Source organism: Erythrolamprus reginae, chromosome 4 (assembly GCF_031021105.1).
Source record: "Erythrolamprus reginae isolate rEryReg1 chromosome 4, rEryReg1.hap1, whole genome shotgun sequence".
Lineage (NCBI taxonomy): Eukaryota > Metazoa > Chordata > Lepidosauria > Squamata > Dipsadidae > Erythrolamprus > Erythrolamprus reginae.
In genome coordinates this window covers 87,072,797-87,361,154 of record NC_091953.1, presented here as the reverse complement: position 1 = coordinate 87,361,154, position 288,358 = coordinate 87,072,797, and the positions used below count along the sequence as shown (strand labels likewise).

The 288,358-nt window shown below is 42.6% G+C and overlaps 1 protein-coding gene and 1 pseudogene across 2 annotated transcripts; one reads left to right on the top strand and one right to left on the bottom strand.

Annotated features, from left to right (window-relative positions):
• Positions 1 to 72,561: 72,561 nt before the first annotated feature.
• On the top strand, positions 72,562 to 73,025 carry LOC139167346 (guanine nucleotide-binding protein G(I)/G(S)/G(O) subunit gamma-5 pseudogene; annotated as a pseudogene).
• Positions 73,026 to 149,477: 76,452 nt separating this feature from the next.
• Positions 149,478 to 270,712, bottom strand: ANOS1 (anosmin 1). Of its 2 annotated transcripts, XR_011559039.1 has the most exons (15): positions 270,245 to 270,712; positions 244,378 to 244,425; positions 204,596 to 204,658; positions 201,723 to 201,945; positions 199,043 to 199,227; positions 196,599 to 196,728; positions 175,257 to 175,462; positions 168,285 to 168,432; positions 166,434 to 166,574; positions 164,038 to 164,135; positions 162,357 to 162,528; positions 154,016 to 154,236; positions 153,740 to 153,878; positions 150,674 to 151,798; positions 149,478 to 150,090 (listed from the first exon to the last, which is right to left on the bottom strand). XR_011559039.1 is itself a non-coding variant. In XM_070750850.1 (14 exons), the coding sequence occupies exons 1-14, from the start codon at positions 270,464 to 270,466 to the stop codon at positions 151,740 to 151,742; spliced, it is 2,055 nt and encodes a 684-aa protein (XP_070606951.1). In that variant the 5' UTR covers positions 270,467 to 270,712; the 3' UTR covers positions 149,478 to 151,739. The 2 variants fall into 2 exon arrangements, 1 of the variants encoding a protein (XP_070606951.1); XM_070750850.1 differs by having other exon boundaries at positions 149,478 to 151,798.
• Positions 270,713 to 288,358: the final 17,646 nt, after the last annotated feature.

The following is a 288,358-nucleotide window of genomic DNA, read 5'->3' as shown; positions in this document are numbered from 1 at the left end:
TCATAATAGAGTCTCAGGCTTATTAGTTTGACAAGATGTGTGTGGTTGTTTTAAAATGTCTTGTGCCACCTGTGGGAAAAAACCCCCAACCTAAATCTGTTATTATAGCTGCACGTAGCAATTACAGAATTTTCAGATAGTATGCCAACCATTTTCAGCATACCTATCCAGAGAAATAACAGCTAGGTCTATATCTTGACAGCATGGACTTCTTAGATGAGAAGGAAAAAAATCCAAAGATGGATTTGTTTATGTGCTAAAAAGAACAATAAAATTCTTAGCTTTCAATTTTTTCTCCTCAAGATTCAATGCCAACAGGTCAGCAGACTCATAAGGATTCAATCTAGTTCTGAGCACAGTAGGGAGCTTACTTGATGGTTCTTTGAACTGAGATTAATAGTTTAACTAACCCTTTTTGATCCTGCCATTTTGAAACGTTTTAGGAGTAGCCGATGGAACAATTTTCCTTATATAGGCCTCTCTTACACACTTTACTTCATCACAGCTTTCCCTTCTTTCAACTTTATGATTAAAAAGGCATGGGACTTGCAAAGTTTGAAATACCACCATGCTAATGACAGCATATAATTTCTGTCTTCTGTTTATACTCAACTGTTATCTCTAATGTTTTAGTATGAAAAGAGAAGGATATTCCAAAAGGTAAAAACATATTGCTTATAAAAGGCAATATGCTAATGAATAATACCTGTGCCTCTTAAGAAATGGTCAAATTGGGAATATGCATGAGCTTCATTTTTGAAAAGCAATAAATAAAGCCTAACAAATAATACTTCTAGATAACATGGATGAGTTCTTCAGCCCATTTTCAAAAGTATGATTGCTGTATCCTATCATTTAGATGTTCAAAATATAGTACCAAAAATGCACCTTGTTAATCAGGCCAAAACAATTCATTATGATAAATTCTTGACACTCCTGTTTAACATTCTGAAATTATTTAAAAAACAGGTTGAAGGGTGAAAAGAAATTAGTCTGCATCAACAGTATTAATTCTCATCCAATTTTTTTGATTTATTTTATTTTATTTTTTCTTCTGAGCAGGTGCAGAAACCAAGTTTCCGGCACTGTGCATGTGGTCACCACCTTGGGTTTTGTTTTGTTTTTCAGATTTTTTGGCACTGCACATGGCCCATGAGGTTCTGCCACAAGGCATGGCAGGAAGCAAACTGACAGCGAGGTAAGTTAAAACTCACTCCTGGATACATACGGTAGTATGGTAATAAGAGGGATGAGAAAAAGAAAGACAGCAGGAAGAAAGAGGAGAAAAGAGGTTTGTAAATAATTAAAACAAAGCAGCTAACAAGAGTCCATATAACTAAAGTGACCAAACATCCCAAATTTTGCAGGACAGTCCCGTTTTTTGCCTATTTGTCCTGTGTCCTGCTGGGTTTTTAAAAAGTCCCGCTTTTTTTTTTTTTGGTCACATCCACAGGGGAGAGGGCTTGGCTCCATCAGCCCCCACTCCAATCTCCTGCCTTTGGGGGCATGCCCCGAGCCGAGCCAGGGGCTATTGGGGCGACTCACAACATTCACCAGCTGCAGAGAACCGGGCAAAGCATTCCCTCTTGGGGGACGGAGCCTGGCCAGAGAGAGATCGCAGTGCAGAGCGCAGAAGAGGCGATCCTGTTTGGCCAGCTGTAAAACCCGGAAGTGCTGCAGTTTCTGTGTGAAACCGGAGGACAAGCTAAGAAGAAGTGGGGTAGGAAGCTGGCTCATCCCCAGAGATACAGAGACAGAGGGAAAGAGAGGGGAGGTGAGAGGGAGAGCGAATGTGAGAGAAAAGGAGAAAGAAAAATGAGAAACTGATACAGGGAAAGAATGATGGAGAGGAAGAACAAACAAATGAGAAAGAGAAGGGGAGAGAAGGAAAAGGAGAGGGAGAGGGAAGAGAAAAACAGTAAACCTAATCCTACATAGCTTCTGCTCTGGCAATCTCACACTATTTACCAGAGCTTACAAAACTTTTGCCAGACCCATCCTTGAATATAGCTCATCCGTTTGGAACCCATATCGCATGTCAGACATCAACACCCTTGAAAATGTCCAAAGATACTTCACCAGGAGAGCCCTTCACTCATCCACTCAAAACAGAATACCCTACGAGACTAGACTTTCAATCCTGGGCCTAGAAAGCCTAGAACTAAGATGTTGTTTTCTTGTTTAGAAACAGGGTTTGTGAGGGAGGGAGAGTTAAATTAAAGGATTGAAGAAGGTGATCCATATGTTAAAGAAGGAGGAAGTGTTTCCCAATGTCTGATATGCAATGCGGTTCCAGATGGGTGAACTGTATTCAAGGATTGGTCTGGCAACTGCTCTGGTTAGCAGTTTAATATTGCCAGAGAAAAAGCTAAACTAAGTTAACAACTCTTAGTGCATTTTTGGCAATGTTGTTACAATGGGCTCTGGAACGTAGGTCATTATATATGAGTTCTCCAAGGTCCTTAACACAGTGAGGGTTGTCTACAAGGTTGTGTCCTCCAAGTTTGCATTTTGTGTTCTGATTCTTTTTGCCAATGTGTAAGACAGAGCATTTATTGATTGAGATTTGAAGTTGCCAGTTATCAGACCATTGTGATACATGATCTAGGTCTTTTTGAAGAGTAGAAGTATTGCCAGAGGTGTTGAATAGTTTAACATTGGCAGCAAAGAGAACGCAGTTACTTATAATATGATCACCAAGGTTGTTTATGTAAAGAATGAATAGTAATGGTCCTAGAACATTGCTTTGAGGGACACCACTGTTGACAGGTGCAGGATTTGATAGGACACTCCCTATTTTAACCATTTGTTGTCTATTTGACAAGATTGCAGTTATACAATCATGAAGGGGACCAGAGATAGCATAACATTTTAGTTTTCAAAGTAGTTTGTCTTGTACGACTGAATCAAAGGCTTTATGTCATATGTTATGTTCAGGGGTGGGCTGCTGCCTGGATGGGGGGATGCAGTGGGGTAGTGAAAATGGAGCTCCACCCCAGAGCATCCAACTTGCACCAAAAGATGTTGAAAGAAAATGCAGGGTGTCCTCTTTGGGCAGCCTCTGCATTCTTCCTGAAAGCGTTCAAAAACCCCAAAGCCGGTGATTCTGCTACAAACAAAAGTGTCTAGGAAAAGTATAAGGAGATAAGCTGAAATTAATTCTATGTGATCTGGGTTTCTGCCTATCCCCTCCTTTCCAAATGGCTATAGTATTCTCTAGAACAGAGGTCTTAATAGCTGGCTGGAGAATTCTGGGAGTTGAAATTCAAAAGTCTTAAAGTTGCCAAGTTTAGGGACCCCTACTCTAGAAAATAAAATGAATAATGCTTGAAACCTAGCACTTTGCCAGAAATCTTAATTTTCTTTGGTAGTAGGCAGGAAGGAAGGTTAAGACTGTTATGTGGAATGGAGCATTTTGGGATGTTCACTTAGGCTGTGAAAATAGCAAAGAACACTTAAAATTGTTGCCTTTGAGTAAGTTATTACTTTGTGAGTGGCCATTTTAATCATGAAGACAACTTTATGACAATGCTCAAAATGTGCTTTCAAAATTCTAAGTGAGATGTTTCTGTCATTTCACTGTTTTATAGCTGCTCACTTCTATGGGTGAATTCGATGACCTGATTGTTTTGAGTCCATTGATATGGGTATTGTTTTCAGGTTCTTGGAAAATCCTTGGTCAAGTCACATGATCATCAAGCCACTCCCACCTGGTCAAGCCATTCCTACCCGGTCACATGACCATTAAGTATCTGAAATTATCTGCAAGTGATAGATTTGGGCAGATGTGATACATCCTCACTAACTCTGAATGAGACTTTAATTGAACTGTTTTTAAAATATAAATGCTTACTATACTTAGAAATCAGAATGACTTCAAATTAGTGTATAAAACCTGGTTTTAAATGTAGTATTCTATTAAGAAAGTCTTAACAATTTAAAATATGGAATTAAAATTATTATATTTAAGATCAAACTGTGAACTTGTTGCTATCAATGTAAATAAAACTAGAAATCTTAAAAACTGTTGGCAAGCAAAATAACATCATCAAATAAATGTTTTCCACTGTTCTAAGACACAAAATCTGTTTATTTCCTATGTGTTTTTTACATTCTATAAGTTTTTCACCCTTTATTGATTTATTTTCATTAACGACTGAGGTTGAATCAAGATATTATTTAAAAAGTCTGAAGTGGCTTTGTACAGATTCGGACACGTAATTTCAGCTTTGCTTGAACTGCTTTATTCCAACATAAACATAATGTTAATACAACAGTCAGTATTCAACTGTCAAACCTCCTCGGGGTTTCCCTATTTAACTACCAGCTGGCTGAGAAACGAACCAATGATTGTCCCTTATTTTCCCCGGTCGCTAGGTTACCGCCCCTCTCCCGGTGCCCTTTCCTGTTCTCATAACACTTCCTGTATGGAGCCTTTCTAGGCATCTCCTGTCGTTGGGTTGCAAACAATGCATTCAACGCATTGATAACTGCAAATGATTGGGTAGAATGTAAATGCACCACTTCCAACCATTTTGAATGGGCGTCCACAACTATTAAAAAATTTTGACCCAGGAAAGGCCCAGCTAGATCAATATGGAGGCGAGCCCATGGGCCTGCAGGGGGTTCCCATACTAGTGGTGGTGCTCTAGGAGGTGAGGCCCTGTTTACTTGACACCTTAGACATGCCTCTACACACTCTTCTATCTCGTGATCTATTCCCGGCCACCACATGTAGTCTCGGGCTAGGCCTTTCATCCTTACAATTCCGGGGTGCCCCTTGTGGAGAAGACTTAGAACTTGGCGCCTAAGAGAGGGTGGAATAATTACTCTGGACCCCCTTAATAAAGAGCCCTTTTCCACTGATAATTCCGAACGGCACCTCCCATAACAGGAATATTCAGGTGCTTGCTCCTTTTTAGGCCACCCCCAGAGCACCCACTGTCTTACTATAGCCAACGTTGGGTCACGGCTTGTCTGTTTCGCTACCTCCGATGCGACTAAAACTTATGGACTCTCCTCAATGGCTAACACAGAGGACACTGGCGCCGGGTCATCCAAGATATCTGGAAGCGGACATCTACTTAGCGCATCGGCATGGGCAATGTGCTTTCCCAGTCGGAACACCAACCGGTAAGTATAGTTTGCTAAGAATATAATCCATCTCGCCATGCGGGGTGAAAGAACAATAGGACTTTGGCGATTTCCTGCTAAAATTCCTAATAGGGGTTGATGATCAGTTACAAGTTCAAATTTTCTTCCGTACAAATAATCGTGAAATCTTCGCACCCCTGCCACTAAGGCCAATGCTTCTTTGTCTATTTGCCCAAAATTTCGCTCAGCCTTAGCAAGAGTTCTAGAAAAATATGCTAATGGGGCCTCCGACCCATTAGGAAGTCTATGACTTAACACAGCTCCTACTCCAAACTGGGAGGCATCACAAGTCAAAACCAATGGTAATGTTGGGGAATATTGAATCAATATAGTATTGGAAGTCAGAACATCTTTTACGGCCGCAAAAGCGGCCTCTTCTCTGGGTCCCCAGTGCCAATGTGTCTTACTATCTAATAACTAATGTAACAGTTCCGCTATTGATGCTTTGTGTGGAATGAACACAGCGTAGAAATTTAGCAATCCTAAAAAAACTTGTAATTCCACTTTAGACTGAGGAGTAGGGGCTTCCCTGATGGCTCTGGTTTTCTCAGGGGTAGGATGGATACCTTGTCCATCCACTATAAACCCTAAGAATTCTACTTTAGTAACTCCCAACATGCACTTACTCAATTTTAACTTCAAAACCTTCTCTTGAAATTTTGTTAAGACCAATTTAACTCTTGCTAATAATTCCGTCTCAGAGCATGCGGATACTAGGACATCGTCGAAGTATGGCACAACCCCTTCCAATCCATAAAGAAGCCTCTCCATGAATCCCTGGAAAATTCCCGGGGCTATTGAAACCCCAAACTGTAACCTTCGGCAACGAAACACCCCTCTATGTGTGACTATAGCTTGTGCTTCTGCAGTTTCACGGTCCACTGTAAGATGTTAGTAGGCCTGCGATAGGTCTAACTTCGCATACAAACTACCCTTCCCCAGTGAGTGCAGAAGATGCTGTACTACTGGAAGGGGGTAAGAATGGTGGGCTAATGCCTTGTTTATGGTACATTTATAATCCCCACATATACAAATTCCTCTGTCCGCCTTTACTACAGTTATGACAGGAGTTTCCCATGCAGCTTGATCTGTTGGCTCTAAAACTCCCTGGGCTATTAACTTATCTAATTCCTCATCTACCTTTGGTCTGAATGCCAAAGGTACTCGGCGGGGCTTTAAGCATAGTGCAGGCACTTTCGGATCCAAGCTGAAAGAAATAGGTGAACCGTTATAACAGCCTAGTTTCCCATCAAACACATCTGGGAATTCTTGGGCCAAGGTCATGAACGACGAAGCCCCCCTTACCATATTTATTCCCGTTACTTCTAGGCCCAATGCTTGGAACCAATCCAACCCCAATAGATTAGAAAAAGGCCCATCCACCACTATTAATGGTAATTGTCCCTTAAATTTTTTGAACTGAATGGCAAAGCGTCCTTCTCCTATAACTGGAATAGCACGGCCTTGATAATCTCGCAGATTCAATCGGCATGGTAACAACCCATTTTTTGACAATTTCGGAAAACACCGCTTAGTTGTAGACCACGACACCAGTGAGCAAGCCGAACCCGTGTCAACCTGCATGTTGCACGGCATGTGGCCCAGGCGAACAACCACTGTAATCTTTTCAGATGATGAGGAAGTTTCACTGAAAACCGTAGACCTCTGCGATGGACGCGTGTATATTACGTTGCAATCTTGACGTCGGTAATTCGAGTCCTTGTGGTTCCCTCGTCCTCCGCTAAAGCTATTGTGCTTCTGGCTTGAGGCTGTTGAAGGTTGCTGCCGGCGGAATTGACAGGCTCTGGCTATGTGGCCCCGTCCTCCGCATCTCCGACAAATAAAGTCTTTAAAGGGGCAATTTGATCTAAAGTGATCTCCTCCGCACCCTCTGCATGGAGATGGTGGTCGTCTAGCTCGCTCAACTGGCTGGACTTTGTTTCTTGCAACAGCTAATTTGCAGACCTCTTCTTCTTCTAACCCCAAAAATCTTTCAAAGTCTTGTGGAATTTGTTTTGCATTAACATCAGGAAGTAATGTGGTGGCATTTACAGTGCTTTCCATCTCTGCTAATGACTGCATTGAGAGCTTGAAAGCCCTAGCCTCCGCTAAAGCTGTCTTGAACGTTAAGTCTCTGATTGACAATAAACAGCGTTTTAAACAGCCGTCTCTTACACCAAAAACAAGTCGGTCTAGTAAATAATCTAGGTTGTCAAACTCGCAGTATAATGCTGCGCATCGGAGAGCCGCTACAAAATCATTTATTGATTCTCCTTCTATTTGATTACGATGGTAGAATTTATATCTCCTGGCACAACTTGAAGGTGCTGGGGCATAATGTTCCTGGAGGGTATTTAAGAACTGCTGCCACGAACCAATGATTGTCCCTTATTTTCCCCGGTCGCTAGGTTACCGCCCCTCTCCCGGGGCCCTTTCCTGTTCTCATAACACTTCCTGTATGGAGCCTTTCTAGGCATCTCCTGTCGTTGGTACTCCCGGACATAACAAAGTCAGTCACTAATTTTTTGTTTTAAATTATCAATGTCAGTGGGGAACATCAGCCATTCGGAACTAAGTAGCTAAATAGATTCAATTTCCTTGACTGAGTATGAATTAAGGAACCCATTCAATTTGAAACTTTTGATTCTTGCTTTTTATTCCATGTCCGTCCTCACCAAATTGTAAACATTGGAGTCAAAAGAAATGGAAAAAATGTCTCCAGACTTGGTAGAGCCACTGAATAAAGTACTGCTGTCATTCTTTAATATAACTTTAATTCATCTGAGCTGATGAAATCCTAAGAAGTTAGGAAATCATAAAGTAAAACAGATGAAGCTTTTTCTTTTGACCAAGTGGTTTTGATAGTGATGGCATTTTTCTCAAAGGCACATAGGTTACACTAAAACCAATATACATTGAGTTAAGTCTTGAAACTGCAATAATATCTTTCACAGGTAAGCTGCTGACATGGTTCAGAGGTATTTGATTTCACAGCAGCACACTAAATTCCTTTATTTCATAAACTGAACTTCCCAAGGCTGAATGGAATTGGTTTCTGATTACAGCAGTATTCAATTATTATGAATAAGTAAATAATCCCAAGGATCAGTTTTAATTATAATTATAAGCAAGTAATCTCTAAATATGTGCACATTATTATTAATTGTGTTATTACTGCTGCTGTTATCCTAAACAAAATCTTTGTGTATATGGCCTCTTCAGCAATTTAGTTTGTAAACATGTATAGATGAAACTCAAAAAATTAGAATATTGTGCAAATGTTCATTTATTCTGATAATGTAACTTAAAAGGTGAAACTTAATATATGAGAGATATTCATAACATGCAAGGCAAGATACTGTAGTTCAAGCTATGATTTGTCATAATTGTGATGATTATGGGGTACAGCTCATGAAAACCCCAAATCCACCATCTCAGAAAATTAGAATATTACACGTGATGAATAAAAGAAGGATTATACATAGAACAATATCAGACCTCTGAAAAGTATAAGTATGCATATGTATTCAGTACTTTTGCAGCAATTACTGCCTCAATGCTGCATGGCATGGACACTGCTAGCCTGTGGCATTGTTGAGGTGTTATGGAAGACCAGGATGCTTCAATAGCGGCCTTCAGCTCTTCTGCATTGTTCCGTGTCATGTCTCTCATCTTTCTCTTGGCAATGCCTCATAGATTCTCTATGGGGTTCAGGTCAGGCGAGTTTGCTGGCCAATCAAGGACAGTAATCTAATGGCCATTGAAGCAGTTTTTTTGTGCTTTGGGCAGTGTGGGCAGGTGCCAAGTCCTGCTAGAAAATTTAAGTCACCATCCCCATAAAGCTCATATGCAGATGGAAGCATGGAGTACTCCAAAATTTCTGGGTAGACAGCTACGTTGACCCTGGACTTAAGAAAGCACAGTGACCAACACCAGCAGATGACATGGCTCCCCAAATCAACACAGACTGTAGAAACTTTTGCATCTCATTTGGAAACCAAGAACCCAGATTATGGAGGAAGAATGGAGAGGCACACACTGCAAGATGTTTGAGGTCTAGTGTAACGTTTCCACATTCTGTTCGATTTGGGGACCCATGTCATCTGCTGGTGTTGGTCCACTGTGCTTCATTAATTCAACACAGCCATCTACCGGGAGACTTTGGGGTGCCACATTACCAGAATACCACATGTTCTGCCAGCGTGTTTCAACCACCTGTAATTACAGGGTAATTAGTCCAGGAAGACACACACCACACGATAAAAGGAAAACCCAAAAGTTTTTATAAACAGAAAAACAGAAACAGCTCCCTTTTTAAATGTCAAAGGGATTTTCTGGTACACACAAGGTACAGGTTAAATGCAATCCAATTGCTCACCCAATAACTGGGAAATTGAGTCCAATTCTAAAGTCCAGAGAATCCACACACAATCTTAAACAGCACAAAAACCACGATCTTGACGAAACCATGAATCAGATAAACTGCCATGAGGCTAAAACACCAAGTTGCACTTTTATCTGTAGCACTAATTACAGCAGCCCCACCCAACCACAGGTGGCCTCATTTTCTCTTGTAATAATCCTTCAGTTGTTGTCTCCTATGTATCACTCTATGCATGCGTGGATGTGTCATTAATTCTTGTTCAGAATCCAAGGATGATACAGATGATTGATCTCCTCCTGGACTGTCTGCCAAACTCCCCTCTTCCCTGTCACTCACGCTTCCTTGGTCAGAGGAGGCTTCGTTGGCAGATTCCATCGGGAGCAAAACAGACCTGCGGTATGTGGATGTTTCCCCCATATCCACCTGCACATTCCTTGAGGCAGGAGCTGGTCCAGAGCTAACTACAACAACCACATTACCAGAATAAATGAATCTTTGCACGATATTCTAATTTTTTGAGTTTCACCTGTACTTGCTAATAATCCTTTAGATCATGGGTGTCAAACTTTCCCCATCATGTTGCCATCACATGATGTTTCACATTTTTTGCATTTGTGGAGCTGGGATGGACATGGCCTGTATATGATACATCCAGCCCGCAGGCCACAATTTTGACACCCCTGTTTTATAAGATACATGCAGTAATAGTTAAAAAAAGAGATCACAGTTTAAAAAAAGCTGAGATAATGCAAAAGTGGTATGGGAGGATCAATTCTTACCTACTTCTCAGTTGGATAACTGTTTACAATTTAAAATAACTACTCATGACATAGACTTCCAGTGATTTTTCAGAATCTTGGAAAAAAAGTTTTCATGTTACCTACTAAAATTTTAAATTATTTATTTATAAAATTATTTATTTATTTAAAAAATTCAGCTGTCCATCTTGCCTCACATTAACTTAAAATGTCAGACATATCTGGATCCTCCAAATATAAAATAGAGGTGATCATAACTGTATGTAATCTCTGCATACATTATTTTTGGAGACCAAAATGCTTCATTCAGTTATAAGTGATTAATTTTGACATGTCCAATTTAGGGGTAATAGTGGGAAAAAGCAACTATCCTTGAGGAACTCCATTGTTTACATTTGTGATAGTACAAAAACAGTACTACGTCTATAACCTGTCTATTTGTTTTCATCAGTTATTTAACTATAAGAGAGCCTTGGCACATAACTGTTTAGTTTTCTCAGGAATCTTGAATGAATTTCTTTGTTGAAATAGTTTTAAAGATCAAATAAAGTGTGTATCTTGGATCACTCCTGCTCCTACCCACAACCATGTGGCCATTCTCAAATACTGTAATGTATATTTAAATCTCTAGGTCACAGGATCTCATCCTTTCAGCTTTGTACCAGGAAAGTGTTATAAGTGTTGTCGAATCACCCTGGCATACCCAAATATGTGAGGAGCTTAATGCTTCTTTTTGCTTAATGCTTTCCTTTTTGAGATCCTATGGCCTAGAGGTTAATTCTCTGCCTTATGGAGGCAGGGTGGCACAGCAGGTAGAGTGCTGTACTGCAGGCCACTGAAGCTGACTGTAGATCTGTAGGTCAGCGGTTCAAACCTCATCACCAGCTGAAAGTTGATTCAGTCTTTCATCCTTCTGAGGTGGGTACAATGAGGCCCAAATTGTGGGGGCAATATGCTGGCTCTGTTAAAAAGGGAAATTTCTTGCGACGTTTTGACGAGGTCTCACTCATCATCTTCAGGCTGGTGTTTCTGTCTTTATTCTAGGGCGAACACAGCGAGACCTGAGCTGCCTTCCTTCCATAAATACTGGTGGCTGGGTGTGGTTTGTTGGCTCAGCAATTGCCTGCTGTGTAGAGACTTCCTGGTGAGTCAGTGGGGTAACACCTGGGGTCGTTGATGTAGCTGAGGTATGCTGATTAGTTAATGGTTGTGGATTAGGTGTGATATCCTGAGTAGTTGGAGCTTGCAGGCTACTTGATAGTTTTGCAATGTGTACCTCCAACTACTCAGGATATCACGCCTAATCAACAACCATTAACTAATCAGCATGCCTCAGCTACATCAACGACCCCAGGTGTTATCCCACTGATCACCAGGAAGTCTCTACACAGCAGGCAATTGCTGAGCCATCAAACCACACCCAGCCACCAGTATTTAAAGAAGGAAGGCAGCTCAGGCCTCGCTGTGTTCACCCTAGAATAAAGACAGAAACACCAGCCTGAAGATGATGAGTGAGACCTCGTCGAAAGGTCGCCAGAAATTTCCAAATCCTACATGGGAAGAAACCCGAATATACCAAGACCATCATACCTGTACCCGTGAAAATCTACGAAAACATATACATACAAACATACATACATACATACATACATACATACATACATACATATCACATGTTTGTTTGTTTGGGGTTTTTTGCTGAATTTGAAAATTAAGGGAGACTAGGATAGATTTATTTCGGCCCTATTTTGGCCTCATCAGCTAGCCATACCCACTGGGATGGGTATATATTTCATTTTTAATATGATTCCTGTGTATTCTTTATGCATTTATTTTACATCTAGTTTCTAGCCAATTATAGCCAATTATATCACATATTCCAGATCTTATAGTACTATTTTTTCCTCTACATCTTTTAATTCCATGGTTCATTTATTATTACTTTTGCAATATCTGGGAACCAGCTACCTAGGATACTGCTGAAGTCAAACAAAAAGTAAGTTTGGGAAAGATTCATAATAAGATTCAACATCATAGGATACAATTGGCCTGATGTCAGCTGGACACAGTTTGAAGATAACTTTGGAAGGCTTCAGCACATTGCTGAACCACAGTCTTGTTTGACAGTCTTGTCTGTCTACAACAGATTGTCTGTTCTGCCAGCTACATTAATGATTTGTACTAGTGTCTTTTTCCTACAGCCTCTTCCTTTACAGTGGCACACCCTCAGTAGGCTTCTCATAATTACATCCAAATATAGATCCTATTGGGTAATACAAAATATTTTACTAGAAAAATAATACAATAGTTTATAATCATCTATGTTTACAGCATAGGCTCTATTTTAAATTAGGGAAGGAGATTTATTTTGTGTTTAAAATGAATTACCTTCCCATTTATACAATGTGTAACATTTTATTAAATCAGAATCATGAATCCAAAAGATGGCTTGCTGTAATTCAAGGATTAAATGTGCAGCCCAAGGCCACTCTCATCTACAACCTTGATGCCATCAGGTATAAATGGAGACTATTGTATGTGGCCTTTCAACAGTGTTCCATACCTTCCAGCGAATACCCCTTTGAATAATGTGCATGCATGAATGTACATATACATGCAGAAAGAGAGAAATGGCTAAAGACAAGATCTACTTTGAATCCAAAGCTTATCACTGATTCAAATATCCTGTCGCAACAGGATGTACTTTTCACATATGATAATTTCAAATGCAGGTAAAAAACTTACTTCGTTAGCAGCAACAACAATGCATGATACATGTAAGAAAATAATAGAATGAGAGACATTGAAAGGCCTATAAAGATAATTTGCTTGACATAAAATAATTTGAAGTAGTAATAAATTTTACCAAAAAACCCCTCAATAGATCTGGTCATAGATTGTGATTGAACATCACCAATGGCAACTGTAAGCATTTGGAAAGTTCAGAAGAATTTTGAAATTAAGAACTCTTTCCCCTATTAGACTCACCAACCAATATTTAAAGAAATATATAATATTATATTTTTTTAAAATGTAAATAAATATCAGTAACCATAAACAGTCTTTAATGAATCTGCATGGTATATTTTTATTTTTTTTAAATGTACCTTCAAATTGATATCTCTTAGCACTAGGTTTTCTCTTAGATTTTTTCTATGACAATCTATCCCATCCAAATTGATTATTATCTCTCGTGGAGACGGGGGGTTGGAAATGCTGTAGTTTAATTATGCACTTGGGGAATTTTTTGTGTGTGTTTCTTCTGATCTTAATCCTTCTGCATTTATTTTATATTATATAATGGCAATTCTGTATTAGACGTTAGACTATGTATGTATGTATGTATGTATGTATGTATGTATGTATGTATGTGTATATATATATTTTGCTAGTAAAATATATATATATATGACAGTCTTGGCATATTCGGGTTTCTTCCCGTGTAGGATTCAGAAATTTCTGGCGACGTTTCGACAAGGTCCCACTCGTCATCTTCAGGCTGGTGCTTCTGCCCTTGTTCTAGGGCGAACAGTGTATATAAATATAAATATAAATATAAATATAAATATAAATATAAATATAAATATAAATATAAATATAAACATAAACATAAACATAAACATAAACATAAACATAAACATAAACATAAACATAAACATAAACATAAACATAAACATAAACATAAACATAAACATAAACATAAACATAAACATAAACATAAACATAAACATAAACATAAACATAAACATAAACATAAACATAAACATAAACATAAACATAAACATAAACATAAACATAAACATAAACATAAACATAAACATAAACATAAACATAAACATAAACATAAACATAAACATAAACATAAACATAAACATAAACATAAACATAAACATAAATATAAATATCTGTATGTATATTTGTTTTCATAGATTTTCACGGGTATATGTATGTAGATTGTTCTGAGTTCGGGTTTTGCCCCGTGTAATATTTTGCATGTCTATGCGACGTTTCGGTGAAATCACATTCACCATCATCAGGCTGAAGTTGTAAGCTTCAAGCTGCTGTAAATATAGTTGTTTGCAACTGCCATTTGTTCCTTATAAATAGTGGTTGGGATGGAGATTTGGTTTGAGTGTAGCAAATAGATTGGGTGGCAATGTTTTAATGATTTGATTGGTTGGTGGAATCACATTTAGTTGAAGGATTGACATGATGATGATTATGATATGTTCTTTTGTTTAGGGCTGGTTTTCAAATTTCTGGTAGGCGGGACGTATCATCACATTTATTCATACTGAGGGGGTGTTTTTCTATCTTTATGGCTTCCATGATGATTCTTTTATATACATGTTCTGTTTTGGAAAGTAATTTAGTTTTTTCAAAGTCAATTTCATGTCCTGTTTTTTAATGTGTTGGGAAAGGGAGGAAGTTTTTTCTTCATTTTTTACTGCATTTTTATGTTCTGCAATGCGTGCGTTTATTCTTCAATTAGTTTGTCCAATGTATGTGACACGTCCCGCCTACCAGAAATTTGGAAAACAGCCATAGATAGATAGATAGATAGATAGATAGATAGATAGATAGATAGATAGGGGGAGAGAGAGAATTAGAATTAGAATTAGAATTAGAATTAGAATTAGAATTAGAATTAGAATTAGAATTAGAATTAGAATTAGAATTAGAATTAGAATTAGAATTAGAATTAGAATTAGAATTAGAATTAGAATTAGAATTAGAATTAGAATTAGAATTAGAATTAGAATTAGAATTAGAATTAGAATTAGAATTAGAATTAGAATTAGAATTAGAATTAGAATTAGAATTAGAATTAGAATTAGAATTAGAATTAGAATTAGAATTAGAATTAGAATTAGAATTAGAATTAGAATTAGAATTAGAATTAGAATTAGAATTAGAATTAGAATTAGAATTAGAATTAGAATTAGAATTAGAATTAGAATTATTTATTGGCCAAGTGTGATTGGACACACAAGGAATTTGTCTTTGGTGCAGATGCTCTCAGTGTACATAAAATATACATTTGTCAAGAATCGGGAGGTACAACACTTAATGATTGTCACAGGGGTCAAATAAGCAATGAAGAAACAATCAATATTAATAACAATCTTAAGGATACAAGCAACAAATTACAGTCATACAGTCATAAGTGGGAGGAAATGGTGATAGGAATGATGAGAAAAAACTAGTAGTAATAGTAGTGCAGACTTAGTAAGTAATATGACAGTGTTGATAGAATTATTTGTTTAGCAGAGGGATGGCATTTGGGAATGTTCTTGTGTATAGTTGTCTTAGTGTGCAGTGCTCTGTAGCGATATATATATATATATATATATATATATATATATATATATATATATATATATGTAGATTGTTCTGAGTTCGGGTTTTGCCCTGTGTAATGTTTTGCATGTCTATGCGACGTTTCGGTGAAATCACATTCACCATCTTTAGGCTGGAGTTCCAATCTCTGTGTTGTTGTAAATTTACAACAACACAGAGATTGGAACTCCAGCCTGAAGATGGTGAATGTGATTTCACCGAAACGTCGCATAGACATGCAAAACATTACACAGGGCAAAACCCGAACTCAGAACAATCTACATACATATACCCGTGAAAATTTACGAAAACAAATATATATATATATATATATATATATACACACACACACACACACACATATATATGAATGATGAGGCAGCAGCCATCTCGATCACCGGAACATAGAAACTTTAATAAAACCACTTAGCTTTCGTTAGCGTGCTGCTAACTTCGTCAGAGTTTTAAAATGCCGTGGGAGACAAACATCTTTATAAAGCATTACTCAGTCTGCTCAGATGGCTGCTGCCTCATCATTCACGTATGTACCTGGAACTCGCATTTTTAGGACTATTCTTGATACATATATATATATAAATGTTTTTAGCTGAAATTTTAAAATTAAGGGAGACTAGGATGGTACTATTTCGGCCTTGTTCTGGCCTCATCAGCTAGCCACACCCTTACTGGGATGATACCTCCCGCCTACCAGACATCTGGAAACCAACCCTCAAACGTATCCCAGCCATAGAAACTGAAACCAGACTCAGAACACACATTGCAAAACAATCAAGTAGCCTGCAAGCTCCAACTACTCAGGATATCACGCCTAATCCACAACCATTAACTAATCAGCATACCTCAGTTACATCAACGACTCCAGGTGTTACCACACTGACTCACCAGGAAGTTTCTACACAGCAGGCAATTGCTGAGCCATCAAACCACACCCAGCCTCCAGTATTTATAGAAGGAAGGCAGCTCAGGTCTCGCTGTGTTCACCCTAGAACAAGGACAGAAACACCAGCCTGAAGATAACGAGTGGGACCTCGTCGAAACGTTGCCAGAAATTTCCAAATCCTACATGGGAAGAAACCCGAATATGCCAAGATCATCATATATATTACATATGGTATAGAGAACTTAATCACGTTTACTACCAAAATCTAATCAACAATTTAAAACCAACCTGGTTAAGGGAATCAGACATGTTAACATTATTTTTAAACAGACTGTAGCCAAGAGTAGGGAAGAAATAAAAACTGGGAGACCAATGGATAAGGTAAGTAAAGGGAACATTTATTTATTTTTTGGCCTATGATGTTGTTTTCCATTGCCACTGCATCAAGGAAGAAATGATTCAATCCTCTGTGTGAGGGCTCACAGGAAAACCTATTGGAATTTGGCACAAGATTTGACTCTCAAACAGACACCCAATTTTCCACTTCAGACATAGTTCACATTGTGAGCCTTTTGCTTGGTAGAATTTTCTTTGCCTTCTCACTCTCCCCACCTTCTCAATTTCAGTAATACCATAGATGGTTTCTGAAGACCTTAAATTCCCAGCTACCTTTGATTAGTCATGCCTACTAAGCTTCAGAAGTTGTTCTTCAATTACACCATTGGCTGATTTACTCAAAGCATAATTACACAAAAAGAGTTTTACTGAATTAAAGCAAATTTTCAGAACTTGTTTATTTTGGACTAAATAAATAAGGAAGGAAGAGCTTTACATAACAATTCAACCAAGTTTAAACTTGGACTTTTGTTGACAGCAACAAATTACTTGCAAGCTTCACTAACAAGGAAGATTAAGATCACTTAACCTAAGCAAAAATTAGACTGAAACTATGGCTCTTTATCTCAGTCTTTTTTATTTTTAGCAGAGGCAAGTATGAATAAAATGTGCTGTACAAAGTTTTACAATTATTGATTTTTGACACATATTGAAATATTGGTTTATTTAGAATTAAAGTTGCTCTCATTTTATAGAGTACTTCTCTAAATTATTAGCTTTGACCTTCAGTTAAGTATCTCATTCAAGGTCAACTTCACATGCAATGATATATTTTGCTCAATGTTGATCTAACTTTATAGCCTATTTACCGTATTTTTCGGAATATAAGGTGTACCAGAATATAAGATGCACCTAGATTTTAGAGGTGTAAAACAAGAAAAAAAGTATTCTGAACCAAATGATGCAGTAATATATTATTTAATAAAATACCAGAGTAGCAGAATACTTTTTACAAACATGTATACTTTTTACAACCATGGACAATTTTTACAAACTTCAAACTTGACAGCTTTAAGACTTGTGGACCAACTCCCAGAATTCCTCCTCCAGTCATACTAGTTCATGAATGGGAATTGGTTTTCAAACTTGACAGGTTTAAGATAATGAACTTCAACTAGCATGACTGGAGGATTCTGGGAGTTGAAGTCCACAAGTCTTAAAGTTGCCAGGTTTGGAGACCCTTGCACCCCTAATCCCTAATCCAGGGGTTTTCTAAACTTGACATCTTTAAGACTAATGAACTTCAACACCCATTCCTGAACTAGCATGACTGGAGGATTCTGGGAATTGAAGTCCACAAGTCTTAAAGTTGCCAAATTTGAAGACCCTTGGGTTAGGGATTAAGGGTGCAAAGGTCTCCAAACCTGGCAACTTTAAGATTTGTGGACTTCAATTCCCAGAATCCTCCAGTCATGCTAGTTCAGGAATGGGAATTAAAGTTCATTATCTTAAACCTGTCAAGTTTGAAAACCCCTGGATTAGGGATTAGGGTGCACTGCAAAGGTATTCAAACTTCCTGAGCTGTGGATACTTTTTAGCTCTATTTACAAAGAACCATAAAGATTATCACCGGAGATTCAGGAAAGGAAGTGCGAGAGACAAAGTTGCAGTCTTTTGAGAAGGAGGGAGGGAAAGAGGAGCTGCTTATCTCCCCCCCCCTCCCACTTGCAGAAACGATCAAAAATGATCTAACAGGAAGTAAAAAAGTATTCCTTCTGTAGTCAGGGCAAAGCTGAGGGTTGCTTTAGTCCGATCTCACCCTGGGAAAGAGAGACTGAAGTCCAGATCGCTTTAATACTAGAGAGGTTGGTGAAAGAAATTGTGCTGAATTCAGGTTTCTTTCAATGCGATAACTGGAAAGGGAGGTGGAGTTTCTGTGCACACACGTTGTGTCTCTCCTTTCATTCTGCTTTGGGCAGCCAGAGACGTGGGCAGGGCTAGGCTAGTCAGGGATAGAAATGAAGGAAATTTGCATTAGCTACCATAGAAGGAAGCTGATCAGAAGGAGGCTTTGCATAATGATACAAACCCTTCTCCCTTCTGTCCTCTTTCTCTCTGGGTCTCTCTCTCTGTCTCTCTGTCTCTCTGTCTCTCTCTCTCTCTCTGTCTCTCTCTCTCTCACACATACACACACAAACACTCGCAGCAGAGTCTGGCATTCGGACTATGCAGGGAGAGCGCAGGGAGTCCAGCTTCTCCCGTCCTTCCCAGAATGTGTCTCTTCTGATTGTCTGATCAGGGGGCATGGGGAGGGGAGCATTCCCCAAAAGCCTTTAATTGCAGCAGAGTGTTTGACCTCTGAGTCTGCCATCTTTCCTTCTCCACCTCAGGGTGCTTCCCCCCCCCCCCCGCTCCTCCATGTTGGTGTCATCAGAGGCTGATCAGACCACATTAACCTCCATTCCAGGCACTGGAAATTAAGCCTTGCATTTTCTCTGGTGAAGCTGCCATTTTGATCGCTAACTTCGCTATCTACCCTTTCGTTCTTCCTTTCTGATTGGTGGTTGAATCAATCTCTACCAATCAGCTGTCTGTTGCCACTAATTGCAGCTATTACTGCTGTCCCACCAACTCCCTTCCCCCTCCCCAGGTGCAGCATTCGGTGTATAGAATGCACCCAGTTTTTGACCCTCTTTCTGGGAGTAAAAAGGTGCATATTATACTCTGAAAAATACAGTAGTAAGATCTTAGTGTCCATAATTAAACATTTTAACAGCTTTTTAAAATATGTTAAGTGATTATTAGTGTTCTGACCGGCTCTATCACTTAGCAGCAATGAAGCCCCAATGAAAACTTGGACTCCAAATTGATATATACAAAAGTCTATTTACAAAGCAGCATGCTGGAAACAGCAAATAACTCAAAGGAATGGCACATTGCCTGCCAAGACTTCAGTATTATCAGTCCAGCTGATAATAAATGTCCAACAGAAAATTGTAAATTAAAGCCTATTAATTTTTGATGTGAACAGATACTCACAATGTTTCCCAAGATTAGATTTTGCAAGGTTGCAGGCAGAAATACACTTCGGCTGTTAGCTATCTCTCTATTCAGAAAGGAATGTTGCAATTCTGCAAACGAACTTCCCTCTTTCCTCCCCTTTTATGCTACCTGTGATGATGTGGTCTCTGTTGCCAGAAATACTCCTGTCTCCCTCACATTCTTCTAACTCTGGCATCTAAAATAAGATCCATCACATCCCCTCCTCCTCTAACTCTGACACCATCACATCTGGAGGGGTCTGCAGCAGGGCTGGGCTACTTGCCAGACAAGGAGAAATGCAGTGGGGTAGCGAAAATGAAGCTCCACCACAGAGCACCCAATTTGCACTGAAAGATGTTGAAAGAAAATGTAGGGTGTTCTGCATAAGCCACGCCCACAATGTAGTAGTAAACATTTTGGTAACCCTTCACTGGTCTGCAGCCTCCTGAGTATCCCCAGGCCCCAACCCTCCCTCGCCTTCACTGTCTGATTCCTCTGAAACATACACTGGTCTATGACTCCCAGACGGACCCAGTTCATTCTCATCAAAGTCCCAGACCAAAGGAGCTGGATGTAAGACAACCACAACAATTAGAATGTCTTATTTTTGGTTAATGTGTTATGTTATTTTCTTTCATTCTTCACAATTCTACATAACAAAATATATCCTGCATAAAAGAAATAAAAATAAGATCAAAAGATATCAATATAACCCTGCCCAGCTTTTTTTTACTTTTGCTTGAGTAATATTTCAGTGACAAGTTATAGGACCCTATAATGTTATTATATTTTCTTTGGGTATGGAAAAAGCAACTGAATATGCATAGTTGTAGATCACAATAAAAGCCAGGGTATCAGGCCAAAGCCCAAGGACAACACAGAGAAATGCAACCTAATTCAATCATTCATTTGCTTACAGCTAATAGACAGAATCTTGTTAAACTAAAGCTATAATGTTCAAACCTACTATTAGATATATTAGATGGATTCTAGACAGTGGCTGCCTTGAACATCTTCCACCCTCACCTATCCAGCTCAGGGATGCACAGTGGGCTTCTCTCACATTCTGAGCTTCTCTCCACATTCTGGGCTTCTCTCAGGAAAAGTTCTGTGTTGCCAAAACTCTTATCCACTGATTCTCCAGATGCACATTCCAATACATCAGGCTTGTTCCAAAGCAGGCTTGTCAAACTGGTAGTCCACAGGCCAAATGCATCACCTGCAGGCAGGGCCGCCGATAGACCGGTATTACTGGGAGTGGCGTCAGGGGCCCGGCTAAATTGAAAAATGGGGGGGGCGCCCGCCAAAAACTCTCCAACCCTGATTGTGACAAACTCTGCCTCTGCGGAGCTACTCCGACTGCGGCCCACACTTTCTTCCCACCCCCGCGAGGAAAGAAGGCAGGAAGGAGGAATGAAGGCAGGGTTGGCTCAGCCCTCCGGAAGCCAAGCCGCGCTGCTGGGGAAGCGGAATTGGGGAAGCCGGGAGAGGGCTGAGCCCGGCCGGCTTCTCCGCCGGCCTTGTGTCCCCCTGAGGATTGCAAGGGCAAGAGAGCCACGCCTTTCGGCCTCCGGAAGTGCTGGGCCAGAGGTTCGGGGGGGCCGTGAACACCGCCCGCCGCCCGGAGCCAATGGCTTCTTTTGGGGTTACTCGCTCGAATTCCTGCTGCTGGTGCTGGGAGAAGATAAGTGGGCGGGGGTGGCCGGGTGGGAAGGGCGAGGCGCAAGGGGGAGGCAAGTGGAGATCCCGGTCCCTCTTTTCATGCTCAGTGAGCCTTTCTTTGGAGTTGCCTTTCTTTCTTTCTTTCTTTCTTTCTTTCTTTCTTTCTTTCTTTCTTTCTCTCTTTCTTTCTCTTTCTCTCTTTCTCTCTTGCTCTTTCATTCTTTCTTTCTTTCTCTTTCTTTCTTTCTTTCTTTCTTTTTCTTTCTCTCCTTCCTTCCCTCCTTCCATTTCTTTCATTCCCCCTCTCTATTTTTATTTCTCTTTCATTCTCTTTCTTTCTCCTTCTTTCTTTCTTGCTCTTTTTCTTTCTCTCTTTTACCTTCCCTTCCTCTATTTCTTCTTTTCTTTCTCCTTCCTACCTTCTTCCCTCCCTCCCTTCCTTCAGTCCTTCCTCTCTTACTCTCCCATTTCATAAGTTTCCTTGCTTCCTTCCTCTGTTCCTGTCCCTTCCCCCGTTCTTTCTTTCTTTCCTTCCTTCCCTCCCTCCATTTCTTGCTTTCCTTCTCCTTCCTCCCTTCTTTCCTCCCTCCCTTCTTTCACTCCTTCCTCTCTTACTCTCCCCTTTCACACCTTTCCTTGCTTCCTTTGCACCCTTCCTCTGTTCCTGTCCCTTCCCTCTTTCCTTCCTTCCCACCCTCCGTCCATTCATTCACCCATTCCTCTCTTGATCACCCCTTTTACCATTCCTCCCTCCCTCCCTCCCTTCCTCCTTCCTTCATAGCTTGCCCTCGCCTTTCTTCCCTTCCTTCCAGATGGGAGTGCCCCCTCAAGACACCCACCTGACTGCTGGTACCCTGCTTTTTCTCTCCCCTCGTCCTTTCCAGCTTTTCGCCAGTGGCTGCCGGGTGTGGGATCCCCCTCCCCTCTCCCCTCGCTAGAAAGCACATGGTTTTGTCAACAAGGCCTCTTCCAAGAAGGGAGAAGTGCCAAGGAGCCGTAAATAAGCTTCACTCCGCCTGACCGATGCCAGGAGGATCTTTCTTTCCCTCGTCGCTCCCACTTCTTTCTTTCTCCTGGACGAGTCCACACAATCGGCTTAACCCAGTTCCTGAAATAGCCTATGGCAGTGCTTCCCAACCTTGACAACTTGAAGATATCTGGACTTCAACTTCCAGAATTCCCCAGCCAGCGTTCGCTGGCTGGGGAATTCTGGGAGTTGAAGTCCAGATATCTTCAAGTTGTCAAGGTTGGGAAACACTGGCCTATGGGACCGCCTCGCTTGGCGTGAAGCGGGAAATGATCCCCGGGGGATGGAGTGGCTTGGCGACTTAAAATAGTTTTAAAATGGCGGGGGGGGCAGACACTTAGGCTGTATGGGGCCCCAAAATTCCTGATGGTGGCCCTGCCTGCAGGCCATGCCCATCCTGGCTCTGCAAAGGCAAAAAAGTCATGATACATCATGTGACGTGATCAAGTTTGACACCATGTTCTAAAGCATTATCTTTGCTTACTTCCTAAATGGAAGAAGATTGCCCTACCCCTGAAATAAAGCTAAAAGAGATCCACTACCAGCAATTAAATAGAATGCCAACTGCCCCTCAGAATGGAAAATTCACAGTGGACCTGAAGACAAATACTATTCAAATGAGGTTTTTCCCCCCAGCGTGCAACAATTGCAGCTGTGGAAGAATTGGGATACTATGGTAGTAGCCAGGAAGTTAGATAAGTATTGTCAAACAATTATTATACATTTCTAGCTACATTAGAAGTTGGGTATCCTTATTTTCCTCACCTGTAAGCAGGGGTGGGCTACTGCCCAAACGGGGAGGAATGCAGTGGGGTAGCGAAAATGGAGCTACACCCCAGAGCACCCAATTTGCACTGAAAGATGTTGAAACAAAATGTATAAGCCACACCCACAGTGTGGTAGTAAAAATTTGTTATCCCTTCACTGCCTGTAAGACTAATGTTTGTCACCAATTTCAAGTGCATTATTCTGAGATACTGTATGTCATAAGGAAGCTGAGAAATGTCCTGCCTGCATGATTTTATTTGATCTACATAGACTCTCACTTGACATTTTTCATGATACCTTAAAAGTGAAATGCAAAATGTAAAATGAAGTTCCTCAAAGGTGGAAGGGTTGTTGTTTCTGTTGTTGTTTTGTTGATGTTATTTTGCCTAATACAGTGATTTTCAGCCTTGGCAAATTTGAGGCAAGCAGACTTCAACCTCCCAGCACATTGCCTGGAGAATTCTGGGAGATGAAATCTTAAAATTGCCAAGGCTGATAAACACTGTAAAATCTGGCATCAACTAAACAGAAAGATAGATTTGAGAATTATTCTAAATTTAAGCATCCTATTCAAGATTCATTTATCATTTTTAGAAAGACCTTTCTTCAGCAATAACAGGAAAAAATGAACTAGGTTTTTTTGGAAAATTATCTGGAAATAGCTTTTAGTTTAAAAATATATTCATGATTTTTAACAGATGACTATTTTAAATCATAGAATGATAGCCTGGTTGTGCTGTTTGACAAGAATTTATGGGCTTTTCTCATTTTTATTTCTGGAAATTTATAGAAAATAAACTTTGGTAATAGAATTGGCTTGCAAATTGTTGAACAATTTTTCCTAAACTAGAATATATAAAAGGCTAATAGCCTTGGCCTACATATCAGATCAACGGAATTCACATCTAAACTTTGATTATAGGAACACCCATGTAGAAAAAAGAAGAAAAATAAAATATTGCTGGCTAAGTAGAGTAGACTCTACTTAGTCTGAATGTCTTTCCTCTGATGAATTCCAGAAAGCCTTCTCTACTCATTTTGTCCTGGTAATAAAGCAGCAAAACACTTGTATCATGCCCTAACTATAAATCCATCACTGATTCACAGCAGTCATGGTAATCATAGAATTCAAGGTCAGGATGTTTTTAAAGTAATGATGCTAATTTGGTGAAGTGAACTTGCTGTCTTGCCCTATTCCCCATCTCCCTTTTTAAAATGAATAGTGGCCAATGAAGAAAGATTTATATTGGGTTGTATTGTCAGCTGCTTTAGCTATACTTGCTATGCCAGTAGCAGTGGGAAAAGTTTAAAAACTTCAGAGTGCAAAAGCTGAAAAACTACAACAAATAAGACAATCAATGTTCATATTTAATACTATATAAATTTAACTTCAAGTGAAGTCTCACATAATATCCAGTAAAAGATACAGTAAGTTAACTATCACACACATTAACATTAAAAACAGATATTTGCTGTATCTTGTAGAACAGGGTGAAGAATTGGTAGCCCTCCCAATGTTACTTAACTCCTATTGTTTCAGAACTTTAACCATACTCACTGGGAATTCAGAAAACTGTTGGAAAATAAGAAAATGTATTAAGAATGCAACTTATCCAACTAATTCAATGGCTTTCATTTTGAGGTATGTAAGGAAGTTACATATACAGTTTTTTCCAAAACTTAGTTTATCCATCATCAACTGAAAAATAATTGAAACATAGTCCTTCACAATAGTGCTGATGGATTTAATGGTACCAAGTGTCAGATACTTTCTTTGAAGCTCACTGGCAAATGCCATAACTGGGAGGGGGGAATTTGGAAGGGCAAGAGAGCTGGATGTATGAAGAAATGCTGCAGGAATTAAGCGAATATTGATACTAATAGGAACCAAAGGTGTCGAACAAAGCCATCTTCCTGCCTTCAAGGATACTGACCCTGGGAAAGGAATTTTCAATCTCCAGATGCATCTGGTTCCCAAAATGTTGAATAATACCTGATTGGGCTGCTCCCATGGTGGACATAGGGATTACTTTCAATATGTGATTTTCACATGGATTTTCCTCAGAGCTTGCCTCACTTGTGCTGTGTCCAGTTCCCTAGTAAAATTAGCTTTTCTCTAATACCTATGGAGCCAAGGGTTGTTTTTTTCTTAGGAGCGCTGGGGTCAGTATAACAGTAGGAGGCCCAAGCAAAAGATGCCAAGCCATTAAAATCACTTGGAAGAAGCCAGATCACATGGGGGCACCCTGGTGAAAGTCCACCATCCCAAAGACATAGTTGAACATGTAGAAATGCTGTACCCAGTTCCCCAGTAAAAGTACTTTTTCTGTAACACCTATGGAGTCAAGATCATTCTTTCCTAGGAGCAAAGCTGCAGCCAGTCTGACACCAAGGCTCATTTTAACCAACCAACTTTTGGAACTTAGAAGACGTTTTATGTAGTAGAAGCTTTAAATTTTTATTTATTCATGTATTGGAGTTGGAAGGAACTTTGCAGGTCATCTAGTCCAGCGTTTCCCAACCGGTGTACCGCGGCACACTAGTGTGCCGCGAGACACAGCCATGTGTGCCGCGGAGCTCCTAGGGAAGCTCCAGCTGGGCGGGGAGCTGCAGGTGCCGGGGCGGGCTTTCCCGAAACGGACGGAGAATGCCCTCTCTTGCAGCCCCATGGCTGGGAGCGCTTTCGCTGTGAGAGAGGGCTTTCTCCGTCCGTTTCGGGAATGCCCGCCCCCCCTCTCTCCCTCGCGCATCACTCCCCTTTTCTCTCAGCCCTCCCTGGCTTTGCTTCTCAATCCCTCCCTCCTTCCGTCTTTCCTTCCCCTCAGCCGTTCTGTCTGGGGGTCTCCCGCTCTTCCCTTCCCTGCCTCCCAGGCTTTGCCTTCACCACCCCCATCCCCTTTTTGGTTGGCAAGGAGTCCTTTGCCGCATCCTGCAGTTCGCACTCGGCTCGAGGCCGCTTTCCCTGGCTGCGCTCTTTCTTTCTTTCTCTCTCTCTCTCTCTCCCGTGAGCTGGGGGAAGGGAAAAAACCCAAACTTCTTGCAACGGGCCCGTGCGCGCGCTCGTGCCCACGCTCGTCCCTTCAGCAGCGAGGGAGGGAAGTCAGAGGGCAAGGGAGTGAGCGAGCGCTCTTGTCCTCGGTGCCCTCTGCAGCCTGCCTTCCTTCTTCTTTGCCGCCGCTGAGGGACGGAGAGAAGGATAGAAAGGAAAGAGGGAGGGAGAGATAGAAAGGAAAGAGGGAGGGAGGAAAGAGGGAGGGAGAGGTAGAAAGAAAATAGATAGAAAGGAAAGAGGGAGGGAGAGATAGAAAGGAAAGAGGGAGGGATAGAAAGGAAAGAGGGAGGGAGGAAAGAGGGAGGGAGAGATACAATGGAAAGAGGGAGGGAGAGATAGAACGGAAATAAATAGAAAGGAAAGAGGGAGGGAGAGATACAATGGAAAGAGGGAGGGAGAGATAGAAAGAAAATAGATAGAAAGGAAAGAGGGAGGGAGGAAAGAGGGAGGGAGAGATACAATGGAAAGAGGGAGGGAGAGATAGAATGGAAAGAGGGAGGGAGAGATAGAAAGAAAAGAGATAGAAAGGAAAGAGGGAGGGAGGAAAGAGGGAGGGAGAGATAGAAAGGAAAGAGGGAGGGAGGAAAGAGGGAGGGAGAGATAGAAAGGAAAGAGGGAGGGAGAGATAGAAAGAAAATAGATAGAAAGGAAAGAGGGAGGGAGGAAAGAGGGAGGGAGAGATAGAAAGGAAAGAGGGAGGGAGAGATACAATGGAAAGAGGGAGGGAGGAAAGAGGGAGGGAGAAATAGAGTGAAATGGAGGAAGATATATTTTTTTTGTCCAAACTTTTCTTTAGCCCCCACCCCCGCCCGAGAGAGAGAGAAAGAGAGACATAGCAAGAGAGAGAGAGAAAAAGAAAGAAAGGGATAGCAATAGAGAGAGAGAAAGAGATAGAAAGAGAGAGAGAGAAAGAGATAGCAAGAGAGACAGAGAGAGAGACAGAGAAAGAGAGAAAGATAGAGAGCGAGAAAGAAAGAGAGATAGCAAGAGACACAGAAAGAGAGAGAAAGAGAGATAGCAAGAGAGAGAAAGAGAGACAGAGAGATAGAGAAAGAAAGAGATAGCAAGAGAGACAGAGAAAGAGAGAGAGAGAAAGAGATAGCAAGAGAGACAGAGAGAGAGACAGAGAAAGAGAGAGAGAGAAAGAGAGAGAGAGAGAGAGAAAGAGACATAGCAAGAGAGACAGAGAAAGAGAGAGAAAGAGAGACATAGCAAGAGAGATAGCAAGAGAGGCAGAGAGAGAGCAAGGGAGAGAGAAAGACATAGAGGGAGGGAAGGAGGGAGAGAGAAAGAGAGCAAAAAAGAGAGGAAGAAAGAAAGAGGGATGGAGAGAGAGAAAGAAGGGAAGGAAGGGAGAGAAAGAGGGAGGGAGAAATAGAGTGAAATGGAGGAAGAGATATTTTTTGTCCAAACTTTTCTTTAGCCTCCCTGCCTCCCCCTCCATCCCCCCGTTCAGTGTTCCCCAGGATTTTGAAAATATGAATAATGTGCCGCGGCTCAAAAAAGGTTGGGAAACACTGATCTAGTCCAAACCCCTGCTCAAGCAGGAGTTTCTACACTATTTGAGACAGATGGAAATCCAATCTCCCCTTGAAGGTCACAAGTGTTAGAGCTCTCATAACCTCTGCTGGCAAGCTCTTCCACTGGTTGATCGCTCTCACCATCAGAAAGTTTTTCCTCACTTCCAGGCTGAATCTCTCCTTGGTCTCATTCTATCCATTATACCTTGTTTGGTTTTCTGGTGCCTTGGAAAACAGCCTGACACCCTCCTCTCTGTAGCATCCCCTAAAGTATTGGAACACTGCTAACATGTCATCCCTGATACTTCTCTTCACCAGACTGGCCAAGCTCAGTTCCTGCAACCACTCTTCATATGTTTATTTTCCAGATCATCTATCATCTCGATTGCTCTCTTTTACACTTTCCCTAGAATTTCCCTAGAATTTCAATGTCTTTTTTGTAGAGACCAAAATGTCTTTTTTGTGGAGACCAAAACTCAATGCTGTTCTGCCGGCGTGTCCCAACCACCCGTAATTACAGGGTAATTAGTCCAAAAAAACACACACCACACGATAGAAAGAAAACCAAAAGTCTTAATCAACAGTAAAGCAGAAAAAACTCCGTTTTTAAATGTCAAAGGGATTTTCTGGTACACACAAGGCACAGATTAAATGCAATCCAATTTCTCACCCAGTAACTGGGAAATTGAGTCCAATTCCAAAGTCCAGAAAGTCCACACACAGGCTTGAACAGGGAAACAGCAAAACCATGATCTTGACGAAACTATGAATCAGATAAACTTCCACAAGACTAAATCAGCACGCTGCTCTTTTTATCTGTAGCACTAATTACAGCAGCCCCACCCAACCACAGGTGGCCTCACTTATCTCCTGTAATAATCCTTCAGTTGTTCTCTCCTATGCATCACTCTACGCATGCGTGGGTCCGTCATACGTTCTTGTTCAGAATCCAGGGATGATAAGGATGTTTGATCTCCTCCTGGGCTGTCTGCCAAACTCCCCTCTTCCCTGCTACTCACGCTTCCTTCATCAGAGGAGCCTTCATCGGGAGATTCTATTGGGAGCAAAACAGGCCTGTGGCATGTGGATGTTTCCCCCAAATCCACCTCCACGTTCTTTGGGGTAGGAGCTGTGCCAGAGCCAACCACAACAGATGCAGTACTCTTTATAGAGTAATACTACTACCTCTCTGCTCCTTGATTGTATCTCTCTATTTATGCAGTTCAGGGCTCCTCAGAGAGGGGTGGCATAAATATCCAATAAATAAATCTCATCCCAAGACATGTAAGCCAGGTTAGTACTTGGCTTACATGTTTTGTAACAGTATAGCTTCATATATGCTAAATATCTTCATAAGAAACATAGATTTCCCCCAGAACAAGGGAAAGTTTTGGGTGTTAAGAAATGGACTTAAAGGCAAGATGGCTGATCATCAATCAGTACATGACCTTAAAATATTTATCAAACAATATTTATCTCAATCTCAGTGCATACTTTATGATCCCTGAAGATTTTTTTCAATCTCTAGAGGCAGATATAGCAATACCAATAAGCACTTACAGTATACACTGCTTTACAATGCTTTGCAACCATCTCTAAGCAGTTTACACAGTCAGCATATTGCCCCCAGCAATTTGGGACCCCATTTTACCCACCTTGGAGGATAGAAGGCTGAGTCAGCCTTGAGCCTGATGAGATTTGAACTACCAAATTGCAGGCAGGTATCAGTCAGCAAAGGTAGCCTGCAGTCTTGCACTCTAACCACTGCACCACCATGGCTCATATACAGGATGTTAATGGGCTATGATGTTCCATGAGAATATACTGTATATGCAATCTAGATGTAGAGCAAATAGAAGTTTCCTATCCCCAATTTCTGCTATAAGTAAATTAATTGAATTGCATTAAATAAATGTAATTTTCTCTTGCCTTATTTAATCTTTATATCAATTCTTTAATTCAAGTTTAACAAAAGGTGGATTTCATCCAGATTCCAGAGGCTGGCTAATAAACCATTATTTGTTTTACTTTATAAAAATGATGTGATTATCCCTTCCCTGGTGCAAGGTGGTCTTCAATGGAATCCATCAGTCTTAGACTGCGAAGAAAGATTTATTGCAGCAAAGAAAAAATAGAAAATAATGTCTTGGAGCACTATCAAGCGACTTTCCCCCCGGATTTCTAAGAGTCGTCTGGGGCCATGTCCTCTTTTTTTAAAGGACTACCAAGGTCAAGTAATTCCAACTGTGGGACAGGGTTATTTCCACGTGCAATACAAGGCTTTTAAGGGGCGGTTACCTCTTATTATTGTAGATGGCCCATTCATAAGTTTACTTGGATTGGACTGGTTTTCAGCATTGGGGTTCACCATAGAAGGTATTAATGTTGTAAATGATGTGCCCATGTCCCATCAGTTAGCTAAAGAGTTCCCTACAGTTTTTGATGGCACCCTGGGAAAATATTCGGGCACCCCGGTCTCATTGACCCTCGATCCTTTGGTTCCTCCAGTTCGCCTGAAGCCACGGTACGTGCCGTTGGCTATTAAAGGCAAAGTTGATGCAGAGTTAGATCGCCTGATCAGCCTGGGAATATTAGAGCCGGTAGACCAGGCGAAATGGGAAACCCCCTTGGTGGTAGCCATCAAACAAGACGGATCAGTGCGTTTATGTGGGGACTACAAGTGCACGGTGAATAGAGCGTTGGCACACCATTCCTATCCTGTACCAATGGTAGCCCATCTTTTACATTCATTGGAAGGGGGAAATATTTTCACGAAAATTGACCTGTCTTGCGCATGCCAACAGTTAGCGGTGGACCCTGAGACAGCTGACTTACAAACCATCACTACCCACCAGGGGGCGTTCCGTTGTACTCGATTACAATTTGGGATAAGTTCTGCTCCTGGAATTTTCCAGGGGCTTATGGAGCGTTTACTGTATGGAATTCTGAGGACTTTGCCCTACTTCGATGATGTGATCATAGCCGCGTCATCCCGCCCGGAGTTACTAGAGTGAGTCCGGGCTGTACTGAACAAAACCACGCAGCCCCTCCAGCAGCCACCCCTTTGCAGTGGGAAAACCCCAACATGCCATGGTCCAGGTTGCACATCGACCTCGTGGGTCCAGTTGATGAAAAAATGTTATTAATAATGGTAGATGCTTATTCGAAGTGGTTGGAGGTTAAAATCATGTCATCTACAACAACAAGAGACATAATCAGGGGGTTATCAGCTCTGTTCTCAACCCATGGATACCCAGACGTTATCGTATCAGATAACAGTCCGCAATTCATTTCTGGGGGTTTTGAGGCCTACCTAGCAGGGTTAGGTGTACGACACGCTAGAACCATCCCTTGGCACCCTGCCAGCAATGGTCTGGTTGAGAGAATGGTGTGCAGCACAAAAAATATGCTCTCTAAAATAAATCACGGCACTCTGTAGGAGAGAATAGATGAGCTGTTATTGGCACAGCATACCACCCCTTGCACCACCACCTCTAAGGCCCCATCAGAACTCTTAATGGGAGAGAAATTGAGGATCGTATTAGACAGACTACATCCATTGTACACCAATCCGGAACGAGAAATTGAGGCTGCTCGAAATTTTAGAAGCGGGGACCTGGTTTTTGCCCAAAATTTCATGGGTTCACCTCGATGGGTGGCAGGTATTATTAGTGGTTCCCGAGGGCCCCGGATGTATACAGTGGTGTTGCCTGATGGCAGAGAGTGGCATCGTCATGTGGATCAACTAAGGGCCAGGTCGACCGACTTACTACACCCCAGGGGGGAGGAAAAAGACCCTGTACGTCCGGAAGACCTTCCCTGCCTTGAGCCGACTGGCCACGGAGATAATGAGTTACACATGGTACCTCCCCGGTTGCCTACGGGCAGCATCTGCAGGGCCCCATATTCATCTGAAGTAGTTGTTCCAAATGATCCGCCAGCAGAAGCCAATGTTTTGCCCAATGAGGAGGAGGATAGAGGCAGGGCTCAAGAGTCTCCACCCTCAACCGTCGGTTACAAGAGGTCGCCCCGTTGTTCAGGGCGCATCAGACGAAGGCCGGCATATCTGGAGGATTTTGTTTGCACCCCCTAGGGGAAAGGGGTGTCATGTCCTTGGCTAACAGCAGGGGGAGACATTTGGCGGGATTGTTCTAGTGATCTCATTGGTTAATTAGGGGAGAATAAATATCCTGTCAATGATGCTAGTTACCTCAGTTCTGTAGTTAAATAAAGTTGTGTTGTATCTGCTGTGGCTGTCCGGTGTCTTCACTACAATCCTGAGCCCAAAATACTTTCAATGCAATAATTAGATGTTTTTATCCTTTGTGGAAGTAATCGTGTTCTGTTTCAGTCACACTGTTCAGGGCCAAAGTGCTGAACCTAATACTTTGTATCACAAGCACTAATCTGTGTCCTTGGAAGACACTTGGAAGTAATTCAACATAGATTTTTAAGAACAACGGTCCATATTCCCCACTGTATTTCAAGTGCAGGTTTGAGGCTAATGCTTGATTATCAATAAAGGTTATCATGAAGATTTGATTATTGAAATATTGGCCAAAATTAATTTGTAGAGTAAAGAAGAAATACGTAAGCCAGTTAATCTTTGATGATACATTTGATTTCTCATGAAGAAAAAATTGTGAGCATCTGATTCTACTTTTGTGGATTCTCAGCTCAGTTTTGAATAACTCTGGCATTTGAAATGAAGAGTTGAAATACAGAATCTGATCATGGAAAACCATACAATGAGGACATAAATATATCATCACTTTATTATGAACTGAGAAAGTGAGAAATTTCTACAATCTTCTGTAATACAAGAAAATGTAGATAGGAAATGCTGTTTGAGGATAGACAATTTTAGGTGCCTGATGTGTAAGCTTCTCAGGCATTTAAAACCAGCTTCATGTGGAATGACTTTAGCAACTTAAGTAGATTCTTCAGTGAATGCTTATCCATCCAAAACAGTAACAATAGCAGAGCAATTTAGCCTGAATTGATAGTCTTTAAGTTCCTCAACCTCCTAGCTTAGATGCTTCTTAACCTTAAATGAACCATAAAATGTTCTTCAGTCTAATTTTTAACCATTTTCTCATACGTATCAAGGTATGCAGATTATTTATGGTTCTGTCTCCTGTGCTTGATGTAAGATACATTTTTAAAATTTTCTTTGTAGAAAACATTCTGTGCTGAATTAACAGTGAGGAAACATGAGAATCCTTTTTTATGTCCCTTTACCTTTTGTTTTCAACTACAGTAAAACCTTATCCTTCTTAGATATTTGAGATTATTAGCTCATCTTTCTGATTTTGTATTTGTAACTTGACAAACTACAAATAAATAAATGTACACCTTTTTAACTTTGGCAAGAAGATAAAAGTTGCAGCGGAACTCTGAAAAACCTTTGTATGTTAAATGATTGGAATGCAAAAAAAGAAGCAACATTCAATGACAGATATTTCTTTACCTTCTGTTTTTACTATTTCTGATACTTTAGGTTGTTTATACAAATTAGATTTTTTTACTGAAGCATATGTAGCAACAACTACTATTACTTTTAAAGGCTCTCCAGATGATTAAAACATCCTGCTTGTTGGCAAGCAGTTATATTTATTATTAAGCTTTTTATGTTGTTAGTTCATCTCTTTTTTAACCACATAAGGAAAGAATATATTTGAATCCATTCAGAGATTTTTAGAAAGAAACAGCAATTTGCATAGGAATGTCCTTAGGAATATAAGTAGCTTAAGAAGGAAAAACTGACTTATTTCCTTTCCTCACCCCCACCCCCCAAGCCTCATCATGCAGTGATTTCCTGAATTATTTTGGCCAAAATGTATAATGTCACCCAGAAACTAAGAAAAACTGTATCATTTCATCTTTTATAGAAATCAACAAAACACTTATTCTCTTTTTCATAAGGGAATAAACAGAGCCACCAAAAATCCAAATAAAGGTATCTTTTGGGATGTAACATCTTCATTTGAATTCAGCTTCAATATATACTTACTAGAAAGTACAATCCATTTAGATCCATGGGAATTTCTTTTAGCTAAAGATAAATAGGGTTTGTACATACCATATGTGGTGGGAGAACTCAGGACAAAATACAGTTGGGAAAATGCTATCTAAATAAATGAGCCAGAGATGCATGAAGCTTTCCACTCCTTTCGGTACCCTCTTGTTGCAGAAAATATATGAAAATATATTAAAAGCATTCAAATAGATTTAACATAATTTGAAAAAAAGAAATGTGTTAAAAATGTAGGGGGGGGAAATAAAAACTTAGATGAATCATCATTGCTCCTTTCACAAATCTTTAAGTCTTCTTCTCTCTCTCCCTCCCTCCCATCCCCCAATTAAAAGGAGACTTGGTTATTAATACTTTTGAAATAAATAAAGTAAAAGTTTTCTCTGTGTACAATGTTTTATTCATCATAAAAAAATTAAGTCTGAGTAATACACAATGTTTCTTTAGGATATGGTTACATGAATACATGGAATGGATGTTGAGAATGTCTACATCAAGATACCGTAACTTGGAATGAAAACCAGAAACAGAAAAAAAAATGCCATCATGTACTGCATTTAAACTCATTAACTGATGCCTATTCTCCTTGAAAACATAGATTACAGCATTTGGATAGAGTTTGCATAAAGATTGAAAAATGGACTGAGGAAAACAAACACAATATATTTTAAATGCTGCCACAGATTTGGTCAATGAATCTCTGGTGCTTGCAATATCTATGGACTCATTTTTCTTAACGATAGAATTTATTGCTCTGGTGCTGAACCTACCTTTCTATGACCAATTCTAAAGTAGAGGAACATACAGAATAGCTAAGAACCTTCATTTTATTCACTTGTTGTTCTGCAAATTCCTTTTATGATTATTAGAAAATGTGTTGGCCTAAATGCCAAACAAATAATCTTGACAAGTATATTATTGAAACAGCACATTCTTCTAAAATTAGCAAATAACATAGTCATTTTCCAAAAATGGAATTCTATCTCCACGCAAATATTTATGCCAAGTTAATTATTTTTAAAACATTTCAGTTTCCTGTTCATATTTTTCCCATGTTGCTTTTACTGGTTGTTTTAGATTTTAGCTGTATTATACAATTTGTAAGGGCTTTAAGTTTTGAAAACTGTAATAAGACTGTTATAAATATTTTGAAGACTGTTATAAATATTAAATAACAGTAATAATTCCATCACAGACCAAATTAGATATGACAGTGCTATAATTCATACATAAAGCACTTTCATTGCACCTTCCTCTCAGGATTGCACTTGCAGTACTCTTGCGTTTAATTTCCATTACTCAGCCTTCAGCCTTATGAAAGCAGCTGAAGGAAACACAGCCACTCCACACTGGTAGAGTTGAATGGCTGGATGAAGTCATTCTTGGGAAACAAATCCAATTCTATTCAACACCAAATTCCACTTCATATCTGAAACACTACAATTCTATCCCCAATCCACACAAACATGTCATTCTTTAGACATTGAAGACCAGGCTTTTTCCCTGAGCCCTGGTGATGTTAATGAGAATTTTTTTAACTGATTACTTTTTATTGTAAGCTGCCCATGTTTGATTGGCTTTCTATACTTTTGATTAACTAAATAAAAAAAGATCCTCACTGCAGGTTGTTTTAGCTGGCAGAGGTAAGGCCTTTCTTGACCTTTCTTGAAAACCTGATCAACTCAAGCACCCAAGGACAGAGATGGGGGCATACTCGGTGTTGTATCCTGAAATGGCTACCTTGTAACTCTGTAAATAGTTTGTTCCTCTTTCTAGCGCTGTCTGAGCCGAAGCAGGAAGTCGCTCCTGATTGGCTCAGACGCGGCCGGCTCTAGCTTTGGCGGGAACCGCAAATGTATAAAAGGAGCGGTTTCTCCAGGCAGAGTCAGTCGGTACTCACTGAATTGTCACTTTGCCTTGCTGAGCTGTCACTTGTTCTCTGAGCTGAATAAAAGTACCGATTGCTTGAACCCTGCCTCTGGGTCTACTTCACTGGCGATGAACGGACGGAAGAAACATCGCGTGCAACATGAACAAAGTCCAGATCGGCCAGGCTCCGGAACTCTTCGATCCCGAGAAAACGACTTGGGACGAATACATGGCCACCTTCGAGATCTTCCTCGAGGCGGCGGGAATACAGGACGCCGAAGCCGATCGCAGACGGGCTATTTTCCTTAATTACTGCGGCCCAGAAATCCGTGGACTGGCCCAAACTCTCACCGAACCGCAGCAAGCACGAACCGTAGCGTGGGACGTCCTACAGGAAAAGCTAGCGAGCCACTTCATACCGACCAAACCGGCCATGGTTTTTCGGCATCAATTTTCCATGATGGCTCAGAAGGAAACCGAGTCGATCAACCAGTTTACAACGCGGCTTCGAACGGTACTTGCTCAATGCAAGTTTAAAGACCTGGAAGCTCGCCTCACCGACGCCTTGGTTTTCGGCATGAAAAGCAGCACAGTGAGAAATAAACTCCTCACCGAAGAAGAGCCGACTCTACAAACCGTGATTAAACTAGCGCAAACCGCAGAAGCAGCCGACGCAGCGGCTAGGGAATTGAAAGAGCACGGAAGGCGAGAACTCATTGCCAAAATTGACTCCGCGTCTCCCAGCGCCGTGGAATCAGACGACCTCAGCCAACCAACTCACAGCGGGGACAACTGCCTCCTGGTGCAAGACCAGCCGAGACACCTTAGAGCTACTCACCCAGCCCCCTGCGCGGGCTGCCGGGGAAATCACCAGCGCCATCGATGCCCTTTCCGAGACGCTACATGCCGCCGCTGCAACCGTAGAGGCCACATCGCCATCGCTTGCAGAGCAACGGCACCAGAAGAAACATTCGCCACACCGCAATACCAGCGACCACAAAACCAGACCCTCCAATCGCGAGAAAGGAGACCGTTCCGCAACTCGGGTCAAAGGAACTACTCAACCGCTAACCGCGACTACTATAGAGGTAACTCTCAATTTTCCGTGAATAACACGGCAACCAAAAAGGGGGCTAAAATTGTTATCTCACTGTTACTAAATAACCAGCCTTGCTCAATGGAGCTGGATACGGGCTCTAGATATACCATCATGCCCTGGGAAAAGTTTAAACTGTATATGCCTAATGTGTCTAAGGCTGACCTAAATCAAACCTCTTTGGTGATCAGAGACTTTCAAGGGGGAGTAATCTCGGTCCTGGGAACAGCAAATGTACCTATTGCATTCAAGAATGTTAAATGTACCCTTCCCATGCTTATTGTAACGGGGGCCAAGCACTCTCTTCTGGGTTTAGCGTGGATGGAACCGTTGGGGATCGAGATTTCGGGTGTGTGTAATGTAAACTGTGATAATATGCCTAACTTTGTGAAAGAGTTCCCCGAAGTGTTCAGCCCCACCTTGGGATTGTATAAGGGGCCCCCTATATCATTCTCTATTGACCCCAAGGTCCCACCGATCAGACTAAAACCTCGCAGGGTCCCCCTTCCGCTTCTCCCCAAACTAGACATACAGCTGGATAAACTCATTAGCCAAGGTATTTTGGTCCCTGTGGAACAGGGGCCATGGGAAACTCCCATAGTTACACCTCTGAAGCCAGATGGTTCTTTAAGAGTTTGCGCTGATTACAAATCGACCCTGAATAAGGCACTCCAACACCACCCCTACCCCATCCCGGTTGTGCAACAACTTCTACACTCCCTGGGGGAGGGGAAAAGGTTCGCAAAGATCGACCTGGCGCAAGCTTACCAGCAACTTCCGGTCGATGAACAAACAGCAAACGCTCAAACAATTGTAACGCACAGGGGGGCTTTCAAATGCACGAGGTTACAGTTTGTGGTAAGCATAGCCCCAGGAATATTCCAGAGCATTATGGAACGCCTATTGTCAGGGGTAAATGGGGCCATTCCATACTTTGATGACATCTTAATTGCAGGGGAAAACCAGGAACAAGTAAACAAAAGAATAAGGGAAGTACTTAAGAGGTTACAGGACAAAGGGTTAAGAATCAAGCCTGATAAATGTGTCTGGGGAACCAACAGTATAGAATTCCTAGGTTATAAAATAGATAAAGAAGGCATCCACCCCACAACAGAAAAGCTGAGAGCAATTAGAGAAGCCCCAGAACCACGAGATAAGAATGAGCTACAGGCATTTTTAGGCCTCCTTAATTTTTATTCTGTTTTTTTAAAGCAGAAGGCAACAGTAGCAGAGCCTCTCCATCGTTTACTCCAGAAGGAAGCCCGCTGGACATGGGGGGAAACTGAACGTGAAGCTTTTTCTCAAATAAAGGATTTATTAACTTCTAAAAGTGTAGTAGTCCAATATAGTGCTTCACTACCCATTAGGCTCACGTGCGACGCTTCGCCGTACGGCATAGGAGGAGTCCTAGCTCACGTTCTACCTAATAAGACAGAGGCCCCAATAGCATTTTTCTCAAGAACCATGACCAGCACAGAGAGGAATTATAGCCAGTTAGACAAGGAGGCCCTAGCATTAGTGGCAGGGGTAAAGAAGTTTCACAATTATATTTTTGGAAGAAGTTTTGAACTAGTCACTGACCACAAGCCCCTACTAGGTCTGCTAGCCCCCAACAAGCCCACTCCACCTTTTATGTCTCCAAGACTAATCAGATGGGCTCTTTTCCTCTCAGGGTACCAGTATGAGCTCACCCACAAGGGGGGGAAGGAAATCAATCACGCAGACGGCCTCAGTAGGTGCCCCATAACAGACTTAGTGGAAGACCCTGTTCCTTCCACAGATGTGTTAATGATAGAACTCGAGGATAACCCACTAACCACGGCCAAAGAGGTAGCTGCACACACGCAGCAAGATCAAATCCTTAAACAAGTGGTGAACTGTGTTCTAAAGGGATGGCAAAATGATGTTGTGAAACCTGAATTGTGTGATTTTAAAAACAAAAGACTTGAGTTATCGTATGTAAAGGGTTGTCTGTTGTGGGGAGATAGAGTGATCATCCCCAAAAGCCTAAGGGAAAAGGTACTCAAAATGTTACATGTGGGTCATCCTGGGATTGTCAGGATGAAGAGTCTGGCAAGGGGGCATTTATGGTGGCCAGGGCTGGATGCTGATATTGAAAATTGGGTTTCAAAGTGTGACCCGTGCCAAGAGTCACGGCCTAGTCCCCCCAAAACAACTCCGGCTGAGTGGGAACAGCCTGCTGGTCCTTGGTCTAGAATCCACATTGATTTTGCTGGCCCAGTGGGGTCCCAGTATTTTTTAATAGTGGTTGATGCCTTCTCCAAATGGGTGGAAATAATAGCAATGAACAACATAACCACAAGTGCCACCATCAAGGTATTGAGTAGACTGTTTGCATCCCATGGTTGCCCAGATATCTTAGTGTCTGACAATGGGCCACAGCTAACAGCCAGGCAATTCGAATTGTTCTTAGATGGCCTAGGGGTCAGGCATGCCCTCATCTCGCCTTATTCGCCCTGGGCTAACGGATTGGCAGAACGCTACGTTCGGGTGGCAAAGGAGGCATTGCGCAGGTCAGGCCCTGGGGATGTGCAACAAAACTTGGACCAATTCTTACTCACCCAACACATTACCCCTAACTCGCACACACATGTAAGCCCTGCAGAGTTATTGATGGGAAGGAAGTTGAGGTCACCACTAGACAGGTTAAACCCAAGGTTCTGTGTTAATAATAACCAAATGTGTGTAAAACCTGAAAGAGAAATGTATTTGGGACAAAATGTATATGTAAAAAGTTTTGATGGAAATGTAAACTGGATGAAAGGAATTGTTGTTAAGCAAAATGCACCAAAGACTTATATTGTAAAACTAGAGGATGGTCGTTTGTGGAAACGACACATAGACCACATTCGGAAGCGAACAGAAAATCAATTGCCACAAACCGCTGACATGGACTCTCCCCCTTCAACAGACTTTAGTACATTGCCCGAGCTAAGAAACACGCAAAGAGACTTATCGGGCCAGGGGGAACCATCCAGCGACGCCGAGCCATCCTCGTCCTCCGAAGCCTTCGTTGTGCCCGCCAGGCCAAGTCCGCCGCGCCGGGAGAACAGCGGCGAGCCATCCTCCACAGTCAGTGTCGAAGAAGAAATTGAACTGCGCAGGTCAGCGCGAGCTCCTCGGAGGCCCCACCGATTGGACGACTTTGTCACATGGCTTTCATGATGGATGTGTCCAACTATGAGGGGAGGGGTGTTGTATCCTGAAATGGCTACCTTGTAACTCTGTAAATAGTTTGTTCCTCTTTCTAGCGCTGTCTGAGCCGAAGCAGGAAGTCGCTCCTGATTGGCTCAGACGCGGCCGGCTCTAGCTTTGGCGGGAACCGCAAATGTATAAAAGGAGCGGTTTCTCCAGGCAGAGTCAGTCGGTACTCGCTGAATTGTCACTTTGCCTTGCTGAGCTGTCACTTGTTCTCTGAGCTGAATAAAAGTACCGATTGCTTGAACCCTGCCTCTGGGTCTACTTCACTCTGTGTAAAAATGCTACTTTTCCAGTAACCTCTAAGTATCAGAACATTTATTAGTTAATATTCTTCCTTGGAATTCAGCTCAGTTTGTATAGCATTCTGCTTTTCAAACCAAGAATTGTTTATTGACTTATATTAGTTTTAAGCCAATTGGTGTGTTATGTTTACCCTACACTACTCCACTAGAACATTTGGCAGAACATTTAACTGGTAGAGTTTATATTGGTTATAAGACTTGCCAGGTTTGTGACAAATAGAATAGAAGACAGGAAATAGTACATGGCTGTTTGAAGAAAGGAAAAAGGATTGATGTATTGCATACATAAGAATGAGATTTTTAAAAGAAGAAGGCATTTATCTCTTTTTAAAAGGCTAAAATGTTAAGCTGAACAAAAATGGCAGTTCATCTCTTGTATACTGGAAGATACAATAATGTGACTTAACCTACATTTTTTGTGCAGGATGACTTGGTCAGAGTGTAAAATCTCCATTGGAAAGATGCTTGCTTTTACGTGACACCATTCAATTTAATCATTGAATGGGTAATAGGGTCACATCCTATACAGGATGGAAGGAGGGAAGAAAGGGTGTGGCCTTATTATGCGTACAATGACTAAATTGAATGGTATCACATAAAACTCTGACACTCTGATGAAGTCAATAGGGATTTATGAAAGCTTAGTAACCTTTTAGTAGTTTTAAAATAAATTTTAAACGTTCCAGAGATCATGATAGCTACTGCCTCTTTATCTATCCATCTATCTATCCACAGAGAGAGAGAGAGAGAGAGAGAGAGAGATCCACAATTGGATAAGTTGGAAATCAGCTTCAGAGTTCAAAGATGCTATCTATATCATTGTGTAGATATGCTTTGTAGTAGATAAGATCTTTCTAAGAGTGATACCTGGACAGGGAAAGTTTCTTATTCAGAGTTCTTTTAAAAACCTGACCACATTTACCCAATGTAGCAAAATTCAATTTGAATTATTTTAACAACCATACATGTATAATCCATACTTATTTTAGTACTTCAAAATGCATCTTGAAATTACATAGTGTCAGATTAAACATTTGAAGCAACAACGTTGTAGAAACATATTTTCAATTTTAATCTGCTGGTTCTCTCCTAAAGGTCTTAGGATATAAAAAATGGACAAACAAGGGTCTTCAACTCTATTCCAAGGAGATGAAAGTGATAATGACTGAGAAAGAACATGTTTTTCTCATGGTACTTCCATTGTGAAATGTTTTGCTATGCCGGGGCATTTTTGCTTTGTGCTGTCTTCTTGGCAAGAGATGAAGACTTTTTAATTATTTTCATGATGAATCATTAAATATATTTTATAACGTTTACTTAAAACATTTGAAACTTTATAAGAATATGTTTTTAACCTGAAAATATCTCAGGAACCTGTGATGTACAGAAAGATTTAAAAAATACTTGGAACAAATACCCTAAATATAGCAAGATAAACCTGTCCCCCCCCCCCCATCTTTAGGACCTAATTGATGAATTATGTTTTTCATCCACTCTTAATTTATGTTTGGTTATATCAAATATGTTTCATTTTTCAATAATATGTGGATGTTATTGTTCAGCAAAGCAAATCACTTTTTTGGATCAGAAAGAATAAATAGGCATAACAAAAATATTTTCATTAAATAAATAAATATATACAACATGGCAGACCAACAAGTTTAGGAAACCTACTCCATTCATTGTTTTTATGGTCATATCTGTCTACTCAAATGTTACCATGGAGACACATAGTAAGCTCTTTCTTGCTTATATTTTCTCAAGTCAGGCAAGCATTAACAAAAGCAACTGGAGTTAAAGTATAGAGTTATCATAGTGGCACAACATTCAGCTTTCAAGGTATCAAACTCTATGCAAAAATCTGTAACTTTTCACTAAAGATAAAATTTAAGAAACAGAGGGAAGTGGTGGGTGGAAGTGTTCCCATAACGACAAATTTGAACTCTGACCATATTTCTGGCTGAGCACTTAATCTACAGCAGTTATCAGTCACAAATACACTATAATTGCTCAGGCGGTATAAAAGGGATTTAGATGTGAGTAGTACGAAAGTCTCAGTTGATTTGAGCTTCAAGCATTCATTATAAAACCATTTCATATTCCTGTCAATCTGTCATTTATTTGAAGTGTCTGCCATATAGTGAGGTTAATCCAAATGAATATAAGGCCCATGTAAGACGATTTTGTTCATCTCTATAGTTCATCAGCTTGAGGAATTACTGCTTTACTAGAGCATTATAAATAAGGGAAAGAGACTCTATCTAGATTCTTTTAAATTCAGTAGTTATATTTGTGTGTGTGTTTGTGTGTGTTACACCTCTCTTTTGCCTTTTACATTAATACTTGCAAAATGTCAAATGCCACATTACAATTATGTAAGTGATTCTAATCTATTCCCCAGAATTCTTACATAAAAAGTCCAGTAATGAACAAAATAGTGAGGAAAATTTCATTTATTTATTTAAGAAAACATGAAATAAAAACATGAGATGAAAAACTCCATTTAGCTTTTCTGATGCCTTTCACCTGACATATCTTTTTTACAGCTTTTCATTTCAGGAAACTACAATTGTAACTACAGTATATGAAATTATTCCAAAAACAACGTTTCATCTATTATTTTCAAATCCATATGCTATAGCAGAAACATAAGTAGACTGAGCTGCAAAATTCAATAAATCTATTGCTGGCTTTAATACAATTTCTTATTTATAGTTAGGGCGTTTCAGTCATGGAGAGTTTAAGCTGTTTCAAATTGCTAGAACAATGCAAGGAGGGACTCGTTTACAGGAAATAATGATTATATTTTGAATTCTAGCCTGTTCTTTTTCAGGTCTAATAATAATTCATTTTTAAAAAAGGTTTTACTTTCATAATTTGAAACATAAGCAAATAAAAGATTGAGAAAATCTGTTGACTTTGCAGTCATACCTGGATTTTTATCATGAACCATTGAATTCCTGGCAAAATGGTAAATAACTACAACTATGATATATTAGGGCATATTTATTTATTTATTTTGTCAAATACATATTGGTAGTGTACAGAGATATAACATTTTTATATACACGAGTTGGATTCTAATAAGAGGGAAACATTAGGACAGGGACGGTAGGCATGCTAGTGCTCTTATGCATGGCTCTTACTGACCTCTTAGAAATCGGGTGAGGTCAATAGTGGGCAAGGTTTGGGGGGTTTGGTGATGAAACTACAGAGCCAGATAGTGAGTTCCAGGCATTAACTACTCTGTTGCTGAAGTCATATTTTCTGCAGTCAAGTTTGGAGTGCTTTATTTATTTATTGGATTTATATGCCGCCCCTCTCCAAGGACTTTACTTTGAGTTTGTATCTGTTTTGTGCTTGTGTATTGTTATAGTTGAAGTGAAGTAGTTCTTGACAGGAAGAATGTTGTAGCAGATGATTTTATGAGCTATGCTTAAGTTGTGTCAATGGCAACATAGTTCTAAACTTTCCAACCCTAGGATTTCAAGTCTGGTTGTGTAAGATATTATTAAATTACATAGGAATACCAAACACCAAATAACAGGTAATAGCAAATATCATCAACATACAAGTACAATTTAATAGCAGACTACAGGCTACAGTAGCCATGATTTAAGAATTTCTTTCATGCTTATGTCTTATGTCTATGACATGTAATCCTTATGTAGAAGTGGGGATGGGCTAATCACAATGTTGAATGTTCCTCAATCCCTGCCTTTTCTTCATCACACATTTCAGAGGATTTTTGAACAAAAGAAGCACAACATTTCTATAGATATACAATGTTGTCTTGAAGACACTACCTATTCATAGTGCCATAATAGATTAAATGAAATAAAAAGGGATATGTCCATAATATATAAAGCATTATGATCATTACTCCATCAACAGAATGTGGGCATGTATTGCTGAAGTAAATGCAAAATGTAAATGGCCAGAGATTGACAGGCATCTAACAATATCACTTAGAAACAGAATAGAGAATTAATGAACTTTGGCAACAACGGACATATTTAGTGATAGAAAAACATTCTGATATTCATACCCATACTGGGAACTGACAATGGAGAGGAGATATTCACATAGAGGGATTCCATTTCTGATTACTGTACAATATTGCTGATTTCACCTCACCTCGTCTCAACTCATCCTTTCTTGCAGCTTCCATACAGAGGTCATTCATGTTCTTTCTTTCTTTTCCAGAAATAGCCATCAAATAAAATTGATATTTATAAAGTTAATTTGAATGACTCCTCACTGTAATCCCATTTGAACTACAAATGCATCAATATCAATGTCCATTTTTTGGTCAGAAAAGTAATTGACAGACTGGAGTTTATCATGGATTTTATCTGTTATTTATTATTTTATCTTACAACTTTTAAATTTTACTGAGTGTTTTTGTTTCTTCTGGTATCTGGCCTCTGACTGAAAAATAATTGAATTGGCCAGAAAAGTAATGAAACTTATATTGGTCACACCTTGTCTCCATCTTTTACTTAACTACTTGTGACCTTGTAATCTACTGTATAATAATATTAACCTAGATTATAGGATTGTTTCAAATTTGGTACTGGAGAGCAAATAGTGCAATATTGCTGGTAAACTGGATGAGTTTCTGCAAAGCTAGATAAAGTTCACGCCAATAAAAGAAAAAGCCAAGTTTTGGAAGAATGCAACCTGGATTTCTGTATTTACAAGAAGCTGAGAATTAACAGCCTATGTAATTTTTTCCAAACCTGTGATCCAATAATTCTGTAACTGAATCAAAGTGTTTTAAATGTTTATGTTATTCTATTTAGGGCCACCTGAAAATTAGGCAGATGGTTAAGGTGGTACGAACAAGGGCTGGTTTATATTTGCTTTTGCTATTAATATTTATTGCCTCTGAAAAATGGTTAAGTATAGGAGACTTTCTACCCAGATGGCAACATTACAAATTTGCTGGGCAAACATATTATCAACCTGAATTTGAAAGAATGCCATCTGTCAATTTGTTTCCAGCAACAAAATCTTTTAGTCTGTCTCTGATAATATTTGTTCAGTAATATGATCCTCAAGTAGACAATATGAGACCTTAATGAGTTACCTTGTCTTGTTTGCATTAAGATATATTTTCTCATGATTTGTTACAATTTTATCATTGCGATATTTTAGAAAGTTCATGCCAATAAAAGTAAAAGCCAAGTTTTGTCTGGCATTAGTGGAATATTTTATGCTTCAGATGCTTTCGGTCCTGAGACAAAACAATGGATATTGAATAACTGCCAAACAATGTTCCCTCTAATTTTTTTTCGGGGTGGGCGGAAAAGTATAGTGACTGAGCGGCAGTCCCCTTGGGGCTGGGCAGCATAGAAGTACAAACAAACAAACAAACAAACAAACAAACAAACAAATAAATAAATAAAATCCCTACTTTTTTTATTAAAAGAAATTAATAATAAAACAAAACAAAACACTATTACTATTAAAACTAAAACAACCAGCAAATCCAAAAACATAACTATTAATAAAAACAGGTGAGGGCTGGGGGTTTTTTTCTCTGTTATTATTTAAGTGCTTTTACCATATGCTTTAAATCAGGAATCACTTCTCTCTCTGTTTCTCTCTCTTTCCTGTCATTCTCTGCCTCAATCATTTTCTCATTTCTCTTCCCCCCCTCTTTTTTCTATCATTTCTCTTCCTTACACTCCTCTCTCTCTCTTTCTTTCTTCCTCTCTCTCACTTTCTCTCACTCTCTTCCTTCCTCTCTCCTCTCTCACTCTTTCTTTCTTGCTCTCTCTCACTCTCTCTTCCTTCCTATCTTCTCTCTCTCTCTCTTTCTCTCTCTCTCCCTTCCTTTCTTTCCTTCTCTCTTCCTTCCACTTTTTTCTCTTTCTCTCTCTCTTTTCCTTCCTTCCCCTCTTCCCCTCCCTCTCTTTATCCCTCTCTCCCTTTATATTTATCTCTTCCTTCCTCTCTTCCTCCCTTTTTCTCTCCTTCTCGTTCACTTTTCTCTCCCTTCCCTCCCTCCCTCCTTCTTTCCTCTCCTCTTTCCCTCCCTCTCTTTCCTTTCTCTCCATGTCTCCGGCTTTGCTGACCGGCACAACACTCAAGCCAGCTGCCCGGGAAAGCCAGGAAGGTCCTCCTGCCCCCCCCCCCAGCTGAAAACACAATGGAGGTCTTCCGCCACCAGCTTGAACCTCGCGTTGCTCCATCCCGCTTCGCCTGTCATCCTGGACCTCCGTTGTGTTTTCGGGGGAGAGTGGCAGGAAAGTCCTGTGCCGGCCAGGAAAGCTGGCTTTGCTTTCCGTGAAAGCAGCGCACCTTTTAAACACGCTGCTTTCTAGCAACTCTTTCCTGGGCGGGGGTGTGTGAGGAGGCCACTCCCCCCCAGGAAAGAGGTGCAGGAAAGCAGCGTGTTTAAAAGGCGCGCTGCTTTCACGGAAAGCAAAGCCGGCTTTCCTGGCCGGCACAGGGCTTTCCCGCCGCTTCCCCCCGAAAATGCAACAGAGGATGACAGGCAGGACGAAGCAGGGTGGAGCAACGCGAGGCTCAAGCAGGCAGCTTCCCCGCTTTTCTTTCAGCGGAAGAGGAGGAGAGGGGGCGGATCAGGCGGGCAGGGGGCAGCGCCTTCTACTGCCGGCGCCTCCCCGCCTCCGCCCCTCCTGCGCGGGCTGGCAGGGGGATGGGGACTGCGTGCCCATGGAAAAGGGCGCGCGGGGGGGTATTTTGGGGCACGCACATGCTCACGCGCGCAGCCTACGGGGAACAGTGCTGCAAATCTTATTATCATTCTTCTTGCTCCCCTTACTGCTGAAAGTCTTTGTGATTTGGCACTCTGGAACCATATTTACCAGGGCCATTACCAATTATTATTTTTAGATAGAATTAATTAAATAACACATAGGTTATTTAGCTGAGTTTAATTTATATGCATTCCACTTTTCAGATGAGTAATATTTATTTGTAAAACTCCAAAAATAAAATTCATATTATAAGAGATCCAACTTCCAAATTATGATGTGCTGCCAAAGGTTAATAATCTCCAAACATTTCATGTAGACAACTCCTAATATTTAACATATTTAAGTCATTTCTCACAATAAAAAATAGAGTTAAATTAGGATTTAGTTTCCATTCCTGAAAATGCATATTATGGAATAAGTCCCATTGAACACATTGAGCATTGCATTGTATAATGTACATATACCATATTGCAGAGCTAATCTATACAACTGAAAAAGCTAAGACTTTTTCTGACCAAGTTTAACTTCTAGCTAACTTCACATTAATTTAGATTAAATTTTTGATAGCAGTATGATAATAGTTTGCCATTGCTGTCAAATTTAGCTTAGCACAGTGGTCTACAACCCCCAGTCTGTGGACCAGCACCAAGCCACAGCATGCAGAAACAGGGCTGGGCAAACAAGTGAAGCCCCATCCACAGGATGCAGCAGCACACAAACCACAGTCCCCTAACCCTAAACCCTCCAGTCCATGGAAAACCTCTCTCCATGAAACCTTTACCTGATGCCCAAAAGGTTTGGGGGTGGGTGGGCGCTGGCTTAGAACTTTGAGATTGCCTTGTAATCCTCTCTCTAGGTAATAATCAGATTGATCCAACTTAACAATTACTCAGATCAAACAAAATCAGATCAGTATCATCATCTACTGAGACTTTTCCAGATTCCTGATTCCATAACAACTTGCACAAATTATCCTATTTTATTCTGCATTAGATTTCCCCACATTTGAAATATGCATGTTACAGTATACATACAGTAACAAATACAGTACAATTAAAATCTTGGAAGACACTTGTTGTACCCTGACCAAGTAGCCAAAGTTCTATCCAGCACCAATCAATCAGGCAATCTTAAAGCCAGTCTTCTGGAGAGTCTTTCAGTAGACCTTAGAAAAGACTTCAGCATTTTACAGCCTGCAGGCATACCTGGCCCATCAGCTGTCCCTGTTGGCCCTCAGCATCAGTGACATCCGGTAGTAGGACATTGGCAGGAAGTGTGGCATTAGTGGAGAGGTAGTATCAATCGCAGGAGCAGGGTATCAACGGGCAGAAGGGCAGAGGATTGGGGGCATTGGCATGAGTGGGGTGGGGGCAGATCAGCAGAGTCAGGGCAGCAGTCTCAGTTTTTCATGTGACATTTTGGGAAAATTAATTGCCCAGTCTTAGAATGATCCTGTCCTTGGAGGTATTCAGAAGAATGATGAAAACCAAACTCTTCTGAACTGGGAAGGTTAGCTTTTGATATTTTTCTTGTCTTATTGGGGAGTTGGGACATTTTATGTTGAACTTTATGATCTGTTTTATTTTGTTTTAAATTGCTTCTTCCATTTTAAGACATTATTGATCTTTTACTACTTCTATATTATGGTTGCTGCCAAAAGTTGCTTCAATTTGCATTCAACATTTGTGTAAAAATTCTACAGTAGTTGTTGCTTGTACAGGAGTGAATCAGGGGAGTAAAGATAGAATACAGGGATAAGATAATAGAATATTTAATGTTCAACCTGCACATAGTGGTTCTTATCTGAAAGGATCCTGTTTCTTTCTTTTTAATATTTTTTTAAAAAACCAATGCAACTACTTCCCTGCTATATATTACAGTTAAAATATTATTTGAGCCCTGAAAGCAGAGAATTGCTTTAGATTTCATTGTTAACAACCATTGAAAAGTCATTGTTCCATTCCATTAAAACACCTTCTTTCTGCTTCACATATACATCTTTATTTTAATAAAGATGAATTAAAAAGTCATCAAGTAACCATATAAGCATCAAGAATACAAAATGTATCTATAATTTCAGTTCACTTAATGTTTTATGTTCTTAACACAGTTATTTTTTTAGACTTATTCTGTACATATTTAAATGTGAAAAAAATACATACCCACATATTGCAAATTCATTTTGCATTCAATATATACTATTTATTTAGAAATCAATTTTTATTTTTATAAACAACCCCAAATTATGTATTGATTAAAGCTTTAAAAATGTGACAAGCAAAGGCAAAATACTATCAAACATATTCTGTAACATATGATATTAAGGATCAGTATTTTTTAAATCCTTTGAGAATTTACTGGATAAAAATATATTCAAACCATCTGTTTTACATTTCAGTAACCTCCACCTTCTCTAATTGCATACTGTAAACAGGGCCGCCGATAGACGGGTATTACTGGGAGCCCCGTACCGGGCCTGGTGAAATTGACCAATTAGAGGGCCCGTAGTCATCAGCTCCTTGCACATGCGCAGACTGTCACCTCAGAAAAAAGACTGGGCCCTTTTGCGCATGTGCAAGAAGCTGCAAATTTGGTGCCAGAAGGCCGGGGCCCCTAATTGTTCAAAAAGTTGTGAGAAGAGGAAGCTGAGCTTCCTTCTTAGCAACTTCAGCGCCCCGCCGGGCTGGAGCTTCCCTGGCGGCTGCAGCAGGTGAGCTTTGGGGCTGGTGGGAGGGTAGCGGCAGTGGGAGGGCGGTGCGCAGCGGGAGGGTGATGGCGGCGGCAGCGGCAGCTGCAGAGGGTAGTAAGCCCCTCTCCCCCCTCTCTCTTTCTCTCAGCCGCGTGTCCTTTTCTATGGGCGTGCAGTCCCCATCCCCCGGCAGCAGAAGGGAAGGGAGCTGCGGCCGCCCCTGCCTCCCCACGGTGCCTCTGGCCCCCTCGGCCTTTCTGCGCTGCCCACCGCCTGCCCAATCTGCCCCCTCTGCTCCTCCGCCACCTCCTGCCTTTCAGCGCAGCTCCTCCCGCACCCGGAACGCACGCCCTGCCCGCCTCACCTTTGCCGAGAGCACTTTCGTCCCGGGCTCTCGGCAAGGGGGTTGCAGGAGAGGCGGGGCCGGCGAAGGTGATATTCAATGTCGGGGGCACACGGGCGGTTGCACGCGCTCCCTATCTCCCTGCTAGCCCACTCAGAATATTCAAAATAAGAAAAACCTTCGCCGGCAAAGGTTTTTCTTATTTTGAATATTCCGAGTGGGCTAGCAGGGAGATAGGGAGCGCGTGCAACCGCCCGTGCGCCCCCGACATTGAATATCACCTTTGCCGCTGGCCCCGCCTCTCCTACAACCCCCTTGCTGAGAGCCCGGGACGAAAGTGCTCTCGGCAAAGGTGAGGCGGGCAGGGCATGCGCGCGTCACCGCTGAGAAGAACGGAGAGAGAACGAGAGTGAGTGAGAGCAACAGACAGCAAGATAGAGAGAAAGTGAGAAAGAGAGAGTGAGAGAAAGGGGGGAGAGAAAGAGATAGCAAGAGAGAGAGAACAAGAGAGAGAAAGAGCGTGAGAAAGAAAACAAGAGAGAGTGAGAGATAGAGAAAGCAAAAGAGACAGAAAGAAAACAAGAGAGAGAAAGTGAGAAGAAGAGAGAGAAAGAGGGGGAGAGAGAGAGAAAGAGAGAGGGGGAGAGAGAGAAAGAGAGGGAGAGGGAGAAAGAGAGAGGCAGAGGGGGGAGAGATAGCAAGAGAGGGAGAGAGAGAAAGAGAGAGAGAGGGAAAGGGGGGGGAGATAGCAAGAGAGGGAGAGAGAGAAAGAGAGAGGGAAAGGGGGAGAGGGGGGAGAGAAAGGGAGATGGGGGAGAGATAGCAAGAGAGGGAGAGACAGAAAGAGAGAGGGAAAGGGGGAGAGGGGGAGAGATAGCAAGAGAGGGAGAGGGAGAAAGAGAGAGGGAAAGGGGGAGAGAGGGGGAGAGAAAGAGAGAGGGAGAGGGAGAGAAGAGATAAAGGAAGAGGAGAGAGAGAAAGGAAGAGAAAGAAAGAAAGAGGGATAGAAAGAGAGAGAGAGTGAGAGATGCTCAGTGAGCCTTTCTTTGAAGTTGCCTTTCTTTCTTTCTTTCTTTCTTTCTTTCTCTCTCTCTTTCTTTTTCTCTCTTGCTCTCTTGCTCTTTCATTCTTTTTTCTTTCTCTTTCTTTCTTTCTTTCTCTTGCTTTCTCTCCTTCCTTCCCTCCTTCTATTTCTTTCATTCCCCCTCTCTATTTTTATTTCTCTTTCATTTTCTTTCTTTCTCTCTTTCTTGCTTTCTTTCTTGCTCTTTTTCTTTCTCTCTTTTACCTTCCCTTCCTCTATTTCTTCTTTTCTTTCTCCTTCCTACCTTCTTCCCTCCCTCCCTTCAGTCCTTCCTCTCTTAATCTCCCCTTTCATAAGTTTCCTTGCTTCCTTCCTCTGTTCCTGTCCCTTCCCCCTTTCTTTCTTTCCTTCCTTCCTTCCTTCCTTCCTTCCCTCCCTCCATTTCTTGCTTTCCTTTTCCTTCCTCCCTTCTTTCCTCCCTCACTCCCTTCTTTCACTCCTTCCTCTCTTCCTCTCCCCTTTCACACCTTTCCTTGCTTCCTTTGCACCCTTCTTCTGTTCCTGTCCCTTCCCTCTTTCCTTCCTTCCTTCCCACCCTCCGTCCATTCATTCACCCATTCCTTTCTTGATCGCCCCTTTTACCATTCCTTCCTCCCTCCCTCCCTCCCTTCCTTCCTCCCTCCTTCCTTCATAGCTCGCCTTCGCCTTTCTTCCCTTCTTTCCAGATGGGAGTGCTCCCTCAAGACACCCGCCTGACTGCTGGTACCCTGCTTTTTCTCTCCCCTCGTCCTTTCCAGCTCCTCGCGTTTGCTGGCTGGGGAATTCTGGGAGTTGAAGTCCAGATATCTTCAAGTTGCCAAGGTTGGGAAACACTGGCCTATGGGACCGCCTTGCTTGGCGTGAAGCGGGAAATGATCCCCGGGGAATGGAGTGGCTTGGCAACTTAAAATAGTTTTAAAATGGCGGGGGGGGGGCAGACACTTAGGCTGTATGGGGCCCCAAAATTCCTGATGGTGGCCCTGGCGGTTATTATATGATTATTCTATAGTTCCAGTAAAACTAAGGTCAAGTTGTTGCTATCATAATCTTATGAATAAAGTTAATTCTGGGAACATCGGGTTTTATTTACAGCTATTTTCAGATGATTATCTAACATCTTCTTAAAAACTTAAAAAAAGTAGTTTTAAAATGGCGGGGGGGGGGGCAAACACTTAGGCTGTATGGGGCCCCAAAATTCCTGATGGCGGCCCTGACTGTAAATACCCATTTTATACTTATTAAATTTTTTGTGCTGAAAGAAAAAGATGCATTATTGAATTTACTGACAATTTAACAACTGAAGATTAATTAAAAGAAAAAATATGCTTGTTTAATAGTAACAATAGAAGCCTTACTTGTTTTGACTTTTCTATAATAGTTTGAGCTGCAAATTTGTTAGGATATGTTAAGTGCCATTGTTTGATTTAAAGGAAGTGTGAAATTTTAGTTTATTTAAGAGAACTCTGGAGAGAGGATAGTTTTTAATTTAAATAAAGTGTGAGATATTATTTTACTTAAGACAACACTGGAGGGAGGATGGGGTTTTTTTAAAAAAAAAAATCTTGCTTTGGTCTTGATGAAGCTTCCCTTTAATAACTGTCTTAAAACTTGTTGTCAGTTACAATGGTGATTTTTTTTTTTTTGAATTGACACATTAGTTCCACTTCTAACAAATTATTTCCAGGAGACACTAGAAGACGGTTCATTTAAAAAGGGGATAACTTTTTATTTCCAAACCTAGATAATTGCACAGTCCCAGTATGGTATGACTTGTTACAGATTAGCAAAGACTTAAACTATGCTATATGATTGTTTATATTATATTACTCTCTTTTTCAGAGTATAAGATGCACCAGAGTATAAGACGCACCTTAGTTTTGGGGGAGGAAAATAGGGGAAAGAATCTGCTTATCAGATATTCGTCTGGCTAGCATCCTTGGTCTGGTCAGTTTCAGCACATTATTTTATCCTCTGGTTAGGGCTTAAAAAAACCTTATTTGGAGAGAGTAACAATGAAAGAGCTTGCAAGCAGGTGAGAGCTGGGAATATTGTTAGAACATGGTTAGGGCTGGAAAGAAACATTCGGAGCAAGTAGAACAATTTTAAAAAAACTACAAAGACAGGGTTTGGAAAACATTATTCACAGAGAATAACAGTGAAAGGGCTTGAAAGCGGGTAAGAGCTGGGAACATCATTAGCAGCTAGCTAGGGCTGGAAAGAAACTTACTTGGAGCAAGTTAGACTAATGAAAAAAACTCTGCAAAGACTTAGGGCTTGGAAAACATTCTTCACAGACAGTATTATTATTATTATTATTATTATTATTATTATTATTATTATTATTATTATTAATTAGATTTGTATGCCGCCCCTCTCCGAAGACTCGGGGGGGCTCACAACAACAAAACAGTACAAATCCAATAATTAAAACAATTTAAAACCCTTAATATAAAAAACAATCATACATCTCATACAAACCATACATAAAACAGAAACAACCCAGGGGAATCAATTTCCCCATGCCTGATGACAGAGATGAGTTTTAAGGAGTTTACTAAAGGCAAGGAGGGTGGGGGCAATCCTAATCTCCAGAGGGAGTTGATTCCAGAGGGTCGGGTCTGCCACAGAGAAGGCTCTTCCCTCTTCCCCTGGGTCCCACCAAATGACATTGTTTCATTGACAGGACCCAGAGAAGGCCAACTCTGTAGGACCTAACCGGCCGCTGGCATACGTGCAGCAAAAGGCGGTCCCGAAGATATTCTGGTCCGATGCCATGAAGGGCTTTATAGGTCATAACCAACACTTTGAATTGTGACTGGAAACTGATCGGCAACCATGCAGACTGCGGAGTGTTGGTGTAACATGGGCATACCTGGGGAAGCCCATGATTGCTCTCACAGCTGCATTTTGCACGATCTGAAATTTCCAAACACTCTTCAAAGGTAGCCCTATGCAGAGAGCATTATAGTAGTCGAACCTCAAGGTGATGAAGGCATGAGTGACTGTGAGCAGTGATTCTGGTCCAGGTAGGGCTGCAACTGGTGCACCAGGGGAACCGGGGCAAACTGTTCTGGTCTCCAGCTAGAGCGTCTGTTAATTGGAATAAAGGCTTGCTGAATGCAGAGATTTATAAAACAAAAACATCTTTATTTTTCTATTTCCTGTTACAAACTGCGTCACCAGCAGGCAATCACTTTTATCTCATTCTTTAGTAGTTAAATCAGCATAAAACATTCTACAAGCATTCCTCCCTTCATCTTAAGAGTAATAAAAACTGCACTTAAAAGATACATAAAACAAAGCTTACTTCAAAGCCACAGAAAGGCACCTCCATATTCATTTATAGCAGATTGAAAACTCCACCCTTCTTCTCTGCTGGCATCCAGACATGATGGATTAATTCCTTAATTAATTAATCCATTCCTCTCCTTAATATTTCTTCCCTGACACTTGCTCCCTCCATCTTTGTAAGTGTCTAAAAGAAGGATCTACCATTCGTGACCATGGGGCTTGTGGTGTTTCCCAATTCATGGGGCTGGTCTTGGGGGGGCTTGGCCTCAACTCCTGGCAAGGGGAACAAGTGGCCACCCACTGTTTGATATCTGAATCCAAGCCAGGCCACCAGAGGTGCCCTCTGGCTAAGGCCTTCATCCTAACCACCCCTGGATGGCCTTGATGTAGCATTTCTATAACTCTTTTTTGTAAAGATTTGGGGATCACTATCCTGTCCCCCCCCCCCACAATACACAATCTCTCATGACAGATAGTTCCAGGTGTTTGCATTTAAAATCTTGTACCAAGGTGTCATCTTTATCTGTGGCCCACCCTCTCAAAATGTGTTGGGTTACAGCTTTAAGAGCTGGGTCCTTCCTTGTTTCTTCTGCAATTTCCTTAGCTGTTACTAAAGGTTTATCTGATAACTCTATTAATAGAACTTCACTGATTGGGGCAGGGTCCTCTACTATCTGCGGTATGGGGCACCGACTTAGTCCATCTGCATGGTTAATTTGTGTTCCCCCCTTGTATTTGAGGGTGTAATTATATCCTGCTAGAAATATGGCCCATCGGGTCATCCTGGGCGAGACAAAGGGTGAAGTCTGCTTGTGTTCTCCTAATAGACCGAGCAGTGGCTTGTGGTCTGTTATTAATTTGAAGGGCCTGCCAAAAATATATTGGTGAAACTTTTTTACCCCAGCAACTAGGGCTAAGGCCTCCCTGTCAATATGCCCATAGTTTCTTTCAGTGCTGGACATGGTCCTAGAGAAATATGCAATAGGGGCCTCCTGACCGTTGGGCAGGGCATGGGCCAAGACAGCTCTCACCCCATAGGGGGAAGCGTCACATGTTAATCTTAGTGGCAAGGTAGAATTATACTGCACCACTACACTTTGAGATGTTAAAAGGTTCTTTATTTTTCTGAAGGCTGCTCGCTCTTCCTCTCCCCATCTCCAGGTTGCTCCCTTGTGGAGAAGTCTATGTAACGGCTCAGCTGCGGAGGTCTTCTGTTTCAAAAAAACAGAATAAAAATTTAATAGGCCCAGGAAGGCTTGCAGTTCCGCTTTGTTTGAGGGCTCTGGGGCTTCTTTAATTGCCCTAATCTTGTCCTGGGTGAAGTGGATTCCCTCACCGTCTATTTTAAAGCCCAAGAAGTCAGCACTGGTAGTGCCCCAGACACATTTGTCTGCCTTTAGCTTAAGGCCCTTGTCCTGTAGTCTAGAAAGGACTTTCCTGATTCTGCAGTTCAATTGGTCATAATCCTCCCCAGATATTAAGATGTCATCAAAATATGGCACCACGCCTTCTATTCCTACTAATAGGCGTTCCATGAGGTGTTGAAAAAGACCAGGGGTGACACTTACCCCAAACTGCAGCCTGGTGCACTTGAAGGCACCCCTATGGGTGACTATAGTCTGTGAGAGAGCAGTGGCCTCATCAACGGGGAGCTGTTGATAAGCCTGGGCTAAATCGAGCTTTGCAAACAGTTTGCCTTGTCCCAGGGAGTGCAGTAGTTGCTGAACTACTGGAATGGGGTATGAGTTGTGCTGCAGGGCCTTGTTTAGCATAGATTTGTAATCAGCACAAACTCTCAAAGACCCATCAGGCTTCATTGGGGTTACTATAGGCGTTTCCCATGGGGCATGGTCTATGGGTACTAATATCCCTTGAGCAATAAGTTTATCTAATTGGAGGTCCAATTTGGGGAGAATGGGCAAGGGCACCCTGCGGGGCTTTAGTCGTATGGGGGGAATCTTAGGATCTAGAGAGAAAGAAATGGGTGGCCCCTTGTATGTGCCCAACACAGAATCAAAAACCTCAGAAAACTCATGGACAAAGTTAGGCATGGTACAGCTGGTTAACTTATGAATGTCTGTGACAGCCAGTCCTAGGGGGCTTATCCACTCCAATCCTAAAAGCGAATGGTTAGCTCCTTGAACCACAACTAGGGGAAGGATGTGATTTACCCCTTTAAATGTAATTGGCACCTGTGCCTTGCCCAGAACCCGAATAGGATTACTCTGGAAGTCCTTAATGGCCGTGGCCATGGGCTCAAGTTGAGCTACAATCATGGAAGGCATATACAGTTTTAATTTATGCCACGGCATAAGGGAATATTTTGATCTCGTGTCCAGTTCCATTTGGCAAGGTCTATGGTTGAGAAGCAAGCTTTGTGGTGGTCGGGCCGGAACTTTCAGCTGTGCCGGGGTTCGGTTTACCTCGGTTCCAGTCGCAGGAGAAATTTCCTGAGGTGCGGCGGTTCCCTCTGGTCGGCTGGCGTGGTAGGCGGTTGTCTCTCGGCGGCGGCGGTGGCGGTGGCTGTTGTCGCTGGGATGGCGAAGTCATGGGAAGATCGTCAGGGAGGTGAGCTCGACAGGCTTCCGCGATGTGCCCTCTTCGGTCGCAGCGGCGGCAGAAGACATCTTGGAAGGGGCAGTGGGAACGGGGATGATTGCCTCAGCAGCCAGCGCAGTAGAAGGCGGCGAATTGTGATCTGGCAGGTCTTGGTGGAGGGGACCTGATCTGGCAACAGTAGTCATCATAGGAGTCAGTTGTGGTGTCGTGGGCGTCGGCAGGAATGGAGATCTGAGAAGAGGCTTCTGCAATGTGGAAAACGGTGGCATGTTTGTCATTGCTCTTAAGCTCCGCAGCCGCGGCTTGGGCAACTTCAAAAGTTTGTGCGGCTTTAATGACATCCTGTAGCGAGGATTCCTCCTCAGAGAGGAGCTTGTTCCGGATCATAATGTTACGCATGCCAAAGATTAAGGCATCAGTGAGACGAGCCTCTGGATTATCGAACTGGCATTTAGAGAGAACAGTTCTGAGGTGAGTCGCGAACTGATTGATCGTTTCCCCCTCTGCTTGTGACATCCAGGAGAATTGATGGCGAAAAACTCTAGCTGGCTTCGTAGGCTTGAAGTGAGCAGCTAGCTTGGATGAGAGAGTGTACCAGGAAACTGAGTTTGCCGGTTCAGGGTCAGTGAGGGTTTCTGCCAGCTCAAAAATCTGTATGACACAGTAATTGAGGAAAAGGGCACGCTTGCGGCTGCTGTTGGCGTCTTTCATGCCGTCCGCTTCCAAAAATATTTCAAACTTCGCCATGTAGGCTGTCCAGGTCATTCTTTCTGGGTCAAAGAATTCAGGTGGCTGGACTACCGATGGAGTAACCATGATAGCACATGGAGAGTCGATTTCCTCGTTGCCAATGTAATAACTCTCAAAGCAAGGTTGAATCAAGCAAGGTTTATTTTGCTAACAGGACAAGGAAGTCAATTCAGTCAAGAAGCAATGGAGTATCGAGAGCTCTATACAATGACAGTTCTCCTATTTATACAATCTAGCCCAGCAACAGGGCAGTTTTACAAAGATACATTTTAAGCACCAAAAGAAGGCGGTTAAACCAATCAACATGCAATAAACAAATCGGAACTTTTGACTTTTACCCTGTCTGGGTAGGTCACCCAGGCAAATATCTAACACCATCGAATATCTATTTCTCCTTCAATTGAATCTGAGCTCCTAGAAACATCCTGTGGATCATCTCCCCCTTCCTCCTGGGCCTGTAAATCAGGCCCTGCCACTAATTCATAAACACTATCCAAATCAGAATCTTCAAAATCTCCAAACTGAACAGGAGTATACACAACAGTAACAATGAAAGAACCTGCAAGATAACAGTTGGGAAGATCGTTAACACCTAGTTAAGGCTGGGAAAAAACAGCTTTGAAAAAAAGCTGCATTCAGAGTATAAGATACACCTGAATTTCAGCCTCTTTTAGGGAGGAAAAAGGTGTGTCCTATACAGTGGAACCTCGACATACGAGCAGCTCTACTTACGAGCTACTCGAGATAAGAGCTGGGAGGGGAGCGACATTTTTGTTCGCCTCCCGAGCTCACATTCGGGATACGAGCGCCAAGGAGCTGTCTCCTGAAGCCGAACACTAACTTCCGCTTTCGGCTTCAGGAGACAGCTCCTTGGCGCTCGTATCCCGCGTGTTTTAAAAGGTTGCAGCCGGCCTGGGGGGCTTCCCCCCGAGCCCCCCAGGCCAGCTGTGACGTTTTAAAACACGCGCGCTGCTTCGCAGCTGTCTGCTGAATCCGAACACGGAAGTTAGCGTTCCGGATTCAGCAGAGAGCTGCGAAGCAGCGCGCGTGTTTTAAAACATCACAGCCGGCCTGGGGGGCTCGGGGGCTTCCCCCCGAGCCCCCCAGGCCGGCTGCCACGTTTTAAAACACGCGCACTGCTTCGCAGCTGTCTGCTGAATCCGAACGCGGAAGTTAGCGTTCCGGATTCAGCAGACAGCTGCGAAGCAGCGCGCGTGTTTTAAAAGGTTGCAGCTGGCCTGTGGGGCTCGGGGGCTTCCCCCCGAGCCCCCCAGGCCGGCTGCCACGTTTTAAAACACGCGCGCTGCTTCGCAGCTGTCTGCTGAATCCGAACACGGAAGTTAGCGTTCCGGATTCAGCAGAGAGCTGCGAAGTGGCGCGCGTGTTTTAAAAGGTTGCAGCCGGCCTGGGGGGCTCGGGGGCTTCCCCCCGAGCCCCCCAGGCCGGCTGCCACGTTTTAAAACACGCGCGCTGCTTCGCAGCTGTCTCTGAACGCTAACTTCCGCGTTCGGCGGCAGCGGGGTTTTTTGTTGTTGCACAGATTAATTGACTTTACATTGTTTCCTATGGGAAACAATGTTTCGTCATACGAGCGTTCCGACTTACGAGCCTCCTTCCGGAACCAATTAGTCTCGTAAGTCGGGGTTCTACTGTACTCCAAAAAATACGGTATATTATGTTATCCAGGGAAAGGACCGGTACTGGTCCACAGCAGTTTAGGAACAAGTCATGGGCAAATGAATGAAGCTTCATCAGAGCTTGTGTAGAATCTAGGTTGCATGTAAAACCATCCACCTTCCCCGCCAGTCTGTGGAAGACAATTTTTGTTCTGAAATCAATCCCTAGTGACAGTAAGGTTGGGGCGCTGATTTAGGGTATTCAGAAAATATGCTTCCTTATCATTCCAGGAATGCCCTCATCCACTTTCTTCAAATTCAGTTGCGATTTTCCAGAATTCCACAGCAGCACAGCAATGAGCAATAGCATGATTTATCTGAGAAGAACAATTTAATTTTAACATACAGTCTGATTACCTTCTTAATAATGCCACAGTAATCCACAGTAATGGAGGATAATCATATGGCATTGTCCATTTCTCTTCCTGCCTCCCTATCCTTGCAATACCTTAAGCAAATAAAGCTAAATTTTAGATGGTTAAGCAATCTTACATGAGCTTGGCAATGGGAAGTTAAGGATTACAGTGGGCAGTGATCATGCCAAATGGATTAGTTTTTATTTAACATGGAGTTCAAAGTGTTTTACATCAAGTTCTGCACAGTTGATATATTTTGTATACTGCATGAGTCAAAAAGAGGGCTGTGAAACTATCTGCAGACTCCTCACATCCTGGACAAAAATTGTTTCAACTTCTACCCTCAAAATGACGCTATAGGGCACTGCACAGCAGAACAACTATACACCATGACAGTTTTCCCCCAAATTCAATCGCTCTGCTAAACAGCTAAAACAACTGTCAAATTATTTACTAAGACTTTATTACTATTATTTTTCTCACCCTTCCTAGTGCCTACCTTTTCCTGCTTATGACTATAACAATGTTGCTTGTAACTTTACAATTTATATTGTTTTATTTGTTTCCCAATATGATTTGATTGCTGATTAGTAACTTATGACTATCACTAAGTGTTGTATATTAGGATTCTTGATGAATGTATTTTTTTTTAATGTACACTGAGAGCATATGCACCAAAGACAGATTTATTGTGTGTCCAATCATACTTGGCCAATAAAGAATTGTATTGTATTGTGTTGTGTTGTGTTCTGTTCTGTTCTGATCTGTTCTCTGTCTATCATCTATGTAGTAGCTAGCTAGCTTTCTATCATCTATCTATATCTATTATCAATTTATCTATCATCTGTATCAAATTTATACACTGCCCATCTCATTAGCTAAATGACTCTGATCACTTTACAAATCCTAATTGAAAGAACTTTTTGTGAATAATGTTACTTCAGAAAACATTGTCTCAGTTTGAAATTTGTATTCAGAAATCGAATATGCACATATGACTGAATTGTATTTGTGCCCAGCTAAAACGATTTTACTGTGTACCAAAATTTATAATATCATTTTGTATGTTCACATATATAAATAGAGAAACAAGAAAAATACAAGCGTTATTGAAGTGTTTTGCATGAATCATATTTAGAGAAAATGCAATCATTTTTCAAATCAGTTTGTATATAATGCTCTTTTTAATCATACCAAATTGGAAAGAATGGAAGGATTATTTAATTAGAAAAATGTTTAAGATGGAACATCCTTACTTGATTAAAATATGTTTCCTTAACTTCCTAAAATATAAAATTATTGGAAAATGTCTAGCCAAAGTTTAAGGCAGTCATTTCAACACCAAAGGAAGAAAACCTGCCGTACTTTTGAAAAGATCATTATTTCTTTTTTAATTTTCAAACAGATATACAGTGCTTTCTGTAATGCTCCTGAGAGATATTCCAGCAATTTTACTTTACATACTGTATGGACTATTATTTTTGTAGCAAAAATCTGATTTGTAATTACTATGACAACCTCTTTCGGGAGTGACATTCTAGCAGATCTGCCACTAGAATGACTAGCAGTGCCTCACTATTCAACATTCTCCCAGTAGGAATATCCAAAAATATGGATATCTGCACACCAGCAGATAGAGAGAAAGGGAAGGGCTGACTAAAATATAAAGTTAGAAAGGGCAGAACGGTGCTTCTTATCTTTCTAAGGCTACTTTAGTTTGAAAAAAACTGACCTGAAAGGGGCACAACAGGAAAGGGAAAAGATTATACAAACCTTCAAATATCCTGTTTAAAGATGAAAAATTATTGGCATTTGTACTGCTGAAGGAAGCATGGGGATATCAAGCGAATGCCTGCTTTTTATCAATTAAAGTTAATTTACTTGTTTCAGAAAACATATTTGCTTTTTGAAATGCACTCTGCATGGAATTGCCTTTTGAAACAGTTTGGAAATGTTAGCTCATACAAAATATAGTTACAGCACAATTTTGGCAATAACAGCCAAAATAGATCCATTGATTAGATCTATGCAATCAGGGGTGGGCTGCTGCCCAGACCAGGGGAGGGGAACGCAGTGGGGTAGCGAAAATGATGCTCCACCACAGAGCACCCAATTTGTACTGAAAGATGTTGAAAGAAAATGCAGGCCATCCTGCATAAGCCACACCCACAGTGTGGTAGTAAAAATTTTGGTAGCCTTTCACTGTATGCAATGTGCTTACGTGATGTGTGTACACACACACACACACACATGTATGTATATGTATATGTTTGTGTGTCTGTCTGTGTGTGTAACATGTTTTTGCTGAATTTAAAAGTTAAGGGAGACTAGGATAGATCTATTTCTGCCTTGTTCTGGCCTCATCAGCTAGCCGTACCCTCTTACTGGGATTTATAATCATATAATCATATAATATTATATTAATATTTATAATCATATAATATTATGATTCATCTAAATTTAGTAGATTTCAGTAAGCTTTTGTAAATCTTGATTCAATACTGGATGTATTTGGGTTTTTTCACTGTCACTTTTTAAATAGTACGCACTGTGGGAACCAATTGAGTGGAATAAGTGGATAAAAATATCATTATTTACTGAAAGCCATCTAGATATTGCAATTGTCAAAGCAGCAATGAGGAATTCATTTAATTTTTACCATTCTCTTCCTATCTGAATCATGAGTTCCTTCTAGGCATTCCTAACAGAAACAACCGAACTGCATTGCTGCAGGCTATCAGTTATAACTTGGTTTTTTGATTAAATAGACAGGGGGATGGAATCACATGAAAGAGTTGATTTTGCTGTAGTCAACACAGACACATAAAAGAGAATGAGTTAGTTTTGGAACAAATTTCAAAAGAATTCAAGCAGACTATGAAGTTGCCTAAAGATACTCAACACCTATGGAAAAATGTAAATAAATAACCTCAATTAATTACTGTAGTTCTCCTTTTAGCAGTGTCTCACTTATGGAACAACTGATTATGTCTCCATAAAAACAGACAGCAGTCAAAGAACTGTTAATTCTGATGAACAGCATAGCTGTAATTTGCATGGTTGACAGGCAGCTCTCTTTTATGTGCACTAAAGCAACTGATACTCTCTGAGTAATATTGGTTCTAGCTGATATTAAGCAGTCTTCTTTTCTCTTCTTGGGTGGTTAACGTTGGGCAAGGATTGATGGCTATAATTACCTTATTAAATGCTGCAGGCAAAAATACAGTAAATGCCTCAGTAGCAGCTGGATAAATGCTACCAAAAGCATCTTAAGACCACATATTTGGGTGAGTCCAAGGCACTTGAAAAAGGCTTATTATTGTGTTTCCTGAACACAATGAGTTAACCATGACAACCTGATAATAATACTACATCACAAAGTATCCTTCTGGTGCAATATTAAGCAGGAAACATTTCAACAATATTTTTATGAACCAGTTATGCCTTGATATAAAGCAAAATTTAAAATCACAGAAAAGTTGCTGAGTCTGTTCTGGTCTACAGTGCCAGTGTGAACCTGATTTGTCAATGTGCAGCTGTTGTTTTACCCTGGTCAAGTTGTGAAGTCCATATGTTTTTGCAGTGTAAGAGTTTCAGATTACAGGATAATTTTTTCTTGAAAGCAAATTGTTTATTATAGAGTAAGTTGTTAGTTTCTAGGTGGAGGGTAATGGATTGGTTTATGATTGATTCCTTGACTTTCCAGGTGACACAACATAATGATATTGGTCTGTAATTTTTAACTAGACTGGGCTCACCCTTTTTGAAGACAGTGACCATAAGTTAGGCAAGGAGATGGCTCTGAAGGATATTTCATATATTATACTGAGAGGTTCTGCTATGGTAGTTGAGAGCTTTTTAAATAAGTAAGTGCATAATCCATCAGGGCCAACAGATAGACATGGCTTTAGGTTGCGCATTGCCTTTTCAATGGCACATTCTGTAAAAAATAATACAGTGGTACCTCAAGATACGAACCCCTCGTCTTACAAACAACTCGTGATACGAACCCGGGGTTCAGAAAAATTTTGCCTCTTCTTACGAATTTTTTTCGAGTTACGAACCGGCGTTCGGAGACAGCTGGGAAGCCGCGCGGCTGTTTTAAAAGGTGACAGCCGGGCGGCGGGGCTTCCCAGCAGCCTCCCAAATGCCGGTTCGTAACTCGAAAAAAGTTCGTAAGAAGAGACAAAAATTTTCTGAACCTCGGGTTCGGTTCGGGAGGTTGCTGGGAAGCCCCCCCAGCCCGGCTGTGACCTTTTAAAACAGCCGCGTGGCTTCCCAGCTCTCTCCGAATGCCGAACGTGGAAGTTCAGCTTTGGCGTTCGGCTTCGGGAGACAGCTGGGAAGCCGCGCGGCTGTTTTAAAAGGTCACAGCCGCGCTGGGGGGCTTCCCACCACCACCCCAAACCCCGAACCCGGAAGTTCGGCAAAAGTTCGGGGTTCGGGGGGGGAAGCCCCCCAGCCCGGCTGTGACCTTTTAATACAGCCGCGCGGCTTCCCAGCTCTCTCCGAACGCCGAACGCGGAAGGCCCATGACTACACCGGCTCCTGCAGTTTTCCCCGCAGTACCAACAGATTCGGGTGAAATCCCTAGCCTTAGCAGGCCCGAGCCTGAACAAATCAGTACCCTTCCGCCAGCTGCGGAACCCCTGGGCGGAGCCGGGGAAGTAGCCCCTCTCTGTCGTTGAGACAGGGATCGGCGGCCACCAGGGTATCTTCAGGATTACTTTTTGTGCTAATGTAAGGGGAAGGAGTGTTATGTATCCACAGCCGATCTGATTGGGTAAAACCTTCCCTGCAGCCATTGTCTGTTGTTGGGGAAGCCCTGTTTGGGTGGGCATAATACAGTTACATGATTGGTGTTTCTGTCAGCAAAGTTCCTGTATAAATAGCTGTCAAGTTAGTTGTGGCTGAGTTCTGCCGACCGATTTCAATAAACCAGTTCTCACTATTGCCTGTTTCCGAAGGGATATTCTTCCGACATATTAACAATGCTTTACAGCCCTTTCTAAGTGGTTTACAGAGTCAATACATTGCTTCCAACAGTCTGGGTCCTCATTTTACTGACCTTGGAAGGATGGAAAGCTGAGGCAACCTTGAGCCTGGCGTGATCTGCAAAACTGGAGCCGGTGATCAGCAGAAGTAAACTGCAATACTGTACTCTAACCATTGTGCCATGGTGGCTAGAACTTCAAGTCATTACCAAATTAAAAGCTCTCTACTTTTCCAAGTTCCATTTTGGAATTAATGCTTTGCTGAAATATGTTCTCGAATTTCCTAAAAATCTTTAGATTTTTTTAAATACAGTGGAACCTCAAGATACGAACCTAATTGGTTCCAGGGGGAGGTTCGTAACACGAAAGGTTCGTAAGACGAAACATTGTTTCCCAAAGGAAACAATGTAAAGTCAATTAATCCGTGCAACCAAAAAAAACCCCGCAAAAAAACCGCTGCCGCCCGGCTGTGACCTTTTAAAACAGCCGTGCAGCTTCCCAGCTGGGCTGGGGGGCTTCCCGGCAACCCCCCCAGCCCGGCTGTGACCTTTTAAAACGGCCGCGCGGCTTCCCAGCCGTCTCCCGAAGCCAAACGCCAAACCCAAACTTCCGCGTTTGGCGTTTGGAGGCTGCTGGAAAGCCCCCCAGCCCAGCTGTCACCTTTTAAAACAGCCGCACGGCTTTCCAGCAGCCTCCAAACGCCAAACGCGGAAGTTTGGGTTTGGCGTTTGGCTTCGGGAGATGGCTGGGAAGCCGCGCGGCTGTTTTAAAAGGTCACAGCCGTGCTGGGGGGCTTCCCAGCACCCCCCCGAACCCCAAAGTTTTGCCGAACTTCCGGGTTCAGGGTTGGGGGGGTGTTGGGAAGCCGCGTGGCTGTTTTAAAAGGTCACAGCCATGCTGGGGGGCTTCCCAGCACCCCCCCGAACCCCAAAGTTTTGCCGAACTTCCGGGTTCAGGGTTGGGGGGGTGTTGGGAAGCTGCGCGGCTGTTTTAAAAGGTCACAGCCGGGCTGGGGGGGTTGCCGGGAAGCCCCCCAGCCAGGCTGGGAAGCCACGCGGCTGTTTTAAAAGGTCACAGCCGGGCGGGGGGGATTGCCGGTAATGACTTGAAGTTCTAGCCACCATGGCACAATGGTTAGAGTACAGTATTGCAGTTTACTTCTGCTGATCACCGGCTCCAGTTTTGCAGATCATGTCAGGCTCAAGGTTGCCTCAGCTTTCCACCCTTCCAAGGTCAGTAAAATGAGGACCCAGACTGTTGGAAGCAATGTGTTGACTCTGTAAACCACTTAGAAAGGGCTGTAAAGCATTGTTAATATGTCGGAAGAATACCCCTTCGGAAACAGGCAATAGTGAGAACTGGTTTATTGAAATCGGTCGGCAGAACTCAGCCACAACTAACTTGACAGCTATTTATACAGGAACTTTGCTGACAGAAACACCAATCATGTAACTGTATTATGCCCGCCCAAACAGGGCTTCCCCAACAACAGACAGGGCATTGAGTGTTGGTTAAATAGCAACTCCGCAATCTTACACTTCCAACTGCCGTGGGTCATTCTCTGGAGAGCCTCTTTCGTAGAGTGCACCATCCGCTCAGCCTGTCTGTTAGAAGCGGGGTGCCAGGGAGCTGTTAAGGTATGACAGATGCCGGGCTCTGCTAGAAAGGTTTCAAATGCTGCGGATGCAAATTGCGGGCCATTATCTGAAACTAATAAGTCCAGGTACCCGTGAGTGGCAAACAAGGCCATGAGGGAATCTCGTACCACCTGAGTAGTGGCAGAGGTCAGAATAACAACCTCGAGCCAGCATGAGTGAGCATCCACAACTATCAAAAAGGACTGCCCTTGAAATGGGCCAGCCAGATCGATATGAATCCGGGACCATGGCCCCGCCGGTGGCTCCCAAGACAGGGGAACTGCCTGAGGGGGCATAGGTCGCGACTCCTGGCAAATGGCACATGAAGCCACCTTCTGTTCGACTTGCTTGTCCAACCCCGGCCACCAAACATAACCCCGGGCCAAGGCTTTCATCCAGACTATCCCGGGGTGACCTTTATGGAGGAGGGAGAGCACCCTATCGTGAAAAATCTGAGGAATAACCACATGGTCGCCACAAAGCAGGCAACCTTGCACAACCGACAGTTCTGAGCGGCAGCGGAAATAAGGAAGTACTTCTGGAGCTATCAATTTTGGTGGCCAGTCCCGTAAAACCCATGACAGGATAACAGACAGAGTAGGATCCCGCTGAGATTCGCAGGCCACTGCCGTAGCCGACAGAGCCAGTGGGTCATCAGTAATGACTAGGACGGTGGAAGCGGGAGCGAGGTCATCCAACATTAGGGGGAGTGGGCAGCGGCTGAGAGCATCAGCATGGGCAATATGACGCCCAGGGCGATAGAGTAGGCAATACGAGTAGTTGGCCAGGAAAATGATCCAATGAGCCATTCGCAGGGAGAGAACAGCTGGACTTTGGCAGTCGCCAGACAAAAGGCCTAAAAGTGGTTGGTGATCTGTGACAAGGTCAAATGCTCCGCCATACAAATAGTCGTGAAAACAGCGGACACCTGCAATAAGGGCCAGGACCTCGCGGTCAATGTGGCCAAAATTCTGCTCGGCTTTAGCCAGTGTCCATGAAAAAAATGAGATGGGTACCTCCGACCCATTGGGCAGTTTATGGCTTAATACCGCACCAACACCGAATGGGGAGGCGTCACAGGTAAGGATAAGTGGCAGATGAGGTGAGTATTGAGCCAAAACAGCTGTTGACATTAGCGCACCTTTAACAGCCCTAAACGCATCCGCCTCTTGGGGGCCCCAAAACTATCTGGTATTCTTATCCAGGAGGCGGTGGAGGGGTTCGGCCAAAGACGCTTTGTGTGGAATAAACACAGAATAAAAATTGAGAAGGCCTAGGAAGGCTGTAACTCTGCCTTAGATCGGGGTGAGGGAGCATTCTGAATGGCAGCCATCTTCTCTGGGGTGGGGTGAATCCCAGCAGCATCAACAATGAACCCCAAGAACTCAACCTGTGGAACTCCAAACTTACACTTATTAGCCTTAATCTTTAACCCAGCCTCCTGGAATTTGGACAATACTAACTTAACCCTTGTAAGCAGCTCCGCTTCAGAACGGGAAGAGACCAACACGTCATCAAAGTAGGGCACGGTTCCGGGGACCCCGTAAAGTAACCTCTCCATCAATGACTGAAAAATTCCCGGGGCTGTAGACACCCCAAATTGTAAGCGGTGGCATCTGAAAACCCCCCTGTGTGTGGTGATGGCTTGGGCATTTGTGGCTTGTGGATCCACAGGCAACTGCTGATAGGCCTGGGATAGGTCTAACTTTGCAAAAAATGATGCCATCACCCAGCGAATGCAATAGGTGTTGAACCACCGGAACCGGGTACGCATGGTGTGCTAAGGCTTGGTTAATCGAACACTTGTAATCCCCACAAATGCAAATCCCACCATCTGCCTTGATTTCTGTGACAATGGGTGTCTCCCAAGGAGCCTGATCTATAGGCTCCAGTACCCCCTGGGCTATTAAACGATCTAGTTCAGCATCCACTTTTGGCTGCAGGGCTAGGGGAACCTGCCGGGGTTTGAGACGAATCGGCGGAATAGATGGGTGTAGGCTAAATGTGACAGGGGAGCCCTTGTAGCAACCCAACTTACCATCAAACACCTCAGGGAACTGGTTAGCCAATTTAGAAAACGACCCACCATCCCCGACCAAGTTAACGCCCGAGACCGAAAGGCCTAGAGAAGTAAACCAGTCCAGTCCCAGTAGACTCGTGTATGGCCCATCTACCACTATAAGAGGCAATTTCCCAGAGAAAACTTTGTAACGAACTGGGAAACGTCCCTGACCAACGACAGGAATTACTGTCCCTTGATAGTCTTGAAGTTTCATAGGACAGGCAAATAGGTCACGCTTGGACAAATGAGGAAAACAGCGCTTCAAAGTACTCCACGAAACCAGTGAGTGGGCTGACCCTGTGTCCACCTGCATCAAGCAAGAAGCAGCACCTAAAACAACAGCAAGTTCAATCTTTTCTGTGCAGGAAGTCGAAGTTTGGCGGATGACAGTCGCAGCGCGCTCATAGGTCCGGTATATGGCATTGCAGTCAAAACGGCGAGGAGCACCATCACGGGGCGGCCAACGGGGCGACGACAAAGTCTGGTCACATGATGAAAATGACGAAGATGACGCATACGATGTAGAGGACGACGGAGGTTGACGTCAAAATCTGCATACCCAGGCAAGGTGGCCCCGGTTTCCACAACGACGGCAGATGATGTCTTTAAAGGGACAGCTTGCGCGGAAATGGTCCCCGCCGCAGCTGCGGCACGTAGTGGGCAGAGGACGAGACCAATCCCCAGCGGGTAGGAGAGACACGGCAGACCTCGTCTTCTAAAGTTAGAGCCCGTTCCAATTGTGAAGTGGTATATAAGTCTAAGTGCTATTGCTATTGCTAGCGCAATGTTACACTTGACAGCACTCTTTCAATAGTCACCTCCTTTAAGTCTGTGCCATGCTTGAGTCACTACTCAGCCCCACATCCAACCAGACAACTATAATGGGAGGGGGAGAAAAGGCATTGGAAGGTAAGGGAGGTTTGAGAGAGAAATTTGGAATGCAAGTGTGCTGACTGGAAGCCTGAGACAACCTCAACACCTCAAGGTCACCAGCTGTGGAAATTCAAGGCAGAATATTGAGAAGCTGTGGAAGGTGTAACTTTATGCAAAACTATCTAAGTGTGATTTCCATAAAATCAACCTAGATTACCTAGGGCAATGATGGCGAACCTATGGCAAGGGTGCCACAGGTGGCACACAGAGCCATATCTGCTGGCACGCAACCCATTGCCCTAGCTCAGTGATGGCGAACCTATGGCATGGGTGCCACAGGTGCCACATGGAGCCATATCTGCTGGCACATGAGCCGTTGTCCAAATATAGCTACATTATGGATGTGTGTGCCATCCACCTGATTTTTGGCTTGCACAGAGGCTGTGGGAGGGCATTTTTTGCTTCCAGAGAGCCTCCAGGGGGATGGAGGGGTGTTTTTACCCTCCTCTGGCTCCAGGAAAGACATTGGAGCCTGGGATGGGTGAAACACGAGCCTACTGGGCCCACCAGAAGTTGGGAAACAGCTATTTACGGCCTCCGGAGGGCAGGAGAAGCTGTTTTCACTCTCCCCAGGAATTGAATTATGGGTGTGGGCACTCACGCATGTATGATAGTGCACACCCATGCTTTCTTGGCACCCAAGGAAAAAAAAGTTTGCCATCACTGACCTAGGGTAACAGATGTCAAAAGATGGCACAAAGATGAATCCAGGGAAGATCCAAGTGATAATGACTTGGACGACGGGATAGATGGGAAACTTATCAAATTTGTAGATGACACCAAACTGGCAGGAATAGCCAACACTCCAGAAGAGAGCTGCAAAATACAGAAGGATCTGGACAGAGATTAGGATTGCCCCCACCCTCCTTGCCTTTCGCAAACTTCTTAAAACCCACCTCTGCCGTCAGGCATGGGGGAACTGAAACATCTCCCCCTTGCCCATGTTGTTTTGGTATTAGATTGATTGTATGCGTGTTTTGTTTATTTGTTTTAATACTCTGGGGTTGTTTTTTTATGAATTTTAGCTTAAAATTGTCATTGGATTGGTGGGTATTGGATTGTCATTATGTATTGTTTTTGTCTTGCTGTGAGCCGCCCCGAGTTTTCGGAGAGGGGCGGCATATAAATCCAATAAATCTAATCTAATCTAATCTAATCTAACAAAATGAAATTCAATGGTGAAAAAAGTAAGGTTCTACATTTAGGCAAGAAAAACAAAATGCAGAAGTACAGTATATGAGGTACATTGATCAACAGTAGTAACTGTGAGAGGGATCTTGGAGTCCTGATGGACAACCATTTAAATATGAGCCAGCAGTGTGCAGCAGCTGCCAAAAAAGCCAACACAGTTCTAGGTTGCATTAACAGAAGGATAGAATCAATTTCATATGAAGTGTTAATACCACTTCATAAGAACTTGGTAAGGCCATACCTAGATTACTGCATTCAGTTTTGGTCGCCACGATGCAAAAAGGATATTGAGACTCTAGAAAAAGTGCAGAGAAGAGCAACAAAGATGATTAGGGGACTGAAGGCTAAAACATATGAAGAATGGTTGCAGGAACTGGGCATGGCTAGTTTAATGAAAAGAAGGACCAGGGGAGACATGATAGCAGTGTTCCAGTATCTCAGGGGTTGCCACAAAGAAAGAGTCAACCTATTCTCCAAAGCACCTGAGGGTAGAACAAGAAGCAATGGCTGGAAACTAAACAAGGAGAGAAGTAACTTAGAATTAAGGAGAAATTTCCTGACAGTCAGAACGGTTGATCAGGGGAACAACTTCCCTCCAGAAGTTGTGAATGCCCCAACACTGGAAATTTTTAAGCAGATATTGGATAACCATCTGTCTGAAGTAGTGTAGGGTTTCCTGCCTAAGCAGGGGGTTGGACTAGAAGACCGCCAAGGTCCCTTCCAACTCTGTTGTTGTTGTTGTTGTTTTTGTTGTTGTTGTTATTATTATTATTATTATTATTATTATTATTATTATATAGTAGGAGCCTCTGAGAATGAGGAGTATTCTCAGCTTTGCAAACTTCTACCCACCGTTCTCCATAAGAAGAATGTGTGAGCGCGCGCATGAGCGCACGCACGCTCCAAAATACCCCCGCGCGCAGCCTTTTCCTCGGTCGCAAGCTCCCCATCCCCCTGCCAGCCCGCGGGGGCGGGGGGCGGGCGGGGAGGCGTGGACAGTAGAAGGGAGCCGCGGCCGCCCCTGCCTCTCCATGGTGCCTCCAGCCCCCTCGCGCTCCTGGCCTCTTGGCCCTGCCCCCCGCCCGCCCGATCCACCCATCTCCTCCTCCGTCGCCTCCTGCCTTGGGCGAGACTGCTCTCTCGGCGGTCACTGCAGCTTCTTCTTCTCGTCCTCATCCGCGCTCCTGGCAAGAGGGATGCAATTGGCCAGGACGTGGCAGCCCCACTCTTTGGGAGGGCGGGGATGGAACAGAGGGGCAGCTGCGATGGGGCTAGCTCGGCAAAAGTGCTCCCAAAGAAGGGGCTGTGAGAGAGTTTTCTCCGTGCGCTTCAGGAATGCCCGCCCCTCCCCTCTTGCAGCCCCTTCGCTGGGAGCACTTTCGTCCCGGACTTTCAGCAAGGGGGCTGCAGTAGAGGCAGGGCACGCATTCCCGAAGCGCTCGGACAAAGCGCAGCCCCCTCACTGACAGAGAGAGGGGGGAGAAAGTAAGTGAGAAAGAGAGAGAGAGAGAAAGGGGAGGGAGAGTTAGCAAGAGAGAGAAGAGAGGACTTCCGCTTCTGGGGAGGAGGAGGGAGGGGGGAAAGCGCGAGGCCGAGTTTACACAGGGAAGTCCGCCAGTGCGCGCTAGGCTTGAGTCTCTCTGTCTCGCTCTCTCCCCGCCCTCCCACCTCTCCAGACAGTCTATGGGCGGGGGAGTTTTCCAAGCGCCGGAAACTTGCCCGAAAGTTCCGAGAAACACCCCCCACCGCGTCCCCCACCCCACACAAGCACAGCAACCCACCCTTTTTGCCAGCAGCAGCAGCGGCGGCAGCTCTTTGACGGGTTCGACGTTGCGCGGAGTTGAAGTTGAGTGAGGGAGGGGGCCATGTCCGGCGCCTCCAACGTTGCCGTCATGAAGAAAGTGGTGCAACAGCTGCGGCTCGAGGCCAGCGTGAGCCGCGTGAAGGTTTCACAAGCTGCAGCTGATCTGAAGCAGTTTTGCCTTCACAATGCACATCATGATCCTTTATTAACAGGTGTTTCATCAAGTACAAATCCATTCAGACCTCAGAAAGTCTGTTCTTTTCTCTGATTTGATCTAACAACTTTTCCTAGATGATTATGTTGAATATGGAAATGAAACAAGATGGCTTGGAACCTGTACAGAAACTTTGTATTAATGTGCCAACTTTGAGCTTGTAACATTGTTATTGTTTCAAAAGCCCTTAAAATCTACCTCTCTAACAAACTGTATGCTAGTTGCTATTACTCTGTGTTGTGAGGGAATCAATTTTATATTCAAGTAATAAAGGGTTGACATGAGTTTTTTTTTAAAAAGAAAAAAAAGAGAGGGAAGAGAAAGGAAGCCAGAGAAATAGAAAAAGTGAGAGAGAAAGAAAGCAATAGAGAGAGAAAAAACAAGAGAGAAAGAGAGAGAGGGGGGAGAGAGAGAAAGAGAGGGAGAGAGAAAGTGAGAAAAAGAGAGAGAGAGCAAGAGGGGGAGAGAGAAAGAGAGAGAAATGACTCTTGATTTAAAGCATATGGTAAAAAGCACCCAAATAATAACAGAGAGAAAAAAATCCAGCCTTGTGTGTGTGTGAACTCTTGAACCATTTCCAATAGCTCACCTCTTATTGGAAATGGTTCAAGAGTTCACACACAGACACACACAGAGAGAGAGACACACACACACAAGGGGGGAGGAGACAGGGATGGAAAAAGAGGAAAAAATAGTAATAATAATAGATTTTGGTTTTGTTTTATTATTAATTTCTTTTAATTAAAAAAGGGAATTTTTTTCTTATTATTTATTTATTTATTTATTTATTTATTTATTTATTTATTTATTTATTTATTTATTTATTTATACTTCTATGCCACCCAGTCCCAAAGGGACAGCCGCTCAGACACTATGCTTTTCCGCCCACACCGAAAAAAAATTAGAGGGAACATTGCTTCTACCACCAATGCATCTCTGTGTTTACTCAGTTAGCCCAGGCGATCACGAATGCCAAGCCGCATTTGAGAAGGCATTGGAATGTAAGGGAGGTTTGGGAGGCAAATTTGGAAAGTATTTTGCATGGGACCCTGAGAAAGACCCAACACCACAAGGTCGACAGCATAAGGAGTCCAGGGCAGACAGATCATCCCCAAAACAAAGAGAGTACAAATGATTGGTGGACAAGGGACAATGGGAGATCCAGGGGGGAAAGGGAGTTTTCCTATGCTGTTTTCACATGAAATCATTAGAACTGGCTTTTTTAGCAATACCAATAGTACTTAGATATATATCGCTTCATAGTGCTTTACAGCTCTATGTCTAAACAGTTTACAGAGTCAGCATATTGCCCCCACAATCTAGGTCCTCAGATTGTTACTTCTATAACCACATGGAATCTTCAGAAATGTTGTACTCTTGTTAAAAAAAATGTCCCAAGAGTTTACTTTGCTGTCTAACCTAGTGGGACAGTTGATAGTCTGCTTCTATAGATAGTTTGGCTGCATAATAATTTTCCTCTCATTTAACTCTGGCAATGTAGAGACAGAATCATTAGTGCAGGAAGTGGTCTATTCTACTATTCTTATATTCAGAAGATCAAAGTCTTTTGCTGATCATTAGGTTTCTAATAGTTTTCTTTCCATCTTGGAATACTGCGGTTTTGATTTTGCTTTCCACCTTTCACCTACAAAGAATATTGGTCTGGCAAGTACCATTTTTTCCAACATTTAGAGGAAATGTCGAACTATATTTGATAGTCCCAATGATTATCATTGGGCCTATCAAATACAGTCCGATTTTAAAATGACATTGAAATGCATATCAAGGAATAGAATTCTGCCTAAAAAGACATTGCCCAAAGGAAACCTAACATTCTTATTATATAAAATTGCAACATATATGCTATATGAGATTCTCTTATTTCACACAGGCCAATAGGGCCTTTCTGAAATAAGGATTTAGATAAAAAATTATCATGATAAAGATCAAGATAAAAAGTTATCATTAAAAGAGTAGTTAAAAAGTTGTCATTAACTTTCAAGGAGTATTTTTTCTTCAATAATGAATTTTGTGTTATGATTTCTTTTCTTAATAGGAAAACTCATTGAACAATCCATGAATATATGGATTAGATCTGTGCTATTCTTTTATGGTTTGGAAATAAAGTATTAGTTACTTTATATTTTAACTTATTAATGTAATTGTTTTTCTATAACTTATATAACTATGAATTATTATCCATTTCACTTATATTTCATTTTATTATTATATCATACCCTTCTTGGAGAAGGATCTATGGGTGGAACTTCCATGGCTTTCTGAATCAATGGGGTAAAGAGTCTTTCAACATTAGAGGCAGGGTTTGTGTTAAGGAGAGAAGAGGTGAGTGGGTAGCAGCAGCAGCAATCTGGAAGCAACCATGGGATAAAAGGCACTCAATCCCCTAGAGTTTTTTCCTCAGTGAGTGGGTGACTAACATAAGTTTAGGCTTACCTGTCTCTGTCAGGAGCCAGAGGGGAGTCCTCTCCACACAGCTTTGGGCTCCTGCAGCTTCTCTGTTGGGTATTGGCTGTGTGGCAGTTGAAAATGCTATACGTAGCATTCATTGTCTTGTGCGCAGCTGCACAGCTTAGAGGGAACATAGGTGGGAGCAGTTTATTTGGTTAGCTGATAAGACTCTTTATTTTATTTTATTTTATTTATTTATTTGTCAAACAAGTATAGTATTATAGTACATATTAACATAACATAACATAAGTAGAAGGTAGTAATAGAAAGGATAATAAGATAATAAGAAAATCAATAGATTTTCCTGTGTTTAGTCAGCCATTTTTTAAAGATGATGAACAGTCCTAGGAAATGATCTTATTTATTTACTAGAACATTTCTGGTATTTCCAGTGAAGACTTTATCACCAGCTCTAGTCATAGGAAAGATGGTAGCAGTAAAATATGTGGCTACAGCAAGGCTTTCAGCCCTCCAGCAGCAGCATTCTTTAGAAAAGCTGTTCTCATGTTATTATAGATGCATAGATTAACATATGAACTAAAGATTGACCTTATATGTGTGATTACACAGACAATACTTGTAATATAGGTAGCCATTGGGCATATAGGTGCTGGCATCTGTTTCTGCAAGCATTAATTCTGACATATATTCCCCTTATTAGACATAACAAAAGCTATGAAAGCTGTTATTGTCCATTGTTCCAGGTTCAGATTTTGTGGCCATATCAATTAAATGAAGAAATAGGTTAGAAATAGTTTTTTTCTATCTCAGAATTATATTATGTAATAATGTAGTACTGCATTGAGTATTACATCAAGAAGATAACAGATACCATGCATTTAAACTTTAGACAAAAAAATTGCTAGGATGGCATTGCAAGCCAAAATACAGTTGAGGTGCATCTCAGCTGTGCTTCAGACGAAGAATAGAGGTTGGCATTAATGCCAAGGTGGGCAGGAGGGCTTTTTTCAATATAGAGAAGCCATCTAAACCCGACAAAAATCACCAAAAACTACATAATCACCAGTGCAGAGCACCCAAAACCATCATTGTTCCTGTCCTGTACTGGCAAAAGGAAGCTCATGACTATATTGATTGGAAAAATGAGGAAATGCCTTCATCCTGCAGAGGATGGACAATGACTAAAATGATGCTAATGCTGATATATATATACTATACATACATATTCTTAGCTAAACATCTAATATCACCACCCAGCATGGTGGTTATACATAAACACATTAAAACAATATCAAAGGAACTTCATATTTCCTCATCTTACTCCCTGTTTGGTACTGAATCACATCTTAAGGACTTATGATTACACATTATTTTATTCAATTATATACCATGTTGTATGGTTTGTTTGTTTTTTCCAATTTTTTATTAATTTTCATAAAACAAACAAGTACATACAAACAATAAACATAAAGTGGGGGTGTATTTCCCCCGCTTCTTTTGAAAGTATACATTCAAATATAGAAAAAGAATACATAATTAAATATATGTTAACTATTATAAAAAAAAATTAGTAAATTTGAGTTAAAGTTTTACAAATCTTGAATACGATGTAAATGTTAAATAGGATTAGTATAACATAATCGTCAAAAAATACCTTTAATATAATCCTAATTATTATGTTAAAATAATATCAAACCATCAAACCAAACATTTAAGCTAATTTCAACTATTATACATCAAAAATCTTAATATGTTACTTATACTTATGCATACACTACTATATCATAATCATCAAAAAATACTTTTGAACTAGTATTAATATTGTTATCACCTAGGTAAAAACAAATACAGAAAATTAACTAGAGATAAATATGTATGTCTTATTTTTTCTTATCTATCCATTTATAAACATTGTTCCATGTTTCATAAAATTTAGTATCTTCTTGATCGTTTAATCTTCTTGTCATCATGTCCATTTCAGCGCAATCTAATATTTTGGCTATAACCTCTTCTTCCTTGGGGATTTCCTCCCCTTTCCAATTTTGCGCATATATTATTCTAGCCGCGGTTAATATGTGTATAATTAAATAAAGAATTTCTTTCTTGTAGGTCTGATTTGTAACACCTAGTAAGTAAAATTCCGGGGTATTATCTATATCTTGCTTTATTATTTCTTTTAGTATTTTCTCAATCATCTTCCAATATATTTTAGCTTTGCCACATGTCCACCATTGATGGTAATAAGTTCCTATATCCTTCTTACATTTCCAGCATACTGGAGATGTTTTGGGAAACATTTTTGCTATCCTATTTGGTGGGAGGTGCCATCTATAGAACATTTTAATTTGATTTTCTTTTAATGAAACTGATTTAGTCATTTTCCAGTTATTAATCCACACTTTCTCCCATGTATCTATGTCTATTTCCTTGCCAATATTTCTACACCATCTTATCATAGTATCTTTTAAAGTCAACTCTATATTTTTATGAGCGATGAGTAGTTTATATATTTTCCCTATCATTTTTATTGAATTGGTGGTAATTAAAGTAGTTAAAGGATTCTTACTTTTATTAAAAATGTAAAGAGTTTTATCCTTCTGGTATCTAGATCGGATCTGGGCGTAGTGCCACCAGTCTATTATTATCCCTTCTTCTTGTAGTTCGATTCTAGATTTAAGCTTCATCTGATCATTTAGTAATTCTTTATATCTATGAGTTATTTTCTTGTCCTTTATAGACTTTGGATGCGTTATTGCTTCTAAAGGAGCTAGCCATTCTGGGATATTTAAAAAGTGATTTTTCTTTATATCTTTCCAGACTTCTAATAAATATTTCCTTAATGTGTGCCTTTTAAAATATGAATGATTTTTGTCCTTATCATACCATAAAAATGCGTGCCATCCAAGCATTAAATCGTGTCCTTCTAAGTTAAGTATTCTTTTGTTATCTAAGATTATCCACTCTCTAAGCCATGTTAATGCAGCAGCCTGATAGTATAGATTCCAATTTGGAAGGCCAAATCCTCCTCTTTCTTTAATATCTTCTAAGCAATTCATTTTTATCCTTGCTTTTTTCCCTTGCCATATGAATTTTTTAACTAGGTTTGTTAAAGTTTTTAAAAAGATTCCCCCTGGGTTTATTGGTATTACCTGGAAGAGAAATAAAACCTTGGGTAAAATATTCATCTTAATTGTTGCAATTCTTCCTAAAAAAGATATTTTCAGATTATTCCACATTGCTAAATCTTTTTTAATTTCTGCTAATAATTTTATATAGTTATCATTTTTTAATGTTATTGTTTTCGCTGTTAAGTTTATTCCTAGGTATTTTACTTTTTTTACAGTCTTTATTCCAGAGATACTTTCTAATTTAGTTTCTTGTGTTTTATTCATATTTTTGGTCAAAAAATGTGTTTTGCTTTTATTTATCTTTAAACCTGCTACCTTTCCATATTGTTCAATAGCTTGCAGTAAAGTAGGAACTGTTGTTGTCGGTTCTTCGATTATGAACATTAAATCATCTGCAAAGGCCTGGACTTTATAAGTTTCATCTCCTACAGTTAAACCTTTTATTTTAGGGTCCGCTCTTATTTTAATTAATAAGGTTTCAAGAGTCATGATAAATAACAATGGTGATATAGGACAACCTTGACGAACTCCCTTATTTATATCAAGTGTTGGTAATTGGTTGTTATTCAATATTATGTTCGTTGTTTGTTTTGAGTATATAGTATCTATTAGGTTTACAAATTTTGGGCCAAATCTCATTTTATTTAATTGCATTTTTATAAATATCCAATTAACGTTATCGAAGGCCTTTTGGGCATCTAGAAACATTAAAGATGCCATCTTGTCTGAGTGTTGTTCATAGTACTCTAGTGTATTTATTACAGTTCTAAGATTATTTTTAATTTGTCTCCCTGGTAGAAACCCATTTTGGTCTTGGTGTATTATTCCATTTATAACTCTTTTGAGTCTCTCTGCATAAATGGCAATAAATATCTTATAGTCTACATTTAATAATGATATAGGCCTATAATTTTTAATTTTTTCTGGATCTGTGCCCTGTTTATGTATTAAAGTTGTCAGTGATTCTGACCAAGATTTGGGGATTTTACCCTCAAGTCTGCATAAATTAAAGGTTTCTAACATATGGTTTCTTATTGTTTCATTCTCTATCTTGTACCATTCTGCAGGTATGGCATCTGGGCCTGTGGCCTTGTTGCTTTTCTGTTTTTTAATTGTTGTTAGGAGTTCTTCCATTGTTATTGGTCCATCCATGGTGGCCTGTTGGTCTTCTGTTATTTGTGGTAATTTTGAAGCTTTTAAATAGTTAAAAACTTCATCTTCGGTAACATGATCTTTAGCATATAGCTCTTTATAAAAATTATACACAATGTCTGCCTTACCTTCTGTATCATATTTTATTATACCGTCTTTGTCTTCTAGTTTTTGGATTAATTTTGATTGGCTCTGTTTTCTAAGTTTATATGCTAGCCATCTGCCGGGTTTATTTGCATATTCAAAATATTGTTGCTTTGCTCTTTTGATCTTTTCAGTTAATTGGTTTTGTTCTATGACTCTAATTTTGTGTTTAATTACATTTATTTCTGTCTTTAAATCTCTGTTCTTAATGTGTTGCTACGATAAGGCTTCTAATTGTTTTAATTCATTTGTTAATTGTAAGTACTCTAATTTCTTTTCCTTGTTGTGTTTTGCTGTATAAGATATTGTTAAGCCTCTTATATACGCTTTAGCTGTGTCCCATAAATTCTGTGGAGTAGTGTCTGAAGTTTTATTAATTTCAAAAAATGTTTTTAGTTCCTTTTCAATCCAATCCTTGTATTTCTTATCATTTAATATATATCTGTTCATCCGCCAGTTGTTCTGTTTATTATTCATCGTCATAGAGACCACTATTGGGTTGTGATCAGCCCATGTATTAACATCTATCTCGACCTCTCTTATTTGTTCTGCAACCGTTTTTGGTGCCCATAACATGTCAATTCTCGTCCAAATTTTGTGAGGGTTGGAGTAGAAGGTATATTGTCTTTTGTGAGGGTGTCTTTCCCTCCAAATGTCACTTAGTAATAATTCCGCTTTCATTTTTGGGAAAGTACTAGGTAGCAAATTCCTTCTTGTTTTTTTACCTTTTTCCCTTTTTTTATTACCTCCCCCTCCTGAATGGTCTAATTGTCTATTCGCAATAGCATTAAAGTCACCTATTATCAATACATTGTCAATAGCTAAATCTATTATTGTTTGATGTAAATTTTTATAAAATGTCGTTTGGTCTTCATTGGGGGCATAAATAGAAACAACCACTAGAGGTCTAGGTTCAATATCAACTTGTACAATCAATATCCTACCATCTTTATCCTTATATATTTGTTTGGAATTTATAGAATTCTTAACATACATCACTACACCTCTTTTTTTTTGGTCTGCTAATGCAGCGTACATTTTTCCAATTTTGGGATTCAACAATAATTTTTGATTATTTTTTTTAATATGAACTTCTTGTAATATTGCAATCTGAACATTTTGATTTCTAATTTTAGAAAAGATTTGTTTCCTTTTTCTTGGTTCATTAAGTCCATTAACATTTACGGAAAAGATTTTTAAGTCTTTATTTGTTGTCATTTAGTGGGTTTTTTGGTTTCTCGCTGAGGTTGAACTCTTCTAGCACCTTGGTCCTGCTCTATTACTTGGGCAGTAGCCCCCAGATCTTCTTCTTGCTGAGTTGGTAATTTTTCCCCTGGTTGCTGTTGAGCTGGTTGTAGTTGGACCACTTGTTGCTTACTTGTATGATCAAAGTGGCTGATGCCACTCTTTTCAAGAAAGTACATAGCTTGTTCTACGTTTTCCAGTTTGTACCTTGTAGAACGCCATGTCAGAGAAAGTCCTTGTGGAATAAGCCAACGGTAAGTGATATTTTCTTTGATCAAAATTTTAGTTAAAAAGTGATAGTCTCTTCTGTTTTCTCTGACGCTTCTTGGAACTTGTTTTAGTATCTTTATGTCTACTCCATGATGTTGAGGCTGGGAATTTCTTGAATAATGGAGTATCTCATCTCGCAACGCTTTTCTTGTAAACTTAATATGTATCTCTCTTGGGAGGTTGTGTCGACGGATATAGCTATTCGAGATTCTGTATACTTCATCGATTTCTTTCAGTATAGCTGTAGGATCCTCTTGGAGTATACCTCCAATAGTTTCCGCCATAGTCATTTTTAAATCTTCATCTTTTTCCTCTTTCATATTCTGAAATCGAAGTCCGTACGAAGCTCGTTGCATCTCCAGCTGAATAATTGATTCATCATATCTTCTGTATCTTTCATCAGCTCTCCCTTCAAGGTAGTCCATTCTTTTCTCATTTTTATCAGATTGCTCTTCAACTTTTTTGACTCGTTCATCACTTTCTTGGAGTGTTTGTTGAATCTGCTTTATCTGGTCTTTCATCTCGCCCATGTCAGCTTTCAATTGGGCCATCTCCACTTTGAATTCTGCCAAGTCGGCTTTTATGGCTTCTCTTTGTTGTGTTGCATCCTCTTTTATGGCCTCTCTTTGTTGAGTGGCGTCTTCTTGTGATTTAAACATAAAGTCCTTCAAAGTATTTAAAGTCTCATGTAAAGTTGCAAAATTAGACTGCATTATTTTGTCTTTGTCTTTCTCTTTGGTGGACATGGTTAACACCTGGTGCGAGGGGGAAGAATGCGGTGACACTTGTGGAGAGAGAGTAGTTGGTGTAGTTTGTTTTTTTGCTGTTTTAACAAGGGTTGAGGTACTGGACATTGTCAAATTAGAATCCATTATTTCAAATTTAGATTAATTTCAATTTATATGTAGTAAAAAAGAAAAGAATTGCTATAAATTCCAAATCTGTTCAATGTATTTTGTTAAAAAAAATTCCCTTATAATATAACTATACCAATTCAGTACCAATTCAATTAATAACAGAATTCAAAAAGTATTATTATTTTTTAAAAAAAATTAAAATATTCAATGCCACAGAAAGAAAAAACAAGTATTAACTTTTGCGAATAAGAGAGAAGTAAAAGTTAAAAATAAGTAGTGTGATGAAAAGGCAAAAAATAAAGAAAGGAAAAAAATATCAACTGTATATAGAAAACAGAAAGAAAAGCATAGGAGGAGAAACTTTGAGAGGAGGGAAGGAAGGGGAGAGAGGAAAAAAGTAAAAGTTATTGAAGAAAAGTGAAAGGAATTGTTCAAAGGGGAAAGAAAAAAAGAGGAGGTAATGTTTTAGTTCAACTAATTAGAATAGAGCAGGAACCCAAGGCTTGTTAACAATGCATATGGTTCAAACTAAACTTCTTTTAATAATAACAATACACAAGGAATAGAGAAAAAAAGAAAGTCAAAGGAGAATCAGGAAAAGAAAAATAATTATTCAAAAGACACAATAACAATATTATATACTTATATTCTTCTTATAGATCCTGTAATTTTGCTAGGGAGTAAAGATGAAAATCCAAGTCTCAGAGGATAAAGTTGTATTTAATTTCAATTCCAAGTTCAAAGGGAAAGACAAATCAAAGACTTTCTTGTATTCAAAATGAAGTCAGATTATTTTCCAAGTTCAAGGCAGGAACAAAGAAACAAATCCCAAGATGGAGTCAAGTTAAGTTCCGTGCAGCAGGGCAGATGCTAAAAGGAATTCTCAACAAATAATCCAAAAGGAGTCAGCAGATAATCCAAAAAGGCTCAGCAAGTAATCCAAATAGGTTAATCCAATAGTAGGTAATCCAAAAAAGAAATGATTTCAATCTCTTCTAAGTTCCATTTATTTCATAGTTATTGAATTATTTCATGTTGTGAAAAAGAGCAACAAGAAAGGAAAAAAGGCAGCAAGACTGTGTTCCTCCGCTTTCAAAATTTAAGCCCAGAACATTATGATTTTAACAGTCTATCAAAAACAAATTTTAATCATCACTAGTAATTTCCTTTAGCAGTTAGGATTTTCTAAATAGTCATGTCAAATTTAGGTTATTTTATTAAACCATAAAGTCAAGAAATTATTTTGTAGGTTCCAAAGTTCAAGTTCAAAATGGAAAAGTAAAAGTAAAAAAAATTAGATCCGGCTATTGTTTGCGGATGAGTTCAAACAGGGAAAAACTTTCACTTTCGCCCTGAAGGAAAAAAAACTTTCACTTAAAGCTTTCACGATCTTCTGCTTTTAAACACGAAACACAATGAATTTTTTTTTTACCTTAGGTCCTTTCTCTACTGTATTCTTTTTCAGTCAAAATAGTTAATACTTTCACTTCTTAGATTTTTTTCTTCTTCCCGCTGGGTGAGGGGAGAAAGCGCTGGCCGGTCCTCTTAAGCAAAGAGGAGCGGTTCTCCTGTCTCCGAAGCTGCGGGGCGAACCGCTGCCTCCGGAGTCCTGGCGATGGGTCCTCGGGCAGAGGGGAGCCCCCTGTTCTTGGATCGGGCCATCCGAGCCCGATCCGATCGCAAATGCGACCTTCGGAGGGGGTAGAAGGGATCGCTTGGCAGAGCCCTGCCAGAAACGTCCCGCCGCGATCTCCTCCAAACCGGAAGTATGGTTTTAATTGTTGGAGTTTTATATATCTTTTTCTTTTACTATTAGATTTGTTCTACTGTTATATTGCCTTTTATTATTGTTGTGAGCCGCCCTGAGTCTTCGAAGAGGGGCGGCATAAAAATCTAATAAATTATTATTATTATTATTATTATTATTATTATTATTATTATTATTATTATTATTATTCACACTCAGCAACAGTTCTCAAACATTTTGCTAATTCAACTGTCAAAAAATTGGATTTTAAATATATTTTGGCACAATTTTCAATGTGTCAGCTAAGAGAAGTGCTTCATTTATTTTGCTGTACTCCTAAGAGATTTAAAGGTTGGTTGAATGATTTTCAAATACATTCAACAAACTAAACATGAGAATAAAAGTATTTGTAGATTTTCATGATTTTTTTTCAGTGTATATCTCATAATATATTATGGATCAAGTAAGAAAAAAATCAAAGGAGGTTATTATAGAACTACATATTTTTGATGTCAATAATTTTATTCCTAGAGAAAGCTTCACATAGCACATGACCTACATGTTCTGTGACAGTGTCCAAATAGACATTGGCCAAAATCTGTCTGTTTTTTAATGAAATATTAAATACATCTTAAAATCTCAGTACATTATGACTGATTAATCCTCTGAAATTAATTTAATTGCTATTATCTCACAGCCCCATCTGTCTATTAGAGAAGAGGATACAACTTTGAAAATCAATCCTACGTGAAATTAAAAATTACAGGAACTGAAACAAGCTAAATTATTTCAGATGAGAAAAAATGAAGCATGTTCTCTATATCCTGCACAAAAATTAGACCTCATAATTTTCACCTCTGCTAATTTGTTTGAATAGCGTAAGGGCCTCTTACAACTTTTACTGAATTTTTTTTTAAATTATTATTATTATTATTATTATTATTATTATTATTATTATTATTATTATTAAATCTGCCCCCCTCGCCACAGCTGAAAGATGGTTCTCTAATGTAAGCTGTGGATCGAGGAGGATGCCCAAGTTGCAGACCCTTTCTGAGGGGGTCAGTAATCCCCCCCAGGGTAATGGACCGACAGATAGAATTGTCCTTGGGAGGCAAAACCCACAGCCACTCCATCTTATCAGGGTTGAGTTTGAGCCTGTTGACATTCATCCAGACCCTAGCAGCCTCCAGGCACCAGTACATCACTTCCAATGCTTCATTGACTGGACATGGGATGGAGATGTACAGGTGGGTATCATCAGTGTACTGATGACACCTGACTCCATGCCCTTGGATGATCTCACCCAGTGGTTTCATGTAGATATTAAACAGCAGGGGGGAGAGGACTGACCCCTGAGGCACCCCACAAGGGGGAAGCCTAGAGGTCGACCTCTGACCCCCCACTAACACCGACTGCGACCGACCGGATAGTCTGGTCGAGGAGGAGGACCACTGGAGGAGGACCACTGAAGGACAGTGCTTCCCACTCACAACTCCTCCAGCTGGCGCAGAAGGTTACCATGGTCGATGGTATTGAAAGCCACTGAGAGATCAAGACGCACCAGGACAGAGGATAAACCCCTGTCCCGGGCCTGCCAGAGATCATCCATCAATGTGACCAAAGCAGTTTCTGTGCTGTAGCCAGGCCTGAAACCTGACTGTTGAGGGCCTAGATAATCAGCTTCTTCCAAGGTCTGCTGGAGCTGGAGCGCCGCCACCATCTCAACAACCTTCCCCCAAAAGGGAAGGTTGGAGACTGAACAATAGTTGTTAAGAATGGCTGAATCCAGGGAAGGCTTCTTGTAGGGAGCCGGGAAGGATCCCCTCCCCAAAGAAGCGTTGACAATCTCCTGGACCCCGGTCCGTGTCACTTCCCTGCTGGCCGAAACCAGCCAGGAGGGACACGGATCCAGTAAGCAGGTGGTGGAACTCACAGGTCCAATGACCTTGTCCACTTCATCAGGTGTCACCAGATCAAACTCTTCCCAGACAGATGGACAAGTATGGGCCCCAGTCACCTCGACTGACTCATTGTCAGTCGACTCTGTTATCCAATCGGAGTCGAGGTCTGCCCGAATCCGAGCGACTTTATCAGCAAAAAATGTGTTAAAATCCGTGTTCGGTCGGATTCGGACTTTTTATTTTATTTATTTATTTATTTAGATTTGTATGCCGCCCCTCTCCTCCATTGCTTCTCTAGACGTGTCTTCTGGCGTTTCAACTCCCGGAGCTCCTCGGTAAACCAAGGAGCTCTCCGGGGTCTAGTGCCACAGAGAGGTCGCAATGGCGCAATCCGGTCAAGAGCCTCCGTTGCAGCCTTATTCCAGGCTACAGCAAGAGACTCTGCCGAACTGTGGACGAGTGCATCTGGAATAACCCCAAGCGCCCTTTGAAAGCCCTCTGCATCCATCAGGCATCTGGGATGGAACCACCTAGTCAGTTCCACCTCTCTGCAGGAAAGGATTGGAGCCCAGAAGTCAAGCCGCAATAGAAAATGGTCTGACCATGACAAAGGCAACACTTCTAAGCCCCTTAGTCTCAGAACATTACTCAATTGCTTGGAGAGGAATACCATGTTGCGTGAGTGCCCCCCCTTGTAGGTCGGACCCTGTACTACTTGAGTCAGGTCCATGGCTGTCATGGTGGCCATGAACTCCTGCGCTAGCCCAGAGGTTTCACCAAGCGATGGTAGGTTGAAGTCCCCCAAGACAATAAGCCTGGGGAACCCTACTGCCAGCCCAGCTATTTCCTTGAGCAGCACAGGCCGGGCTGTTGACATGCAGCTGGGAGGCAGGAACGTGAGCAACAAGCCCATCCGAACCCCTAAGTCCAACTTCACCAGGAGGGACTCACAACCCGCAATCTCTGGAGCAACGAGTCTACGCAGGCAAATACTCTCCCTGGCTATAATAGCCACTCCTTCCTCCCTTCCCTGGGGCCGAGGCTGATGCCATACCTGAAACCCGGCTGGACAAATTTCAGAGAGGAACTCCTCCCTCCAGGCCCAGCCAGGTTTCAGTCACACATGCCAGGTCGGCCTCCTCATCCAGGATCAAAACCCAGATGAGGAGAGCTTTATTTACCACCGACCTGGCATTGAGTAGCAGCAGCCTGAGTCCAGGGCCAGGATTACACTTGTCACCAGCACCCTGGGTTGAGTTCACGGAACCAGAACACGGGATCGCTAGTATTAAGCAGCGATTCCTCGTTCCCCTGGAATGGCTAGCTCCATGGCTCCCGCCATATCTGCCTCTCCCCAGCAGCACTGGGATATTCTGACCCTCTGCCTCCCCAGAGATAGGTGGCTCCTCGCCTCCTGCCTCTCCAACATCAGATGAGCCAAGTATGTCATGAATTTTTAAATTAAAGTTTCTGTCATATAACAACTCTTCAGCTTTTCCCATATTTTTAAAAAAACATATAAAAATTCCATATTATAAGTACAGCCTAGATTATTTACATTCTTCACATTCCATTCATACAAATAACCTATGAATCATCACACTTCTAAAACAGAAATCCTAACACAAAGACAAAAGCTAAATTATACAGTGTATTACACAATAGGAGCTGCCTCTTCATTTTTATATGTACAGTATATCATTTTTCTTCCAATTTTTTCCCCAAATTTCAATATTAATCAGATTGAAACTCTGTAATTTTAATATTATTCTAACAGTATGGACTCTGATTTGATTAAAATATATGAAACCTTGGCTGAATATAGCCCTGCATAATATTAAAAACTTGAGGAAACATTTCAAATATTTTCCTCATAAGAGTTTCAGTTTCCATTTTTCTTCACTGAAAGTTTTCATTCATTCTAAATCTATTTCATGTTGAAATAGTAATTTACTGAGTACTAATTTAAATGCAAGTTCTAGAGCCCAGTTTTCTAACGTAAGTACAGTACATTTATAAACTAGTCTAAGATCATGGTGTTTACATCATGTTTTTGGTATTCTGACTAAAATTTTAGTGAGCAGCTTTGATCAACATACCCTTGATGTATGTGTAATGAGAGAAATGAGAGAAAACACACATATTTTGGGCAGGGAACATTTTTCAAGTCTAGACAGTGTGTATAATTTTGTTCCCAAAAGTTGCAAATCATTACACTACACGTCAGAACTCTCTATATATTTATTTTGCTATACGTCTTATGATAAGCAAAACAGCCTTGATTTTACAGTAGTAAAATAAGTTAAACTGCAACTGTATTCATAATCATTCTATAGTTTGGAAATATTAGAGTTAATTTTTCAATGTGATGAAAAGTTTTCTTTCCAACTGATTACAAGATAGAAAGCCTAAACTCATTTGACTGACAAATGCATGTGGAGTTTAAATTAATTTGGAGTGTTTCCCCAAATTTGTGTAAAGGGAAGTGAGAATGGCCTTGAGGGACAGGTGGAAGAGCCATATCAAGACAATAGAAGATCTTGGATCTTGGACACTTGATTTACTTATTCAAATAGCATTTTACTTTTTGTTTTGATTTATTATGGGCTTTTAAAACAACAAATGGTAAAACATGGACCATTTGCAATTACATTCAGTGCCATTTTCCCTACTATCAGTTATTTTATTGTCTATCTGTGGTTTGCTTTAAGGCTGTCACTTTGTATAAGAGGCCAGGTGAAAGAAAACTGAAAGACTAAAATATTTTTAAATGAAATGTAAAAACAAAGCATTGGTATAGTCCACAACCCCGGCACTCCATGGGCTCATTTGTGAATAATTCCAATTTTTCATAACTGTGTCATGTAAAGGCACTTTTAACCATCAACATGGAATTAAATAAACTGGTGCATTACCCTTTCCATCCAACCATTGTTTTTCTAGGGCTATCAATTTACTTCTCCAATGCTTCAGCGCTACATTGAGAGCTTTTATGAAATTAAAATGACAGTTTCATCAGAGCTCTGTGTGTATCTAAAAAGAAATGAGATCACATTAATGTTTTATCAGGTTATTTTTCACATGGGACAGATTTGGTACTAATACAACATGAGATTTAACCATCTTAAAAGGTAAAGTCTCCAGTCAATATGGATACATATCTGAAATATTTACTGTACATGCTTTAGACATTCTACACATCTTCAACTATAGTTTACAATTCAACTATATGTATGTGATTTCAAGTAAAAATTGAGAAAGTTGAGTATCATAGAAGGAAAAGAATAGTGGGTGGGGAAAATGTCCGAAGAATGTATCATGTGATAACCCAAAGAAATGCCAAGTTAGGTATGAAGAGTTTTGGGTTATGGTTTTTAGAGAACAAAATGATATGGTATTCTTTCTGCCCTTATACAATCTTGATGTTTATTTTTTTAACATGCTTATATGTTCTGTGCAACAAAAATATTTTTTGAAGTATCACATTCTGGAAAAGGCACAAAAATAAATCACTTTCAAATTCCCATGATTTCAGTTGTTGTGAAGATTGGGGCCAATAAGAGGGAGCAATGACAGAGACTACAGTGGTACCTCGAGATACGAGTTTAATTCGTTCCGGACCTGGGCTCTTAAGTCGAGCAGCTCTTATCTCGAACGACTTTTCCCCATAGGAATTAATGTAAATAATTTTAATTGGTTCCAGCCCTCAAAAAACTCACAAAGTTAGTCTAAATTATGCAGAAAGACATGTTTTTAATGAAGAAATGTACATGTACATATAAATGAATAATGAAGTTTCTTTCACTTAACTTGTAAACTTTCTTAAACTTTTAAATTTACATATGTTCAACTTCTCTGCCACCCAATCCTGTAGGACAGAGGTCCCCAACCCTTTTTGCACCAGGGACCGGCTTTAAGCGATCAAGAGAGGAATGGGTGAATGAATGGACGGAGGGTGGGAAGGAAGGAAGGAAAGAGGGAAGGGACAGGAACAGAGGAAGGAAGCAAGGAAACTTATGAAAGGGGAGAGTAAGAGAGGAATGAGTGAAGGGAGGGAGGGAGGGAAGAAGGTGGGAAGGAGAAAGAAAAGAAGAAATAGAGGAAGGGAAGGTAAAAGAGAGAAAGAAAAAGAGCAAGAAAGAAAGAAAGAAAGAAAGAAAGAAAGGGGGAAGGGACAGGAACAGAGGAAGGAAGCAAGGAAACTTATGAAAGGGGAGAGTAAGAGAGGAATGAGTGAAGGGAGGGAGGGAGGGAAGAAGGTGGGAAGGAGAAAGAAAAGAAGAAATAGAGGAAGGGAAGGTAAAAGAGAGAAAGAAAAAGAGCAAGAAAGAAAGCTGCAAGCACCCCCCCGAGCCCCCCAGGCCAGCTGCAACCTTTTAAAACACGCGCGCCGCTTCGCAGCTGTCTCCTGAAGCCGAACGCAGAAGTTAGCGTTTGGCTTCAGGAGACAGCTCCTTGGCGCTTGTATCTCGAATTTGGGCTTGTAAGTAGAACAAAAATATCTCTCCCCTCCCAGCTCTTATCTCGAGTTGCTCTTAAGTAGAGCAGCTCTTATGTCGGGGTTCCACTGTATTGCTTTGAATTAGTATTGTTTGTTATAGCTGTTGCCTAGAATTCTGAAAACCACTCAGAGACTAGTAGCTCTGAACAAAATTTAACATTCAATGCAACAGGCTCAAGTGCCCCGAATGTTAGCATAAATTAACTAAACAGTATATTAAAAACAATCAATTAATCAATTACATCTGCATGGTCAAATTACATCTGGAAGGTCAAAACATACGAAACAACATATTTCTACATTCACTTAATAAGGTTAGTGGTCTAAGTAAGCCCTTCTGTCAGATCAGGATCCTGATGAGACTTTATGTAGCAGGAATCTGTTATTAGATGGGAACAGATATCATAAAATTAATTCGGGATGGAGTTCATATTCTTTCCTCCTTTCACTTGCATATCAGACTTGCACCCGCATGCCAGGTACATCATGCACTGGCCATGCCCGGTTTAGCAAAGAGGAAAAAGTCCCAATATGATATCACATGAGACTGACGTGATACCGCACGCTTGACACCCCTGCCCTAAAAGTTGTTGAAAGGAAACACTTGCAGTGACCTGATTTGATAGAAGAGAAATGCAATGTACCTAAGGCCCCTTGCTTAGTTCTTTTCTATCTGATAACCACTCTAGGGCATTTCTACTTCTCCCTTCTGTTGTGGAGTTTCAATGAACTCTCTATGCATGTTGATTTATTCAGTGGTGGGCTACAAGCCGGAACGCTAAATTGCGTTCACCGCCGTGGCTCGTAAGTGCTTGCGGGGCCAGCGCGATTTTGCTTCTGCACCTGTGGAGGTAGCAAAATCATGCACACAGCTGGAGGTGCGCCCATGTTTCAGCATGTGTGGAAGCAAAACCAACCTTGCCAAAACACGAGTGTACCTGCAGCTCCGTGTGCAATTTTGCTACCTCCACAGGTGCAGAAGCAAAATTATGCTGGCCCTGCAAGCACTTATGAGCCGCAGCGGCAAGTGCAATTTAGCGTTGGCATATATTATTCTCAGCTTATTCTGAAATGCCAGAATTTCAAATTACTTTTGGAAAGCCCAAGGAAGATGAGTCATCACTGCCGGTGTATACTGGATAACTAAAAATGCCAAAGAAAACCAAGAAAAAGTCAATATGTGCTTTAGTAATTATAGAAATGCCTTTGATTGTGTTGATAATTATTATTATTATTTATTAGATTTGTATGCCGCCCTTCTCCGAAAACTCGGGGTGGCTCACAGAGTAAATATAAAAACAGAGCAGTCATTGGCGGCTCCAGGCCAGGTAGCCTCCCATCAAGCCGCCCCCTCAAGGCTAGATCCTGTCTTGGATACAACCCAGGCAGATTTGCTGGGGGTGGCACCTCCAAGTCCAGCTGAGCCAGGTCGCTCCCTGAAGAGGCAGCCGGAGCGGCAGCCAGTAGGAGAAAGCCAAAGCGGCCAGGCATTTGACAAGCCATGGCAGCTCGTAAAGTTCCCCTTCTTCCTCCTGCCTCCTTCTGGCTGGCTCCTTCATTGTGAAAGGCCGGGTGGCTCAGCTGCTGAGCCTCTTCTCCTTCCCCCTCCTCCTCTTCTTCCTCCGCCCTCCCCCCAACTCAGCCAAGGTGTGTGGCATGACCTTAAAATGGACTATTGATTTTGCCCCTTTGCTGAGCCCAGCCTCACTGAAATGATGGGGCAGGGAGGGAGGAAGACAGAGAAAGAGAGAGAGAGAGAAGGAGGGAGGGAAGGAGAGGGATAGAAAAAAGGGAAAGAGAGAGGGAGGAAGGGACAGGGAGAGAAAGAGAGAGAAAAAAGAAAGGAAGGAAGGAAGAGAGAGGAAGAAAGAGAGAGAAAGAAAGAGAGAGGGAGGGAGAAAGAGAGAGAAGGAGAGAAAGGAGGGAAGAGAAAAAAGAGCGAGAGGGAGGAAAGGAGGGAGAGAGAGACAGAAAGAGAAAGGAAGGAATGGAGCAAGCAAGGTAGGGAGGCAGACGAAGAGAGAAAGGGATAGAGGAAGAGAGAGAGAAAAAGAAAGGAAGGAAGAGAGAAAGAGAAAGAAAGAAAGGGGAAGAGAAAAAGAGAAATAAAAAGGGAAGGAGAGAGAGAGAGAAAGAAAGATAGAAGGAGGAAGGAAGAGAGAGAGAAAGAGGGAGAAAAAATAGAGGAAGGAAGAGAAAAAGAAAGAGGGACAGAGAGAGAGAGAGGAAGGAAGAGAGAGAAAGAAAGAGGGAGAAAGAGAGAGAGAAATAGAAAGGGAGGAAAAAAGAGAGAGAGAGAGAAATATATTTTTGCTCCATATAGACCAAATTTTTAATCAAGAACCACCCCCCACCCCACCCCACAGTCAATGGTGTCCCTCTTTACCAATGTTAAAATATCATCACTTTAACTTTGAGGAACCCAGATAAAAAAGTACTGTCATTTTTCAACTTCAGTGTTAACAGGAGACTCCTGAGAATAACATAGACAGCCAAAAAACAAACAAATCATTGAACAAGCCAAGCCAGAATTCTCACCTGAGGTACAAATGGCCAGCTCAAATTTATTTATTTATTTATTTATTTATTTATTTATTTATTTATTTATTTATTTATTTTGTCCAATACACAATGAGGGTTTTAGTGGGTGTGTATGTATGTGTGTGTGTGTGTGTGTGTGTGTGTGTGTGTGTATATATATATATATATATATATATATATATATATATGTCACATGTTTAAGCTGAATTTGAAAATTAAGGGAGACTAGGATAGATCTATTTCGGCCTTATTTTGGCCTCATCAGCTAGCCATACCCACTGGGACTTGAACCTGCAACCTTTGCCTTGTAAGGCAGAGAATTATCCTCTAGGCTACAGTATCCAATCCTTTCAGCTCTGTACCAGGGAAGGGTTACATTTTGTGTCGAATCACCCTGGTATATTGAAGGAACATCACAGCTCCTTTTTTGCCTCTCGGCCCAACCCAGGGCCATTTCCAAGGCAGTTAATTTTATTGATAGCCGACAATTCTATCTGTATGTGTCACATGTTTAAGCTGAATTTGAAAATTAAGGGAGACTAGGATAGATCTATTTCGGCCTTATTTTGGCCTCATCAGCTAGCCATACTCACTGGGACTTGAACCTGCAACCTTTGCCTTGTAAGGCAGAGAATTATCCTCTAGGCTACAGTATCCAATCCCTTCAGCTCTGTACCAGGGAAGGGTTACATTTTGTGTCGAATCACCCTGGTATATTGAATGTATATATAATGTATATATAATGTATATATAATGTCAAATGTTTTTAGCTGGAATTTTAAAATTAAGGGAGACTAGGATGGTCCTATTTCGGCCTTGTTCTGGCCTCCTCAGCTAGCCACACCCTTCCTTACTGGGATTCCATCTGGTAGCCTCTGCCTTGTAAGGCAGAGAATTAGCAGTTGAGCCATCAGACCTGATCCCCTCCAGCTCTGTACCAGGGAGGTCTGATGGCTCAACTGCTAATTCTCTGCCTTACAAGGCAGAGGCTACCAGATCGAATCCCAGTAAGGAAGGGTGTGGCTAGCTGATGAGGCCAGAACAAGGCCGAAATGGGACCATCCTAGTCTCCCTTAATTTTAAAATTCCAGCTAAAAACATTTGACACATACAGAATATAGTTGTCGGCTATGAATAAATTAACTGCCTTGAAATGGTCCTGGGTTGGGCCTAGAGGCAAAAAGGAGCTGTGACGTTCCTTCAATATACCAGGGTGATCCGACATAAAAAAACATATATATACATACAGTGGTACCTCGACATACGAGTTTAATTTGTGCCAGAGCCAAGCTCATATTTCGATCAATTCGCATCTCGAATGAATGCCTTTAGACTTTGCTTTTCGCGCCGATATAACTGGAAACATGGAATTCTTGCGCCACCTAGTGGACACTCGGCTCGTATCTCGAATTTGAGCTCGGGTGTCGAACAGAAATTTTGATCGCGTCTCGGCTCGTAACTTGGAATACTCGCATGTGGAGCAGCTCGTATCTAGAGGTAATACTATATATATATATAATACTATATATACTATAATACTATATATATATATATATATATATATATATATATATATATATATACACATACACATAGAAAAATACATGATGAAGGTTATAGAGGAGATACTCATAGTAAAATATATCTAAGGAAGAATAGAAAAGAAGATATAGTAATAGAACATATCAATGAAAGAATAGAAGAAGAGATATATGAATAGAAGAAAGGTATAGGAGATATAGGAGAGTAATAGGACAGGGGACGGAAGGCACTCTAGTGCACTTATACTCGCCCCTTATTGACCTCTTAGGAATCTGGATAGGTCAACTGTAGATAATCTAAGGGTAAAGTGTTGGGGGTTTGGGGATGACACTATGGAGTCCGGTAATGAGTTCCACGCTTCGACAACTCAGTTACTGAAGTCATTTTTTTACAGTCAAGTTTGGAGTGGTTAATATTAAGTTTAAATCTGTTGTGTGCTCTTGTGTTGTTGTGGTTGAAGCTGAAGTAGTCGCCGACAGGCAGGACGTTGCAGCATATGATCTTGTGGGCAATACTTAGATGTTGTTTAAGGCAGGGGTCCCCAACCACCGGGCCGCGGACCAGTACCGGGCCGCGGGGCATGTTGCACCGGTCCGTGGAGTCAGCAGCTGCCGGCCCTCATGCCGCCACCCCCTCCCTCCAGCGCTTCGCCTCCCGCCGGGCAAGAGGCCTTGGGAGGCAGGTTCTGCCGGCCACAGGACGATGGATGGGACAGAGGGGCAGGAAGGACCGAGAGGCTCAAGCCTCTTTTGGCTTCTGCCATGGGGCGCTTTTGCGTTTTTGGCTGGGGGGAGGCAGGAGGGCCAGCCTGACCCCCTCTCTCCAGCGCTTAGCTCCCTCTGGGCAAGAGGGCTTGGGAGGCAGGTTCTGCCGGCCACAGGACGATGGTGGGAAAGAGGGGCGGGGAGGACCAGCACCCCCATGCTTAATCCCGCCCCCAACCATGCCCCTTTCCACCCCCACTGGGCCATAGAAAAATTGTCTTGCTGAAACTGGTCCCTGGTGGAAAAAACGTTGGGGACCACTTGTTTAAGGCATCTTAGTTCTAGGCTTTCTAGGCCCAGGATTGAAAGTCTAGTCTTGTAGGGTATTCTATTTCAAGTGGAGGAGTGAAGGGCGCTTCTGGTGAAGTATCTTTGGACATTTTCTTTCTTCTTTTTTTTTGAAAATAAATTTATTAAATATATACAATAAAAACCAAATACAGAAAGACAAAAGAGATATGCATATTGTACATTTTTTACACTCTACTTATGTAGTAATTGGGGAGTGGGAGAAGGGGGTTGTGAAGGGAGGGAAGTAGATATAGAAGGAAGGGGGATAGGGAAAAGAAGGAGGGGGGATAGAGAAGTGAAAACCAGCGTTAGAGCTGGGTCTTTCATGATTTGCGGCCTGTAGTTTGAGCTCGTAGTTGGTGTGTTTTACCCTAAGGCTTTATCAATATGTTTTGAATGTAGTTTTTAGTGCCAATATATATAATTCATTTAGGGGTTTATTTTCTTTGTAAAGTTGGAGTTCGTGTCGATCGATGTTTACAGTTTGTTGTTTCAGTTTGATGTTATGATTTGTGATGTAAATTGCTATTTTTTCAAGTTGTTTTTGTTGGATATTTTTCTTGATGAGTAATTTTTAGATAATTCCTTTTTTTTAACCAGAGGTACCATTTATCCCAAGCTTTGTAGAAATCTGTCTCATCCTTGTTTTGCAGTTCCATTGTTAGTTTGGACATTTCTGCGCATTCCATTATTTTAATCAAGAGTGATAGAGTAGTTGGGGGTTTTTCTTGCTTCCAAAATTGTGCATATAGAATCCGTGCGGCTGTAATAATATGGATTATAATATATCTGTTTTCTTTACTAAAATTTTGTCTTGTGATTCCTAGTAGAAATAGTTCGGGTTTCGCATGGATAGTCTGAGAAGTAATTTGTTCTAGTATAGTTTTAATTTTTTCCCAATATTTTTGGGTGGTTTCACATGTCCACCAGATGTGGTAATATGTACCTGGTTTTTCTCTGCATTTCCAACATAATGGTGATAGATTTGGATACATTTTTGCAAGTCTAGCAGGTGGCAAGTGCCATCTGTAGAACATTTTATAATGGTTTTCCTTATATGAGGTTGCCATCGTTAGTTTATAGTTAGCAGTCCAAATTTTTCCCATTCGTTTAAATAAATTGTGTACCCAAAGTTTTGTGACCACGCTATCATAGATCCTTTAACTATTTCTTCAACAGTATCGTGTTGAAGGAGGATATTGTATATATTTGATATTTGCTTTTTTTGTGGACCAAAATTTATTTTATCGAGGGGGTTATTTTTTTGTAAGTCTGATTTGTTCTTATCTTCATTATATTTTGATTTTATTTGTAGGTAGTGTAGCCAATCTACTTTAATACCTTTTTCCATGAGTTTTTGCTTATGGATTAGCTCATTATTTTCGTTTAGTAGTTGGTCGTATGTTATAATTTTATCAGGGGTTAATGCATTCAGGTATATAATGGCTTCTGTTGGTGAAATCCATTTTGGGATGCAGAGGTAGTGGGTTTTTTTAATGAAGTGCCAGGTGTTAATTAAGGTTTTTCGTATGTAGTGTGATCTGAAATATGTTGGTATTTTATCTATGTCTGTCATCAGAAACTTGTGCCACCCGGATTGAAGGTCATAGCCTTCAAGTGTTAATATTCTAGAATTTTTAAGTATTATCCATTCTTTCAGTAGGTTTACAATTGAGGCATGGTAGTATAGTTCCATGTTTGGTAACCCAAATCCACCTCTTGACCTATGGTCTTGTAGGTCCTTAAGTTTTATCCTGGCCTTTTTTTTTGTCCATATGAATTTGCGAATTTTTTTGTGTAAGTTTTTGAAAAAGGTCCTATTTAGTTTAATGGGTGCAGTTTGGAAAAGGTATAGAAATCTAGGAAGTATATTGCTTTTAATTACAGCAATTTTCCCCATTATAGAGAGTGGGAGTTTCGACCATCTGCAAAAATCTTTGTCCATTTCATTGATTAGTTTATCGTAATTGTCTTTCTTGATAGTGCTGCAATTTGCGGTAATCCATAATCCTAAGTATTTAACTTTTTTGGCGGTTTTTATTTTAGTGGATTCTTCTAATTTCGATATCTGCTGTTTTGTCATATTTTTTGTTATCATTTTTGTTTTTTCTCTATTAATTTTTAATCCAGCAATCTCTCCAAATTTATTTATTTCATTAATTAGGATAGGTGCAGATTTTAAGGGGTCTTGTACAATGAACACCATGTCCTCAGCAAAAGCTTGAAGTTTATAGTGTTCATTTTTAATTTTTAATCCTTGGATTTCCTTATTGTGTCTTATTTTATTTAGTAGAACTTCTAGTGCAAAGATAAAAATCAGGGGGGCTAAGGGACACTCCTTTTTTATACTTATTGTTTCTGTCATATCATTGTTTATCAGTATTTTGGCTGTTTGTATTGAGTATATAGTTTTAATGAGTTCTGTAAATTTATTACCAAATTGCATTGACGCTATTTGTGTTGTAAAGAATTGCCAGTATAAACTATCAAAAGCTTTCTGTAGATCTACGAATAGGAATGCTACTGGTTTATCTATGTTTTTATCGTAGTATTCTAAAGAGTCCAAAATAATCCTTGTGTTTGTTGTTATGTTTCTTGCAGGAAGGAAGACATTTTGGTCTGTATGTATTCTAACAGTTAATATTCGTTTAAATCTTTCGGCTATGATGGATGCAAAGATTTTATAATCTGAGTTAAGCAGGGATATTGGACGATAATTTTGAATGTGAGCTCTATTTTGTGTATCTTTAGGTATTAAAGTTATGTAGGCCTCGTTCCAGGAGGAAGGAAGTTTTGAACCCTCGAGAATTTCATTAACAAGGGGTAACATTATAGGCTCCAGAATTTCTTGAAATTGTTTATAGAATTCGGCAGGTATACCGTCTGTGCCCGGGGTTTTATTATTTTTTTGTTTTGTAATTGCACTAGTTAGTTCCATTGATGTTATTTTGTCATTTAGCATATCCTGATCTTCCTTATTTATTTTTTCTGTATTTTCTAAGTTCTTGAATAGATTATTTATTAATTGTTCATTTACGTCATCTTTTTTATATAATTCCTCAAAGAAAGATTTAATTATTTGTTTTTTATCGCTGAGTGTTGTTTTTAAAGCATCTGTATGATCATATAATGCCTCTATCATTTTATCTGCTTTTTGGTGAGTGAGTTTTGAGGCTAACCATCGCCCAGGTTTGTTTGCAAATTCAAAGTGCTTTTGTTTGGCAATCCTTAATTTATGTGAGAGTTCTTCTTGAGTTTGCAGGTTTATGTAATGTTTTGTAATATTCAATTCTCCTAAAATTTCGGCATTGTCTGGTTTCATTTGTAGGGTTTTTTCAAGGTTCTGAAGTTTTATTTTTAGTGTGGATAGGCTGTTTTGTTTCTGTTTTTTCTTTTTATTTTGGTATGCAATATAGGTTCCTCGCACATAGGCTTTCATTGTGTCCCATAGGTTTTGTGTGGAAGTGTTACCATCATTGTTAATTTGGAGAAACTCACCCAATTGTTGTTTTAACATTTTTTGAAAGTTTTCTTCTTTAAATATTGTTTGGTTCATAGTCCATCATCTTGAATGGTTATTAGTTGAATCTCTCCATTTTAACAATATGGGGTTATGATCTGCCCAGGAGTTTGGAAGTATTTGTATGTCTGTTACTTCATTGATAAATTCTAAATCAGCCCAGGCCATATCAATGCGGGACCATGACTTGTGAGGAAAAGAGAAAAAAGTATATTGTCTATTGTTTGGATTAAAGTGACGCCATATGTCTTTTAGTGCTAATTCAGTTGTAAGTTGTTCAAAAGTTGTCGGTAGTTGTTTTCTCTTTTTCATTTGCTTAGTGCTTTTATGATCCTTTTTCCTGTCTAATATTGCATTGAAGTCGCCTGTTATTATTATATTTGTTAAGTTTAATTCCGTGATTTTTTGATGTAGCTTTGCATAAAAAGTGGATTGATTTATTGTGGGAGCATAGATTGCGATTATATGTATTTTTTTTGTTCCTGATGTAATTTGTACTATTAATATCTGTCCGTTGTCGTCTGTGTAAATTAGTTTAGGGTTAAGTTTAGGTTTAATGTATAGTACTACTCCTCTTTTCTTGACTTCAGCAAGGGATGACAAGATTTCTCCAAGCTTGGGATGGTTTAAGATTAATTGGTCTTGTTTTTTTACATGCGTTTCTTGGAGACAGATTATATCTGCTTTTTGTTGTTCAATTTTGTAGAATGTTTTTTTCCTTTTACTAGGAGAGTTGAGGCCGTTGATATTGATAGAGAATAGTCTTATTTCATTATTCGGTAAGGGTTTTTTGTGATGTAAGTTAGTTTGCTGGTTCTCTTCTTTTCTCCTTTCTCGCCTCCGCTTGAGATCTTGTTGTTGGGACGTCTCTGCCATATTCTTCCATTAATTTAAGTCCAGTTTCCTTATCTGCGAGAGTGTCTTCAGAGCTGATTTCATCCAGGCTAGATTTATCTTTTGATTCTTGCTCCCTAATACATTCCTCATCTACCTTTTTGATGACTTGATCGTAAAAGTCTCTTGCATCTTCTGTCGAAGTTATTTTGTATTTTTTGTCAATTAAGGAGATAAGCATGCCCTCAGGTGTCAGCCATCTAAATGGTATCTTGTTTCTGTTGAGTTTATTAGCTAAGGTTTGATAGGGTTTCCGCTTTTCACGCACTCGTCTAGGAACTTGACGAAGGACTATGATCTCTTTTCCTTTATATGATGGAGGATTTTCCTTTGACATATTGTAGATTTCATCTCTTATAGTACGCTTAGTGAATCTAATATGTACTTCCCTGGGTAGGCGATTTCTTTTTGCGTAACTTGTAGATAATCTGTAAATTTCATCCATTTGTTGATACATTTCCTGTGGGGTTTTATTTGTGATGGGTGCAAGAATTTCTGACATAATCTGAGGCAGGTTCTCTTCACTTGATTCGCTAATATTCTGGAACCTCAAGAAGAATGCTGATTTTTCAAGCTCAAGATTTAAAATGGCCTCTTCCAGATTTTTATTGATGTATTCTGTCCTACTTTCTGCGTATTGCAACCTGGTTTCCATTCTATCATTTTGTTCCTCAATTTTTTGAATTTTTTCATCATTCTGTGTGAGGGTTCCATGCATCATCGCTATCTTCTCATCAATCTGTCCAACACGATCGTCAATTTTCTTGATCTCTTCCTTGATATCTTCCTTCATTGCACCCATATTTTCCATCATTCATTCATACTTCCGATCCATTGATTTCTGCATATTAATCATTATCTCTTGTAGGGAAGCTAGGGTAATGGGTGCAGCTTGGTCTGATTGTACAGCTGATGTTTTGTCAGTAGAAGAGGGTGTTAATGTCTGAGATGCGATATGGGTTCCAAACAGATGAGCTGTATTCGAGGATGGGTCTGGCAAAAGTTTCGTAAGCTCTGGTAAGTAGTGTGAGATTGCCAGAGCAGAAGCTACGTAGGATTAGGTTTACAACTCTTGAAGCCTTCTTGGCTATGTGGTTGCAGTGGGCTTTGGCAGTTAAATCTTTTGTTATTAGTATACCAAGGTCTTTAACCGAGTGGGGATTATCTGTGATAATTTGATTATTCAGTTCGTATTTGAGGTTCAGATTCTTCTTCCCAATGTGTAGGACAGAGCATTTGCTAGTTGAGATTTGGAGTTGCCATGTATTAGACCACTCAGAAACAGAGTTCAGGTCTTTTTGGAGAGTAGTTGTGTTATTGGTGGTGTTGAAGAGTTTTACATCATCAGCGAAGAGGACACAGTTGCTTGTGATATAATCACAAAGGTCATTGATGTAGAGAATGAAGAGCGTTGGTCCCAGTACACTACCTTGGGGAACATCACTTTTAACTGGGATGGGGTTGGATATGGTGCTTTCAATTTTGACCACTTGTTGTCTGTTTGACAGGAATGCTGTAATCCAGCTATGGAGGGATCCTGAGATGCCATAGGATTTGAGTTTTAAGAGTAGTTTGTTGTGGACCACTGAATCAAAGGCTTTGCAGAAGTCGATATAGTCGATTTTCCTTGATCTAGATGAGTTGTCCATATATTTTTGCAGTGGAGGAGCTGCAGGTTGCAGGATAGTTTTTTTCTGAAACCAAATTGTTTATTAGAGAGCAAATTATTAGTTTCTAGATGGAGAGTAATTGATTTGTTTATAATTGATTCCATGACTTTGCATGGGATGCAGCATAGTGAAATTGGTCTATAGTTATCGACAAGAGAGTGGTCTCCTTTTTTGAAGATGGTGGTGACCATTGCTTTCGACCATAGCTTAGGAAGTGTGCTGGTTCTGCAGGATTTTTTGAAAATTATGCTTAGTGGTTCAGCTATGGCAGAAGAGAGCTTTTTTTAGGAAGTAAGCACATAGACCATCTGGTCCAAATGATAGAGAAGGTTTAAGGTTAATTAATGCTTTTTCAACTCAGTCTTCAGTGAAGTCTACTTGGGTTAGGTCATTGAGGGAGTTTGAGGTGCGATTGATAAAATTGAGGGATGAGCCATTGCTGTTAACAAAGACAGAGCCAAAGAAAGAGTTGAGGAGGTTGGCTTTGGATGAATCATTGTGGTATTCTTTGTTGTTGGGTCCTTTGAGAAGTGGGATAGATCTAGAGTCTTTGAGTTTATTGTTGACAAAGTTGTAGAAAGCTCTATTAGATTTGGTGTGTAGGAGATTTTCCTCTTGTTTGCTGTAGTAGTTAAGGCATTCCGCTTTTATTTGATTGCAAATGCTTTTATATCGGCTTTTGAAGTTGGAAACTTGTCCTTTTTTGTTTTTCCTCCAGAGATATTTTTTTCTTGTCTGTAATTTTCTTATTGAGATGGGGAGGTTATTTTTTTTGTTTATGGTACATGTTAGAGGTACATGAAGTCTGATGATACTTTTATTTTGAGTAGGAATGTGTTGTAGAGGTCATCAGTAGTGTAGCATTCAGAGAATAGAGTTTTCCAGTTTAATGTTGAGAGGTGGGCTTCAATGAGTCCGTAGTTCGCTTTTTTGAAATTGAATTTTGGTGTTGTATTATTTTGGTGGATCATAGTGTGGCTTAGGTTGAGACTGAAGTTTATCATGCTGTGAATATTTATACAAAGACCTAAGTCTTAGAATACAAGACCATCTTGCGGATGCTACATTAAAGAGCACCAAAGGTCTGATTTCTTCTCTCATGCATATAAATATGTAGAGGTATCACTGGTATGCTGATGATTACATTTCATATCCTTTGAAAACCACTATATCTTTGCCACTGATAATGAAAAGATATCTTTAAAAGTAAGTCACTACGTATATTCCTCTTTTATATTGGTTTTGTAACTTTAACTTGAATGTACTTTTCTTTTTTTTAATATTTTTATTGATTTTCCATAAAATAGACAAACAAACATACAAACATTAAACACAAAGTGGGGATACATTTTCCCCGCTTATCTTGAAAGTATAGATTAAAGTACAGAAAAAGAATACATAATTAGATATATGTTGAATATTAAAAATTTGCTAAATTTGAGTTAAAGTTTTTCACATTTTTACTGATATATGTATAAAACCAAAATTCTTACTATATTACTTATATATAAACTAATTCTTATATATAAACTAATTCTACCATAGTCATTAAGCAATAAATTTAAACTAATGTTAGTATTGATATTACCCAAGTAAAAACAAAAGCAACAAAGTAACTAAAAATAGATTATATATCTTATTTTTTCTTATCTATCCATTTATAAACATTGTTCCATGTTTCATAAAACTTAGTATCTTCTTGATCATTTAAACGTCTTGTCATCATATCCATTTCAGCGCAATCTAGTACTTTTGCTATAACTTCTTCTTCTTTGGGGATTTCCTCCCCCTTCCAATTTTGCGCATACGTAATTCTAGCCGCAGTTAATATGTGTATAATTAAATATAAAATTTCTTTCTTATAAGTCTGATTGGTAATTCCTAATAAGTAAAATTCCGGGGTACTTTCTACTTCCTGCTTTACCGTTTCTTTTATTATTTTCTCTATCATCTTCCAATATATTTTAGCTTTACCACATGTCCACCATTGATGGTAATAGGTTCCTATTTCTTTCTTACATTTCCAACACAATGGAGAGGTTTTAGGGAACATTTTTGCTATTCTATTTGGTGGAAGATGCCATCTATAGAACATTTTAATTTGGTTTTCTTTTAATGATACTGATTTAGTCATTTTCCAATTGTTAACCCAAACTTTCTCCCATGTGTCTATATCTATTTCTTTACCAATGTTTTTGCACCATCTTATCATATTATCTTTTAGGGTCAATTCTATATTTTTGTGTGCAATAAGGAATTTATATATTTTCCCTATTGTTTTTGTTTGATTTAGAGTAATTAAATTGCTTAACAAGACTTCCGGGGCGGGGCTGGGCCGGTGCGACGCGCCAACTTGGGGCTCCAGGTTTGTAGTCGAAGTTTTCGCTCATTAGCCGTGATAACGGAGATAGTCTCTCACGGTCGAGGGTGCTAAAGAAAGGGGAAGTCTCAAAGAAGGGGGGTCTCGCAAAATCCCCTGGAAACAGAGACAAATCCCCGTGAGTGGGCGGAAAAAAAAGTTGTGGTTTACCTCAACCCAAAGGCCGAAAGGCCCGCGGCAGATTACCACCAGGGAGTCAAAACTACAGGCGGTTTACTCAGCGAGAATTTAATTTCTAATAGTTAAGTCAGGTGTTGTGTTTACCTTTGCATCAAGAGTTGTGTGTCTCCTGGAGTGCGGTAAAGCGGCAATTGTTGTGTGCGGAGCATAAGTTTAAGAAAGCAAAGTAAGTCGGAGTGTGGGGAAGGAAGTGGATGGCGGATGAGCGGAAGTGAAGGAAGCGAGGAGAAGTGAGAAGATACGGCCAGACTTGACTTCTGTGTGTTTTGCTGACAACTGATAACTGATTCAACAAGCCGAAGAGCAAAAAAAAGTAGAGGATTAACGGAGGAGTAGTGTCTGCAACGTAGGCTTGGAAGAAAGAGCGGCGAAACAAAGCTACACAGGAGAGGAGAAAGGCGTGGTGGTAGGAGAACAGAAAACGAAAGAGAGAGACATTGCGGTGGAGCGGTGGAGCGGCGGAGAGGTGGACGAGCGGCAGCGTGAGACAGAAGGTGAAAGGAGAAAGGAGCGGTGTGGACAAAGCAGAAGAAGATTTGCCAGTTTGCCGATTTGCCGATTTACTTGAGGTGTCATTCTGCCTCGTTTGAGGCTGGGAGAGCAATCGGGGGGTGGTAAACTTGTTGTGCAGCGAAAGAAGTTAGAAGTGACGCAGAGGGAACGAGAGCCGACACCAGACGCCGAAGAACAAAGCGAGACGACGAAAAACACACGGAATACACGGAAAAAGGAAGACTATCACCTTAACGCAACCCGGAAAGTAGACTTTTGTAAATTATTTTAAATTACCTCAAATCACTTTAAGCTAGCTCTTTAATTTGTAACCCTTACTCCAAACTAGTTTTTTAGTTAGTAACTTTTCTTTTCCTCCTCTCCTATCATCCTTTTTTTCCCTTTTGTTGTTCCTACCCCTTAATTACAGTACTATCAAAACTTGCCTATAAAAACTTGCTTACTTATTAATTTTAGAACATTTTAAATAATCTATCTATTTCGCATGCATTTATTTCATAGTTTAAATATATTTCAAATATTTCAAATATTGTAAAGTATAAAGCTTCTGAATCTTATCCCCATACCACTAACTGTTATTTAACCGTGATTATTATTAACTATTAACTATTGATTATTAATTATTGGTAGACTAAACAGATTTAAGAGACTTGAGAGACTCAATGAATTGTATTGGTACTTGGTAGAATTTTATGTTTAACATTTAATGGTTGATATTTAAGAGTTAATATTTAAAACATAGTATTTAATATTTAATATTTAATATTTAATATTTATTGAAGATCAATTACCTATTAATAGTCAGCAGAAGGCATAGTATATAAGTCTATTAAATATATTAACATAAGTATACTAAATATATTAGCACAAGTAGAATTTCTAACCCTACAAAACTATCTTTAACGTTAAAAAGGGTCAAAGTGTTATATAAGTTTTTACAATCTATAATATTTAGTACTTCAGTTGAAATTTAATTAACTGTTTTTATGTAATTAACCTGTTTATAATATACGTTGTACACCGAAAAGACTTGAAAAGATAGAAGTGATTGGGAATTGTGGTCTAGTGGAAAGCAGAGGAAGACTTATTGATTGAACCAAAACATTTAAACAGGGTTAAGACATACTATATATAAAATCATCTATTTAGTAAATTCTATAAGAAATTGGGGTTCCAGATTTAGGTTTTTAGCAGTAAGATATTCAAACATTTCAGACAATTTACGATGAAATAAAAAAGGAAAGTTTAGGTAGATGGTCTGAGGGCGAAAGGAGAAGTGGCTTAAATTTGTAAACCCACTTAAGAGAAAAGAAGCAAACTAACTATCAACCAAACACTGTTAGAAAATTGCACTATTTAACAACGAATCTTGTATTATCAATTTTATAAGCAATTTCCCTCCAAGCATGTCAACCACCTTTACCAAAACAGCCAAGAAAACAAACATTACAGGAAGCCCGAACACCCTCAACTTGAAACAGACTACAGAGATGGCCTTGACAGAAAAACAAAATCAATTACCGACATTACAGTCAATTCAAGCCTCTCTGGATTTGATCCAAGAATTTATGGCTAGAAGCCAAGAGACCTCCATTGCAACACAAGAAACGATGGTTAAAAACCAAGAAGAAATCAACAAAAATTTTGAGAAGATGGCTGACAAAATCGAAGGCCTAGAGACAAAAATGGGATCAATCCAAGAAAAGGTCAACAACCATGAGTTGAAAATCAGAAACATGGAAGAAAATATAATAAAAACAGACAAAAACATCGTTCTGGTCGAGGGAAGATTAAGGGCGGAAAATAAGGAGTTGGAAGGGGCCGTGGCGGTTCTAGAGATGGAGAAAGCCTCCTATTATCTTCATTTTCAAAATGTCCCCGAGCAAGCGGACGAAGATCTGACTTCCAAAATGGTAAAAATCCTATCAGAAAATCTGCAGATAGACGAAGAAGAAGTAAAAAATCATATAGACGAGGTCTTCAGGATCCAGACAAACTATGCTAAAAAAAACAAAGTCCCAAGAGAGGTACATATCCGTTTCACGAAAAAAACCGCAAGGGATGCGATCTATAGAAACACAAGAAACGAGCAAATTCTGTTTAACGACCGAGAAATAACTATACTAAAACAGGTACCCAAGAGAATTAGAGAGGGACGAAGGGAGTTTCACTTCTTGACCGCTAAACTGATGAGAAGGGGAATCCCATATAGATGGCTGATCCCAGAAGGCTTGTTGGTGACTTGGAAAGGAAGAAAATACAAGATCGATTCTTTCGAAAAAGCAGACAATTTTATTATACAAAATCTAGAAGGAGAAAACACACTTGGCCCTGAAGGAGCCCCTCAGACCAGACCAGAAGAAAAAGAGCAAGGACAACAAAGCGCAGAAAGCGAGAAGGATCTTAGTTTTAGAGAAGAAAACAGAGTAACAACAAGAGCAACAGCAAAAAGGAAGTAGAAAGGAAAGTACACAATACCAACCTTAATAGACCATACACTTAGATAAATAACACACAATAGGGGGGTCCTTCGGCGAGCAAGCAAATTTTTTCTACTCCCTCCCTTTTTCTTTTTCTCTCTCTTTCTCTCTCCCCGTATCCTTTATAAATAAATATGAAATTATTAAAAAATTTCTCAGTTAATATAAACGGACTAAACTCAATTATAAAAAGAAAACAAACGATGATTAAACTGAAGAAGGAAGAAGCAGACATAATCTGCTTACAAGAAACGCACATTAGATCGCAAGATCAAAACCTACTTAAGAATAAAAAATTAGGGAAACTGTTTACGGCGCTAGCAGAAACAAAGAAAAGAGGCATAGCAGTGTATGTAAAAGAGAGGCTACAACCAGAGCTAATCTTTGCTGATCCCGACGGAAGAATACTCAACTTGAAAATCAAAATTGGTCAAAGTCTTGTAGTCTTGATGGTGATATATGCCCCAAATTCAAACCAATCAGAATTTTACCAAAAAATAAATGATCAATTAATACAATTAGAAGCGAAAAATGTGTGTATATTAGGAGACTTCAACGCGATCACTGATTAAAAAAAGGACTATAAAACAACCAAAAAAAAAATTCAGGATAGGAAAATCCTACCTAACAATTTTTTTGAACTAACAAGAGAATTTAATCTTTTGGATCTATGGAGAGAAAGACACCAGGGGAATAGTGAATATACTTTTTTTTCAAACCCACACCAATTCTGGTCAAGAATAGATATGGCCTGGGGTGACCTGAACATGGATAAATATATAGAACAAGTGGAGATTGGTCCCAATATTTGGGCAGATCACCACCCAATCACAATCAAGATAAAAGAACCAAGGAAAAACTTTCAAAAGTGGTCTTTGAACCAATTATTACTTAAAGAAAAAAATTACACTGACCAGGTTAAAAGAGAACTAATTCTATTTCTTAAAGATAACTGGAATGAAGATACTTCTGTACAAAATCTATGGGACACCTTAAAGGCATATTTAAGAGGAATCACTATATCATACTCCTCTAGAGTAAAGAAAATTAAAAATCAAAAGATTAAAGATTATCTAGTTAGAATTAAACAATTAGAAATAGAATTACAACAAGATCTCTCAAATGAGAAACTTACAGAGGAAAAGGATAAATTAACCCACCAAATTAATCTAATGGCTCAGGAGGAATTAGCAGGGAAACTAAAAAGAGCTAAATTAGACTACTTCGAAAATGCAAACAAGCCGGGTAGATGGCTTGCCCACAAACTAAAAAAAGAAGAAAAGGAACGATATATTCATTCGCTAGAAGATAGCAGGGGAGAAAGACAATCCACTCTAGAAAGGAAAAAACAAATTGCCACTGATTATTATATAGAATTATATAAAAGGGAAATAAAAACCCCATAGAAACAAAAGATGTATATAACAAAATCAGAACCGGGAGAATTGACGGACAACGAAAGGGAAAGATTAAACAAAGAAATTACGATAACTGAACTGGAGGAAACAATTAAAAATCTGAAAAACAATAAATCCCCAGGCCCAGACGGCATCATTTCTGAATTCTATAAAGAATTCTCCACTGAGTTAGGAGACCTCCTATTAACACTTTATAATGAAGTCCTAGAAAAAGGCTTAATGCCCAACTCATGGATGGAGGCATTCACAAGTCTGATTCCTAAGAATGAAGAAGAAAAGCATAGAATCCAAAATTATAGACCTATCTCCCTGCTAAATGTGGATTATAAAATTTTTATGTGTTTAATGGCAAACAGACTAAAAACAGTTTTAAATAATAAGATACATTCCGATCAAAATGGCTTTCTACCCGGCAGGCATATAAGAAATAACACGAGGATAATATTAGACGTATTAGAATTTTATGAAAAACACTCAGACAAACAATTAGCTCTTATTTTCTTAGACGCCCAGAAGGCTTTCGACAATCTAAATTGGGGATTTATGATAGAATTAATAAAACATATGAAATTTGGTGCCAAATTTATAAGAATGATCGAGACAATTTACCACAAACAACACACAAGAATAGCAATAAACGGAGATTTAACCGATAGAATTCAGATTGAAAAAGGAGTTCGGCAAGGCTGCCCACTTTCCCCATTACTATATATTCTCACTACAGAAACCATGCTAAGACAAATTAGAGCCAACTCTAAAATTAGAGGATTAAAAACTAAAGGACAAGAGTTTAAATTACAGGCTTACGCGGATGATTTGGCCCTGATACTAGAAAACCCACTGGAATCGGGGAAACTTATTATGAAAGAGGTGGAGGATTTCGGCGAGGTAGCAGGTTTAAAAATAAATATGCAAAAAACCAAAATTATAACCAAAAATATGACAAAAGAGCAGGAAAATGATCTGGAAGAAATTTTGAAAATTAAAATAGTCAAAATAGTCAAATATTTGGGGATCTTACTTACAAAAAAATGTAGTACTATTAAAGAAAATAACTACGAAAAATTATTAAAGACAACTGAGAAACAATTAAAAGACTGGGACAAGTTGCAAATTTCACTACTAGGTAGAATAGCGACAATCAAAATGTCAGTACTGCCGAAATTCTTGTACCTCTTTCAAACAATCCCAACAAAATTAAATAACGACTTCTTCAACAGATTGAATAAAATCACTTCTAAATTCATATGAAACAATAAAAGACCCAGGATCAGATTAAAATGGCTACAAGATAGAACCAAACAAGGAGGTTTAGGATTACCGGACTTTAAGATTTACCATTTATCTTGTAATTTGCTATGGATAAAAGACTGGATAGAGCTTAAAGCAGAGAGAACACTAGCTCTAGAAGGCCATGACTTACTCTCTGGCTGGTACAATATGCTATGGAATCAGCACCAAAAGATTCCGACTTACTTTAAAAATCACATGATCAGAGATGTTTTAATAACAACATGGCTTAAATTAAAAAAAGATCATTATACAAAAATACCGAGATGGTATTCCAGTCTGGAAGCTCTTACTCACCCGAACACTATTGAATTAAAAAATATGATAACTTATAACCACTTATTAAATACAGAAGGAAATATAAAAACGAAAGAAGAGCTAGCAGAGCAGAACATAACTCTGAACTGGTGGCCATATAGGCTAATATTTTCAAAATGGCAAAAAGACACTAAAAAAGAAGGAATAGCAGCACACAACACTCCCCTGGATAAACTTATATTAGGAAGTGAAAAACATTTTATTACAAGAATATATAGCTACTTAATAATGTATGAAATGGAAACGGAAATATCTAAAGACCCAATGACCAGCTGGGCAAAGAATTTTGGCTACAATATCCATATAGAACAATGGGAGACAATCTGGAATAAAAATTACAAAATTACGAAGTCAGTATCATTCAAAGAAAACATCATAAAAATGTTCTACAGGTGGCATATGTCGCCATCAAGACTAGCACAGATCTTTCCTAAAACCAGACCAAATTGCTGGAGGTGTTCAAATCCGTCGGGAACTTTTTTCCATATTTGGTGGAGCTGTCCAAAGATAAAAAAATTATGGACTAAAATAAAACATTGGATATTCGAAATTACGGGCACAAACCTACCTCTCAAGCCAGAGATCTTCCTATTGGGAATAATAGACACAAAAATAAAGAAAACAGATTATCATATAATCCAACACATTATAACAGCAAGCAGAATATCAATAGCTCAAAACTGGAAAAGAGAGGAGGTACCATCAGACAGAGAAATAATCAAAAAAATATTTGACTGCACCGAATATGATTCCCTAACACAAAAACTGAAAGATAAAAAAGAAACAGAAAATACAACCACATGGGATAAGCTCTATAACTGGATCGAGGAAAGGGAGAGAGAGACAGAAACGAAAGGAAACTGAGAAAAGGAGAACAAACCACAAAGAGATCAGGAATGAAGAGAAAGGAGGAGAAGAACAAGACAAAACAACTTATTTGATTGCTCGCCGATATCCTTTTATTTATTTATTCAATATTAAGGAATATACCAGAAACATAACAATTAGAATTTTAAACACAACACCTAGAAAAGGAAACACTAGACTAATAGATTAAGCAAATTTTAAGAAACAGGATACCGCTGAAAGTATAACCGGAAAAATGAAATATAATTATAACTGCAGGTTGGCAGAGGGGGGGGAGGGAAAAGGGGTGTCCTATGTTTTTTGTTAGTGTTAAATGTGGTTTGTTCGACCTTAATGAAAATAACAATTAGACACACATGATAAGAACACCTTGTCCTGTTCATACTGTTTTGTATTGTTTTTGTATATAGTTTTGTATATATTCAATAAACATTACTTTTTTTTAAAAAAAATTGCTTAACAAATTTTTGTTTTTATTGAAAATATAAAGTATTTTGTCTTTCTGGTATCTAGATCGAATCTGGGCATAGTGCCACCAATCTATTGTTATCCCTTCATCTTGTAATGTAATCCTGGATTTTAATTTCATTTGGTCATTCAATAAATCTTTATATCGTATAATTTTTTTATATTTTATAGATTTTGGGTGTATTATTGCTTCTAGAGGGGCGAGCCATTCTGGAATAGTTAAAAAATGGTTTTTCCTTATATCTTTCCAGACTTCTAGTAGGTATTTCCTTAATGTATGTCTTTTAAAATATGAGTGATTTTTCTCCTTATCATACCATATGAAGGCGGCCATCCAAGCATAAGATCATACCCTTCTAAATTTAATATTCTTTTATTTTCTAGGGTAATGCAATCTCTAATCCATGTTAAGGCGGCCGCCTGATAATATAATTTCCAATTTGGAAGTCCAAATCCTCCCCTTTCTTTGATATCTTCTAAACAATTTTTTTTTATCCTTGCTTTTTTCCCTTGCCATAAAAACTTTTTAACTATGTTTGTTAAGTTTTTGAAAAAAGTGCCCCCTGGGTTTATTGGGATCACCTGGAAAAGAAATATAATTTTAGGTAAGATATTCATCTTAATTGTTGCTACTCTTCCTAAAAAAGATATTTTCAAGTTATTCCAGATTTCTAAATCTTTTTAAATTTCTGTCAATAATTTTAAATACAGTGATCCCTCGATCATCGCGAGGGTTCCGTTCCAGGACCCCTCGCGATGATCGATTTGTCGCGAAGTAGCGGTGCGGAAGTAAAAACACCATCTGCGCATGCGCAGATGGTGTTTTTATTTCCACAGCAGCAGCGAGGAGCCGAAGATTGGGTTTCCCCGCCGCCTCGCTGCTGCTGCTTGTCCGCGCGCGTGCCGCCCGCCCCCCCGCGCTGTTGCTGGGGCCGCTTCTCAGCTGAGAAGCGGCCCTGGGGTTTCCTCCGCGCGCGCGCGTGCCGCCCGCCCCCCGCGCTGTTGCTGGGGCCGCTTCTCAGCTGAGAAGCGGCCCTGGGGTTTCCTCCGCGCGCGCGCGTGCCGCCCGCCCCCCGCGCTGTTGCTGGGGCCGCTTCTCAGCTGAGAAGCGGCCCTGGGGTTTCCTCCGCGCGCGCGCGTGCCGCCCACCCCCCGCGCTGTTGCTGGGGCCGCTTCTCAGCTGAGAAGCGGCCCTGGGGTTTCCTCCGCGCGCGCGCGTGCTGCCCACCCCCCGCGCTGTTGCTGGGGCCGCTTCTCAGCTGAGAAGCGGCCCTGGGGTTTCCTCCGCGCGCGCGCGTGCTGCCCACCCCCCGCGCTGTTGCTGGGGCCGCTTCTCAGCTGAGAAGCGGCCCTGGGGTTTCCTCCGCGCGCGCGCGTGCTGCCCGCCCCCCGCGCTGTTGCTGGGGCCGCTTCTCAGCTGAGAAGCGGCCCTGGGGTTTCCTCCGCGCGCGCGCGTGCTGCCCGCCCCCCGCGCTGTTGCTGGGGCCGCTTCTCAGCTGAGAAGCGGCCCTGGGGTTTCCTCCGCGCGCGCGCGTGCTGCCCGCCCCCCGCGCTGTTGCTGGGGCCGCTTCTCAGCTGAGAAGCGGCCCTGGGGTTTCCTCCGCGCGCGCGCGTGCTGCCCACCCCCCCGCGCTGTTGCTGGGGCCGCTTCTCAGCTGAGAAGCGGCCCTGGGGTTTCCTCCGCGCGCGCGCGTGCTGCCCACCCCCCGCGCTGTTGCTGGGGCCGCTTCTCAGCTGAGAAGCGGCCCTGGGGTTTCCCCGCGCGTGTGCCGCCCACCCGCCCATGCCGTTGCTCGCGCCTTACCGGGGCAAGAGGGGGAAGACCCAGGGAAGCCTCTGCCCGGCGGGGAAACTCCACCATCTACGCATGCGTGGAAGGGCACGCATGCGCAGATGGTGGAGTTTACTTCCGGGTTGAAAACTCGCGATATAGCATTTAGCGAACATCGAGATCGCGAAACTCGAGGGATCACTGTAGTTATCATTTTTTATAGTTATTGTTTTAGCTGTTAACCAAATTCCTGGATATTTTACTTTTTTAGCAATCTTTATTCCAGAAATACAGTGATCCCCCGGTTATTGCGTTCCCGATCATTGCGAATGGGCTAATTTGCGATTTTGCAACCTGGAAGTAAAAACACCATCTGCGCATGCGCGCCCTTTTTTCTATGGGCACGCATGCGTAGATGGCGCCGGGCAGATCAGCTGCTGGGCGGCTTCCCTGGGTCTTCCCCCTCTTGCTGGTGGGAGGGCGAAGCCCCCCCAGCACCCGCTCGCCCGCCGTTCGCCCGGCCACCCGCCGTTCGCCGCTCGCCCGCCGTTCGCCCGGCCACCCGCCGTTCGCCGCTCGCCCGCCCTTCGCCCGGCCACCCGCCATTTGCCCGCCGCTCGCCCGCCCTTCGCCCGGCCACCCGCCGTTCGCCCGCCGTTCGCCCGGCTCGCCCGCCCTTCGCCCGGGTTGGGGGCTCGGGGGTTGCTGGAAAGCCCCCCCAGGCCAGCTCCGATCTTTTAAAACAGGCGCGCGGCTTCTCCGCTGACTCCTGGCGAACTTCCCCGCTTTAGGAGTCAGCGGAGAAGCGGCGCGCCTGTTTTAAAAGATCGGAGCCGGCCTGGGGGGGCTTTCCAGCAACCCCCGAGCCCCCAACCCGGGCTCGGGGGTTGCTGGAAAGCCCCCCCAGGCCGGCTCTGATCTTTTAAAACAGGCGCGCCACTTCTCCGCTGACTCCTGGTGAACTTCCCCGCTTTAGGAGTCAGCGGAGCTTCTCCGCTGACTCCTAAAGCGGGGAAGTTCGCCAGGAGTCAGCGGAGAAGCAGCGCGCCTGTTTTAAAACGATCGGAGCCGGCCTGGGGGATCGGAGCCGGCCTGGGGGGGCTTTCCCTTTCAGTTGGGAAGCCGCGCGGCTTCCCAACTGAGTCCCGAAGTCAAAGGCGAACTTCAGGACTCAGTTGGGAAGCCGCGCGGCTGTTTTAAAATGTCGCCGCCGGCATGTCCCGAAGCCAAACGAACCCGGGTGGCCGGGCGAGCAGCGAGCGAACGGCGGGTGGCCGGGCGAAGGGCGGGCGAGCAGCGGGCGCTGCAGCAGCGAGGAGTTTGCGTGGGCGGTGGGGAAACCCCAATCTTCGGCTCCTCGCTGCTGGGAAGTAAAAACACCATCTGCGCATGCGCAGATGGTGTTTTTACTTCCACAGCGCTACTTCACGAAAACCCGCTCATTGCGGGGGGTCCTGGAACGGAACCCTCGCAATGATCGGGGGATCACTGTATGTTCTAATTTGGTTTCTTGTATTTTACTCATGTTTTTGGTTAAAAATTGTGTTTTACTTTTATTTATCTTTAAACCTGCTACCTTTCCATAATGTTCTATTGTCTGCATTAATATTGGGACTGTCTTAATCGGTTCTTCCATTATAAAAGTTAAATCATCTGTGAAGGCTTGGACTTTGTACGTCTCATCACCTACGGTTAGGCCTTTTATTTTAGGGTCTGTTCTTATTTTGATTAATAAAGTCTCCAAAGCCATAATAAATAGCAACGGTGATATAGGACAACCTTGGCGAACTCCCTTGTTTATCTCAAGTGTTGTTAATTGTTCATTATTCAGTATTATGTTCGTTGTTTGTTTTGAGTAAATGGCATCTATTAGATTAACAAATTTTGAACCAAATTTCATTTTGTTTAATTGCATTTTTATAAATATCCAATTGAGATTATCAAAGGCTTTTTGAGCATCTAAGAACATTAAAGATAATGTTTTCCCTGGGTGTTGCTCATAATATTCTAACGTATTTATGACAATTCTAAGATTATTTTTAATTTGTCTACCTGGTAAAAAACCATTTTGATCTTGATGTATTATTCCATTTATAACTCTTTTAAGTCTGTCTGCATACATAGCAGTAAATATCTTATAATCCACATTCAATAATGATATAGGCCTATAATTTTTAATTTTTTCTGGTGCCGTACCCGGCTTATGAATTAAAGTTATTAATGATTCTGACCAAGATTTAGGAATTTTGCCCTCAAGTCTACATTCATTAAAAATTTCTAGCATATTATTTCTTATTGTTTCATTTTCTATTTTATACCATTCTGCCGGTATAGCATCTGGGCCAGCTGCTTTGTTATTTTTTTGTTTTTAAATTATTGTTAGGAGTTCTTCCATTGTTATTGGTCCATCCATAGTATTCTGTTGATCTTCCGTTTTTTGTGGTAATTTTGAATGTTCTAAGTAATTAAAAACTAACTTGAATGTACTTTTCAACTAGAACATTTGAACTTGCTGTGAATCTTTTGATTTTCTCTCTTAAAAATATCTTTTCTTTCCTCTACTGAAATCTGATCCACTAACACCTTATTTGGCAGGCATTCAATCACAAACAGATGAAGAGAAATGCATGGCCCCTCATTATTCCCCTTGTTTCATTAAATAAACAAATATAAGAGCTTTTAATGCCATGTGCTTCCAAAATATTTTATCTGGTATTCAGAAATGTTTTAGCTTTCATGTTCTTAGCAGAGAAAGAGGTCAGATTGAGATGGTCATGATATGTAGAGATAGCAGAGGAAAACAGACTGACATAATAAGCTAAGACACGTTCACTTTTTCAGATGAAAGCTTCCCCTCTGTCCAAAAAGCAAATGGCCCAGGGTAACATGCACAATATATCTGGAGGCGTCTGTAATATGGTAAATGATTTAGCTTTACTAGATAAATGGTCTAAGCAATGGAAACTGCAGTTTAATGTTTCCAAATGTAAAATAATGCACTTGGGGAAAAGGAATCCTCAATCTGAGTATTGTATTGGCAGTTCAGTGTTGGCAAATACTTCAAAAGAAAAGGATTTAGGGGTAGTGATTTCTGACAGTCTCAAAATGGGTGAACAGTGCAGTCAGGCGGTAGGGAAAGCAAGTAGGATGCTTGGCTGCATAGCTAGAGGTATAACAAGCAGGAAGAGGGAGATTATGATCCCACTATATAGAATGCTGGTGAGACCACATTTGGAATACTGTGTTCAGTTCTGGAGACCTCACCTACAAAAAGATATTGACAAAATTGAACGGGTCCAAAGACGGGCTACAAGAATGGTGGAAGGTCTTAAGCATAAAACGTATCAGGAAAGACTTAATGAACTCAATCTGTATAGTCTGGAGGACAGAAGGAAAAGGGGGGACATGATCGAAAAATTTAAATATATTAAAGGGTTAAATAAGGTCCAGGAGGGAAGTGTTTTTAATAGGAAAGTGAACACAAGAACAAGGGGACACAATCTGAAGTTAGTTGGGGGAAAGATCAAAAGCAACATGAGAAAATATTATTTTACTGAAAGAGTAGTAGATCCTTGGAACAAACTTCCAGCAGATGTGGTAGATAAATCCACAGTAACTGAATTTAAACATGCCTGGGATAAACATATATCCATCCTAAGATAAAATACAGAAAATAGTATAAGGGCAGACTAGATGGACCATGAGGTCTTTTTCTGCCGTCAGACTTCTATGTTTCTATGTTTCTATCTCTTGGTTACTTTTAATTGTGTGAAAATTTTTATTAGTTTCATTCATAATTTTGACACAAGATTTTGACACATTTTAAAAAGACTTTTAAACTAGGCCTGAAAATTTGTTGAAAAATATAAATATTACAGGCAAAGAACAGCTGAGATGTTTTCAGTTGGAAAACTAAAGTGAGAAATTATTCAAATACAATCAAGGCCAGAAGTGAAAAACCATTAAATGCCTCAAAGTGCACATTGTGCAAAGAGGCAAAAGAAATAATAGATCATATACGAAGTTCATTCAAGAAGACTGCACAACTTGATTATAGATGACATAATATAGTTACCAAAATGATTCATTGAAATATCTGTAAAAATTATCATGTGCCATAATGAAAAATTGGTGGGAATATAGAGTTGAAAAAGTAGTTGAGAATGAGCAGGATAAAATATGGTATTTATTCAGTATTCTAGCTGAAACTCTCGGCTCTTAACACATTAGATTTACCATAATTGTGGTTAAAAATAGGAAATAGTAAATAAAGAATTGTAGAAGATCACAAAGTATCAAGATCTGAAAATAAAAATTGAAACATTGTGGTATAAGCCAGCCAAATCTTGGATGGCATTTAGAAAATATACACATCGATAAAATTTCTGTCTGTCAATTACAAAAAGTCGCATTGCTTGGATCTGCACATATTATAGACCAGTACATTACAACACCCTAGATTCTTGGCAAGAACTCAATGTGCATGAAGGCCAATACCAGCTAAAGAAGGTAGAGCATTTATGAGTGATTTCCAATTCTCTCCTTTTCTGCAGAGATTCAAAAAACCGAATCTATTCACCAGACTTTTGTTCATTGTTATCATCCTTTCATATTCAGAGATTTTTTCAGTCAGCCTTGATTCATGCTGGAAACGTTAGATTTTTCAGTGTCCAGCTTTGCATAAAGGGTTGAATATCCCTATTTCCCTAAGGACTATAAGACTCAGTTTCTGTGTACTCTAGCTGAAAAATAAATACACTTTGCTAAAAGCTCTAATTCTTAATAATGTGCTGCAGATTTGCGACTTGGCAACAGGTCAACTTATACTATATGCTCTATGTGCTTTTTTAGTTCTTGCTTATTCCAGGGGTTGGATTATATTATACATTGAACATACAGCTTAATTTAAAAAATCTGTGGTATGATTTTTCAAGATATCACCATGACCAAGTATGCTGAACTAATGAGCAAATGAATTGTGTGGTGCAAGTAGCTGGAGAAAAGAATCTGGAATGAGATGAAACTATCAAGATCTGGAGTATGCTAATACTATAAAGTGGTATAAATGAAATCTTTATAAAGTTTTCCACACAGTTGTAGTCCTATATTATTGGATCTTTCCACACCAAAATCATAACACAAAAGGAAGCTATTAAGGTGGAAATTAAAAAGATATATTTGTAGAGTTTCAAAAAATGAACAAAAAGAACAGCATTTTTAGTTATTATATATTAATTGAACCTACATTTCAAGAGTTTTATTTCCTCACTTACATTATTTTTACTTAGTGTTAGAACTCATTCACCATCTCAAACTGTACGGTTCTGGCATTCAGCTGATGGTGGTCGTGAAGGCCAGTTAAAGAAATCCATTCTCCTTTATGTTTACACAGCTGGATATATTCTAAAATATTCATGTGGACTTTAAAAAGAGCAAGTGGAGCAAATTTGTGTGGTACTAGTTCTGCTTGGAGACTTAGTTGGAAAACAAACCATGTTATTCATGTGACTCTTCCCATAGGAAGTTCTGAGTAGTTATATTTAGCTTACTATGTCACTGTTGCTTACAGAGGACAAATTCTCCATGCTGTTAGAATTTTATGAAGCAATCTTATGAAGAGATCAGTTGTGTCCAGTTCTGAATGAATTTTCATGCAGCCAAATCAGCCTATTACAGATAATCCTGATACTTTCTTCTACCGTGGGTTGTCTTTGAAGACTGAGGCTATAAGGCAGTAGAATAGAGAAGTGCAAGATGTAGCTTTTCAACTGGCAGACGAAGGAAATAAGGTGACATAACCAAGTTTCATAAGTTGAGTTGGACCTGATTTTCCGATTTTTATAGTGGTCATTAAGTGAATCACTGTGATGATTAAGCAAATCAAATGGTTGTTGTGTCAATCAAGCTTAGGGATTTCTTGCCATTTTTCCAATGAAAAAGAAATTCTGATCACCTGGTAGCAGAATGCTACAGCCAATCATAAATACAAGCTAGCTTCCAGGTACCTGGATTCTAATCATGCAACTACAAGGGTGTTGTAATGATTATATACAAAAAGAAATTGTAAGACACTTTTCTTTAGCCTGTTGTAACTTTGAACTGTCATTTGAACTTTGAACAATGACAGCTGTAACTACTTTTACACATCTATCTAATTTTAAAATGTCTTCTAGTCATTAAAGTACTAGCAAAGTTGCAAAACTAAAGGAGTGAATAAAACTGCAGCAGCTTTAAAGAGTCTGGTCACAAGTTGAGGACTATCTGTAACAGGAACAGGTCCATGTTCGTCAATCATTAACACCCTTGCTACTCCAATGTCTCTCATTGGAGGAAGGCAGGTTAAAATCCCCAATTTTACTAGCTATAATCTTTTTTCTCATCTGCTAATTTATTTCTGAATGCAATTCAAAATATTATTACCATCATAAAAGCCCAACATTCTTTGAGATTTTACTATTATATATTTTGATGTACTTTGCCCCTTTTGCTTAACAATATGCCATTGCCACAGCCATATGTCCTCACAATGACTTAGAGACATTTTTCTCCCTATCTGAAAAGCTTGTCACCCTTCTTTTTATCTGTTTCACACTCAAGAGGGTATTTCTCATTTATTGATTGCACGTTAAACAGGAGTTTGCTTATGGTGGGAGTTTTACTTGATATAAAGGTACATTGTTGATTGCTTATATTTTATAAATGGTTTTTAATGCTTTCTTTTGCAGAATAAGAACAATGTAACTGGTCCAAATAAAGATAGTCCAAAGCCCATTAATTGAATAAAAATGTCCTTAAAGCAATAATAATTAATGGTTTTCATGGTATATGCCTCACCAAAACCAATCAGAAAATAGCTGTCCCACTATTAACTCTTGGTTACATCACTGACAGATTATGTGAATAATTTTCCTTGCAGTCCACTGAATCATGTACAGCAGAGGTCCCCAACCGCCGGTCCGCGGACCGGGACCGGGCCGTTGGGGGTTTTCAGCCGGTCTGCGGCGGCGCTGCCCTCCCGGCAGAGAACATTATGCAGGACGGGGTGGGGCGTCGGGCGGTGACGCAGCCCTCCACACTTCTCCACAGGGCGGGGAGAATCAGGAGGCTCCTTTGGCGGCTGGGGGCTGCCTGGCTTTGTGATTTTGGCTGGGGGGGGAGTTAGGAAGGTCCTACTTCTCCCCCCCCCAGCCAAAAATTCAAAGCCTATCTGCTGGATACGGGCGATGAGTGGGACAGAGTGGCGCGGAAGCCTCTTGCAGCAGCTGCCACAGCCACCGGCTTCGGCGCCGTTCGTCCCGCCCATAGCCCGTATCCAGCAGAAGCTGCTGCCCAAGTGCTCTTGGCCGGCGGGATTCAAAGTGCTGGGGTGGGGGTGTCCTGACAGCCCCCCCACCCCAGTGCTTCGCCTCCCGCTGGGACACCCCCCACCCCAGCACTTTAAATCCCGCCGGCCAAGAGCACTCGGGCAGCAGCTTCTGCTGGATACGGGCGATGGGCGGGACGAATGGCGCCGAAGCCGGTGGCTGTGGCAGCTGCTGCAAGAGGCTTCCGCGCCGCTCTGTCCCACTCATCGCCCGTATCCAGCAGATAGGCTTTGAATTTTTGGCTGGGGGGGGGGAGAAGTAGGACCTTCCTAACTCCCCCCCCCAGCCAAAATCACAAAGCCAGGCAGCCCCCAGCCGCCAAAGGAGCCTCCTGATTCTCCCCGCCCTGTGGAGAAGTGTGGAGGGCTGCGTCACTAAGCTCCACCCCTCCATAACCCCACCCCCATATGACCAAAGCCCCCCCCCACCGGGCCGTGGAAAACTCGTCTAACTTAAAGCCGGTCCCTGGTGCTAAAAAGGTTGGGGACCTCTGATGTACAGGACAAAGTTCAATTTCAAAAAGCATGATTTATATTGCAGTGGTGGGATTCAAAAAAAATTACTATGGGCTGGCTTGGTGGGCATGGCATGGCTTGATGGAGATGGCTTGGTGGGCATAGCAGGGGAAGGACAGTGTAAAATCTCCATTCCCACCCCACTTCATTGAAAGGATACGGCAAACTCCTCATTTCTACTTGATCAGTTGGGACTTGGGAAGTAGAGAATAGATGGAGCGGAGGCAGAGGTGGTATTTACCGGTTCTGCAGAACTGGTCAGAATCTGCTGAAATCCATCTCTGTTTATATGAGTATGCCTTCCTATTCTTTAAAATTATTAAGTGCCACCTGTATCTATGATCTACAATAAGATCAAATATTAATTTACCCTATATTTCACAGGATTCTGATCATTATGCAAACACCATTGTTTTGAGTTCTGTATTATTTGTCTAACTAAATTAACCATGACATCTGAGCATATTTTTCACATGAAGTTGTGATTGACTGTTTAGTGCCAAATTAATGTTTAGTTATCCTATAGTTATATCCTATAACTAAACATATATTTCTTTGTGAAGTTTGATTTTGCAATTAGAAATCATATACATAGTACACAGTATGTGTTTACGCTTCCTCCATTCCGGCTAGTAGCAGTGGGCTACTAGCCGGAATGCTAAATTGCGCTCACCGCCGTGGCTCATAAGTGCTTGCGGAGTCAGCACGATTTTGCTTCTGCACCTGTGGAGGTAGCAAAATTGCGCATGGAGCTGCAGGTGCGCCCGTGTTTTGGCATGCGCAGAAGCAAAAAAACCTTATTGAAACACAGGCATACCTGTGACTCCCTGCACGATTTTGCTACCTCCACAGGTGCAGAAGCAAAATTGTGCTAGCCCCACAAGTAATTTACGAGCTGCAGCGGTGAGCTTAATTTAGCGTTCCGGCTAGTAGCCCACCGCTGTATGCATGTATAGATTAGATTAATTAGATTTATTGGATTTATATGCCGCCCCTCTCCGAAAACTCGGGGCGGCTCACAACAAGATAAAAACAATACATAATAACAAATCCAATACCCACCAATCCAATTACAATTTTAAGCTAAAAATTCATAAAAACAACCCCAGAATATTAAAAAACACGCATACAATCAATCTAACACCAAAACAACATGGGCAAGGGGGAGATGTTTCAGTTCCCCCATGCCTGATGGCAGAGGTGGGTTTTAAGGAGTTTGCGAAAGGCAAGGAGGGTGGGGGCAATCCTAATCTCAGCGGGGAGCTGGTTCCAGAGGGTCAGAGCCGCCACAGAGAAGGCTCTTCCCCTGGGTCCCGCCAGATGACATTGTTTAGTCGATGGAACCCGGAGAAGGCCAACTCTGTGGGACCGAACCGGTCGCTGGGATTCGTGCGGCAGAAGGCGGTCCCGGAGATATTCTGGTTGGTTATAGGTCATAACCAACACTTTGAATTGTGACCGGAAACTGATCGGCAACCAATGCAGACTGCGGAGTGTTGGAGTGATATGGGCATACTTAGAGAAGCCCATAATTGCTCTCGCAGCTGCATTCTGCACGATCTGAAGTTTCCAAACACTTTTCAAAGGTAGCCCCATGTAGAGAGCGTTACAGTAGTCGAGCCTTGAGGTGAGGAGGGCATGAGTGACTGTGAGCAATGACTCCCAGTCCAAGTTGGGCCGCAACTGGCGCACGAGGCGAACCTGGGCAAACGCCCCCCTCGATCCACAGCTGAAAGATGTTTCTCTAATGTGAGCTGTGGATCGAGGAGGATGCCCAAGTTGCGGACCCTCTCTGAGGGGGTCAATAATTCCCCCCCCCAGGGTAATGGATGGACAGATCGAATTGTCCTTGGAAGGCAAGACCCACAGCCACTCCGTCTTGTCTGGATTGAGTTTGAGTTTGTTGACACCCATCCAGGCCCCAACAGCCTCCAGGCACCGGCACATCACTTCCACTGCTTCGTTGACTGGGCATGGGGTGGAGATGTATAACTGGGTATCATCGGCGTATTGATGATACCTCACCCCATGTCCTTGGATGATCTCGCCCAGCGGTATATATAAACTGATATGCATATACAAAACAAACATGGTGACTTGCTTGTGAAATTCTGTGTCTCTCTAATCGCCTGTCTATCTGTCAGATTAAGCTATTATAGAAAAATAATTGTTCATGAGAAATGCTTACAGTATTTACCTACCAAAAATATGTTGATCAAAAAATAAAGAAAAGTTGCAACTAACAGGAAGTATTTTTTTTTTTTAAATGTCAGGTAGTCATTTCAAGGGTCAAAATTTGTTTGTTTATTTGTTTGTTTATTAGATTTCTATACCACCCTCTTCGAGGTGACTCAGGGCAGCGCACAACATTATAAATACAAGAAATCTGAATTATATAAATTACTAAAAAGTATTAAAAAACCCCATACAATCATATGTATTCATCCATTTCAATCATACATAATATTGGCTGGAGACAATCTCAACATTCACGGCCCCAGTGATGGGCTACCAAAACTTTTACTACCACACTGTAGGCCTGGCTTATGCATTTTGTTTCAACAACTTTCAGTGCAAATTGGGTGTTCTGGGATGGAGCTCCATTTTCGCTACCCCACTGCATCCCCCCCCCCGGTTCGGGCAGTAGCCCACCCCTGATTATCTACTATATAAAGTGTATGTACATACACACATGTACAGCTCTTCTAAAAGTATACATATTCAACCTCATTTACTGTGATAGGAAAAACATACCCAGAGCCCAGAAGGGAAAAAAAGAAAAAAAAAATCAAAATTTTGCTACCGGTACTGTGTATCTGACCAAAATTTTGCTACTGGTACTGCGTGCCTGACCATACCCATAGGAGCCCACCACTGCATGGCCCCCATGCTCGCCGACAGAGGTAGGTCTTAAGGGCTTTACGAAAGACCAGGAGGGAGAGGGCGGTATGTATCTCCGGAGAGTTTGTTCCAGAGCTGCCACAGAGAAGGATCTTCCCCTAGGCTCCACCTGCTGACATTGTCTGGCCGACGGGATGTGGAGAAGGCCAACTCTGTGAGATCTAACTGGCCACTGGGATACATAAGGCAGAAGATGGTCCCGAAGATAAACTGAAGCATTGAAAAAGTTATCAAGGAAAGCAAATTCAATTCACCTCTTCTTCCTTTTTGAAGTTCAGTCCTTTACATTTTCTGTTGCTCAGTTTCCTGGATGATTTCAGAATGATTATTATTCCAAAATCTGTTTTTTTTTTCTTTGTAGGAAAACCAAATGCAAGTTATTCATGTGAAACATATTCCCATCTCCCAGTATCTCGCCAATAAAAAGTACCAAAAAAATTGAATGCACATTTATGGTTTCTGTGGGACAAACATTCAGCAAAGATTAAACGTAATGTCAACTCTGTGTTACAGAATGTTAACCAGATGCAGAGAGCTGAAATAGCTTTACTAGATCTCTGCCTATTCATTCACATTTGCTTATCTCAAAAAATGAATCCTACAATATAGATTGTGTAATCCAAGCACTCCATGTAACTATATAATATTTGGTAATTTTATCAGTGACAATATCTAGAATAGCTCTCATATTTGCAGCAGAGACGGAATAACGACACGGACACAAAGAGCTGGATTTAAAATGGGTCATTTTTGTTAATTAAATTTGCATAATTTATTCATTAAATTAGCATAAATTTAAATTAACCCTAACAAGGACCCGCAGGGTCAAACAATTACTTCCGGGGCGGGAAATGATGTCAGAAAAACTTCCGGGGCAACTTATGGGCGTAGCTCCATGCTGATCCAGGTGAAGGGCCCCACCCTCACCTGGATCTCTGCCATGCACCTGCATGTGGGAGGTCTCGCCATCTAACCCCTACAAGGGGAAAGAAATGGGCGGGACCCAAAGACAGGTTCTCCCCAATTGCTCAGGTCGTTAGCACCATGAGCCTTTGGAGAGAACTTGTCAATCATCCCCAAAGATGCCCAACGGAGAACACGCAGTTGCTAAACACCACCCAGTTTTCCGCCCCTAACCTGCCTACCCAAATGACCAGAGGTAAGCCAATTAGCCTAAACAGGGGGCAAAACACCCCCTAACCGCGTATCCATCACAGCAGTGTGGAATAGGCGAAAAAACGGTCACAGAAAACACTGAGACCACCAAAAATTCCTATTCAGCCCCCCTAAGGGCGACCCACAGTGGCACACTGAAAGATAGGGAGGGCGGGTGGGTGTTCGCTCTGTTGTCGTCGGGGTGAAAAGGAGACCCAAAGCCTGTGCAGCCCTTTTTATAGGGCTGGCAGGCTCCGCCCCCCGACGACGTCATTGGCTATAGCCGATGCTGCCCAAAATGGCCGGGATCTCACAAAATATTGCGAGATCCCAGCCCCCAAGATGGCGGTTACACCATGAGCCTTTGGAGAGAACCTGTCAATCATCCCCAAAGATGCCCAACGAAGAACACGCAGTTGCCCTTTCCGCCCCTAACCTGCCATGGAGAGGGGGTCAGATCTCTATCTTGGCCCCCTGACTCCCCCCTCTAACTGCACCAGCTCACGCAGTGACCTCTGCAGGTCCTGTAAGAAGATGGTGTTCCCCCGTTTGCACAGGTGAACACCGTCAGCGCGGTAAAGCCACGGCTGATCTATGGTGATATTGGGGTGGGAAACCACTACCCCACCCAACTCTCTAACCAGCCTACCCAAAGCCTTATTCACCTTTCTCCTGATCTTGTGAATGGCCCTAGGGGAAATGGCGTCCCTCCAAATGATCCTCAGGAGGATCTCAGACCAGACCACTTGCGTGGTTGGCCAAGCAGTGCGAAGAATACGCAAGTCTTTGCGGGCCTGACAAATCAGTGCCAGACCCCCAAGCACACATAGGTCATTGCCACCGAGGTGCAAGACCAACCACCTGGGTGCGGCCACTCCTTGCTGCCCTCCCAGGAGCAGTGGGAGAAGCCCCTCCCACCGCAGGCCTCTTCTCCCCATCCAGATGATGTTGACCCATCGGCCCAAGGACAGCTGGGTCCCCACGGCAGTTCTTGCTGCGGAGCGGCCAGCCCAAAAGACCATACTGTGGCCGCACAGCAACGCTGTCGGTCTCGCCCTGGCGAGACTATCTAGAAGAGGACAGAGAAAGGTTACCTAGCGTGAAGTCCTGTCCTACTACCTCAGCTGGCCGTACATAACCCAAATAGGCAGCAGACCGCCGGCGGCCGATCTCCCGGATCCTATGACCCGGGAAACCAGACACTGCTGCGCTATTGGCAGCGCCAATACGGAACGAATGCATTCCATAGCCGGTGGGGTCAACCCCAAATTTGACTAGAGCCCTAGTCACTAAAGCCCAGAATTGATAGCAGATAAGCGGGGTACCGTCCTGGTGTTTAAAAAGGCACCCCTGCCCCGCAACCCTAAGACTGCAGAAATTAGAAAGAGCTGCCACCGGGCACACAGACTGATCGGTGGCCGCTGTCAACTCTATCCTGACACCCCTACATAACTGGTTAGTTTTAGATTGTCTCACCAATAGGGAGACACCCCCTTCACTATAATACAGGTCAGAGAACTGAAAGGCATGGAGGGACCTGTCGCCCTGGGAGGAGGCTAGGGCCTCACTGACTCGAAGGGCCCCAAAAAACATCATGCTGGCCGCCGCTTGAAAAAGGCGGGCCTCATACAGAGAGGCGCACAGGCTGTCCCAAGCATGATTAATAAGGGACAGCTGCTGTACAGTTAACGCCTGTCTACTGTCCAATGGGGGCGCAGGCCGCTCCCTAACCCAACCTTCCAGCATCTTCCGAATGCGGAAGTCGCAAGAAGAGTCCGGAAAGCCACTGGCCTTAGACCAAAAGGCCAGGCCAGCAAACCTGGACCTAATAGTCCTAACTGAAAAGCCGCGCTGCCTAAGCAGCACGCAGAACTCCATGAGGTGATCCACCGGGAAGGGCCAAATGTGAGGGTAACCCCTGGTTTGCCTAAAGTCCCAAAACTTCTTACCTGAGTTCTGATATGCCCTCAAGGTGCTGGGTGCCACCGAGAGGGCCATGGCCCTGCTTGCTTCCGTCCTCCACTGTTCGTGAGCCCGCCCAGGCTCCAAAGGTGGTCGGGGAAGGCTTCCGGTGACTTCCGGTGATGTGCGAGCCCACCGAGCCAGCGTCCGAAACCTGGACAACTGACCACGGGACAAGGCGTCAGCTATCCCGTTATCCAGCCCGGGGACATGCCGTGCCAGAAACAGGGCATTTAGAGACAAAGACCTATGCACAAAATGGCGGACAAGCCGCATGACCCTGTCACTCTTGGAGGACAGGGCATTCACAACGTGGACCACTGCCAAGTTGTCACACCAGAAGTGCACGGTTTTGTCTCTAAATTGCTCACCCCACAGCTCTAAAGCTACTATCAGAGGGAAGAGCTCCAAAAAGGTCAAATCCTTGACCAGGGGCGAGGCCCTCCATTCCGGAGGCCACATAGAATGACACCACTGGTCGCCTAAAATAACCCCGAACCCGCAGGTCCCTGCGGCGTCTGAACATAATTGCAACTCAGCTTCCAAAAGAAGCTCGTGCCTCCAAAAGGAACGACCATTGAAGTGGGCCAAAAAGACCCGCCATACACGCAGGTCATTCTTGACCCCAGCGCTCAGGCGGGTACGATGATGGGGCAAACATAGCCCCTTCATCGCAGTGTATACCCGCCAGGAGAAAGCCCTGCCGGGAGCCACCACCCAACAGGCGAAATTAAGAAGCCCGGCGAGTTCCTGAAGCTGGTGAAGGGTCACCTTATGACTATCTAACACTATGTCAAGCTTGCTCTGAATCTTGAGCAGCTTGTCCAGGGGCAATCTGCAAGATTGCTCCACCGAGTCCAATTCAATACCCAGAAAAGTAATCTTGGTGGCAGGGCCCTCGGTCTTCTCAGGGGCCAAAGGGACCCCTAAATGAGCGCAAAGGGCTTCAAAGGCCGACATCAGTGCAGAACATTGCTCTGAATGTGCAGGCCCCGCCAACAGGAAGTCATCGAGGTAATGAATGACCGAACCCAGACCAGAGCGCCTCCTGAGCGCCCACTACAAGAAGGTGCTGAAGCTCTTGAACAGGGAGCAAGATATGGAGCAGCCCTTTGGCAATGCTCTGTCTACGTAAAAGTCACCTTTGAAGTGGAAGCCCAGGAACTCAAAGTCATCTGGGTGTCGGGAAGGAGCCGGAATGCCGACTTAATGTCGCATTTACCCATAAGGGCTCCCACCCCACACTTCCTAACCATGGCCACTGCCGCATCAAAGGACGCATAGCGGACAGAGCAAAGCTCATCAGGAATGAAGTCATTCACTGATTCTCCCTTCGGGAAGGACAGGTGGTGAATCAACCAAAATTCACCACTGGCCTTCTTGGGAACCACTCCCAAGGGGGAGAACCGACGAGCTGGCGAGGGCGAGCACGGGAAAGGTCCCAGTACCCTGCCCTCGGCCACCTCCGTCTGAATTTTAGCCCTAACATTGTCTTCATGACCCACAAGCGATCTAAGGTTGTCAGACATGAAGGTCTTCCTAGGCCCAACATATGGAATCCTGAAACCCTCGGTAAAACCCTGTAAGAGAGCAGTCGCTCTCCTACGAGGGTGATACTCCCTCAATAACTCTTCCAGCGCTCCCAGCCTAATTGGGCTGGGCCCCTTTTCCCCCAGCAGGTGGGGGCCGTTTAGCCGGCCCCACTCCATCCTTTTTATCCTTGCCCCATTTGGGCTTGGTGCAAGCACTGGTGGCGTGGGAGACCCCACAATTCCCGCACGCGTGTCTGAACCTGCATAAGGGACAAAAACATGCCCCTTTGGCTGCAAACTCATGACACGGAGGGGCGGCTCTCGCTGCACCTCCCCCACCTGCCCGGACCGCTGGCGTCGCCGCCGGCTCATCCTCCATATAGTGACCGCTGTCCGTGCAGTCGCCACCCCTGACCTGGGACATGTGGGTTGCGTTGAACCACAAGTCCGGAATGACCACATCCCATGGGAGTGTGCGTTCAAATGCCAGCCGCATCCTAAAAGCTTCATCGTAGTGGCGCCAAATCGTGCCCTTGTACTCAAAATGAGCATGGGTGATAAGGTCAATGTACTTAAGCATCGAGGCAGCCCAAGCGGGCTCCTTCTGTATCACCACTAAAGCATAGGCCAGATATGCATACAGCCATGAGCTGAAGCACCTGCTAACCCTGACCTTCTTGGGTTTGTCAGCCTTTGCCTCATCTTCTTTCTCCTTCTTAGGGACCTCCCTATTAAGGATGGAGAAAAGATCAACATACTCTCCCCTCCAGATCCGCTCCCTGACAGTGGGATGAAGGTGAAAACCCAAAGGCATGGAGGGTAATCCCCAGGGAATGGCAGCTGCCCGTACAGCAGCCAAAGGGTCTAAAACCATGGGAACCCCCACAGTCGCCTCCTCTGACCCAGTCGAGGGCACTGAAGCCGTCGAAGGGGCCTGGGCCACCGCAGTAGCAGTGGGTGAAGCCCATACCTGACTACAGGTGATGGCAGAACTACCCATTGAGTTGACCCTACTCCTAAAACCCGGTGGCACAAAGGCCTGTCCAGTCAGAGGGAGGGGCGGTGTGAGTGTTGGGTGTGGTGCAATCTCACCTGCCCCCAAAGGGGTAGAAGCCATCCACAAAGACCCAGCTCCTGCTGAGCCAGGCGTTGCTGACATCTGCCCGGTCTGGGCCGCTGGTTCACCAGGTGGCCTGCTAAGGGCTGCTGGCACTGATGGGGTGGTGCCCCCAGGCCCGTACACTGATCTCCGGCGTGCATCCAGATCATCTAGCCTCTCGAGGATCCTGGACCAAGAATGAGCCGATATATTAGATTCAGTCACAGGGGGACCCCTCATCCTGCCCCCCTCCTGACCCCCACTTGGGTGTCCTCTTGCATCAACCTGTCCCGGGCTGAATGCCTCAGGGCCCTCCTGGGCCGCGCCCGTCTCCACCAGTGTGGGTAAAGGCTTCTGCCTCTTAGGAGCCATCAAGATGTTAAGCAAATGTTAAGGAAGAAACCCTTCAATGGGAATTGCTCAAATGGGTATTGCTTCCATAAAACTTAATAAGGCGAAATGCTCCCAGAAGTAAAAAGGGCTCACCCAAAGGCCTCTAGGCCTGTGCAGCAAAAGCCCCCTCCTGACCAGGCCAGCAAGGCCACATACCCCCGAAACCAAGCCGCTGAAGGCTAAAAGGGGAATAAAACCTCCCAAAGGGGCAAGACCCCTGCCCAGGACAATGCCCCCCCTCGTATCCACAAGGGGGGAGGAATTCTAAAGCTCTCCTCCCCCTCAACTCCAAACCCAAAGGCCTCTGATGAGGCCTAAATCCTAAAATGGCTGACACCACGAGGTAGCCTAAAATGGCCGAATCGATGGAGCGAACCCCAGCTGGGTGTTCGCTCTGTCGTCGTCGGGGCGAAAAGGAGGCCCAAAGCCTGCGAAGCCCTTTTTATAAGGCTGGCAGGCTCCGCCCCCCGATGACGTCATCGGCTATGGCCGATGCTTCCCAAAATGGCCGGGATCTCACGAAATCTCATGAGATCCCGGTCCCCAAGATGGCGGCTATGCCGAGGGCCATGTCTCCCTGGCCCTGCAGCAAATCCGGGCCGGGGAGTCAGTCACCGGCCGGGCATTCTATGAGAGTATGGATATTTTGCATATATTAGAGTAAGTCATTCTAACATCAGCTTAACATTTTATTATTTATTTATTTATTTTATTTATTCTTTGTCCAATATACAATACATATGAAAGGGAATAGACATTAAGTGATATATAAAAGATAAGAAGTGAAGAGGAAGAGAAGTAGGTGGGAAGAAAAGAATATATATGATAAAATGTAAAGGAAAGACAATTGGACAGGGGATGAAAGGCACATCAGTGCACTTATGTACGCCCCTTACTGGCCTCTTAGGAACCTGGAGAGGTCAATCGTGGAGAGTCTGAGGGAGAAATGTTGGGGGTTGGGGGTTGACACTATTGAGTCAGGTAATGAGTTCCACGCTTCGACGACTCGATTGTTAAAGTCATATTTTTTACAGTCAAGTTTGGAGCAATTAACATTGAGTTTGAAGCTGTTGCATGCTCTTGTGTTGTTGCGGTTGAAGCTGAAGTAGTCATTGACCGGAAGGACATTACAGTGAATGATTTTGTAGGCAATACTTAAATCTTGTTTTAGGCGCCGCAGTTCTAAGCTTTCAAGATCCAGGATAGTTAGTCTGTTTTCGTAGGGTATTCTGTTTCGGGTGGAGGAGTGGAGGGCTCTTCTGGTGAATTATCTTTGGACGTTTTCGAGAGTGTTGATGTCTGAGATGTGGTGAGGGTTCTAGACAGATGAGCTATGTTCGAGGATGGGCCTGGCATAGGTTTTGTAGGCTCTGGTCAGTAGTGTGAGATTGCCAGAGCAGAAGCTACGTAGAATCAGGTTTACAACTCTGGAAGCCTTTTGGCAATATTGTTGCAGTGGGCTTTAGCACTTAGGTCATTTGAAATTAGTATTCCGAGGTCTTTTACTGAGTGTGGGTTTGCTGTGAGAATTTGTTTGTTCAGTTCATATATGAGGTTTGGGTTATTTTTGCCGATGTGGAGGGTAGAGCATTTGTTGGATGAGATTCGAAGTTGCCAGATGTTAGACCAATCTGAAACATAGTCAAGGTCTTTTTGGAGAGTGAGTGTGTTGTTAGTGGTGTTGAAAAGTTTTACATCATCGGCAAAGAGCACACAGTTGCTTGCGATATTCTCGCAGAGGTCGTTGATGTATAGGATGAAAAGAGTAGGACCTAGTACGCTGCCTTGGGGAACGCCGCTTTTGACAGGGACAGGGGAGGAAATGGCGCTTCCGATTTTGACAACTTGTTGCCTGGTTGACAGGAATGCAGTAATCCAGTTGTGGAGGAGTCCTGAGATGCCATAGGATTTGAGTTTTAGGAGAAGTTTGTCATGAACCACTGAGTCAAAGGCTTTGCAGAAGTCGATATAAATTGCATCTATGGATTTTCCTTGATCAAGGTGGGTAGTCCAGATGTTTTTGCAGTGAAGTAGTTGTAGGTTGCAGGATAGTTTCTTTCTGAATCCAAATTGTTTTTTTGATAGTAGGTTATTAGATTCTAGGTAAAGGGTGATTGATCGATTTATGATTGATTCCATGATTTTACAAGGGACGCAGCATAGTGATATTGGTCTGTAGTTGTCAACTAGTGATGGGTCTCCTTTTTTGAAGATGGGGATGACTACTGCTTTAGACCACATCTTGGGGAGAGTACTGGTCCTGAAGGATTTTTGGAAGATAATGGTTAAGGGCTCAGCTATGGCAGAAGAAAGTTTTCTTAAGAAGTATGCACAAAGACCATCTGGTCCAACAGATAGGGAAGGTTCGAGATCACGGATTGCTTTTTCAACGTAGTCTGTAGTGAAGATGATTTGGGTTAGGTTTCTTAATGAGTTAGAAGTGCGGTTTGCGAAGAGGGGGGATGAGCCATTACTGTTAACAAAAACGGAGCCAAAAAAGGAGTTGAAATGGTTAGCTTTGGATGGGTCATCGTGGTATTCTATGTTGTGTGGTCCTACGAGAGGTGGAATAGGTCTGGAGTCGTTAAGTTTGTTGTTGACGAAGTTGTAGAAGGCACGGTTAGATTTGGAGCGTAGGAGGTTTTCCTCTTGTTCACTGTGGTAGTTAAGACATTCTACTTTTATTTGTTGGCATATGCTTCTGTAGCGGCTTTTAAAGTTGGTTACTGGACCTTTTTTGTTTCTATGCCAGAGGGATCTTTTTTTGGTTTGAAGTTTCTTTATTGAGACAGGAATGTTATTTTTTTGTTTCCTTCTAGGAGAGGTAATAGGGACATGCAGATCTATGAGATTATTAATTTGGTGTAAGAACGTGTTGTAAAGTTCATCAATGGTGATGCAGTTGGAGAACAAGGAATGCCAGTTGATTAGTGAGAGATTGGCATCCATGAGTTCGTAGTTGGCTTTCCTGAAATTGTACTTAGGTGCCGTGTTGTTCTGTTGAGTGTTATGATGGTGTAGGTTGAGGTTGAAGTTGATCATACTATGGTCGCTGTTGGAGAAGGGTTCTATGATATGCAGTCCATAAATAGCACTTTTGCTATTACAGAAGATGTTAAGTCCAGGCCTAGAATAGATTAACAAACTACTTCACTAACATTGGGCACTGTTGGGTAATTGCTGTAGGTTAATGTGTTTATATCAATTTATAATACCCATTTTCCCCAAAATGTTATAGAGAAATGCAGAGACAGTAAAAACCACAAATGCTTTCTAAAGTGTTTGCCAATTGATTTTTAAAAACCTATATCACCATGAGTAATCGTAAGAAATTTACTGTTGCAGAGATATCTAAATAACCTTAATATAATTACTCAGCAAGGAAGTGGTATGTTAAGTTTTTTTTATTTATATGACTTTGAAAAGCAATTCAGAATGCAGGTGTTTATAAAATTGCAAAAATAACAAGCTCTCTGAAATCTCCAGTTGTGCTTCCAACAGGTCAGAAGATTTTAGAGTTGACATAAGGTGATAAACAAGTTAGAACTAAGCTTTGACACTGGCACATAACCAGAATTTTTACTTTGTTTTATGCATATAATCTACATCTGAGATAAACACAAGTTAATTTACACATGTGTGACTATAGATGCAGCTAAATCTGTTTTATTATAGCCTGTTTATTTTATTTATTTATTTTTATTTATTTATTTTATTCTTTGTCCAATATACAATACATATGGAAGAGAATAGACATTAAGTAATACAGTGATCCCTCGATTTTCGTGATCTCGTGCTTCGCGAAACGCTATATCGCGATTTTTCCACCCGATGATGTCACTCTCTTCCTTCCTTTCTCATCTTTCTTTCTTTCTCTCTTTCTCTATCTTGCTTCTTCCTCTCTCACACTCTCTTCCTCCCTCTCTCATCTCTTTCTTTCCTTCTCTCTCTTTCTCTATCTCTCCCCCTCTTGCTGGCGGGCGGCGGGCAGTGGGCGGGCGGGCGAGCGGGGGCATCGGTGAGGAAGACCCAGGGAAGGTTCCTTCGGCCGCCCAGCAGCTGATCTGCTCGGCAGCGGCAGCAGCAAGGAGCCAAATCGGGGTTTCCCCTTTGCGTGGGCGGCGGGGAAACCCCGATCTTCGTGTGCTCGCTGCTGCTGCGCTGCTGAGCAGATCAGCTGCTGGGCGGCCGAAGGAACCTTCCCTGGGTCTTCCCCGCCGCCCACGCAAACTCCACCATCTGCGCATGCGCGGGCATGAAAAAAAGGGCGCGCATGCGCAGATGGTGTTTTTACTTCCGCAACCCTACATCGCGAAAAATCGATTATCGCGAGGGGTCTTCGAACGGAACCCTCGCAATAATCGAGGGATCACTGTATATATAAAACGATAGAAAGTAAAAAGAAGAGAAGTAGATGGGAGGGAGAGAATATATATGATATAAGAGATAAGGAGAGAATATATATGATATATATATATAATATATATATAGAGATAAGGAGAGAATATATATGATAAATGAGATAAGGGAAGACAATTGGACAGGGGACGATAGGCACATCAGTGCACTTATATACGCCCCTTACTGGCCTCTTAGGAACCTGGAGAGGTCAATCGTGGAGAGTCTAAGGGAGAAGTGTTGGGGGTTGGGAGTTGACACTATTGAGTCCGGTAATGAGTTCCACGCTTCGACAACTCGATTGTTAAAGTCATATTTTTTACAGTCAAGTTTGGAGCGGTTAATATTAAGTTTGAATCTGTTGTGTGCTCTTGTGTTGTTGCGGTTGAAGCTGAAGTAGTCATTGACTGGAAGGACGTTGCAGCATATGATCTTGTGGGCAATACTTAAATCGTGTTTTAGGCGCCGCAGTTCTAAGCTTTGTTGAATATATACAAATAAATTTGAACTGCATGATCAATGAGAAGGAACTCAACATTTTCATGACACATGTTCTTTTACTCAAAAAATCATTAAGCTACTCTGGAAGCCTCAGAACACAGTACTGGAAGTGTATTTAACAGGCAATTAATTAAATTAGCCATATTAAATTTAGATTGCTGGGGACAGAAATGTTCTAAATCAATTAAATCTCTGTCCCCACTGTTCATTTTAAATGTTTATCCAGGAAATCTATGAATTTAATACCAAGTAGCTCAGTCCCTTTCTTTGATGAATGCAAACCATCTCTTTTGTAATTTTTCATTGGACTACTGCAGACATCACGATTAATGAAACCAAAGCCTTCCCTTTTACAGCACTCGTTTAGCCGCACATTAAACTCTGCTACATGCTGGCCTTTCCCTTTTTGTTCCTTATATACTGACAATACCTCTGAAAAGATAGGCCTACAACCTTTACTACTAAATTCATTCCCAAGCTCTGGAAGTCATTCTGCACAGAAAGTACAACTTTTGGGGACAGATCATTTGTGCCAAGATGTATAATAGCATCAACATCATAGTCCTTACTGGCATTCTTGACTATCTTAAGAATTTGCCTCTTGTCGGTGCTGGCAGTAGAACCAGGCAGACATCTGACCTCTTTCAAACCTTGATATCCTTTCCTAAATGTTTAAAGTACAAAGAGAATATAAAGAGTTTGAAGCTTTTTCTTGTAAGACTTGTACAGTTTGTACAAATATAGTATGTTTACAAACAGAAGTAATTTGCTGTGAGCTGTAGGTTACATCCAAGGAATAGCAATGCTAAATTCCAGAGAATAAGGATATATATGCAAGTTGGAACTATTATCAAGTCCTGAATTCTTTCAGCACAAACAGCTATAGGTGACAGCTATTTGCCTTTTTAAATACCATGTATTTATGTACATCTTCTTCAGCCAATGAAAGGAAATTAATTACCCTAGCTCTATGTTGGTCTGCCTTTGGATTCGGATGGAAAGCACATGTGTACAATATTTCACAAATATGTAATGAAAGCTTGTTTTCCTCAAATAATACTGAACTATAGAAACAGATAGTAGTGCCAATTTGGGGTGTGTGTGTGTTTCAGGTTAAAAATTTCCTAACTGATCCATCAGTTTGAAATCCCATATATAGTCCTGCTGTAGATAGACAAAAGTACTGCCATTTTTCAATAAACTATTTAGAAACCAAGGAAGAAAGCCAAAGTATCTCCACTTTCCATTTGATTCATACACCTGACTGAGATTTGGAATGCATAGCTATTTTTCTGATAAGTTTTGGAGCAGATTGGAACCACTAGCTGGATTTATGTGTCATCAATATTTTACAACTTTACTTGGCAACTTTAAGATGTTCCAAGTCCCGGAATTTGCCACTCAGCAAGCTGCCAAGTAAGAAAAACATTGATGTATTATTGCTGGAGAGACGGAGTAACGACATGGACACAAGAGCTGGATTTAAACTGGGTCATTTTTATCAACATAAATTTGCATAATTTATTCATTAAATTTGCATATATTAGCATAATCAACTATGGCCCGGAAATGGACCTGCAGGGTCAAACAAACACTTCCGGGGCGGAAATGACGTTAGGGCAAAACTTCCGGGGCAACTCATGGGCGTATCTCGATGCAAGTCCAGGTGAGGGACCACTCCATCACCTGCGACCCTGCCATGCTTTGCATGAGGGGGGTCCCACCGGCTAACCCGAATCCGGGAATTTAAAGGTGCAGGACCCAAAGACAGGTTCCCCCCAGCCGCTCAGGCAGTCGCTCCCTCCATGAGCTTGCAGAGAACCTGTCAATCATCCCCAAAGATGCCCAAGGGAGAACGCGCGGTTGCTAAACCCCCCCCCCCAATTTTTCCGCCCCTAACCTGCCATGGAGCGGGGGTCAGATCTCTATCTTGGCCCCCCGACTCCCCCCTCTAGCTGCGCCAGCTGACGCAGAGACCGCTGCAGGTCCTGTAATAAAATGGCATTCCCCTGTACTGACAGGTGAACGCCATCGCCCCGGTAAAGCCACGGCCGATCTACAGTGATGAGGGGATGGGCCACTACAACCCCACCTAAATTCCCTGACTACCCTTCCCAGGGCCTTATTGCCTCTACACCTGACCCGGTGAATGGCCCTAAGGGAAAGGGCGACCCACAAAGATCCCCAGGGGATCGAAGACCGCACCACATACGTGGCGGGCCACACAGCGTGAAGCCACCGCAGGCTTTCGCAAGCCTGGCGGGTCCCCAACCGACCCCCAAGCCGTAACGGTCCTTGCCCCCAAGAGCAAGACCAGCGACCGGGGCGCAGCAATGGGATGCCGCCCTCCCCGAACAACTGGGCGTAGCCATGTGATGCCACCCGCCCAGCACCGCCTGGGCGCAGCAATGGTATGCCGCCCTCCCAGCACCACCTGGGCGCAGCAACAGGATGCCGCCCTCCCAGCACCACCTGGGCGCAGCAATGGGATGCCGCCCTCCCAGCACACATCCAGGCGCAGCAATGGAATGCCGTCCCTGGCACCAACTGGGCGCAGCAATGGGATGCCGCCCTCCCAGCACACATCCAGGCGCAGCAATGGAATGCTGCCCCGGCACCAACTGGGCGCAGTAATGGGATGCCGCCCTCCCAGCACCACCTGGGCGCAGCAATGGGATGCCGCCCTCCCAGGACCAATCTGGGCGCAGCAACAGGATGCCGCCCTCCCAGCACCTCCTGGACACAGCAATGGGATGCCGCCCTCCCAGGACCACCTGGGCGCAGCAATGGGATGCCGCCCACCCAGCATAGCGGTAGAAATGCCCGTCCTACCGCCCACCCCGTCTCCCCCGCCAGACAACAAGGACCCAGCCGCCACGACGGCAGGGTCCCCACCCCCGACGGTACCATGTTGCTGAGTGGTCTCGGAGCGCTCATGACCCAAAGCAACACCGTCGGTCCGTCCTGGCGGGGTTGAATAGAAGGGGACCAAAGGGAGCCCTGGCCTAAGATCTTACCCCGGACCCTCAACTGGCCGTTCGTAGCCTAAAACAGGCCGTCAACCGCCAGCGGTCGGCATCCCCGAATCCTCAGTATCGAGAACGTCGTCACCGCACTAGAGGCGGCGCCACTGCGGAACGAGCGTTCCCACAAGCGGCGGGATCCACGCTTGGCCTAGCCAAACCCTGTACTCCAAAACCCGCCCGACTAAGGCAATGAGATGGAAGGCCAAAAGGACCTAGCAACCAGCGACAAGGCCCTGGCCAGCCGTCCCGCATCTTCACTATGCGGAACTCACCATAAATCCACAAACCAGCCCCCGCCTTAGACAAAAGGCGAGGCCGGCCACCTGGACCTCAAAGTGAAAGGCCACACTGCCTAAACTGGACACAAATATGGCCAGGTACACAACTGGGGCAGGCCAGCTATAAGGGTAACCCGTATCCTGCCTGAACTCCCCGAACTCTGCACCCGTCTGCTGCGAATCCCCCAGAGTGCCAGGCACCACAGAGAGGGCCATAGCCCAGCAGACCTTTACTCTCCTATGCCCGGGAGCCCCTCTGGCGACTCCCGGGCCCAGGGTCCGAAACCTGGACAACTGACCATGGGACAAGGCATCAGCGACCCCGTTATCCACCCCGGGGACATGCCTAGCCAAAAACAACGCGTTTAGGGACAAGGATCTGTGCACAAAATGGCGGACAAGCCGCATGACCCTGTCGCTCTTAGAGGACAGGGCATTCACCACATGGACAACCGCTAGGTTGTCACCAAAAGTGCACGGTCTTGTCCCTAAACTGCTCCCCCCAAAGCTCTAAGGCCACTACTAAGGGGAAGAGCTCTAAGAACGTAAGGTCCTGAACCAACGAAGAGGCACTCCATTCCGGAGGCCATGCCGACCAGCACCACTGGTCACCTAAAACTACCCCGAAACCACAAGTCCCCGCAGAATCAGAACAGAGCTGCAACTCGGCTTCCAAAAGAAGCTCGTGCCTCCAAAAAGACAAACCATTAAACCTGACCAAGAAATCCCACCACACGCCGAGGTCAGCCCTGACCCCAGCGCAAAGGCGGGTACGATGATGGGGCAAACGGAGCCCCCTCATCGCGTCGTACAACCTCCTGGAAAGAACCCTACCAGGAACAGCCACCCGACAGGCAAAATTAAGAATGCCTGCCAATTCCTGAAGCTGCCGTAGGGTAACCTTCCGGCAGCCCAGCACCTCATCAGCTTTCTTCTGATCTGAAGCAACTTCTCTAGGGGCAATCTGGAAGATTGCACCTCCGAGTCCAATTCAATACCGAGAAAGGTAATCTTTGTGGCGGGGCCCTTGGTCCCCTCAGAGGCTAAAGGCCCCCCCAACAGAGCGCAAAGGGCTTCGAAGTCCAGCATTAGAGCAAAGCATTGCTCTGAACGCGCAGGCCCCGCCAACAAGAATCCATCAAGGTAGTGAACGACCGATCCCAGACCGCTGCGCCTCCTGAGCGACCACTCCAAGAAGGTGCTAAAACTCTCAAAAAGAGAGCATGAGACAGAGCAGCCCATTGGCAGTGCCCTGTCCACAAAAAACCCACCTTCGCAATGGAAGCCCAGAAGCCCGAATCCATCTGGGTGTATGGGGAGGAGCCGGAATGCCGACTCAATGTCGCATTTTCCCATAAGGGCTCCAACCCCACACTTCCTAACCATGGCACAGCCGCATCAAAGGATGCGTACCGCACCGAACAAAGTTTGTCAGGAATGAAATCATTCACTGACTCCCCTTTAGGAAAAGACAAGCGGTGAATCAACCTAAATTCACCACTCGCCTTTCAGGGGACCACCCCAAAGGGGACCCCTCCCATGCAAGGGATCCTGAATCCCTGTGAGAAACCTAGCAAGAGAGCAGCCGCTCTCGAGCGAGGGTGGTAGTCCCTCAACCAACCCTCGAGCGTGCTTACATACTTGGGCTGGGCCCATTTTCCCCCAGTAGGTGGGGTTTGTTCCCTGGACCCCCTCCCCTCTTAACCATCCCCTTTTAGGGGCAGGGGCACACCGAAGCGGCATGGGCACCTCGCCCTCCCGCACGCACGGCTGTAGCTACAAAAAGGGGCGAAAACAAGCCCCTTTGCAGCAAAGCCCTGACATGCAGCGAACGGGTCCCACACTGTGGTGGCCCCATACCTAATACCCCTGGCCCCTACGGGTAAGCCGTCAAAAGGGGCGGAGGCACTACTGCCAGCGTTGGCGGGGTCCAAGACCCCCCCGCCCCCAACACACCAGGCCCTAGCAAAAGAGCTGCCCCAGGGGCCTGTGTCCCTGCAGTACGAGCCGGTGAGGGGGGGGCAGACCTGGTTACAGGTGCCCCCCGAAAACCCCCCCAAGAAACTGGGCCCGGGTGTCACCAACCGCTGGCCAAGGGCCTCATCACCCTCCAAGGCACAGCTACCGTGGGGCTACCAAATATGAAATAATCAATGTCTGACTATAACATTACTGAAGTTGGACTATGACATTACTAAAAGAGTAGTAGATCCTTGGAACAAACTTCCAGCAGACTTGGTAGATAAATCCACAGTAACAGAATTTAAACATGCCTGTGATAAACATATATCCATCCTGACAAGATACAGCAAATAGTATAAGGGCAGACTAGATGGACCAAGAGGTCTCTTCCTGCCGTCAGACTTCTATGTTGCTATATAAATATTTAAATAATTGTCTGCTCATAATATATATACATAAATATATTAATCGCGTTAACCAAAATTACCAATATAATCAGTTTTATTATTATTAATGTGTTATCTCATTCTTATTTTTACACAGTAATGCCAAGAGGGCAGCAAATGGCCTCTGCCCGCACAGGCAGCGCAGCAGCAAGGAGCTGCCGCCAAGGGCCTAACTGCCCCCTATACCGGGGCCACAAAACGGGGGGGCGCCACGCGATTCCCCCCGCCCAATCCCCCACGGTCCCGAGGAGGCGACCAGAAGGATCACCCCCAGGGCAAAATAGAGGGCCGAAACAGACCCGGCCTTCACGCCGGACCCAAAGCCCCCCAGACTGCTCCACGAGCCTCCGGTGAGGCTTCCAAAATGGCGGCCGCAACCCTCGGCCGCCTCTTACGAAGCGGGAGAAGAGGGGCGGACCGCAGGCCACGGATGGGGCTTTCGCCCAGCTGCTCGAAGTAGCAGCAGCCTCCTCAAGCCTCCGACGAGGCATTCCAAAAGCGGCGGCCGCCCACGCAGCTGCCGAAAGGACTCCACGAGCAGACAGCCATGTGTCTGCTCGAGGCTGCTGTCCGGGCGGGAAGGCTGAGCCTCGGGCCTGCTCGCCCTTATATAGGGCAAGCAGGCCCCGCCCGGACCAATCAGCAGCCAGGCCCGAAATCCCGAGCGAAGTCTCGCCTCGCGAGACTTCACTCGGGATCCAAAATGGCGGCCGCCATGAGGGTCCGGTGTCTCCCGGTCCCTCCAGCAATGCCTGCCTGCCGGGTAAGTCCAGCGCCGTCATTCTATGTATATATTTGATTTAGGCTAAGTGTTTCCTATGAAATGTATTTACTATTATTTGGAAATCCTAACTAACTGTCAGCAAATCTATCAAGGAGTAAGTTATTTTGTGTAAAAGACAATTATTATAGAAAGCAATAGTAATTAAGAGTCTATATACTTATATGGTAGTTTATTAATTAAAATTATGTACAAAATCTAAATATGAGGATCAACTGACCAGAGTATTTACAATTTTACAAACTGTTTTACAAGAAACATTGCCTCAAAATAACATGACACAATTAATTCCTTTGTGTTACATAGATAAATAAATACTGGCTTTTAAATGACTATTATAAAAATGTAATTTCTACAGTCAGCTGAGTTAGCAAATATGTGGCTGTTTTCTTTATGCTACAATATAATTACATAAAGGGAGGAGTATTTTTACATATAGATAATCTATTAATTATTTTTTAAATCATACCTTACCATTATAATCAATAGTGGTAAACAGTCATACAATTCATGCCTCTAACTGAATTATGATTTTTGGCATGCAAAACCTATAGATCCAACAACATTTGGAGGCTTTAATTTCCTTTAAAAAAAATAAAGTTTGAAGTCTTAAAAAAGCATGCAACCATTAAAAGCATATTTCTGATCTACAATGTACAACTTATATAACATTTATTGATATAAGATTGAAGAATACTTCAGACAAATAAGATAAAAGTAATGCCATCTAAAATAAATAAGTTATCGTCACAACTGCTTTTTTATGCCCTTTTAAAAAAATAATAGGAAATAAAATGAAGTTAATAACTTCCATTCTTATAGTTTTAAATTTATAATTAAATCCATTCCTGCGTAAAAAAGTACTAATATAGTTTGATAAATCTTAGTGTTTTCAATACAATTTAAAAAAAAAATCTGATTAACAGAAATTAATTTATAGCTTTTTTCGATATATTTCCCATAAACATATATAACAATTGTTTTCAACTGAATGAAGAAACAGATTGCACCAAACCGTATTGTGTTGGCAGCATCTGGCAATTTCTGCTTTTTAAGTAATCATCTCACTGAAAACAATGAACGTACTGTAGATACCTAAAGTCAAACTAGTCTTATTTGGACCAAATCTGTTTTAATAAAATTGTTGGATTGTTGTTGTTTTTTGAAGGTAGAAAAATAAAAACATTGAAAGTGAATACACAAAGATTACCTCTTGATAACTTGAACCTTTTTCGAAATGTCTTTTCAGTTTGTTTCCATTATCTGAATGAAAACGGGTCCATATTGTATATAGACTCTTAAACATATTTTATGCATGCAAGTTTTTACAGATGTATCGAGTAATGAATTTGTGCAAATGTTCTTTTAATCATATCTCCACATATAAACTGTTGAACATATGCTCAAAAGTACCATTCATTTTCTGAAATAATTCAAGGACATAGTTTGTTTTCCTGTATGTTCATCAAAGATTGAAGAATACTTCAGACAAATAAGATAAAATTTGGCCTCTTTTTTTTCCTTTAAGAAAGAGAGATATTTTTAATCTTATTTATTAAAATTAAAAAATTGTATGTCTTGTTATTGATTAAATATGTATGCAAAAAAGTACCTTTAATTAAAACACTTAAATTTTCTACTGCAGTGGTTATGGACAGCATTATTTCCCTTTCACTTGATATAAATCAAAGCATGTAACGGAAAGATGTCCCTCTAAGAATACAGGATGCTAATTTTTTTCTAATAAACAAGCAAAAGAAAATCAAATCTGAAGTGTGATCTAAAACTGTATTGTTTGAAACATGTGGTAATTATTTAATTAATAACGTGAGTGCATGAAGTTCCCTGTATTTCATTGTATAATTCAATAGTTTTGCAGGAGAGGCGGAGTAACGACACGGACACAAATGAGCTGGATTTAAAACTGGGTCATTTTTATTAAAATAAATTTGCATAATTTATTTAATCAAATTAGCATAATCAACATAATTAGCTAATGACCCTGACTTGGACCTGCAGGGTCAAACAATTGCTTCTGGGGCGGAAAATGACGTAAAATTCCGGGCAACATATGGGCGTAGCTCCATGCTAATCCAGGTGAGGGACCCCTCCCTCACCTGAGACCATGCCATGCACTCGCATGTGGGAGGTCCCGCCGGCTAACCCCTAAAAGGGGAATTAAATGGGCAGGACCCAAAGACAGGTTTCCCCCAGCTGCTCAGGTCGCCAATACCACAAGCTTGGAGAGAACCTGTCAATCATCCCCAAAGATGCCCAACAGAGAACACACAGTTGCTAAACCACCACCCAGTTTTCCGCCCCTAACCTGCCAAGGAGCGGTGGTCAGATTTCTATCTTGGCCCCCCGACTCCCCCCTCTAACTGCACCAGCTCGCGCAGTGACCGCTGCAGGTCCTGTAAGAAAAATGGTGTCCCACTGTTCTGACAGAGGAACACCGGCAGCCCGGTAAAGCCACGGCTGATCTATGGTGATGAGGGAAAGGGCCACTACAACCCCGCCTAACTCTCTAATCACTTTACCCGGGGCCTTAATAACTCCCCATCTAACCCGGTGAATGGCCCTGAGGGAAATGGCGTCCCAACAAGTGATCCTCGGGAGGATCCGAGACCACACCCCTTGCAAGGTAGGCCAAACAGTGCAAAGCCACCACAGGCCTTCGCGAGCCTGGCAGATCAAAAGTAGACCTCCAGGCACAGACAGGTCCTTGCCACCGAGGTGCAAGACCCACCACCTGGGTGCAGCAATGGGATGCCGCCCTCCCAGCACCACCTGGGAGCAGCAATGAGATGCCGCCCTCCCAGTACCACCTGGGCGCAGCAATGGGATGCCGCCCTCCCAGCACCATCTGGGTGCAGCAACAAGATGCTGCCCTCCCAGAACCATCTGGGCGCAGCAATGGGATGCCGCCCTCCCAGCACCCAATGGGATGCCGCCCTCCCAGGACCATCTGGGCGCAGAAGTGGGATGCCGCCCTCCCAGCACCAACTGGGTGCAGCAATGGGATGCCACCCTCCCAGCACCAACTGGGCACAGCAATGGGATGCTGCCCTCCCAGCACCATCTGGGCGCAGCAATGGGATGCCGCCCTCCCAGCACGAACTGGGCGCAGCAATGGGATGCCGCCCTCCCAGCACCAACTGGGCGCAGCAATGGGATGCCGCCCTCCCAGCACCATCTGGGCACAGCAGTGGGATGCCGCCCTCCCAGCACCAACTGGGTGCAGCAATGGGATGCCGCCCTCCCAGCACCAACTGGGCGCAGCAATGGAATGCCGCCCTCCCAGCACCATCTGGGCGCAGCAATGGGATGCCGCCCTCCCAGCACGAACTGGGCGCAGCAATGGGATGCCGCCCTCCCAGCACCATCTGGGCGCAGCAATGGGATGCCGCCCTCCCAGCACCCAATGGGATGCCGCCCTCCCAGGACCATCTGGGCGCAGAAGTGGGATGCCGCCCTCCCAGCACCAACTGGGTGCAGCAATGGGATGCCACCCTTCCAGCACCAACTGGGCACAGCAATGGGATGCCGCCCTCCCAGCACCATCTGGGCGCAGCAATGGGATGCCGCCCTCCCAGCACGAACTGGGCGCAGCAATGGGATGCCGCCCTCCCAGCACCATCTGGGCGCAGCAATGGGATGCCGCCCTCCCAGCACCCAATGGGATGCCGCCCTCCCAGGACCATCTGGGCGCAGAAGTGGGATGCTGCCCTCCCAGCACCAACTGGGTGCAGCAATGGGATGCCGCCCTCCCAGCACCAACTGGGCACAGCAATGGGATGCCGCCCTCCCAGCACCATCTGGGCGCAGCAATGGGATGCCGCCCTCCCAGCACGAACTGGGCGCAGCAATGGGATGCCGCCCTCCCAGCACCATCTGGGCGCAGCAATGGGATGCCGCCCTCCCAGCACCAACTGGGCGCAGCAATGGGATGCCGCCCTCCCAGCACCATCTGGGCGCAGCAGTGGGATGCCGCCCTCCCAGCACCACCTGGGCGCAGCAATGAGATGCCGCCCTCCCAGTCCCAAACTGGGCGCAGCAATGAGATGCCGCCTTCCCAGCACCAACTGGGCGCAGCAATGGGATGCCGCCCTCCCAGCACCAACTGGGCACAGCAGTGGGATGCCGCCCTCCCAGAACCAACTGGGTGCAGCAATGGGATGCCGCCCTCCCAGCACCATCTGGGCGCAGCAATGGGATGCCGCCCTCCCAGCACCAACTGGGCGCAGCAATGGGATGCCGCCATCCCAGCACCATCTGGGCACAGCAGTGGGATGCTGCCCTCCCAGCACCAACTGGGTGCAGCAATGGGATGCCGCCCTCCCAGCACCAACTGGGCGCAGCAATGGAATGCCGCCCTCCCAGCACCATCTGGGCGCAGCAGTGGGATGCCGCACTCCCAGCACCACCTGGGCGCAGCAATGAGATGCCGCCCTCCCAGTCCCAAACTGGGCGCAGCAATGAGATGCCGCCTTCCCAGCACCAACTGGGCGCAGCAATGGGATGCCGCTCTCCCAGCACCAACTGGGCACAGCAGTGGGATGCTGCCCTCCCAGAACCAACTGGGTGCAGCAATGGGATGCCGCCCTCCCAGCACCATCTGGGCGCAGCAATGGGATGCCGCCCTCCCAGCACCAACTGGGCGCAGCAATGGGATGCCGCCCTCCCAGCACCATCTGGGCACAGCAGTGGGATGCCACCCTCCCAGCACCAACTGGGTGCAGCAATGGGATGCCGCCCTCCCAGCACCAACTGGGCGCAGCAATGGAATGCCGCCTTCCCAGCACCAACTGGGCGCAGCAATGGGATGCCGCCCTCCCAGCACCATCTGGGCGCAGCAATGGGATGCCGCCCTCCCAGCACCAACTGGGCGCAGCAATGGGATGCCGCCCTCCCAGCAATAGCAGTAGAAAACCCTTCCCACCGCACACCTCTTCTCCCCAGCCAGAAGACATTGACCCATCCTCCAAAAGACTGTTGGGCCCCCCCAGCGGTTCAAGCTGCTGAGCGGCCGGCCCAGGATCAATACAGTGACCGCAAAGCAACCCGCTGGTGTTGTACAGGCGGGGCCCACTAGAAGAGGGCCAAGAGAGGTAGCCCAGCCTAAGACCTTATCCCAGACCCTCAGCCGGCCGTTCGTGCCCTAAACAGGCCACTGACCACCAGCGGCCGATTTCCCGAATCCTCCGTATCGAGAAAACTTAATTGCCGTACCAGTGATGGCGCCGATACGGAACAAGCGTTCCATAGCCGGCGGGATCAATACCTAGCTCGGCCAGAACCCTAAACACTAGAACCCAACGAAACTGCCTAAGCGAACTGGAAGGCACGGAGCAACCTGTCAGCCTTCGATGAGGCCATAGCCCCGCTGACCCACAGGGCCCCAAAACATGACACACAAGTCGCTGCCCTAAAAAGACGGGCCTCGTACAGAGAGGCACACAGACTGTCCAAAGCTTGATTAATAAGCGACAGCTGCTGCATCGTCAGAGACTGGCGACTATCCAAAGGGGTCCCCAGTCGCTCCCTCACCCAGCCTTCCCGCATCTTCTGAAGGCGGAAGTCACCAGAAAGGTCCCTAAACACCCCCCCGCCTTGGACCGAAAGGCGAGACCGGCCAACTGCGACCTGATTGTCCTAACTGAAAGGCCACGCTGCCTAAGCTGGACACAAAATCCTGCCAGGAGTTCAACTGGGGCAGGCCAACTATAGGGTAACCCCTATCCTGCCTGAAATCCCAAAACTCCTCACCTGCATGCTGGTAAGCCCTCAGGGTGCCTGGTGCCACTGAGAGGGCCATAGCCCTGCAAGCCTATTCTCTCCACTGCTCAGGAGCCCTCCCAGGCTCCAAAGGTGGTCGGGAAAAGCCCCAGGTGACGCACGGGCCCACGGGGCCAGGGTCCGAAACCTGGACAACTGACCACGGAACAAGGCATCAGCAATCCCGTTGTCCAACCCGGGGACATGTCTAGCCAAAAATAAGGCATTTAGAGACAAAGACCTGTGCACAAAATGGCGGCAGGTTGTATGGGGAGGAGCCGGAATGCGGACTTAATGTCGCATATCCCCATGAGGGCCCCAACCCCACACTTCCTAACCATGGTCACAACTGAACAAAGCTCGGCAGGAATGAAACCATTCGCTGACAAAGCTCGGCAGGAATGAAACCATTCGCTGACTCCCCTTTCGGAAAAGACAAGTGGTGAATCAACCGAAATTCACCACTCGCCTTTTTGGGAACAATGTCTTCATGTCCCACAACCGATCTAAGGTTGTCAAACACGAAGGCCTTCCTAACCCCCCTGTAAGGGATCCTAAAACCCCTCAGGAAACCTAGCAAAAGAGCATCCGCTCTCTCGCGAGGGTGGTAGTTTTTTAACCAACCCTTAAGAACAACAAGATTAATTGGACTGGGGCCCTTTTCCCCCAGCAGGCGGGGGCTGCTCCGCCTGACCCCCACCCTTCTTGTCCTTCCCCTTCTTAGGCCTAGGACAAACGAAAGCAGCATGGGAGCCCCAAGCTGGGAACGGCTATAAGGTATATATAATTAAGCATCGAGGCAGCCCTAGTCGGCTGCCTCTGGACCACAATGGTGGTATAGGTCAAGAAAGCGTACAGCCAAGAGCTGAAACGCTTACCGACCTTTGGTTTCTTGTGCTCCGTCCCCGGGACCTCCCCCTCATCCTTCATTGGGACCTCCCTATTCAGGATAGAAAAGAGGTCCACGAATTCCCCCCACAAAACGGCCTCCTTGACCGAAGGGTGAAGGTGGAAACCCCAGGGGTGTCGCTGGCAACCCGCATGGGATAGCCCCGTCCCGAAGGCTGGTAAACGGGTCCCAAACCGTAGAGGCTCCTAAACTAAACACCCCAGGTCCCGACGGGTAAGCCGAAGCTGGCGGGGTCCCACCCCCCGCACTAGCTACCCCAGGCCTCGACGGAAAAGCCATCGCAGGAGCCCGAGGGAGGGCAGCCGTAGCCGGCGGGGACCACACCTGGTTACAGGTGCCCGCCGGAGACCCTAAACCATTGCCCCCACTCCCATTGCCCCAGTGCAATGGATGTCGAATGTGTTGCGACCTCAACTGCCCCAAAAGGTGTATAAGGCACCCAGGGTATTCCCAGTCCCACGGGGCCTGGCAATGCCACCATCTGCCCGGGCTGGAGAACCACTAGGATAGATCTATTTTGACCTTATTTTGGCCTCACTGGAACTTGAACCTGTAACCTTTGCATTGTAAGGCAGAGAATTAACCCCTAGGCTACCATATTCAATCCCCTGATTCGGTTTTTAAAAATGTTTATTTATTTATTTATATTTTATTTTGGTGTGTGTCTTTTTTTAAACCAGGAGCCAGAGCCAAAAAGGCCCCGGCCCCAAAAGAAAATGAAGACCGCTGCCAAGGAAGGCAGAGGAGTAGAAGTAGGGCTTGCTACCTATCAAAAGGGAGCCCAAACTGACCCACGCCGCCCTCCTCGCTCCCGAGGAGAAGCAGGGCCAGCCACTCCCTCCCCCTTTACAAGGGCCCCATCCAGGCCCACGGAGCGATCACCAGGGATATGTTTGCGGGCTCACCCCCATTAGCCCCGATCCCAAGGGGAAAAAACGAGCACTCCCCCCACCGGGAGCCCTAGCGCCAGGTGCCGAGGGATCCACTGGCAGCCAAACCGCCGGCCTCCGATGAGGCAGAAGAGTCCTTTCGCTGGGGTGGGGGGTGGCCTTTCTGCCAAACCCCAGCTGCTACTGCTACACCAAAAGGCCTCCGACGAGGCCGCCGCGCCATGAGACCGCCCAAAATGGCGGCCGCAAGCAGACACCCGACCGAGTGTCTGCCCAGGAAACAAGTCCGGGCGAGAAGGGAGAGCCTCAGGCCTGTGCGCCCTTTTATAGGGCAGGCAAGCCCTGCCCAGAGATGTCACTGATCAGGCCACCCTGGCCTGATCATCGGCCGAGATCTCGCGAAGTCTCGCGAGATCTCGGCCGAATCCAAGATGGCGTCCGCCATGTGTCCCTGTCTCCCCGAGCCTCCAGCAAAAGGCACCGGTGAGTAAAGACCACCGGTGCTATTTTTAAAAAAGTAGAGATGCAGAAAATTTTCAGATTTAGCTTAATTCAACATTTTATTATTCAATAAAATAACTCTGACATCATGAACTTGATCAACATGTGCCCTGCAATCTTCTCCCTGTATGAGGATTCAGTTTTCCTGAGTAATCAGATAAAGATCCTTCTATTTGACAAATATATGAAATGAAAAACAAGCTCCTTCTAGGTGGCGTGTATACACTGTATACAGTGTATATTTTGTTGGATGCATAGAAATATCTATATTGGTGGTCAAGTACTGAAAAAGGTAACTATAAAATGTCTAGTTTCTCTTCCTTTCTGACATAACTTTGTAATATCAATTGCTTCTTCTATAGAAATGTTGCCAGGCTAGACTTCCTTTCTGCTACCTTGTGGGAGTGTACAAAAATCTACATTCATTTCCACCACCACCCAAGCCCTATAATAGGCCATTATTTGCATAATTGCAAATGCTGCGACAATGGTGCCCACACGTTTGCTCAACATATGGCAGAATATTTTGTGCCCATATATGCCCTACCACCCATCCGTGGACACATTGCGTACAGCCCACAACTAATTAGATGTCAAGGTCCCCTTGAAACACAATGGACAAACATCATTTGCATAAACCAAGAAAGCTACTCCTTAATGCAGTGTTTTTCAACCAGTGTGCCGCGGCACACTAGTGTGCCGTGAGACATGGTCAGGTGTGCCGCGAAGCTCAGAGAGAGAAAGAAAACAAGAGAGAGAGAAAGAAGGAAAGAGAGAGAGAGAGAGAAAGAGAGAGAGAAAGAAAGAGCAAGAGAGAGAGAAAGCAAGCAAGAGAGAGAGAGAGAAATAAAGCAAGAGAGAGAGAAAGCAAGAGAGGGCAAAAGAAAGAACGAGAGAAAGAAAGAGAACAAGAGAGAAAGAAAGAAACAGAGAGAGAGAGAAAGAGAGGGAGGGAAGGTGGGAGATAGAAAGACATAGAGGGAGGTAGGGAGGGAAAGAGAAAGAGCAAAAAAGAGGAAGGAAGGAAGGAAGGAAGAGAGAAAGGGAAGGAGAGAGAGAAAAAAGAGAAAGAGGGAGGGAGGGAGAGAGAAATAGAGCGAAAGGGAGGAAGAGAGAGAGAGAGAATTTTTTTTGTCCAAAATTTTTTAGCCGCCCCCCCATCCCCACTCAATGTGCCCTATGGTTTTGTAAATGTAAAAAATGTGCTGCGGCCGAAAAAAGGTTGAAAATCACTGCCTTAATGTGACTGTGAGATACCAAGATGGTGGCAACAGATGATTGTAGAAGGGAAACTTCCAGGAACTATCACGAGGCAATTCCTGATAATAAGAATGGGAAGTGGTAAAGGAAAAGAAGTTGTCCAGAAGAAATGCTGTAAAACTGTTTTAGCTTCCTATGTTTCAAAATATCATGGAACACCTCCCAGGGGTAAAAAGGCCCCAGATCTTACATGGCAAACCTCTTCTAAAGTAAAAGTATAGTTCAAAGACCTTAATCTCAGCCCCCGCTTAAATTCATTCATTTTGAAATATATTCAATGATACTAGTAGCATTGCGCTATAAGACAGGTGTTATTTACATTTCAGTTAGTATTGTAGTGTTGCTTTAAGTACTCTGGTTTCAGTACTCAGTCTGAAAAACGTCTGGAAAAAACAACAACAGTTTGATAATTTTTCTTCATAACTCAGGAAAAACAATCTCCACTTAATGATATTCTCAAAAGTTAATGTGTCTACTTCATGGAAAGAATATAATGTTTTTTCATCAAATGGACAGGAATCTTTCTCCATTTCGGAAAGCTAATTAGGTAGAATATGAAATTCTTCTCAGTTACTAAACAGATATCATTAGGCTATGTATATCATATATCATGAAATGGACAGGGATTGTCGCTATGCTTTTCCTGTAGCAGTCGCAGATGCCTTAGGTTTAAATGGATGGTCTTATTTGTTTAAAAAGCCATGTAAGATATTAATGGACATGATAAAGCAGGGTGTCATGTAGCATATGTACAAGTAATTGAGTGTGTGTGTGTGTGTGTGTGAAAATATTTACATTTTCATAGATGCTGAAATGCTCTGGTAATATGAATATAGCTGATCTTTGCATTCTATACTGTACTATATCCTAACATTAGTACAAATATGCTTTCTTCAATCCATTTCATACAGATTTATACACAACTCATAATTAAACATTTATTAAAACAAAGCTCATTCCGTAACTCAATAAAGATCCATTTTTCTGGCCTTTCAAGAACTTCTTCGCATTATTCTCTAGCTGGTTAATAACTTATGCCAATTTAATATTTTTCAGGAGGTGATTTGTAGTGACCTGGATGGTGCTGCTTCAGATGAAGTCCTAAAAAGAAAAAAATATTGTAACCCTAGTTCATAATTATTAGTTTCTGGCAATCCCTAAATTCCTATAAGTTTGTCCTACAACAGTATAACATTGTTATTTTTCTGGCAAAAATAATATTATCTGTGACTTCTTTGCTTCAAAAGTTAATCAATTAATCACTCTTTTGTTTGACTCCAGCCCCTCAAAAATTCCAAACTGTGAGCTACTTGATGTTCTTTGCCTATTCTCAATTAACCTGAATAAAAATTCTTAGAGTGACCTAAGAAAACTGGATACTGATAGAAACAGAGGTTGATCTGAATAACCTTGAATAAGTGCTTTTTTCTCGCCACCCTTTTCTAAATATGCAGATTATTTGACAACAATTGCTACATCCCAAATAATTGTGATCATCAGAAAAGTGAAATCCTATTTTAAGTAACATCATCATTTCTTTCTGCTCCTCACATGGCCATGCATATGTAAGATGTTCACATTTTCTGATTGTAAATATATTTTCCAACACTGCTTACCATTGCCTTAAAACTTTGGATGCAAGCAACCATAAACACTTGTAAATAGCCTCAGGCTGTAACTTCATTGTTTATCATCTCCCAAGAATCTCACCAGATTGCTTCTCTTTTCCTGGGAACCTCTAGTTAAGGCTTCCTGATTTTGAAGGGGGTCATGCTACACAATGATTCCAAACTAGCCCCTCACTTGATCCTCCTTTCAGCCTAGCTAGCAATTCCCCAACATCAACACTTCATGTTCTTATTTGGCAAAACCACATTAGATCTCTTTGTTTTTATCGTGCCTATTACAAATAACAAGGAAATAATCTATTAATTTAAATTAAATATACCTAGTTGGTCCATATCTCAAATTAAACATGTACCCTCATGAGTATTGTAATCTAAGATATTAACTGTTTTGATGTAATATTTGGCAAGTTGAAATAATCATTTAATTGGAAAATTATACATTTCTTAGTAGCATCATGAATAGAATTTGAATGCTTAATAAATCACATGTATAGTTATAATAATAATGTATTTATTTATTTATTTATTTATTTATTATTTTAATTGGATTTGTATGCCACCCTTCTCTGAGGACTCGGGCGGCTTTAATGACTTGATTATGACTTGATTTCATATTAACCCATAAAATGTTTGGATTCCCAGGTTTGCTAGTGTATCAAAGAAAAAGGCTATGGATAAAGGATTTAAAAAGTGTATGTGCAGAAAGTTCAGCTCCCAGAAATTCCAGATAGACTACCAAAAACTCCTGTCTGAAGCTCTGGAGAGACTGCCAGTTCTGTAATGTTGTCTGATCTTGCATGGCAAAATTGAAGTACTTACTGCCCTCTCAAAGTTGTTGCTTCCTAAAACTTACTTGAGGATGGCAGACTGCTTGAAAATAGGCCCATAGCACAGCTTAGAAAAATCCTAAGACTAATGTTTAGCAGCATGCAAAATTTTAAAAAACATTTGAAGATAGAAGTTTTTTATATTCTTGAGTGCAAAGGATAAATATTCAATGTAACATCTAGAATACTATAGGAAAGCCAGATATGACAAAGTAAAGAAAGTAAAGGTTTGGAATACAACTGTTGATTACATTCTGGATTCTGTTCTAGATAAATTTTACCAGCTTTCCTTTGTTGAAAAGAAAATCTTATAATTTAAGATTTAATCCATTAATGAGAAAGACTGTAAACAAGGTAAATCAAAGTTCAGCTATAAATAAGCAGCCATTTCAGACCAATCTATTAATTTCAAATGGATTATTAAGCACCTTTTATCCTAAATAAATCAAAGACTATATTCAGGCTGTTAAGTCAGATGGAGAAGAGTATGTCTAAAAATACTCATAATGTATTATGTTCCATATAAGAGATGCCAATGCATGCATCAGAATAAGTTCTTGTAGCATGTACATACTACATATACTCACTCTGTGGTGATATCAGCAAATTGGGTGTTCGAAATGATTTTATTGTAGCTGGCCCCTCACCACTTGTGGTTAACACTTGAACCTCTAAACGGTACAGAGTTGATGGTCTTAGGTTGGGTACTGTCAACATATAGTGATCCTAAAAGGAAATGGAAACAGTTATTTCAACTAAAAGAAATATATTTGACACATTCAACATTATCAATCAACTCAGTTTCTTCCTTGCTTCTTTCCACCTATCTCTCCCCCTTCCCCACTGAAGAGGTACAGACTTACTACTGGCAATATTTGTGATTGGGAGATAATGCTGTTTGGTAAGCTGTTTTGCCTGCTTTCTGTAGTGACTTCTGCCCAAGTGACTTGAAATCCCGTCATTGGTTGGTGAAGATTTGTTTTTGATATTTTCCAAGAAAAATGGCCTGTAATATTAATATCCTGAACAATGAAAGAAGCAGAAAGATTCTCTGGTTTTGGCAATATCTTTGAGATAACATGATCTGTAAAACAAACACCACCACAAAGAGAAAAATTAGTATCTCTGTCAATCTTAACCACAAATTTAAATATATATATATATATATATTAAGGGAGCCTACAAAAATGTGTCATATAAATTTTGCTCTTATATGATGATGATGGAATGCTTACTCTCAAATGAATTGTTCACCATTATACCCAGCCGGTGACTTATCCCCGGCCCATTTTGCTGCAGGACCAGGGAGACACTGACCTTCGGCGCGGCCGCCATCTTGTTTTTTCGGCCGAGATCTCGTGAGATTTCGCGAGATCTCGGCCACCTCCTGGGAAGGCTTTGGCCTTCCCAGTGATGTCATCCAGGGTGGAGCCTGCAGCCCTATAAAAGGGCTGGGCAGGCTCCAGGGCCTCCTTTTCGCCCTGGATGCCAAGCAGCTAACACCCAGTTGGGGTTCGCTCTTTGCCTGGTGACCATTTTGACTGCAAGCCTTGTGGCGTCAGCCATTTTGTGGAGGCTATTACTTGAACTGGTTTGGAATTGCGGGGGAGGGGCCGGAGAGCTTGCGGGACCCCCCCAGTGGTTACAGGGGGTGTGTGGATCTTCCCTGGCAGGGGCCTTACCCCTCTCGTGGGTTGGAGTTTCCTCCTTTTTGGCCCGGGTGGCCGGGTTCAGGGTGGGTGCGGCCTTGTGGGCCTAGTGAGGCCTTCCAGCCCTCAGGCCTTGGGGATCCAGGGGTGAGCCTTTCATGACCCAATCTTTTATTGGGTTGTCGGGGCATCATCCCCATTTGACTATTTGTCAGGCTTTGTTCTTTTCAGGTGTTTTTTACCCGACTCTGATGGCTCCTAAAAAACAGAGGCCTACCCCACCACCAATGGAGTCTGGGGCTCAGCCCAGAAGGGCCTTGAGGCCTTCAGCCAGGGCCCGTCTGGCTCAAGAAGGCACCCAAGCAGGGGTCAGGAGGGGGAGCAGAGTGAGGGGTCCCCCTGTGAATGAATCTAACATCCCTGCTCATGCTTGGTCTAGGATCATCGAGAGGCTGGATGACCTGGATGCCCACTGGAGGTCAGTGTACGGGCCAGGTGGCACCATTCCCTCAGCTCCAGCAGCCCTTGGAGGACCACCAGGTGAACCAGCGGCCCAGACCGGGCAGAGGACAGCGCCCCCCGGCTCAGTAGGAGCCGGGTCCTCATGGATGGCTTCTACCCCTTTGGGGGCAGGTGAGACTACACCACACCCAACACTACAACCGCTCCTTCCTCTGACCAGGCAGGCCATTGTCCCCCCAGGTTTTGGGAGTGGGGTCAACACTTTGGGTAGTTCAGCCATCACCTGTAGCCAGGTGTGGGCTTCCCCCACCGCTACAGTGGTGCCTCAGGCCCCTTCAACAGCTACAGTGCCCTCGACTGGGTCAGGGGAGGCGACTGTGGGGGTTACCACCGTTTTGGATGCTTTAGCCACCATTAAGGCAGCCACCATTCCATGGGGGTTACCCTTCACACCCCTGGGGTTTCACCTCCATCCTTCTGTCAGGGAGACTATTTGGAAGGGGGAGTATATAGACCTTTTCTCCCTCAACAGGGAAGTCCCCAAGAAGGAGAAAGAGGGTGAAGTTAAAGTGGATAAACCTAAAAAGGTTAAGGTTAACAGATGCTTCAGCTCGTGGCTGTATGCGTACTTAACCTACGCCTCAATAGTGATTCAGAGGGAGCCCGCTCGGGCTCTCTCTATGCTTAAATACATTGATTTAATTGCCCGTGCTCACTTTGAGTACAAGGGCACAATTTGGCGTAACTATGATGAGGCGTTTAGGATGCGGGTAGCGTTTGATCCCACACTCCCCTGGGACGTAGTTGTCCCCGATTTGTGGTTCACGGCAGCCTACATGTCCGGGACCGGGGATGACCGCACAGACAGTGGCCATTTTATGGAGGGCGAGACTGCGGCATTGCCCACGGCTCGGGCAGCTGGGGGAGGCGCAGCTAAAGCTGCCCCTCCGTGTCACGCATTTGCGGCCAGGGGGGCGTGTTTTCGCCCCTCCTGCAAATTCAGACACGCGTGTGGGAGCTGTGGGGGCTCCCATGCCACTAGCTCATGTCCTAAGCCCAAAGGAGATAAAGACAAGAAGGATGGGGGAGGGCAGAACAAATGCCCCCCGCCCTCTGGGGGCAAAGGGTCCCAGCCCAATTAGGCTAGAAGTGCTACAGGACTGGTTGCAGGAGTATCACCCTCGCGAGAGAGTGGCTGCTCTCTTACAGGGTTTTACGTAAGGTTTTAGAATTCCATACATGGGGCCTAGGAAGGCCTTCATGTCCGACAACCTTAAATCAGTTGTGGGTCATGAAGACATTGTTAGGGCTAAAATTCAGAAGGAGGTGGCCGAGGGCAGGGTATTGGAGCCTTTCCCGTGCCTGCCCTCGCCAACTCTTTGGGTGTCCCCATTAGGGGTGGTTCCTAAGAAGGCCAGTGGTGAATTTAGGTTGATTCACCACCTGTCCTTCCCAAAAGGAGATTCAGTGAATGATTTCATTCCTGATGAACTCTGTTCGGTCCGCTACGCGTCTTTTGACGCGGCTGTGGCCATGGTTAGGAAGTGTGGGATAGGAGCTCTTATGGGAAAATGCGACATTAAGTGGGCATTCCGGCTCCTTCCCATACACCCAGATGACTTTGAGCTCCTGGGCTTTCACTTCGAAGGTGGTTTTTATGTAGATAGAGCATTGCCGATGGGATGCTCCATATCTTGCTCCCTCTTCAAGAGTTTTAGCACCCTTTTAGCGCTCAGGAGGCACACGGGTCTGGGCTCAGTCATTCACTACCTCGATGATTTCCTGTTGGCGGGCCCTGCGCATTCCGAGCAATGTTCTGCTCTGATGCTGGCCTTCGAAGCCCTTTGTGCTCAGCTAAGGGTCCCTTTGGCCCCTGAGAAGACTGAAGGCCCCGCTATCAGGATTACTTTTCTGGGTATTGAATTGGACTCAGAGGAGCAATCTTGCAGATTGCCCCTAGACAAGCTGCTCAAGATCCAGAGCAAGCTTGACATAGTTTTAGGTAGTCGGAAGGTAACCCTTCATCAGCTACAGGAACTCGCCGGGCTTCTTAACTTTGCCTGTTGGGTAATAGCCCCCGGCAGGGCTTTTTCCCAGAGAGTATATACTGCGATGAAGGGGCTTTGTTTGCCCCATCATCGTACCCGCCTGAGCACCGGGGTCAAAGATGACCTGCGCGTATGGCGGGGTTTTTTGGCCCATTTTAATGGTCTTTTCTTTTGGAAGCTGAGTTGCAGCTCTGCTCGGACGCTGCGGGGACCCGCGGGTTCGGGGTTATTTTGGGTGACCAGTGGTGCCATTCCATGTGGCCTCCGGAATGGAGGGCCTCTCCCCTAGTTAGATATTTGACCTTCCTGGAGCTCTTTCCACTGATAGTGGCTTTAGAGCTGTGGGGAGAGAAATTTAGGGACAAAACCGTGCACTTCTGGTGTGACAACCTGGCCATAGTCCACGTTGTGAATGTCCTGTCATCCAAAAGTGACAGGGTCATGCGGCTTGTCCGCCACTTTGTGCATAGGTCATTGTCTCTAAATGCTGTTTCTGGCTCGGCATGTCCCCGGGCTGGATAACGGGATCGCTGACGCCTTGTCCCGTGGTCAGTTGTCCAGGTTTCAGACCCTGGCTCCGTGGGCTCGCGCGTCACTGGAAGTCTTCCCCGACCACCCGTGGGGCCTGGGCGGGCTCTCAAGCAGTGGAGCACTGGAGCTAACAGGGCCATGGCCCTCTCAGTGGCACCAAGTACCTTGAGGGCATATAAGAACGCTGGTAAGGGATTTTGGGATTGTAGGCAAACCAGGGGTTACCCTCATCTTTGGCCATTCCCAGTGAATCACCTTGTGGAGTTCTGCATGCTGCTTAGACTTCGCGGCCTTTCAGTTAGGACTATTAGGTCTAGGTTGGCAGGCCTTGCCTTTTTTATCTAAGGCTAATGGTTTTCTGGACCTTTTTGAGACTTCCGCATTTGGAAGATGCTGGAAGGTGGGTGAGGGAGTGACCAGGGCCCTCGGGTTAGCAGACAGGCATTAACGATACAGCAGCTGTCGCTCATTAATCGAGCCTGGAGCAGCCTGTGTGCCTCTCTGTACGAGGCCCGCCTCTTTCAGGCGGCGGCCTGTGTCATGTTTTCAGGGCCCTTCGAGTCAGTGAGGCTCTGGCCTCCTCCCAGGCTGACAGGTCTCTCCGTGCCTTCCAATTTTCCGACTCGCACTTGAGTGAAAGGGGTGTCTCCCTATTGGTGAGACAATCTAAGATTGATCAGTTATGTAGGGGTGTTAGGATAGAGTTGACGGCTACCACCGATCAGTCTGCGTGCCCGGTGGCAGCTCTTTTGAATTTCTGTAGTCTTAGGGGAGCGGAGCAGGGGTACCTTTTTAAATACCAGAAGGGTACCCCGCTGACCCGCTATAAAGTTTGGGCTTCAGTGACTAGGGATCTAGTCGGGATTGGCATTGACCCCGCCGGCTATCGAATGCATTCGTTCCATAGCGGCGCTGCATCTAGTGCAACATTGTCTGGTTCTCTGGGTCATTGGATCCGGGGATTGGTCGCTGGCGGTCAGCAGCCCATCTAGGTTAGGGACAGCTAGTTGCTGTAATAGGATAGGGTGTCAGGCTAGGGAGCCTTTCTCTGCCTTCTTCCAGATAGTCCCACCAGGGCGAGGCCGACGGCGTTGCTGTGTGGCCACAGTGGTCTTTTGGGCTGGCCTATCTGCAGCATGAATCGCCGTGGGGACCTGGCTGTCTTGGGTCAGGCGGATCAGCATTGTCTGGATGGGGAGAAGAGGCCTGCGAAGAGAGAGGCTTTCTCCTGCTGCTCCTGGGAGGGCGGCACAAGAGTTGTCACGCCCAGGGGGTCAATCTTGCACTCAGTGGCAATGACCTGTGTGTGTGTGGGGGTCTGGCACTGCTTTGCCACACCTGCGAAGACTTGCGTATTCTTCGCAAAGCTTGACCAACCGCGCAAGTGGTTTGGTCTGAGATCCTCCGGAGGATCATCTGGGGACGCCATTTCCCTTAGGGCCAACCACAGGGTCAGGAAAGGTGACTAAGGCTGTGGGCAGGCTGGTTAAAGAGTTGGGTGGGGTAGTGGTTGCCCATCCCCGCATCACCATAGATCAGCCGTGGCTTTACCGGGCTGACGGTGTTCACCTGTCAGACCAGGGAAACACCATCTTCTTACAGGACTTGCAGCGGTCACTGCGTGAGCTGGTGCAGTTAGAGAGGGGAGTCGGGGGCCAAGATAGAGATCTGACCCCCACTCCGTGGCAGGTTAGGGGCGGAAAACTGGGTGGTGGTTTAGGAACTGTGTGTTCTCCGTTGGGCATCTTTGGGGATGATTGACAGATTCTCTCCAAAGGCTTGTGGTGGAAACGACCTGAGCAATTGGGGGGAAGCTGTCTTTGGGTCCTGCCCATTGCTTTCCCCTTGTATGGGATAGACGGCGGGACCTCCCACATGCAAGTGCATGGCAGTGAGTCAGGTGAGGGCATGGCCCCTCACCTGGATCAGCATGGAGCTATGCCCATATGTTTCCCTGGAAGTTTTTCTGACATCATTTTCCACCCCGGAAGCAATTGTTTGACCCTGCGGGTCCTTGTTTAGGGTTATAGTTAATGTATGCAAATTTATTTAAATAAATTATGCAAATTTAATTAATAAAAATGACCCATTTTAAATCCAGCTGTTGTGTCCGTGTCGTTACTCCGCCTCTGCTGCAATACCCGCCCGGTGACTTATCCCCAGCCCGTTTTGCTGCAGGTCCAGGGAGACACTGACCTTCGGCGCGGCCGCCATCTTGTTTTTTCGGCCAAGATCTCGCGAGATTTCACGAGATCTCGGCCACCTCCTGGGAAGGCTTTGGCCTTCCCAGTGATGTCATCCAGGGCGGAGCCTGCAGCCCTATAAAAGGGCTGGGCAGGCTCCAGGGCCTCCTTTTCGCCCTGGATGACAAGCAGCGAACACCCACCCGCCCTCCCTATCTTCCAGTGTGCCCGTGAGGGTCGCCCTTATTGGGGGCCGAATAGGAATTTTTGGCGGTTGCGGTATTTTTCTGCGACCGTTTTTTCGCCTATTCCACACTGCAGTGACGGATAAGCGGTTAGGGGGTGCTTCGCCCCTATTTAGGTTAATTGGCATACCTTTGGTCATTTGGGTAGGCAGGTTAGGGGCGGAAAACTGGGTGGTGGTTTAGCAACTGCGTGTTCTCCGTTGGGCATCTTTGGGGATGATTGACAGGTTCTCTCCAAAGGCTTGTGGTGGAAACGACCTGAGCAATTGGGTCCCGCCCATTGTTTTCCCCTTGTATGGGATAGACGGCGGGACCTCCCACATGCAAGTGCATGGCAGTGAGTCAGGTGAGGGCATGGCCCCTCACCTGGATCAGCATGGAGCTACGCCCATATGTTGCCCCGGAAGTTTTTCTGACGTCATTTTCCGCCCCGGAAGCAATTGTTTGACTCTGCGGGTCCTTGTTTAGGGTTATAGTTAATGTATGCAAATTTATTTAAATAAATTATGCAAATTTAATTAATAAAAATGACCCATTTTAAATCCAGCTCTTGGGTCCGTGTCGTTACTCCGCCTCTGCTGCAATATCACTTACATTATCTACCAGGAATATAGTTTTGTTTCATACATTGCACTTCAATGAGTAATTACCACAAATTCTAATTTCATTATTTGATATTGTTCTGAAAGTTATATAGACCCATTTATAATATTATAGTACATATTATCTTGCAAATCAACTTTATCTATGTATTTTATATATGACTAAAATGTCTTTATAAAAAACATTACTGCTTTACTATTTATTGAATTGGGTACAACAAAAACACTATATAATTTATTTATATAAAATTTAAACAGCACATATTTTAAAAATATAGTTATATAAAAATCTTTATATAATTTTTTTAAATTATTTTTTTTATTTTAATTGGATTTGTATGCCGCCCCTCTCCAAGGACTCAGAACATAATAAAACAGTAGAAAAACAATCCAATTAATAACATAATAGTTTAAAAATTCTAATTTCAAAACTTCAATTAACAATTCATACAACAATCATACTAGGAAGCATTCATTGGGGCCTTAAAATCAAGCCGCAATAGAAATGTGAGTCAATTAATATTAGAAGATATTAAATTCATTGTATGGATATCAGTACAGTATATCAAATATCAAAATTATAACATATCATTTTTATTATATTCTGATCCACTTAAAACTAATTAAATATACTGGATAAATTTGAAGCCAATGAAGCTATCAATCTTGTTCTAGAATAAGCATGCATATATTTTACAGTGTATTAAAAATATTTTAGCTATAAAATATATTCATGTTTATTCCAGAACAAGGTTGATAGCTGCACAAAAATAAAATCCCCTATTCCTGAACAATTCCCACATTCTGTTCTCTAAAGTTCCAATGCTTTTGGAATTTTTTTCTTGCTGTTTTAGTAAAACTTTTTAAAAACTATTGTTCCAGCATTTCCTAAATATTCTTTTTGGTTTAGTTTCAAATGTGAGTCATGTGACTCACTCAAAGGCAAAGATGTTTTCCAGTTCTGATAACTATATTTTTCTGTCTAAAATGATTGTGTAAAGATCTGTGATCTATCAAAGAATATATAAAATGTTTGGAGATAGCTAGACCGAGCTTTGAAAGGCATTACATCTTATCAGGTTAAAAAAAAGCATACAAATGTGTAACACTTTGATGCATCTAATGCCTACACTGCATTCTCCATTTACATATAAAATTTGTAAAATAATTTTATTTAATGTAGAGTAAAAAGGAGGAGGTAATAATGAAGCTCATATTGAGAATTTCTAATTTTCTATGACTTCTGTTTGTAAAATCACATTACAAAGAAAATTAAACTTGTGGTTGTTTCTTTTGTATTTTGTATTAATTAATTAATTAATTAATTAATCTGCTTTTGCAATATTAATTAATACTTGTAAGTGGTTACGGTAAGAATTTTAATTCTCTTCATATAATGATGGAAGCAATCCATTTTAAAAACTGGTGTTTGAATGTTTAGCTACTTAACTATTTTATGTCACTCTAATTGTTTTGAATCTTACCTCCTTTAGCCACGCAGCTTACATACTTGTGTTTTTCCCCTTTTAGATCAGAACAAGGTGGAGTTGTAAAGAAAATGCTTTCAGATTTCAACTGACCATTGGATCTTACTGGGTGAACTGTAACCTTATATTTGCATGAAAAGGACAGGTTCTGAAGAATTATATATTTTTCCTATGAGAAACATAAACCATTTTATTATCCTGCTTCGGGGTTTAAATTTAATATTTTCCAAGCAATCAATGCAAAAATATATTTTTAGAAAACAAGACTGCTTACAAAACATGTAAATATTCTCATATATCATTTATTTATTATAGGGATATGAAATAGGTAGGGATGAAGGTATAACACATTCAGCCTAAATCTCTAGATGACTTCTTCATCTAGAGGAAATTTTATAACATGGCATAAGTTGAAAAGGAAAAAAAATGTGCCACATATTTCAATGGAACCGCAAATTGTAGTTTTCTTAAATATAAATTCCTCTACCACATGGGTGGGCAGTAATTCTCTATCCAAAAGCTTGCAGAAATATGTGTCTATTTGGTAAAAAGGCATTAAAAAACAGTTGATTTTTACAAAGCATACTTGAGAATTAAACACAAAATTCTATTTTATGGGGAATTATACTGTATGTAATATTGCACTGCACATTGCACTGCACATACAAGAAAAGTTTCGGATTACCATTAACAAGGATTTTCTAGCTGGCTTAAAATAATTTAAATAATTTGTTAAAGTTGATAGAAGAAAATATATAAAAATTTGCATTAATTATATGGAAAGAATATAGCTTGTTCTATCTAATCCTACAAAAATCAGTTTGTACCACAAACAAAATATGGAACAATTCTCTTCCAATCTCAGCTTCTTAAAATAACCATAATTGGCAAGAACCACAGAGAATCAATAATTCTCTTTATGCTGCCTTATATAATTACATATTTAAAATTACGTGACTTCAAGTGGTAGCAGTCTGGAGTCAGGGTTAGGATAAATTTGGATAAGTAGACAAACACTACTATATTTGTTCAATAAACTTCAGAAATATGGAAACATAATTCATTCCAGTTTTGATAAGTTATTTTTTAAAAGAAAAAAGAAAAAAAGATTCAATTTTCTCTAACAAAATAACCCCAGAAACCCCAGTGTTATCTTCATCTGCAGTATAATTGCATTGCCAACTTCAGTTACTAACTATCCAAAATAATTAACTAAAAATCTGATTCTTCATCAATGCAAATAAACTAGATCAATCAGCCTTTCACAACACAGACCACTTCAAAGGATTCAAGTCACATAATGCACATTCATTAGAGCTAATAACCAATTGGCAGAGGTGTCAAACTCAAGTTGTCACGGCTGCATCATGTAACATATTGTGCCTTTTTTCTCCTTCGCTAAACTGGGATTGGGCTTGGCCAGCATGTGATGCATCCAGCCTGTGGACCGCGAATTTGACAGCCCTGATCTATAGGAACCACAGCCAAATCCAAGCAACTGAAGTTACAATAACTTTTCATTGTAAAGGAAAAGAAAAATGATGATTTGAAGCATAGAATAAATTTGTATTTGAAATGTAAAGGGGACATAATGGGATCTTTAAAGGTCATTTATACTCTTCCTCTCAAAATATAAGATCATATCTTTACAGTTTTGAATATTTAAAACTTAACATACATATGTTACATCATTGAAGTTTTCAGGCTCTTCAGTACTGTTGTAAGAACATAATTCTGGAAACCACTGAACATGATATCCTTCCCTGCTCGTGGTATCTATCAATGAAATTATATAACAAGGGGAAATTAATAGAAGCTTATACTTAAAAGTCTTTGGTTAGTTTTTTAACAGTTCATACAGAAATATCCATAAATATTGGACATATTTATCATTTATAGGAAAAATATACAAAACGAAAATGTACTTTTCAGAGTATAAGACTCACCTTTCCCTCCATAAAACAGGCTGAAAATTATGAAAACTAAATAGTGATGTTTAAACTATAGTATGTGCTACACTCATTTGCAACTAACTATTTTGGCTCTGCTCAATGCATATAGTGACCTAGCTCTTTCTTATGCAGAAAAAAACCCTTCAGTAGAACTTTTGTTTGCTTTTCTATAATATTTGTTTTATTCTGCCTTACTTTTCCAAACAATCCAGTTTAACAAGTTTATTTCACATATTTCAAGATCCTTTTTTATCTTACCTAAATGTATTATTTGCTTTATGCTAGGCAAATATTAAAATATTATTCAGATGCCAGGTTCATTGATAGTTGTTTAAGATGTGGGAAGAGTAGACAATCTGAGACCAAACCAAGCACAATTTCCACTAATTAAAAATGCAACAGAAAAGCCATTTTTAACAGAAAATTAACATTATTATATCAAGATCCTACATTATTCTTTGGGGAAAAAAGTTTTAAACCAAGCCGAACTGAAATGTAAATATAACACACATCTAAGTAAATAACACTAATTCAAATCTTTGCCTGTACAAATAGCATTCCATACAATTGTGGCTGGGGCCGTTCCAGTGCTAATGGCTTCTGCATCTGAGATGACTTATGACTCAGTCTTGCTATTCAATAATCTGTATGCATACAAAGAAAGATACAGACTCTGATCAAGCTAAAAATTTGGGGGGTGAGTTCGGAGATTATTAACTAGGTTCTGGAGTTTTTTTTCAGATGATTTGTCCAGTACTTAAATGCTGCAAAACTGATGTTCACATCCACTCTGAGATCCTACATGGCAGTGCTTTTTTCATCTTGACCAACAAAGGTCATGGCTAGACCATTTCTTGATTCATTTGTATAGCAATATTAGTCTCCCATAGGGAATCTTCTACAGATCACTTATCTACAATTTCCTTTTTAATATAGTTAATGGTTTCCTAGACCCATTAAGATTCTGACTGATCTGTCAAGAGAAGCCTTGTACCTGAAACAAAGAACAAAAGGACTCTATAATTGATTAACAAAAATAACCTGATTTTTGTTTTATCCATAGCCCTATATATTTATCTATGTTGATAACAAGTATTGGAATGCTGCAATTCACAGAAATAAGTGCCCTAATCAAACATTTAGAATCAGTATTGACAGAAGCCTTGCTTTAGTCAGTACATGAGAATTCAAATGGCATTTTCTCTTGATTTACATCTATTAAGTCAGGGCACATGTAGGATACAGGGGGATACAGAAGAGGGCATAACCAGAAAGATTAATACAGACAGTGATATCAGTCTAATAAGGAAAGTGGTTAGTTCCATTCCTACAACAAGCTTCATTACATGCTTTCCTGCCTTCTCAATGAGCCAGCAACCTCCTTGCATCAGTGGAAATAGCGCTGGTAAGAAAACACATTTTTCCCCTTTCCTTTTGCTACATAGCTTTTGATTCTAGTTAATATGCCCACCAACACCATCTCCATTGCTACAAGAGAATTGCTGCCTCCATAGATGTAATAAGAAGGAAACTTTAGGTTTGCTTTGCTTAGTTTGGAGATCCTTAATCTAGTTCTACAGATTTTCCCCCTTTGTATTATAGTAACCTCAAGGAAGCTAAAAAATGGAAACATAAAACTGCTATTATTAGGGTTGAAAAGGGGGGGGACTTTTAACTATGGTATTTAGGTCAAATCGACACTATAGAAAAGGGGGCTGTAATTATTGGGTCATATTGATGATGCACATCAATATGATCCAACAGTTACAGCCCCCTTTTCTATAGTGTTGATTTGACGTAGATACCATAGTTAAAAGATATTTCCCTCCATATGCATGTGTACAGATGCAAATTAATAGTAGACAGAATGCATATTTGTAAGCAAGATTCTTCTCCTCCACTCTCCTCCAAATATATGTTTAGAAGAAAGTTTGCTTCTACATTAATTTAAATGATAAATAATAGCTCATATTAATTATGTTTAAAAATGACAATAATATATCACAAAGCAGTCAGACTTTCTGTATTTGTATATCTAAAATTACCAGGAAGCTATCTGAATCAGAGTTTATTAATAACCAACAAATGAATTAGGCAAGGTAACATATGGTTTTGCAACTACCTTCTGTTTTCTTCCAGTAGACTTTTATTTGAAGTTGGTTATCTTGAAAAAAAGGCACTCCAATTTCAAGAAGACGATTATGTCTACCTCTTTTGAAGAACGAAACATCAGTTGCTTTACCAATGGTAGATGTCCATTCTTCTGTAACAGAAATTTTTTTTGAAAATTTTCCAGTTGCAAATGGCTGTATATTCAAAGAAATCACTGGATTACAAATAAAAAGAATCAAAATACAATAAAAGAAACAATAATTAACATTTATTTATAAAACAGGAGCAAACATACTTTGCCAATTGTTGGAAGCTAATTCTAAAAGAAAGTTATTACTTCCAGAATATTTAGAAATATTCAATTTTTCTTGTTTGCTATACGGTATGTTTAAAATACAATATGATCAAACCTAGTGGTAACCTAGCTATTCTATTTTCGAAGATAATCCCATACAAGTGGCAGAGAAGATTATTACAGTGTACATAACTTTTATTATATTATTTTATTAATTTTTAAATTAATAACAAAACAATAATGGATTCCAGTACTTCTGAATTCATCATATAGTAACTCAACATTTAACCAAAAAAAAGTTTGAATGATGTAGCTGTTACTGATAATGCATCCAGAGCCAACCAAATCAAAAAAGTACCGGTAATAAAGTGGTAAGTTTTATGAATAATAGCAAGAACAAAAATGCAAATTGAACTAATGTAAAGTAGAATATACTAAAAATGAAGATGAAGTTAATTGCAGCTGCTTTTGGAGAAATGGAAAATAATATTATAAAGTTCTAAAACAATATTTTTAAACTAGGTTTAGTGATTTAAAAAGAATAAATTATTATTAAACAATGAGATAAATTTACATTGAAATGTTCATGCTATAATATTGAATTAATGTATTAATATTCAAGCAGAGATAATTTACCATAGTTCAGATATCAATTTTTCATAAGCTAATTATCAAAACATAATAAGCAAAACATAAAAGAGAAACATTGCTTTAAAACTATCAAGCATTATCAAATATATCCATGAGTTGAAATAGCTTTCATACTAGAACCAGGACAAATATTGTATTTCAGCAAATCATGTATAATCATCAATTATCATATTTTCTCTGACGCTGCTTTTACTTAGCTATAAAACAAGAATATGAAAATCCACTAAGGAAAAAAGATAACAAATTCAACAGACTTCACAAAAATATAAACATTTGTGGGTAAAAAGTGAAGAACAATAAGTGAAAATTATTTCTCTATTTTCCAAAGCATCTTAAAGAATGAATTAATTGTGAAATAAGAAAGAAAGGGTGCCTCCAACTGTATGTAATTTGATGAAACTTTCATACATGTGGAAATCAGGGTAACTGGACCTTGATTAGCAAAGGTTTTTATCTGCAATGTAAATTGAATACAATCTGCAGCAGGGGACAGAAACTGGTAACTATAAAAAAGAAATTCATTTCACTTACCCTGCTGTAATAAGGACACAGAGATTAGATGAGAAGTTTCAGTGCACATAGCAAGCATTAAAAGGAACAAAATATGGTGTATCTTTAAATCTGTTTTATAATCCTCTAGAAAAGTCCTTGGAAAAAAATATTTAACATATTAACTAGCCTTCTGTCCCCTGTCCCAATGTTTCTCTTTTACTAGTATCGTGTATATAAATATTGTTATATCTTTGTATACCACCAATAAATACATGACAAAACAAATAAATACATAAAATAAAATAAAATAAATAAACTACTTAGGAATGGAATAAAGACAAGAGAGTTAGAGAGATAGATATAGATATAGATGCAGAGATAGCGACAAAAACTTTACTATTGTTTTATGGAAACACAACTTACTGTTGCTGACAGTGGTCTGAGTAGAACTAAAGTAGAGAGACACTTTTGCACTTTTCAGACGTATTTGACCCCAGTATGTAACTGCCTGTAGTTCCACCATGTAATTACTATTGGGTTGAAGGTGTTCAATGATCACATAATTTTGAGACTATAATGGAACAAAGTTAAGCTGCATAAATAAATTATGGTTTTAATAACTCTTTATTCATGTCAGAAATAAAAAATAGACATGTAACATTCAACAGTGAGCAAATAAAATAGGCATAAAATAAGTCATAAAAATATAGCAAGTTTAAAAATATGTGAAATAAATAGGATTAAAACTAAATGTATTTAGTCAGACACCAGTTGTGCAAGTTCTCCCATTTAAAAAGATGAGAGAGGCCTATAATTGACATAATCCGATCAAACACTTGTAAGAGCTCATATTAAGACTTACAAAGTGGCGCTCAAGGCAGCAAGATGCGTGTATGGATGGGTGTCAACAGACTCAAACTCAACCCTGATAAGACGGAGTGGATGTGGGTTTTGCCTCCCAAGGACAATTCCATCTGTCCATCCATCACCCTGGGGGAGGAGTTACTGACCCCCTCAGAGAGGGTCTGCAACTTGGACGTCCTCCTCGATCCACAGCTCACATTAGAGAAACATCTTTCATCTGTGGTGAGGGGGGCGTTTGCCCAGGTTTTCCTGGTGCACCAGTTGTGGCCCTATTTGGACCAGGAGTCACTGCACACAGTTACTCATGCACTCATCACCTTGAGGTTCGACTACTGTAATGCTCTCTACATAGGGCTACCTTTGAAGAGTGTTCGGAAACTTCAAATCGTGCAGAATGCAGCTGCGAGAGCAATCATGGGCTTCCCTAAGTATGCCCATGTTACTCCAACACTCCGCAGTCTGCATTGGTTGCCGATCAGTTTCCGGTCACAATTCAAAGTGTTGGTCATTACCTATAAAGCCCTACATGGCACCGGACCAGGATATCTGCGAGACCGCCTTATGCTGCACGAATCCCAGCGCCCGGTTAGGTCTCACAGAGTTGGTCTTCTCCGGGTCCTGTCGACTAAACAATGTTGTCTGGCGGGACCCAGGGGAAGAGCCTTCTCTGTGGTGGCTCTGACCCTCTGGAACCAGCTCTTCCCAGAGATTAGGATTGCCCCCACCCTCCATGCCTTTCGTAAACTCCTTAAAACCCAGCTCTGTAGTTTTTGTGTATGATATGATTGTGTGTATGTTTTTATATATTGGGGTTTTTTTTAGACTTTTTAATGTAAAATTGTTATTTTTAGATTTTTAATATTAGATTTTTTACCATGTATTGTTTTTTATCACTGTTATGAGCCGCCCCAATTATACGGAGAGGAGCGGCATACAAATCTAATTTTTAATGAATTTATTTGCAAATTATGGTGGAAAATAAGGACAGTAATACATCTTATGAACTTAATTGGTTCCGGGACGAGGTTCGTAAGGTGAAAAGTTTGTAAGATGAAACAATGTTTCCCATAGGAATCAATGGGAAAGTGAATAATGTGTGCAAGCCCAAAACTCACCACTTTTGCCCATTACTGCCGGCATTTGGATCCTTGATGGGGGTGGGTGGATGTGACATTCCCGGTGCTGCTGCTGCTTCTGAAAGGGAAACCACCACTGTCGCCACCACTATCCCCTTGTTCTGGCAAGAGGGATGGATCCACCGGGACGTGGCAGCCCCACCCTTTGGGAGGGCGGGGCTGGAGCAGAGGGGTGGCTGCAAAGGGGCTGGCTCAGGGAAAGCGCTCCCAGTAAAGGGACTGTGAGAGGGTTTTCTCCGAGCGCTTTGGGAATGCCTGCCCCTCCCCTCCCACAGCCCCTTCGCTGGGAGTGCTTTCATCCTGTGCTGTCAGCGAAAGGGTTGCAGGAGAGGCGGGGCAGGCATTCCGGAATTGTTCGGAGAAAGCGCTCCCAGCGAAATGGCTGCAAGAGTGCTTTCTCCAAGCGCTTTGGGAATGCCTGCCCTTCCTCTCCTGCAGCCCCTTCACTGACAGCCCTGAACGAAAGCGCTCCCAGGGAAGGGGCTGTGAGAGGGGAAGGGCAGGCATTCCCGAAGCGCTTGGAGAAAGCGTTCCCAGCAAAGCAGCTGCAAGAGCACTTTCTCCGAGCACAGAATCCCGGAAGGGGCTGTAATCAAATGGGAAATCCCGGCAGTGACAGTCAGAGAGTGCACGCCCAGTATGAACATGCATGCGCAGTAAAAGAGCCCACACTCCTGGGCTCGGGTTTGTAAAACGAAAATGGTTCTTAAGACAAGGCAAACAAATCGTAATCCCCAGGTTCATATCATGAAAAGTTTGTATGAAGGGGCGTTTGTAAGACGAGGTATCACTGTATTTGGTCACCTACAAAGAAGCAAGATTTCTGGCTCTCACAGACCTGTAACTTCTTCTTTAAGAGGTTTCTCTGTCCTCCACTCATTACCTGTAGTAATGGCACCTGTTTGAACATTATCAGTATAAAAGTCACCTGTCCACAACCTCAAACAGTCACACTCCAAACTCCACTATGGTGAAAACCAAAGAGCTGTTGAAGGACACCAGAAACAAAATTGTAGCCCTGCACCAGACTGGGAAGACTGAATCTGCAATAGGCAAACAGCTTGGTGTGAAGAAATCAACTCTGGCAGCAATAATTAGAAAATATAAGACATACAAGACCACTGATAAGCTCCCTCAATCTGGAGCTCCATGTAAAATCTCATCCCGTGGGGTCAGAATGATCACAAGAATGGTGAGGAAACATCTCAGAACCACACTGGGGAACCTAGTGAATGACCTGCAGAGAGCTGGGACCAATATAACAAAGGCTACCATCAGTAACACACGACGCTGCCAGGGACTCAGATCCTGCAGTGCCAGATGTGTCCCCCTGCTTAAGCTAGTATATGTCCGGACCTAGTTTGAAGTTTGCTAGAGAGCATTTGGATGATCCAGAAGAGTATTGGAAGAATGTCATATGGTCAGATGAAACCAAAGTAGAACTGTTTGGTAGAAACACAACTCGTTGTGTTTGGAGGAGAAAGAATGCTGAGTTACATCCAAATAACACCATACCTACTGTGAAGCATGGGGGTGGCAACATCATGCTTTGGGGCTGTTTCTCTGCAAAGGTACAAGAATGACTGATCCATGTACATGAAAGAATGAATGGGGCCATATATCGTGAGATTTTGAATGCAAACCTCCTTCTATCAGCAAGGGCACTGAAGATGAAACGTGGCTGGTTCTTTCAGCATGACAACGATCCCAAGCACACCACCAGGGCAACAAAGGAGTGGCTTTGTAAGAAGCATGTCAAGGTCCTGGAGTGGCCTAGCAAGTCTCCAGATCTCAACCCTATAGAAAACCTTTGGCGGGAGTTGAAAGTCCGTGTTGCCCAGCAAGAGCCCCAAAACATCACTGCTCTAGAGGAGATTTGCATGGAGGAATGGGCCAACATACCAGCAACAGTGTTTGGCAACCTTGTGAAGACTTACAGAAAACGTTTGACCTCTGTCATTGCCAACAAAGGATATATAACAAAGTATTGAGATGAACTTTTGTTATTGACCAAATACTTATTTTCCACCATAATTTGCAAATAAATTCGTTAAAAATCAGACAATGTGATTTTCTGGATGTGTTTTCTCATGTTGTCTCTCATGGTTGAGGTCTACTTATGATGTCAATTACAGGCCTCTCTCATCTTTTTAAGTGGGAGAACTTGCACAACTGGTGTCTGACTAAATACTTCCCCCCCCCCATTGTATAAGATGGATTGTCATTTTCCACATTAACACAGAGGTAATGCTAATACTGAAACAATTTAGCTATTACATATTCTATCAAATGATCTCTCCTATACCAATTACTGAGCTTTAAGAAAAAGAGCATTTTATTGACCATTATTATTATTTTTATTAATAGTATTTTTATTAATACAGTGAACTCTCGATCATCGCGAGGGTTCCGTTCCAGGACCCCAAGCGATGATCGATTTTTCGCGAAGTAGCGGTGCGGAAGTAAAACACCATCCGCGCATGCGCAGATGGTGTTTTTACTTCCACCACCGCCCGCCCTTCACCCGCCGTTGCCAGCTCCGCTTCCCAAGCCTGCTAATGAAATCCAACCCACGGCGGCCCTTTCCCTCTCCAGGCTGCGGGCGGGGTCCGGAGAACAATGCCTGGCGCCACGCTCCCGGCTGGGCTTTTTTCCCCCATTTCCCCTCGGGTGGAATTTCAGACCCTCCGCCGGTTGGATTTCATTAGCAGGCTCGATAGCAAGTTCTTCCTCCCTTTAGAAAGCCCCGCAGCCTCCTCCGCCCGGCGGGAGGAGGGAAAAGGCCGCCAGCGAGGACCTGCAAAGCCGCCGTCGCCGCCGCAGTGAGGCCGAGCTGCCCGCTCCCACGGCACAGGCTCCCAACACAGCGCCGCTCAGCCCGGCCTCGGCGACGCCTCCGCGGATCCGCCAGCCCAGCCGAGTGACGCCTCTCTGGTCTGGGCGAAGGCAGTGGGCAGTCCCCGCCGCAGCAGTCCCCGCGGGCACCGCGCGCCAAGGGCCGGCCAGGCCGCCGGCCAACAAAGGGGCTCCCTCGCCTCCCTCGTTCGGGCAGGTTTACAAAGGCAGCGCGGCAACTTGGAGCCCGGCGCGCCCCGCAGCCCCCGCCACGCCTCGCCCGCCCCCGCCTGGCCGGCGCTCCGGCTACCCCCGGCTGAGGAAGAACCGAGTAGCCCCCGCCCTCCCCCGCCCGGCTCCCTTCAGCCCCCCGGGGTCAAGCGGGCGGGGGGCGGCCGGGACCTCGCCTGTCTCCGCCGCCCGCATCGCCCCTCCGACGGGCCGGCCTCCCCCGCCCGCCTCTGCTGCAGCCACCACCGCCTCCCCGACTGCCACAAAAGGGCCCCGCCCGCCCCGCCCCAAAGTTTACCTTGCGGCGGGATTCAAAGTGCTGGGGTGGGGGGTGTCACTTCGCCGCTCGTGTCCTGGCTAAACCGGGCGGCAGGAGACAGGCTTTGAGGTTTTTAGCTGCGGGGAGAGAAGTAGGACTTTCCTAACTCCCTCCCCCGCAGCCAAAACTCAAAGCCTGTCTCTTTTTTTTCTTGCGGCGAGCCCAAGCCGTTCCTCTCTCGACCGCAGCCGAGCTTCCCTCGGCCCCCTTTGGCCCCATCGCCTCCTCCCCGCCTGCCTTTCCTCGCCAAGCGCACGAAAAAAAAGAGAGAAGGCTTCTACCAGAAGCCGGGGACGGCGGGCAGGGGCACGAAGGATCTCTTGCGGGGGAAAAGCCGCTAGCCAGCTTTCGGAGCTCCTCCGCCATCACCCGGCTTCTGGTAGAAGCCTTCTCTCTTTTTTTTCGTGCGCTTGGCGAGGAAAGGCAGGCGGGGAGGAGGCGACAGGGCCAAAGGGGGCCGAGGGAAGCTCGGCTGCGGTCGAGAGAGAAACGGCTTGGGCTCGCCGCAAGAAAAAAAAGAGACAGGCTTTTAGTTTTGGCTGCGGGGGGAGGGAATCCCGCCGCAAGGTAAGCTTCAGGGCGGGGCGGGCGGGGCCCTTTTGTGCCAGTCGGGGAGGCGGTGGCGGCTGCAGCAGAGGCGGGCGGGGGAGGCCGGCCCGCCGGAGGGGCGATGCGGGCGGCGGAGACAGGCGAGGTCCCGGCCGCCCCCCGCCCACTTGGCCCCAGACCGGTGCAGCAGGAAAGGGACGGAGAAGGCTCACTGGCAGCCCTTGCCCATCGCCGCGCCTTTGCTTCCCCCCCTCCCCCGCTGGATCCGGCAGCGTGCTGAGGGGAATTGCCGTCAGGAGTTCCCTCCGGCTCAGCGGGGGGTTTTTTTGTTTTGAAGGGGGGGAGAGGCCGTGGGGCAGTCAAAAAGGGCGGGGGAAGGAGGGTGCAGCGGCGAGGCAAAGGCAAGGGGCGCACGGCCGACCGGCTCCAAGGCGAGCGGCCGGAGCTGCGCCCTCCGTCGCCCGCCTCCTTTCAGGCAGCTCCCCGCACGCCCCTCGCCTTCTGCCGAGGCTCAGCTGCAAGCGGCCAGTGAGGCAGACCGGCTCCGAGGCGAGCGGCCGGAGCTGCGCCCTCCTTCGCCTGCCAGGTGAGGCGAAGGCGAGGGGCGCGCGGCTGCAGCGAGGAGCCGAAGATCCGGGCGGGGAAGACCCAGGGAAGGTTCCTTCGTCCGCCTAGCAGCTGATCTGCTCGGCAGCGCAGCACCAGCGAGGAGCCGAAGATCTTCGGCTCCTCGCTGCTGCTGCGCTGCCGAGCAGATCAGCTGCTAGGCGCCCGCTCGAGAGCAAGAGGGGGAGAGATAGAGAAAGAGAGAGAAGGAAAGAAAGATGAGAGAGGGAGGAAGAGAGTGTGAGAGAGGAAGAAGCAACATAGAGAAAGAGGGGGAAGACCCAGGGAAGCCTCTGCCCGGCGGGGAAACTCCACCATCTACGCATAGGGCACGCATGCGCAGATGGTGGAGTTTACTTCCGGGTTGAAAACTCGCGAAATAGCCCTTTCGCGATACTTGAGGACGCGAAACTCGAGGGTTCACTGTATTCCGAATTTTATTGTAGTCTACACAATGAAAATATGAAAACATATAAACATTATGTACAATAGGATATTATAAAGCCTAGTACCCTAAACAAAAAGTAAAATAATCCTTCACAAAATATAAAAACAGCAAGAAAAATCAGCAGCAGTCCATTAAACTTTGAATGCCTGCCTGAATAAAACCGCTTTAGCAATTTAGCAAGGAAGTAATTTAAATAACATAATGTAATTCATTTAATGTTTGTCCTTCTGCCATGAACTTCTAAAATATTTTAAGTGCCCATTTCCCCTGTCCTCTTTTACAAAGTGTTCCTCAAGATGCTGTTCAGGGACTGGCAGGCCTCTAGCCTGAATAAAATTGAACATACTAGACAGAAGCAATTGAGAACTTTATTTTTAGAATCTCATTCTATTTCCTTTTTTACTTACTCCATCTGTAGTCTTCCTTCTCTTCTTTTTTGCTGGGACAAGAGCCTTGCTGCTGACAGTCCAGCTCCAAAAGATTTTGTAATGATGGACTGGAATATCAGGCTCTTCTGGGGCATCCCAAATAATCCTTATATTTATACTTCCATCACTGTTTACTGTAGAGTTGGCAATCCTGAGATTAGATGGAGCAGGTGGATCTGATGGATCTGATGGGGGTGGGTGGGAAAGAGCTTTGTAAGAATAAATAATTTATTTACAATCATTATCAACATGTTCCAAAATATTTGGAAAGGAACTCTTGCTCTTTTTAGCAAGTGTTACAAATACAGTAGAACCACTGGTCACAAATGCTTCTGACTAAAAATTTCACATTTTTTCCCCAGGGCCAATTCTTCCTTTCCCACCATTTTTTTTGTAAGCACCATTTTTGCAAATTTCCAAAATTAGGTTCGGGTCATGACCAAATCGAGTTGTGACAAAAGTTATGGAATGAAGTATGGTTGTGACCAGAGGTTCTACTGTAAATGCTTGCTAATATTTTAGTGCAAGCAAGTGCATGAGATGGATAAATTACATAGGGATAAAAACTATTCCACAGAAAGTGCTATGTTCTTCACTAATTGTGCCACTTAGCTTAACAAAAGATTGTTAAATCTTGGCACGTAAGGCTGTCAAAAGCTTTCAGTCAAGATAACAATACATATTTAGATACCAGGTCCTGTAGCACTTACATGGGAGAGAAAGACTACACTCATGCTTTGCTTCCCATTGGACAAAACCCAATGGCCAGAAAATTCTAGTCTGATATAGTACAGCTCTTAGATCGCTTGGTCAATAATCAAAAGGCTATCAGAAGACAAGGGATGTGATTTGCAAAATTAAATTTGAACTGTCAGTGCCTATGCCCAAATTATTTTTCCGATAAGCTAAAGCAAAGAAATTATCAATCTGCGGGAAAATCTAGTACACAATTGCTGTGGATATGTATCATACACGAACCTTGATCTGTCTGACCACTATCAACATTGCAGTCCTTAAAAAGTAAAATATGTCACATCTGTTAATGGTCTGTACTAAAGTGGTGAAAGTGAACAAAAGAATAAATAAATTCACACTATATTCTAGGTGATTCAGGGGATGGAAAACTCATTTACAATTACATATGTAACATCTGTTAACTATACTGCTCAAAAAAATAAAGGAAACACTCAAATAACACATCCTAAATCTGAATGAATGAAATATTTCATTTGCACAACTATTCCATTTTCAGAACAGCATGTGAAATTGACTGTCAATCAGTGATGCTTCGTAAGTGGACAGTTTGATTTCCCAGAAGTTTGATTTACTTGAAGTTATATTCTGTTATTTAAGTGTTCCCTTTATTTTTTTGAGCATTGTATAAATGAAACACTTTAACACTTTAAATTAAAATGTTTCTCTTCTAATTACAGTGAGATCACTAATTGTACTTTTTAAAAAGCTGAAAATTTAAACTGCAGAATTTATACCACAGATAAGATTTTATAGCATTAGCAAAGTGTTAATTTTTGTATGACAGAATTGGTACTGAAAAAAAGTACAATAATAAAAAATAACTAATGGGAAAAGGTGTGATGTTAGAAATGGGTATGCATAAGCATGAAATTACATTTAGAATTGGCATTTATGTAGTATGAAATTATTACTGTTAGGTACCTTTATTATGCTTTTATGCAAGGTTTTTAAAATTAATACTACAAACCAGCATTTAAAAAATTCAGGAAGCATAGCTCCAAAATGTATTTTATTTTATTTTATTTATTCATTTATTTATTTATTTTGTCAAGTATGTATTTGTAATATACATAGATATATACATAGGATGGGTACTAATAAGTGGGAACAATTGGACAGGGATGGTAGGCACGCTGGTACGCTTACGCATGTCCCTTACTGACCTCTTAGGAATCAGGTGAGGTCAACAGTGGACTGTATAAGGATAAATTTTGGGAGTTTGGTGACAAAACCACAGAATCAGGTAGCAAGTTCCAGACATTAACCACTCTGTTGTTAAAGTTGTATTTTCTACTGTCAAGTTTGGGGTGGTTCACTTTGAGTTTGTATGTGTTGTGTGCTCATGTATTGTTGTAGTTGAAGCTGAAATAGTCATTGACAGGTAGGACAGTAGCAGATAATTTTTTGAGCTATGTTTAGGTCATGGCAAAGTTGACGTAGTTCTAAGCTTCCTAAATCCAAGATTTCAACTCTGGTTGTGTAAGGTATTCTGTTGAGAGTGGAGGAATGGAGGGCTCTTCTAGTAAAGTATCTCTGGACACTTTATAATGTATTTATGTCCGATATGTGATGTGGCTTCCAGACAGGTGAGCTGTATTCAAGGATTGGTCTGGCGAATGTTTTGCATGCTCTGGTTAGTAGTGTGATATTACCAGAGAAGAAGCTATGTAAGATTAGGTTAACAACTCTTGAAGCCTTTTGGGCAATTTTGTTGCAGTGGGCTTTGGCACTTAGGTCCTTTGATATGAGTATTCCAAGAACCTTGACAGAGTAAGGGTCATCTGCAAGGTCTTGTTTATTTAGCTTCTATTTGGTGTTCTGATTATTTTTGCCAATGTGTAGGACAGAGCATTTGTTCTTTGAGATTTGGAGTTGCCAGGTTTTGACCATTCTGACAGAGTCAGAATGCAGTATTTGTCATTGGTGTTGAAGAATATTACATCATCGATGAAGAGAACACAGTCACTTGTAATATGATCGCAAAAGTCATTTATATAGAGTATAAAGTATATAAAGTATAAAGAGTGTTGGTCCTAGTACGCTGGCTTGGGGTTAACTGTTAACAGGAATGGTATTAGATAGGGTACTCCCTATTTTGACTACTTGTTGTCTGTTTGACAGGATTGCAGTTATCTTGTCATGTAGGGATCCAGAGATGCCATAGGATTTCAATTTCAGAAGTAGTTTATCATGAACCACTGAGTCAAAGGCTCTACAAAAGTCTATATAAATTGCATCTATTGTTTTGCCCTGATCAAGTTTTGAGGTCCATATGTTTTTGCAGTGTGGTAATTGTAGATTGTAGCATACTTTTTTTCCCTGAAGTTAAATTGCTTGTTTGAAAGTAGATTGTTAGTTTCTAGGTGGAGGTGGATTGTTAGTTTCTAGTTTCTAGGTGGAAGATTGGTTTATGATTGATTCCATGACTTTGCATGTGATGTACCATAGAGAGATTGGTCTGTAGTTTTCTACTAGACTGAGATCTCCCTTTCTGAAGATGGGGATGACCATGGCTAGTAACCATAGGTCTGGTAGGGAACTGGTCCTGTAGGATTTTTCAAAGATTATGCTTAGTGGTTCAGCTATGGCTGTGAGATAACTTTTTTTAGGAAGTATGCACATAGTCCATCAGGCCCGATTGATACGGAAGGTTTTAGGCTGCAAAATACTTTTTCAATGTTGTCTTCAGTGAAGTCTATATGTGTTAAATTGTTGTTTGAGGTAGGACTAGGGAATTTTGGGTAGGAGCCCTTGCTGTTTTTAAAGACTGGGCCAAACAATATGTTGAAGAGGTTAGTTTTGACTGTTTTATCATAGCATTCTTTGTTGTTGGGTTCTTTTATTAATGGGAGGGGTCTTGAGCAATTGTCATGTCTATTGTCATAAACATAATTTGTAATATTGCAAATGTAATCCCATTTTCTTGTAAACAATAATTATTACAGAATTTTGTTTGTATTGTCACATGATGCTATACAGTGTTCCCTCAATTTTCGCGGGGGATACGTTCTGAGACCGCCCGCAAAAGTCGAATTTCTGCGAAGTAGAGATGGAAGTAAATTTTTGGCTATGAACAGTATCACAAGCCTTCCCTTAAATATAATTCTAAATATGGCATTAGCAAACCCAACCCAAAGATAGGCAGAACCCATTCTTAAGGTGACAGCCACAGATGAGTTCAATAGCATGCACAGATTGGGAAAGATGGATTCAGCACTGGAATGGTAAAGGTAGGAGGAAGAATTTGGACAAAAAGAAAACGAAAAGAGGGAATAAGCCTTTTGGATAGGATTCAGATTGATTCTTTAAAATGCCACAGACACTAAAGTGAGAGTTTGCCACAAAAATTGATTAAGAAAGCCAAAATGTAATTAGCATTGAACATCGCTTTGCCCTTCCAAGAAAGAACAAGTGGAAGAAAGGGCTCACTATGCACAGAATATTATTAATGAGCAAAACAGATAAAATCAAAGGAAAAAATAAATACATTTTGCATCAGAAATTGTTCAACTGTTGTAATTGCTACAATTAATCTACAAGGAAATAACTTGTACAAAAAATGTGTCTCATTTCTGCAAAGAAAACTCTTTTCAAATAACTCCACTTTTTAAATATGAACTTTATGTAGAGAAATTAGCATGTCATAGAGTTTTTATTTAGGTTGCTCATGATCTTTAAGCAAAATTATTTAGAAAATGTTATCTCACTTTCTCTTTCTCTTTCCAATTTATCTTATATACTGCTCTGATATGACAAAAATTGGGACAAAGATTAAAAAATTATTTAAGGATCTACTGCCATTATTCTGTCTTATTTCACTCTTTACTTCAAGTGAGAAAAATACCGACTGCTGCCTTAATCTAATAAACAGAATCACAAATAGCACCAAACTTTCTGTGTAATGCAACTGCTATATCCCTAAAAGTGCTCAAAACTCTAATAGAACACAGTATAAATTCTACCTTCAAATACCTTCACCTATGTATTCCAAATATACAGTGTTATCTTTAAACACAGCAAAGTTCACCCTACTTTCTAAGATTCTCCAAATAATGAACTAAATATTATCTAGGGACTGAAAAGACACTTAAAACTTTAGCCAATTGAACCTAAATATACAGATATGAACTTAAGTAACTGTAAGTACAATGGTTTAAAGAATACAATTCACAGGACTTCAATGCAGACTTGACATATACCATACTTCTGGTTCCAGTAATATCTTCAACTATACAACTAAGTTCATGAGGATAAACCACTAATCCCTTCACTAAATTATATTGTTGAAATCACTGCAGACCCCACTCTCCCCGGGCATAATTGTCAGTATACATGGATCCTTCACATACAAAGACTTCTACATGACCTGGGACCCTGATATTGCACGTACAAGCATTTGTATATACTGTATGTGAAGCTTAGAAAGTTGAGAGGCTTAAAGAAATAACTTAGAAGGACTTTTTGCTTCATGAATTTGCTATTGGATTGTTTGCTTGTTCATATGTATAGTTTATTTATTATTTATTTATTTATTTATTGGATTTGTATGCCGCCCCTCTCCGTGGACTCGGGGCGGCTAACAACAGTTCTCTTAAGTTGCATAAAAAACATATTGTACATTGATATATCTCACAAAGTAGCGCCGGTGGACCTCACTCACTGGCGCCTTTTGCTGGAGGGCTAGGGAAGACACAGGACACATGGCATAGCCGCCATGTTTTCTGGGCCGAAATCTCGCAAGATCGCGAGATTTCGGCCGATGATCAGGCCAGGGTGGCCTCATCAATGACGTGTCCGGGCGGGGCCTGCCAGCCCTATAAAGGGGTGGGCAGGCCCGGGCTCAGCCTGTTCGCCCAGACCGTCATTGCGAGCAGACACTCGGCTGTCTGCTCTTGGAGCCTTTTGCGGCGGCTGCGTGGTGACGGCCGTCACTTTGGAAGCCTCGTCGGAGGCTTGAGGAGGCTGCTGCTCGTTGTGAGCAGCTGGGGAAAGACCCTCTTCAGCCCCTCCGAGGCCTGCGGTCTGCCCCTGCGACATCTGTCACCCCTTGCTCCCTCACCGCTCCATGTGTGTCCCTCCCGAAGCTGCGCGCTCGGTCGAAGAGGACGACCTTCCCAGATAGAAGGAGTGTACCGATCTTCGGTCAAGGGTTTACGATAGCTGCGCTCCCCTGCTCCAAACAAGCTTGTCCGGCGTGAGCCCCCCCCCCCTTAGTAACTCATCCCTCGAGACGGGGGGATCGCTAGGTGCCACGGAGGGCTCTTTGTGTGTGGGGGGTACTCGGTCGCGCGCTTCCCCCCCTTAGAGACTTGGCTGCGCGGGGGCCAGTCCTTCTCGGGACCAAGGGGCGGAACGCTCTTTGGGGCCCTGGAGGGGAGGGGAGGCGCTTAACGGCTGTTCGGTGGGGCCGTCGAAGGGGGGGGGCCGGGAAGCGTCTGGCCCTGCTCCTCCTCGGGTTTGAGGAGGGCGACGTTGGTCAGTTTAGGCTCCCCTTGGGTAGGTAGCAGCACCTCTGCTACTTCTCTGCCTTCCTAGGCAAGGTTCCCCAGTTTATTGTTTGGGCCGGGGCCCTTGTGGCTCTGGCCCCCCTGTTTAAAACAAGAAACACATATCATAGTAAATACAGCAATAAATTAACAACTAATAACATTAAAGCATTGAATTTCTACTACTGGTAGATAAATTCATACTGTCAGAGGTACTGTTTAGTTTTGATGGCCCGTAAGGGAAGGAAGGGTCCGGCTCCACCGGCCCATCCAGTGGTAAGGCCATGGAGGAAGTTTGGGCCTTCGGCTCGGGCTAGGCGAGTCCAAATGGGGGGAGGACCCCGATTGGGGCATTTGCCTGACCCGAGGGGATCAGGGTTGCCCTGGGAGTCTTCTACCCCCTTCGGGCAGGTCAGGCTACAGCACACGCGCCATCCACTCCGCTCCTCCCTCTACCCGGTCAGGCCTTTGTCCTGCCAGGTTTTGGGACTGGGGTTAATTTTTAGGGTCTCCGGCGGGCACCTGTAACCAGGTGTGGTCCCCGCCGACTCTGGCTACAGCTGCTTAGGCCCCTGGGACGGCTTTTAAGTTGGGGCCTGGGGTGTCAGGGGCGGGGGGTTAAGCAGCCCCTGCCTGCTGGGGATAAAGGGGCCCGGCCCAATTAATCTTTCTGTCCTTGAGGGTTGGTTGAATAAACTACCACCCTCGCTCGAGAGCGGCTGCTCTCCTGCAGCGATTCTTTGAGGGATTTAGGATCCCTTATATGGGGGTTAGGAGAGCCTTCATGTCCGGCAACCTGCATAGGTTGCAGGACATGAGGATATGGTTAGACATTTGATAAAGAAAGAGGTGGGGGAGGGCAGGGTTCTGGGGCATTTCCTGGTATCGCCCTCCCCGAATATTAGGGTGTGCCCGTTTGGGGTGGTCACCAAGAAAGGCGAGTGGTGAATTTAGGTTGATTCACCATTTGTCTTTTTCCAAAGGGGAGTCAGTGAATGACTGCATTCCTGACGAACTTTGTTCAGTCCGGTACGCATCCTTTGATGCGGCCGTGGCCATGGTTAGGAAGTGTGGGGTTGGAGCCCTTATGGGTAAATGCGACATTAAGTCGGCATTCTGGCTCCTCCCCATACACCCCGATGACTTTGAGCTCTTGGGCTTCCACTTTGAAGGTGGTTTCTATGTGGGCAGGGTTTTACCTATGGGTTGCTCTGTCTCATGCTCGCTTTTTGAGAACTTTAGCACCTTCTTGGAGTGGGCGCTCAGGAGGCGCAGTGGTCTGGGTTCGGTCGTTCACTACCTTGATGATTTCTTGATGGCAGGACCTGCGCGTTCAGAGCAATGTTTTGCTCTGATGCAGGACTTTGAAGCCCTTTGTGCTCAGTTGGGGGTGCCTCTAGCCCCCGAGAAGACCGAAGGCCCTGCCACCAAGATTACCTTCCTTGGTATTGAATTGGATTCAGAGGAGCAATCTTCTAGATTGCCCCTAGATAAGTTAGTCAAGATTCGGGGTAAACTTGATCTAGTTTTGGGCTGCAGGAAGGTCACTCTTAGGCAGCTGCAGGAATTAGCGGGGATTTTGAATTTTGCCTGCCAGGTCGTTGTGCCTGGCCGGGCTTTTTCCCGGAGGTTGTACAGTGCGATGTAGGGGCTCCGTTTGCCCCATCATCGTGCCCGCCTATGCGTGGGGGTCAGGGCTGACCTCTGTGTATGGCGGGAGTTCTTAGAACGGTTTAATGGGTTGTCTTTTTGGAGGCACGAGCTTCTTTTGGAAGCTGAGTTGCAGTTGTGTTCAGATGCTGCAGGGACTTGTGGCTTCGGGGTTGTGTTAGGTGACCAGTGGTGCTGGTCTGCTTGGCCTCCGGAATGGAGGGCCTCCCCCCTGGTTAAGGACTTGACCTTTTTGGAGCTCTTCCCCTTGGTAGTGGCCTTAGAGCTTTGGGGGGAGCAGTTTAGGGACAAAACTGTGCATTTTTGGTGTGAAAACCTAGCGGTTGTCCATGTTGTGAACGCCCTGTCCTCCAAGAGTGACAGGGTCATGCGGCTTGTCTGCCATTTTGTGCAGAGGTCTTTGTCCCTAAACGCCTTGTTTTTGGCTAGACATGTCCCCGGATTAGATAACGGGATTGCTGACGCCTTGTCCCGTGGTCAGTTGTCCAGGTTTCGGACCCTGGCCCCGTGGGCCCGAGCGTCACCAGAAGCTTTTCCCAACCACCTTTGGAGCCTGGGAGGGCTCCCTAGCAGTGGAGAGAAGAGGCCTGCATGGCTATGGCCCTCTCAGTGGCACCAGGCACCCTGAGGGCTTACCAGCATGCAGGTAAGGAGTTTGGGGATTTCAGGCAGAATAGAGGCTACCCCCATAGTTGGCCTGCCCCAGTGGAACACCTGGCCGAATTTTGTGTCCAGCTTAGGCAGCGTGGCCTTTCGGTTAGGACAATTAGGTCCAAAATAGCCAGCCTCGCCTTTCTGTCCAAGGCGGGGGGGTTTAGGGACTTTTCTGGTGACTTCCGCATTCGGAAGATGTTGGATGCTGGGCGAGGGAGAGACTGGGGACCCCTTCTGATGCTCGTCAGGCCCTGACGGTGAAGCAGCTGTCGCTTATTAATCCAGCTTTGGACAGTCTGTGTGCCTCTCTGTACGAGGCCCGTCTTTTTAGGGCAGCGACTTGTGTCATGTTTTTTGGGGCCCTTTGGGTCAGTGGGGCTATGGCCTCATCGCAAGCTGACAGGTTGCTCCATGCCTTCCAGTTAGCTGATTCAGGTTAGTTGGGTTTTAGTGTTCAGGGTTCTGGCCGGGCTAGGTATTGATCCCGCCGGCTAGGGAACGCTTGTTCCGTATCGGCGCCGTCGCTGGGGTGGCGATTAGGGGTTTCTCGATACGGAGGATTCGGGAAATCGGCCGCTGGTGGTCAGCTGCCTGTTTAGGGTACGAACGGCCGGCTGAGGGTCTGGGGTAAGGTCTTAGGCTAGGTTACCTCTCTTGGCCCTCTTCTAGTGGGTCCCGCCTGTATGACACCGACGGGTTGCTTTGCGGTCACTGTACTGATCCTGGGCCGGCCGCTCAGCAGCTTGAACCGCTGGGGGGACCCAACTGTCTTTAGGAGGATGGGTCAACGTCGTCTGGCTGGGGAGAAGAGGCGTGCGGTGGGGAAAGGTTTTCCACCGCTATTGCTAGGAAGGCGGCATCCCATTGCTGCGCCCAGGTAGTGCTGGGAGGGCGGCATCCCATTGCTGCGCCCAGTTGGTGCTGGGAGGGCGGCATCCCATTGCTGCGCCCAGATGGTGCTGGGAGGGCGGCATATCGTTGCTGCGCCCAGGTGGTGCTGGGAGGGCAGTAGCTTGTTGCTGCACCCAGGTGGTGCTGGGAGGGCGGCATCCCATTGCTGTGCCCAGTTGGTACTGGGAGGGCGGCATCTCATTGCTGCGCCCAGGTGGTACTGGGAGGACGGCATCCAATTGCTGCACCCAGTTTGTACTGGGAGGGCGGCATCTCATTGCTGCGCCCAGGTGGTACTGGGAGGGTGGCATCCCTTTGCTGCGCCCAGTTGGTACTGGGAGGGCGGCATCTCATTGCTGCGCCCAGGTGGTACTGGGAGGGCGGCATCTCATTGCTGCGCCCAGGTGTACTGGGAGGGCGGCATCCCATTGCCGCGCCCAGGTAGTACTGGGAGGGCGGCATCCCATTGCTGCGCCCAGATGGCTGGTCTTGCACTTAGGTGGCAATGACCTATGCCTGCTTGGAGGTCTACCCTTGATCTGCCAGGCTCGCGAGGACCTACGGAGGCTTCGCGCTGTGTGGCCATCCACGCAAGTGGTGTGGTCAGAGATACTCCCGAGGATCATTTGGAGGGTCGCCATTTCCCTTAGGGCCATTCACCAGGTTAGACGGAGAGGTAATAAGGCCCTGGGTAAGGTAGTCAGGGGACTAGGTGGGGTTGTAGTGGCCCATCCCCACCTCACCATAGATCAGCCGTGGCTTTACTGGGCTGACGGTGTTCACCTGTCAGAACGGGGAACACCATCTTCTTACAGGACCTGCAGCGGTCACTGCGCGAGCTGGTGCAGTTAGAGGGGGGAGTTGGGGGGCCAAGATAGAGATCTGACCCCCGCTCCGTGGCAGGTTAGGGGCGGAAAACTGGGTGGTGGTTTAGCAACTGCGTGTTCTCCATTGGGCATCTTTGGGGATGATTGACAGGTTCTCTCCAAGCTTGTGGTTTTGGCGACCTGAGCAGTTGGGGGGAACCTGTCTTTGGGTCCCGCCCATTTAAGTCCCCTTCTAGGGGTTAGCCGGCGGGACCTCCCACATGCAAGTGCATGGCAAAGTCTCAGGTGAGGGAGGGGTCCCTCACCTGGATTAGCATGGAGCTACGCCCATAAGTTGCCCCGGAAGTTTATTCTACGTCATTTTCCGCCCCGGAAGCAATTGTTTGACCCTGCGGGTCCTTGTTAGGGTCAGAGTTAATTATGCTAATTATGCTAATTTAATTAATAAATTATGCAAATTTATGTAAAATAAAATGACCCAGTTTTAAATCTAGCTCTTGTGTCCGTGTCGTTACTCCGCGTCTCCTGCAAATGTTCATCTGGTTTTTAAAAAGCTTCTCATCATAGTGCCAGAAATGTTTCCAGAGTATAATTCTTCTAGTAGATGTTCTCACCAACAAAGGTAGAGGAATATTCCTACTAAGCATAAATACATACTGGTTTTCATCTGTGTTGGCAAAATACTCATGTTTATCTCCTGCTATACTCTTATGGTTGCCTATTACTTTGTTTTCCCCAAAATAAGACATTCCCTGATAATAAGCCCAGTCTGGCTTTTGAGTGCATGACAATAAGGCCAAGCACTTATTTCAGAGTTCAAAAAATATATAAAATAAGGTCTTATTTTGGGGGGAAACACAGTCACTTGGATTGTAATCACTTGGATTCTATGTTCAGATTGATGTCACCAGCAATCATACATTTCAGCCATACACATTTTAAGCTAATTATGTGGAATCTAATTCTTGCTCCCTTATGAAAACATAATCATGACTGTAATTCACTTAATTCTCCAAGATTTATCTGAAAGAACAATTGTTAAGAGAAGTTTCCAAGCAGTTTGAATGAGAAAGAAGACCCGTTGTACCTATCTGAACGGTCTTCTCGATGCACTGGAAGGAGAGTCCAACATGGGTATTTAACCAATCCTATTGGTAGAGACTGAGTAAAAAATTAGCATAATAATAGGTACCGCCCCCTTGCAGTCCCCCATGAGCTCAGTTTTAAAAACGAAAGGCACTTAAGAGGATAATCAACTTTTATTGAACAATTCAATAACTCATAAACCAACCCAACCTCCGGCGTCCCTGAACTTCAACTACCGGGTGGGTTTGGACTCTCCTTCCAGTGCATCGAGAAGACCGTTCAGGTAGGTACAACGGGTCTTCTCCACTGCATCTGGGAAGGAGAGTCCAACATGGGATATACCAAAGATCTTTAAAGCCCATGGGAGGGAGAAGGTCTAGCTAGGGACTTAGGAGAAACACAAACTCTTTGAAGAACCCTCCTGCCAAAGGCCGCTTCCGCTGAAGCAAAGGAGTCCAACTTGTAATGTCTAATAAACGTCGTAGGGGCTGCCCAGGTTGCAGCTCTACAAATGTCCTCTATTGATGCTTGAGTCGACCAAGCCGCTGAGGTCGCCGCACTCCTGGTTGAGTGCGCTGTCAATCCTTCCGGAACTGTGTGTCCTCCGGCCCTGTAGGCCTCCGAAATACAGTCCTTAATCCAACGACTAATGGATTTTGCCGATAGTCCAAGTCCCTTCCTATATTTAGAAAATGAAATAAAGAGAGTTTCAGACTTACGGAACTCCTCCGTCCTTCTAATGTAAATCTTTAGAGCCCTTCGGACATCCACCTTATGCCACAGCAGCTCCGACGGATGACTCCCATGAGTACAGAAATCCGGGAGAATTAGTTCCTGCTTCCTGTGGAACGCCGTGTTCACTTTTGGCACAAAGGTGGGGTCCAACCGAAGGACCACCCTATCTGGGTAAAAGACACAGAGGTCAGGTCTCACAGATAGGGCCGATATCTCCGACACCCTGCGTGCAGATGTAATAGCCACAAGGAAGGCTGTCTTGATGGAAAGTAACCTAATTGGTATAGACCTCAACGGTTCAAAGGGAGGTTTAGTTAAGGCCTTAAGTACCCACGTGAGGTCCCAGGATGGAAATCTCCTGACAGGCGGGGAATGTTTATTCGTGGCTCCCTTAATAAAGTCTCTAATTCAAGCATGCTGAGCCAATGAACGAGACTCTGGGGTTTGAATCATGGTGGCTAGGGCTGCTACCTGTCTTCTTAAGGTATTAGGGGCTAGGCCATGTTCCACCCCTGCTTGTAAAAATTCCAAAACTGTAATTACAGAAGCTTCCCTAGGGTCACGTAAATCTTTGTTGCAAAAGTTACAAAATGCTGCCCAGGTTGCCTGATAAATCCGTGAAGTCGATGGGCGCCTGGCAGCCTGCATGGTATCTATGACCTTCTCTGGTAAGTCCAACTGCTTCAATTTATGCCTTTCAAGTGCCAGCCTGTCAAGTGCAGCCATTGGGGATCTGGGTGTTGCAGATTCCCCTGGCTCAGCGAGATGATCTGATCCGGGATTCTCCACGGGGGTGACACTGAAAGCTCCACCAAGTCCACGAACCACAGCCGACGTGGCCAGTGCGGTGCTAGTAGGATCACTTCCGCTTCCTCCTGAAGAATCTTCTCCACCACCCTCGGGATGAGATTCACGGGAGGGAAGGCATAAAGGAGGTCGGGGGGCCAAGGTGACAGTAGAGCGTTGGTCCCTTCTGCCTTTGGGTCCAGAAAGCGTGTGAAAAACCGCGGGAGCTGGGTGTTCTGGCTGCTGGCAAATAGGTCCACTAGGGGAACCCCGAACCTCTGGGTCAACTGATAGAACAGGTCTGGATCGAGTTGCCACTCTGACGGGTCCAGGGTAGTCCTGCTGAGCCAATCCGCTGTGGAATTGCTGATCCCTGCGATATGTTCTGCGGTCAGCGATGCTAAATGGGTCTCGGCCCAGTTGAAAAGCATCGTAGTTTCCTCCATAAGTTGTTGTGACCTTGTGCCCCCTTGGTGATTCAGGTGGGCCCTGGTCGCTACATTGTCTGTTAAGATAAGTATGTGTTTGCCCTCCACTATGGGGGCAAAGGCCAGTAGGGCTAGAAACACTGCCCTTAGTTCTAAGAAGTTTATATTGACCGAAGCCAGTTCCTCCACCGTCCATTGTCCTTGGGCCATATGTCGTCCCAGGTGGGCACCCCATCCGTATAAACTGGCGTCTGTGGTGAGAATGAGATGGTCCTGAGTGCGAAAGGGGGAGCCTTCCTGAATTGCTTCGGTAAGCCACCACTTCAACGACTCTCTGACTCTCTTTGGTAAGTTGATAGTCCTTTGTGAGTGACTGACCTTGGCTCTCTGAGCTGGTAAGAGAAACCACTGGAGGCCTCTTATATGGTGCCTGGCCCAGGGAACTATACCTATGGTCGACACCAACGTTCCCAGCACTTTTGACAACAGTGCCAGTGGGCCCGTCTGAGGCGGACCAAGTTGGAAACCAGGTGATGAATATTCTCCTGTCTCTCGGGAGAAAGGGTTACCTTGCCTGATAAGGTATCGATGATGGAACCCAGGTGTTGTAGTCTGGTTGCCGGAGACAGCTGGCTTTTTTCCCCACATTTATAGTGAAGCCATGTGCTTCTAATGTCCGTATTGTTCTGGCTAGGTCCTCTCTGGCCTGCCCGGGGGACCTGGACAAGATAATTATGTCGTCCAGGTAGGCCATCAGTCTGATGGAATGAGACCGAAGGTTGGCCGTCAGGGTGTCCAGCAACTTGGTAAAAGTCTGTGGGGCCAAGGAAAGGCTGAAGGGCATTGCCCTGTATTGGTAATGGACGCCTTCTGAACAGAACCTGAGAAATTCCCGGTGTGTCGGGTGCACAGGCACATGGAGGTAGGCCTCCTTTAAATCTATTGAAGTCAACAGATCCCTGGAGCGTATCGAGGGAAGAATAGTCTGTAAGGAGTGCATGTGGAATCTCCTGTATTTGATGTAGATATTGAGTTGTTTCAAATTCAGTATCATCCGGTATCCTCCTGAAGACTTGGGTACCAGGAAGATCCTGGAATAAAATCCCTTGCCTACTTCTTGCCGAGGTACCTGTTCGATGGCTTGTATTTCCAATAAATGGGCAATCTCCTTGCGGATCTGCTGTCTCTTGTGCAGGTCCCGAAGCCTCGGGCAACTTACAAATCGATGAGGAGGAGGTCCCATGAATTCCAGACGAAGTCCTTCCGATATGGTGGCTAGTACCCACTTGTCCGAGGAAGTGAGTAGCCAGGAGGGGCTGAAGTGTTGCAGCTTCCCCCCTAATGGTAGGAGCCTGGATGAGTCATTTGGAACGACGATGTCCCCTCTGGTTGCCTTCCCGAAAGGGCCGCCTGGACTGCTGGAAACCTCTTGGACAATCCTGATAGGATCCGCGATCACTCCTGAATGATTGTTGGGAATATTGGTTCTGGTGAAAACCTCTCTGCACCTGTCCCTGTCCGGTAGAAGAATCCCAACGTGGGTTCTGACGTCTAGTGTAGGGAGTAAAGCGACGGTCCTGGCGTCTATTGGACTTAAGGAGGACCTTCCTCTCGTCCTTGTCCTCAATGAGGACTTTATCCAGAATGTCGCCGAAGAGCATTGATCCCTGTAGCGGGGCTGATGCCAGGCGCCATTTTGATTTCAAGTCCGCTGGCCAATTTCTTAGCCACAACAGTCGGCGTGACGACAGTGTAGTAGCCATGCCTCTACTGGCAAACTTAGCTGCGTGTAGGGTGGCATCGGCGGAAAACTCAGCTGCGGCCTGCAGTTTACTGATATCCTGGCGAAGTCTGGCCTCCTCCGGGCCGAGGCGTGACTGCAGTTCCTGGAGCCACATGATAGAGGCCCTGTTGAAGAAGGAGGCCGCGGCAGCCGCTCGGAAACCCCAGCACGCCATCTGGTGGGTCTTGTGCAATAGGGTTTCCGCCTTCCTGTCCTCTGGTTTCAAGCTTTCCCCCGTCTCTGACGGTACCAGGGCACTAGAAACCAGCGTGACTACCGGCTGGTCAATGGGGGGAAACTCCAAAAGTTTTTCCACCTCCTCGTCGAATGTGTAGAACTTTCGCTCCAAATTCGAAGGCCCCTGGGCCGCTGCGGGGTGCTGCCAGGGCTTTTTAACTCCCTCAACAAAAATGTGCGAGGCTGGGATGTGGTCCGACTCGGGTTGGGGTTCTCTTAAAAGGGAAGCTGATGTCTTGCTGGTCTCTGCTTCAGGTGTCTTGGCAGCTCCCTGCAGGTCCATTACCTGCTTTGCTTTGAAAAGTAGGGTCCGAAACAGTGTAGGTTTAAACAGGCCAGCCACTGGCTGCTGCTCTGGGGTGTTCTCATCCTCTGAGAACTCGTACTCTTTGTCACTGTCCTCGCCAAAATCTGGATCCTCTGAAAGAGACCCCAAGCCCGAGGGGGGCGGTACTGGCCAAAGGTTTCTTGCTTGAGTCTGTGGACGGTTCACATGCTGACCTGCCCCGGCATTCACTCCTTGAGCATAGACATTCGCGAACATCTCCTGTAGATCTGGAGGCATGTGCTGCCATGAACCAGTCTGGGATCGCAGCCCAGCCTCTGTAGGGGTAAACGTAGCCAAAGGTGCCTGGGCGCCCCTTCTTGGAGGCCCTGAAGGTTCAGGTCTAGTCCAGGACAATGCTGGAGATGGGGCCTGTGGCAATGTCATGAACTGCCCTTCTGGGGACCAGTCACCCTCTTGAAGGGGCCCCATGTGTCCAAAGGCTGACTGTGGAGTCATAGGTTCAGGTGTGGTTGCCTGCCTCTGAGCCAATGGTACTGGTGAGGGGGAGGGGTGTAATGCTGCCTCCAATTTCTTCTCCAGCGCTTTTATGCGCTTTTCTGCCTCTTTCAATGAGGCCACCGAAGCAGGGGACTGGGAGGGCTTTGACCTCTCCTTATCCTTCCCCTTAGCCTTTTCCTTGCTCACCACTGGGGAGCTGGCTTTCTCGGCACTGGGCTTATCATCCATTGTACTCACAGCTCCGTTGGTTGTATCAGATGAATTGCCCGGAAAATTGCCTCTCAGCAGCTTCGTCACTAATAGTAAAAATGGCTGCTGCTGCTGGTCTCGCCCTTGCGGTTGCGCAGTAGAGCTGAAGCCCAATTTGCGCCTCTCAGCTGCCGGAAGCCCTTCCGGTTGGCGCCTTTGCGCTCCGTGGGGGGGTCTTTCCAAAATGGCGCTGCCCAGCGTTTTCGCGGGCTTTTTGTGCTTACCCCCGCTTTCACCGCCTATTCGGGCTCACCCAGCCCGTTCTCGGTCGTCCGGTCCTCGATGGACCTCTCCCAGGCCAGCCGCGGCGATTTTAGCTCTGGCGGCGGCGGCGGTAGCCTCCGCGGCTTTTCCCTCTCGCCGCTTAACAGCTGATCCGGGCTCCGGCGCTGTTCGAAAACCCCTCCGGGGGCATTTGTCCTCCTCAAGCCTCCCAGTGGGGGGGGGGGCGGACCCCCCCACCTTCGGCTCGCAGCCCTTGTTTGACCGCTGGGGCCAGGGACTCCGGGCTGAGGTGCTCCTCTTGGGGGCAGTTCCCTCGGGGGGAAGCAGCCCCTAAGGAGATCGTTGGGGGTGTTGTCCGCGGAGGACAGAGACCCCTTCCTCCAACGCTGATCAAATCTGTAAGGAGACAAAAGAAACAAGATTAAACTGGTAAACAACAGTCAAATTTCTTTAAGTAAAACTCAGTATGTCTCTACTCTGGGACTGAGTTTTTAAAACTGAGCTCATGGGGGACTGCAAGGGGGCGGTACCTATTATTATGCTAATTTTTTACTCAGTCTCTACCAATAGGATTGGTTAAATACCCATGTTGGACTCTCCTTCCAGATGCAGTGGCGAAAAGGAAATCTTAGCCTTTAGGAAGTCCATACAAATTATATCTGGCAGGAGTCATTGTAGCATTACATACAATGTTCAGCATGTAGCTGTGCCTGCCAAACTTCACAGGAGTCAGATTCCATATATTTATTCAAATAAATAAACAAAAAGCAATTAATACCAATTTTTTCATATATTTATTTTTGTTGAGATTCAGTATGATTAAGTCCAGCTCTCAAGTTGTATGTAGGCCTATGTATGCAATTTTATCTTTAAAATTCTTTTGATCTTATAAAAATAAAGCTCCTAAAGTTTTTTTATTATAACAATATTTAGAATTTTGCTAAGCAACATCAGTATTGAAAAATTCACCTTAATTTCAACAAGCACCTGCAATGTATATTAAATTCCTACAAATATATTTATTTAGGAAATAGTCTGAGTATCATATTGAGTGCATTAATATTGCAATTCCTTAAAGGTGGAGATACAAGCTGATACAGGAACACAGGTTCCTAACAGTAAGTCCGATTCAATGAAATAAAATGTATTTACAAATAAAAATATATAGGATTAAATAATAGTATACTTAATTGCAGTCAGACAATCTTCTCTGAATTAACTGGGTAATTTTACACAGGAGAGAAATACATGTAAATTTTATTAACTTGGAAAAAAAGACAAATGTGGTTGGCAGATGTTATCAGTATTAATCTGGACTGGGGTATTTATCATGGCCTATTCACCTTGGGAGACCATTCTTCACCTTGGGAGACCATTCATAAAAGGGAAAAGACGCAAAAGACGCAAAAAAAAAAGATTTACAGATGTGATTAGAAAAAGACAAGTAAGGGAGGCTGTACACAAGTATCATCAAACAGCCCCAAATCAGTACACAGGCTGTACTGAAGTATACAGTGGTACCTCTACTAAGAACGCCTCTACTTACAAACTTTTCTAGACAAGAACCTTATCTAGAAAATCTTGGTGTTCAAGATTTTTTTTGCTTCTTCTTAAGAACCATCTTCTACTTATAAACCTGAGCCTCTGAAACTGTAACCAGAAAAGGCAGGGAGAAGCCTCTGTGGGGCCTCTCTAGGAATCTCCTGGGAGGAAACAGGGCCTCCACCCTCCCTGTGGTTTCCCCAATCAAATGCATTATTTGCTTTTACATTGATTCCTGTGGGAAAAATTGCTTCTTACAAACTTTTCTACTTAAGAACCTGGTCACGGAATGAATGAATTTCATATGTAGAGGTACCATTGTACATCTAATAATCCATATGTTAATCAGACACAGATTACATCAATGCCTTGGACTAATAAGTATTTGTCTGGTTTTAAATATGAACCTCAGATTAATCACTCTAGGGACAAGGTTGTTGATCTTGCAGGACAAAAGTTCCAGGATGTGCTACAGCAGTAGTAAAGTCCACCTCCATACCCGGAACCCTTACACAGGCTTCTTACCCATCAGCATCCAATGGCATAGCCCTAAATGGAATAGGACCAGACTATCTCCAAGACCGCCTTCTGCCGCACGAATCCCAGTGACCAGTGAGGTCCCACAGAGTTGGTCTCCTTAGGATATCATCGACCAAACAATGTCGGCCAGTGGGATCTAGGGGAAGAGCTTTCTCTGTGTGGGGGGGGGGGGGGGGGAAGCCCTCTGGAGTCAGCTCCCCCCAGAGATTTGCACTACCCCCACCCTCCTTGCCTTTCGAAAGAGTTTAAAAACTCATCTTTGTCGCCAGGCCTGGGGTTACCAGATCTTCCCCCTGACCAACAAATGTTCTTAGTATGATTTTATTGAATGGAAATGAAAGTTTTTAAAGTTAGAATTTTTAAAGGTTATTTTTATTTATTTGTTTATTTATTTGTTTATTTATTTGTTTATTTATTTATTTATTTATTCATTTATTCATTCATTCATTCATTCATTCATTCATTCATTTATTAGATTTGTATGCCGCCCTCTCCAGAGAGTCAGAGCGGTTCACAATAGCAAAGCACAGTACAAATCCAATTATTAAAAAGAACAGTTAAAAACCCTTAATATAAAAACAGTCATTCACCCCAAACAATCCATACATAAAGCGAAATGGCCGGGGGGAATCAATTTCCCCATGCCGGGGGCAGAGGTGGGTTTTTAAGAGTTTGCGAAAGGCAAGGAGGGTGGGGTAAATCCTAATTTCCGGGGGGGAGTTGATTCCAGAGGGTCGGGGCCGCCACAGAGATGGCTCTTCCCCTGGGTCCCGCCAAACAACCCGGAAAAGGCCAACTCTGTGGGATCAAATTGGTTGGTGGGATTCGTGTGGCAGAAGGTGATCCCGCATGTATTCTGGTCCGATGCCATGAAGGGCTTTATAGGTCATAAACAACACTTTGAATTGTGACCGGAAACTGATCAGCAACCAATGCAGACTGCGGAGTGTTGATGTGACATGGGCATATCTGGGAAAGCCCACGACTGCTCTCGCAGCTGCATTCTGCACAATCTGAAGTTTCTGAACACTTTTCAAAGGTAGCCCCATGTAGAAAGCGTTACAGTAGTCGAACCTTGAGGTGATAAGGGCGTGAGTGACTGTGAGCAGTCACTCTCGGTGCAGGTAGGGCCGCAACTGTTGCACCAGGTGAACCTGGGCAAACGCCCCCCTCGCCACAGCTGAAAGATGGTTCTCTAATGTTAGCTGTGGATTGAAGAGGACGCCCAAGTTGCGGATCCTCTCTGAGGAGGTCAATAATTCCCCCCCCCCAGGGTGATGGACAGACAGATGGAATTGTCCTTGGGAGGCAAAACCCACAGCCTCTCTGTCTTATCAGGGTTGAGTTTGAGGCTGTTGACACCCATCCAGACCCTAACAGCCTGCAGGCACCAGCACATCATTTCCACTGCTTCGTTTTATGTATATTAATTGGATTAACTGTACTATTGTGTCTTTGTATATGCTGTGAGCCGCCCCGAATCCTCAGAGGGTGGAATCCAAATCCAAATCCAAATCCAAATCCAAATCCAAATCCAAATCCAAATAAATAAATAAATAAATAATTGCGAAGTACTTTCTTTCTGCTATCCGTACAATGTACAATGGATACTTCCAAATGACGTCTTTTGGAGCCAGAGAGGTGAATGAGGGAAATTTTATGCCAACATTCAAAGTGCAGGGGCATGTCTACCAGAGGATAGGGAATATCATGGCATGGCCTCAGCAGCAAGCTTCACTTCTCCAGATATACTTCGTTGGTGATGATGAAAATGAGAGGGAGATCGGTTGTGGAATCTACCCAGATGTTAATCCACAATTGGTCAGCCAACTGCAGAAGTTGCTGAGTGAACACAAGTATATTCTGTATTTTTTATTTGGATATAATGAAAAAAATGAAACTTTGACTTTGGTTTTGCCAATTAGATAGATTTGTTGTTATAGAAATGGCTAGTTACATACTAATGTGTAAAAGTAGAAAGTTGAGGCTGGAATGTGTACTGTGTACTGTGCTAAAGAGAGTTGGAAGTCAACTCTTTTCTCTTTCTTGTACCTCAAATTTCCCTGCCCCTCTTCTGTTTCTCCTTCCCTTAATTTCCTATTTTTATTTTTACACATTGATAAAACAATAAAAGCCAAATCTCAGGAAAAAAAGAAAGGAAATCTGCTAGAATATTTTTTTAGAACTGTTGAAATATAATGCTCAGTCTGAACATATACCTTCAAAAAGGAAAATCATATTGCCACAATCTGCATAATTGAAAGGAAATGTGTAAATAAAATATCGGTAACAGGTAAAATAAGACAGCAACACTAATCTTCAATCTTAAACAATTCCATTGTTAATAGGCAGGCATTGTGCAACCTAGCAAAATTTTATTTTCATGTTTCATTGTATCACATTGAAGTAAATAGCCTTAATTGTTACTGCTAATGTGTTTTATACTGTAAAAGGAGAGCAATGTCTTTCAGAGAACTTACATCACAAAGCATTAATGGAATCTTAAAATCTATGTGGTTGCTTCAAAAAACAAAATGATTTATCCTTAAGAGTTATTTGTGTTATTTGTTTAAACCTTCTGCTGATCACATATGATTCATCCAAAGTTAATTGTGCAATGAAGAACATTAACACAAACCTTTTGAAGAGCGAAAGTGTTTGCTGGGAGCTGTAAAACCTCTTGTTCCATGCACATTTATGGCTGCCACTCTAAACTGGTACCACCTACTAGGTCTGATCTCAGTCAGTTGTAATCTCTCATCTGTGATCTGCAAAATAAAATCCAGTTAATATACACATTCACTATTTTTGTGACCTCCATTAGTGGACCTTTTACGCTTTGCTTATTGAAAGAGGAATTCCTTTTCCTATTTTTCATGAAATAAAAATTGGGTCTACGTAAGATTGGCTTATGCAAATATCAACATGCATCAACTCTTTCAAAGTTTTTTTTTCCTGCTGTAAATGCTGCTGGAATCCATCCCACAGCATTATGCAGAAGCAGACATTTGTCATATTATATAGTATATACCCTGTTTCCCTGATAGTAAGACACCTCCGATTGTAAGATGTATCGGGGGTTTCAGGGGGGTCGGCTAATATAAGCCGTACCCCGAAAGTAAGACATATGTCTTACTTTCGGGGAAACACGGGGGTATTGCCGGGGGGGAGCCCGATGATGTCGCTTCCAAGCTCCCCGCGCGCCCCTCGCCTTTGCCTCGCCGCGGCGCCACCGCCTCTTCCCCGGCTTGGCAAAGCGAAGGACGGCGCTGGTCCGAAGCGAGCCGAGTGGGCGGCGGCTTGCAGCGAAGGCGCTCGTCCCAGCAACCAAGTCCTGCCGAGGCTCGGCTGCAAGCAGCCAGCGAGGCTGACCAGCTCCGAGGCGAGCGGCCGGAGCTGCGCCCTCCTTCGCCCGCCTCCTTTCCGGCAGGCAGGTGGGGCTGCCCAACTGCGCAGAGCGGCTCCTCCCCTCCAGACACACGCTTCCCCGACACGCGTCTGTGGCTCCACGCGTGCACGCCGCTTGGAGCCCTGAGGTTGAACTTGGAAAAGGGCTCACGAGGCTCCTGTCCCGCGGCTGCCCTTCTGGACTCTGGGGAGATGCCTTCGGGAACGCGACCCTTTCAATTTTTTTCCAATGTAAGACATACCCCGAAAGTAAGACGTAGTGGGGCTTTTGGGGGTAAAAAGAAAGTAAGACACTGTCTTACTTTCGGGGAAACACGGTAGTGTGTATGTGTTTTATACCCTATGTATGTATAACATGCATACTGGCTGCTTCACACAAAAACAGACACACATCTTGCACATCTTACTGTTAAAATTCAGCATGCAAATAAGCCCTAATCTCCCCTTTAAGACATTCCTCTAAACTGAAGGCCACAGAAAATGAGATTTGCATTATCTGTTCTTGCTGTAAAAACTTTATTATTAAACCCTGTTCCAAATCAGAGTTAAAACAAAACATGGGCATGCAGCAAATGCCCCTGTTCAGTTCCCTGAATAAAACAAATACTGTACATCTATAACATATGCAACAATGGCCCAAATGGGGAAGACAAGTAGTATGCTTTTCAAGTCCAAAACACAGAATTACCTGAACTTTTTCTACCAGAACAAAAGATGGCCCACCCTAACTCTAACCCACTTTATGTGTTGCCCCACGTACTTGGTAAGTTGCAGACTGAAAGCTGCAATGACTTATTTTCAAATTAAGCCTGATAGCAATAGCAATAACACTTAAAATGGAACGGAAAGGAAAGGAACGGAACAGAACAGAATAGAATTCTTTATTGGCCAACTGTGATTGGACACACAAGGAATTTGTCTTTGGTGCATATAATGTATATGAAAGAAAAGATACATTTGTCATTACATACTTCCTCGTAACACTTTATGTTAGGTGGTGGTGGTTTACAATGTCAGCATTATTTGCATATTGCTCCCCACAATCAGGGTCCTAATCTTACCAATCTCAGAAGGGTGGAAGACTGAGTCATCCTTGAGCCCTGCCAGGATTGAACTCCAGGTTGTGGTAGAATTCATCTGCAATAGTGCATCCTAACCACTGTACCACCAGGACTCTCATGATCTCCCTCTCTCCTCTACTCCTTCTGAAGTAGACCGTCAAATATCAAGGAAATTAGGAGATTCAGGCAGTTCAAATGAGTATGAAAATGTACTGCAAGCTTAAGATCGCTACAAGAATCTGAGCAAGGGAAATCAAGAAGGAATTCAAGGTTGACTCGACTTCGTTCCCTTGTGGGTGGCATAGATGTTTAGTTCCCTTGTTGGTGGCAGGGACTTACAACACATTTGACCCCTTCCTTGGTCTCAGCCTGGTTATCTCCTATACACACTGGAAGAAATAAATAAGAACTTTTCTTTGATCTTATAAAGTATTTCAGATCTGCAGCACAAACTTCAAAGAGAGAACTGTATTTTAGTAAGGAAGGTCCTGGGTGTGTTTAATATTTAACATTTAACATTTAATTAATACCAGCCAAAAATGTTTAATTTCTAGTTAACAAAAGTGATATTAAGGAAAGTCTTAGTTAATACAATGTTATTAAAAGTACTGACCTGTGCTACAGTTTGCCAACTTGTTGCATCATCTTCACTGGGATGAATCCCATAATTCCATCTCCTTTGTACCACGTAGAGCACAGGTTCAATGGAGATATTGAATTTTGAAGACCATTTAATTTCCAGCTGTCCAGACTGAAGTTCATTAAATTTTAATTCCTTTCTGGGTTTTAAAGGAACACCTAAAATACATAATATCCATAAAAAGAAATTGTGTTCACAACTATTTGGAAAAGCAAGTATATACCTTAAATACATGTGTAAATAGAATACCTACCCTCACATTTTATCCTAATATCAAATACACTTTTGCTTATGTTGTTTTATTGTTTTAAAATATGTCATGTGCTACCTTTAATACTGAAAATGCTTATCAGCTGTATTGTCAATGGTTTATGGAGATAAGCCACTAAGTCTATGATTTGGTAGTTGTAATATTTACAGAAGTGGCTCCTATTTTATGTTTTCGGGTACTGACACCTTTTTCAACTGATTCAATACCCAGAAAGAGTTTACATGAGAAAACATGACTAGCTTGGTAGGATGAAATTAGCTAGGATGAAATTAGAAGATCTGTCATATAAAGAATTAAAAATTACAATATCCTATAATTTTATAAGAAATGTAATGTGTGTGATGCTTTGTTATATGCAGACATTAATTCTTCATATATGACTTAACTGATTCATTATGATAAATATGGGGTCTTAGTGAAAATAGTAAAACTTTTTCAAGTTTATTTCTACTGCTTCCACATGTTTACTAGATTTTTCAAAAAAAGCTGGTAAGACTTTAAATGTGGCATATGTGAACATTTAAACAGAAGTAATACTTCTTTCTAGGGCATGACATTTTCTCTAAACTTAAATCTAAGAAAACTGTTTCTTTAAGAAACTACTGGTGTGTTACAATTGCTGGAGTTATTTTTTGTTTTATGTTTTGGACTTGTTACAATTGTTTGTGCCACTTAAATCATCGCCAGAATAAATCAGAAGTTTATTTTTTGCCAGCCTCAACACTTTTCTTGTTAAATCAATTAGGTTTGTCAATAAATCTAGGATTTTCTCTAACAAAGAACGTAGAACTGTCAAGAATAAAAAAATATTGGAAGCAAATAAATTTATTTTTATATTAGTCTTCTTAAGAGGAACTATGCAGTTTCTCAATAAAAATATGTTATTATTGTGTGTAATAATCCTATAGCCTCCGTTCTAAGAAACTTTCCATCTGCTTTGTATTATGGTCACTAGGATTCACTTGATTGGAACTAACTTCAGCACCACCAACTAACCACTGGTGGCTGTACTGTAATTGTGTGCAGATGGGTATGCAGTAGATTAGGATTTTTCAACCTTGCTAACTTTAGGAAGAGTGGACTTCAAACCCCAGAATTTCCCAGAAGAATATGATCTTTAATGACAAATGTATATTTTTTTCATCTTATTCTAGAGAAATATCTGAAAGAATTACTTGGTATGCCAAGCTTAGTCTCCACATTGAATTTAATCCCTCAGAAACATGGATATAAATTCATTAGTTCCAAGATGTAATAAATGGTGCTCATGATAATTTTTCAAAATCCTGCTTCATGGTCTAGGACACAAACTGTCTCCAAAGAAGCTGCTCCAAATGAACCAATAGAATGTCAGAATCAGGAGATGCCAAGCTAGGAATCATTATGGTTTCATTCGATGTCATACCACTCTATATCCATGGAAGCAGAAATCACAAAAGAATCCATGGCAGCAGTATTATATGACCTGAGATAGGCAAGATACACTAAGATCAAAATATCCAGAATCATGGACTTCAACCTCTGCCTTACTACCTACTTTCAATGTAATAAACAGGTACACAAAAAACCGCTTATCAAGGGGTTTTTGCCTCTCGGAACGCAAAACAGAGACTGTAAAGCAGAGTATAGAAATTATAGGACATTTATGCAATAAAGAGCATGGGTCCATTATGTTAACAACACCTTTGTCATAATAAAGGGACAAGAAGAGAAGGTACTCTATATGAAATGATAACATCTTTAAAATAATAACATTCACAAGAGAATGAAAAAATAACACACTATGTGTCCTGGATATCTATAACCAGCACAACAAATTATAGCAAAAAAAGCCAAAAACAAGATGGCAGCCACATGCACAGTGCCGGAAACTCGGATTCTGCACATTCTCAGAAGAAGAAACTTTTTTAAAAAAATTAAAAAGATGGTGGTGCCAACAGATTGTGAATTATAATCCTAAATTTTAGAAAAAGAAAATATAGGAGTAACATTTTGATATACACATAAAGAAGTCATACTTGTTCAATAATCAAATAGCAACTACAGAAACCTATTGAAAAAATATTTTTAAAAACATTTTTTAAAATAAAATAAAATGTTTCGACATCCCAGGATGAATTCTCCCAACACACTTTAATACATTATAACAATCCTAATTTTTAACACCTCACTTGAATTTTTAACCAATATCAGAGCTGAAATTTGTTTTCAATTAAAATCAAACCTTGGCTTGACTTGGCATCCATATTATGATTACGTATATTCATCACAACCCAAGGAAAGTGTGGGAATGTTGACATACTTGAATGAAGTGAAGTGTGGGTAAGATTATACAGACACACACTTTTACTCACTTTAGTCACTTCTAAAAATAAACTCTACCTTTATAAAGATTTTTGGGCACTTGACATGTATGTCCACATCCATTGGAACAGCATTTTTTTACCCCAGAGCATTCATTGTCAGCCTCACAACTTTCAACACAGGCAGCTGCAAAGCCACTGGCCTTCTCAGGTGCTGGGCAATCTCCTTGCTTCACTGACAGGATGTATTTCAGGAACTCACAGCTAGTTAGACATTCATAGTTCTTCCTGGGAAAAAGGGGCTAAAGGAAAAATTAAAAAATAGTTAAAAAAAGTCTTTACTGCAAAAAAAAAAAAGTCACAGTGAAATATGTTGGTTTGCTTTCCAGGAAATTCTTGACTGTCTTTATTCACCACTTCCTCCTTCAGAGGATAAGAAAATGTATAACTTTAAAGCATCAATGCATTAAGTCACTGATGTGATGTAAACAATTACAGATAATATGATTGAAGGAGTAGAAAGAGTTGAAATACTAGGTTAAACTGACTGTGCGATACTGAATTCCTTCATTTGGAGACAAATGCACTTAAATGTATCATTTGAACTTAAAAATATGAATTTTTGTTCCCAAAAAGAAAAGAGTCAATGGAATCATTGCTTAATAAAAACAGTAAAATGGTTACAAGATAACATAGAAATAGCAAGAGTACTTAATCCTTTTTTTGCCTAATGTCATCAAATATAGGGTATGTGTTACATCAAACTATTTGTAGAAAAGATGAAGAGCAGAATTAATGCTTGAAATTGATACAAACTTGGTCAGGGAATCTATTTGATTGTTCAACAGTGCAGCCTATATATTTGCATTTTTTGGTACTAAAGAAACTATCATGGTGTTTTCATCTATTCTTCCAACAAAAGACCAATATCCAATGAGGGAGCAAAAGATTTTAGAAATAAACCACTGGCTTAAAAACTGGTATTGTCAAGAGAACTTTGGCTTCCTAGACCATGGTCTGCATTACCTACATGAAGGAACATTGGCAAGGGATGGAGTGAACCTCACAAGAACTGGAAATAAAATATTCGGAAAATGAGTGGGTCAATTTATCAGAAGGGCTTTAAACTAGGGGCCAATCTTCAAGACATTTAGAATCTAATTAAAGGCAAAAACCACTAGAAAATCAATCATATAAGGAGGTAGTAAAGAGAAGGAAGAAGAAGGAGAAAAAGAAAAAGACAATGAAGTAGAGACTGATGGAAAAACAGGGTGGATTTGAAGTACTAGAGCATTGATGGCGAACCTATGGCACAGGTGCCACAGGTGGCATGCGGAGCCATATCTGCTGGCACATGAGCTATTGCTCTAGCTCAGCTCCAACATGCATGTGTGTACCGACTAACTGATTTTTAGCTCGCACAGAGGCTCTGGGAGAGTGTTTTTGGCTTCCAGAGAGCCTCCAGGGGGATGGGGAGGGTGTTTTTACCCTCCCCCAGCTCAAGGGAAGCCTTTGGAGACTGGGAAGGGCTAAACATGAGCCTACTGGGCCGACCAGAAGTTAGGAAACAGGCCATTTCTGGCCTCCAGACGATGGGGAAAACTGTTCTCGCCCTCCCCCAGGGCAATGAATTATGGGTGTGGGCACTTGCACATGCACGACAGCACGCACCCACGCTCTTTTGGCACATGAGGAATAAAAGGTTTGCCATCATTGTACTAGTGCATGAAGGTAAATATGATATAGTTGCCATTACTGAAACATGGTGGGATGAAACTCATGACAGGAATGTACTGATGTCAGAATACAATTATTCAAAAAATAGACCTAACAAAAGAGGAGGTAGAATTGCATTTTATATAAAAGATCAGTAGATCTATACAGAAATCCACAAAACCAGGGATGATAATCTCCTAGAATCCATATGGGTCAATATAAAAAGAAAACCCAATGACATTGCTATAGATATATACTATAGGCCACTCAACCATGTAGAAGAACTTTAGATGAACTTTTCTTTTGCTAAATAACTAACAAATATTACATATGCCCAGTCCAGGATAATACCACTGAAAAAGAAAAACAAGAAACCAAGGAGAAACCAGCATTCTTGTACAAAGTTGTCTCTGATAAACTGAAAGACAAAAAGAAAAAAAAGGACAAGTACAAAAAATGGAAGGGAGAATGCCTGAATCTGCAAAGTCAGGAAAGCAAAGGCTCAGAATGAACAAAAACTTGGCGCAAAGCTCAAGATAATAAAAACAGTTTCATTCAATATACAAATAATAAGAAAAAAATCAAGGAAACAGTAGGTCCACTTAACAGAGACGTTGGAAAGGAAGTTCAGGTAGCAGAGAGAAAACTGAACTGCTTAACTCATTCTTTGCATCACCAAAGCTAATAATTCTCACAAAAATACATGACAGCCCAATCTACCAAAAATATAACTCTAAAAGAGAGTAGAAATAAAAATTAAAATAAACAATAAAATGGTTAGAGAACACCTACCCGATCTTGATAAATATAAATCACTGGGAACTGACGGTTTATAAACCAGGATAAGCCCAGCATGGACTTTTACAGGCTACATAGGTAACAAATCTCAGAGCAAGTTTGAGAAATGGTTAAACTGATGAGTCTAGCTGTTAAAATTTATTTATCATTTAGTTTTAGTCACAGGAAGTTAACATGAATTCATTTATTATTTTAGGTTAGGATTAAATTGTGAATCATGACTTGCTAGGCGTCAACAGCAAATCTGAGGAATTTATATATATACAGTACAGTATTTGGATTGTTTGCCTAAAGTGTCAATTGGCTTTTTTGATCAAAAGTTCTAACAAGGCTACTTATATTTTGTGCAGACTAAATGGACTTCAGTCAACTTCTCCTTATAGTATGAATAAAATATACACAACTGATTTCTAAGAAGTTTTTTCACAACTAACATACCTCACAAAAATTTTGACAATGGTTTTTCTTCAGATCCCAGGACTCTTTGCAAGGTTCCAAACACTGAAAAGAATAATTTGAAGAGACAGAGATTAAATGATATCTATTTCTTTAATCAGGATAGGAATTTAAAACATTATTTTTGAAAAAACAATAACTTTATTAGTGCAGCAAAATGAACATATAATGTATTCTGAAAGAACAACAGCATACTTAATTGACTTCAGCATGGAAAACTGCAATTACATTACCATTTTCATATTTCTTATTTATAACAGTACAGTGATACATCATCTTACGAACTTAATTGGTTCCAGGAGGAGGTTCGTAAGGTGAAAAGTTCATAACACGAAACAATGTTTCCCATAGGAATCAATGGAAAAGCAATTAATGCGTGCAAGCCCAAAATTCACCCCTTTTGCCTCATTGCTGCCGGCATTCGGATCCTTGTTGGGGGGGGCAGGTGGAGGGGGGGAGACAGCACAGGCTGCCTGGAGGGAGCCTCGTGGGTGCATTGACACGTGAGGGAAGCTGCCTTGCGGCTTGTCAACCAGCGGCGCTCCTACCCTCCTTGAAAGTTTTCTGCGATGAAGCGCTGGGGGAGGTGTCAATTCTCCAGGTCCGGATGCCCCTCCTGCCCCCCCAAGCTTCGTACATAGCCAAGCTTCCCAGCCAGCAAAAGCTGCTGTGGTGGCGAGGGGGGTGTCAGGAGTTGCTCCCCACGGTGTCCTTGTCCTCCCAATCGGTGGGGAGAAGCTCCTGACGCCGCGCCCCCCTCACCTCCACAGCAGCCAGCTGGGAGGTGAAGAGCTGGGGTGGGGAGGGTGTCCTGATACCCCCCCCCAGCACTTTGCCACCCGCCGGGCAAGAGCACTCTTCTGCCGGCCACGGGTGAGGGGCGGGGAAGTCTCCTGTAGCGGCTGCTGCGGTGGGGACCTTTGGGGTTTTGGCTGGGGGGGGAGGCAGGAGGTCCGGCCACCCCACCCCAGCGCTTCACCTCCCCCCCAGCCAAAAACCCAAAGGTCCACACCGCAGCAGCCGCTACAGGAGACTTAGCCTGCCGATCCTCCCCACCCCTCACCCGTGGCCTCCCGAGAACTTTTGCTCGATGGGAAGTGAAGCGCTGGGGTGGGGGTGTCCTGACAACTCCCACCCCAGCGCTTTGCCTCTCGCCGGGAAAAGCGCTCTTCTGCCGGCCATGGGCGAGGGGCGGGGAAGCCTCCGGCGGCGGAGACATTTGGGTTTTTGGGTGGGGGGGAGGCAGGAGGTCCGGCGCTTCACCTGCCCTCCCAGCCAAAAAGGCAAAGCCGGGCAGCTCCCCAGCCACCGAAGGAGGCTTAACCCCGCCCCTCTGTCCCACCCATCGCCCGTGGCCAGCAGAAGAGCGGGGGGAGACAGAAAGCAGTTCTGCCAGATACGGGCAATGGGTGGGACAGAGGGGCGGGGTTAAGCCTCCTTCAGCGGCTGTGGAGCTGCCCGGCTTTGCCTTTTTGGCTGGGAGGAGTGGTGACGCGCCGGACCTCCTGCCTTCCCCCCCCAGCCAAAACCCCAAATGTCTCCGCTGTAGCAGCTGCTGCAAGAGGCTTCCCCGCCCCACCGGGCAAGAGCACTCTTCTGCCGGCCACGGGCGAGGGGTGGGGAAGCCTCTTGCAGCAGCTGCTACAGCGGAGACATTTGGGGTTTTGGCTGGGGGGGGGGAGGCAGGAGGTCCAGCGCTTCACCACCCCTCCCAGCCAAAAAGGCAAAGTCGGGCAGCTCCCCAGCCACCAAAGGAGGCTTAACTCCACCCCTCTGTCCCACCCATTGCTTGTATCCGGCAGAACTGCCTTTTGCCTCCCCCCGTTCTTCTGCCGGCCACGGGCGATGGGTGGGACAGAGGGGCGGGGTTAAGCCTCCTTCGGCAGCTGGGGAACTGCCCGGCTTTGCCTTTTTGGCTGGGAGGGCAGGTGAAGCGCCAGACCTCCTGCCTCCCCCCCCCAGCCAAAAACCCAAATGTCTCCACCGCAGGAGGCTTACCCGCCCCTCGCCCATGGCCGGCAGAAGAGCGCTCTTGCCCGGCGGGAGGTAAAGCGCTGGGGGCATATCAGGACACCCCCCCCACCCCAGCTCTTCACCTCCCGCCGGGCAAGAGCACTCGGGAGGCAGTTCTGCTGGCCACGGGCGAGGAGGATCGGGAGGCTTAAGTCTCCTGCAGCGGGTGCTTTGGTGGGGACCCTTGAGCTTTTGTCTCTGGAGGGGAGGCAGGAGGGTTGGACTGACACCCCCCACCCCAGCGCTTCACCTCCCGCCAGGCAAGAGCACTCGGGAGGCAGTTTTGCTGGCCACACGCGAGGGGCAGGGAGGATTGGGAGTGGCGGCTGCGTCAGCGAGACTTTTGGTTTTTGGCTGGGGGGGAGGCAGGACACCCCCTCTCTAGTGCTTCACCTCCCGCCATGCAGATGAATGAGGAAGGGGGTCATCTGGACCAGGTGCTTTGGCTGGAGTTGCGAGGCGGGGAATCCCGGTGGGCGGAGAAACAAATGGAAAATTCAATGGGGCAGTCACAAGGCAGGGGAATCCCTCTGTCAGTAAGAGCGCATGCGCAGTAAGAGAGCCCACAAACCCGGGCTCAGGCTCGTAAGACGGAAAGTGTTTTTAAGTCAAGGCAAAAAAATCTTAATCCCCGGGTTCGTATCTCGAAAAGTTCGTATGACAAGGGGTTCGTATCATGAGGTACCACTGTATTTATTTATTTTCCTCATGCTCCATAAATATGGTCATCAACATCTCATGTTATGATATCAAAAAGTTTGGAAAAGCCTGTTTCTGCAATGCCAGTAGATGACCTGATTTAAAAGATTTGTTTATCAGACCTGCTTAAAGTGGCTATGGATCAAGTATTTATCATTCATGAATCATAATACAGTGATCCCTCGAGTTTCGCGATCTCGATCATCGCTAAACGCTATATCGCGATTTTTCCACCCGGAAGTAAAAACACCATCTGCGCATGCACGCCCCTTTTTTCTATGGCCACGCATGCGTAGATGGTGGAGTTTGTGTTCCCCGCCGGGCAGATCAGCTGCTGGGCGGCTTCCCTGGGTCTTCCCCCTCTTGCTGGCGGGAGGGTGAGCGGCGGGCATCAGCGAGGAGCCAAGGTTTCCCCTTTGCGTGGGCGGCCGGTAAGACCCCAGCGCCGCTTCCCAGCTGAGTCCTGAAGCCAAACGCGGAAGTTCGCCTTTGCCGTTTGGCTTCAGGACTCAGCTGGCAAGCGGCGCGAGCGAACGGCGTGGGCGGGCGAAGGGCGGGCGAGCGGCGGGCGCGCGGGCAGGCAGGCGGCGGACAAGCGGCGGGTGGACAAGCGGCGGGCACGGCAGCAGCGAGGAGCCGAAGATCGGTGTGCATGGGCGGCGGGGAAACCCCAATCTTCGGCTCCTCGCTGCTGCCGTGGAAGTAAAAACACCATCTGCGCATGCGCAGATGGTGTTTTTACTTCCGCACCGCTACTTCGCGAAAAATCGATTATCGCGAGGGGTCTTGGAACGGAACCCTCGCGATAATCGGGGGACCACTGTACAGTAGAATGCAATTCTATTCTACCATGTGCGGTTCTTTGTCCAAAAACCTGGATTAAACACTATTAATGGCAAAGTGAGTTTACTTTATTGATTAGCCCTTGGACCATATCAAAGTTTAATGGTAAACTGATGAGATTCCTGCTAACTTTTGATTGTGATGACTGCAACCTAATGTCTCTTGGTGGAAAGGGGAGATAGATGGAACAGGGCAAGTGGACACATTTCCAAACAGTAGAATTACCTATGGAATATTTTAGAATTCTTAAAAATAAATTCCTTGGCTCTATTTCCCATTTATATTATTATTGGATTCTGTTATATTTTATTATTTATAATAGTTTTCCATTTATTTTCAATTTTAAAAACCTAAAAAAGAATCAAATGGAACGGGTCATGTTTCCTGGCTCATGACAACAGACCTTCTGTTGGTGATCTTGTCCCAGACACAAATTTCTGTAGATTTTGATTGTAATAAAAACTTGATCATGCATGATTCCATCTTATGTAATGTTCACAGGAAAGTGTTTCTCTACAAAGTATTGAGACTATTATTTAAGAAATCCTTTATGACTGTACTCAGTTGTTAAGACTGGTTAAATATGTTGACCATGGGGACAGAAACAATTTGTCATGCAAACATAAGGATTAAATTACAGTGCAATCTTTTAATCCTCTATTTTGCACAAATTGTACTTCAAACTGATGTGTATTATCTCCAGGTTATTTCCTTTTATACGGGGGTTCACCGCCCCGCCCCCTAGTGCCCATGCGTTGGCACGCTGGTCCTGCTGGGTGATCTCGCGTGTTCCCGCGAGATTGCCCATCCCCCTAGGCCGCATGCCATGGTGGCCGTGTTATCCAGCCCACCTCACATATATGCTGTCATAATCAGCTGTGGTCACATGATCCTCATTTTCAATATTCCTTGACAGGTTATCCAAGTCTTTGGGAATTTGAACCACATTTCCTCACTCTTCCAATACCTGACAGAAACACTTTCCTACAGCCAGGAAAAGGGAAGGGTAAAAAAAGGAGAGAGAAAGAGAGAGAGAGAGAAAGAAAGGAAGGAGAAAATGAAGAAAATTTTAAAGGAAATTTGGCTTATCTGGAATTGAGCAAGAAGAAAAATTAAAGGAAAATCCTTACATGTTTTATAGACTCTCATGCATAACCTAATTAAGACAATAGAATTGAATATTTTTGCATGGTTTCTACTACACACAATCAGAAACAGGGAAGAGAAAGATGGTCTAACCATTACCAGGCTTCTCTTTTTAGCTTTTCACGTTCTTCCTAGAGATCCGCTTTGACAGATTCAGCATTACTAAGCAGCAAGAGCTATAGGGCTTTTCACTTTAATTTCACGCTTTAATAAGATACAGTGGCTGTTTCACTAAGGGACTGAAAGCTTTTCTTTGTAAGACCTATTTGATGGTCAAGTTAAGTATCACATTCTGGCAATGGGCATCTGTTCTCCAAGGAGAAATGATAGTGAGAAATGAAAAACACAGAGAAGAAAGATGTGGAAACTTTTCAAAAGTCATCTTCCTCATTAAAGAAATTAGGCCTATTCAGGTCTCTTTACATCAATGCAAGTGAAGTGCAAATCAAATTAGCTTCTCATTGGTGAGCTGACAGATTATTTAAGGTTTACTATACAGTGGGGTCAACTGTTTATTCTCATCATATTCAGCACTAAACTAGTTACTGTTAATGAATCCTATTGTTGCACCATATCAAAGCAAGTACAGTATGGGGATAACATGATTTCCTGCCAGAAGATTCCAAACTTAAAAGTTCTTCAAAAAGAAAAAAAATTATCTGAGGTTTTCAGAAACAGTACTTTCTTGTATTGTACTGTACAGAGTCCAAGTAACTCTGGACTCTTCATTACTACAAAGCCAATACTTAGAATTACATATTGCATGTCTATGAAATAGTAAGCGGTACATCATAGAATGGTTCTCACAGGATATTCAAACCACACTGGTTTGTGAAAGTGGAAATTTCTGAAAGTGGAAATCCGATAATTACACACCGAGCTCTGCATTTAAATTGCTAATACTGTCAGATATTGAGGTGGAGCTTTTTTGAGACAGCTTACAAACAACGTACTCTAATTTTCTTATATGTTATATAATTTTCAAAAGCCAATCAACTATTGTGAAAGGTTGGCCTAACTCCCACAAAGCACAGGATTTATGTCCATATGACATGGACCACAATAATATAATAAAGGGATTTTTCCCCTTAAAATCATGACTGATTATGTAAGGACATAGGGTTGCTCATTGTAATTTCATTAGATTGTCATTAATGTTTAGAATATTTTTTTTATTTTATTTTGTCCAATACACAATAATACACAATGAAGGTTATAGAGGATATAGTAGAGAAGAAATATGGGATATAGGAGAGACTATAGGACAGAGGACGGAAGGCACTCTAGTGCGCTTATGTACGCCCCTTACTGACCTCTTAGGAATATAGTGATGAAATAAATTTAATTCCTGACAGCAGGGGACAAATTATGCCAACAGGATTTCCCCGCTACTGCCTGTTTTGAGCATGTCCTTAAAAAAAGTCTTCATCCCAAAACCAAAAAAATATTTTATTTAAAAAATGCATATTGGGTTAAATAGGATGAAGTGATACTCCATCCATTTACACAAAAAATTCAGGTAGAAGGTACGGAATATTTTTTCTCCTTTATTTTACTGATAGCATATCCTGATTGTATAATCAGATAATCTGACTTTATAATAGCAATGCATTATAAACTGCAGCCTTATACTCTAATAAGAATATTTTCACTTTAAATTTAGATGATATAGAGATAGATTAGATAGAGATACAAATATTTACAGAGACATAGAGACATAGAAGCAGAGGCAAAGACATGATAGAAATAAAGATAGAGATACAGACAGAGATGTAGAGACAGAGACAGAGGCTAAAGGGAAATCCACAATTTATTCCTATTTTAATAGCCCAGCATAGCGTTGGATTTATTCTTGGCTATTACTTGAAATAACAGGGAAAAGGCAAGATCTTGATTATAAAACATAATATCAAATCATATATCATTTGCATAGCTAGTCTTGCTATCTATCTATCTATCTATCTATCTATCTATCTATCTATCTATCTATCTATCTATCTATCTAGCTATCTATCTTCTGATATTTCTATGCCACTCCAGCGGCTCACAATAATCACAACAACTAAAAACAATGTAAAATGCGACAATGATAAAACAGCAAATATGTAAAAAACATGCATATCCTCAGTCATTCCTAATCCCAGGCTTGCCGGGAAAGCCAGGTCTTAATGGCTTTCCAGAAGACAGGTAGGGTGGGGAAAGTACAGATCTCTGGAGGAAGTTGATTCCAAAGTGTCAGAGCCATCACAGAAAAGGCCCTTCCCTGCGGCATCACCAGAAAACATTGTTTGGCGGACAGGCAGGGCCGCCGATAGGGCAGTATTACCGGTACTGGCGTCAGGGGCCCGGCGAAATTGAAAAATTAGCCCCCCCCCCCCCCCCCCCGCGATTGAACGGTGTGCTGGTGAGTTCTAAGGAAGCTAATTGGATTCAGTTGCAAAATTGTTACAATCGGGACCAGGCAAGAGCACAAATCAGCAAAAATGCCTAATTTTCTCTATTCTGCCTGAAGAGCTTCATAGCTGTTAAAGATGAAGTTTGGATCAGAGCTAATTTGGTATACATTTTGATTATGGTGTTAGATTTTTTTTGAAATTGTTCCCTTCTAAGTGTGAAGAAAAAATGTGTTGCTTTGGAGTTGACATGTTTTTTGGAGCTGTCTCGCCATTTTAGATTTGAGAAGCAAACACCATCCTGGATTCGAGAAGCAAGCATTGTGGGAAGTGGAAAGATTTGAATATGCAAAGGAAAAGCTGGGTAGAACTACTAAAGACTTTTAAAAAAAACAAACAACATCATATTTTGAGACTTGTACAGAGAAGATCTGAAGCAGGAGTCTGTTATTTTAAATTTCACATTCTAAATTATATTAAATGCATACACAATAATATCTCACCGTATGTTTAATAGATATGATAACATCCTAGGAAAAGAAGAAGAAAGAATAAAGAGGAAAAAAAGGTGTTGCTCTTAGAGCCAAGGACATGCTATTTGTTAAGAGGCATACATTACACATTTAAAAGCTTAAGTATATTAAGTTATGGAACTCAATAGCAGGTACATGTATGAGAAAAAATCTTGGATTTTTTGCACATTTGCTTCATAATATGGATTTGATGATACATGAGGGTATGTTCTTTTTTATAAAGTAATTTTAAAATTTTGCAAACTTTGGAAATGCTATAAGGAGATAGGTGGAGAGGTTAATGAGAAGAAGAGGGAAGGGTTCTTTGCTCTTACCTCCTCTTTCTCTTATTTTTTTCTTGCACTGTGCTTTTTACACCTATGGTGGAGTTTACTATAGTTTTAAACATTATTGCGTATAATTTATCTTCTGGTTACCTGTTATTTATTGGTATTATTGTGAAAACAAATATTTTTCTAGTGTGATGCAGGAGTATTTTGTCTTTATCCTTTGTGCCATCTTATTGCTGCTTTTAATATTGTTGATGGCAAAATTAATAATATTTTGTTAATTTGGTGTATTTGCACTGTTCTGGTTATTTATTTATATGTATGTAATATGTTGATGTCACTTGAATATATTTTCTGCATTATTAACATATTATTAATCTGTCAAACAAGTGTACCTTGTTGTAGTGGCAGGGTTTAATTTTTTTTTTGAAAGGTAAATTTAATACATAAATTTAATACATACGCAAAATAAAGTAGTTTTAAAATGGTGGGGGGGGGGGCAGACACTTAGGCTGTATGGGGCCCCAAAATTCCTGATGGTGGCCCTGCGGACAGGCCATGGAGAAGGCCAACTCTGTGGGCCCTTATTGGCCATTGAGAGATATGAGGCAGAAAGTGGTCCCTTAAATAGTCTGGCCCTGAGCCATGTAGGGCTTTAAAGGTGATAACCAACACCTTGAATTACATCTGGAGACCAACTGGTAACCAATGCCGCTTGTTCAGAGTTTGAGATATATGGGTATACCTCGGAATACCTGCTATTGTTCGCACAGCTGCATTTTGTAGTAGCTAAAGTCTCTGAATGCTCTTCAAGGGTATCCCCATTCAGAGCACATTGCAATAGTCAAGGCATGAGGTGATGAGGGCATGAGTGACCATGCGAAGAGCCTCCTGGTCTAGGTAGGGTTGCAACCGGTAGACAAGACAAACTTGCACAAAGCCTCCCCTAGCCACAGCTGAGAGATGTTGCTCTAACCACAGCTGGGGATCTAGGAGGGCACCCAAGTTGTGAACTCTATCTGAGGGAGAAATTTCTCCCCCCCACCCCGCAGTACCAAAGACAGGCAGGTAGAATAGTCCTTAGGAGGAAGGACCCACAACCACTCAGTCTTGTCAGGATTGAGCTTGAGCCTACTGACTCTCATCCAGGCCCTCACGGCTTCCAGACATCGGCATTTCCACCACTTCGCTGAACTGACATGGGGTGGAAATATACAGCTGAGTGTCATCATCCTACTGCTGGTAACTCACCCCATCTTGTCAGATGATAGGAGAGGAGAGAGGACCAAGCCCTGCAATGCGCCATAAAGGAGGGGCTTAGGGGTCGACCTCTGTCCTCCCACTAACACTGACTGTGATTGGCCAGTGAGGTAGGAGAACCACCATAAAATGGTGCCTCCCACTCCCAATCCCTCCAGCCATCACAGAAGGATATCATGGTCAATGGTATCAAACGCCGCTGAAAGGTCAAGAAGCACCCCTATTCTGGGCCTGCCAAAGATAATACATCAGCATGACCAAAGCAGTTTCCGTACTGTAACCAGGTATGAAGCCAGATCGAAATGGATCTAGGTAATCTGCTTCTTCCAAGGTCTGTAGGAGTTGGAACACCACCACTTTCTCAACAACCTTGCCCATGAAAGGCAGATTGGAGACAGGTCAGTAGTTGTTCAAGGAGACTAGGTACAGGAAAGGCTTCTTGAGGAGGGGCTCACAACTGCTTCCTTCGAAGGTTGCAGAAAGGACCCCTCACTCAAGATGTTGACTAACACTTGGAACCAGCCTCGTGTCACCTCCCTACTGGACAAAACCAGCCAGGAGGGGCACGGATCCAACAAACAAGTAGAGGCATTCATCGCTGCTACGGCTTGTCCACTTCATCAGAAATCTCAGCATCAAACTCATCCCACACAACAGGACTAAGACTAACTAAGACTTTAACTCCCAGATTTGGAGTTTTAGTATGTTTTCAAATTTGGATTTCTATATGTTATCTATTATTTTGTTGTGAGCTGCCACAAGTCTAAGGAATAGGGCAGCATAGAAATATAAACAAAGACACAAACTAACAAAATAACAGGACTAAGCAATAACAAGTAAATGGAAAAAAACAACATTTGCTTGTTTCTGACGAGCAAGAATTCTAAGTTATATTGTATTGCATCCAACAGGACCATAGTGCAAAGGAGGAATAGCATTTAGCCACAGTGAATTAAAAAAATATGTGATGTGATAGTAATAAATTTGGGCAAAAACCTGACTGAACTGATTTTATAACATTTTTTTGCGTTCAGAAAGTGAACACCATAGTGGTAAGGCAAATACAGTAATACTTCATGATACGAACTTAATTGGTGCAAGGAGGAGGTTCATAAGACGAAAGGTTCGTAAGACGAAACATTGTTTCCCATAGGAAACAATGTAAAGTCAATTAATCAGTGCAACCAAAAAACCCCCGCAAAAAAACGGCTGGGAAGCCGCGCGGCTGTTTTAAAAGGTGACAGCAGCCTGGGGGGGTTTCCCAGCACCCCCCCCCCACCTCTCCTCTTCCCAGTTTGCTCTCCATGTGTCCTCAACCTTTCACGGAGGGTTTTCCACCTCTCCTCTTCCCAGTTTGCTCTACATGTGTCCCCAACCTTTCACGGAGGGTTTTCCACCTCTCCTCTTCCCAGTTTGCTCTCCATGTGTCCCCAACCTTTCACGGAGGGTTTTCCACCTCTCCTCTTCCCAGTTTGCTCTCCATGTGTCCCCAACCTTTCACGGAGGGTTTTCCACCTCTCCTCTTCCCAGTTTGCTCTCCATGTGTCCCCAACCTTTCACGGAGGGTTTTCCACCTCTCCTCTTCCCAGTTTGCTCTCCATGTGTCCCCAACCTTTCACGGAGGGTTTTCCACCTCTCCTCTTCCCAGTTTGCTCTCCATGTGTCCCCAACCTTTCACGGAGGGTTTTCCACCTCTCCTCTTCCCAGTTTGCTCTCCATGTGTCCCCAACCTTTCACGGAGGGTTTTCCACCTCTCCTCTTCCCAGTTTGCTCTCCATGTGTCCCCAACCTTTGACGGAGGGTTTTCCACCTCTCCTCTTCCCAGTTTGCTCTCCATGTGTCCCCAACCTTTCACGGAGGGTTTTCCACCTCTCCTCTTCCCAGTTTGCTCTCCATGTGTCCCCAACCTTTCACGGAGGGTTTTCCACCTCTCCTCTTCCCAGTTTGCTCTCCATGTGTCCCCAACCTTTCACGGAGGGTTTTCCACCTCTCCTCTTCCCAGTTTGCTCTCCATGTGTCCCCAACCTTTCACGGAGGGTTTTCCACTTCTCCTCTTCCCAGTTTGCTCTCCATGTGTCCTCAACCTTTCACGGAGGGTTTTCCACCTCTCCTCTTCCCAGTTTGCTCTCCATGTGTCCCCAACCTTTCACGGAGGGTTTTCCACCTCTCCTCTTCCCAGTTTGCTCTCCATGTGTCCCCAACCTTTCACGGAGGGTTTTCCACCTCTCCTCTTCCCAGTTTGCTCTCCATGTGTCCCCAACCTTTCACGGAGGGTTTTCCACCTCTCCTCTTCCCAGTTTGCTCTCCATGTGTCCCCAACCTTTCACGGAGGGTTTTCCACCTCTCCTCTTCCCAGTTTGCTCTCCATGTGTCCCCAACCTTTCACGGAGGGTTTTCCACCTCTCCTCTTCCCAGTTTGCTCTCCATGTGTCCTCAACCTTTCACGGAGGGTTTTCCACCTCTCCTCTTCCCAGTTTGCTCTCCATGTGTCCCCAACCTTTCACGGAGGGTTTTCCACCTCTCCTCTTCCCAGTTTGCTCTCCATGTGTCCCCAACCTTTCACGGAGGGTTTTCCACCTCTCCTCTTCCCAGTTTGCTCTCCATGTGTCCTCAACCTTTCACGGAGGGTTTTCCACCTCTCCTCTTCCCAGTTTGCTCTCCATGTGTCCCCAACCTTTCACGGAGGGTTTTCCACCTCTCCTCTTCCCAGTTTGCTCTCCATGTGTCCCCAACCTTTCACGGAGGGTTTTCCACCTCTCCTCTTCCTAGTTTGCTCTCCATGTGTCCTCAACCTTTCACGGAGGGTTTTCCACCTCTCCTCTTCCCAGTTTGCTCTCCATGTGTCCCCAACCTTTCACGGAGGGTTTTCCACCTCTCCTCTTCCCAGTTTGCTCTCCATGTGTCCCCAACCTTTCACGGAGGGTTTTCCACCTCTCCTCTTCCCAGTTTGCTCTCCATGTGTCCCCAACCTTTCAAGAGGTGGAAAACCCTCCGTGAAAGATTTGGGACACATGGAGAGCAAACTGGGAAGAGGAGAGGTGGAAAACCCTCCGTGAAAGGTTGAGGACACATGGAGAGCAAACTGGGAAGAGGAGAGGTGGAAAACCCTCCGTGAAAGGTTGAGGACACATGGAGAGCAAACTGGGAAGAGGAGAGGTGGAAAACCCTCCGTGAAAGATTGAGGACACATGGAGAGCAAACTGGGAAGAGGAGAGGTGGAAAACCCTCCGTGAAAGGTTTGGGACACATGGAGAGCAAACTGGGAAGAGGAGAGGTGGAAAACCCTCCGTGAAAGGTTTGGGACACATGGAGAGCAAACTGGGAAGAGGAGAGGTGGAAAACCCTCCGTGAAAGGTTTGGGACACATGGAGAGCAAACTGGGAAGAGGAGAGGTGGAAAACCCTCCGTGAAAGGTTGGGGACACATGGAGAGCAAACCGCTTTCGGAGACTGCTGGGGAGCTGCACGGCTGTTTTAAAAGGTGACAGCCGGGCTGGGGGGCTGAGCAACCTCCCGAAGCCAACCCGGAAGTTCGGGTTTGGTGTTCGTAACATGAAAAAAGTTAGTAAGAAGAGGCAATTTTTTTCTGAACCCCGGGTTCGTATCTCGAGTTGTTCGTAAGACGAGGGGTTAGTATCTTGAGGTACCACTGTACTGGTCCATTAATCTGGTTTAGTCCTGTGCTGGCTTCAGAATTTTAGCCAAGAATCTTGTAGTCTACCTGAAAATGCCAGATATTAAATTGTGGTCTTTTTTGCACACAAATACAGCAACAAATGTTTGCTTTTAATTGACTGACTCAGCAATGTCAGAGACAGGCTCTATTATAGTTGTTGCATTCAGTTTATCAGTCCACTTAAAGCAGTTACAAGATAAACTATGTAACAGCTGTCTACTTATTTGCATTAAGACAAAGACAGTTTTTAAAATCTTTGTTGTAGAAGAAATTATATTCCAAGCACATTTACAAACAAACCAGTTGATCAGATAATCAATATTTAAGCTCTTAAGCGTATCTAACAATTACTCCATTTGTGTAATATAATTCCCAATTTATTTGTATAACTATCATACATTTTATAGCAATCAAGCCAAGTTTTTTTTTAGAAAGTAAACAGGTTGCTCAATCTAAAACTGTTAATTATTTACACAGACGCAAAATTAGTATTCACAGTCTGCATTTCACTAACAAAAAGCTTTCAAGCTGCAATACTTTGTAATTCAAAAAAGACAGTCTGGTCAATAGACTGAGCATGTGAAACATGTTTTGCACTTAAAAAGTCCAAGACCTGTTGAACACATAAAATATTGGCTTTCATGTTCTTTCAGTTAGTGAAAATTAATTACAATGGATGTGAAATCTGTGAGAAATTGATTAATTTTAATCAATGGCAGCAAATTCATGTTTCTTAGATCATATAAGATCGCATTTATCAAAACTATATTGAAAATTGAATTAATGTTTTAAACATTCAAAATATAAAGTGCACATATTAACATTTTTTCTAGAGTGATTTTAGTCTTAGAATTTACTATTTTACCAACTTCTCTGAAGAAATCTGAAACAATTGAAAAAGCCAGTTTACAAAGCAGCACAGTGTTTATTATGTAATTACATAGAGATTATCATTAATCATTAAGCTAAAGGTGGTACTTTTCATGTCTCCTAGTTATGAAAAAATGGATTGGAATTTCTCAGGCAGTCTTTCAGTTGTCATGTTGATGTACTATTTTAAAAGCATGATTGAATTAGCAGAAATTCACTCACATGACTCTGAATCCAAAATCGAATTTTTATTTCAATAAAAATTGTCCCATAGATACTGCCAAAATAGAGAAATAAAGGGAAAGTTCTCTAAATCCGAAGAAAATTTTATATATACAATACAGATAGTCCTTGAATCATGAATGTAATGGAGCCTTCCAATTACATTCATAAGCTGAGGATTTGTCACCCGAGTGAATCAGATAAAATGAACATCAAAACTCCCTGCTTTTCCCACGCATTTGGTAATCAACTACACAGGTCATTAAGTGCACGAGATATATCAAGGTGGGAAAGGCCATGGGAGGCCTTCCTCAAGGCCACTGTGATACCTCATGCTCCACACAATTACTTCTCCCATTTTGCAGTGATGGGTCACTTACTTTGTGAAGATCAAGCAAGCTATTCTCTCCAGCAAGATCACAGCACCCATAAGCTTCCAGTTTTCAAGCAAAATGTATGCAAGCCAATGGAAATGAATTTTGAAAGCCAATTTTGTTCACTCAGCACAATTTTGTTCCCTCAAAGCATCCTGTTTACAAATATTTTGCATGGAGACGGAAAGCTTCTGGGGGCCATGATCTTGCGGTCTGAAGTCCTGCAAAATTATGGCTCCCAGAAGTTTCCAGTCTCCACGCAAAACATTTGCAAACCGATGAGATGCTGGAAGTGAAACTGTCCCACCCTCAAAGAAGCCACGTCAGAGAGGAAACGGATCTTCACAAGGTAGGTGAGTTTCATGTGGCAGGATGGAATGGGGGAAGCAACTGTGGAGACCCGGCTTGGAAGATACATCATCGATCTATCTGTTGTATAGATATAATGATGTATCTGTTTCAGGTACTGCCAGCGGGGCTATCAGCATCCAAGTTTAGACAGTGGGATAAAAAACTTAATTATTGGGTTGAAGAAGATAAGAGACCAAGAATAAGAAAAAAGTGGTTAATAGCGAATGAAAAAGAGGGTGGATGGGGAATTCCTTGTTTGGAGCTGTATAGGGAAGCATTTCAAATTGAAAGATTAATGCAGCTGCAATTATTTGAGAATAAATGGGTGAAACTGGAAAAACAGACGAACGGGATGAAGAATAGAGAATTAATATTTATAAAGTGGAATAGGAGTGATTTAAATAAACTAATAGGTCCCATGAAAGGGACTATGGAAATTTGGAAAAAATGGCAGGAGAAAATAGGATTATATAAATCAAAACTGTCATCAATTTATGTAATAAATAAAGATAATGAAATAAATTTAAATAGGGGTATAGGAGAGTTGAAGGCAAGAGGGATAACTAAGATAGAACTGTTATATGAGGAGGATGGGAGGCCAAGTAGAAATCGTATAGAATGGTGGCTGGGTAAGGGAAGATGGCTACAAATAAATGCAATATGTAAATATCTGGATGAAAGGGAGAATAAAGAAGCACTATTTAGGGAGGAGATAGAGCTAGAGAAAATAATAAGAGAAAAAACTGAGGGTACAAAGGCGCAAGCAAGCAATATATATAAGATGTTAGTGAAGTCAGACAGGGATGTGATCCAAGGATTGACTAAATGGTGGCAAAATGAGATACAAGTAGAGGTGCAAGAGATGGAAAATATAGTAGAGAATATAAGGAAAATCAAGAATACAAGAGTTAGGAAAATGAGAAGGAAAATATTACATAAGTGGTATTACACACCCGTTCAACTTGCACACTTTCAGCAGAATGTTAAAGGTATCTGTTGGCATGGGTGCCAAGATAAAGGAGTATTTATGCATATGCTCTGGGAATGCCTAGAGGTGCAGAAGTTTTGGCAAAAAGTGCAAGAGGATATTAATAGGATATTAAATATAAGATGGACTAAGGAAATGGCAATATTAGTTAAAAGTAGTGAGATGGGAGAATACAGAGAAATAAAACAAGCAGCGATAGAAAGCGTTCAGGCGGTAATAGTCTTGGGGTGGAAAGACGCGACAAAATGGACAATGCAAAATTGGTATAGGTATATGGTGGACCACATTCAATTCGAAATTATCGATAAAAGGATGAATTTGATTAATGAAACTGATTTACAACAGCTGATGGGGCGATGGGACAAAGTAAGACGATATATGCCGAATAGGATCCAAGACCAAGCTATAAGAAACAAGTTGGAATCACTCTATAATATGTAAAGAAATATTTCACTCTTGGGTTTAAATGATTTATACAAGAAATACCCCCAACTGGTGGTGGGGTATGATTGATTGTCTGGTGGTGGGCACAATCACTGAGCACATGTTATGTGTCATATGTTGTGTGTGTCTTTTATATTATAAAAATCAATAAAATATTAATTTAAAAAAGAGAGAGACCTGGCTTGGAAGGAAGAAATAGGCAGGGTGAATGTTGCAGTGCCTATGCAATTGTTTGTAAGGATGAATGACTGTCGTGGTGCTACAACATTCGTAATTTGGAGGTTGTGTTGTTAATATTTGGAGGGGTGTTATTGCATAACTTTGGACAGTTCACTATGTGAACTGTCATAGCTTGAGGATTACCTGTATAAGAATAGAATATTTGACAACTAAGATATATAGCATCTCCATACAAAATGTTTCTGCATAGATTCTTGTTCTGTGTTTCTACAAAATACAGTCTAAGCATATTGGAAACCTAAAGCCAAATATTCCCTCTTAAAAGTTGAAAGTTGTTGAGAGTTGAGCAGAATGCAAATTTAATAAATTATTATTATCACAACATTTTATTTTATGTCCCTCTTGTTTTAAAAACCACAAATTAGACCAGTTGAATGGATCATATTTCATTTTTCCAAAGATCATTTTTATACACACATACATTTGATTCCTTGTTTCTTATTTCACATCCAAGGTAATAAAAATTTCTAAGAGTTCTTATATTGTTTTATAAAATTTTGGCTAAAAGTATTGTTTTATCATGTTTTAGCATCTCTGTAATAGTTCAAAATGATAGCTCGCTACAGTAACCAAAGCTAAAGAATTTAAGTATTTCTTATAGACTGGATAATTCCCAGATCATTTATTAAAACAGTCACTTCCACATACTTAACCCACTCGTTGTAAAAATTTTCTGATGACTATATAATAACTGTTGAAAACCCAAGGTAACTCTTATCATCTTTAACTGATCATTGCCAGTGCAAAGAGAGAGAAATAAAGATTAATTTTTTAACTTGTTAAGATATGTAGGGCAGGGAAAGAAAGGGAAACTAAATTTATGTGTCTCTAAAGACTTCTGAAGGAAGGATAATGTAGAAAGAAAAAGGTGATCCTACCAAGCCAAAGAAGGCCTGAAAAACTCCAAGATGAACAACTATCACAAGTCGAATACCAGACATATTTCTAATGGGTAACCTAAAAATTCTCTGAACTGCTTCATGACCCTTCACAAACACACCAATTTACTTGTAATGTAAATTAGGTTAGACATGCAAACTCTACTTTTAGATATTTGCACATGAAATATAAAAAAATTGGAACTTGCATTGGGATCCTGTACATCACTGTGGTTAGGAATGAATGTCTATGTGGGTAGAATGACCAGTCTCAGAAGGGCGGCCTAGAAATCGAACTAATAAATAAATAAAATAAATAAATAATTGCTAGTAAATCTACTACTCAGAAGATAAGTGCCTCTTTTACAAGACATCAGAAAGGTAAAGAATCCATAAACTAAAACATATGGTCGAACAAACAGTACAAATAATATAGAAAAATCATGCACAAAAACAAGGTTCATTTTCTCTAGAAAAATTACTTTTGGGATTCCCATAACAAAGCAGAAAAACTGATTAGTATATACATTTTTCCTCCATATAGTCAAGTCACACAGAAAAGCTTTAAGTCTTCAAGGATTTGAATGAACAGGGAAAAGATTACATATTGTGGGAATTCCTTGGTCATTAAAAAGCTGTTTCAGAAGATTCTGAATCTGTGGGATACAACTTGGTTTAGAATAGAATTCTTTATTGGCCAAGTGTGGTTGGACACATAAGGAATTTGTCTTTGGTGCATATGCTCTCAGTGTACATTAAAGAAAATACAGTATACATTTGTCAAGAATCACGAGGTACAGTATTTAATGATTGTCATAGTGGTCAAATAAGCAATGAGTAAACAATCAATATTAATAAAAATCTTAAAAATATAAGCAACAAGTTACAGTCATACAATCATAAGTGGGAGGAAATGGATGATAGGAATGATGACGAAAACAAACTAATAGTAATAGTAGTGTGGACCTAGTGAATAGTTTGACAGTGTTGAGGGAATTATTTGTTTAGCAGAGCGATGGTGTTCGGGGGAAAACTTGTGTCTACTTGTCTTGGTATGCTGGGCCCTGTAACAATGTTTGAGGTTAAGAGTTGAAACAGTTTATGTCCAGGATGCAAGGGGTCAATAAATATTTTCACAGCCCTTTTTTTGACTCGTGCAGTATACAGGTCCTCAATGGATGGCAGGTTGGTAGCAATTGTTTTTTCTGCAGTTCTGATTATCCTCTGAAGTCTGTGTCAGTCTTGTTGGGTTGCAGAATTAAACCAGACAGTTATAGAGATGTAGATGACAGACTCAATGATTCCTCTGAAGAACTGTACCAGCAGCTCCCTGGGCAGTTTGAGCTTCTTGAGTTGGCGCAGAAAGAACATTCTTTGTTGTGCTTTATTGATGACGTTTTTGATGTTTGGTGACCATTTTGTGTCTTGAGATATGATAGAACCTAGAAATGCTTAAAGGTTATGAACTTGGCTTTTTCTTTGTTATAACAATAATTAAATTATATCAGCAGAACACAGAATAAAGCAAGCTAACACCTAATATTATCTTATTAATATAATAATCGAAACATATTTTATGCACATAATATACAGTAGAATCTCGATTATCAGGAGGGCTGATAGTCAGATAGCCAAAAATGTCGGATAATCCAGAGGGTTTAAGAAAAGCCTTGAAATCACTATGAATTGCAAACGTATTAAAATTTTATTGCAGTAATGCTACAGTAACAACATTGTAATGTATAAACAGTTCAGTCCTCTCAAAATTTAAAGAAATCAGTGATCCTTTTCTGCTTTCTCTGACAATTGCCATTTCTCCACAGCCAAGTCTCGCCATCTTTGCAGCATCATAATGTCGAGCCCCATAGCTTCTTCTTGTTGCTCAATGTACTTCATTGCAATTTCTAGAGCTCTAACCCCATCGCCATGACAGATTGTGAAAGATTCAACAGATGATGCTTGCTCATAAATTTCTATTTCGTCACCATTGCTATTGACAAGAATAACAATTTCTTCATAAGTAATTTCATACTGATTGTCTTCGTTCATCCAGCTGTCAATGTCTTGCGAAGACACATCCTCACACTCAGGGATACAGTCTACTAAGGGTAGAATGCTTCATCTTCATCTGTGCTTTCCATAATATCATCTTCTTCTTTATTTTCGCATAGCAACTTATTCCATGATCTGACAATTGTTGGATCCCTAACGTCACTCCAAGCCCTTGCAACCCAATAAGCAACATCCTTTACATTGATGTGCTTCAATTTTTCAATCATGTCTTGCCCTTCTTCAATTTCTTCTATCAGCGTTGACAATAGCTTCCTACGATAGTTCTTTTTTTAGCATTTCCAAAATACCCTGATCCATCGGTTAGCATATGGCGGTGACAATAGGTGGCAGAAACATAGCCTTAATGTTCCCATCTTGAAGCTCCTCTGTATCAGGATGTGTCTGGGCTTTGTCTAGCAACAAAACTGCTTTTCTGGGTTGGTCATTGTCTTTCAAAAATTTCTCCATGGAAGGAAAGAAGAAGGAAAAAACCAGTCTTTGAAAATTTCTCTGGTCATCCATGCACTTTTTTTTATTGTAGGAGTACTTCACAGGAACTGCGTTCTTTGAAATTGTATTGGATTTTTGGACTTCCCAATCACTGTGATGTCCATTTTTAGGGTTGTGAGAGCATTGCTGCATGCTAAAATTGTAAGCCTTTCTTTATTATGCTTATAGCCTGGGGCTGCTGCTTCAGTTCTGGCTAACTGTTACTCTTACTGGGTAACAGTTTGTAATTGAGGCCGGATTTATCACAATTAAATATCTGATCATCCGTTAGGCTTTCAGTTTCAACAAAGTCTAGAAGTTTTTTCTTGAATGCCTCCAGTTCTTGAAAATTTTAAGACAGTTTCTCTCCATAAAGATATAACTGACGGTTTCATAACGTTTCTTCCACCTGTTGAGCCAACAACACTGTCTGTAAAATCTGGGTCCCCTTCATCAAATTCTTTTTGAAAATGCAATGCTTTTTGCTGTAAAATAGGCCATGAAATAGGCACACCTTTGTCTCTAAACTGAAGAAACCAGACATACAAAGCTTCACTGACTTTTCATAGCTACATTTTTTCATGACTTTTTTCTCTTTCACTGAACCATCGCAGTTTCTCTGGAGGAACACTATTTTTCTATCTCCAATAAATTCCTTCTCCAGTCTCATATAGTTACCCTTCCAAAGCCATCATAGTCATCTGGTACCTTCTGCAATGTCACTCCATTGCCCAGTCTCTTGATTGCCTCAAGTTTCTGCTCCATTGATACAACGATCTTCTTCCTTTTCATTACAATGTTTGGAGGTGTGTTTGGGGGCCAGGCTCTGCAAGTCACCTTCCCCGTCACAGCTGCCATGTTTGGGGGCATGTCTGGGGGTACGGAAATGCCTACAGTCATGCCCCCAAGCAGCTGCACATTGATAATCTGGAATGTCGGATGAACAAAGGACAGATAATCGAGACTCTACTGTAAATAAATAAATATCATAGATTAACAATTGCATTTTCAGAGTTATTCTTTTTCCATATTTTTAAAACCAAACATCTGCTTGGCATTCACAATTGGAAAAACAGTAAAAAATCAAAGCAAGATCAATTCTTAAGTTCTTATTATGGTTGTATGGTTCCTGTTATTCATGAAACAGTATATCTAATTTCCATATTTAGAAAAAAATTAACCAAAATTTATCAGCAGCTAAATGCTTCCAGCTGCTGTTCCAAATAAAGCAGAAGCCAGATTTGCAGCATAGATATTTGCTGGCAAACAAACATTTGATCCAATATTTGGTTTCTATTTTGCTCTACACTTTGAATATGAGGGAAATATGCAATTAATCATATAAGTAAACAGAATCTGTTTTTTAAACAAACAAATGAACCTTTATAAAGCAAATTAAGCAAACGATTAACATGCTGTAACATTTTTGAAATTTTACCTTCAGAATTGCAAATGTACACTGTTCTGTACAAGTGCATCTTCAGTTTGGTATCTTGTGTTCTGCAATGAATTGGGAAAGGGAGAGGGGAAGAAATGGGCAATAAAGCTGTATACCTTTATGATGGGAAATTGGAAGGGGCGGTTGACAGTTGAGGAAGAACAGAGCACTTTGAAATCCGGTTCATGCTGGTGCATTGGCATCATCAAGGCTGTTTGCCCTAAGATTGGAATTACACCAGCCCAAACACCTCAGCAATTCCCAAAACATCTTGACAGTGCCAGATTGGCTATAAATGGATGAACCACGGGGAAGAGCTAAGGGAAACCAGGAGTTTAGTTCTGAATTGGGGCATAAGAATTTTAGATTCCGCTTGACTTTACTGCAATCATCTCTTAGGAAAAGTGTCTTTTCACTTCAACCAAATGAAGTCGAGAGCTTAACTTCCCAAAGAAATCAAATTGTGGCAGGTCTGACATTAAGCGGAATCTTCAATTGTGATCAACCCGGAGAGGACATCATGGAGATTGTACATGCAATGTTAGCCCAAGGGAGTGACCAGGAAAAATTGAATGCTGGGGGTAGACTTCATCCAGGCCCAAAACTAACTTATACTATGGGGTGTCTTATACTCTGAAAAATATGGTAATACAATATCTTTGCTACATCAAAATATTTCAAATATAAAAAACAGAAAGTAAATGAATAGTGAATCCCAAGAAATGGTAATTTAAAAAAATCAGCTATCTTTTTTTCTTTTTAAAACTATAAATATTTTTAAAATACCTTATTTGTTGCAAGTTAACATTTCCCATAGTAAATATTAAAACCTTAACGTTACAGACATACAGGAAGTTTACTTTTGCTATTACAGGGCAAAAATATCAGAACTGATAATTCTACACAATATTACTTTGAACAGCAATATCATGAAGTGGAAGGGGAACAGAATAGAAAAGGAGCTGACAGCTACTCCAGGTTCTGTTTACCATTCCTGCTGTTTTCATAGGAGCTGTGATCCGTAATCAAACAAGGTCACACTGTCATGTTATCTATCACAATATAATTCAATAAGTAAACTGGATATAATCCCACCCACCCCCAGCAGAAGCCAAGGACCCCCCCCAGCCGAGCCCGGTGCAGTCACCACCCGGTCCCTCTTGGCAAAGCTCGCCCCCAACCCCCGAGGTCCTTGGGCCGAGAACGCCCCCGCTGCAGATCGAGCGCATGAAGAGGCACCTCTCGCCTTCCGCTGCTGCCCGCCCGCCCTCTTTCACCCAGCGCCGCTTCGGAAGCCATCGAACGCCGTCAGGGGGGCGCGACGCTTTGTTCCCGCAGCTGCCGCTTCTGAAGCGGCGCTGGGCGAAAGAGGGCGGGTGTGCGGGCAGCAGCCTGCATGCAAGAACATTTAGGAATATTTCTTAATTAGAAAACTTCTTCAAGGAAGACTGAAAAAGTTGAACATTTTCTCACTATGGAACCTTGTTTTAGATATCTTCTGTGAAAATATAACATCAAATCTAGATCCATAGTAAAACTATGGCATCTCTGATCTTTCAGTTCAGTTTTATCAGTCCACATTAGGATCATGTTTATAGTGAAAATACATCAAGCTATCTAAACCTAGATTTCCTTTAGCTGATAAACATTTGTATATCGTTTCAAAGTCAATATATTTAATTCTATCTTCAAATATTGACTACATTGTTTTATTCTATGTCTATTTTTAATTAACATATTTAAATGTAAAGTAAGTATTTTCTTTTAGTGAAACACAGTAGAAATAACAAGAGATCAGTATCAGTAAAGAAACCGATCCTCCATCTTCTTGTTATTAGTTTAAAATTTAAATTTAAAAATATATTTTTGATCTTTCTCATGGACATTATTTTTATTCATAATTAAATTATACCTTTCATTTTTAATAGGGCAATTATTATATGTACCATATGTATCATAATTTATTAGATTTGTATGCTGCCCTGAGTCCTTGGAGAGCAGCCGTATACAAATATAATAAATTATGATACATATATGTATATGATGTGTAATATATTTAATCAACAAAAGCTCAGCATCTATCTATCTGTTACTCTTTGGGGGAGGGGGAATTTATTCGTATGCTCCCTATTGCTGGCTAATTATTTGCTCAAATGTACACAATGACATTATTTCAGTCTCTACTCAGTGTTGAAGGTACAAAGGAAAACGTTTATTTCTTTATTTCTTCTTTTTCTTAGAACTTTTATTTCAGTGCCTCCAATAGGTCAGCAAATCTATTTGGGTCCTTTCTTCATATTCCTGCTTTCATGTTAGAAGTCTTGAAAAGCAGTTCCCAGAGAAAATAGTGGAGTTTGTGTACTCAAAAACAGGTTGTATGTTTATGTGACTGCTGCATTTGTAGCCTCAGTTATCTTTTCTTTCACAAAATCCCCTCTATTCTTAAGGCTGCAAATGGCTTTCGGACACACTGTTGGGTCAATCGATCAGTGGCTAATGTCAGTGATGCTTTGTTAGTCCCAAGAAGAAAGAGAGAAAAAAGCTGGGTTAAGATTCATGGTGCATCTCAGTAAATTCTCACTTTTATATGTAAATGTTGGAAAATGGAATGTCATATAATTATCCCTAAATTATGCATTTAAATGATTAAACCAAAATTTGAAATATAACATTAGCAATACTTTCAAATTGCCTCTAGTTTTTTTTATTTCTTAGGGATGCTCTATGCACAAATATTTATTTAGTTCAAAAAGTGTAACATTATCAGATATCAGTAGTATTCAATTACTATAATATAATGGACTGATTTATATATTAGATTTTTTTTCTTCAGATGAATTTTTCATTCAAATGAACCTTCAGATGAGCTTTTCATTCATAAAATTAATGTCAGCCACCCTCTTATAATCCTCCTTGGCCTTATTGAGATATCGTTTTACCATCTCGTGTACCGCCTGCAGCTCCGAGAGGAAGTCCTCTGCAGCAGGCACCGGGGAATCTAAGAGGGTCAAGGGAAAGAAGCAGGGATGGAATCCATAATTGGCAAAAAAGGGAGTGAGTCGGGTCGAGGAGTGGTGGGAGTTGTTAAAAACAAACTCCGCTACAGGGAGGAACCGGGACCAATCAGACTGGCGATCCGCCATTACACACCGAAGGTATTGCTCCAGTATCCCTATAACCTTTTCTGTGCCTCCATCGGTCTGGGGGTGCTGCGTCGATGCGAGGCACACGGACACATTCAGGGCGGACATCAGTTCTCGCCAGAACCGGGCTGTGAATTGGGTTCCCCGGTCGGAGACCACCCGATCCGGGAGCCCGTGCAACCTGAAAACGTGGCTGATGAACATTTGGGCCGTGAGTTGGGCAGTGGGCACCCTATTGCAAGGTATGAAATGAACCATCTTGGTGAGCATATCCATCACCACCATGACTGCCGTGAATCGAGCAGAGGAAGGCAAATGGGTAACAAAGTCAATGGACACGGCACCCCAGGGTCTATCGGGTGTGGGCAAGGGTTGCAGTAGTCCTGGCAGGGCCCCCATCACCCCCTTGGCCATACGATACCAGACACAGGTGACCACATAGGAACGCACCTCGTCTTGGAGGCGTGGCCACCAGAATGTCCGAGTGACCAGATCTAACATTTTGAAAAGGCCAAAATGCCCCACCACTGGACAGTCATGACACTGGGCCATAATCAGGCCCCTCACTGGGCCTGCTGGAACATACCGCTGCGCCCGGTACCAGAGCAGACCGTCTTGGAAAGTCCATGGGGAATTTGGTGCTAACTCCCGCACCCTCTGCACTACAAACCCATCCCCCCGCTGCACCTCCCGTAAACGGCGACGCAAGTCCACGGGATCCTGGGTCGCAGCCAAGGCTGCAGGGGGAAGGACCATCTGAAGAGGAGCCGGCTCCTTCGGGTGAGTATACTCAGGCTTGCGGGACAATGCGTCCGCTCGAGGGTTCTGGGCGCTGGGAGTGTAACGGATCCGGAAATTGAACCGCGCGAAAAAGGACCAGCAGATCTGGCGCTGGTTCAATTTCTGGGCCATCTGGAGATACTCTAGGTTACGGTGGTCCGTCTGGACTTCTACCTGATGATGGGCCCCCTCAAGGTAATGCCGCCAATGCTCAAAGGCGGCCTTCACCGCTAAGAGCTCCTTCTCCCAAATCGTGTAGTTCCTTTCCAAGGAGGATAATTTGCAGGAGAAGTAGGCACACGGAAACAGGGTGTCACCGGGAGGACGGGCTTGGAGTAGCACTGCGCCCACCACTACGTCCGAGGCGTCTGTTTCCACCACAAACGGCTGAGCAGGATCAGGATGGCACAGGATCAGTTCAGCCATGAACGCTGCCTTCAGTGTGTCAAAAGCCCACTGTTCCGCCTCCCCCCAACTAAACTGGACTTGTTTTTGCAATAAACGAATCAAGGGCGTGGTCAGCGTGGCATACCCGGGAATAAAGGTGCGATAATAATTCGCAAACCCCAAGAGACGTTGTACATCTTTGACCCTGTGTGGAGGTTGCCAAGACTGAAGCACGGCCACTTTGCCCGGGTCCATGGAAATGCCACCTGGAGATAAAATGTGTCCGAGGAATTCTACGGTGGTCTGGAAGAATTGGCACTTCTCCAGCTTGGCATACAAATGCTGCTCCTGTAACCAGAGCAGGACCCGGCGCAAATGGTCCAAGTGAATGGCATGGTTTGGGGAATACACCAAAATGTCATCAAGATAAATTACAACAAAATGGTCCAACATGTCCCGGAACACATCGTTCATCAGATGCTGAAATACTGCCGGGGCATTTGTGAGGCCAAAGGGCATCACGGTGTATTCAAAGTGGCCGTAACGAGTGCCGAACGCTGTCTTCCACTCATCCCTGGGCCGCATCCGGACCAAATTGTACACACTGCGCAAATCTATTTTCGTGAACACCGTTGCCGTCCGCAACTGGTCCATGAGTTCGGGGATCAAGGGCAAGGGGTACCTATTCCGCACCGTGATGGCGTTAAGGCCCCGATAGTCACAGCAGAGGCAAAGATCGCCCGTTTTCTTCTTCACGAACAGGACAGGGGCAGACAAGGGGAACTTGGACGGCCGAATAAAACCCTTGGCCAGATTCTTATCGATAAACTCCTTGAGAGCCACAAGCTCCGGCTCTGACATGGCGTACAAACAACCAGCCGGGAGCTTAGCGTCAGAGATCAAGTCTATGGCAGAGTCGTAGACCTATGTGGTGGTAGCCAATCCGCCTCCTTCTCATTGAAGACATTGGCGAACTCCTCTAGGCAGCGGGGTAACTGGATCACAGGAACTACTGGGCCGTGGGCTGTGCACACGTCGGTGGTGGTCCACACACTGCAAGCTGGAGAATGTTATAAGGTTCTGGGACCACACCACATGCGGGTCATGCGCGCGCAGCCACGACAACCCCAGCACGAGGGGAAAATTAAGCCCCTTGGTGACATAGAACTGCAGGGCCTCCTCATGAGTCCCGATGCATATCCACACCGGCAGGGTCTGGAAACGGATGGGACCAGCCAGCAACACCCGCCCATCAATGGTCTCAACAGTTAACGGAGGGCTGACAGTACAAAGGGGCAAGGAATGGCGTTGGGCAAAGGCTTCGTCCAGAAAATTCGTAGTCACCCCCGAATCCACGAGGGCCAATGCAGGATAGGTCTGAGTATGTTGAGCAATGTGCAGGGTCACAGAGAGTGTCAGGTGTCGAAACGGTCCGGGATCTGTAGCCGCAGAGTCAGGAGAAGGTGGGATCCCCGCCCAACCTAGTGTTGCCACCAAGCCGGGCCCCCCTCGTTTCCCAACCGCTCTGTCGACTGAGGAAGCCCAGACGAAGGACCCGCCATCATAGAATCCATGACAGGGACAGGGACACAAGGGGTTGTCTCCTGACGCAGTATGGGGGCAGCCACTGGAAGCACAGGAGAGCTGGGGGGCACTGGAACGGCAGCAGCCACCATGCTCCGCCATTTGTGGGGACAACCCAAAGCAAAATGTCCCACCTCCCCATAGTAGAAACACAACCCAGACGCCCGCCGACGCCCCCTTTCCTCCGGGGTCTGGCGGGGTCTGGTGTAACTTACGTCCATCGGCTCCCCAGCGGGAACATGCTCCATCAGACGTGGAGGCAGCGCTGGTTGAAAATGGCGAGGCGCAGGGGCTGGAGTTGGGGTTCCTACGGTCGACAACCCCCCCATGGAACAGGCATCGGCGGGACGCCTGAAGCACGGGGGTTGGACCGTCCCGCTCGATGGACTTCCCTGGCCAACAGCCTGGCCTCTATTGCCAGGCAATGCCGCTCCAAAGCATCCAGAGTCCCGGGCAGCACCTCATGCACCAGCTCATCCAGCATGGTGTCCGATAATCCATCCTGAAAGGCCTCGAGCAGGGCAGCCTCATTCCATTGGACCTGCCCAGCCAGAGACCGAAATTCAGCCATGTATTCCGCCAGGGGGCGCAAACCCTGGCGCAGTTGTTTCAACGCCCACATGGCCGTCTGCTCTTGCACCGGGTCAGCGAATTGGCGATGCAGCTGGTCACAGAAGGCTGCAAAATTCTGGAGCAGAGGATCGTCTCGATCCAGGTAAGGTGCCACCCACAACGCTGCAGGGCCAGCCAACAAGCTACAAAGAAACGCCACCTTGTGGTCATCTCCAGGAAAGTGCACCATCTGTGCATTAATGAACAGCTGCACTTGATTCAGGAAAGCAGAAAACATCCGCCGGTCCCCCCAGAACTTCTCTGGCATCGCCACGAAACATTTCCTCCTCGGCAAAGGCGCTGGAGGAGGTATCCCGGGTGGCGCCTGGGGTGGGGCCAGCTGGTGGGACAAGTCATCCACCTGGCATTGTAACACTAGGACCGTCTGGGTCAAATGCGCAATTTCCCTGCACAACTCCTCAAACACAGCCTGCATGTCTGCTGCAGAAACTGCCATGGTTTAAGGCAACCCAAAAAGCAAAAATGCCAAACAAAGAACAGGCAGCAGGTAGCAGGAAATAGGCGTTGATTGCTTACCTGAACGCCTCTTCTCGTACGGTGAGCGGGTACAGCAGTCACATGGGTTGCTCATGTCCAATCCGGTGGAACTGAGCCTAGTATTAAAAAAGCTTGCCGGATCCGCCCCTTCCCCAGAATTCGCGAATCCATAGACTAGGCTCAGTTGTGAAGCTCTGTAGTGTTCAACTCTCATTGTTAGAGGAAGAAAGAGATAGAAAGGTAAAGAAGACACATACAAGGGCGGGAAGTGACTGCTGTACCCGCTCACCGTACGAGAAGAGGCGTTCAGGTAAGCAATCAACGCCTATTCTCCGTACTGAAGGAGCGGGTCCAGCAGTCACATGGGACATACCCAATAGATGGTCCCTAGGGTGGGATTAGCTTGCTATCGTGTGAGATAACGGATTGGAGTACCCTTCTGCCGAAGGCAGCGTCCGCTGAAGCGTAAGAATCAATTTTGTAGTGCCTGATGAAGGAATTTGGCGAGGCCCAAGTGGCTGCTTTGCAGACCTCCTCCAACGGGGCTTGAGTCGCCCAAGCGGCCGAGGTGGCTGCGCTCCTGGTGGAATGCGCAGTGATGTTCCTTGGAACTGAGAGGGAGGCCGACTCATAGGCCTTAGATATAGTCCCTCTGATCCAACGGCCTATTACTGTTGAAGACACTTTGGCCCCCATGACTCTGGGATGATAGGCTACAAAAAGTGCTTCTGACCTCCGAAAGGGTCCTGTGCGTTGGATATATATTCTCAGCGCTCTGGTGAGATCCAGGGTGTGCCATCTAATTGCCAAGGGATGGTCTCGTTGGAGGCAGAAGGAAGGTAGGACAATATCCTGAGATCTGTGGAACATGGAACTGACCTTGGGTAAGAAGGTGGGGTCCAGTCGCAAGACTACCTTGTCCTGATGGAATTGACAAAGGTCCTGCCTGATTGAGAGGGCAGCCAGCTCCGAAATGCGTCGGGCAGAGGTAATAGCCACCAGGAAGGCTACCTTAAAGGATAGGTACCTGAGGGACGCCAATTTTAGGGGTTCGTATGGTGCCTGCGTGAGGGAGTGGAGAACCCGTGGCAAGTCCCAGGATGGATACCTGTGGACCTTGGAAGGTCTGAGGTTGGCTATGCCCTTGAGGAATTCCTGAACTTCAGGGAAGGATCGGAGAGGCTGTCTGCGGGGGCCCCCTAGGACAGATGAAATGGCTGCCAGATGACGCCGGAGGGTGCTGGTGGAGAGTCCTTTACGGAAACCTTGCATAAGGAAGGAAATAATTCTGTGTATGGGGATGCACAGAGGGGAGAGACCTTCCTGAAGACACCACTGGTGAAACTTGGACCACGTGTGGTCGTAGATTCGATTGGTCGAGCCCCTTCTGGCCTTTAGAATGACCTCCACTGAATCGGGGTCATGCCCACGCAGTTCTAAATCTCTCCTGATAACAGCCAGGCGGTGAGGTGGAACCACTCCGGGTCTGGATGGAAAGAGGCCCCCTGCCGCAGCATATCCCCCGAAACGGGGAGTCGCCAAGGGTCCTGGACGGACAGCTGTTGGAGATCTGCGAACCAGGGCCGGCGGGGCCAATGAGGGGCGATTAAGATTACTCGGGCCCTCTCGGTGAGGACCTTGTGAATCACGTCCGGGAGGATTGGAATTGGAGGAAATGCATAGAGTAGGCCTGGAGGCCATGGACTCCGGAGGGCATTGATCGCTTCCGCTCCCGGGGATGGAAATCTGGAATAGAAGCGAGGGAGTTGGGCGTTCGCATTGGTCGCGAAGAGATCCAGGACTGGTAGGCCGAATCTGAGGGTGATTTGATGGAACAGGTCTTGATGGAGGTTCCACTCTCCTGGGTCTATCGTTGCTCGGGATAGCCAATCCGCCTGGATGTTGAGACTCCCCGAGATGTGATCGGCTAGGAGCGACTGGAGATGTTTTTCCGCCCAAAGGCCCAGCTTGAGGGCCTCCCTCATGAGAGCCTTGGATCTCGTGCCCCCTTGCCTGCAGATATGGCTTTTTGTGGCAATGTTGTCGGTGAGAATGAGAACGTGCCGGTTGGGGATGCGAGGAGAGAAATGCTTCAGAGCCAGGGAGACGGCTCTTAACTCTAGCCAATTTATTGGCCTGGAAGCTTCCTCCGGGGACCACGTGCCCTGGGCTATCATCCCCTGGGCGTGGGCGCCCCATCCCGATAGACTGGCATCTGTGGTGATGACAAATTGATCCGGGCACCTGAACGGGGATCCTCTGTCCATGGCCGGAGACTTCCACCACTTGAAGGATCTGCGAACACTCAGTGGAATGACGATGCGTCGATTTGAGTTGCTGTGCCCCGATCTCTGAAAAGGCAACAGAAGCCACTGGAGTTCCCTAGCATGAAGGCGAGCCCAGGGAATGATGCCTATGCATGACACCATCTTCCCCAAAAGGGAAGATAGAGTAACTATGGATACTGAAGGATTAGATAAAATGTTAGAAATTAACTCCACAATACTGAGTTTTCTCTCGGGAGAGAGGAAAACCTGGGAAGATTTTGAATCAATAATGGCTCCCAGGTGAGGAATGGAAGTGGAAGGTTGGAGGTGACTTTTTTCAAAGTTGATGGAAAACCCATGGTCCTGAAGGACTGACATGGTGACAGAAAGGTCTGATTTCACTCTCTCTAGGGAGTTCCCATGAATTAAAATATCATCAAGATAACATAAAATGTGGATGGGAGACGCCCGGATATAGGCCGCCAGGGACCCCAAGAGCTTTGTGAAGACCCGAGGGGCCGAGGAAAGGCCAAATGGCATCGCCCTATACTGGAAATGCCTGCCTTGAAAGGAAAAACGTAAAAATTTTCTGTGGCATTTGGCTATAGGAATGTGAAGGTAGGCCTCAGTGAGGTCTAAGGAGACCATGAAATCTCCCGAGTGAATGGCGGCCAAAATAGAAGACAAGGAGTGCATTTTAAACTTCCTATATTTGATGAATAGGTTTAGTTTCTTTAAATCCAAAATGGCTCTCCAACCTCCGGAGGACTTTGGAACCATAAATAGGATGGAGTAAAAACCTAGGCCCTTCTGACCGGAAGGGACCGGCTGAATGGCTCTAATGGACAATAGATGAGAAATGGCCTCCTCCATACGGTTACAATCTGAGGATGACCTGGGCGAAGGGCAGGAAATAAAACGTTTAGGGGGAGGAGAAATAAATTCTAAAAGAAGGCCTGTTTGAACAGTGTCAATGACCCAAGGGTCCTTGGAGGTGAGACGCCAATTTGCAGCGAAATGAGCTAGGCGACCCCCTATGGGAATGGAGGAAAGGTTACCATCTAGGTTTTTTTGAAGCCCTGTTAGAGGCAGCTCCCCTTTGGAAACGAAAACCCCTACCCCTGGAGTTCCTACCTTGGGAACGAAAGCGGGGGGAATACTGACCTGGAGATCTCTGATAGGAAGCCGCTTGATCTTGCTGGCGCCCTGGGCGACGAAAGGACTGCGTTTTAGTAACCTTTTTTGTGGTTGGACCCAAGACCTTCTTCTTGTCTGTGGTCTCCGTGAGGAGAGGATCCAGAAGATCACCGAAGAGAAGGTCGCGCTTTAAGGGGCCCTGGGATAACTGCCACTTTTGGCGAACTCCCGCTTGCCAAGGGCGAATCCATAGGAGTCTTCTTGCCGTTGTAGAGGCTGCAATAGACTTAGCAGAAAATCTGGTAGATTGTAAGGTGGCATCAGCCACGTACTGGGCAGCTGCAAAGACCTTGTTGAAGTCTTGTTGACCTCTCAAGTCATCTGGAGGAATGTGCTGTTGAAGTTGGCGAAGCCACAGCAGCATGGCTCTGGAGAAGAAGGAGGCTGCTGCAGAACTTTTAATGGCCCAGGAATCAGCGGAGAATCCTCTTTTGAGCATTTGCTCGATGCGCTTGTCCTCTGGACGGAGGACTTCCTCCGCCTCGCCTGGCACAGCTGCTGCCGAGTGAAGAATTTTGACAGGTTCATCTGGTTTGGGAAAAGATAGAAGCTCTTCATAGGAAGAGGAGAGTTTATACAACTTTCTGTCCTTGGTAGAGGGATTAAGGCCAGAGGCTGGAAAATCCCACTGTTTAAGTAAGGCATCTTTAAATAATTTAGGCATAGGGATTACCTCGTTATCCTCCTGTTCCTCTGTGAAGTAAGGTAAATTCTCCTCCGGGGGATCAGTGGAAGTGGAGGCTTGTTTCTCCTGGGCCGCTAATCCCGTAGAAATTCTAGCTTTGAGGAGGAGAGATTTGAATAGTTGAGAAGGGAAAATAGTAATAGGAGGAGGGACCTTTATTTGGGATTCCTCATCCTCTGATAGGCCCTGGAAAGGGTCTTCATCCTCCTCTACATCCTCATATTCATCTTGGGAGGACTCTGAGTCATCCTGAATAGGAGCTCTGACCGCTGGGGAAGAACCCAAGGGGCGGGAGGAACGAGAAGGAGGAAGAGGTAAAGGAAGCTCATTGATGGAGGAGAGTTTGGCATCAATGGCTTTGGACAACACAGCAAAAATAGATTGGAACTCAGGAGGTAAACTGGAAATATCAGCAGAAATGGCAGAAGAATTCCTAAAGGCCTGGGAGGATCCTGGCTGGGGGGAATCTTCCATAATATCTGGTTCCTCTGGACCTATGCCCCATAGGTTAGGTTGGGGTCTGTCTAGGTTTGGCTCATCCAGAGATAACACAGGGACCCCAGAAGGAGGCAGACTAGAGGCCTCTGGTGGGTCTTGACTACTGATTACTTGGGCCTGCACTTTCAAACGTTTTGCTGATTTATCATGAATCTTTTGTAGGGCTAGGTCCCTTCTCTTCTCGGCCCTGGTGACCTTGGTCGAGGGGCGGGCCCCTGGAGAAGAGGAGGAAGAGGCCTGGGGGATACTAGTAATCTCATCGCCTGTAGGCCTGGCCTCTCTGGGACCTTTAGTTGTGCCTCTCTTGGGAAAAGTAGCCATAGTCTGACAATTAACAGAAGACAAGGCTGAGCCAATAACTAAATTATAAGGAGAAGATTTCAAGGACTTCCCAAGAGGAATGGATCCTGCTTCGAGGCCTCGAAGCTGCTGAAACGTGAGGACAATCTGGGCAAACCCAGAGTTCGTGCCCCCAAATCCAGCGGGGCCAGCCTCCCTAAACTTTGCAATTAAGTAAAACCAAGGCACTCTGGTTGGAGGCTAGGCCGGTGGAGAATTTAGCCTGGGACCCCCAAGGCCCGCTCCCGGATCCACGCGGTGGACTGAGGCCTACGCGGCTGGCAGAAGGCCAACACGAGAGGCCTAGATATTTTAAGAAAGGGCGCGAAGGCCTTCGCGCCAAAAAAATCGCTTCGTAGAATTTCTTAAGGGAAAAGCGATCGACTAAGTCCAGGAGACTAGAGGCGTCCCACTCCGCAGGAGGTATTTTATAAGCCCTTAAATATATTTTTATACAATAAATAAGCAATAATCCAATGATAAATACTTGCACCAGGACCTCCAGGCCAAGGGATTAGAAGAATCCACAAGCGGCCGCAGGAATCGTAACCGGCAAAACCGCCGGGGGAAAACGAAACCGCAACTTCTCCCAAGTAAAAAAGCCTAGCCGCCTTTTACTTTTTTTCCCTTTTTAAAACGGCTGGCGCAAATAGTGCAAGTAATAAAATAAAGACAATAAATCTTACTACTTTTTTGAAGGAAAGATCGAAGGGAAGGTGTTAGAATGTTGAACGAGCTATCACATACAACCGCAGGATATGCGAACTGAGCGAATTCTGGGGAAGGGGCGGATCCGGCAAGCTTTTTTAATACTAGGCTCAGTTCCACCGGATTGGACATGAGCAACCCATGTGACTGCTGGACCCGCTCCTTCAGTACGGAGAAACAACAACAACAACAAACAAACCACCCCAAGCTGTGAACAAGGTGTGTCTGGTGGTTGGTGGAGTGTTATACTGTTCTGTCTGGGTCACTCCGGAAGCTATGACCAACCCAAAAAGATAAGCTAGACACACCGGTAAAATCCAAACACAGTTTTATAATGGTAAAGAGAAAAGAAGCCCACAGAAAATGTCCTTACAAATCAGGAAAACACTGGAACTCCAAATGGATACATGAAGGCAATTGCCAAGACGAGGCAGTAGATAACAGACATACACCTCCCACGGGTCTTCAAGACTGCTGGGCCACGAGCCAGGAACAGAAACGCTGAGAGACAATGCAGATTACAGCAACTCCACTCTGATAACACTCCACACTGCCGAAAGAGTTTGCCTGCCTTTTAAACCCTTCCCTGCTAATGAGGACCACACCCAGCCCCCTGGTGTTCCTCATTCAATGCTGATAATATTTCTTCAATTGATTCCTCCTTTGATCTATGCGTCTCTGTCGCATACTAATGATAGCTTGTGCTTCGTCACCCAATGACTCCAGAGACTCCAAGCTACTGGCTTGAGAGAGCCCCTTCCCAGGGCTCCTAGGCCGTTCTTCCTCGTCACGTTCCTGACTGTAATCTCCCCTGTCCGACTGCCCAGAACTCTCCTCTTCGCTCTCATCCTCCCCTGGGCATGGAGCCAGCAGAGACGCAGCTGGTCTTTCATCTGACTCAGGCCGAACCACAACAATATCTAGGAAGACAGATGCAAGATTTGGGGAAATTTACGTTGAACCCAATTATGCAGCATTAGAATGCTGTATCATAAATTGGCAAATAGAAAAACATACTTATTAGTATCAGAGGAGTGGACAGAATTGAGACAATATTATATTTGTCAAACAATAATATAAATAACGAATATAATTTTGCAAATCTCTTATGTTGATGACAAGAAAACTAAATCAGTGGTCATATATGAATGGGATAGAGGGGGAAAAATCAGAACATTTTTTTAAAAAGGAATAACCGATTTAAATTATTGTTTTTCATGTGGATTTTTCTTCATAGTCCTTTTTCTTTCAGCAGCTTTGGCAGTAAAATTCCAGTTTATATCTACTGTTTTTCATACAGAAATTGAAATTAACATATCTACTGAACTAAGAAATTATAGTTCTGGAATATTTGTGATGTACACATTAAGTTCTTCATTATTTCTTAATTATTGTTCCTCTAAGTTATACCTTCCCGATGTTTTTGATCTTAATTCCTAACAGCTCCTAGCCAGCATGCTAAATGAAAATTCAGATGGAAATTGCAGAATTTATCATATAATCCATATATATCTTGTATGAGCAGATGTTGGGATGTGATCTAAACTTGAGAAATGAGTACTATTTCTCCTATGTAAACTGATCACTCAAGCTTTTCCCCATCTGTACTTTCCTACCAAACCTTGGAGGCAAGAGGGGGATGCTCTCCCTATTTTGTTTTCATTCATCTTTGAAAATTCTCCCATGCCTTCTTGTTCCATTTCAGAAAAAAAGTCTTCATTCTGAGGATAACACAATTGCCAGAAAAAAAACTTTAGCTTTCCAAAGCACCTTTAGATCATTTTAAGGAAAGCTATGCTCAAAGGGGCGGATCCAGCAGGCTTTTTAAAGACTAGGCTCGGTCCTCTGCGCATTGGACAGTGAGCAACCCACGTGACTGCTGGACCTGTTCCTTCAGTATGCAAAATTATCTCTAGATATTATGGCCATTAACTCACAGAGCTTGTTGCTCAAGCTTTGAGCATTCGTGCACATTACCCGAAGAACATTATTTTCATTATTAGTTTTCCCCTTATCATCTATTTTATTTACAGCTCCCTTCTCATAAGCTTCCAGAAACTGATTTATCCTCATTGGTCGGGGACAGAAATCATCCACATCAGTTACATCTCTGTCCCCTTTACCTGTCGAAAAAAGTTATGTTTAAACCATATCTGTTATCTTGTACACATTTTGACAAACAAACAAACAAACAAACAAATAAATAAATAAATAAAAATTTAAAAATCTTGTTTTATTTTTTGACAAAGTGACTAAATTAGATGACCAGCAAAATGCTGTGGACATAGTATAATTAGACTTCAGCAAGGCTTTCAACTTCTTGGTAAGATAGAAAAATGTAAGATAGATAGCATCATCACCAGATGAATTTGTAACTGGCTGACAAACCATATTCAGTAAGTAGTCCTTAATGGTACTACATCTAGATGGAGGGAAGTAAGCAGTGGGATATCACAAGGTTCTGCTTAAGCTTCAATATCTTCATAAATGACTTAGATGAGGGAATAGAAAGGGTCAATCACTTAAAGATGACCCAGCAGTGTGCAACAGCAGCCAAAAAAGCTAATACAATATTTGGTTGTATAAACAGAGGCATAGAATCAAAATCACGTGAAGTATTAATACTACTTTATAAAATCTAACTTGGAATACTACATCCAGTTTTTGTCACCACTTTACAAAAAAGATGTTAAGACTTTGGAAAAAGTGCAAAGAAGAGCAACTAAGCTGATTAAAAGCCTGGAGACTAAAACAGGTGAAGAACGGTTGAAGGCTTTGGGTTTGTCTAATCTAGAGAAAAAAAGGGCTAGGGGTGACAGCAGTATTCCAGTATTTCAGAGGCTGTCACAAAAAGGAGAGGGGATCAACTTATTTTCCAAAGCACCAGAGGGTAGGACAAGAAACAAATGGATGGAAACTAATTGAGAAGAGATGGAACCTGGAATTAAGGAGAAACTTCCTAACAGAACAATTAACCAATGGACAGCTTGACATCAGAAGTTGTAGGTGCTTCATCATTGGAGATTATTAAGAAGAGACTAGACAGCCACTTGTCTAAAATGGTACAGGGTCTCCTGCTTGAGAAGGGGCCTGGACTAGAAGATGCCCAAGGTCCCTTCCAGCTCTATTCTATTCTTCTTTACCAGCCAGCTGCATGTGGGAAACCCATATGCAAAGTATTAATCTTTCATTTGTATTTCCAAGAAGATAATACAAAGAAGTATAAATAATTTAATATATGACGAGATATTTAATTTGGAAGAAAAGTTAAATTTAATTTTCGATTTGCTTACTGCCAGTCACTTAATATACAACTAAATTAATGCTTTTATATAACCTTATATAAAAAGTAGATTGATTTTTTTAAAATGTCACATAAATGTTAAATTGTTTTCTAAGGAGTACTCTTTGAATATATTAGTCTCAAAGTTAAAAGAAAAACCTTAAAAACCTTCTATATATGCAGAATTATATATTGTTTTTCCAAGCACAATATATAGTATATAATAGCAAAAATTGTTATGCTTTCATTTTTTTCCCTATGAGTCTAATACTTTACTGAATCGATAAAAATTTTGATAATGTGCTTCCTTCTTTATATTTTACATGGTGCTCAATTATGCTTTAAAAATGTTGTTCATAAATACTTCCAAAATTTCAAGCAAATAAATACCTTCCCTACACCAAGAAAATTTGGTCAACTGTTTAGGCATGAAATTGAATTAAAAAAAATAAAGATATTTGCTGCAAAAAAAAAGACGACATATCAAACTACATCAAAACAGTGTATCAAAAGCTAAAAAATTATTTGTAATGACAGAATTACACAAGTGATATAAAATGCTAAACTGTTATAATATGCAAGTAATAAACTTTTGGGAAGAAGTAATTGTACTTTTTTTCTGTTGGGTTTTTGATTTGGGGTTTTTTATTTTGTATTTTAACCTTGTCTTAAATAGAATAAAATAAAAATATAGATTAAAAAAAGAGTTTGTCATTTAAGAGTCATCAAAATATCTTATTTTCATATTCCATATCATCACTTTGCAAAAGTAATAATTTATGTTTCTTAATTTACGGTAACTCTTTTCCTCCAAGATGATGAAATTGTGCATTATTTATTTAAAATCCAATATGAGACAATTAATTTCATTTAAGAGACCTAATCTATTAAATAAATTGCCATTCAAGTAATCTTGAATTTAGAATGTATACAAATGTTTCAGTAGAACTTCTGCAATAATAATGAAATAATGAAAAGTGCTGTCCAGAAAAAAATATATAGAAGTAATAAAATTGTCATCTTTTGAGTTTCTTTTTACATGGAAGCATCTATTTGTAAAAATTATTCATCTTTTAATCAGATATATGTGTCAAAATTGCTAGTGATTTGGCCTTTGTTTTTTACTGTTACTTTATAAAATCAACTATTCAACACAAATCTGAGCATGTTGTTTTGTACCATTATGAAAGTTTGACTAAAATAAGTGGTTCCCTCCAATTCCTCTGTTTATCATTCTAATGGCTTTGGAAGGGCTTATAAAGAAGGGATAAATGCACTCAGCAACGTGTGAATCAAAAGAGCAGTCAGTGCCCAAGTCCTATAATTCTTCCTTGAGCGTCTAAAGCTGATGAATCATTGTTGCTTCTCTTCAGGGATCATAGTGAAATGCTTTTCCAGTGGAATCAAATGGTTATTAGTTCACTTACACTCTAATCTTCAGAAGGTCAAAAAGTCAAAACACACACAGAAGGTACCAGTAAGACCAAATGAAATCTGCAAAGAAATTAAGATCTGAGGACATAAAATTACTAATAGAATAAATATTCAACATCAAAATAGACTTTGGAAAGTTAGAGAAACATGTTGCAAACTTCCTTCCTTGACACACACCGCTTGTAGAATAAATATTATTAGGAACATTTTAGTGACTTGTTTATGTTACAAAGCATTTCATGCTTGGACAGAGATGTTAGATATAAATCAAATAAATGCTTCCCTGCTGCTCTCCCCCAAAAGTAGTAATGTGGATTGATTTGTTCAATTTAGCCATGACTAATCATTTTAAGTCTCTCTGATAGTTAAAATAAGCTATCAAAGCCAATGTGAGTTAAAAGTAATTTCATTAATATAAATTGATACTGCAAAATATTGTCAATGAACAAGTAATGGTTAGTTATTAGCAATTATGGTAATATATGAAAAATAAAATTCCTTTTTGTTGGGGTTGCTACAATTTCAAGTACGATGTTACAATACAGAACTACTATAGTGTTGGACTGAAGAAAAATTACAAAAATCCACATACAATGCTCCCTCGATTTTCGCGGGTTCGAACTTCGCAAAACGTCTATACCACGGTTTTTCAAAAATATTAATTAAGAAATGCTTCACAGTTTTTCCCCCTATACCACGTTTTTTCCCGCCCAATGACATCATATGTTGTCGCCAAACGTTCATCTGCCTTTAAAAAACATTTTTTAAAATAAACTTTAATAAATAAACATGGTGAGTAATAATCTAAATAGTTGCTAAGGGAATGGGAAATTGTAATTTAGGGGTTTATTTATTTATTTATTTATTTATTTATTTATTTATTTATTTATTTATTTATTACTTACTTACTTACTTACTTACTTACTTACTTACTTACTTACTTACTTACTTAGACTTGTATGCCGCCCCTCTCCGAAGACTCGGGGCGGCTAAAAGTGTTAAGGGAAGGCTTGGGATACTGTTCATAGCCAAAAATAGTGTGTTTACTTCCGCATCTCTACTTTGCGGAAATTCGACTTTCACGGGCGGTCTCGGAATGCATCCCCCACGAAAATCGAGGGAACACTGTACACCCAAAAATATAATTATGAATAAATATGGCAAGCACATACCTTTGAACATTGTTTGTGATTCTGACACCAAACCAAGGAACTATTGTCCTGTAGAATAAAAAGAAAGAATATAAAGATTAATGGCATAATTTTAGTATTCTCACTCTCCTTATCTTTCAGCTTAAATTTGATTTTAAAATTGGAACTGAACTATTTATACTTTCCAAGATACAACATGATCAAAATATAGATTGTGCAAAGGAGTATTTAGTTCACTGCTAATTTGTACTATTATATACAAAGGCAATGAAAAAGATTTTGTTCCTGTAAAAGATGCTGATGGCATCTTCTGTACTTAAGTCTGTAGCAACAGCCTCTAATTTTAAAATCCTTCTACTTCTCTACATAGACTATTGTGTCAATGATGAAATCTAGACTGATTGGTAAAAAAAAAAAAGGACTCAACATTTTAATTAAAACCTTGTTATGTATTTTCTTCTACTTACTTCAATTATGAGATGATTTTTAAGTTATCTATTTTAAATAAACAACTCTCGTCAGTTATTAAAGGTATAATGCTTGTTTACACATTTAAAATTTTTATGAACTGCATGCCCATCTACAAGATTTAAAAGAATATTTTAAATACAATCAAATACTGTAACATAAAATACCTACATTTTTAAACACATGAATAACAGATGTTATGTAAAATTTGTAAAAAAAATTGTAAAAAGGCAAGAAAAACAAAATGCACAGGTATAGTATATGTTACTCAACAGTAGTAACTGCGAGAGAGATATTGGAGTCCTAGTGGACAACCATTTAAATATGAGCTAGCAGTGTGCAGCAGCTGCCAAAAAAGCCCACACAGTTCTAGGCTGCATTAACTGAGGGATAGAATAAAGATCATGGGAAGTGTTAATACCACTTTATAAGGCCTTGGTAATGCCACACTTGGAATACTGCATTCAGATTTGGTTGCCATGATGCAAAAAGGATGTTGAGATTCTAGAAAGACTGCAGAGAAGAGCAACAAAGATGATTAGGGGACTGGAGACAAAAACATATGAAAAACGGTTGCAGGAACTTGGCATGGCTAGTTTAATCAAAAGAAGAACCGGGGAGACATGATAGCAGTGCTCCAATATCTCAGGGGTTGCCACAAAGAAGAGGGAGTCAAAGGGGTTGCCACAAAGAAGAGGGTGTTCTCCAAAGCACCCAGAGTAGAACAAGAAGCAATGGGTGGAAACTAAACAAGGAGAGAAGTAACTTAGAACTAAGGAGAAATTTCCTGACAGTAATATCAATCAGTAAGGATGTAGAATATTAAGAAAGAGAAAGAGAGCCAAGAAAGAAAGAGAAAGATACAAAGTAACAACCCAGTCACGTGATCACCCAGTTACACCCCCCCAGTCACATGACCATGAAGCACATCCACCCTGTCACACAACCATGAAGCCATGACCATCATCACATGACCATCAATCCATGCCCACAAAATAAGCCACATCCACAGAACCGGTAGTAAAAAAAATTGGAACCCACCTCTAGTGAACATAGAGATGTATTCCTCATACATACATACATACATACATACATACATACATACATACATACTCTCACCCAAGCTTTTGCTAGTTTTATTATTTGTTTTGATTTAATGTGTTTACATATTACCAAGCTTTTAATAATAATAATAATAATAATAATAATAATAATAATAATAATAATAATAATAATTTATTAGATTTGTATGCCGCCCCTCTCCGAAGACTCGGGGCGACTCACAACAAGCGATAAAACAATATTGTACAGGCACAAATCTAATATTAAGAAAAAACTAAAAAATGCTTTCAAATGTTGAACCCATAAAACACAATGGAATCATAAAAAACAATAAAAACACAATAGGAAAAATTATAGCCATTCATATAATAAAAAATTTCTAAAATACATTCAGGTATACTCCTACTTAGAGTAGAAAAGCTTCTACATCAAAATAGTCCCCTTCAATTAAAAAAAACCCCTTCAACTACATTTGTATCTTTCTAGATCATACGCTCAGAAGCACATTACATACATGTCAGCTATTAAAGATTAATACTTTTTTTTTAGAATAATGGCAGCAATATCCATGCATTTATCTTAGGTATATTAAAATATATGTATAAATAAATGTAAAACCTAAAACTTGAGAAAATATTATGAAAAGATGAAGAAAGAATAATATTTAAGAGGATGCCATAAACAGCAAATGGTTAATAAGTATAGCTGTGGGAGTTTTAGTGCCAGGTAAGAATGTTATTATTTCTTTTTATAATATCTAGCCGTAGAATTGTTAACATATATATAAAACAAGCAATCATTTTCTTCTCTTTTCATATAAGAAATGGCAGAACAGAACAAAGTTTGCAGTAGCAGATTAGTACCAATTAGCAGCATTATTTTACAGCTCCAATATATTTTCATTAATTAGTACTCTGCCTGCTATGAGCAAACAATATATCACAATCTTTGCTTGCTCAGATAAGCCATATTTTATCTTCATTGATTAAATATTTGTATGTTTACCACCTAATCCTAAATTAGTTTGATCAAGAAGAAAGCAGCATTTCTTCAATTTAGAGTAGATCTACCAATGTATTGAGGTGAGTAGGATCAATGCAATCCCTGGAATATGTTTTTGCATGGTTCTCATTTTTAGTCATTATACTGCAGACTAGCCATTAACTATCTTTGCTTTGTGCACTAATTATTAATCAATGCATTAATTATTCACTCTCTTATCAAGTTATAAAACATATAACAGATATTACTCTTACAACTGAAAATACAAATACAAAAGAGCTGGAAGCTATAGTGATAAACGTCAAGCAGTACAGGAAAAAATGGTGCTATGATTAAATATAAAAAGTACCAAATTAATAAAAACAACTACAGTAGTCAGCTTTAGAAGTGGTAGAGAAGATACTGAAATAGTAGATAGTTTCAGTGTTTCAGTATTGTCTGTCAATAGTACAGGGAATAACAACCAAAAAACATCCCACACAAAAGTACTTAGTAGAAAAGCAATAAAGACCTTGAAAAAATATTCAGATGCCAAGACCTGTTCATACATACAAAATTCAGAATTGTGCAGGCAATGCTTCTCCTTGAATACATTAATGAAGTAAAAGATAGACAAGCAGGATAAAAACAATATTGACATTTTTGAACTTTGGCATTGAAGAATACTCCTGAGACTACAGTATTGTGGATGGTCAAGGAAATAAACAAATGAATTATAGAACAGTCCAGAGTTCCCATTCAAAGCACAAACGGCAAGGCTGAAATCATTGTATTTTGGATGCATTATGATCCCTTTAAAAATCCATAATGCTGGCAAATATGGAAGGAGAGAGAAGAGAACATCCAGCAGCATTGATTCAATTGCAGCAGTAGTAAACACACTGCTACTTTCAAAGAGATTTCAGAGCGTTTCCTGGTAAGACACAGATAAACTTAGACCAGAGATTCCCGAAGGAGAAACCACTTTTGTAAAATCCTGCAGTACCAACAATTTAAAAAGTTATAATAGCTATTTCAGTTATTTCAACTCACTTTCAACTTAACACTAGAAAAAAATGAAATAAAATGCCAGAATGAAAATGACACTGTGATATTGCTGGATATCACTGACTGTTTGCAAGTCTCATGTAAATGATTTACCTGGTGATCCATGAGGAGCCAACCAATGAAACCTATGTCCTTGGTTAAATTTATTTATTTATTTATTTATTAGATTTGTATGCCATCCAATCCCAAAGGACTCAGAGAATATTAGAATAGAGAATAATTTTTCAGCCTGAATTTACAGCTGATGCCACCATCTCTTTTTAAAAATAAGTTTATAAAAGCAACACCCCCCCCCCAAAAGAATATACAGTGGTACCTCAAGATACGAACCCCTCGTCTTACGAACAACTCGTGATACGAACCTGAGGTTCAGAAAAATTTTGCCTCTTCTTACGAACTTTTTTCGAGTTACGAACCGGCGTTCAGAGACTGCTGGGAAGCCGCGCGGCTGTTTTAAAAGGTGACAGCCGGGCGGCGGGGCTTCCCAGAAGCCTCCCGAACGCCGGTTCGTAACTCGAACAAAGTTCGTAAGAAGAGGCAAAATTTTTCTGAACCCCGGGTTCAGTTCGGGAGGTTGCTGGGAAGCCCCCCAGCCCGGCTGTCACCTTTTAAAACAGCCGCGCCGCTTCCCAGCTGTCTCCCGAAGCCGAATGCGGAAGTTCAGCTTTGGCGTTCGGCTTCAGGAGACAGCTGGGAAGCGGCGCGGCTGTTTTAAAAGGTCGCAGCCGGCCTGGGGGGCTTCCCAGCACCCCCCCCGAACCCTGGGGGGCTTCATCGGCTGTCACCTTTTAAAACAGCCACGCGGCTTCCCAGCAGTCGCCGAAAGCCGTTTTTTTCCGGGGTTTTTTTGGTCGCACGGATTAATTGACTTTACATTGTTTCCTATGGGAAACAATGTTTCGTCTTACGAACCTTTCATCATACGAACCTCCTCCTTGCACCAATTAAGTTCGTATCATGAGGTATTACTGTACAGTGGTACCTCTACTTAAGAACTTAATTCATTCCCTGACCAGGTTCTTAAGTAGAAAAGTTTGTAAGTAGAAGCAATTTTTCCCATAGGAATCTATGTAAAGGAAATAATGCATGCAAACCCATTAGGAAAGAAATAAAAGCTCGGAATTTGGGTGGGAGGAGGAAGAGGAAGAAGGGGAGGAAAACACTTGCTGCCCAGAGCTAAGGCAGCATTTCTTTTCTCTGAGCGCTGACAGAGGTTTATTTCCTCTCCAAGCGCCCAGAGAGGGGGAAATGCTTTGTTCACTCTAGACCAGGGGTCTCCAACCTTGGCAACTTTAAGACTTGTGGACTTCAACTCCCAGAATTCCTTTGCTTTGCTGGCTGAGGAATTCTGGGAGTTGAAGTCCACAAGTCTTAAAGATGGCAAGGTTGAAGACCCCTGCTCTAGACTGCCAAAGTCTCAAGCACCACAGAAAGGCAGCCCAAAAAAGCCCAAGATGGCCGGAATTAAAGGGGGAATGGCAGGAAACTGGCTGGGCCTTCGTGCTGCTCTCAAATTTCCTGGGAAATTTTTCTGGGCTCAGGTTCTTAAGTAGAAAATGGTTCTAAAGAAGAGGCAAAAAAATCTTCAACATCCAGTTCTTATCTAGAAATGTTCTTAAGTAGAGGCGTTCTCAGGTAGAGGTACCACTATACACCAAAAATTCATGGCAATAAACCAATAATAATGCTAAAATTGTATCTTTGTTCCTCAATGTCCACAGGAAAAAAATAAGCTTCAGGTGAAGGTACATTAACTTCAGGTACATTAACTGATAATTGATTTAGAATTATGGGTTTTATAATCTCAATGATATGTCTATTTACATAATTACTTTACAACCAAGATAAGAACAGACATAATTTATTGCATTATCTATTGATTAACATCAAACATACACTGCTGGGAGACAAATGAAATGGAAGAAAGAGTTATTAGCTGTAGTATTTAAATTTAGCAGTTAAAAATATTATTTTACTTAACCTTTTTTACTGGTATCCCAAGTATCATCAGGATGGAGGGGTTCTTCTAATTTTATTCTCACAACAATCTTGACAGATAGATTGGACTGAAGTATAGTGACCAACTCAGGGTCATGCTAAATGCTATGTTATGCTTTAGCCCCAGGTTGTAGAATAAGCCAAAATGATATTTTAATACACATTAAATATGGTTTATAAACTACAAAACCTGAATTGACATACAGTCAGTCCTAGTAGGTAGGTCATAATATGAAGTAACTCCACAGGATATCTACAATTACTTTACTGAAGTAAAATTGACAGAATCTTGCAAATCACATTTTCCCTTTTCCTATATCTTATGAATTAATGAATTAAGCAAGTTATCTTGACATTCTAGACTTCAATCCTTATTGTCTTTACAATAGAGTCTCTGTCTCTCTGTTGAAGTCTTCTCTCTTACTCTCTTACTCTCTATGCATATTACATTAAACCAGTGTTTCTCACATAGTGGGGCGTGGAGCAATGCCGGGGGGGACGGGACGTGTTTTTTTTGCTGCAGGGAGTAGAGGTTTTTTGCACGGAACAATAGCACACAGCACAGAGTAGGAGATCTGTAGTGCATATAACAAACTTTAAAGAGACATCATGGAAAAATATTTAACAGGGATGAAAAGAAACAAGGAGAAAGACGGAGATAATGAGACAAACATCTCCCGAAAGCTAAGATGAGGAAATATGATAAAGCGTATGTAGCGCTTGGCTCCACTGTGGTAGGTGACGAGGAAAGACCACTATGTTTACTGTATCTAAAAATATTGACAGCAGATAGCATGAAGCCAAATAAATTACGGTATCACATTACACCTCAATCACGCTGATAAGCCGTGTGAGTTTTTTCAGCGAAAATGTGCTGAATATTGCAAACCATTATCCCAGCAGAGAGTTGGGGCGTGCTATATGTTTACTTCTTCCGTGGGGGGCATGTAACAGAAAATAATTGAGAAACACTACATTAAACCAAAGCTACTAAACCTTCCTTTGTGGGTCAGCCTCTACCACACAGTGGTAGGTCCCAATCAGTCAAATCTTTGGCTACTGCAGAGTTGAACTAATTTTAATTTTATTAATAGCAGGGGTAGGACAGATTTATATGGAAATCAATTCCTTAGAACAGAAATAAGCAATTCTAAGGATAAACTATGGTAGTATTTGCACAAGATACCTTCATATAGTCATAACTAGTTGTTTTATCATTCTTAAATATTATGTAGTAATAATAATAATAATAATAATAATAATAATAATAATAATAATAATAATTTATTAGATTTGTATGCTGCCCCTCCAAAATGAAGCTACATTTATTAATATTCTTTTCAACTCAAGGAAATTGACATACTTTGAATATATGGCAACACTTCTTATCCCTCCATGCTATAGATCAGTGTTTCCCAACCTTTTTTGAGCCGTGGCACATTATTCACATTTACAAAATCCTGGAAAACTTTGAGCGAGGGTGGGGGGGCTAAAAAAAGTTTGGACAAAAAAATTCTCTCTCTTCCTCCCTTTCGCTCAATTTCTCTCTCTCTCTCTTTCTCTTCCTTCCTTTTTCTTTCCCACTCTCTCCATCCCTCTTTGTTTCTCCCTTCCTTCCTCTCTTTTTTGCTCTTTCTCTCTCCCTCCTTCCCTCCATGTCTTTCCCTCACCCTCCTTCCCCCCTTTCTCTCTCTCTTGCTGTCTTTCTCTCTTTCTCTCTCCCCCCTCTCCCTCTCTTTCTCTCTCTTTTTTGCTTTCTCTCTCTCCCCTCCCTCTCTTTCTCTCTCTCCATCTCTTGCTATCTCTCTTTCTTTCTCACTTTTTTGCTTTCTCTCTCTTTCTCTTCCCCCTCTCTCTTTCTTTCTCTCCCTCTCTTGCTATCTCTTTCTCTCTCTTACAATCTCTCTTTCTTTCTCTCTTTTTTGCTTTCTCTCTTTCTCTCTCCCCCCTCTTTCTTTCTCTCCCTCTCTTGCTATCTCTTTCTCTCTCTTACAATCTCTCTCTTTCTTTCTCTTTTTTGCTTTCTCTCTCTTTCTCTCTCCCCCCTCTCTTTCTTTCTCTCCCTCTCTTGCTATCTCTTTCTCTCTCTTACTATGTCTCTCTTTCTCTCTCTATCTCTTTTGCTTTCTCTCTCTTTCTCTCTCCACTCTCTTGCTATCTCTCTCCTTCTCTTGCTATCTCTTTCTTTCTCTCTCCCCTCTCTCTTTCTCTCTCCCTCTCTTGCTATCTCTTTGTCTCTTGCTATCTCTCTCTTTCTCTCCCCCCTCTCTCCCTCTCTCTTTCTCACTCTCCCTCTCTTGCTATCTCTCTCCCTCTCTTGCTATCTCTTTCTTTCTCTCTCCCCTCTTTCTTTCTCTCTCCCTCTCTTGCTATCTCTTTCTCTCTTGCTATCTTTCTCTTTCTCTCCCCCCTCTCTCCCTCTCTTTCTCTCTCTCCCTCTCTTGCTATCTCTTTCTCTTGCTATCTCTTTCTTTCTCTCTCTTTTTTGCTTTCTCTTTCTCTCCCCCTCTCTCTTTCTCTCTCTCCCTCTCTTGCTATCTCTTTCTCCCTCTTGCTATCTCTCTCTCTCTCTTTTGCTTTCTCTCTCTTTGTCTCTCCCCCCTCTCTCTTTCTCTCTCTCCATCTCTTGCTATCTCTTTCTTTCTCTTGCTATCTCTCTCTTTCTTTCTTTCTTTCTTTCTTTCTTTCTTTCTCTCTCTCTTTCTCATACACCACACCGCAGCAGTGGCATTGGGCAGTAGCTGTGGGGCAGCAGCAGGGTGGTCAGCTGTGAAGCGGAGCTCCGGAACGGAGGCACCGACAGTGGCGGCTGGACGTGTTGCTGTACGCCGTACATGCTGGCATTGCACTGGGCATGGACGTGTGGCTGGAGCCTCCATCCCGGCCCAGCCAGCAGGCAAGTGCCAGCCACGCAATGCCAGCATGTACGGCGTACAGCAACATGTCCAGCCACCGCCGTCGGTGCCTCCGTTCCGGAGCTCCGCCGCACAGCTGACCACCCTGCCGCCGCCCCACGGCTACCGCCCCCCCCCACTGCTGCCGCCCTCCCGCCGGACCCCAAAGCTCACCTGCTGCCGCCACCAGGAAAGCTCCAGGCGGGCGGGGTGCTGCAGCTGCCGGAAAACTTGGAAGGTGCGAAGAAGGAAGCTCAGCTTCCGGTCTCACAACTTTTTGCTCTTCGCACTCTCAGCAAAAAGTTGCGAGACCAGAAGCTGAGCTTCCTTCTTCGCGGCTCACCTGACAATGTCTTGCAGCACACCAGTGGCACACTGGTTGGGAAACACTGCTATAGATAATGGCACAAGCAGCAGAAAAATATGGTACAGTTTAAAACATTAATCTGACAAAAGGAACATGACTGCTTGAATTTTAACTATTTTCATAACTTCTCTAAGTTTACTTTCTTGTAAATCAGTCTTCCTAAATCTTGCATTAAATCTGAATGTGAGTCAAATAAACAAATAAAAAATAAAAAATAAAAAAATAAATCACGTGATTTCCAGTTTTAATAAGCTAGTTCTCAAAACATGAACTCTGAAAACTCAATTGAATTCATAGTGTTTAGTGCCAAGAATTAATAAGTGAATTCATATTTAATCAATTAGAAATTGCCTTATGTCTTTCTTATGCAAACATGAATAGAAAACCAAGAGGTCTTTAAGAAATATACTTTGGATTATTTCCAGAGGCATGACATACCCCACTGACACAGCTCAGCTCTGTTTTGTAAAGTGTGTGTACCATAACATTTATATGTAGCATTTTTCTACTCTTTTGCTCTATGCCACAGTTAATAATTCTAAAGTATAAAATAAGAATGTATATAAACTGTATTACATGTGCACACACCAGATCAAAACAGTAACAGTATTATTATTTTCTTTACCATACTGAAATCTACACAATAGTCTCTCAAACCTACCCAGGCTTCATGCTCTGGGGAATCCAGAGCATGATACCATGGTCTTTCAAGACCGAAGGATGCCAATGCAATGCAGTCTTTCAAAGCATCCAAGTGTTTCCAATTGTCTTGATGTCAGTGGGATAGGTGCTGCAATCTAGTTGTCAGCTTACATAAAGACATAAGCATTAGTAGCATTAAATTAACCTATATGCAAGGGGATAGTTTTAGTTGTAATCTTCACCTAGGCTCCAGCACAAAATATCAAAGGGATATACCTGTATATGATTTGCCTGCCAATTTTCCATACCCTGGCATCCTAGTGGAGGTTAGATATGGTAAAAAGCAGCTAGAGAAGATAATGAGAAAATATTATGAGAATTTGTATAAAGAGGAGCAAGTAAATATAGGAGTCCTTAACATTGGGAAAATAGTAAGTGAAGAAGATAAACAAATATTGAATGCAGAAATTACACAAGATGAAATTGCAAGAGTAATTAAAGGATTAAAACAAGCCAAAGCACCGGGTCCAGATGAGTTTACAGGAGAATTTTATAAAACTTATATGAATGAATTGTTGCCGCATTTGGGGAAACTGTTTAATAATATATTGTTAACTTATGATATCCTGCAGACATGGAAGACTTCAGAGATTGTTACCATTCCGAAGACTGATGGAGATTTAAGAGAGCCTGGGTCCTACCATCCTATTGTTTGGCAAATCAAGATTATAAAATATTTATGAAGATATTGGCAAATAGACTCAAAAATATTCTACCAAAAATAATTGAAGAGGATCAATATGGATTTGTGAAGGGTAGGAAGATAAGTGAACTAATTAGAAATGTAATAAATGTGATGCACCATGCTACCGTTATTAAAAGGAAATTGGGAATTTTGAAATTAGACGTTTATAAAGCTTTTGATAAAATTAACCATAGCTATTTATACAAATTATGTAAGGAATTAAATATGGGGGACAAATTTTGTGGAATTATAAAAGGAATAAATTTATAAAGGGAATGAAGCATATCTAAGGGAGAATGGACAAAGAACGCAGAGAATTAAAATACAAAATGGCACCAAACAGGGATGTCCTTTATCTCCAATGTTATTTGTAAAAACAATAGAGACATTAGCGAATAAGATAAGACAAGATAATACTTGGGTAGGATATAAAATAGGGGAATTAGAAATGAAACTAAATCTATTTGCAGATGATGCAATTATACTGACCCAGACCCTGATGGAGATGATTAAAGGCATAAGAAATATTTTTCAAGAGTTTAAACAGGAGTCGGGATTGTCGGTCAATATGGAAAAATCAGAGATTATGCATTTAAATACAGGTCCGAGAGAGCAGATAGAAATTAGGAAAGAATCAGGGTTGAAGTTAGAATTAAAGAAAATTAAATATTTGGGAATTTGGCTATTGAGAAATCCAGCGAAAATCGAGGAGGTGAATTATAGACAAATATGGAGGAAAAAATTGAAACAGATGAGGAGCTGGAAAGAGAAAAAGTTAAGGAGAATGGCTAAAATAAGAGCATTAAAAATGATGATAGTTCCCAAAATGATGTACCTATTTCAGGTATTGCCAGGGGGTTTATTAGCATCCAAGTTTAGAGAGTGGGATAAAAAAATTATTGGGTTGAAGAAGATAAAAGATTGAGAATAAGGAAAAAGTGGTTTAATAGCAAATGAAAAAAGAGGGCGGATGGGGAATTCCTTGTCTGGAGTTGTATAGAGAAGCAATTCAAATTGAAAGATTAATGGAGCTGCAATTATTCGAAAATAAATGGGTGAAATTGGAAAAAGATAAATGGGATGAAGAATAAAGAATTAATTTTTATAAGGTGGAATAGGAACAACTTAGCTAAATTAATAGGTCTCATGAAAGGGACTATGGAAATTTGGAAAAAAATAGCAGAGGGAAATAGGATTATATAAATCAAAACTGTCATCATTATATGTAATAAATAGATATAACAAAACAAATCTAAATAGGGTTATAGGAGAGTTGAAGGGAAGAGGGATTCTAAATAATCAGTGCTAATAATAGTCTATTACTGTATAATTACTTAATAAAATATTTAATTTTATAATATAATAACCCCCCAAAAGTGGGTGGAAGCAAATACTGCCACACAGATTGGGCTGCAGTGGCAGGGGGAGGGGGTGGTGTGGCAGTGGTGACAGAAAGCAGCTGCGAATGGGCTGTTACCACCACTGTCTATCACTGCCACCACCAGTCACTGCTGCTCACCACTGCCATTCGCCACTGCCGCCTATTGGCTGTTAGATCTGCCTCCCAGAATACTGCCGAACAGCTGTTCCAGGCAGTGGTGATCCCTGCCACCAGGAACAGCTGAATGGCAGTAATCTAGGAGACCCATCCAACCCTAATAGGTGGCAATGGCAAATGGTGTGAGTGATGAGAAGCAGTGACAGTGAGTAGTAGCAATAGGCAATAGCAGCAACAGAATAGACCTGGATCTCAGGGAAAAAACCCATTGTGGGAACAGCCATACCTAGTAGAAATTTCTTTTTTAGCTTCAAAAGCTTTTTGTTGAAACGATATAGGGTTTCCAGGCCTGAGCAGGAGGCTGGACTCCAAGGTCCCTTCCAGCTCTGTTATAAAAATCTTGTGATTTAGAGGTTAATTCTCTGCCTTACAAGGCAGAAGCTGCAGAATCAAATTCCAGTAAGGGTATGGCTAGCTGATGAGGCCAGAACAAGGCCGAAATAGTGCTATCCTAGTCTCCCTTAATTTTAAAAATTCAACAAAAACATGTGATACATACAGAATATAGTTTGTCAGCTATGAACAAAATTAACTGCCTTTGGTAGGGCCGAGAGGCAAAAAAGAAGCTGTGACACTCCTTCAATATACCAGGGTGATCCGACAGAAAAAACATATAGCCCCTCCCTGGTACAAAGCTGAAGGGATCAGATCCTGTGGCCTAGAAGTCATTTCTCTGCCTTACAAGGCAGAAGCTGCAGGATAAAATCCCAGTAAGAGTATAGCTAGCTGATGAGGCCAGTACAATGCCGAAATAGTGCTATCCTAGTCCCCCTTAATTTTAAAAATTCAGCAAAAAACTTGTGAGATATATGTGTGTGTGTGTGTGTGTGTGTGTGTTTTCATGGATGCATGCATGCATGCATGTATGTATGTATGTATGTATGTATATATGTATATATGTATGTATGTATATCAAATTATATGTATAATTACATAATAAACACTTAATCATTGTGGTACTTGACTAGTATTGTATGGCTACGTAATTAAAAATCTGCAGAAAATTTTAAGGTTATAGATTTGCTACTATGATTTGAGATATTCCAATGGTATAAGGGGACATACTATATATAGATATATGTTGGTAGCTTCAACAGGGAATAATTGTTACAGAAAACAAATACAAATAGTATCTTCAATATAATAAATATTACCTACCTTTCAGATCAACAAAAATGGCAATAACTCCATGGAGGAAAGAGTACAAAGGATTTCTAATCACAACAATTAATTTTATTTGAATAATGATTCTCATGATAATTACAGTGGTACCTCTACTTAAGAACTTAATTTGTTCCATGACCAGGTTCTTAAGTAGAAAAGTTTGTAACTAGAAGCAATTTTTCCCATAGGAATCAATGTATAAGCAAATAATGCATGCAAATTCATTAGGAAAGAAATAGAAGCTTGGAATTTGGGTGGGAGGAGGAAGAGGAGGAGGACAGTCGCTGCTGAAAGAAGAAGGTGAGGTGAAGGGAATAAAAAACATTCCAAAACATAAGGTGTAAACAAAAAGAAGGGCTCTGAGGTGGCGAGGAGGAGCACGCACTTCCCATACACCTGGCACGAGCCTGCCTCCCATACACTGCGCCAGAGAGAGGAACCCAGGCGGGCGAGAGAGGGGAACCTCCCGCTCCTTTGACCGAAAGGCAGCGGCTGCTGCTGCTACCTGCTTCCTCTTCCTTCCCATGCTGAAGGGCTCCCCCCTCCTCTCGCTCATTCGCTTTTAGACAGCGCCTTTCCTTCACTGTACTGACTCCTCAGTTTGGCTGAAGCTGAGTTGATCCGGCCGGGGCGAAGCACCCCCTTTTGCCTTTTCACGCCCAGACACTCTGGGAGGCAACCTCGTGCAGGGTGTATGCGAAGCAACACAAGGGAGTCATCAAGTGAAGTGTTTTTTTCCCTCTCAAAGCGCCCAGAGAAAGGAAAACCCCTAAAAGGCTCATTTGGCAGCCCAGAAAAGCCCAAGATGGCTGGGATTAAAGGGGGACTGGCAGGAAACTGGCAGGGCCTTCGTGCCGCTCTCAAATTTCCTGGGAAATTTTTCTGGGCTCAGGTTCTTAAGTAGAAAATGGTTCTTAAGAAGAGGCAAAAAAACCTTGAACATCCGTTTCTTATCTATAAATGTTCTTAAGTAGGGGCGTTCTCAGGTAGAGGTACCTCTGTACATTGAGCACATTATCCAAAATATTTTTATACTTCTTCATGGCCAGCATTTTTTCAATGCATTTCAGAACAACTAACTGCAGCAGGAGCCCAGGAATACGAGAGTTCTTATGCAAATAGAATAGTGGGATAAAATTTTAGAAGTGTCATAGTATAGCAAAAGCATTTACTCTTTGGTAGAGGAGAGAGATTTAATTATAGTAGATGCAGATAAAAAGAAAAACCAAAATGTTATAGCATTTAATATATGATGAGGACAGATCAGCTTCACCGCTTCTACAAATTCACAAAATTGTATATGGAAAATTGGCATCCTAATATCAAATTCTTTAGCTATGCAATGTTATAGCCAAAAAGGAATTGATTCTAAATCCAAAGTCCAAATTGTTTTAATTAATTAATCGCCCGGGGAAGGGCGGTCAAGAAATCGAACAAATAAATAAATGTCAATATTGGATTAAATAAATAAGTAAGTAAGTAAGTAAGTAAGTAAGTAAGTAAGTAAGTAAGCAAGCAAGCAAGCAAGCAAGCAAGCAAGCAAGCAAGCAAGCAAGCAAGCAAATAAATAAATAAATAAATAAATAAATAAAAATATTATATAGGTAGAAGATTCTGATTATGTGTGGAGGTTGCATATATAAATATTTCCTACAACATGACAAAATGGTGCAAAATGCAGCCACACAGGCAGTCTTGGGCCTTCCAAGATACGTCCATGTCTCTCCAACACCCCACGAGCTGTATTTTTTTTTAATAAAGTTTTTATTGATTTTATAAAGTAGTTACATAAAACAAACATACAACAGTGCACGGTGCATGTGCCCATCACCTAACAACAAGACACCCCCCATCACCCCCATCACCCATACAAGAGGATTCAAAGAATTTAATTTGTTTATCTATTGTTCCTTGGCTCTATCTTGCATCGAATATTACTAAAAGAGTGATTGCAGTTTATTTTTCATATTTACATCACAGATTCTACTCAACATATAATCTTTTACCTTATTCCATCGCACCATCAGCTTCTCCAATTTGTTCTCGTCAAAATTATTTAATCTTATTTCCATAATTTCGAAATGTATGTGGTCCACCATGTACCAGTACCAATTTTGTAGTGTCCATTTTGTAGTCTTTCCAACCTAATACCATCACCGCTTGAGCACTTTCCAATGCTGCGGCTTTAATTTCCTTGAATTCTCCTAGTTCCCTGTATTTAATTAAAATTGCTATTTCTTTTGTAATTGTCCAGTTAATGTTTAGCATTTTATTAATTTCATTCTGTACTTCATTCCAGAATTTCTGAATTTCTGCGCACTCCCAGAGCATATGCATAAAGATTCCCTTTTCTTGGCACCCATGCCAACAATTACCCTTCTCTTTCCCCTGGAAGTGTGCAATTTGTACTGGTGTATAGTACCATTTATGTAAAATTTTCCTTCTCATCTCTCTAACTCTCGTGTTTTTAATCTTATATATATTTTCTATTATTTCTTTCATTTCCCTTTCATCTATTTGTAAGTCGTTTTGCCAGCATCTTGTCAAACTTTTTGTTACTTCCTCTTCCATCTGCAATAGCATTCTGTATATATTACCGGCTTGTGCTTTACTCTCATTTATCTTTTCTCTTATTATTTTTTCTAAGCAATTTTCTTCTCGTATTTATTCTCACTTTTATTTAAATATGTGCTTATCGCATTAATCTGCAACCATTTCTGTTTACCAATCCACCATTCCAATCGAGTTCTACTGACTCTTCCATCTTTCTCATATAATTGTTCAATTCTCGTTATCCCTTTACTATTTAATACTTTGATAATTCTGCTTAAGTTAACGTCATCCCCTATATTCAATACATATAACGTTGATAGCCTGGAGATCCTAATTCCACTTTTCCTCTGCCATTTAGACCATATTTCTAAACATGCTTTGAGAGGGTCACTTAAATTGCTAATTTCTGTTCTACTCCAATTTTTAAATAATAACTCTTTATTATTTATATTATTGATTTCCTTTTCTAACTCTACCAATTTCTTTTCCCCCCATAACTGTAATTCCATTAACCTTTCTATTTGGAATGCTTCTCTATATAGTACTAAGCACGGGCTGCCCCAACCTCCCTCTTTCTCTTGTGCAAACTGCCAATGTTTTCTTATTCTAAGCTTTTTGTTTCCTTCAATCCAAAAATTTAATTTGCTGTCCCATTCTCTTAGTTTTGCCTCAGGGAAGATACCCGGTAGAACCTGAAACAGATACATCATTTTTGGTATTATCATCGTTTTAAGGGCCCTAATCTTGGCAATTCTTCCTAACTTTTTACCCTTCCAGTTTTTTATCTGCTTCTGGATTTTTTTCCATATTAAATTATAGTTGGCCATTACTATTTTTATTGGATTCTTGAACAACCAAATTCCCAGGTATTTCATTTTTTTACAACCTAACTTCAATCCTGATATTTTTTGTATCTCAATTTGCTCTTTAGGGCCAGTATTTAAACATATTATCTCTGATTTCTCTATATTAACCATAAGTCCCGATTGATCTTTAAATTCCTGGAGCAATATCATTATTCTTTTCATCATTTCAATTGGGGTTTCAGACATCACTATAGCGTCATCTGCAAACAAATTTAATTTCAATTCAAATTTCCCTATTTGATAACCTCTCCATTCCTTATCGTTTCTAATTTTGTTTGCTAAAGTCTCAATTGCTAATACAAATAACATTGGGGATAGTGGGCAACCCTGCTTAGTTCCATTCTGAATTTTAATCGTTTCTGTTCTGTTACCATTTACTCTGATTTGAGCTATATTATCTTTATATATTGTTTCTATAATTCTACAGAATGAATCTCCCATATTTAAATCTTTACATAGTTGAAATAGGTAATCATGATTAACTTTGTCAAAGGCTTTGTAGACATCTAACTTTAGAATACTTAGTTTTCTTTTGGTATTGGTAGCATGGTGTATAACATTGACCACGTTCCTTATTGGTTCGTAAATCTTCCTTCCTTTAACAAATCCATATTGGTCTTCTCCAATTACTTTTGGTAAAATATTCTCCACCCTGTTTGCCAATATTTTCATAAATATTTTATAATCCTGATTTAATAAGCTGATAGGGCGATAAGAACTTGGATCAGTTAAATCACGATCTGGTTTTGGGATAGTTATAATTTCTGATATTTTCCACGTCTGTGGAGTTTCAAAAGTCTTAATTACATTATTAAACAATTTTTCCATATGCGGTAATAATTCATTCATATACGTCAGGGGTCCCCAACCACCGGGCCGCGGACCAGTACCGGGCCGCGGGGCATGTTGCACCGGTCCGTGGAGTCAGCAGTTGCTGGCCCTCATGCCGCCACCCCCTCCCTCCAGTGCTTCGCCTCCCACCGGACAAGAGGCCTCGGGAGGCAGGTTCTGCCGGCCACAGGACGATGGACGGGACAGAGGGGCGGGAAGGACCGAGAGGCTCAAGCCTCTTTTGGCTTCTGCCGCGGGGCCCTTTTGCGTTTTTGGCTGGGGGGAGGCAGGAGGGCCAACCTGACCCCCTCTCTCCAGCGCTTAGCCTCCCGCTGGGCAAGAGGGCTTGGGAGGCAGGTTCTGCCGGCCACAGGGCAATGGCGGGAAAGAGGGGCGGGGAGGACCAGCACCCACATGCTTAATCCCGCCCCCAACCACACCCCTTTCCGCCCCCACCGGGCCATAGAAAAATTGTCTTGCTGAAACTGGTCCCTGGTGGAAAAAACGTTGAGGACCACTGATATACGTCTTATAATATTCAGCAGTAAAACCGTCTGGACCTGGGGCTTTAGCAGATTTGTCTATCTTCTTCCGTTAATTTCTCTTTGACCTCTATGGTTTGCGAAGTAATATGTTCTTTTTTGTATAAGTTCCCATAAAAATCACTCATTTTTTCCATTTCTACATTACTACGTTTAATTACACCTTCCTTATCCTTTAAAGCAGAGATATGGGATTTCTCTTTTCTTTTTTTCAAATAGTGTACCATTTGCTTCATTGATTTGTTCCCCCATCCCCTAATTCTATGTTTTATAATCATCTTCATTTTATTCCATCTTTCTTCATCAAGTAATTGTAATTTCTTTTTCTTAAGTAATAATAGTGAATTCCAATCTCTATTTCTTGTAATTTTTAAGGTTTCTTGGATTAAATCTATTTCTCTTAATAAATTTTTCCTTTCAGCTTCCCAGGATTTCCTAATAAAAGCTTCAGTACTGATACAATTACCCCTCATAACAGCCTTATGTGTATCCCAAACTATTGTTTGCTTAATTTCACCTGTTGCATTAATACAAAAGAATCCATTCAGTTCCTTTTGTAATTTAATTCTATTTTCCTCATTAGCTGAAACCACAGGGTTATATCTCCAAATCCTTTGTTTCCTGCCAGCCTCTAACTCAATCACTGCTAGTAAAGGCGCGTGGTCTGATAACCAAATACTTTTCACTTCCACTTTCTTGAGCTTTGCCTCAGCTGTCTTATTAATTAACATGTAATCAATACAACTAAATTTATTATGTCTTGCAGAATAAAAGGTGTCCCTGTTTACTGTGTTTTCATGTAAATCCGTCATATTGATTTTATTTAAATGTAACTTTTTCTTTCCCCCCCTCCCTGCTGTTAATTCCAAGTTGAAATCGCCTGCTAAAATCACTGTACCTTCCGCAAAATTATCTAGTTTCCGTTTTACATTCATTATAAATTGTTTTGCATTTACATTGGGAGCATAGATTACCGCTAAGGTTACTAACTTATTTTTTATTTTCCCCTTAATAAATAACATTCTACCGTCTTTGTCCCTTTTAATATGAATTAATTGAAAGTACACTCTTCGGTTAAACAAGATGGCGACTCCTCTAGATTTGGTCGTCCCTCTCGACTCATAAACTTGTTGCCACTCGCTATTTGTAACTAATTTATCTGTTTTTTCCCTTCCTTTATGAGTTTCTGATAAGACTAAAACATCAGCTTTACTATCCCTAGCCAGCTTCATGATTCTATAACGTTTTTTCTGTGATGAGAGACCATTTACATTCAACGACAATAACCCTATATCACCCATTTACATAATTTTAAATACATTTCCCCCTCCTGCAAAACAGAGCCTACCGGAAAAATGCTTTTTAATTACCATGAATCCCCACCCTAGTGCCTCTTCCCTGACACCCCCCCCCCAGGGGGAGGCAATGAAAAAACCTTTCGTTATCGAGAGGCACCCCTGGATTTGCGTTCCACCAGAAAGCTCCCCCATCTCTCCCCATTTAATAGCATATCAAAAGATTCCCCCCTCCTTCCCTCTTCTCCCCTTATTAGTTAGCGAAAAAAACCAAAAAAATACACAAAAAAGAGATTAATTAGTTGAAAACCATGGTACCATATTAGCAAATCAGCTCAGTTCAGTTCATTATTTCTTCTTCTGGCGCGTAACTCTTGGCTCGTCTCTTTTCTCTTTCTCTTTCTCCTGGAGAAAATCCAGTTCCTTCTGGAGAGCTGCAATTTTTCCTTCCTTGCTTTGCTCTGCTGCACGGATCGGTTGGAGCATAAACAACTCATCCTCTCCTGCTTCTGGCTGGCTTTTCGATATCGGTGCCTGGGACGTTCCCTCTGGATTTATCCCCAGCTGATGAAGCAAATTTCTTCCCTCCTCCAAAGATCTCGCCTGGAAAACTTTGGAGTCTTTAAAAACAAATACTGTAGCTGGATAACGCCATGAGAACCTGATTCCATTTTTGTAAAGTTGGGAGGTCACTTCTCTCATCTGATTTCTCATCTTGAGGGTTTCAGCAGACAAATCTTTTAAAACGCGTATTGGAATAGCCTTGTAACGTAAGTTTGGAATCTGCTTCAACTCTCTGAATATTTCTGCCGCTCTCCTTTCCGAGGTAAACCTTACAATAATATCTTTTTGATCACCTCGGTTCCGAGATCCAAAAGCCCAGTGCGCTCTTTCAAATTCTTCTGGGTCACATTTAACATTGTTTTCACTGAACCACTGGTGAATTGCTTGAATAAGATGTTTACTCTCCGCGAAATCTTTAGGAAATCCCCTCAGGCGAAGATTGGGCCTCCTTTGTCTGTCCTCCAAGTTAATTATGCGTAGTTCCTGGCGAGACTTTCCCTCCTCCAGTTTCCCAATTCTTTGATCTTGTGTTTTAGACTGTTCTTTCAATTCCGACACCCCAGCTCTGACAGCCGCAATCTGCTTTTTCATATCTTGGAGTAGCTGTCCCATACTGGCAAATGCCGTTAGCAATGAATCCATCTTTCCTTCCAGCTCCAAAGTAGACGCCATCTTTTCCTTTGTTCTCACTTTTCCCCCTTACTCACGTTTAAAACTGTTAATTGCTTCTTCTTTACACTCTTTCTTATAAAGTTTTCAACAGCTCTGTTCAACTCACTTCCTCTCAATCCGCTATTCACCAAGCTAGAGAGGGTTGTCGGGGGTTAACTTTCACTTTTCTTCCTTCACATGAGGGAGCTTTCTTTCGGTGCATCTATCTGGATCGACGCATGCGCAAAATCCCCCACCCCACGAGCTGTATTGATATCCGAACACAATTCAAAGTGTTGGTTATGATCTATAAAGCCCTATAAAGTCCTACATGGCATTGGACCAGATTAGTTATGGGACTGTCTTCTGCCTCATGTATCCCAGCGGCCGGTCAGGTCCCATAGAGTTGACCTTCTCCAGGTCCCATCAGCTAGACAATGTCTGCTGGTGGGACTTAGGGGAAGAACCTTCTCTGTGGCAGCTCTGGCCCTCTGGAATCAACTCCCTCCAATTCGCACTGCCCCCACCCTACTTCCTTCCACAAGAGTTTAAAGACCTATCTCTGCTGGCAGGCTTGGAGCCATTAACTCCATCATCTTGCCCCAGCCAGTGAATGAATGTATAGGTTGATTGATTAAATGTGAGTGAGTGATTTTTTTAAAAAAATGGGGGGGTTTAGTATGTTTTAATTTTAGATTTCTATATGATATGTATTCACTTTTACTCTGAGCCATCCTGAGTCTGAGGAATAGGGTGGCATAGAAAATAAATAAATAAATAAATACATAAATGCATACATACATACATACATACATACATACATACATACATACATACATACATACACATGCACAAATCTATTGGTATGCAACACTAATTTAGCTTATTTCCTTCTCATTTTTCTCTATCTCTCTCTGCTTAAAGCTCTAAGTATCAATTACTACTGTGTTTGCACAAACATATTTTACTAATGAAATCACACCGTTTTTCTTACTATTTAAAAAACTCTTGATGTTTAGTCTTATTTTCTCTTTATAGACAATATAGTTACTGTAACATATGTGTACTGGCCTACTTAAAAAAAGATTATTCAACCTTTCAACATTCTTTGAGACAATCTTACTACTATTAAACTCTGGATATGCTAAATCAAAGCCTGGTACTTCTGTGTCCCTCAGGGCACAGAAGGAACACACACATCTTGTATTTCTTACTGAAAAAGACAATTGCTCCTGCTATTCAGTTATTTCAAGGACCAGCTTCATTTAAAATCTGAGACAGGTAGTGAATGATTCTGCTTGGAATCATTTACACTTTAAAGACCTTTGAAACTACTGCAAAAAAAGAGCAATTGCAAAGTCATCTTTGTTTTCAGGGCAAAACAATGGTGTGCACACCTGCTGAACTTAATAATCTCTTGTTCATCAGAAACAGAGTCTTTATTGTGTGCATCTTATCCCTCTTTCCTTACTTGAACAACTTTTTAAAAGGTTAATATTTGCTACTACTATCCATTAGCTACTGCTATCCATTAGCACTATTGTTTCATGTTTTAAATATATTTAATAATTTAGTAATAGAATTTGTTCACAGGTTACAGTTAAAAATAGTGATGGCCAGTTTACTGACAGAGATAAGTTGACTATTAGTAGTTATTAAGTCTTAACATAATTTCCACTACCCAGCTAATTAAAATGAAATCACTATTATTTGGAAACATACATTTTGTTAGCTGTTCTGTTTCAGAATAAAATGTTGCTGAGAAACACTTTTATGTAGAAAATGTAAAGCTTTTTGTAGAAACAGGCTGGTGTAAGTTACATTTTTAACCAACTGTAAAACAAAGAGTTACAACCAGATGACAACAATTAAAAAAATTAATTGCCTTTTAATATATTTAAATATTTGTGTATACCTGATGAATAAAATATATGCTCACATAAGACATTTTCTCATTTTACAATCCAGCATATTTTTGCTTATTTATCTTGATTTCTAATTTATGTATATATGCAAACTTCATTCATGAAACAAAATGCTTTCAAAGATGTTTTAACATTATCTTTATAATGATAATACCATATGTATACAAAAATCTGTATTTCTCAGAGAAAACCATTTCACATCCAAAGTAGGAATTTTCAAGACTAGGAACTGAATGCCTACATGATTACCAATTCAAAAAGTCAGATTTGGTTTGAATACTCAACTGAAATTTCTATAGGAAGTACTCTACAATTCTATTTTAATCATTGTTCTGTGAAACCCAAGCATGGCCTTCTATGTCACACCATAATCTACTTTTCCTAAAAATAATACAGTAATAATAATCTAAGCCTCTTAAATTAGAAATGTATCTTATCATTGTCCATAGTATACACATTTTAAAGGTTGCAATCCAAGTGAATAAGAACAATTATTTCAATCAAAAGTAGGAAAATAGGCTGTAGCACAGTGGCATTATCAAAGAAGGTGAAACTAGAGTTTGCAATAGTTTTAATAGCGGTGTAATAGAAGTTGTTTTATGTGGGATGTGTAAAGATTTGCAGGGGAAATTGTGGGACTTATTTGATGTGTTGAAGCTTGTTAAACAAAAAAACCAAAACAACCCACCACCCCAGAAATCATACCTCATGCTTTTAAAGTTTGACACAAAAATTCAAAATAATGATTTATGGGGTGTTTAGGGCTCTAGCAAATACATTAAAGTTTATCTGCCATGAAAACATGAAAAAGCAGGTAATGAAGATTCCTTTCCTGATATTCTTTATCCTCATTCATTAACAATATCTACCAAATTCAATAAAATTCTACAACCTAATCATTATGACTTAGAAGCTAAAACAATTTTAAAGCTATAGTGTTGTGCCATGAGATATGTCACATATATCCCAAGTATGTCAACTTTATAATACTGTAACTGTAAATGTGGTCTAAAGGTATTACTGTAGGAATCCCAATTTCCCCAATGTTTAAACCCATTTCTGAATATGGTGGTGTAAATTCAGAAAACATATACATAATGGCTGCTGACATCATTGACTAACCACATTGCAATAAGCTTGAAATGCAAATAGCTAAGCCCTCTAACAAGTTCAACATATCCTGCTAGATGAGGGACTTTTCTATTGTGTCACTTAATTCCACGAAACAATTGAAATCCCACCAGCAGAAGCAGAGTCACAGATATCTACAGTATATAATATCCAGTGACATTACTGAATATACAGTATTTCTGAAAGGTTTTGTTGTCGAGATGACCTAATAACAGATTTTGGAAAGCTGGAAAAACATCCCAATGGAATTTAGTGGGGCTTTTCAGTTGAGAGGTTTAGGATGTGCAGACAATGAATGCCTGCCCATCCAATTCCATTTTGTGAAGTTGGAGGTTGGGAAGATGTGATACACAGTTTAAGTAAGATTAGGAGCATCCAGAAAATCTTAATCCTCTTTCACTTGCCCAATATGATCCACAGGAATACCCAAGCACTGCACTTCTACTACAAAACATAGTAGAAATAATATGGTAATTGCATTGGGGGTGGAGGGAATGATACATACACTTCAAACAAAAACACAATGTTGAGAATGATATCCCATTACTGATCATCATCCTTAAACTGAGATATAGAAAGAAAATTGTATTTTTCTTTCTAAAAATACAAAGAAAAATAGTTACATCTTTTTATGCTTCATGTGCTTCGCATGTCACTAAAACTATGCATACATGAATACTGAAGTAGAATTATCCCAGCATGATTGTCTAGGCACAGAATAATCAAGCCATGTACTAGATTTTTCAAAATAACCCCAAGAACTACAAAAACTAAACAGGTCACCTATAAACAGCTACAGGAAAAAAACTTTCCTTCACCTTTCCTGCTTTCAGGCACCAGTTAAAAATATGTTTTATGAATGAATAACCTAATACAGAGCTGTGGAAACTGATACATCATAACCTATCAATGGAATGAGACATTCTGATGTCTGATTCCTCTGAGAAAGATCAAGCAAATTAGTAGTTAATAAGCTAATCTACTGCTATTCTTCTTACAAAGGCATTATCTATTGAATCCAACAATCACAAAGTTAGGAAAACCAAGATAACAATGCTGTCTTGTTCCATTTTCAATATTTACAGAAACACACATGCAGAAACATATACACACATCCCTTTAATGGGATAATAGAAATCACTCCAATTAACAGTAAATTTGACATTCAAGTAATTTACAGGTCTTAAGTTGACAGCTATTAAAAATAGTGCAGAAAGCTATTCATAAAGTTTCTCTAGTAATGATAAGTCAATGGCTCTTTAATGTACTGTATCTCGGTCAGAAATAAAACCATTGCCTTTTTATCACAGCTCTATTAAATAACTAACTCTCACGTTCCCGTGTACACTGGGAGTGAGCAAATATGTTCAAAAATTAAGCAAATGAACAAGGAGGATAAAAGGACTTTATTTCTAAAGTTATATATGTTACCTAATTCTCAGCAACTTCTTTATCAACTGAAAAAAAGGCAATAAGATATCTAAACTGATAACAGAACTTTGAAGGACTCAATCAAGTTCATGTATACAATCATGTCATTCTATTTTTTATATCTTAAATACTGAATATCATGGCCACTTTACACATCAGGATATACCATATTATAAACAATTCCAAAAACAAAATATATTCTACCCTTTATTTGGGAATCATGAATGATTATTATAGATCTACTTTAACTAGGCAAGTTTACTTCAGACAGATTCCAATCAAGCCAATAAGTTTTTACTCTTAAGTAAAAGGGTATATACAAGGTGGCAGCTTAAAACTGCCTTCAGAAATGGACACTTGTCCTTTTTACACATCTTCAAGTTTATAATTTAAAAATATGATTACTTCATGTAAAGTAATTTCCACCTCCAGGTTACAAAGCTGCTTAAATTTATGGTGTTTTCACTTTCAAACCGCAAATATATACCCAGCCCGAGCTTCAGCGGTTACAAATGACTTAATTGTTTCGGTAAATCGGGCAACTGCTTCTATACTAATTAAAATCCCCACTTCCGCTACCAGCGCCGGTTGAAAAAAGTAGGCAAGTCAACCAGCGGTGCGACTCCTAAAAGGGGAACAGTCATTCGGTGGGTTAGCTCGATTAGGGTGAAGAGACTAGCCCGATACGACCTGCTTTCAGATGCTTCTTCGGTCGCTTTCGCGGGGAAAAAGGCAGGCTTGCGAGCTTCTTAAGAAGGTACAAAGTTCAATGGAAAGCGCAAAAGTACCAGCGGCTCAGTATGGATCGACCTATGCTGTGCTGTTGCGAGACTAGTTTTTTTTCCTCCCAGAGGACTCCTGGGAATCAATTGTGGCGAGTCGGTGTAATTTCTAGCGAATGCATCTCAGCCCATCCATTTCAAATAGTAAATGCATTGCCGCACTCATAAATGCACCCTAATAGCTGAAGCACCCAATTGTGAACATCGGCCAAACTGCCGCCTAAAGGCTGCGGTCCAACTCTGAGGGCAAATTTCATTGAATCCAAAGGACTTCTTTCCGATTAGACCTGGCCCGAGGGGAGAAGTCGCTCGGTTTCATTAATGCGCGGCCCGGCTACTACTTTTGGGTGTTTTGTATTTTTCCCCATACCTGAAAATGCTTGAAAAAGGCGGAGATGCGCGTAATCTGCAAGCTGAGACACCTGGAGCTGCATCTGGCTCCATAAATACTGGTGGCGGAGAAGAACTCATCCTGCTGGCGAGCCCCCGCTGCCGTTTCTCCAACCCAGGCAGCGCAGCCGGGCAGGCAGCCCCAGGAAGCAGTAATCCAAACGAGAAGAGTCAAAGGAACCCCGGGCTCCTTAAACCCCATGGCTTTTTTGTGCGCAGCCGGGTGTGCGGGAGAAGAACACAACCCCGACAGCCCTAAACGCACCGCACCGCGTGCAATTGCGCCGTTTCACCTCGCCAAGTGAAAAGGAAGGCGGCGGCGGCGGCGCCTCAGCACAGCAAAAAAAAAAAACCTCAGCGCGAAAAAAAGTTCAACCATTCAACTCTCTTCAACACACACACACCCGCGCGCGCCGCGGTAGTATTCGGCTCGCAGCCCTCCAACCTCGCTCCCAGGAGGGCAAAGAGGTGGGGAAAAGTGGCAGGAGACTGCCCGATTGGCTGCGGGAGACCGGAGTGACAGGGCGGTTAGGAGGGGCGGAGTGTCTGACCGCGAGGAGAGAGGCGGGCCGGGGTGTGGGGGTTGTTTCTGAGGTGGAGAGCCGCTTTGGGGTTCGCAACTTTCCCTTCCGCGTGCGCCCCGCGCTGCGGCCGGGAGTTGTTTGTGGAGCCCCGCGCGCGACACCTGCCTTGGCTTCCTCATGAAAAAAAGAACCTAGCAGACGCCCACATTGGGACTCGGGTTATATAACCTTCATTTCACCCCGCCACGCCTTTTCAGAGACAGGTTGGGGGTGCAATTTGGCCGAGGTTAGGAGCCCAGAAAGCAAGTTCGTTACGCAGATTGCTTTTAAAATCCTCAATCCGATTAGATCTTTTCTACGGACACACCCAATCACGGGCATAGACTGTTCTTAATTTGATAATACTGTACTGTAGTGCAGTAAGCTCATGTGTTAACCTATCTAGGCTTCATGCTCTCGGGAATCCAGAGCATAATACCATGGTGTTTCGAGACTGAAGGATGCCAATGCAAACCCACATACACTAGAAACTTGGCTGGAGCGGTAGCAATGCAATTTCCAAGGTGCCCAATTGGAAAAAATAACTGAATTGCCGCCATCGATCAGATCGGCCATTGGGAAATAAACTTATACACCCATGTCTGAGGTAAAATTTTCCCACTGAGTCAATTGCCTAAATGGACATATCAAATGGAAGCAGTGAAGCACTGATTGTTCTTTGAAATCCACTGAGGCAGAGAACCTATTAGTACTGAGAATCTGTGGAGGCATGGAATTGAAAAAATGTTAACTTGTCTTCTTTTAAAAGAAAATCCTTGGCATTGTAGCCCTTCAGGCAAAAATACCTATGTAGATTTCATTTTTTCCCCTTCATTATTAAATGAGTACTCAAATGACTTAAATCACAAGATATAAGATAATGTTCTAGAAATAGATTTTAATGTTAAAGCATATGGAAAAATATGTAACGTTAAAATATTTCATATACAATTAGCATAGGAATATTTGTATACAAAATTAGCTGATGTGCTGGTAAATACTACATATAGTGACAGATGCCTAAAGGAGTGTGGCAGTCGATAGATAAGGAACATTCCCAACCTCATTTCCAAGTACTGGGCAGCCTCAGTTTGAGAGCAGGGCAGATTTTAATCTTTCCCTCTGCCCAAAATGCAAAGAAGCAACATTTTGCTAATATCAGTAGGCATCTTCTCTGTAACCTAAAGCTAATACTTATGGGACTGCCTTCTGCTGCATAATTCCCAGCAGCTGATCAGGTCCCACAGAGTTGGCCTTCTCCAAGCCCCATCGACCAGACAATGTCATCTGGCTGAGCCGAGGGGAAGAGTCCCAGCAGCTGATCAGGTCCCACAGAGTTGGCCTTCTCCAAGCCCCATCGACCAGATAATGTCATCTGGCTGAGCCGAGGGGAAGAGTCTTCTCTGTGGTGGCCCCAGCTCTCTGGAATCAGCTCCCTCCAGAGATTCGACCTGCCCCCACCCTCTTCGCCTTCCGAGAGAATCTTAAGACCTATCTATGTCGCCAGGCATGGGGCAACTAGTACATGCCCCCCTTCTGACCATATGTGGTTATGATTGTGTAGTACCGATTTAAGATAATGAGTTTTAGTTATAGTTTTAATTATTAGATTTGTACTTGTATTGTTGTAAGTCTCCGGAGAAGGGCGGCATACAAGTCTAATAAATTATTATAATTATAATCCCTAAGTTCTCAAAAGTTTTCCCATCCTAGCATAAAAGTGATTTGAAATCATTTAAATGTTGTATTAATTTCTGTACAATGTCTTTGCATTAGACATTGGAGTAAAAAAGAAAAAGAAACACTAAAATACAATAGAAACTATAAGTGAGAAACTGGCTGAGTCAAGGAAGAAGTCAAGTGGAGAATTAGTCTGGAATCGTTATGTAAGCTCTAAAGGGCATACCTCTCTTTGAATGCAGTTGAATCTTGTCTACAGTAGTCTGGTCCAGGTGCAAACAGCTGGTCTGGGAAGATTCCTGTGAAATAGGCATGAGCAATAAAGTAGCTAACTGAACTCTTCATTTGTGGATCTGGTTGTTCACACCAAACAGAAACAATAAAATGCTAAACTATTCATACAAATCCTGAGGAAGTCCAAAGTCCTGGCCTGGGAGAGATTTGCATCTGTGAAAACTGCCACTGTGTGCTAAAGCAAAGAGGCTTTTGGAAATGGACATATTTTAAGAAAATGACGGCGCTGGACTTACCCGGCAGGCAGGCTTTGCTGGAGGGACTGGGAGACATCGGACCCTCTGGCGGCCGCCATTTTGGATCCCGAGTGAAGTCTCGCGAGGCGAGACTTCGCTCGGGATTTCGGGCCTGTTTGGCCCGGCTGCTGATTGGTCCGGGCGGGGCCTGCTTGCCCTATATAAGGGCGAGCAGGCCCGAGGCTCAGCCTTCTCGCCCGGACAGCAGCCCGAGCAGACACATGGCTGTCTGCTCGTGGAGTCCTTCGGCGGCCGCATGGTGCGGCCGCCGCTTTTGGAAGCCTCGTCGGAGGCTTGAAGAGGCTGCAGCTCGTCGTGAGCAGCTGGAGCCCTTCCGAGGCCTGCGGTCTTCTCCTCGGGATCGTAAAAGGTGGCCGCGTGTTGCGGCCGCCATCTTGAGAGCCTCATCGGAGGCTCGTGGAGCGGCCGGGGCTTCGGGTCCGGCGGTGAGGCTGGGCCTGTGCTGTCTTCGGCTGTTGGCCCCTCTATTGGATCGTTCCGGTCGCCCCCTCGGGAATGGGATCGGGCGGAGGGCTCGCGTGTGCGCCTCCCCCCCCATTCGTGGCCCCTGTTGGAGGGCAGTTAGGCCCTTGGCGGCAGCTTTCTGCTGCTGCGCTGCCCGTGTGGGCTGCGGCCATTTGCTGCCCTCTTTTGGGGCCTGGGTGGCCCCGGTTTCCTTACTGTTAAAAAAAAAAAAAGAACTATGGTGTTAAACAAAACATACACAATAATAATAATATTGATAATTGCGGTTAATATTATTTAATATATTTATATAGACACACAGAAGGCAGGAAAAGACCTATTGGTCCCTCTAGTCTGCCCTTATAATATTTACTGTATTTTCTCTCAGGATGGATATATGTTTATCCCAAATATGTTTAAATTCTGTTACTGGGGATTTATATACCAAGTCTGCTGGAAGTTTGTTCCAAGGATCTACTACTTTTTCAGTAAAGTCGTAGTCAAACTTCAGTACAACAGTTATAGCCAAACATTAATTATTTAAATATTTGGTAGCCTAGGAAGGTGATGAGGCCCTTGGCCAGGGTAGCTAGGAAGGCCCCCCCCCCGGTAGGTCCTGCTAGGGGGATTACGGTTGGTGGCCACCCGGTCCTGGTTTTCTTGGGGGTTTTCGGGGGGGGCACCTGTAATCGGGTTTGGCCCCCCGCCGGCCCCTACTGCGGGAGCACGGGCCCCTGGGGCAGCTTTTTGCTATGGCCTGGTGTCGGGCGGGGGGTTCAGACCCCGCCAACGCAGGCTGTAGTGCCTCCGCCCCTTTTGCCCGCCCCTAAAAGGGGACGGTTGCGAGGGGAGGGGGTCCAGGGAACAGACCACATATACTGGGGGAAAATGGGCCCTGCCCAAGTATGTAAGCACGCTCGAGGGTTGGTTGAGGGACTACCACCCTCGCTCGAGAGCGGCTGCTCTCTTGCTAGGTTTCTTACAGGGATTCAGGATCCCTTGCATGGGAGGGGTCCCCTTTAGGGGTGGTCCCCTGAAAGGCGAGTGGTGAATTTAGGTTGATTCACCACTTGTCTTTTTCTAAGGGGGAGTCAGTGAATGATTTCATTCCTGACGAACTTTGTTCGGTGCGGTACGCATCCTTTGATGCGACCGTGACCAGGGTTAGGAAGTGTGGGGTTGGAGCCCTTATGGGAAAATGCGACATTGAGTCGGCATTCCGGCTCCTCCCCATACACCCAGACGGATTCGGGCTTCTGGGCTTCCATTGCGAAGGTGGGTTTTTTGTGGACAGGGCACTGCCAATGGGCTGCTCTGTCTCATGCTCTCTTTTTGAGAGTTTTAGCACCTTCTGGGAGTGGTCGCTCAGGAGGCGCAGCGGTCTGGGATCGGTCGTTCACTACCTTGATGGATTCTTGTTGGCGGGGCCTGTGCGTTCAGAGCAATGCTTTGCTCTAATGCTGGACTTCGGAGCCCTTTGCGCTCTGTTGGGGGGGCCTTTAGCCTCCGAGGGGACCGAGGGCCCCGCCACCAAGATTATCTTCCTCGGTATTGAATTGGACTCGGAGGTGCAATCTTCCAGATTGCCACTAGAGAAGTTGCTTAAGAGCAGGAGAAAGCTGATGAGGTGCTGGGCTGCCGGAAGGTTACCCTACGGCAGCTTCAGGAATTGGCAGGCATTCTTAATTTTGCCTGTCGGGTGGCTGTTCCTGGTAGGGTTCTTTCCAGGAGGTTGTACGACGCGATGAAGGGGCTCCGTTTGCCCCATCATCGTACCCGCCTTTGCGCGGGGGTCAGGGCTGACCTCGGCGTGTGGTGGGATTTCTTGGTCAGGTTTAATGGTTTGTCTTTTTGGGGGCACGAGCTTCTTTTGGGAAGCCGCGTTGCAGCTCTGTTCTGATGCCGCGGGGACTTGTGGTTTCGGGGTAGTTTTAGGTGACCAGTGGTGCTGGTCGGCATGGCCTCCGGAATGGAGTGCCTCTTCGTTGGTTCAGGACCTTACGTTTTTAGAGCTCTTCCCCTTAGTAGTGGCCTTAGAGCTTTGGGGGGAGCAGTTTAGGGACAAGACCATGCACTTTTGGTGACAACCTAGCGGTTGTCCATATGGTGAATGCCCTGTCCTCTAAGAGCGATAGGGTCATGCGGCTTGTCCGCCATTGTGTGCACAGGTCCTTGTCCCTAAACGCGTTGTTTTTGGCTAGGCATATCCCCGGGGTGGATAACGGGGTCGTTGATGCCTTGTCCCGTGGTCAGTTGTCCAGGTTTCGGACCCTGGCCCCGTGGGCCCGGGAGTCGCCAGAGGCATTCCCCGGCCACCTTTGGAGTCTGGGGGGGCTCCCGGGCATAGGAGAGTAAGGGTCTGCTGGGCTATGGCCCTCTCTGTGGTGCCTGGCACTCTGGGGGATTCGCAGCAGACGGGTGCAGAGTTCGGGGAGTTCAGGCAGGATACGGGTTACCCCTATAGCTGGCCTGCCCCAGTTGTGTACCTGGCCATATTTGTGTCCAGTTTAGGCAGTGTGGCCTTTCAGTTAGGACTTTGAGGTCCAGGTGGCCGGCCTCGCCTTTTGTCTAAGGCGGGGCTGGTTTGTGGATTTATGGTGAGTTCCGCATAGTGAAGATGCGGGACGGCTGGCCAGGGCCTTATCGCTGGTTGCTAGGTCCTTTTGGCCTTCCATCTCATTGCCTTAGTCGGGCGGGTTTTGGAGTACAGGGTTTGGCTAGGCCAAGCGTGGATCCCGCCGCTTGTGGGAACGCTCGTTCCGCAGTGGCGCCACCTCTAGTGCGGTGACGGCGTTCTCGATACTGAGGATTCGGGGATGCCGACCGCTGGCGGTCGACGGCCTGTTTTAGGCTACGAACGGCCAGTTGAGGGTCCGGGGTAAGATCTTAGGCCAGGGCTCCCTTTGGTCCCCTTCTATTCAACCCCGCCAGGACGGACCGACGGTGTTGCTTTGGGTCATGAGTGCTCCGAGACCACTCAGCAAAACGGTACCGTCGGGGGTGGGGACCCTGCCGTCGTGGCGGCTGGGTCCTTGTTGTCTGGCGGGGGAGACGGGGTGTGCGGTGGGACGGGCGTTTCTACCGCTATGCTGGGTGGGCGGCATCCCATTGCTGCGCCCAGGTGGTCCTGGGAGGGCGGCATCCCATTGCTGCGCCCAGGAGGTGCTGGGAGGGCAGCATCCCATTGCTGCGCCCGGATTGGTCCTGGGAGGGCGGCATCCCATTGCTGCGCCCAGGTGGTGCTGGGAGGGCGGCATCCCATTGCTGCGCCCAGTTGGTCCTGGGAGGGCAGCATCCCATTGCTGCGCCCAGTTGGTCCTGGGAGGGCGGCATCCCATTGCTGCGCCCAGTTGGTCCTGGGAGGGCGGCATCCCATTGCTGCGCCCAGGTGGTGCTGGGAGGGCGGCATCCCATTGCTGCGCCCAGTTGGTCCTGGGAGGGCGGCATCCCATTGCTGCGCCCAGTTGGTCCTGGGAGGGCGGCATCCCATTGCTGCGCCCAGTTAGTGCCGGGGCAGCATTCCATTGCTGCGCCTGGATGTGTGCTGGGAGGGCGGCATCCCATTGCTGCAGCCAGTTGGTGCCAGGGGCGGCATTCCATTGCTGCGCCTGGATGTGTGCTGGGAGGGCGGCATCCCATTGCTGCACCCAGGTGGTGCTGGGAGGGCGGCATCCTGTTGCTGCGCCCAGGTGGTGCTGGGAGGGCGGCATGCCATTGCTGCGCCCCGGCGGTGCTGGGTGGGTGGCTTCCCATGGCTATGCCCAGTTGTTCGGGGAGGGCGGCATCCCATTGCTGCGCCCCGGTCGCTGGTCTTGCTCTTGGGGCAAGGACCGGTACGGCTTGGGGGTCGGTTGGTGACCCGCCAGGCTTGCGGAAGCCTGCGGTGGCTTCACGCTGTGTGGCCCGCCACGTATGTGGTGCGGTCTTCGATCCCCTGGGGATCTTTGTGGGTCGCCCTTTCCCTTAGGGCCATTCACCGGGTCAGGTGTAGAGGCCATAAGGCCCTGGGAAGGGTAGTCAGGGAATTTAGGGGGGGGGTAGTGGCCCATCCCCTCATCACTGTAGATCATCCGTGGCTTTACCGGGCCGATGGCGTTCACCTGTCAGTACAGGGGAACGCCATTTTCTTACAGGACCTGCAGCGGTCTCTGCGTGAGCTGGCGCAGCTAGAGGGGGGAGTCGGGGGGCCAAGATAGAGATCTGACCCCCGCTCCGTGGCAGGTTAGGGGCGGAAAATTGGGGGGTGGTTTAGCAACCGCGCGTTCTCCCGTGGGCATCTTTGGGGATGATTGACAGGTTCTCTGCAAGCTCATGGAGGGAGCGACTGCCTGAGCGGCTGGGGGGAACCTGTCTTTGGGTCCTGCACCTTTAAATTCCCGGATTCGGGTTAGCCGGTGGGACCCCCCTCATGCAAAGCATGGCAGGGTCGCAGGTGATGGAGTGGTCCCTCACCTGGACTTGCATCGAGATACGCCCATGAGTTGCCCAGGAAGTTTTGCCCTAACGTCATTTCCGCCCCGGAAGTGTTTGTTTGACCCTGCAGGTCCATTTCCGGGCCATAGTTGATTATGCTAATATATGCAAATTTAATGAATAAATTATGCAAATTTATGTTAATAAAAATGACCCAGTTTAAATCCAGCTCTTGTGTCCGTGTCGTTACTCCGTCTCTCCAGCAATGACGGCGCTGGACTTACCCGGCAGGCAGGCTTTGCTGGAGGGACCGGGAGACATCGGACCCTCTGGCGGCTGCCATTTTGGATCCCGAGTGAAGTCTCGCGAGGCGAGACTTCGCTCGGGATTTCGGGCCTGTTTGGCCCGACTGCTGATTGGTCCAGGCGGGGCCTGCTTGCCCTATATAAGGGCGAGCAGGCCCGAGGCTCAGCCTTCTCGCCCGGACAGCAGCCCGAGCAGACACCCGCCCGCCCTCCCTATTTTGCAGTGTGCTTAGGGGTCGCCCTTAGGGGGCCGAATGGGAATTTTTTGCAGTTCTGCCTCTTAGCCGGGCTATTTTTTCGCCCATTCCACACCGAGGAGATGGATGTGCGGTTAGGGGGTGCCTGTATTTATATTAGATTAATTGGCTTACCTTTGGTCATTTGGGTAGGCAGGTTAGGGGCGGAAAATTGGGGGGTGGTTTAGCAACCGCGCGTTCTCCCGTGAGCATCTTTGGGGATGATTGACAGGTTCTCTGCAAGCTCATGGAGGGAGCGACTGCCTGAGCGGCTGGGGGGAACCTGTCTTTGGGTCCTGCACCTTTAAATTCCCGGATTCGGGTTAGCCGGTGGGACCCCCCTCATGCAAAGCATGGCAGGGTCGCAGGTGATGGAGTGGTCCCTCACCTGGACTTGCATCGAGATACGCCCATGAGTTGCCCAGGAAGTTTTGCCCTAACGTCATTTCCGCCCCGGAAGTGTTTGTTTGACCCTGCAGGTCCATTTCCGGGTCATAGTTGATTATGCTAATATATGCAAATTTAATGAATAAATTATGCAAATTTATGTTAATACAAATGACCCAGTTTAAATCCAGCTCTTGTGTCCGTGTCGTTACTCCGTCTCTCCAGCAATAATATGGCCAGATATATTCATATATAATCAATCTTACAAGTTGCCTCTGCTATATGAAATCTTATTTTGATTTATTTGTCCAAATTTATTCTGCCATGGACCTTTTCAATCTTATTCAATATTTATAAATATATAATTATGAGTGCAGTCTAACAGCTGTAGGAGATGCAACTTAATGAGATATTGCTGAATATTCATGTATAAAACACTGTACCTTTAAGATTTTCTATCAAATAAGCATTTCTTTAATTTGCTGAAGCTTATTATGTGCTCTGTTAGTCAAAAGCAATCTGAGTTCCAATATAATTGATATTAGTGTGTGATAAAAGAGAATTTGGAGTGACACTAGGCTAGAAACTGAATTGTAGTCCTACCTTAGATATGAAAGCGGACTGTGACTTTGGGCTAGTCACTCATTCTTTGCCCAATCCACTTTACAGATGAGGAAAAGAGAAAGGAGGATGAGTACGTATGCCTGTTGCCTTGATTTATTTACAAAAATGAGGGATATAATAAATATATAATTCTGACTGCAGTCTAACTAAAAATAAATAAGTTAATACATGGTTTAATGCTCCAAATATTTCTAGAACACCTGTAGGATTGTACACTACAGTAATCTTGCCAATTAATTTTCTGAATACAGCAGCTTTAATCAGATCCATCCTATGTAATCTTATTGTATCCTGGTTTACTTGAATGACAAATTTTATTTTACCCCTGAAGACTTGTCACAAAATATAGCTTGGCAGTCTAGTCCTAAATATATTTATTTGGAACTAGGCCCTATTGATTTTAACAAGAGTTGAAACTAAATAAACGTATACCACTTTCAAACTGAATATTAGGGGTGAGACTCACAGAAAATTTCAATGTGTTGCTTATAAAATGTTCCCTGAGGTAAACATTAAAGCATTTATCTTGAGCTGAGGAAAAAGAAATGGCTGCTACCACTTCATAATATCTGAAACTTTGGATTGAATCAATAGAACTGAATAGGCCTTTTTGTATCTGTAGCCATCTATGTGCCTTTAGAAACTTTCTTTACTACAGTATATGCTGCCTACCATATCTGAAATTATGCTTAATATTGTTTTAATTACAATTAAATAACTATCAACTTCTGTTATCTTTAGTTACAATTTTTTTTCTGGACCTCACATGAATCCTACATAAAATAAAATTATTGGTTGGAAATTATTCTCTGGAAGTGTGCTCTCTGCCTGAAGAAAAGGAAAAGATAAGAGTCATAAATAATATTTTTAAGGAATATACAAGTTATAAATGGATTTAAAACTTCTACCATTTCCATTAGCTATAGTAATATCAATGAAAAAGTGATCATAAAAGTCATTTAGAAATAATAATGACATTTTAACTGTTAACAATTTTAAATGCTGCCCTTTAATTCATTTTTTCTGATTGAGAGACTAGATAAAATATTAGAGATTATATTTTAACTACACAATTCATATACTTATCATCTTTTATCTGGACTGCTACAGTGTGGATTATATAGCGCTGATTTTGAAGACCAGTTAGAAAGTGCTGCTCATATCCTGATGAATCGGATTCATCAATTATATTCACTGATTTTGGAACAAGCTTCCAGCAGACGTGGTCGGTAAATCCACAGTAACTGAATTTAAACATGCCTGGGATAAACATATATCCATCCTAAGATAAAATACAGGAAATAGTATAAGGGCAGACTAGATGAACCATGAGGTCTTTTTCTGCCATTTTTAAATTAACTTAAATATTAGATTTGTTTTACATTGTATTGTTATTGCTGTGAGCCGCCCCGAGTCTGCGGAGAGGGGCGGCATACAAATCTGATTAAACTTAAACTTAAACTTCTATGTTTCTATGTTTTGTGGCTACTGCATTGGATGCCAAAACGTTTCCTGGTGCAATTTGAAATGCAGGTTTTAATGCATAAAGGTGTTAATCAATAGCTTACCATTGTCAATAGTATCTTTAATTATGTGGAAATTATACTGTATATGTGCATTTGTGGAATTTCACAGGTTCTGAAGTGAGCATTTTCTTTTTCTTGAATATTCTACTTACTATGGAAATAGAAGAAATAGGCCAATTTCAGCATTTTTTGTTTTTGTTTTTCTTTCCTTAAAGAGTAAAGAGGAATGTATAAAATAATGTATGAAAATGGTATAAACAAGGATGGCTTGCAACAGGGATGGAGATGTGAATGAATGATATTGGCATAATTTTACCCATGTTTATTTTTCATATCTCATTCTTTTAATTTATTGTATGTTCTACAGCTAGTCCTGGATTTACAGCCACAATTGATTTCAAAATTTCCATCACTAAACAAGATAGTTATTAAATGGAATTGGCCCAGTTGATTACCTTTCTTGCCACAGTTTCTACTGAATCATTTCAATTAAGTTAGTAACATAGTTGTTAAATGAATCTGGCTTCTCCATTAACTTTGCTTGCCAGACGGCTGCAAATTGTGATCACATGACCCCAGGACACTGCAACCATATAAATATATGCCAGTTGCCAAGCTTCCAATTTTTTTTCCACATGATTATGGCTATGATGCAACTGTGGTAAGTGTGAATAGCAATTAGAAGTGGTCACTAAATAAAGTTGTAAGTTAAGGACTACCTTTTTTTCTGTGCTCTGTATAATGATGATTTCCTTAAAAGTAAATAGTGCGGTGGATATGTACATTTGTTTTTCTTCCAATTCAAGTGCAGTCAAACACTATTCTCAAATATAGAAACTTATAAGACCATTGTAGTGCATTCCCATGTTTTAGTAAATGAAACCTGAGTTCAAAGATATATTCAACCCTCAAACAGAAGCCTCATAATGCAAGACTTTTCATGGAATTTCAAGTAAGAGATAACTAACCCATATAGTACTTACTTTTACACTTTGCAAGGCAGTCTTAGGTCTGGACCTGATTGTTGATTTTCAGTTTAAGTATTTTATTGTTTAACAGGAAAAAGAAAGACAAAATATTATTTTTATTGACATATAAATGAACTCATATATTAGAAGAAGGATGGATTTTTACAATATCATACAGCAGTTCCTTTCTCAACTTTAATCCCTTATTCGATTTAATATTATCAATTATATCACAGACCTAACATTTTATAGATTCTTCTGAACATATTTAACAGTTACTTAATTAAGAGTTACTTAAAATCAGAGTAACAATGGGATAGCATATATAAAAAAAGCTTTTAAGAATACAGTGATCCCTCGATTTTCGCGATCTCGATCTTCGCGAAATACTATATCGCGATTTTTCCCACCCGATGACGTCACTCTCTTCCTTCCTTTCTCATCTTTCTTTCTCTCTCTCTTTCTCTATCTTGCTTCTTCCTCTCTCACACTCTCTTCCTCCCTCTCTCATCTCTTTCTTTCCTTCTCTCTCTTTCTCTATCTCTCCCCCTCTTGCTGGCGGGCGGCGGGCGGGTGGGCGGGCGAGCGTGGGCATCAGCAAGGAGCCGGGGTTTCCCCTTTGCGTGGGCGGCGGGGAAACCCGGATCTTCGTCTGCTCGCTGCTGCTGCGGCTGCCCAGCAGCTGATCTGCTCGACGGCAGCAGCGAGGAGCCGAATCGAGCTTTCCCCTTTGCTTGGGCGGCGGGGAAACCCGGATCTTCGTCTGCTCACTGCTGCTGCGGCCGCCCAGCAGCTGATCTGCTCGGCGGCAGCAGCGAGCAGACGAAGATCCCGGTTTCCCCGCCACCCACGCAAAGGGGAAAGCCCGATTCGGCTCCTCGCTGCTGCCGCCGAGCAGATCAGCTGCTGGGCGGCCGCAGCAGCAGTAAGCAGACGAAGATCCGGGTTTCCCCGCCGCCCACGAAAACTCCACCATCTGCGCATGCGCGGCCATGGTAAAAAGGGCGCGCATGCGCAGATGGTGTTTTTACTTCCGCAACCCTACATCGCGAAAAATCGATTATCGCGAGGGGTCTTGGAACGGAACCCTCGCGATAATCGAGGGATCACTGTACAATTGAATGTATTCAGAAATCATCACACTTAAATACAGTCTGACATTGTAATCCTAGTTTGCTTAATTGTAAATTAAGTCCAACAGTGTGCTTTTAATATATATATATATATATTTGTTTTCGTAAATTTTCACGGGTATATGTATGTAGATTGTTCTGAGTTCGGGTTTTGCCCTGTGTAATGTTTTGCATGTCTATGCGACGTTTCGGCGAAATCACATTCACCATCATCAGGCTGGAGTTCCAATCTTTGTGTTTTTGCAAATGAATATTAGCAACTGACATTTCTTCTTAGCATGTAGTGTGGGGGTGGAGATTTGCTTTGAATGTAGCAAATAGATTGGGTGACTATGCTTCAGTGATCTGATTGGTTGGTGTAATCATGGTTATTAGAAGGAATGGCATGAAGATTATGAAGTGTTTTCTTTAAGGCTGATTTCCAAATATAAAATTCTAAAATCATAATAATTAAAGGATTGACATATTGATTATAATGAAGTGTTTATTTTGTTTAAGGCTGGTTTCCAAATCTCTGGCAGGCGCGAGGTATCATCCCTTTTATTTAAACAAAAGGATCTCTTTTCAATTTCGATAGCTTCTAGAGAGATTCTTCTATATAAATTCTCTGTTTTGTGGAGTAATTTAGTTTTTTCAAAGTCAATTTCGTGCCCTGTTCTTTTAATGTGCTGGACAAGGGAGGAGGTCTTCTCCTGTTTCTTGACTGCATTCATATGTTCTGCCATGCGCTGGCTCACTCTTCGGTTAGTTTGTCCAATGTATGTGGCTGCACATGTTTTGCAAGGGATTTCATAGATTCCTTGGTATTCTAATTGGATTTTATCTTTGGGGCTCCTTAGGATATTAGATATTTTTTTGGTTAGTGCAAAATGAGGTTTTGATGTTATGTTTTTGTAGAATTTTACTAATTTTATCCGTGGTGCCTTTGATGTAAGGAAGGATGGTGGTGCCATTGTCCTGTTCTTGATCTTGTTTTTTGGGGGGTGTCTCTTTATTGATTAGGTTTGTTATTGTTTTCTCTTTGAATCCATTAGAAATTAGTACATCTTTGAGTTTGTTCAATTCAGTTTTTAAGTGCTCATGGTCAGCTAAGCGTTTGGTTCTGGTGATGAGAGTTTTGGCCACTGAGGTGATTTGTGCGGGGTGGTGGTGTGAGTGTGCATTTAGATAACGGTTGGTATGGGTTTTCTTTTGGTAGATAGTATGTCCTAGGCTGCCATTGGGTTTTTTATAGACCAGTACATCTAGAAAGGGAAGTTGATCATTGATTTCTGTTTCCATAGTAAACTGTATTTTGGGGTGTAGGCTGTTGAGATGAGTGAGGAAATTGTCTAGTTTTTCTTTACCATGTGGCCAAATTACAAAGGTATCATCAACATATCTCAGCCAAAGTTTGGGTTTGTATTTGGCTTGCTCTAAAGCATTATTTTCGAAATATTCCATATAGAGGTTGGCTATGACAGGTGATAGAGGTGATCCCATGGGGGCTCCCTCTATTTGTTTATATCTTTGTTCATTATAGATGAAGTATGTATTGGTCAGGCAGTGGTTGGTAAGGTCTAGGATATATTTGGGGGGTTTGTGTTTGTCTTGGATAGCTGTCAAGGCTTCTGTAATAGGTATTTGTGTGAACAGGGACACGACATCGAAACTTACAAGTAGGTCATCGGGTTGTAGGTTTTGTTTTTTAATTATTTGTATAAAGTGGGATGAATTTTGAACATATGAGGTAATAGTTTCTGTATATGGTTGAAGGTATTTGGCTAAAAATTTGGCAAGGTTTTGTAGAGGGGAGCCTATAGAACTGACTATTGGCCTGAGAGGTATTCCTTCTTTGTGTATTTTTGGAAGGCCATAGAGTTTTGGACATATGGAAGATTTTTCTCTGGGGATCATCCCCAGAGAAAAATCTTCCATATGTCCAAAACTCTATGGCCTTCCAAAAATACACAAAGAAGGAATACCTCTCAGGCCAATAGTCAGTTCTATAGGCTCCCCTCTACAAAACCTTGCCAAATTTTTAGCCAAATACCTTCAACCATATACAGAAACTATTACCTCATATGTTCAAAATTCATCCCACTTTATACAAATAATTAAAAAACAAAACCTACAACCCGATGACCTACTTGTAAGTTTCGATGTCGTGTCCCTGTTCACACAAATACCTATTACAGAAGCCTTGACAGCTATCCAAGACAAACACAAACCCCCCAAATATATCCTAGACCTTACCAACCACTGCCTGACCAATACATACTTCATCTATAATGAACAAAGATATAAACAAATAGAGGGAGCCCCCATGGGATCACCTCTATCACCTGTCATAGCCAACCTCTATATGGAATATTTCGAAAATAATGCTTTAGAGCAAGCCAAATACAAACCCAAACTTTGGCTGAGATATGTTGATGATACCTTTGTAATTTGGCCACATGGTAAAGAAAAACTAGACAATTTCCTCACTCATCTCAACAGCCTACACCCCAAAATACAGTTTACTATGGAAACAGAAATCAATGATCAACTTCCCTTTCTAGATGTACTGGTCTATAAAAAACCCAATGGCAGCCTAGGACATACTATCTACCAAAAGAAAACCCATACCAACCGTTATCTAAATGCACACTCACACCACCACCCCGCACAAATCACCTCAGTGGCCAAAACTCTCATCACCAGAACCAAACGCTTAGCTGACCATGAGCACTTAAAAACTGAATTGAACAAACTCAAAGATGTACTAATTTCTAATGGATTCAAAGAGAAAACAATAACAAACCTAATCAATAAAGAGACACCCCCCAAAAAACAAGATCAAGAACAGGACAATGGCACCACCATCCTTCCTTACATCAAAGGCACCACGGATAAAATTAGTAAAATTCTACAAAAACATAACATCAAAACCTCATTTTGCACTAACCAAAAAATATCTAATATCCTAAGGAGCCCCAAAGATAAAATCCAATTAGAATACCAAGGAATCTATGAAATCCCTTGCAAAACATGTGCAGCCACATACATTGGACAAACTAACCGAAGAGTGAGCCAGCGCATGGCAGAACATATGAATGCAGTCAAGAAACAGGAGAAGACCTCCTCCCTTGTCCAGCACATTAAAAGAACAGGGCACGAAATTGACTTTGAAAAAACTAAATTACTCCACAAAACAGAGAATTTATATAGAAGAATCTCTCTAGAAGCTATCGAAATTGAAAAGAGATCCTTTTGTTTAAATAAAAGGGATGATACCTCGCGCCTGCCAGAGATTTGGAAACCAGCCTTAAACAAAATAAACACTTCATTATAATCAATATGTCAATCCTTTAATTATTATGATTTTAGAATTTTATATTTGGAAATCAGCCTTAAAGAAAACACTTCATAATCTTCATGCCATTCCTTCTAATAACCATGATTACACCAACCAATCAGATCACTGAAGCATAGTCACCCAATCTATTTGCTACATTCAAAGCAAATCTCCACCCCCACACTACATGCTAAGAAGAAATGTCAGTTGCTAATATTCATTTGCAAAAACACAAACCAAAGAACATTTATTTATTTATTTTATTTGACTTCTATGCCACCCAATCCCGAAGGACTCAGGGCGGCTCACAATAATATAAAATTACAATAACAATGACAATAATAAAAAGTCAAGGAAGAAACAAGCAGTTACTAAAATCCTAATTAAAATTTAAAAAACAAAACTGTCTTTCAGTTTATTAAAAAGCACTGTTTAAAGGAGAAATGTATCTTACAAATAAGGAATTGTCACTGAAAGAATCTGATTTATACAACCATTTAATGCAGATATTATTTATTATAACCAATGCAAGAAAATTTATCAAATTTACCAGATTTAAGTCTTTAAAATGTGAAATTTACTTCTATTAGTAATATTCCATTTAGTCAAATTTTAAAAAGAATACTTGAAAGCATTTCCAACCTTGTTCAGCAATAATTTTATACTGCTATCTAGTATAATAGTTCTATTACTATAGATTGTATAATTAACAAAATTAAAATAACTAAACCATCTACAGATTACAAAATTAGAAAGTTAGAATGCTTCTTCATTTAGAACTGCATAGGGATCCAGGATTTTTTTTTCAGTAAGTTCATTCTTGACAAGACTGTTTCAAACCTTTTAAAGTAAGAATTTCATTTGCCAGACACATATTATCCATTTGACATCAGTTAAATTCAATTGCCACATAAAATGCTGCTTTGCAAGGAGGAGAAACACCTAAACCATTAACATGTACATGGGTACAATTTTTAGATATCCAGTAATTTTATATTTGAATATGTATATAAAACTATAAAAACTTGAGAATATACCAATATCCAACTCACATATTCATACATTCCCCCTACATGAATTCTATGGAATTCAAGTGAAAATTCCTTGAAGAGCCTGATTGGAGAAATAATATTTATTTTTATTTAGAGTTTGAAAATGAATTCATTATCATATTTCCATATATCACACTAAAATAAAACATGGATTGTTTCATGATGGTTTAGTTTATTACATAAAGTTATAATGGTTCATCAAGGTTTACCCTCTATATAATTTTGTATGAACTCAGTCATAAGACTAAATTTCACTTGACACATCCAAATAATTCTAAAATACCCTGAATAATCATAATCAATAATCATATTGAATGCAGGTGGCAACTTAGTTATCCATAGTTTAAATTAATGGTTTCATTATTTAGAATAATTACTCTGTTTATCTTGTTATAATTTATATCTTGTTATAATTTATCACTTAAGCAAAGAAGCTGAGTACTACAGCTTTGGATACTGTGAATCCATTTAGTCTGTAAAACAGATAACTAGGGAAATTTATTGGTTGCAATCAAGAAATTCCTGTCAAAATACAATAGTTCATGGCACATATACATACACATACCCACACATTCAGTCGTGTCTAATGTGGAGGCTGTACAGTTTTCATTGCATGATTTTATAGCCCTGATTTGTCACTGACTCCATCCAAGGGCTGAGAGAAACTCATATGTGAAAATAAGTATATATTCATACTCATATTATAGAAGGTAGATCTGGAATCAGTATAAATATAATGTAAAGTTTGCAGTTCTTAACAGAAAGTATTTGAATTCCTTTTGTGTAGGAGTATGTTTTGAAGCCACAGTTAATTTACATATCTGAAGCAAACAATTATTTATGTTTTAAACCAAGCCAACTATTTAGCAGGTCTTATCCATAATTTAGATTTG

Coding starts and splice junctions, on each gene's coding strand:
- ANOS1 (XM_070750850.1), bottom strand. CDS start 270,466: ATGGGGTTTAAGGAGCCCGGGGTTCCTTTGACTCTTCTCGTTTGGATT. Junction 244,426..270,244: donor CCTTTTTCAAGCATTTTCAG/GTATGGGGAAAA, acceptor TTTATTCTACAG/GACAATAGTTCCTTGGTTTG. Junction 153,879..154,015: donor AATCACAAATATTGCCAGTA/GTAAGTCTGTAC, acceptor ATTTCCTTTTAG/GATCACTATATGTTGACAGT.